Source organism: Schistocerca piceifrons, chromosome 6 (genome assembly GCF_021461385.2).
Source record: "Schistocerca piceifrons isolate TAMUIC-IGC-003096 chromosome 6, iqSchPice1.1, whole genome shotgun sequence".
NCBI classification, from domain to species: Eukaryota; Metazoa; Arthropoda; class Insecta; order Orthoptera; family Acrididae; genus Schistocerca; species Schistocerca piceifrons.
Window position 1 is genome coordinate 512442415 of NC_060143.1, and position 288358 is coordinate 512730772.

The 288358-nt window shown below is 42.0% G+C and overlaps 3 protein-coding genes across 3 annotated transcripts; 1 reads left to right on the forward strand and 2 right to left on the reverse strand.

Moving 5' to 3' along the window:
- Positions 1-51664: 51664 nt before the first annotated feature.
- LOC124802409 (WW domain-binding protein 4) lies at positions 51665-162872 on the reverse strand. Its single transcript, XM_047263168.1, has 6 exons — positions 162758-162872; positions 79562-79634; positions 71539-71673; positions 68747-68999; positions 65768-66062; positions 51665-51995 (listed from the first exon to the last, which is right to left on the reverse strand). Coding segments are annotated over exons 1-6 (981 nt in total). The 5' UTR covers positions 162760-162872; the 3' UTR covers positions 51665-51772.
- Positions 158971-160124, reverse strand: LOC124802410 (calmodulin-lysine N-methyltransferase). The gene has a single exon (XM_047263169.1). It carries the CDS (start codon positions 160013-160015, stop codon positions 159059-159061), a length of 957 nt encoding a protein of 318 aa, XP_047119125.1. The 5' UTR covers positions 160016-160124; the 3' UTR covers positions 158971-159058.
- Positions 162873-162913: 41 nt separating the features above from the next.
- Positions 162914-228161, forward strand: LOC124802411 (post-GPI attachment to proteins factor 2-like). Its single transcript, XM_047263170.1, has 4 exons — positions 162914-163428; positions 191256-191502; positions 205313-205528; positions 225918-228161. The coding sequence occupies exons 1-4, from the start codon at positions 163240-163242 to the stop codon at positions 226043-226045; spliced, it is 780 nt and encodes a 259-aa protein (XP_047119126.1). The 5' UTR covers positions 162914-163239; the 3' UTR covers positions 226046-228161.
- The last annotated feature ends 60197 nt before the right edge of the window (positions 228162-288358 follow it).

A 288358-nucleotide genomic window follows, 5' to 3' on the forward strand; every position in this document is an offset into this window, starting at 1 on the left:
AAAGGCAAAAAGCTGGATCTACTAGAACAGCTGGAAATTACGACACATAGCGTGGATAATCTGAACACACTGAATGAACAGCTAACTGGTGATACAAATAACTTTTTCAAACATTTCACTAGTTTCTTTTAGTAACTACATTTTTAGCAATTCGTAGGATACCATCATTTCATGAGGTCCTTGGAACATGTATACGTTATCTGTTTGTATAGACAGCTCTGTGACTTCCTTGTTTACTTGCGCGTTGGCTCATTCGCGTCTCAGTGTCGTGTTTGGCTACGTGGTGTGTGGTATCAACGAAGACGCACGGTGCGGTTTACAACGATAGAGGAGAAAGCCATGTGGTTAGATGTTGAACACCATAGGCGACACCATTTTAGAGTTTTTTATATTTTGACGACTATGTGGAGATGCACCTTGGAAGACACGGCTGCAACAAGGGAAGTAGCCACGATGTTTTAATTTTATTGTGCCTGGTGCATGTTCCATTTTAGCGAGTTTTAACAGGTTCTTTTACTTTTTATTATTCTGCTGATGGAAGCTTGACTTCCGAAACTCGTAAATCTTAGTGATTTACACTATAAAAAAGTAGTTGAGCCGATATATTTTTTAACATTAATATTCTCCTCCAAATTGTGTGCACTAGTGTATCCTCTCGGACAGCTAGCCAAAAGCGGTAAATGTAGCGAAAAGTTAAAAATGATTCACACTGTAGAGTATCGATCGCATTCGGTCAAAAAAAGCGGAAGTGAGTTGCAATAGAGTAAGCAGCAGGTGGGCGAGAGCGTTACATGTTGCAAAGCAAAACATGGCTGACGCATTGCGAAGCAGAGCCAGTTGGGCGCAGCATAGCAACAGCCGGCACTGCAGTACGCTAGTGGAAGGGCGGAAGCCTTTCCTCACTTGCCACCACGGAAATGTTTAGAGTACGTGCCTCAAACCCTAAACGAACACAGTACGGAGCGTTTAAGTATTCAGCCATTCGTGTATTAAATGATTCTCGTGCCACTGTAACAGTCTACAGCAGGGGTCTCCAAACTTTTTAGTCCGCGGGCCACATTGACTCCTCCACGAAGTCATAAGGGCCAAGATCTACCCAGTGGGATTAAAGCACCCTAGCACTCCATGATCACCGTAATGTAAGGCTAAAGGAAAGAAGAAATCGCAAAAAATCTAAGGTTGTGAGAATAGCTAGGACTGAAACGAATTACGATTTTTATTTAATTGCATAATTTTTATTGGTGGACGTACCTGACCGAAATTCTGGCGTATTTTAGTCTGGCGAATTTCACCGACAAAAAAAGTACGTCACTGCACATTCTTCACGAAAGCGTCCTGCGAAGTTAACGAAATCTCAAAATCACTGTTAGCAACACTATTACTGCAAGACGTGCCGGCTGCTGGTGGCCGAGCGGTTCTAGGCGCTTCAGTCCGGAACCGCGCTGCCGCTGCGGTCGCAGGTTCGAATCCTGCCTCGGGTATGGATGTGTGTGATGTCCTTAGGTTAGTTAGGTTTAAGTAGTTCTAAGTTCTAGGGGACTGATGACCGGAGATGTTAAGTCCCATAGTGCTCAGAGCCATTTGAACTGCAAGACGTAACAGAGGTAGAGTATGTCAACGCATTGTTATTTCAAGCGGCGCAACAATAAGTTTAGTTATGTAGACTTGTAGCGAGTAGCAAAGCCAATGTCGCGGTGTATTGGTCGCGATAGGCCTCGAAACTCAGTTGTTGGCAGTATAGGTACCACCTCAAATATTTGGCGGGCCGGATACCGGGGATGTCCGGCCAGCTAACGCGGGCCGGTTCGCGGGCCGTCGCGGGCCGGTTTCAGCCCGCGGGCCGTAGTTTGGAGACCCCTGGTCTACACCATGAGCCTGTAACACCCGAAGCACATTCCCACTCCAGTGTTCGACCACGAGATGGGGCAGTCTGCCCTGAGCCACGAGGGAGCCGCCCTCTCGCTGCAGGAAGTTCACGGTTATCGTCATCCGCACCTCCGAGCTGTCATCACGATCGCGACTGGAGACATTTGAGAGACACCACGCTCAGCCCCACCCTTTGCGCTGCCGGCAGTGCCAGACATCTTTTATTTCACATGAAAGGCAACTCAGCGGCTCCACTAAGCTGTTGCTGATGTACTATGGCAGAGGGCCAGAATAAAGAAATGAAATGAACAAAACTACTCTCTTCCTGGCGCCTCTTTCACTCCCCAAAGCTGACAGTCCAAGGGTCATTCAACAGCACAGGCTTTGGGCTGGCAGCCAGACGTCGTTCAATACATCCCGCGATATTTCAACTGGGCACCTGCCAGTCATCCTCAAGTGAGCCATCCAAGAGTGACGAACACGTCCTCCATTCTACAGTACATAGCACGCTGTGAGTATTCAGTGCATGCCTCAAAATCAGATTGACAGACGATACCACACCACCCTGCGGCAGCACCCTCTCTGGCGGGACCATGGAACTCGGCTGTCCTCTAGGATGCTGCTCAACATGCACTCTGTTGTCTTTGATTAGAGCAAATCATGGATACCGATGGAGTGAGGTTAGGTTAGGACACTGTCCAACTGGTAGCCACTATCATGGTTCATCAGATTTTCCGCCAGGCGTATTTCCACGGATTCTTCAATAATTCAGTCCCAAAAAGATGTTGTTTTGGTCAGAATCATTGTTTTACCACACTCCATTGAATGTCCAGTGGAAATACAGCGTTCGGCAATAGCAGACTTGCTTGGTTACAAAAGGTGAATGTTCAGTGCAGCATTCTTTTACAATGCGTGTGGTCTACATCTACATACATACTCCGCAATCCACCATACGGTGCGTGGCGGAGGGTACCTAGTACCACAACTAGCATCTTCTCTCCCTGTTCCACTCCCAAACAGAACGAGGGAAAAATGACTGCCTATATGCCTCTGTGCGAGCCCTAATCTCTCTTATCTTATCTTTGTGCTCTTTCCGCGAAATATAAGTTGGCGGCAGTAAAATTGTACTGTAGTCAGCCTCGAATGCTGGTTCTCTAAATTTCCTCAGTAGCGATTCACGAAAAGAACGCCTCCTTTCCTCCAGAGACGTTCCTGAAGCATTTCCGAAAGACTCGCGTGATGATCAAACCTACCAGGTAACAAATCTAGCAGCCCGCCTCTGAATTGCTTCTATGTCCTCCCTCAATCCGACCTGATAGTGATCCCAAACGCTCGAGCAGTACTCAAGAATAGGTCGTGTTAGTGTTTTATAAGCGGTCTCCTTTACAGATGAACCACATCTTCCCAAAATTCTACCAATGAACCGAAGACGACTATCCGCCTTCCCCACAACTGCCATTACATGCTTGTCCCACTTCATATCGCTCTGCAATATGCCATACCACAATGGCAAACTCTCCTCCCGAGGAGGCCGTGAAGGGCCAAGGGTACCGACCAGGCGCCGTGTCATCCTCAGACCATAGGCGTTACTGGATGCGGATATGGAGGGGCATTTGGTCAGCACACCGCTCTCCCGGCCTATGTCAGTTTCCGAGACCGACCACAATGACAAAGTGTTCTGTAAATTCCGGCCTTCTGCAACAACAAATTTATCTCAAAAGGTCTGCCATCTTTAGACAGTGTGCGGAAAAACACTTTCATCTGAAATTTATAGAGTATTCTTGCTGTCTTAAACGAAATGTTGCGAACAAAAGGAATGAAATCTAAAGATTCTGGCAGCGTGCTCTCCTCTCTATCCACTTCCCGGTTCTTGGTTTTAACTGACAGCGCACTGTTAATCTGCCGGGTAGAATATCATTTTTTCCTGAAGCTGTCTTTAGGTAGGAGAGCTCTTTAGGCAAACTACCTAGATCTGAAACTGAGCGAGCTCTATGTGCAAGTTTTTTTTCAAGCACGCTCATAGTTTGCAATGGGTGATGACAGCTGGAAGCTTGTAAATGCAAATCAGTATGAGTGGCCTTCCAATAAACTGAATGTCTCAGACAGTCATCATTCTTCAGTCTAATCCATTACGTCTTCCGCTGCACGCTGTGTTGTTCTTTAGTGGATACAGGAGCGAGGAACAGATGTTCAAGAAGAGCAGAGAATTTAGATATTAATTTATTCTACATCTAATATCAGACAGTAAAAATAATAGGTAACTTTGCTGCGGTTGTTACAGCGTCAGTTTGCTAATAGTAGCTTTGAATGTTGAATGATATACAGATACAAAAGATTTATAAATCTCTCACTCTTCAATACAACGTGTATTCAGATGTTCAGCCCTGGTCACTACAAAAGTCTGTAAATTATATTCGACTGGCAAACACACAAAAAAGTGCTCATTACATGAATGTTCGAACTTAAATACTTCCAATAACGACGGAAGCTGAAGAAATGAAGTAAAATTTGTGCCATGGCAGACACTTTTTTTTGGTTGATCTCATTTTCTTCGTATTTGATCGTTGTATTTGTTCGGGGTGGACGTCCTATGACACTTGTTCAAGTTCAGCGTAGATCCATTAACTCACCTTTTTTTCTTTCAGAGGGCAGCTAACCCTCTGACCGAACACGCTGAGCTAGCGTACCGGCTGTGGGTCTCGAACCCGGGTTTTCTCGCTAGACAGAAATGCTGACCATTATACCACTAGTAAGCAAGAAGACCCGGGTTCGAGTCCTGGCCGTAGCACAAATTTTAATTCATTTCTTCAGTTTCCATCATCATCGTACTTAAAGGTGAGACTTAAATGTCTCGGGGAAAATTTAATTATAAGATATTTAAATATACACGACGCTGGAGCTCCGGAGAGGGTATGCATGCACGTCGTTGGAAGCGGCGTAATAGTTCGTGCCAGCGTCCCCGCTCCGCGCTGGCAGCTGTAGGAACCGCGATGGTGTTAATTGACGGCTCGTGTATTTGAAAGTGCGACCGAGCGGATGGCGTCCGATACTGCATAACCAAGACATCCAATAAAGGCAGATAATCATTGTTCTCTATTTCCATACTGAACCGAGTGTTGTTATGAATGGAGCTAAGATGATGTAATTTATCTTTGATAATGATTAATTTATCTTCGGCTGGCCGCTATGACCAAGTGGTTCTAGCCGCTTCGGTCAGGAACCGCATTGCTTCAACGGTCGCAGGTTCGAATCCTGCCCCAGGCATGGATGTGTATGATGTCCTTAGGTTAGTTAGGTTTAAGAAGTTCTAAGTCTAGGAGACTGATGAGCTCAGGTGTTAAGTCCCATAGTGCTTAGAGCCATTTGAACCAATTTATCTTCTTCATGAAGCAACATTGCGAAGATATCGTCCACCTACCTCGAAAATACAGTTGGGTTAGGGGCAGCTCATTCAAGCATTATCTCGTCGAAATCGTTAGTACAATGATTGGCCACCACGGGGCACGGGGGGCTGCCCATGTCCACGTTGTCAGTCTGCTCAAAATATTCTTCGTTTGAACGTTGAGTAAACAGCGTGCCGAAACAAAGCACTTCCACCTGAAACCTATTCCCAACTGCTGCCAAAGAATCTGCGAGAGGGACCTATGTAAGAAGGTACGCCTATGGCCGCGCCGATCGGCAACCCAGAGGACAGCTGAGTTCCGCAGCTCCACCAGCGAGGTCGCTGCCGCCGGATAGTGCGGGCCATCTGTCAACTTGATTTTGACATGCCTGGAACGCACACAGCGTGATATGTATTACGGAACGGAGGAAGTCTTCGACAGTCTTCGATGGCTCACCTGAGGAAGACTGGCAGGTGTCCAGTCTAAACACTGTCGTGTGTAATGAACGACGAGCGGCTACAAACCTGAAATTTGTCTGAACATTCAGTTCACCCAGTAAATTTTAAAATTCACTATGAAAAATGGTCCCGCTTCAGTGGATCCGCAAATTATTCAAGGAGTTCCATTATGAGATGCTAAGCCAACATGAGTACGATCGTTGAAAAAAATAATTAGATAACCGTACACTGATGGGCGGAACCATTATGACCACCTGTTTTGCAGCGTGTTTCTTCACCTTTTGAACCCAGTACAGTAGCGATACTATGTGATCTAGATTCGACAAGTGCTTCCAGTGAATTACGGGTCGGCTGTTTTTGGATGCGCAGCTGACATCCGTAGCATCCCTGATATGTTCCATTGGGTTCAGGTTACACTTATTTGTTGGCCAAAGCATCAACTTGACTTCACTGCCACCCTCCTCAAACCATTCTAGCAAGGTTCTGATTTTGTGACATGAACAGTTTTCCAGCTGGAAAAAACCCTCACAGGAACGACATCAAGCATGAAGGGATGCAGATGGTTCACAATAATTTTCACATAGTCTACAGCTGTCATGATGTCTTCGACCACTATCACACTTCCCATGGACATCCAAGTTCCCCAAAGCATAAACCTACCCCACTGACCTACGTGGGAAGGTTACCTGTTTCGAGCAGCCATTCGCCTAGATGACGGCATTTCCGGAAATGACCATCAACCTGGTGTAACAAGAAAGGTCATGGACCCTACCAGGCGTTTTCACTGATCCACTGCCTAATCCCGTGCCCATTGCTATCGTACTTCACGATTTCATTAGGTCAACATGGGAATTTGTAGGGATCGTCTGCTACGGGCACCACGTTCAACACTGTGCCCTGAATGGTGTGCTCCAAAACGCTTGTGTCTGCATCAGCACTGTACTCTGTCAACAAATCTGCAATAGATCGCTGGCTACTCTAGTTAACATAGTAGGCAAACCTTCGACCTCCATGTACTGTGATGAAATGCGGACGTCCAACAGAATCTGTGGAAAATGGTTCAAGAACGGTGAAGCCGTTAGTCACCTACTAGCGGCTTCACCGTTCTTGAACCATTTTTCACAGATTCTCACGAAAGTAGGACGCGAAGCTTCGCCGTTTCCCAGATGCCCGTTCTCAGGCGCTGGACCATAACAATCTGCCCTTGGTAAAAGACGCTTATGTCAGTGGATTTCCCAATTTGCGGATCGTACAGTCGTTGCAATGATTCCTCATACGTCTCTGCTGTGCTTACACACTGTCCTTACTGAGTCACATGTCCGCAACGTTACCAGGTTGATCATAATGGAACCAGTTGACTTGTGATAAATTTGTGAATTTCTTTTACTTTGTAGTTTTATCTTTGCACTTGCCAGTATAATGGAAGTCTACTATTCTGCACTGGAAATGACAGACATGATTTTCTGTTATGATCTGAAAAATGAAAGCAACCACGCCCCTTGTCCTGTACACCGTCTGTCCAAAATGTTCCGGGACTAATTTTATTCTTGGCAGTTGCTATAGTGGCAGATTGAACTAACAACTGGGAACAATAGATGTGAGAAGTTTCTAACAATTCCTATAGATGGTAGAGCCATAATGAAGCGTCACAACTGCGTGTACTGAAATCACTCGTTACGGCAACATGCTGTAACTGAACTGATGATCGATGAGTCATGGTGTTATCAAACGACGAAATTCAGAATGGATATCGGATGATTTGCCAAGAAGAAGGTGTGAATGACAAATGAATTCTAAGGACAATGTTTTTTCTATCCACTCTGCGTAAGTAGAACGCAGCTTATGATAATGGTAAATTAGGCACTGGCGGGACGAGACAGCCGGTTCCGGAGATAAATGACAGTGGAGTTTATGAAGTGAATGGATAACCAAAACGAGTTCAGAGTGTAGTAAAGTCCTCTTGAGCATATACAGGGTGTCCCACTTGACAGAGGGCCCACAAACAAACATTTGCTTAAATTGCGCTTAAAGGCTTTGCACAAAAATCAGGAAATGAAATTAAATGAGCGTATCATATTTTGTTCATGGGGAAATAAAGGTGAATCACGAAAGGTGCTGAAAGAGACAACCCTCGACTTCTAAACACACTTGAACACGATGCTGTAAATTCTCGAATGTTGCTGCCAGAACCTCTGGTGTCATTGCCTGAGTTTCACGGATGATGTTCTCTCGTAACTCTTCCAATTTGTGTGTTTTGATCCTTAGACGTTGCCCCTTAGGCCACCCGAGAGGAAAACGCCAGGTTATGTTAAATCAGGTGACGTTGGGGACCACAGTCGTTTCGAAAGCACTCTGCTGGGTAAAAATGATTCGACCTCAGCCGTGGCCACTTGAGACATGCAGCATGTGGCGTCATCCTGTTGGTACCAGCCGAGGATAAGTTCTTCATTGTCCAACTAGTTCACAAATTCCCATAGCATTTCGATGTAAACTGCACTTGTCACAGCAGAATCGAAAAAAATTGGTCCGATGATGCGACGCTATGATATTGCACAGAACGCGCCAATCTTTTGTAAATGCAGGTGTTGTCGACCATGCATGTGGATTTTCATTACACCACAAATATGTTCTGAGACTTTACTTAGCCAGAGAGGTGCAACGACGCATGATCACTGAACCATGTGTACTGCAATATTCCTGCCCTCTGAGCAATAAATCGCTGAAACCAACGGCAAAATGTAATGCGTTTGTCTTTTTCATTGACTTTCAGTTACTGAACAACTAAAACCTGTATGGATACATGCCGGCTCTTTTCGGAGCTCTGAGACATGTGCTCCATGTCATTCCACATTCCTGAGACAAAAGAGGAACAGACTTAGCAGGAGAGGCCAACAATCATTGTTTCACGTCAGTCACTTCTTCTTCCGATAATGGCGGCCATCTCCTGCATGAAGATCCAATACCGTTCCACTGTTCTCCATCTTGTTCACTAACTTTTGTATGCAACATTTAGACGTACATGCTGGTCACCAAACACTCGCTGACATGTCTTAATGGAACCATAATCCAATATGTTGTTGTTGTTGTGGTCTTCAGTCCTGAGACTGGTTTGATGCAGCTCTCCATGCTACTCTATCCTGTGCAAGCTTCTTCATCTCCCAGTACCTACTGCAACCTACATCCTTCTGAATCTGCTTAGTGTATTCATCTCTTGGTCTCCCCCTACGATTTTTACCCTCCACGCTGCTCTCCAATACTAAATTGGTGATCCCTTGATGCATCAGAACATGTCCTACCAACCGATCCCTTCTTCTGGTCAAGTTTTTCCACAAACTCCTCTTCTCCCCAATCCTACTCAGTACCTCCTCATTAGTTATGTGATCTACCCATCTAATCTTCAGCATTCTTCTGTAGCACCACATTTCGAAAGCTTCTATTCTCTTCTTGTCCAAACTATTTACCGTCCATGTTTCACTTCCATACATACTTTCACTCCATACAAATACTTTCAGAAATGACTTCCTGACGCTTAAATCTATACTCGATGTTAACAAATTTCTCTTCTTCAGAAACGCTTTCCTTGCCATTGCCAGTCTACATTTTATATCCTCTCTACTTCGACCATCATCAGTTATTTTGCTCCCCAAATAGCAAAACTCCTTTACTACTTTAAGTGTCTCATTTCCTAATCTAATACCCTCAACATCACCCGACTTAATTCGACTACATTCCATGATCCTCGTTTCGCTTTTGTTGATGTTCATCTTATATTCTCCCTTCAAGACACCATCCATTCCGTTTAACTGCTCTTCCAAGTCCTTTGCTGTCTCTGACAGAATTACAATGTCATCGGCGAACCTCAAAGTTTTTATTTCTTCTCCATGGATTTTAATACCTACTCCGAATTTTTCTTTTGTTTCCTTTACTGCTTGCTCAATATACAGATTGAATAACATCGGGGAGAGGCTACAACCCTGTCTTACTCCCTTCCCAACCACTGCTTCCCTTTCATGTCCCTCGACTCTTACAACTGCCATCTGGTTTCAGTTTCACAAAAAACACGCGCTCTTCGACAGAGTAGCGATACTTTATCATTAAACACTGAACACCGAGCTCCAGCTACAGCGAAGGCCAGAAACATACTGTTGCGTCAAACAACGTTCCAGAGTGCTGTGCTGCCTTGTCAAACGTCACAGATTACACGGTACAATTTCAGCAGAATTCCTACATATGTTTATGGGGCCTGTTCCTAGTGGAACATCCTGTACAACAATCCAGCAATCGATCCAAATTGCAAACGTAAATCACGCAAGGTCAAGATGGTGGGTAACTAATGGTTTCTGGAACGCAGGTTACTATACGCACAATTATGCAGCCGTCTTTTCCAGTGACCAACAGTCTACTTTCCACAACGAAGACACTGCTCACAGACGAGGCTGGTTTCACATGAGGCGGTATTGTCAATTTTCATAACCAACATTTGTGAACCGATGAAAATCCATGCACAGCTGAAGAAGCAAGGCATCAGTGCCAATTTTCAATTAATATATGGACAGGAATTGTTGGCGACAGACTAATGGGACCTTACATATTATCGAACAGGTTGATTGGTGCAAGGTATCTTCAGTTCGAATCAAATTACTTGCCTTTCTGGTAAAGAAGGTACCGTTCCAGCAACGGGTGGAGATGTGGTTCATACATTTCCTCCGTGATGTCCGTGAACACTTCACACAGACAGTTGATGAGCAATGGAGCGTTCGGAGAGGTCAATTACGCTGGCCAGCTCGTTCCCCCGATCTTAATACCCTGGACTCTTGGTTGTGGGAACACTTGAAATCTTTGGTGTATGTAAGCCTCATTAATGACATACCAGCACTAGAAGAACGCTTCATCGATGTCTTCCAGCGCGTCCATTACCAACTTAGAGTTTTCAGAGGGTGTGTGATTTCCTATAACGCGTAACAGAACCTCGTCTTACTACGAATGAACATTACACTGAGAACCATCCTTAGTGATGACTCTCAACTGCAGGTCGTGCGTAATAGCAAGCAGATTATACAAGAAGCTTTGAAGCTTCACAGTAACAGAAAATATTTGCTCATTTTTTAACTGCATTCGGTACGTCATTCGTAATAGCTAGAAGCTTGCAGTAGAGGATATTTGTTTCACAATAGCGAAGACGAAGAAGTGCTCATAGCTCTTAAGGTATACATTTGAGAGCCCATGTTTACGGGACATTTCTTTCTTGGTTTGGTCCATACTACGAGTGGCGAACAATAAGCAATGCAACACATTTTTTTCGAAAGCAGGTTGGTTTTATTCAGCATTCCAATGCAGCGTATTATTCCTCACTCTTTCGGCTACAAAACCCTATTTTTCAACATATATCTGTTCAGTGCAACAGCCTTAAGCCACCTTACTGGCAGGGCCTGTATGCCCGCGAGGTGCTGTTCTGCTGGTGGGCGTCAGAGCCAACGCCTTGTTGCATCAATAAACTCCCAGTTATCTACACCACTCGCCATTAAAATTGGTACACCACGAAGGTGAAGTGCTACAGACGCGAAATTTAGCCGACAGGAAGAAGATGCTGTGATATGAAAACGATTAGCTTTTCAGAGCATTCTCACAAGGTTGGCGCCGGTGGCGACACCTACAACGTGCTCACATGAGGAAAGTATCCAACCGATTTCTCATACGCAAACAGCAGTTGTCCGGCGTTGCCTGGTGAAACGTTGTTGTGACGCCTCATGTAAGGAGGAGAAATGCGCACCATCACGTCTCCGACTTTGATGAAGGTAGGATTGTAGCCTATCGCGATTGCGGTTTATCGTATCGCGACATTGCTGCTCGCGTTGGTCGAGATCCAATGACTGTTAGCAAAATATGGAATCTGTGGGTTCAGGAGGGTAATAAGGAACGCCGAACTGGATCCCAACGGCCTCGTATCACTAGCAGTCGAGATGACAGGCATCTTATCCGCATGGTTGTAACGGATCGTGCAGCCACGTCTCGATCCATGAGTCAACAGTTGGGGACGTTTGCAAGACAACAACCATCTGCACGAACAGTTCGACGATGTTTGCAGCAGCATGGACTATCTGCTCGATGACCATGGCTGCGGTTACCCTTAACGCTGCATCACAGACAGGAGCGCCTGCGATGGTGTACTCAACGACGAACCTGGGTGCACGAATGGCAAAACGTCATTTTTTCGGTTGAATCCAGGTTCTGTTTACAGCATCATGATGGTCGTCCCGTGTTTGGCGACATCGCGGTGAACGCACATTGGAAGCGTATCACCCGGCGTGATGGTATGGGGTGCCATTGGTTACACGTCTCGGTCACCTCTTGTTCGTATTGACGGCAATTTGAACAGTGGACGTTACATTTCAGACGTGTTACGACCCGTAGCTCTACCCTTCATTCGATCCCTGCGAAACCCTACATTTCAGCAGGATAATGCAAGACCGCATGTTGCAGGTCCTGTACGGGTCTTTCTGGATACAGAAAATGTTCGACTGCTGCCTTGGCCAGCACATTCTCCAGATCTCTCGCTAACTGAAAACGTCTGGTCAATGGTGGCCGAGCAACTGGCTCTTCACAATACGCCAGTCCCTACTCTTGATGAACTGTGGTATCGTGTTGAAGCTGCATGGGGAGCTGTACCTGTACACGCCATCCAAGCTCTGTTTGACTCAATGCCCAGGCGTATCAAGGCCGTTATTACGGCCAGAGGTGGTTGTTCTGGGTACTGATTTCTCAGGATCTATGCACCCAAATTGCGCGAAAATGTAGTCACATGTCAGTTCTAGTATAATATATTTGTACAATGAATACCCGTTTATCATCTGCAGTTCTTCTAGGTGTAGCAGTTTTAATGGCCAGTAGCGTATGTACCGCTTCCCGCGGAGCGCTCCTTCAGTGGTTTAAACGGATGGAAGTCGGAATGTGTGAGATCCGGGCTGTTGGGTGGATGAGGAAGAACGGTCTAATGTAGTTTCGGGAAGCCTTCTCGGATAGTTAGACTTGTGTGAGGCCTTGCGTTGCCATGGAGAAAGAGAAGTATGTTTGCATTCATTTTTGTGGCGACGAACACATTAAAGTCGTTTCTTCAATTTCCTGAGGATAGCACAACACAGTTTAGTGTTGATCATTGCACCATGAGGGATGATATCAAACAGAATAACCTGTTCAGAGTCCCAGAAGACCGTTGCCACGACTTTACCGATTGAAGGTACGTCTATGAAATTTCTCTATGGAGAAGAGTTGGTGTGGCGCCACTCCATGGATTGCTCTTTTGCTTTTGGTTCCAAGCGATGAACCTGTGTTTTATCGCCTGTGATGACGTTCGACAAAAAATTGTCACAATCAGCCTCGTAATATGGATGCAATTCCGCACAGACGGTCTTTCGTTGCTGTTTATAGTCTTCTGTTAAGCAGAGAGGAACCAATTGAGCACGCACCTTCGAGTAACAACCATGTCGTGGACGAGTGTGTTCGCACTACCGACAGAAACGTCCAGTTGTGCCGCGACGTGTTTGATCGTGATCCGTCGATCACCTCGAATAAGAGTGTCTGCACGTTCCAACACTGCAGGAGTCTCAGCCGTGTGCGCAGGAAATCGGAGAAGTTTGTGCGACCTCGCGATGACGAGGGATGCATCGCCCACCGACTCACTGTGCTTTTGCTCACTGCCTGCTCTCCATAGACATTCTGAAACTCAACGCGTTACGGACGGCATTTTGAAAGCGATGGTTAGCGCTGCAACCTGTCATAACTTCATGAAACTGTTGAGGCTGAAGTAGGAGTATTCCACGAAGTCCCACAACAAATACCTCATTTTTACAACCGAAAATGGCCGAGAAAAAAAAGTCTTGCTTTACTTTTTTAACGCCACTCGTACCACCTCTCAAAATGTGGAATAGTTTTTTTTCAGTACCCTGTATATCTCTCAACAAATTAATGATATTACAGTACTTGAACAGCCAAACCATCCCCAGTAAACATCACAGAAAATTCACATCTAACGCAACCAAGTAAGCTTAGGAATTTGAAGTTTTCCTAGCACAGAAACTTGCCTAGGTCTGCCTGTTCAGCTGAAACCATTAGCTTCAGTTAATTTAATTGGTAACTGAGCTCTTAAGCATAACAGGCATTAACCGTTGAAAGTTTATTTCGATGCAAACTCGTCTCTGAATGGGTGTTGGTCTATCGCTGTAGCTGCACAACTGTGCGATTCCTGGATACGGTTTTTTGGAAAAATTTGCCCCATTCCATGTCCTCTACTTGCTCTGAGCTTGTTATCAGGATTTTTTTCTCCTCGTTGTATACCATGTGCGCCTATATCGACATCTATACTACGTAAACCACTGTAAACTGCATGGCATTGGGTACTTCCCATTGCACTATACAGTGTGTCCCATTTATCTTGACCATCCTAAATAACTCTTTGTCCAGATGCAAATTACAAAATGTTTCAAGCAAATGTTCTTTACCGTCAGGGGGACATCAATCAGCTGGATTATCTTCATTGTAGCTTTGTGTTTTTGTTTTTTTTCAAAGATACGAAAAACGGTATGACTTTTTTAAATGGCACTCTGTATTTTTTATTCGATAATTCATTTCCTCTCCTAAAGACCTATTCAAAAATGTATCACTGTGTACCATTCACTGAAACAGAACGTTATTAATTACATAACGTAACATTGACTTTGAGCCCGGGATCACAAACTCGTCCACTTGCTGGAGTTGTCAGAAAACAAATGAAAACCAAGTAAAAATATAACACAAAATTGACTTTGACTCTCCTGTACCATTGCCCAGGATTAGATCATTCGAAGGTGCTCAAAGTGGTGACCCTGGACACCAATACACTGATGCAGTCGTTGAATGAAAGAATTATTTACTGCTTCCAGTGTTGCCTGCTGAGAGAATTTCAAGCAAGCACGATACGCTCCCGCATGTCCTCTAGAGTTGTTGGAATATCGCGATAGACAACATCTTTAATGAATCCCCAAAGAAAATAGTCCAGAGGATTTAAATCAGGAGATCTAGCAAGCTATTAACTGTTCCTCCTCGATCAACACATCTGGCAGGATACCTACGGTTCAGAAGACGACGTGCACGCAAGACATTATGTGCTGGACATCCATCGTCTTGATACCACATAAGCATTCTGGTTCTTAGCGGCACTTCATCCATAAGAGGAGGAAGAATTCGTCTGAGGAAGTTGGCATACGCTGTGCCGTTTAGACTACCATTGATGAAATTAGGGCCAATAATTGTAGTACCAAGCATTCCACACCAGACGTGAACTCTCCACTGACGCTGATGTTCCATATGTCTAATCATCGTGGGTTGTCGCTGGACCAATAATGAATATTCGTTGTATTTACCTGTCTTTTGTTTGAGAAGAAACATTCATCGGTAAATAGAACATTGGAGAGAAGTTCGGGTTGGCGAGGGTTTGCTGCTGGACCCACTGACAGTACTGTACACGATTGTGAAAATTATTCCCATGCAATTCTTGATGTTGGTGTAAATGGTAAGTGTGGTGTCACCGCCAGACACCACACTTGCTAGGTGGTAGCCATTAAATCGGCCGCAGTCCGCTAGTATACGTCGGACCCGCGTGTCGCCACTATCAGTGATTGCAGACCGAGCGCCGCCACACGGCAGGCCTAGAGAGATTTCCTAGCACTCACCCCAGTTGTACAGCCGACTTTGCTAGCGATGGTTCACTGACAAATTAAGCTCTCATTTGCCGAGACGATAGTTAGCATAGCCTTCAGCTACGTCATTTGCTACGACCTAGCAAGGCGCCATTATCAATTGCTATTAATCTTGTGATGCATGTATCGTCAGACCGATGTTCACCAATTATGGATTAAAGTTAAGTATTCCAACAGCTACGTACTTTATTTGCTAGACTCAAATCCTTTAACTGTTCCAGACCTCACGCCAGCCTGCGTGAGCTTAAACGCGTGCCTTTCGGCTTCACCTCCTAGTGGCTTGGCTGTCTTGCCAAGTCACAGCAGTAAAAATGGAACCGGCGACGTGTAAGAATACGATGTACACTAGTTTTAGGAATGCCAATCTCGTGTTCAAGTTGTCGTGTGCTCACATGTGGATTCATAGCAACGGAAGCGAGAAGAGTAACTTCGGCACCTTCGTGTGTGCGAGTACTACGACGATTGCGTTGTCGTGGGTTGAAACTTCCAGTTTCCTGAAGCGTCGCAACAAGACGAGAAAACATCCGTCGGGAAGGTGGGTTCATGTCGGGATATCGCTCTCTGTACAGTTCCGCTGCCTGCGTAGCATCTCGCCTACCTTCAACAACAACAATAAAATAAACATTATGTCGATGCAGTTTGTAGGAAGGACAGTCTTTACTGTATGCCTGCTCTACACAACAGTAAGGACTAAACTACTGTACTAAATGTACCCGTACATAAGGAAACAGTATTGCTGATACTGTTCTGCTAACTTACATTCCCCATAGATGAGTAGCATTTCTACCTTCTCTTCGCTGGTGTACATTCTACTCACACAACTCTTCAACTGACGATTCTTGACGTAATGACGGGTGTGCATTCTACTTATGTTTACATACGTCCTCTGTCACCATCAGCATGTGGATGTGTTCCATTACCCCGAGTTCCTGCACTAAGCGCTGGGAGCGTCAACGTCGATGTTGTGTTATGTAATTAATAACGTTGTGTTTCAGTGAATGGTACACTGTGATACATTTTTGAATAGGTCTTTAGGAGAGGAAACGAATTATCGAATAAAAAATACAGGGTGCCATTTAAAAAAAGTCATACCGCTGTTCATATCATTGTAAAACACAAAGCTACAACAAAGGCAATCATGCTGGTTGATGTCCCCTTGACGGCTAAAGAACATTTGCTTGAAACATTTTGTAATTTGCATCTGAACAAATAGTTATTTAGGGTGGTCAAGATAAACGGAACACCCTGTATATTAGCGTCTCTTCTTGCTCCATTCGCGTATGGAGTGCGCGAAGAACGACTGCTTAAATACCTTTTCACTCGCTGAAATTACTCTAACTTGCCCTCGCGACCCCTAGGGGCTATACTGAATTCCTAGATTACTCACAACATTGATAACTGAAATTCTAGAAGAAGGTTTTTTGCGGAATAGTTGACGTTCATCTTTGAGCGTCTGTCAAGTTCCCGTTTTTCAGCATTTCCAAGATTCTCTCCCGTGAGCCAGTCGAGCCTTGAAGCTGTTCGCTTTGCCTGTTTTCGTATAAACTTACTGTTCACTGATAAGCAATGCAATGAGAAGGTAGTCCGCAGAATCATCGAGGAAATAAACTTGGAAAGAAAATGGTTCAAATGGCTCTGAGCGCTACGGGACTTAACATCTGAGGTCATCAGTCCCCTAGAACTTAGGACAACTTAAACCTAACTAACCTAAGGACATCACACACATCCATGACCGAGGCAGGATTCGAACCTGCGACCGTAGCAGTCGCGCGATTCCGCACTGAAGCGCCTAGAACCGCTCGAACACCGCGGCCGGCAAAATTTGCAAGGACACTGACAAACACAGAAGGAAAAGGATGATCAGACCTGATTTGAGACTTACTTCCACGGTACTAGAGGCATCTGTAGAGGGTATAAACTGCAGCGGAAGACAACGACTGAAATACACTCCTGGAAATTGAAATAAGAACACCGTGAATTCATTGTCCCAGGAAGGGGAAACTTTATTGACACATTCCTGGGGTCAGATACATCACATGATCACACTGACAGAACCACAGGCACATAGACACAGGCAACAGAGCATGCACAATGTCGGCACTAGTACAGTGTATATCCACCTTTCGCAGCAATGCAGGCTGCTATTCTCCCATGGAGACGATCGTAGAGATGCTGGATGTAGTCCTGTGGAACGGCTTGCCATGCCATTTCCACCTGGCGCCTCAGTTGGACCAGCGTTCGTGCTGGACGTGCAGACCGCGTGAGACGACGCTTCATCCAGTCCCAAACATGCTCAATGGGGGACAGATCCGGAGATCTTGCTGGCCAGGGTAGTTGACTTACACCTTCTAGAGCACGTTGGGTGGCACGGGATACATGCGGACGTGCATTGTCCTGTTGGAACAGCAAGTTCCCTTGCCGGTCTAGGAATGGTAGAACGATGGGTTCGATGACGGTTTGGATGTACCGTGCACTATTCAGTGTCCCCTCGACGATCACCAGTGGTGTACGGCCAGTGTAGGAGATCGCTCCCCACACCATGATGCCGGGTGTTGGCCCTGTGTGCCTCGGTCGTATGCAGTCCTGACTGTGGTGCTCACCTGCACGGCGCCAAACACGCATACGACCATCATTGGCACCAAGGCAGAACCGACTCTCATCGCTGAAGACGACACGTCTCCATTCGTCCCTCCATTCACGCCTGTCGCGACACCACTGGAGGCGGGCTGCACGATGTTGGGGCGTGAGCGGAAGACGGCCTAACGGTGTGCGGGACCGTAGCCCAGCTTCATGGAGACGGTTGCGAATGGTCCTCGCCGATACCCCAGGAGCAACAGTGTCCCTAATTTGCTGGGAAGTGGCGGTGCGGTCCCCTACGGCACTGCATAGGATCCTACGGTCTTGGCGTGCATCCGTGCGTCGCTGCGGTCCGGTCCCAGGTCGAAGGGCACATGCACCTTCCGCCGACCACTGGCGACAACATCGATGTACTGTGGAGACCTCACGCCCCACATGTTGAGCAATTCGGCGGTACGTCCACCCGGCCTCCCGCATGCCCACTATACGCCCTCGCTCAAAGTCCGTCAACTGCACATACGGTTCACGTCCACGCTGTCGCGGCATGCTACCAGTGTTAAAGACTGCGATGGAGCTCCGTATGCCACGGCAAACTGGCTGACACTGACGGCGGCGGTGCACAAATGCTGCGCAGCTAGCGCCATTCGACGACCAACACCGCGATTCCTGGTGTGTCCGCTGTGCCGTGCGTGTGATCATTGCTTGTACAGCCTTCTCGCAGTGTCCGGAGCAAGTATGGTGAGTCTGACACACCGGTGTCAATGTGTTCTTTTTTCCATTTCCAGGAGTGTACATCCAACAAACATAGGAGGATGACGGGTATAAGTTTGGATTTGAATGGATCTCACACACTTGAACAGTATTCCAGGGATGGGTCACATGAGTATTTTGCAACTTGTCGTCCACTACTTTTAATAGTGTACGTTGCTTATCTTTATCACGCTATATTAGACTGGATTTAACAAAAAATAAAAATAAATGAATGTCTCAAATCCGCAGAGCATTATTTAAACGTTTTCCTGCATAGTAAACGTACAAGTAACTTGTCCGTGTTTTAGTAATGTGTGACTTAATAGTGTGTTGTAAAAACAATAGTGTTATCTGTACGCGCTCAAAATGTATGACCACATCCCACGGTAGTTTACAATTCATTACGTTTTTCACCGATTTCTGTGACTTTTCAAGACGGTGCACATTTCAAACAAAAAAAGAAGGAAAACGAGGCTGAAAAATGACCACACTGCATTATTACAACTATTGCTTTGTACCAAGTCTACAAATACTTGTCCTTCCACTATTAACGAGGCCCACGAGAAAAACGTGACACTGCAGGTCTTACGAGTGCCAGCAGCCGTCTCCAGCGGTGACCAAGTAACTAATTCAGACGAGTTTAATAATTCTTAACTGCATATTTAAATACAAGCAAGTCTTCGATAACACACGACAAAATGAAGACCTTTAGTGACTAACTCCTCCCGAACAGGGCATGAAGGCCCAACGGCACCGTCCGGCCGCCGTGTCATCCTCCGCCCATAGGCGTCACTGGATGCGGATATGGAGGGGCAAGTGGTCAGCACACCGCTCTCCCGGTCGTATGTCAGTCTCCGAGACCGGAGCCGCTACTTCTCAATCAAGTAGCTCCTCAGTTTGCCTCACAAGGGCCGAGTGCACCTCGCTTGCCAACAGCGCTCGGCAAACCGGATGGGCACCCATCCAAGTGCTATCCCAGCCCGACAGCGCTACTTCGGTGATCTGGCGGGAACCGGTGTTACCACTGCGGCAAGGCCGTTGGCCTTTATTGAGTACCTTTCCAATTAAATATTGATTTCCAGTGGGCCCTGCACGGAGCTGAGCGATCGTGAAGTGTGGCGGACAAGCCGACTAGTGTGACGTCACAAGTTCGTTGCAGGGCCCGTATATCTCGTTGGCCCCGCTATTAATCAATGACGTCATAATGTCTTACACAAAATTGCATTTTCTGTAAGTACTCACAACATATGGTCGTCTCCGATTGCAGTCTATAATTTGTTACATTTTTTGACTAATTTTCTCCCACTTTTCGAAAATGTTAACCAAAGACGCACATAAAAATGGGATTGAAAAATTAGCACTGACCTGTTTGGTATGTAGGTTGATTACTTGGTTGTAAAGTTTATTGACGTTGATGCGTTTGAAAGTGTGTATTTTTCTACTCAGCCAATAATAGCAATAATAATAGTAATAATAATAACATTCATTTAGTAATATTCATTTATACTTGCAATTTTTACAACAGTGTAATAGACCCCTGATGCAGCACTAGCTGAAATGTTGGGACGGGAGATGCAGGTGTTCGAGCTTCTGGCGACTGCACCACCACAGCAGCAGCCCACAGTCGATCTGCCAGATTTATCAGATCTGCCATTTGAGTATCATGCGCCAACACAGCTGCAGCAGACAGCTGCAGCAGACACCTGAATTATGTGATCTGGAAATGCAGTCAGCGTATGTATCCCAGGAGCAGAAACATGGTGATGGGTTATCTGATGTACAGATTCATCTCAGCATCCTACAGTTCTAATATTTAACAATTAGCACAATGCATCAAATTCGATCTTTCTAAATAGTGGCACTGTTGAAGGATTAGCTCCTTTCAAGTATATAAACACTATGTACTGCTACTGTAGTTCTGCAGTAATAAGGGAACACACAAGTTACCTTTATCACGATCATCACCACCACTCATCAGATCGCTGTTAAGAGAATAATCTGTATAACGTATAATCTAACCATGTGATGATAAACGTCTGGTTGTAGCTTTGTCCTCAGGTCGTGAGTTCAACATAATTGTAATGATCGGAAATCCTCAATGTGATGTAATGCTTTCAGACTACAAGTGGCATGTATTATGACAGAATTTTTCAGATATATCTGTGATGTTCAACAGTCAAACGCCACTAGATTGTCACACAATAAGTGCTAGGAATTTATAAGAATGGGAATTCCAAGAAGTGCACTCGCTTTCAGAAATCATCATTCAGAGACATGATGTGCTCTATCTTGACCATTCAGTGGACTGTGAATGAATGTCTTCAGTGGCGCGAGTATGTATATGAGTATTTAGGAAATGTGTGGTATGTGCTTATGGAGCCTACCCATCAAAACACTTCAGAGGACGTTTTTACAAAGAATTTCGATAGGTGTTGTGCATATTTAACTGATATGTATGGTGCATCGTCACTACCTGACGTTGTTAAGAAATTCCATATTTCCTCAAATTTTTTGATTGATTGAAAAATTGGTACACTGTAACAAATACATACCAAGTCTATGAGGAACTTGTCTTGCATTACTAATCACTAACGTCGTAGTGCATGTTAAAAAACAAAGGTATTTTCTGTAAGCACCCGAAGCTATGAACACCTCCCATCGCTCTTTACATTATTGCGACCTATGTTTTCCCCACTGCACTCCAAAGACGCATGTGAAAGCGAGACTAAACAATTAGTACACTACAACAAATATGTTTTAAGTCGGGTGCACAGCTCTGTAGATCAGTAACACAGTGCCTAATGTCAACATGCCACTGCCAATGTTGCCACTGCTCCATCAAAATACTAGTGTGCAGTGTTCGCCGGCCGAAGTGGCCGTGCGGTTAAAGGCGCTGCAGTCTGGAACCGCAAGACCGCTACGGCCGCAGGTTCGAATCCTGCCTCGGGCATGGATGTTTGTGATGTCCTTAGGTTAGTTAGGTTTAACTGGTTCTAAGTTCTAGGGGACTAATGACCTCAGCAGTTGAGTCCCATAGTGCTCAGAGCCATTTTTTTTGTGCAGTGTTCACATCTGCCGAACACCTCTGTTCTTTTCATATAGAGTCATAGCTGGTGTCCAGTAAGTCATCACAGCATCCTATGGTTCTAATATTTAACAATTAGCACAGTGCAACAAATCCGATCTTTCTACATAGTGGCACAGTTGGAGAATTAGCTCCTTTCCAGTACCTATATAAATATATATGTAGTGCTACTGTAGTTCTGCTGTAATAAGGGCACACAGAAGTTGATTGGTGTAGATGCACACTTTCCAGACAGTCATAACTGAGTATAATGGTTGTAAATGATGCTCTGTTGGCCTATAGATTTAATTACCGGTATACATGCTAATAATTTAGGATGAGATAGTTAACACACATAAGATGATATGTATTATACATAAATATTGTAATGCTAGACACAACCAATAGTGCAACCACTAAGGACAGAATTTATTTATCCACATTTAAGTAACCAACAAACAGCAGAATAAGCAGTAGAATACATTCTGAGAGGGAGTGCCAGCTGCACCAGACGTCTTCACATAGAGACGGGTTCTGGTAGATGGTGCAGCAGATGTCATGCCATGGACACTAGTCTTGTGACCCACTGCAGGTGGCCTCTGGTGGCCAGTCCACACAGTTGCCATTGGCAAACTATATGAGCGTAGCTTGCTTGTGGCCTGTTACCATAGCATGTATCCGTGTATGATGTAGAGTGTTATTGCACCCCTTCCCCTTGAGGAGATGCAGGCACTGAGGTGACTGAGGACACATCCACGGCCTCTGTACTAGGCACTGCAGTTGATGATGATGGCACAGGAAGGAGATTGGCATCTGGAACTGATGAGTAGCAGTGGAAGTGGCACAACCACAGACATACATGGTAGCCACGCCCCTTGAAGCATCATATGTGAGGACTGGTAATAAGAACACTGGTAACATCTTTACATCTGGATCCTAGAAGTGGTGGAATTTTGCTGATGGTGAAAGCGCTGGTCATTTGAGTGGAGGTGTCAGGGACACGGGTGGTGATGGGCCCTACAGTGCAAGACTGGGGGAGGTGCTGAGGGAGGAGGTGAAGTTGGCAGCAGCGGACCCTTGGCCCTCACAGTGGTGCAAGGACACAGCTGTTCATGATGGCGCACCATGAGATGCTCATTCGTGTGCACCATACAGAGGCAGTGGCTGCAGCAGCTGTGGACCATGGCCAGAACCCCTTTCAGTTCACAGCCAAACACTCGAGCCTAGAACACTGAGACAGAAATGAACCATGATGAGAAAAGTGCCAATGGATGTTGGTGCAGGAGGATATGTGGCTGGTGACCATGGCGTGTCTCAGCTGGACGCCAATCCCCCATCAATGTAAACCTGTAGGAACCCAGGAAGTGTGTCATCCATGAAAGAGTTTGTAAAGTACTTCTTCATCTGAGACTCGAACATGCAAACAAACCGTTACATCTCACTGTTACACTGGGTGCGAAAGTGAAGGAGCAGTTACTTCGTGAATGCCTTGATAGGTGTAAAAATCATGAAAGATCTGAGACACCATCTGTGGACCATTATTGGTCACACATGTATAAGGCAATCCTTCAACAGAAAAAAATTTTGAGACGACCTGAACTGCAGCTGTGGCTGACATGGAAAGACAGAAGATAATGTACAGGGAATTTCAACACAGCATCAATACCCAATAACTAGTAATAATTTGGGAAGGGTCCCACTAAATCAGCATGGATGCATTCCCATGGATGCTGTGTTTTGAGCCATGGAGAGAGAGAACAACACCATTAAACACTGCATATGCCATGTCAGCACGCTGGACACCTTATAGCATGTATAGTCAACCACTACTATTACTACTATGTTGGTGACAAACACACATAAGTGTCAGCTGCAGGACCCAATATCTTACCAGATAACGTTTATGATGGGTATTGTCCATTGCTTGACGTATGCCCACAGGAATATGTTTTAATTGGTCAAGTGAGGACAGTTCATCATGATTTTAACACAGACTGGTCCTTCATTAGTGTAATAGTTTTACCAATAGAAGGAGGCTGAGAGCTTTGCCTAAGCATGCCAACTGTTACTCTGCAGCATTCTGTAATAGCTGCCTATACCTCAATGCATAGTATTACGTACACCAGAAGATGTAACTTAGAAGCTGTGAAACTAATCATGTAAATTTCTAGTTGATTTCAATAAATACAGCTGTTGCAGATTATTATACTTTTCATTCAGTTTTATATTTTAAAATTTTTAACAGCTGTATGTAAACACCTGCATCATACTTTATGAATGGACAATCAATTATGCTGGTAAGGGACCTGATCAGAAATGAGATGCTCCTCATCCACAATGGATAAACCAAAAGCACTGAAAGCACCAGACCAAACAAATTGTCAGCACCAGCATCATCCACTACCATAAAAAACAAGGAATGAACCACAGATGTACACACAGTGGGAGCCATAAATTGTCACAATATTGGGATATACTGCTTACTGTAGCTCACCAAACATCAAGTGATGGAGACAATACCAGAGATCACACTTCCACATACGTTTGTGAGTTGAGCAATGTCGCAGCTGTACCCCTGTCCATTTGTAGTGCTCTGAACACTTTGTCCATCAGTAACACTTAATAAACAGTTTGTTCATATGCCAACAATTAACATCCATGTCCTGGCAAAAGCACACACACACACACACACACACACACACACACACACACACACACACACACAAATATGCACATAATTCCTAAACAACGTCAGATAGTGACATTGATGTACTGTACAATTTGCTTAAAAAAGCACAACACTCATCGAAATTCTTTGTAAAATTGTGTTCTTGTGGGTAAGCTCTGTAAGTGCACACCACACATTTCATAAATATCTATATAAAGACTTGAACCACTCACAATGTTCAATCACAGCACACTGGATGGCTGAGTTAGTGCACTCATATCTCTGAATTTTGGTTCCTGAAAGTGAGTGCACTCCTCGGCATTCCCATTGTTATATATTTCAACTGTTCTTGGGTGCCTCCCAGCAGATACTGTGTCATAATCTTGTAACACATGTGACTTATGACTATTGAACATCGTAGATTACCTGCAAAATTCTGACATAATACATGTCATTTGCAGTGCAAAAGTGTTACATCATACCACTACACTGAGGATCTTCAGGCATTACCATAATGTTGAACTCATGGTCTGAGGACAAACCTACAGCAAAACATTTACTATTATTCACACATAGATTTTGCATTATAGATAATAAGATCACTTTGATAATGGTCTGATACATGGTGCTGATGATTGTGATTATGGGAATTCAAAATCTGTGAACAGTAGCTGTCTATCAGAGAACCTGTCATTATGTTGTTGCTCATGGGGCGCAACTGCTGATTGCATTTCCTGATCGCATAATTCAAGTATCTGCTGCTGTTGTGGTGACGCATAATACTCAAACAGTAGACTTAATAAAGCTGGTAGATCCACTGTCGGCTGCTGCTGATGTGTCATAGACAACAGAAACTCGAACACTACATGTCCTGGTCCAACATTTCAACTTGTGCTGCATTAGGGGTCTGTTGGACTGTTGGAAAAATTATAAGTATAAATGAATATATTAATAAATTATTATTATTCTTGTTGTTGTTAATGAATGATGGACAAATACTTACCCATATGCAGCAACAAAAATAAACAAAATAATCAAATAATCAGCCAACATATAAACAGATCAAGGGCACGGCCATGGGTACCAGGATGGTTCCAACCTATGGCCATCTTTTTATGAGTCACTTGGAAGGGGCTTTCCTGGGATCCACAAGCCTTCAGCGCCTGGTCTGGTATAGATACACTGATAACATCTTTGCTATATGGACTCATGGTGAGGTTGACCTGCTAAAATTTTTGGAATCTCTAAATACATTTTCCCAGTCTCATTGTCCTATTCTGAATCCCATAGGGGGGCGGGAAGGGGGGGGGGGGGGAAGAGGTGGTTTTTCCATGGCCTTGAGGATGACAAACCCAATCACTTCAGGAAATGACCTTGATATAAGATTGTTATCTGGGTGAGCAGTGGTATGATACCCTACTAACAGGACTGCTTACTGGAAGTGTGACAGTGAAATAGTGCTCAGTAATTTTACTATTTTTCATATCGATGCTCATACATGAAGCTGTTACTATGCACCTATGGTTGTATCAATATGTAAAGTAGCTTCTGCAAATTTTCCTTGCTGAAAACGTGAAGAACCCTCTTTGTGACTGTCTGTTAGCTGGAGAAAGCGTAAGTATGGAAATAAACCATATAGTAATAGTGTAAAAGTGAGTATTACAATAAGAACAATTAACACACTTTTGAACAAAATAATTGGTGTAACATTATAAATGTATAAACAGCAGACAAATGAAATTGGTGACTGCTAATGTTTAAAGATTCAGGTCACTACAGATAAATCACAGTGTGAACTTAAGTTTTTTCAAGCTACAATGTGGCCAATGAGAGCATAGAAGAATAGAGCCAGTTGATGTGCTTTCACGATATAGCTTAGTAGGCTGCTTTGATACAAATCAACATTTGATTGGTACGCATCAACAAGAGACACTGACTGGCAAGTTACCATACAAACATAACCCTATTTATGTCAGTCACAGCAAATTGTGCAAAATGGTAGCTCAAATTGTTTTCCAGTTAACATTCGAATTATGAAGATGACATGGATATTGTCAGTATTGTCACTGTCTTACTGAAATATAGTTCCAGGAAAACACTAAAGTATGAGTAAAATACTAATGCAAATTATAATGCAACAGAATGCTTATAAACCTTTCTATTGACATCTTGAGCAACTGTGGATTCTGAAGACAAGCAGCAGTATTTACATTCTTCACCCTTTAATCCGAGTTTCAGGAAAGGATATTGACCTGCTTTAGGAGGGAAATGGGAAGTCATAGTGTTGACAAAAGCAGTCTTGTTCTACATTTAGAGCATCTACATCCATTGCTGTGCAGTGTTTTTGGCAAAAGGTAGGCTCTAAACAGCATGGTGTGAAGATCATCAGAAAGCATCTGTGGTGGCCAAAATACCATCTCACTGTTTAATGTTATATGAATACAAAACTTGTATTTCCATTGTGTGTTTGAATTTTTATGATTTTTGTCATCACACAGTTATCCGGGCCTTTTGAAGGCGGGAAGGGGGGAGGGGGTTGGAGGGTCACAGTTTGCTACTCTCTCTCTCTCTCTCTCTCTCTCTCTCTCTCTCTCTCTCTCTCTCTCATCTCTTACCAGACACAGCCAGGGGAATGATGGAACAGGCTTAAGACTAGTTCACAGTCAACAGCTTAACACATATTCCTACAGAACCTCATATTATGCAACTCTGAACCAACCAAAGTGACATTCAGCTACCAGAAGAAGAGATCAAGGTACATACATTGAATGAGGCTCCATGTGTGAAGTTCCTGGGCATCCAGAAGAATAAACAACTGAGTTAGCAGTAGTATGTGAATAAGCAATCACTTCAATTCCACCTGCATCACACTTAGAATCTTTCTCATTGTGTTGACTCACAGGCAAGATTTCCATCACACTTTGCATACTTTCACCCAATATGGACCTATGGCATAATCTACTGGGCCAATAAGAAAATAATGGATTTATTCTACAGAAGCATGCATTAGGGATATTATGTGAAGTTGTTAGCCATGCATCTTGCAGAAGCCTCTTCAGGAAACCAGGGATTCTTATGCTTAGCTGCCAAACATTTCAAACATTTCCTCCCTGATGATATTTGTGACTAATAACAAGACTGAATTTAAGGTGAACTCTGCAAATCAAAATAACAATTTCCATACAGACTATTAATCCCTTTCTACGGTTGAGGATGGAGTTTTATACTCTGGTGAAAAGATTATAACATGTTGCCATTGACCTCAGGCAATAAATTGAAAATCTCCAAACATTAAAAAAAATGGTAAAGGAATATTTCACTACCCACTCCTCCTACAATTTATAAGAATATTTGGACTCGCAAATCTGAATTCCATGTAACTCTAATATTTATGTTTGATAGATGTTGACTTCTTTATAATACATAAAACTGATAGTGGTCTGTATAAATTTATATAAATGATTGTTTGAAAAACTAGATAAAAATAGTAGATGCATAGCATAGAGGACAGAGCACTGTTTTTTTACTGATATACATACAGAAATTTCTGGTCCTGGAAACTGCCATACAGCTGGGAGAGCAGTGTGCTGACCACACGCCCTTCCGTATCTGTATCCAGTGACGCCTATGAGCTGAGTATGACACAGTGGTTGGTCAGTATCATTGGGCCTTCATTGCCTGTTTCGGAGGAGTTTTTTTATACACACAGAAATTAATGTAGAGGTAATTGCCATACTTATCAATGTGAGTAGGTCACTTCTCATAATTTCTTGTTAAATCTACCCCTTTAGTCCAAAAAGTTTTGAGATTGGATTAATAAAAAAATAGAGAAACATTAGGATGGTGCTTTAAAGCTTCAGCTGTCCTCCATAGTCTCCCTCCACTTGAGTACTACACACAGAAAGTTCAGATAACCATGTGAAAGAGTCAGAGACTCCTTCTTTGGGGTGCTGTGAATGGCACTGGCTTGAATGTCAATTACATTGTAAGAGTGTTGACCCTTCATGTGAATTTCAGCACTTTGTCATTTGAGGTAGGTTCTTACTGATAATACCAAGTCTTGTCACTTGTAATGATTTATTCAAGAAAAGAACTTTGGTATTTTGCATTTTGGTTAAGTCATGGCAGGTGTCCACATGTCCATGATTTGTAATAAATGGTGTTCCAGTAGTATGACCTCCCAGGGGGTGTTTTTGAAATTTAGACTTCTTAATAATTTATTTTAATGCGTTTCTGAGCATTTTAAATGCATGACTACAACATATGTTTTACACCACTTCAACCACAGCATAAGTTCTATCGTACTACATCTGAAAATCTGTGGTTCAGATTTTTTTTTCATCAGAGGTACTGGTACAGCATACCAGTGTGTACTGTCACAAAACAAGCATTGGTTATTTGTTTGTGTATGCAAGTATGACTTCACGAGATTCCTTTAATTCACTTGTCTTTTTTGTTACATTTGTGATTGTTTCATAATCAAGAAATATTACTGACATTGCTGAAGATTATGCTAGTTGTAACCATTACAATGAGTCAGAGCATGAGGAACATGAGTACTTAAAAGTTTGTTGACAAAAATCTTTGCAAGACACCAAAAAGTTCCATTTCAGTGCATGAGTTCTGACAGTGATATTGTTATAAGAGCATCATTCTGCTTTGGGAAATCAGTGGTTAAGAGAGAAGCTCATAACCACAATTTACTTTTACTTTATATAAGGTGTGTGGTTTCAACCTCAAAAAGAAGCATTGAAAAGAAGGAGGCAATTTTTTATTCAAATTTGCCATCAGCCGTTCTCCTTGTATCTCTTCAACCTTTTACACATATACCTTCACCCTTGGAGACACTAGATTCTCTTGGAATTTCTGAGAACAATGGCTCAGAGCCTGATGAAGTCTTTTACACCGTCTGAATCAACTCCTGTAGTGAGAGATTTTGTCCTTCATACAGATTCATCAGAACTGTTTGCCCCAGATTACAAAAAAAAAATGAAGTATTGGCCCCCCGGAACATCTTTTCCATGCTGCAGAAGGGGGAAAAAAAAAAGAGTTCATCCTATATATTTCCACAGAATCTCTTCCAGTGTACTGTAACAACAATTCGGAATTGTCAGAGGTATTTAACATACATCATAACATGTTGTTGCTGTTGTCTTCAGTCCAAAAACTGATTTGACAAAACTCTCCAGACTAACCTACCTTGTGCAAGCCTATTAATCTCTGCATAACTACTGCAACATACATTCATTTGAATCTGTATACTATGGTCAAGTGCTGGCCTTGCTCTACTACTTTAACCCTCTCCCCCCACCCCTCTCTGTCTCTCTCCAGTACCAAACTGAGGACTCCTTGATGTCTCAGTTTGTGTCCCAGAAATTAACCCTTTCTTTTAGTCAACCTGCACCATAATGTTCTTTTTCTCCAATTTGATTCAGTACCTCTTCATTAGCTCATCTACCAATCTAATGTTCATCATTCTTTAATAGCACTGTATTTCAAAGTCATTTATTCCCTTTTATCTGGACTGCTTACTGTACATGTTTTACTTTGGAAAAAAGCAGCACTCCATCAAACACATTCAAACACATTCACAAAACAGTTTCTATCACTTAAATTTATATTCAGTCTTAAGAAATTTACCTTTTTTGGAATAAGTTTTCTTGCTTTTCCTACTTTGCATTTTATATTCCCTCTACATCAGCCTTCATTAGTTATTATGCTGCCCAAATGTCAACACTTGTAGTAAATCATATCCTAATCTAATTCCCTAAGTCTTTGATGATTTAATTCAACTTCATTCAATTATCTTTGTTTTATATTCGTTAATATTCATCTCATAACTTCTTTCAAGTCAATATCCATTCCATTCAACTGCTCTTCTGAGTCCTTTACCATTTCTGAGAGAATTACAGTGCATCAGTAAGCCTCAAAGTTCTTACTTTTTCTCCCTAAACTTTAATTCCCTTTCCAAATTTCTCTTTGGTTTTCTTTTGTGGCTTACTCAATGTACAGGCTGAATAAAATGGGGGATAGGCAGCAATTCTATCTCACTTCCTTCTCAACTACAGCTTCCCTTTCATGTCCTTCAAGTCCTGTAACTACCATTTGACTTCTGTACAATTTGTAAACACCTTTCCGTCCTTTCATCCCCGCTGCCTAAAGAATTTCATAAAGTATATTCCATAAAAAGTTGTCAAAAGCTGTCTCTAAATCTACAATTGCTATAAATGTAGCTTTACCTTTCTTCAGTCAAACTTCTAAGACAAGACATAAGGTCAGTATTGCTTTGCAAATTCCTACATTTATCCAGAACCTGAATGGCTTCTAGCAGTGCTTCCATACTTACGTAAATAATTTGTATTAGTATTTAGCAGACATCGCTTATCAAACTGATGGTTATGTAATATTCACAGACATTAGAACCTGCCTTCTTTGGAATTGTAAATATTGTTTTCTTTTGAGGGTATTTCACCTGACACATATGTATTTCGCAACTAGTCTTGTCTCAGTGTTTTCCTAATGATCTTAGTAATTCCACTCCAGCTACATTGTTTTGCGTTAGGTTTTACAATGGGCTGTCAAATTCTTCTTGCTGCACCAGATCTCCCATCTCATCTTCATCTACTTCCTATGCCCATTCGATAATATTCTCAAATTTGTTTCCTTTGCACAGGCCTTCTACACATTCCTTCCACTTTTCAGCCTTCCCTTCTTTCCTTAGCACTAGCTTGTCACCAGAGGTCTTGGAATTCATTTGTCTGTTTCTCTTTTCTCCAGAAGTTTCTGGGAGTATCCTATTGGCAGCATCTGTATTTCTACTAGCTGTGCATAGTTCTATTGCTTTGCATTTCTCCTTCAGCCAATTCTGCTTTGACATTTTTCACTACCTGCCATTAAACTTTTTTGGAGTCTGTATTTCCTTTCATTTGTTTCACCTGTTGTGCATTTTATTGTCTCTTTTTGCCAATTGAATTCAATATCACTAGTGTTAACCAAGGGTTTCTATGAGGTTTTGTCTTTCTGGCTGATTTACTGTACCATCTACCCATTCACCTTCTGGCATATTCCTTTCTCCTGTTTCAGTCAGACTGAAACTCTCAACAGTCTTTATTTCTTTCTCCTTAACCAGGTCTCATCCCCTTAATTTCTTACATTTCTACAAATTCTTGCATTTTAATCTGTAGTTAGTAACCAATGAATTGTGGTTAGAGTCAACATCTGCTCATGGAAATTTTTGACGTTTAAAATGTGGTTTATAAGTCTCCATTTCACCATAATGTAATACATCTCAAACCTTCCAATGTCTCCAGGTCTCTTTCAGGCATACAGCATTCCCTCATAGTTATGAAACAAAGTAACAAGCAATGATTGAATTGTGCTCTCTCTAAAATTCTACTAAGTGACTTACTTTTCATTCCTGTTCTCCAGTCCATTTTCTCTCACCAGTTTTCCTTCTCTTCCTTTTCCCACTATTTATTTCAAGTCTCCCATCACAACTGTTTGCATTCCTTAACAATCTAAATAATTTCTTTTATCTCATCAGGTATTTCTTCAGTGTCTTTGTTGTCCACACTGACAGTAGGCATATGTAGATGTACTTCTGTGGTGGGAGTTGGCTTTGTATCTACATGTATACCATTTCAAACTACTGTGAAATGCATGGCAGAGGGTACTTGCCATTATATAGGTTTTTAGGGCTATTTCCTGCTCTATTCATGTATGGAGTACAGGAAAAATTATTGGGAAACATCTCTGTGGAAGCTGTAATATGTTTAGTATTGTCTTCAAAATTCCTATGGAAGCAATATATAAGGGGTTGTAGTGTGTATTTCCTAGATTCATCACTTAAAGCCAGTTCTAAACACTTTCTAAGGGGGTTTCCAATGGATAGTTTGTGTCTATGTTCAAGCATCTGACAGTTCAGTTCTTTCAGCACCTCCATGCCACTCTTCTATGGGTCAGACCAACCTGTGATAATTCATGCTGCCCTCCTTTGTATACATTCAATATCCCGTATTGGTCCTATCTGATATCGGTCCCACACACTTCAGCAATATTCTAGGATGAATCACACAAGTCTTTTGTATGCAATGTCCTTTGTAGACTGATTGCCCTTCCTAGTATTCAACCAGTGAACTACAGTCTGTCACATGATTTACCTACGGCATGATAATCTTGGCTATGACAATTTGCTTATTATGCTGTTCACTGCTGCTCACTGCATTTCTGTTTTCATACTCATTGGCCACAGCTCTGCTGCAACCATTGCACAGCTTTTTGTATTTGTATGACTACCAGTGAGCTGTCCAAACTGTGCCAAACTGTGGCCAAGAGTAAAGTAGACCACTCTTTGGCACAACATGCAGTTGAACATTACATTCTGGATTTCGATGGCTGCTTCACATTCTGGGCCATCTGGATCCTCCTCTCCGTTACCAGCTTTTCGAAACTGCACAGATGGAAGTTATCCTTGCAACACATTTTCAGCTCCCACAATCATCCTTGCCTCAACCTATAGTAACCTATTGTCCCCACACCTCCCACCCAACAGTTTCCAACTCCTCATCTTATCACCACCTCCCTTTTCACATTCCCTCTTTTTGTGCTGCCCTCTGCCATTGTACCCGACTGTCCTTCCCCTTCCCTGCACCTCTCCTTTTCTGCTCCTCTCCTTTCCACTCCCTATTTTTACCCCCATGCCCCACCTACTGATGCTGCATGTGGAAGTCTCTAGACCCTGCACACTCCTCCAGACAGCACTCTTCCCTTCTCCCACCCATACCCTGCTATCTCTCCAATTTCCCCACCCCACTCCAGAGTGCCATTCATGAGTGCATGAGGTGTATGTGCTTGTGTGAATGTGTTTGTGTTTTCAAACAATGGAAACTATAAGGTCAAATATCATCAACGTAGGAAAAGATAGGTCACTAGTTACAATAAAGATGACACATTAAGTTGCAGACAGGCACAATTAAAGGACACTTATACATAAGATTTTGGCCACAGCCTTGGTCAGAAAAAGAAAGAAAAATATATACCATTCATTCACACAAGCAAGCACACCTCATACACACATAACTACCAACTCTGGCAGCTCGGCTCAGTATGCACGCTAGTTCAAGTTGCTGAAGATTACTGTACATATTTTGGCATTGTTTGGGATTTGATTAAAAGTGATATATTGAGATCCTCAAAATCTGGAGCCCCCTTCCCCCCCCCCCCCCCCCCTCTCTCTCTCACTCTCTCTCCGCCAGGACTAGAGACCCAAGGGGGCTACTCCCCTCCCTTTTGTCTATCACTGACTTACTTGTACCGCCTGCCATTACTGCCATGTTTCTGACTCGACATCTGAAGGGGGGCTATTCTATGTCTGAAATATTTACCCAATAGCCTACCAGGATATCATCGTTGTTGACCATTGAGAAGATCTGTATGTCATCTGAAAATATAACAGCTGTAGTGACCCCTTATTTTCAGCCATTCACATTTGCAGCACAGCGAGGCCATGTTGCCTAATGTTATAATATGAAATCAGTCATCAAGACTGCTGCCTCTGCTACTATTGAAAAGACTGCTGCCTTCTTCAGGAACCATAAGTTAGTCTGGTCTCTCTGCAGATACCCCTCTGATACAGTTTGACTTACAACGTAGCTATCTGTACTGTTGAGACATACAAGCCACCCTACTATGGTAAGTTCCATGGTTTGTAGGAACCATGGACCTTGCCGTTGGTGGGGAGGCTTGTGTGCCTCAGCGATACAGATGGCCGTACCGTAGGTGCAACCACAACGGAGGGGTATCTGTTGAGAGGCCAGACAAACATGTGGTTCCTGAAGAGGGGCAGCAGCCTTTTCAGTAGTTGCAGGGGCAAGAGTCTCGATGATTGGCTGATCTGGCCTTGTAACATTAACCAAAACGGCCTTGCTGTGCTGCTACTGCGAACAACTGAAAGCAAGGGGAAACTACAGCCGTAATTTTTCCCGAGGACATGCAGCTTTACTGTATTATTAAATGATGATGGCGTCCTCTTGGGTAAAATATTCCGGAGGTAAAATAGTCCCCCATTCGGATCTCCGGGCGGGGACTACTCAAGAGGACGTCGTTATCAGGAGAAAGAAAACTGGCGTTCTACGGATCGGAGCGTGGAATGTCAGATCCCTTAATCGGGCAGGTAGGTTAGAAAATTTAAAAAGGGAAATGGATAGGTTAAAGTTAGATATAGTGGGAATTAGTGAAGTTCGGTGGCAGGAGGAACAAGACTTTTGGTCAGGTGATTACAGGGTTATAAATACAAAATCAAATAGGGGTAATGCAGGAGTAGGTTTAATAATGAATAAAAAAATAGGAGTGCGGATTAGCTACTACAAACAGCATAGTGAACACATTATTGTGGCCAAGATAGACACAAAGCCCATGCCTACTACAGTAGTACAAGTTTATATGCCAACTAGCTCTGCAGATGATGAAGAAATAGATTAAATGTATGACGAGATAAAAGAAATTATTCAGGTAGTGAAGGGAGACGAAAATTTAATAGTCATGGATGACTGGAATTCGTCAGTAGGAAAAGGGAGAGAAGGAAACATAGTAGGTGAATATGGATTGGGGGGAAGAAATGAAAGAGGAAGCCGCCTTGTAGAATTTTGCACAGAGCATAACTTAATCATAGCTAACACTTGGTTCAAGAATCATAAAAGAAGGTTGTATACCTGGAAGAATCCTGGAGATACTAAAAGGTATCAGATAGATTATATAATGGTAAGACAGAGATTTAGGAACCAGGTTTTAAATTGTAAGACATTTCCAGGGGCAGGTGTGGACTCTGACCACAATCTATTGGTTATGAACTGTAGATTAAAACTGAAGAAACTGCAAAAAGGTGGGAATCTAAGGAGATGGGACCTGGATAAACTGAAAGAACCAGAGGTTGTAGAGGGTTTCAGGGAGAGCATAAGGGAACAATTGACAGGAATGGGGGAAAGAAATACAGTAGAAGAAGAATGGGTAGCTCTGAGAGATGAAGTAGTGAAGGCAGCAGACGATCAAGTAGGTAAAAAGGCGAGGGCTAATAGAAATCCTTGGGTAACAGAAGAAATATTGAATTTAATTGATGAAAGGAGAAAATATAAAAATGTAGTAAACGAAGCAGGCAAAAAGGAATACAAACGCCTCAAAAATGAGATCGACAGGAAGTGCAAAATGGCTAAGCAGGGATGGCTAGAGGACAAATGTAAGGATGTAGAGGCTTGTCTCACTAGGGGTAAGATAGATACTGCCTACAGGAAAATTAAAGAGACCTTTGGAGAGAAGAGAACCACTTGTATGAATATCAAGAGCTCAGATGGCAACCCAGTTCTAAGCAAAGAAGGGAAGGCAGAAAGGTGGAAGGAGTATACAAGGTTTATACAAGGTTTATACAAGGGCGATGTACTTGAGGACAATATTATGGAAATGGAAGAGGATGTAGATGAAGACGAAATGGGAGATAAGATACTGCGTGAAGAGTTTGACAGAGCACTGAAAGACCTGAGTCGAAACAAGGCCCCGGGAGTAGACAACATTCCATTAGAACTACTGATGGCCTTGGGAGAGCCAGTCATGACAAAACTCTACCATCTGGTGAGCAAGATGTATAAGACAGGCAAAATACCCTCAGACTTCAAGAAGAATATAATAATTCCAATCCCAAAGAAAGCAGGTGTTGACAGATGTGAAAATTACCGAACTCTCAGTTTAATAAGTCACAGCTGCAAAATACTAACGCGAATTCTTTACAGATGAATGGAAAAACTGGTAGAAGCGGACCTCGGGGAAGATCAGTTTGGATTCCGTAGAAATGTTGGAACACGTGAGGCAATACTAACCTTACGACTTATCTTAGACGAAAGATTAAGAAAAGGCAAACCTACGTTTCTAGCATTTGTAGACTTAGAGAAAGCTTTTGACAATGTTAACTGCAATACTCTCTTTCAAATTCTGAAGGTGGCAGGTATAAAATACAGGGAGCGAAAGGCTATTTACAATTTGTACAGAAATCAGATGGCAGTTATAAGAGTCGAGGGGCATGAAAGGGAAGCAGTGGTTGGGAAAGGAGTGAGACAGGGTTGTAGCCTCTCCCCGATGTTATTCAATCTGTATATTGAGCAAGCAGTAAAGGAAACAAAAGAAAAATTCGGAGTAGGTATTAAAATTCATGGAGAAGAAGTAAAAACTTTGAGGTTCGCCGATGACATTGTAATTCTGTCAGAGACAGCAAAGGACTTGGAAGAGCAGTTGAACGGAATGGACAGTGTCTTGAAAGGAGGATATAAGATGAACATCAACAAAACAAAACGAGGATAATGGAATGTAGTCAAATTAAATCGGGTGATGCTGAGGGAATTAGATTAGGAAATGAGACACTTAAAGTAGTAAAGGAGTTTTGCTATTTAGGGAGTAAAATAACTGATGATGGTCGAAGTAGAGAGGATATAAAATGTAGACTGGCAATGGCAAGGAAATCGTTTCTGAAGAAGAGAAATTTGTTAACATCGAGTATAGATTTAAGTGCCAGGAAGTTGTTTCTGAAAGTATTTGTATGGAGTGTAGCCATGTATGGAAGTGAAACATGGACGATAACTAGTTTGGACAAGAAGAGAATAGAAGCTTTTGAAATGTGGTGCTACAGAAGAATGCTGAAGATAAGTTGGGTAGATCATGTAACTAATGAGGAGGTATTGAATAAGATTGGGGAGAAGAGAAGTTTGTGGGACAACTTGACTAGAAGAAGGGATCGGTTGGTAGGACATGTTTTGAGGCATCAAGGGATCACAAATTTAGCATTGGAGGGCAGCATGGAGGGTAAAAATCGTAGAGGGAGACCAAGAGATGAATACACTAAGCAGATTCAGAAGGATGTAGGTTGCAGTAGGTACTGGGAGATGAAGAAGCTTGCACAGGATAGAGTAGCATGGAGAGCTGCATCAAACCAGTCTCAGGACTGAAGACCACAACAACAACAACAACAATGTGAGTTACATGGAAACTGAGAACAGTGCTTCTCCATAATAGCAACAGGTATGCATCAGTACCTGTAGGGTAATCAATAAAGCTGAAGGAATACTATGAAAACCCAATTTTTGTTCTAACAATAATAAAATATAGTGTTCATAGACAGGTCATATGACATGATTTTAAAGTTATTACCATGCTTCTTGGGTAACAGTGAGGTTACATAAAATATTTCTACTTTTTATTTCAACATGTCAGCCATGACTGAGGCAGACAATGGGTTGAAAATGAATGTCTTCCAGATAGATCTCTGAACCTCAAAGTAAAAATACACTTCACTATAATTTGGTTGGCCGACTGAGGCAGACAATAGGTTGAAAATGAAGGTCTTCCAGACTGATCTCTGAACCTCAAAGTAAAAATACACTTCACTATAGTTTGGTTGGCCCAAAGTAAGCACTAGTGCATCCATTTTACACCAAGCTGAGATTAATGAAACAATTTGTACAGACTGTGTCAAAATATATTAATTTTATTATATATGTTTGCATAAAATTTTCAGCATTACTAGAAGCAAAACTTGTTTACCCTGAGTTTTGCAAATGTTTTTCTTATTGTTACTAGATGTTACACAGAGATCAGCTGTACTCATTCACAGGAGAGCATTATCACAATAAACTTTGAGGAGATGTACCAAAGGAAATACAAGGACCTGTGAAGACAGGGAAAATTTTGAGACTTACTTTTCCTTTTTAGGTACAGTAATTAAAAGTCAGTCAGCACAATATAGACAGAGGTATTTTCTGAATGTCATCAATAACTGTACATTAAACATGAGAAAGCATTAGAATCAGCTGCAATTTAAAATAAATCAATTACCCAAATTTTGGTGGCCAGTGTAATTAGTAGAGGAAATAGATAAAATCTAAAGAAGAGCAGTGTATTTAACCTTGAGTCTATTAACTAACTTCAACACATCATGGAGATACAAAAGAGGTATTGTACATCACAGTGTGGTCTGCTGCTAGAATTATGTGTACATACCAAGAGGAGTTGAAGTTGTATGTTCTATCCTACATATATCTCACAGCAGTGAAATTATAGGAGTTGAAGTTCATGCGGAAGTGTGCCAACAGTTGTCCCCCCTGTGCATCAGTTCTGGTTGGAAGAGAAAGGGAATACTCAAAAGTATTACACAAAGCCTGTTCACTATGCACTGTAAGATAGCTTGCAGATTACAGATACAAAACAATGGAAATTCCAGGTTGGAATATCAACAATATTAGGAAAAGGATAGATTGCTAATAACTGTGAAGATGACATGTTGAGTTGCATGCAGGTACAATGAAAAGACTGTTACCCATCATAGCTTTTGGCCAAAGCCTTCCTCAGAAAAGAAAACACACACACAAAAGCACAAAAAGCACACCTCATGCACTCACGACCACTACCGTCAGCAGCTCTGACAGGAATGCATCTGTCACATGGACTAGGGTGTTGTGGAGGTTGGGTGGATGGCAGAGTACCACTTTAGGAGGGATAGGAATGATCTTGGGGATGTCCCTTATTTCAGAGTGTGATGATAGATAATCAAAGCCGTGATGAAGGATATGATTCAGTTGTTCCAATACAGGGAAGCATTGGTGACAAATTGGCACTCTAGTAGCCAAGAGAAAGATAGATCACTGTGGCACAACATGGAGCTGAGCATAACATGTTTGACTTCAATGACTGCTTCACAACTTGGGCCATCTGGATCCTCCCTTCCATCACCAGCCTTCCCAAACTGCACAGATGGGAGTTACCCTTATAAGACATTCTCCACTCCTGCAATCATCCAGGCCTCAACCTAAGGCAACCTACTAGCCCCACACCCTCCACCTAGCAGTTTCTGCCCCCTCATTCTATCATCTTTTCCCTTTGTGTGCTGCCCTCAACTAATGTACTCACTCGCTCACTTGTCATTTCCCCTTCCCTGCTCGACTTCATTTTCACACCTCTTCTTTACCACTCCTTTTTTCCTCACACCGCACCTTCCGACACTGCAATTGGCAGTCTCTAGCTCCTTCACGCCACACCAGACAGTGCTCTTCTCTACCCCCATCTGAACCCTGCTATCCCTCCCCCTTCCCCACCCCATTCCAGATTGCTATTCACTGACAGTTGCTTTCTGGTTGGATCTGCCGCTGGTAACAGTCATGTGTACATGAGGTGTGCTTGCTTGTGTGAATGTGTGTATGTGTGTGTGTGTGTGTGGGGGGGGGGGGGGGGGCTTTGGCTGAAAGCCATAATGTGTAATGGTTTCTTCATTGTGCCTGTCTGCAACACAACATGTCATCTTTATAGTGAGTACCAGTCTATCCTTTTCCTGATATTGTAGACTATAGCTCTAGATATAGAAATTGTGCATGAAAAACAACTATCAGTATACTTTCTGGCAAGCTTCAGATAGTCTTATTGTGCTGTATGGACTTTACATAAGATGTGTATCAGAGGAAGCAATGGGTTTCTTGACCAGTTGTGGAATGCTCTCAGAATAAGGAGTAAAACTGTATTTGATGTTCAACAACTTTCCTGTAGCAGCCTCCAGTGCAAATTGTTGAACCTTTCTGTGATTTCTGAATAAATCTGTGATGAATCATGCAGCTCTTCCCTGAATCTTTTTTTCTCTCTTCTGTTAATCCACATTGGTCTGTAGGTATTCTGTGCAGTAAGTGTACTGAATGAAACTCTAACAACACAGGATGCATTCATACATGGTTTATTAATATTACTAATGCAATGGCAACACATTTGCATAAAATGGAAGTCAGTAACAGACTAACTCCAGAGAGAGTACATCTGCCCTCCCACCTTGCAGAAGGACAAAGATTTTATTAGTGTCAAAGATAGTATTTTATGACATGTTCCACATCTCCATTGGCGAAGTCACCTCAGGTATTTACACTAGAGAAATGCATCTCTGCCTTACTTCTTAGCATAAGTGTCATAGTAACTGAGTTACTTGTCACTGCATTAAGTGAATTTTGGATATCTTGAGCAAAAAGGTTCCTGCCTTTGTGTTAAGCCATTCTGTAGTGGTCAGTGAAAATTGAACTTCTCTCAATCCTCCAGAATCAGAAACCAGTCAAGATTGTGGATTAATACACATCCAATAACAAAAACAATAATAATAATTATAATAATAATAATAATAATAATAATAATGATAACAATAATAATAGTAATTATTATTATTATAGCAATAGTAAAAAACTTTAAGTAGTTATTCAGTACCAAAGAGAGCTAAAATATTATGGAATATAAGGGGTACTGTGTTTTTAATTATTTTTTCCATTTTGAGTGTCATTTTATACAACTTGTAAGTACATGGTGTTCATAAATTAATTATACAAAAGTAATCTGTAATTGTGAAAAGGGTAGATAACTTACCGAAATGTTTGATACAGCCCTGAATGCATATATCTTCAAGTTTTATTCCAAATTAACACTGTTGGTTCTTGACATTTCCCACTGTGTGGCAAGCGTGAATGAGTTATTCCAGCAGTCATCATGGAGTCATATAATGGTGTAGAGTGCCTGCATATGTTGTTTATGGTTTCATATATCCAAATCTGCCACTACTCTTCAGAAATAACTCAGGACTAAATATTGCAAACCAGCATCTGAGACAAACTGTTATTAATTGATACAATCATTTCACCAAAACTGGCTGTGTATCACATAGGACACAGGGTCAGTGTTGGCCAGCAGTCTCTGATCCAGCAATTGATCAAGTCTGGCAGTCTTACATTCGTAGTGCGAGTAAATCAGTGAGATGCACCAGCTTAGAATTGAATATGCCTAGTGTCACAGTGTGAAAGATATTATGGAAACGTTTGTCATTCATACTCTATAAACTGGAATTGTTGCAAGCTTTAAGAGAAAGTGACAAAGGAAAACAAGCTGAGTTTTGTGCAGAAACGTTTAACAAAATGGAGACTGAAGATGATTTCCTTAATAAAATTGTGTTCAGTGGTGAAGACACCTTCCACAACTGTGGTAAAGTGAATTGGCATAATGTTCGGATTGGAGTTAGCAGGAACCAAGTCATGTAACTGAACATGTACGGAACTCACCTAAGGTAATTAATGTTTCTTGTCCTGTTAGTTGTAACAAGATTTATGGGCCTTTCTTTTTTGCTGAGTCAACTGTATCTGGAACATCGTACCTGCTCATGTTTGAACATTATCTAATGCCTCAGTTACAATAGGATCTGGGCCCAGAAATGATTTTCCAGCAAGATGGTGTACCACTGCATTACCATCATGAAGTTGCTGTGCATCTCCAAAGGAATGTGCAAAGTTGGAATGGACATGGTAGAACAATATCTTGGCCACCATGATCACCTGATTTAACCCCAGCTGACTTTTGTGTATGAGGTTACATTAAACACAGAGTGTTTGTCCCTTCACTTCTGGGAAACATTAAATGAGCTGCGACAATGGATAATACAAGCAGTTACCACCATATATCTGTAGGATTTGGTAGGAAATCAATTACAGATGAGACATTTGTCATGTTACAAAAGGTAGCCACATTGGACATTTGTAAATAGATGTTGAAGATATACTGCATTCAGCACTATATCAAACATTTCTGTAAGCTATTTACCTTCCTCACAATTAAAGGTATTTTTGTATAACTAATTATAAACACCCTGTAACACCAGTATGAGGTAGAAAGTTGCTACTCACCATATAGTGGAGATGCTGAGTCGCAAATAGGCACAACAAAAAGATTGTCTCACACAAACACACACACACACACACACACACACACACACACACACACACACACACACACACGTGTGTGTGTGTGTTGTGTGTGTGTGTGTGTGTTGTTGCCAAAGGCCATTGGCCAGAAGCTTTATGTGTGACAATCGTTTTGTTGTGCCTATCTGTGACTCAGCATCTCCACTATATGGTGAGTGGCAACTTTCCTTCTCATAATATTGTTACATACCATACTGGATTTTCCATTGTTTGATTATAAACACCCTGTACATCACTTGGATGTAGAATGAGTCACATGCAAACACAAAGAATCATATAATTCATATGTCCTTAATTTTTTTCAGTACTCATGCCTTCAAAACACATGAAATACTATACAGTGTCAAATATTCCTATAAGTAGCAGAGAGATTTTCACAAAAGATACGTTCTTTTGTTATTTTTTTAGCCTGGTCACCAGTAACACATTGAACATAAAGAGGCAATGCATTACATACACTGATCAGTCAAAACATCATGACCACTGACCTAATATCAATACAAACCTGTCCAGGCTATAGCAGTGTAACCAGCGAGGAATGACTGCTAGTCAGACGCTTGCATGATGCATGTAATATCAGTGGAATGTGATGTCTGTGCATAGAACAGGGGAAGGTTGTGATCTATCTGAGTTTGAATGAGGGCAGATTGCGAAGGCTCAGAGGTTCAGCATGAGCATTTCGGAAACTAAATGACTATTCGAGTGTTTGAGGAGTGCTGTGGTGAGGGTCTTCAACACCTGCCAAGGTGAAACCATATCCAGACATCATGGGATTGGGTGGTCACCCCTCATTACAGATGTAAAACATTGTAGGCTGGGCAGACTGGTAAAACAGCACAGAGGGCAAGCTGTGGCAGAAATAACATCAGACTTTAATGCTGGGCAGAGTACGAGTGTGTCTGAACACACAGTGCACCAAACACTCCTAACGATGGGCCTCTGCAGCCAATGACCCAAGCCTGTGCCACTGTTAACACCATGACATTGGCAATGACTGAAATGGGTATGTGACCATTGGCACTGGATGTTGGCACAGTGGCAGAGTGTTGCACAGTCTGAAGAATCGCAATATCTTCTTCATCATGTTGACGGAAGGACGCAAATCTGTCGTCTTCCAGTGGAACAGCACCTTGACACCTGTACTGTGGGACAGAGTCGAGCTAGTGCTGGCTCCATTATGCTCTGGGGAACATTCACGTTGGCATTCCTGAGTCCAGTAGAGCTCATGCAAGGCACCATGATGGCCAAGGAGTATCGTACACTGGTTGCAGACCACATACATCTCTTCCCAACAGCAGTGGCATTTTTTAACAAGATAATTCACCATGTCACAAGGCCAGGAATGTGATGGTGTTGTTCAAGGAACACAATGGTGAGTTACAATTGATGTGCTGGCCCCCCAACTCACCAGGTCTGAACCCAATTGAACACATCTGGGATGTGATTGAACATGGCATCAGAGCTCATCGCACCCTCCCTGGAATTTACAGGAATTAGGTGACTTGTGTGTGCAGATGTACTGCCAAATACCTCCAGTGACCTGCCAAGGCCACATTGCTTCCATGCCATGATGCGTCGCTGCTGTTATCTGTGCGAAGGTGGATGTGTCAGCTATTAGGTAGATGATCATAATATTCTGGCTAATCAGTGTATATTTATTTCACTTTAAAGTGCAGTCATTTCTGTTCCTTTGAAAATGTTTTACTTCCCTCTGTAAAACAGAATGAATTCATATATCATGATGCCACATATTTTCATTTATGTAAAAACAAGTGCCTTACCTCAAAAGGTGACCTGCATTCAATTGTAAATTAATATAATAGGCAGTTTGCTCTGATATGCCTTAGGCATCATAACAGCATAGCAAAGGACAACCAATGAAGACCAGATGATTTTTTATTTGATTTGTAATACTGTCGCAGAAAAAGCCGAATAGCACAGCCACTGTAGTGTAGTGGTTATGATACTAGACTGTTGCATAGAGGGTTGTGAGTTCAAGACTCACCTGAGCTGTGAAATTTTAATTTCCGTATTTGGTTCGAGAACATTCTAGAAGTATCCACAAATGTCAAGAATCATTGGACTGGAATGTTCTGTAGCTGTATGTATACGGTATTTGCTATGGCCAGAGGCAGTTCACTCCACGCTCTTGTATGTGCAAGTGCTGAATAAACCTTTGTTAAGTGAAGTTAGAGTTTGTCATTCATCTAATTACACCTTCTTCTATGTGAAACTGTTCTGGTGGAGACGCTGGGTATTGGAACTTGTGATAGCGCGCATTATCGACGACACAGTGGCTCCCATCAGGCCACGACGGAGCCACCGTTTACATGGCGAGAAACACAGATCGCAATCTATCAGAGACAGAAGAAGAAGAGGATGGTACAATGACAGCAACTGTGTGCTACCGTGAGACATACTTCTGGGTTCTCTGGTGACGATGGCCAAGATCCAAACAAGTGGCTTAAGGTATATGAGCGTATAGCCAAATTTAACAAATGGGTGGACACTGTGTGTTTGGCTAATGTATATTTTTCTACTTGGAGGGCACTGTCAAGCAATGGTATGAGAACAATGAGGAGAAGTTCACAAGCTGGGAAGTATTCCAGGTGGAACTGTGCAAGTATTTCGGTGACGCACAAAGACAGAAGTGCAAGGCTGAAGTAAAAATAAAGAGTAGGGCACAGCGTCCAGGAGAAATGACAGCATCCTGCAATCAAGATGTCTTGGAGCTGTGTAAAATAGTGGATCCTAGAATGAAGGAAGACGATAAGATTGCACATCTCATGAAGGGTGTTGCTGAGGACGTGTATCAAGCCCTATTCCTGAAGGAGGTTTCGACAGCAGGCGACTTCACAAAATGGTGCCAGTATATCGAGAAAATGCATCAAAAAAGAATTACATACAAGAAGTTTGAATGGCTTCCAAACGTTGTATCAATGTCTGTGATGGAGGAAGAAACTGATTTCACAAGTTTTCTTCGTCAGATAGTAAGAGAAGACGTTCAGAAGGCACTTGGATTGCACGGCGAACAGAAAACCAAGATGCTTCGAGAGGTCATAAGGGAGGAAGCGGAACAGACATTGAACCCAATCTCTCGTCCTTCATTTCCCTTTAAAACGGTAAAAAGATCCAGGCAAAGTTACATTCCTACAAAGCCGCATGAGGAACCTGTTTGGGCAGCAAGGAAGACTGACATCTGGAGGACCCAGGATAACCAACCAGTATGTTTCCACTGAGGATGACCAGGACATGTGGTGTGCTATTGTCAAGAAAGGCGGCAGATATTTGATGACATCCATGCCAGAAGACAGCAGACTGATCTTAGCCGATGCCAACTCTAGGACGACAAAGATGAAGAAGAAGATGTGGGTGCAGGACGATGTAGGTCACCACTGCCACAAGCTAGCTGCTGGAGGGGACGCTCCCCAACATGCCGATCAAGGTCTCCATCACCATTTAGAAGCTCCAGCCAATCACCTAGCTGCCACAGCTTGGAAAACTAAAGGGTGCGATCTTCCTTGAAGGTGAGGCCGCCGAAGAGAAAAATCCTCCATCATCGATCACTACAAAAAGATAGGAAACTACGTTGATGTCCTCATGGATGGCCGACCAGCCTCAGCTCTTTTGGACTCTGGAGCATCATATTCAGTCGTTTCAGAGAAGTACCATAGCCAGTTGCAGAAAGCCTTATTTGTCGACAACAAAACATCTCTGTTGAAGGTGACTAATGGGAAATATGTAAAACCTACAGGAAGATGTACCATTTGTGTGGGTATAAGTGGCCATACACAGCCCTTAGAATTTGTCGTCTTACAAGAGTGTAGTCATGACGTCATTCTCAGATGGGACTTTTTGAAAGCTTCTCAGGCAATTATAGATTGTGGTCACTCGAAGATTATGCTAGATGAGATGAGATATTATGGACAGGAAGATGTGCATCCGAGTGTGTGAAGATTATGTGTGCTGGATGAAGTGATCATTCCTGCAGTCAGCGCTAGAAAGGTGGCATGCATCACTCTATGGATCTTATAGTGGAATGTAAAAGAAGCTTACCACTAAAGAATAACTTGGTAATTCCAGCCTCTGTTGTCTCATTGAAGAATGGATTCGGTGAATTGTGGATAGTTAACTGTTGCTGAGAACCACAGATCCTGCCAAGATGCATGTGTGTAGCAAATGCTGAGCCGTTAATTGCAGAACAGCAGAGCATCATAGAAACCTCCTATGCTGAATCTGTGGGCGAAATTAGCGCTACCACTACAAGACAAGATCTTCTAGCTCAACTATCACCAGATCTCCCTAAGGAACAACAGAAGAAGATTTCTCTGAATGCTTCAATCCACAACTGAAGAGCAAGTTCGACAAATCGATGGTGTAGTGCCGGATTAGCACTGGAGACCATCAACCAATAAGCCAGAGAGCATATGATGTGTCAGCAATGGAACGTCGTATTATTTGCGATGAGGTAGAGAAAATGATGAACAATGACATCATTCAGCCTTCGCAGAGCCCATGGTCATCACTCATCAGGAACAAGGATGGCAGTTGGTGCTTTTGTGTTGATTACAGGAAGCTTAATAAGGTAACTAAAAAGGACATTTACCATATTCTATGAATTTACGATACACTAGGTTGTCTGAAGGGGGCTAAGTTTTTCTCAATCATGGACATGTACTTGGTATACTGGCAAATCGAAGTAGATGAGGCTCATCATGAGAAAACTGCATTCAGGGCTTGTATGAATTTAAGGTAATGCCGTTTGGTTTGTGTAATGCACCAGCAACTTTTGAATGGATGATGGATAATCTTCTAAGTCACCTGAAGTGGACGATGTGTCTTTGTTATTTAGATGACATTATAGTGTTCTCAAAGACATTTGATGAACACACAAAAAGACTGAGGGCCGTTCTTAAGTGTCTCCAACAAGCCGGACTGAAACTTAATCCCAGAAAGTGACTCTTTTGAGCAAAAGAAATCAAAATACTTGGACACCTTCTGTCAAATGAAGGTGTGCAGCCAGACCTAGAAAAGGTGAGATCTATAACAGAATTTCCTATTCCTAAAAGTATTAGAGATGTGAGTAGCTTCCTGGGATTATGTTCTTATTACTGTCGTTTTATCAAAGACTTTTGTATCAAAGCCAGGCCACTCCAAGAGTTGTTAAAAGCCATTGCTAAATTTATCTGGGGTGGTGTTCAACAAGATTCTTTCGATATGCTGTGAAAAGCTCTGATGACTGACCCTGTACTTGGTCTGTATGATGAGAGAGCACCTACAGAAATACACACAGATGCCAGTAGATATGGGATCAGTGCTGTTCTGGTGCAGATTTTGGATGGAAAAGAGAAGGTTATAGCCTAAGCTTCTAGGACACTTACAAAAGCTGAGAGAAACTACTCAACTACAGAAAGAGAATGTCTTGCTGTGATCTGGGCCATGTACAAATTTCGACAGTATCTCTATGGAAGGCCATTCACAGTTGTTACATACCATCATTCATTTTGTTGGTTGACAGGTCTTAAGGATCCAACAGGATGACTCACCAGATGGGCACTATGTCTTGAAGAGTGTGATATTACCATAGTGTACAAAAGTGGAAGAAAACACCAAGATGCCAACTGTCTCTCAAGAAACCCTGTGCAAGAACATCAAGACTTTGATGAAGATAGGGACTGTCTCACTGCACTCCATGATTTCTCTGCTGAGCAGAAGAAGGACGCCAAGATATTTCAAATTGTGCTTGACTTAAATCAGTCAGAGGATGTGAAAGGACAATTTAAGGTAGTTAATGGATTACTTTGCAAGAAAAACTTTGATCCATTTGGAAAGAGGTGGCTACCAGTGATTCCTAAACACATGCACTTAGATGTTCTACAGAAATTCCATGACACACCTGAGGCCGGACATTTAGGATTTATTAAGACATATGATAGTATCTGCAATAGATTTTTCTGGCCAGGTTTATTTAGGAGTGTCCGTCATTGTGTGTCGCACAGCTGAGGGTGCCAGAGGAGAAAGGCATTTCCCCAGAAACCACCTGGCCAACTCATACCAATTCCAACAGCCGAAACGCATTTACAGTATCTTGGGATTGACCTCCTCGGTCCAGTGTCTGCTAGTGGCAATAGATGGATTATTGTTCGCACTGATTATCCATCACAAAAGCAGTGAAAACAGCTGAAGCATTCAAGGTGGCCAAATTCATCGTAGAAGACATTGTATTAAAGCACAGTGCCCCAAGGTCATTAAATACAGATCGAGAAAAAGTTTTTCAATCCCCTATAAGGATCCTGCAACCCAGGGTAAGTTCAAAGCTCCAGTGACAGGCAACAAGCGGAAAGGTGATGAAGAACGTAGCAGCAAGGAAAGTTCTAAGAAGATCACCGTCAGGGCGAACATCAGTCATCAGGAATCGGAGTATGCAGAACCGATGACTCATTTCCGGGCTAGTAGGGCATAACACCGAGGCGCTGTTCTCTTAAAGAGGCCGCAATGTTGCAGGAGAAGCTGAATAGCACAGTTGTCATAGTGTAGTGGTTCTGATACTAGACTGTTGCATGGTGGGTCATGAGTTCAAAACTCACCTGAACCGTAAAATTTTAATTTCTATATTCGGTTTGAGTACATTCTAGAAGTATCCACAAATGGCAAGAATCATTGTACTGGAATGTTCTGTAGCTGTATATATACCATGTGTGTTGTGGCCGGAGGCAGTTCGCCCCACGCTCTTGTATATGCAAGTGCTGAATAAACATTCATTATGTGAAGTTAGTGTTTGTCATTCATCTAATTACACCTTCTTCTACGTGACAATATCACATCAATTTGGACAGCTGAAGAAAATGTTTTTGGCATCTTCTGTTTTACCGTAATTGGGATACCATCAAGCCAATGCAATGTATGTCTTTCCTGTAGTAGCTGCGGTTGAATGTGAAACCTATAATAGTATATCTGAATATTCAGGAACAGTGATGTTTCTTGTGCTACAAGTTAGTCATCAGTATTGAGTTAATTTTGGCATAGTCTCTAAATTTGCCTCTCTACATTTCAGTTCTCATGATTATTAGTTTGAGGACATTAAAAAATCTGCAGCAGTTACACCTCTATGTTGCCTCTCTCCATTGTTAAGTGGTTGCTTTGACTAACTTGTCTATCATTTCATTCTTCAGAATACTAAAGAGCTTTTATCTAGTACATGGTGACACCCTGATTCCTAGTTTTCAGCTTTATAATCAGAATCATAATTTTATCTGCTATTAGATTACGGTTTTGTCAATCTCAGTAATCAGTGCTCTTCTGGTATCAGAGAAGATAACAATCTGGTAATGCAGATGCTTCTCCCTGTCTAGAAGTGCTCACTGTATAGAAATTTGTGCAGCTGTCATAATAAATATTTCTTTAGGCGGCATGAATTTCTTACCCCTGTGACATCTGCTATACCAGTAAGCACAACTATATCCATCTTTGTCATTCAAAGCCTCCATGTAGATGGCCTTGCATTTCTATAATCTGAACCACAGTAAAATAGTCCTTGTGAAAATAAACTTCTTTTGATCAGTGGATAGTTGCTATATACTCTACAACAAGAGGAGGAAGATTCTTGTTGACAAGTCTCTCAACATAGAACACAAGCCTATTAAGATATGAATGTCTAACAGTATCTGATCTTGTTCAGACTAAAGCACTTTAGTAAAAAATTCACACTTAAGTATTCCCAGCATAAGTCTAGGGGTGTTTCATTTATCTTGATTAAGAGAGCATTAGTCAGAATAAATGTCACTGTCCCCCCCCCCCCCTCCCCTCCCAGATGTGCTTTAAGTACTTCGTACTGACTTTTATATAGTTGTTTAAGACTTGCACCTAGAACTGACCCAAATTAACAATATTCATGACTGATAGTCTTATAAAGGTACAGCATAATCTTAGGCCAATGTCTGTATTCACAACTCACTTGGCTTACACCTATGACTGCACACAATATATTGATGTACTTTATGCAGTTTTGGCAGCTTTTGAGATATTTGCATGTTATCAAATTTCATGCTGAATGTGGAGTCCAATGTATTTCACTATTATCTCCTCTGACAGTTTGTATAGTTCAAGCTTCAATGTCTGCTCAAGGGGGACTCTGAGTCTCAAATGCAGCAAAACTGAGGACTTTCTACATGAAATATCAAAACAGTTCTGCTCCATAGATGTGTGCGGTCTTGGAACAGCTTGGCCTATCCATTCCAAGTCATCATGTAGAGTTTACCCAATGAACAAATACATAAGTCATCAGTGTACTGTAAGTCTGTTACACTTGATGATGACAACATGGCACGTAAATCTAGTTTCAATATGTTGAGTAGCAGGTTAAATAGGACTGATCCCTGAGATAGTCTTTTGTTGTCCGGAGTCTCCCCACAAAGATTTCTTTCTTGATTGCCACTGACCCTGTGAAAATAAATGAATAAGTCTGCTCACAAAAATGTCAGAAATATTTTGTTTCAGCATTTTGGCAGCCAGTAGATCAGCAACTGACACGTTATTTTGGCTGAAATGTTTATGACAACTTTTCTTATGCATTTTATTTGTAACAATATTATGAGAAGGAAGTTGCCACTCACCATACAGCAGAGATGCTGAGCCATGCGAATGTAACTCACACACATGACTGCAGCCTCAGGCAACTGAAACCACACTGCCAGTGTAGTTTCAGTTGCCTGGGAGAGAGAGAGAGAGAGAGAGAGAGAGAGAGAGAGAGAGAGAGAGAGAGAGAGAGAGAGAGTCTATTGCTGATGAAGGCCTTAATGGACAATAGCTATAATTGTGAGAGTCATTTTGTTGTACCTATCTGTGTACCTATTTGCGACTCAGCATCTCTGCTATATGGTGAGTGGCAACTTTCCTTCTAATAATATTGTTACATTCCATCCTGGATTTTCCATTGTTGCATTATGTGTTTGTTGCACAGTGCCTTGAGCCATGATCTATGCTATTTGTGGGCTTCACTTTGAGAATATTCTATGAAATGACACAATAATTCAATGTGCTACAAAGCTATCTGTCTCCCTAATGTACCAATCTACACAGATGTTCCTCTTCTGTAAATTCTAGTATCCATGGAAGACAGAAGATTCCAGAAATAAGTAGTCACGATATATACCCATAACTTTTCTTCCGGCACTAGTACCAGTTTAAATCATGGATTTGAAATATAACCACAATGATTAAAAAAAGCATCAAAGTTGTGACTATATTGCAAAATACATATTCTTTATAATACCTGTGTGTCCTATATAAATTTATTTTCTTTGCAATACTTCAGGGAACCATTTTTAATGAAGTATTTGATGACAAAATACATATGTAACACAATTATTTTTACCAACATCTTTATTCTCTTTATTTATTAAGTGTATAAAACTGTAATAAGATTTTGTACACAAGTCACAATCACAGTACGAGCAAACATAACTGCTTAATTTAGTCCTCATCCAATCTTTGCCTCATATTTCTTTTAACACCAGGAGCAGCTTTTCTCTTTTTAAAACCTGATACACTGACTTCATCATCATCATCTGTCACTATTGTTCCTGTTGCAACAGTTTTTTCTTTGAACTTTACTTTTGGTTCTTCAGTTAGAGTTGGGACTTTGATTGGTATAAACTCTTGTTCAGGTAGCTGAAGATCCACTGGTTTGAATTCCCTGGAAATAAGATTGCCGTTTTCAGTAATTGAATAAATCTAAAAATCCATTGGAATATACAGGACTTCATATCAGGCTAATACATATGATTCCTGTAAAGAGAAATTATATATTAACCTCAAATGAAGAGTACAAAAGGTACAGCTATAGCAGTTTCAGACAAATTCTTCTCAAAGCCACACAACATGGTGCTAGAGTTGCATCATGGTAAGTGGTACTGTTGAAAACTGAGATCATTTTCTAGCTCAGAGATTACAGAGAAATTTTTGGTTAACCATTATCTGCCACTTTTACAAATTCAAGGAAAGTAGAGAAAAGCCATGGTGTAAGCTATATTTAAAACTATTTCAACTTTCAGTCACTGTTGTGTCTTGAGCACCCAAAAGGTTAGTTCATGCAAACAGGAAAATATGTTCCATAAGTACTGGAAATGAAGAAACACAATAGCTGAGAACACCAATAAAGGTCAGACACAACTGTGCGTTATCAATAACATTCTGATTGGATTTTCCATTGCTCATTTAAAGTATCAGCATTACACAGAACTCACCTTCAAATGCTTAGTGGGACACCCTACTGCCGCTGTTGGATAAGCAGCTGCAGCAGCAAGTCGTATACTCCTAGCTCACTCATTTGTTACATAGTTTAATTCTTAATTTCTTTGCGTGTTTTTGGTACTTGCATTGTTTAATTTATAAATTTCGGGCGTATTATAGTATTTGAGAGTTGTAGCATCGCATTTTAGTACCTGAATAGTGTAAAATCACGTAGTCTCCTTCCGCCGCCGAGCAGTGTGTCAGCAGTGCGCAAGTAGCAGACTTACTGCATTTACTAGGCAATCTTGTATTTTAATAACTGTTTAAATTTTGTGTCGATTTGTTTGCGCTCTCTGTACATTAGTTCAGACGTTCTTTGCACAACAGTTTTTAGCATGGATAGGGACTGCAACTGCTGCATTCGTATGCAGGCTGAGTTGGCATCCCTTTGCTCCCAGCTTCAGGCAGTGTTGGCTTCGGTCAGACAGCTTGAGGCTGTTGCCAATGGGCATCACTGTGGGGGTCCGGATGGGGGTTTGTCGGGGACGGCCAGCTCGTCCCACACATCCCCCGATCGGACTATGACTGTGGCTGCCCGGGATACTGCCCGCATTGAGGCTGATCCCTCACCTGTGGTAGAGTGGGAGGTCGTCTCAAGGTGTGGCAGGGGGCGAAAGACATTCCGGAGGGCTGAACGGAAGGCCTCTCCAGTTTGTCTGACGAACCGGTTTGAGGCTCTGTCTCAGGCTGATACTGATCTTCGGCCTGACATGGCTGCTTGTCCTGTTCCAGAGGTTGCCCCTTAGTCTGCAAGATCCAGGCGGTCACAGAGGGTGGGCTTACTGGTAGTTGAGAGCGCCAACGTCAGGCGCATAATGGGGCCCCTTAGGGATATGGCAGCAAGAGAGGGGAAGAAAACCAATGTGCACTCCGTGTGCATACTGGGGGGGAGTCATTCCAGATGTGGAAAGGGTCCTTCCAGATGCCATGGAGGGTACAGGGTGCACCCATCTGCAGGTGGTCGCTCATGTCGGCACCAACGATGTGTGTCACTATGGATCGGAGGAAATCCTCTCTGGCTTCCAGCGGCTATCTGATTTGGTGAAGACTGCCAGTCTCGCTAGCGGGATGAAAGCAGAGCTCACCATCTGCAGCATTGTCGACAGGACTGACTGCGGACCTTTGGTACAGAGCCGAGTGGAGGGTCTGAATCAGAGGCTGAGACAGTGCTGCGACCGTGTGGGCTGCAGATTCCTAGACTTGCGCCATAGGGAGGTGGGGTTTCAGGTTCCGCTGGATAGGTCAGGAGTCCACTACACGCAACAAGTGGCTACATGGGTAGCAGGGGTTGTGTGGCGTGGGCTGGGTGGTTTATTAGGTTAGATGGCCTCGGGCAAGTACAGAACGGGCAACAGCCTCAACGGGTGCGGGGCAAAGTCAGGACATGCGGGGACCAAGCAGCAATCGGTATTGTAATTGTAAACTGTCGAAGCTGCGTTGGTAAAGTACCGGAACTTCAAGAGCTGATAGAAAGCACCGAAGCTGAAATCGTTATAGGTACAGAAAGCTGGCTGAAGCCAGAGATAAATTCTGCCGAAATTTTTACAAAGATACAGACGGTGTTTAGAAAGGATAGATTGCATGCAACCGGTGGTGGAGTGTTCGTCGCTGTTAGTAGTAGTTTATCCTGTAGTGAAGTAGAAGTGGATAGTTCCTGTGAATTATTATGGGTGGAGGTTACACTCAACAACCAAGCTAGGTTAATAATTGGCTCCTTTTACCGACCTTCCGACTCAGCAGCATTAGTGGCAGAACAACTGAGAGAAAATTTGGAATACATTTCACATAAATTTTCTCAGCATGTTATAGTCTTAGGTGGAGATTTCAATTTACCAGATATAGACTGGGACACTCAGATGTTTAGGACGGGTGGTAGGGACAGAGTGCACTATCCGAAAATTACCTCGAGCAATTAAACAGAGAACCGGCTCGTGGAGATAACATCTTGGACCTACTGATAACAAACAGACCCAAACTTTTTGACTCTGTATGTGCAGAACAGGGAATCAGTGATCATAAGGCCATTGCAGCATCCCTGAATATGAAAGTTAACAGGAATATAAAAAAAGGGAGGAAGGTTTATCTGTTTAGCAAGAGTAATAGAAGGCAGATTTCAGACTACCTAACAGATCAAAACGAAAATCTCTGTTCCGACACTGACAATGTTGAGTGTTTATGGAAAAAGTTCAAGGCAATCGTAAAATGCGTTTTAGACAGGTACGTGCTGAGTAAAACTGTGAGGGACGGGAAAAACCCACCGCGGTACAACAACAAAGTTAGGAAACTATTGCGAAAGCAAAGAGAGATTCACTCCTAGTTTAAACGCAGCCAAAACCTCTCAGACAAACAAAAGCTAAACGATGTCAAAATTAGCGTAAGGAGGGCTATGCGTGAAGAGTTCAGTGAATTCGAAAGTAAAATTCTATGTACCGACTTGACAGAAAATCCTAGGAAGTTCTGGTCTTACGTTAAATCAGTAAGTGGCTCGAAACAGCATATCCAGACACCCCGGGATGGTGATGGCATTGAAACAGATGATGACACGCGTAAAGCTGAAATACTAAACACCTTTTTCCAAAGCTGTTTCATAGAGGAAGACCGCACTGCAGTTCCTTCTCTAAATCCTCGCACAAACGAAAAAATGGCTGACATCGAAATAAGTGTCCAAGGAATAGAAAAGCAACTGGAATCACTCAACAGAGGAAAGTCCACTGGACCTGATGGGATACCAATTCGATTCTACACAGAGTATGCGAAAGAACTTGCCCCCCTTCTAACAGCCGTGTACCGCAAGTTTCTAGAGGAACGGAAGGTTCCAAATGATTGGAAAAGAGCACAGGTAGTCCCAGTCTTCAAGAAGGGTCGTCGAGCAGATGCGCAAAACTATAGACCTATATCTCTGACGTCGATCTGTTGTAGAATTTTAGAACATGTTTTTTGCTCGAGTATCATGTCGTTTTTGGAAACCCAGAATCTACTATGTAGGAATCAACATGGATTCCAGAAACAGCGATCGTGTGAGACCCAACTCGCTTTATTTGTTCATGAGACCCAGAAAATATTAGATACAGGCTCCCAGGTAGATGCTATTTTTCTTGACTTCCAGAAGGCATTCGATACAGTTCCGCACTGTCGCCTGATAAACAAAGTAAGAGCCTACGGAATATCAGACCAGCTGTGTGGCTGGATTGAAGAGTTTTTAGCAAACAGAACACAGCATGTTGTTATCAATGGAGAGACGTTTACAGACGTTAAAGTGGCCTCTGGCGTGCCACAGGGGAGTGTTATGGGACCATTGCTTTTCACAATATATATAAATGACCTAGTAGATAGTGTCGGAAGTTCCATGCGGCTTTTCGCGGATGATGCTGTAGTATACAGAGAAGTTGCAGCATTAGAAAATTGTAGTGAAATGCAGGAAGATCTGCAGCGGATAGGCACTTGGTGCAGGGAGTGGCAACTGACCCTTAACATAGACAAATGTAATGTATTGCGAATACATAGAAAGAAGGATCCTTTATTGTATGATTATATGATAGCGGAACAAACACTGATAGCAGTTACTTCTGTAAAATATCTGCGAGTATGCGTGCAGAATGATTTGAAGTGGAATGATCATATAAAATTAATTGTTGGTAAGGCGGGTACCAGGTTGAGATTCATTGGAAGAGTCCTTAGAAAATGTAGTCCATCAACAAAGGAGGTGGCTTACAAAACACTCGTTCGACCTATACTTGAGTATTGCTCATCAGTGTGGGATCCGTACCAGATCGGGTTGACGGAGGAGATAGAGAAGATCCAAAGAAGAGCGGCGCGTTTCGTCACAGGGTTATTTGGTAACCGTGATAGCGTTACGGAGATGTTTAACAAACTCAAGTGGCAGACTCTGCAAGAGAGGCGCTCTGCATCGCAGTGTAGCTTGCTCGCCAGGTTTCAAGAGGGTGCGTTTCTGGATGAGGTATCAAATATATTGCTTCCCCCTACTTATACCTCCCAAGGAGATCACGAATGTAAAATTAGAGAGATTAGAGTGCGCATGGAGGCTTTCAGACAGTCATTCTTCCTGCAAAATCATACGCGACTGGAACAGGAAAGGGAGGTAATGGCAGTGGGTCGTAAAGTGCCCTCCGCCACACACCGTTGGGTGGCTTGCAGAGTATAAATGTAGAATGTAGAACACAATTTATCAACAGTCAACACCCTACTACCAAAATCCATATGCTTTTCCTATTCTTGATACCTTTTTGATTTGGATTTTCTCATTTTATGCTCTTCTTTTCACTTGCTTTTAGATCCTAATTGTAATACTCCACTACTCTAGCAATATAGACACAGATTCAGAAAGTGATAAATGATATTAGCTGTGTGGCAGTAAGTTCATGTTTTGGCTGGTGTGATTCCAGGGGTCACAGCAAACATGTCACATGGCAATGGCTACTGGCTAGCTACAACAAATAGATACCGATTACCAAGGCTGTATTAGCATGCACGGACATAGCGGGCAGAGGTCAGGACTGTTCATTGCAGCAGCCCCCCCCCCCCCCTCGGGACAAGTTTTCTGATGCTGTATCTACCAGACCTGGCCTGTTCCCACCATTCCCCCACACCCTCTCACAGACAACACTAGCATCTTCTTCCATCCCTCTTCCTGCTATCCCTCCGCCTCCCCACCATATGCCTCCTCTTTACCCTCACCACCCACCCAAGTAGACTGCTGTCCACATCAGGTGCATTTGCAATCTGGCCTTCATGCTTGAGGACAGTAGCCATGTGGAGTGTGAGTTGTTGTTATGTGAATGTGTGACAGATCAGTTTTTGAGAAAGGACTTTGTCCAAAAGCTTACATATTACTTGTACTCTTTTTTGTTGTGCCTGTCTGTGACTCATCACCTCCTCCATGTGGCAAATGCCAATCTGTCCTTTCGTATTTAGACGGCATAAGATAGACGGTCCTGCAGAGGAGTAGACAATGCATCCATAATCCAACTCGGAGCGGACAAGAGATCGATAGAGGTGGAGGAGGACAGTCTGGTCAGCTCCCCAAGAGGTACCACTCAATACACGAAGGACACTGAGGGACCGGGTGCAGCATGCAGCCAGGTAGAAAACTTGGGGAGACCAACTGAGATTCCTATCAAATGTAAGCCCTAATAACTTTGTTGCATCCATGAACGGGAGAGCATTTTGGCCCAGTCACAAGGAAAGTGGAAGAAACACCTTGTACCGCCAGAAGTTGATGCAAACGGTTTTGGTAACAGAAAAGCGGAAACCATTAGTGACACTCCATGATTAGAGATGGTCCAGACAACACTGAAGACAGCATTGCAAGAGACATGTCCGCTGGAAGCTGCAATAAATAGCAAAGTTGTCAATGAAAAGAGAGCCCGAAATGCCAGCTGGAAGGCAGTCCATAATTGGGTTGATGGCTATGGCGAAGAGGATGACACTCAGTACGGAGCCCTGAGGCACCCCATTCTGCGAAAAGGTGTGGGATAAGGGGGAACCCACACATACCAGCAAAACTCAGTCTGTTAAAAATTCCTGGATGAAAGTGGGAAGACGACTGCGAAGGCCCCATGTGTGCATTGTACATAGAATGCCTGTCTGCTGACAGGTATCATAGGCTTTCTCCAAATCAAAGAATACGGCTACTGTTTGTCACTTCTGCAGAAAATTGTTCATGACGAACATCAACAGGGTGACAAGACGATCAACTGCTGAGTGGAGCATTCGGAACCCACACTGAGCATTAGTGAGAAGATGGTGTGACTCCAGCCACCACACTAATCGACCATTGATCATGCGTTCCATCATCTTACAAATGCTGCTGGTAATGGAAATTGGACGATAGCTGGAAGGAAGAGATTTATCTTTACCAGGCTTAGGTAGGGGAACAATAATAGCTTCACACCAAAGCATTGGAAATACACTGTCAGTCCAAATACGGTTGTAGGTATCGAGGAGAAAGTGTTTTCCCACAGGAGGAAGATTCTGCAGCATGAGGACACAGATTGTATCAAGCCCAGGAGCAGAAGACCTGCATGAGGAGACACTCGCTCGAGCTCCCTCATAGTAAAAGGAGTATAGTAGCATTCTCGAGTCAAAGAGACAAAAGAGATTGCATGAGCCTCATCTGCCTGTTTCCAAGGAAGGAAAGCAGGATGGTAGTGGGTGGAGCTTGAAACCTCCGCAAAGTTGGAAATATTGATAGGGTCGACTATGACGTTTCCCGCCACAGTCAGACCAGGGATCAGGGAGTGGGTGGTAGTCCCGGAAAGCCAGTGCACGCCACCCCTTATGAGAGAGGATGGAGTAAAACTGTTGAATGAGCTGGTGAAGGAAACCCTGCATGCTTTCCTCCTTTCCTTAATAGTGTGACGGCACAGCGCATGTAGTTGCTTGGAGCGGAAGTAGTTCATTAACGTAGGATGATGGTGAAAGACATGAAGCGCACATCTTCAGGCACAAATTGCATTACCACACTCCACAGTTCACCAAGGGCCGGGACCCGATGGGGAGAAGTAGTAGTATGAGGGATAGATGATTCGGCAGCTGAGAGATAACGTCCACGAGGTGCTCAACCTGATTGTCACAGCTGGGAAATGGCCATTCATCAAAGACTGCCAAGGAGGAATATAGACTCCAGTCCACACGAGACAATTTCCAATGAGCAGGCTGCTGTGGCGGGGTATGATTGTACAGATGAGTCACACAAGAGAAGTGGTCACTCAAGTAAGTATCAGAAACAGCATACCATTCGAGACATCGAGCGAGCTGGGCAGAGCAGATCGAGAGGTCTAACTGGGAATAAGTGTGTGTGGGATGAGAGAGAAACGTGGCTTCACCGGTGTTAAGACACACAAGATTAAGATGATTAAGAAGATCCGCCAAAAGATAACCTATCGGGCAGGCGACAGGTGAGCACCAAAGAGGATGATGGGCATTGGCGTCACCGAGGAGCAGAAAGGGTAGAGGAAGCTGAGCAACAAACTGCATCAGGTCCGCCATAGTGGCAGCAGAAGATGAAGGGATATAAATGGTGCACAGGGAAAAGGTAAATTCGGGAAGGAAAACACGGGCAGCAACTGCTTGCAGGTGGGTGTGCAAGGGGATAGGACAATGACAAACATCATCTCGCAGAAGCAGCATGACCCCTCCATGAGCAGGAATCCCTGCCGTAAGGGGAAGGTCCATCCGTAGCGAAGTAAAATGGGAAAAGAGCAAAATAGTCTTGAGGACATAGCTTGGTTTCTTGGAGACAGACTACAAGAGGACATTGTGATCACAGGAGCAGCTGGAGGTCCACCCTGTTAGACCAAAGGCCATGGATATTCCATTGCAAAAGGGCCAAAAAATTTAGGAGCATCAGAGAATGAAGAAGAAACACTCACCTCAATGGCCACTTAGGGCGAGCCGTTGAGGGAGGGTGGCCATTGGAATCCACAGGTTGAGGATCTTTGTCCGTCAACTCATCGGGATGAACACAGCTTCCCCGGTGTCAGTCAATTGAAAAGGACTGATAAGTCGAAGAGGGCCAATGAGATGGAGAGGGGGAAGACTGTTTGCCTTTCGATGATTGTTTTGACTTTTGGCGATTGGCAGAAGAGCCAGATGTCTGTGAACTCAAGGTACACAAGAAATCTTCCCAGGAATAACCCTTTTTGAATTGATGGTTTGCTGGATGCGTTGCAACTGTCTTCGCCAGTGCAGGCGAAGAACGGGTAGCAGAATCTACAGCCCGGGAAGTAGGAGACGGAGTGTCAGCTTGAGGGCAAGGCGACTTTGCCACCATCGAACTGAACTGTAAGTCACAAGTTTGCTTAGCCATGTTTTTTGTGAGATGGGGAGAGGCTAACATGGTGCTGTAGATTCCAGACGAAGGGACATTCAGTTTCCGGGCAACAGGAAAAGGTACCTTCTCCTTCACCCTTATCTCCTGAACAGCCCACTCGTCTTGATAGACAGGACAAGAACGAGAAGAAGCAGCATGTTCTCCATGACAATTAATGCAGCGGGGGGAAGGAGGTTGACAGGCACCCTTGTGTGCAGCCCTGCTACAAGTGACACATTTGGCTGCAATTTTACGTGATGTGCTGGTATGATTGAACTGGTGGCATTTATAACACCTCAATGAATTGGGAATGTAAGGGCATACAGAGATGACTTCATGGCCTGCCTTTATCTTGGTAGGAAGCGTTAACTGATCGAAAGTCAGGAACAATGTGTGAGTGGGCACCAAATTGGCAGCTTCCTTCTTCATAACTCGATGAACAGCAGTAATGCTCTGATCCAATAGATAATTAGTTGTTTCGTACTCTGTCAAACCATCCAACAGCCGGATGTAGATAACACCGCGGGATGAGTTAAGTGTCCTGTGAGCCTCCACTTTTATAGGGTATTCATGGAGGAGTTGGGCCTTGAGTAGTTTCTAGGCCTGGAGAGCACTATCAATTTCCAAAAGCAGAGTTCCATTGAGGAGATGGGAGCATGACTTCACAGGGCCGGTGATGCCATCCATGCCTTTCTGTATAACAAAGGGGTTTACAGTAGCAAAAGTCTGGTTTTCGTCTAAACATGAGAATACCGTAGTAGATATCGAGGCACAACAGGAAGAGACACTGAAGCAGGAGCCTCATTCCACTTTCTTTTATGTGAAACACTTGGAGAAAGAGAAGAAAAATCAGTCATTGGGAAGAAGTCCCCCATGATTGTCAGTGTCTCTGATGGCATGCTCCTTCCACCAGGAGCCCTCCAAAGGGGATCCTCCCCCCCCCCCCCCCCTCCTCCCACCTTAGGTGATTGTCCTCACCTTAGGTCACATCTCCCAAACGACAGATGGAGGGACCAATTAGCAGAGGAGGAAGGTAATAGCTCAGGTAATCACCCCTCCTTGGGCGTGGACTGTACCAGGGGGTATGTACGGGCCCTACATGCCCACCTGCGGCTGGGAATTACCTGTTACCCAGTCTCCTGCTACACATCAAACGCATGGGTGGCCATCAGGCACACATAGGGAGGAGAAGAAAAAATAAGAAGGAAAGGAAGAAAGAAAGGATTGCCTCAAATGCCACAGCGGAGGAACAAGAGAGCAGAACAAGTAAAGAGAGGGACAAGGAAAAAACTGAAAAGGGAAAGGGCTAAACAAAGGAAAGAGCAAAACGAGGAAAGAGCAGTACAGGGAAAGGGCAGTACAGGAAAAGGGCAGTACAGGGAAAGGGCAGTACAGGGAAAGGGCAGTACAGGGAAAGGGCAGTACAGGGAAAGGGCAGTGCAGGGAAAGAGCAGTACTGGAAAAGAGCAGTGCAAGGAAAGAGCGGTACTGGAAAAGAGCAGTACAGGAAAAGAGCGGTACTGGAAAAGAGCAGTACAGGAAAAGAGCAGTACAAGAGAGAATATTCCTACAAGCAACCCAATGCAAATGAGCTTCAGGAGCCCATGAAGGCACAAGACGTCTCCCAAAGAGAGGGGAAAAGGACAGGAGAAGAGGAGGCAAGCAGCACAGAAAGAGAAGCAGTGCTGCGAGGGTTGGGGCTCCGTTGTTGCCAAGCACGTACTCACCAAAGAGCGGTGAGCCCCCTCGGGGGTGGCTCAGTGGAACACTCTCAGATTCTGCAAGGAGTCTGCAGATGAATTAGCCCCTCTCTTAATCATAACATGTCGTAGATCATTTGAACAAAAAACTGCACAAAAAATTCCTGCACATGTATTTAGTTCAATCTTCATAATATATGAAGATTGACAACTTCCTTTAAACATCCATAAATTTAGAACTGTGTGCTTCTGAAAGTGCTATAATGTTGTATTCTGTGACTGCAACCAGTTAGTTACAATCAGAATCAGCAAACTTGTACAAATACCTGATTGCAACAATTTGTTGGGATTGAAATGGGACAGTGACATAGGCTTAAAAATAGATACAGAAGGTGAGGTGGTAGACTTTATTTCATTGATAGAATACAGGGAAAATGGTCAATCTACAAAGGAGATTGAAACTTCCTGGCAGATTAAAACTATGTGCCAGACCGAAACTCAAACTCGGGACCTTTGCCTTTCACGGGCAAGTGCTCTACCGCTGAGCTATCCAAGCACAATTCACGCCTCGGCCTCACAGTCTTACTTCTGCCACTACCTCGTCTCCTACCTTCCAAACTTTACAGAAGCTCTCCTGCGAACCTTGCAGAACTAGCACTCCTGAAAGAAAGGATATTGCGGAGACATGGCTTAGCCACAGCCTAAGGGATGTTTCCAGAGTGAAAATCTCATTCTGGAAACATCCCTTAGGCTGTCAGTGGTAGAGCACTTGCCCGCGAAAGACAAAGGTCCTGAGTTCGAGTTTCAGTCCAGCAAACAGTTTTAATCTGCCAGGAAGTTTCATATCAGCACACACTCCACTGCAGGGTGAAAATCCCATTCTGGCTACAAAGGAGATTGCTTACAAAATGCTATTGGAATATCCCTCAGGTATGTGGGAACCAAACAAAATATAACAAGGGATACTGAACATGTACACAGAAGGGCAGCACAAATGGTTACAGTTTTTACTCATGGGAGAGCTTCACAGGAATCCGAAAAATCTGAACTGCTGGATGTTTGAAGAACAATGTCAACTAATCCTCTGAGGTGCCATTCCCATAGAATTTGCACACAGAAGATGAGACCAATTACAGCACACACACAGGCATTTAAGCAGTCATTTTTCCTGCACTCCACATGTGAATGGAATGGAAAGGGACCATAATGTGTAGTACAGCAAAAAGTATACTCTGCCAGGCACTTTTCAAAGCGGTTTGCACAGTATGGATGTAGACCATAGACCATACCAACATTCCTTTGGATGTCTTGGCATTTATGCACAAACATTGGGAGAGTGCCATAATACAAAGGCATGCTGAAAAGTAATGCCTCCAAATTCGTTTTTTTTTTCTCGATATCATTTGAGGTATTATGTGTCATGCATATTACTCAGTTGACTTTCCCACTTCACTGATTCAAGTTGCAACCCTCTGCCACTAGCGGGCTCCAAACTGCAGTGTGTAACGTGGTGGTGCATAACATAACTACATCGGTGTGTGAGAAAAAGCATGCTGTAATCAAGATTCTGAAAGCGCAGATTTGAAGAATTTAACCACACATGGGGCACTCTCTCCTTCAGCATGACAGTGCCAGATCAGACATGAGCACTGCAACAACTCCCAACAGTCCATCACCTTGGGTTCACTGTTATTGATCATCCTCCATACAGTCCCGACATGGCTCCATCTGATTTTCATCTGTCTACAAAACTTAAAGAACACCTTTGAGGGCTTCACTTTGATAGTGATGAAGCAGTGCAAGCAGAGAGGTTGTGACTCTGTCAACAAAGTCAAACATTCTGTAGTGACAGTATCAACAAACTAACCTCTAGTTAGGATAAATGTCTTTGTCACCAAACAGGGCAGCTGAGTTGAGGAATAAATATTTAGCCATGAAGAATAAGGATGCAGAATGTTAATACAGTTTGTTTTCTTTAAAAATCTTTAAGAGTTCTCTTATAAAAAAAATTGGAGGCATTACTTCTCAACATGCTTTCGTAGCTAACGAATAACACAGATCTGTTCCCTCTAAATACACTGCCTGACAAAAAAGAAAAAAAAAGTTAAGCACCCAGAAGGGAAGGAGGATACGAAATGGAAGTTCAGAAGTTGATAGGGTATGCAATGTTGTCTCAGTAATTACAAAACTAAGTGGAATTTGTAAAGAATTTGGCACTATGAACACACTTATCCACAAGATACTGCACTTCCTCTGGACCGAACCCAGGCACTGATTTGGTTAGGAAGATTCACACAACCATTGCATTCTCTCCTGATGCTTACTAGTCAATACCTGTTATAACTATTTCTCAGAATCTTGGGTACTGGCATTGGGATGGGTATGTCAGGGACAGACCTGGGGATCTTGATGGTGATGAGAGTATCTCAACATCACATGGACAGTTCGTAGAGCTACATGCTGCATGTGGATCAGCATTATCCTGTCGAAAAATAGCACCATGGTACTGTCGCATGAGAGACAACACATGAGGACACAGTGGAATAATGGTACTTCCCCCTTCCCCCCTGCCCCCCACCCCCCGCCCCCACCCCCCGCCCCCACCCCCCACGTTGCCACCACACTCCCTAACAACAGTTATTCGGGGTAATGCACAACCATGATTCATCACTGAACATAATGCAATACCAGTTGTCAGTAACACATGCTTCCTGATCACAGTAACACACCAAACAGAGCCATTTGTGTTAGTGGTGTTGATGGCAGCCTATGCAAAGGGCAGTAATTTCATAGTCTGGCAGCTGCTAGTCTCCAACCAATGGTGTGAGATGACACAGAATGTTGCAGGAAGTCCCTTACTCAATCTCATATGGTAAGCACAGAAGTGCAGTGGATGATGAACCTCCCTTGTGGTGGTCGGATTCAGCCAGCTGGAACCTTGATGACAAGTATGCCTGCCCTCATTTTCCCATACCATCTAATATCAGGCCGTTGTCACACTGACATGCCCCACAAATCTGAATATTGCAAGATTCAATCACTTGGCTAAATGCAGACCCATAATGAGAACCCTTTGAAACTCTGTCTTGTGCTGATAACACTGTCTCTTCATACAGATCACACAACATTTGATTTTGTTCATGCTCCTTAAATACCTTAGCAGGCCAGACAACAATACTAAATATGAACAACATTAATCCATCCAGGTCACCATTCTACATGCCACACAGAACTGTCTAATCATATACATACATGCCAATGGTGTGTACATATACAAAGTTATACTGACATTCTACCATCTCTCCTGGGTGCTTCCCTTTACTGTCAGGCAGTGTAGTTACATACTCACATGCTCAGTATCATCGAAGTTATCGCAGCTTATCTATAAACATTTGCTTGATACATACAAAGGTTGAAACTTTCATTGCAACTAGGAAATTTAATTAATTTGTACACAGAGCGTTAGTGTTACGAAAATTCAAACTTTGGTGATAGTGTAAGGACCTGTGAATTGGCATTTGGAATGTCCACTATTCCTTCAATCTTTTTACTTTTGACGTATTTTTATGAACAGGTTTCAAGCTTTGTTTGCAGTACACATCATTGGTATCCACAAGCGTAATCATAGATCTTTAGCAAACTTACTTTTTCTCTATAACTTTCCATGAGCCATAAGGATCAACCCTTGGAGCAGGACCTATAGGAGCAGACATCTTGGGTTTCTCCTTGACCTCTTCTTTTTCTTTCCTCCCATAAATTTCCTTCATTTTCTCACGCTGTATGTGTGCTCGTTTTTCTTCACTTATTTGTTTTTCTTCTTCTTTCTTCTTCATTTCATCTGTTGCTTTCTTTCTCTTTGCTGCCTTTTCAGCTCTCTTGGCCTCCTCTTTTTGCTCTGCTAATGAAACATAGCCATCTTCTGGTGGTTCCCACACTGATTCTAAATAAAGAGAACACTATATTAGCACATAAACTTATACTTAGTGGAAGATAACACTGTAAGGAAAATAACACTGTAAGAATTGCAACAAAGTTGAACAACTGTGAGACACTCTGAACAGATCATGTAGAGATTTAATTGTGAAGACTTGTCTGTCACTTGAGTAAATCCATAGCTGACAACAGAGACAGTGGAAGATAATATTAGCTAGCTCAGTTTACTGTCTGTGGGTTTTTGCTTTCTATTATGTTTTACATGAATTTCAGAGTTGCTACTCCATCACTTTTGTCTCACTGATTTTGTTCTAGGAACTCCTTTTTGTAATTGTCAAGCAGTTATATATGTGTGACTTTAATTTAGATTGAGCTCAGGCCCAGTCATCGAGTGGTAAAGCATGAGCCTGGAAACAAAGATACCGCGGGATTAAATCCTGATCAACAGGAAATTTTCAATCTGCCTTTAATCTAGCAATCACCACTCAGTGATGTGAAGGCTTTTCAGGAATGAAATGTGGTTAAAGTTCCAAGTTAAACTGTAGATCCCCTTTCTCCAGGTGGACAGGCAAGTTGCCAAAGTGGTGTCCAACTGGAAGACTTGCACTTACCCACTGATCCACACACCATTATCAGTTAAGCAGAACAGATAAGAACAAATGCATCATCAAAAAACAAGAAGCTCATAACGTAAAGCTTGTAAAATTATAAAAATTGAAATACAAATAGGTTACAACAAATCAATATATACAACAATTCACTGATTATTACTTACAATAGATGGACTGCAAAGAAAGTTGTTTAGTAACTGATGAAATATACAGAAATACGAAATTAGTAAAAATATTTTATTTTTTGACACACCCACAATTTTTTTTTTTAGATAACTTATTCCCACCATCTCAAATGGTCTTCACGAGATCACAAAAACCATTTTAACAGTTATAGCAGTCATGATCCCATTGTACCAACAAACACTGTCTGCCTGTGTCCATTCATGAGAATGGACAGTTTGTTGCTGGTCATTCCCACATAGAATGCGTCACAGTGTAGGCAGGTCAGTTGGTAAATCACGTGGGTGCTTTCACAAGTGGCTCTGCCTTTGATCGTGTACACCTTCCGGGTTACAGGACTGGAGTAGGTGGTGGTGGGAGGGCACATGGGACAAGTTTTACACCGGGGGCAGTTACAAGGCTAGGAGCCAGAGGGTAGGGAAGGCGGTTTGGGGATTTCATAGGGATGAACTAAGAGGTTACGAAGGTTAGGTGGACAGCGGAAAGACACTCTTGGTGGAGTGGGGAGGATTTCATGAAGGATGGATCTCATTTCAGGGCAGGATTTGAGGAAGTCGTATCCCTGCTGGAGAGCCACATTCAGAGTCTGATCCAGTCCCGGAAAGTATCCTGTCACAAGTGGGGCACTTTTGTGGTTCTTCTGTGGGAGGTTCTGGGTTTGAGGGGATGAGGAAGTGGCTCTGGTTATTTGCTTCTGTACCAGGTCGGGAGGGTAGTTGCGGGATGCGAAAGCTGTTGTCAGGTTGTTGGTGTAATGATTCAGGGATTCCGGACTGGAGCAGATTCATTTGCCACAAATACCTAGGCTGTAGGGAAGGGACCGTTTGATGTGGAATGGGTGGCAGCTGTCGTAATGGAGGTACTGCTGCTTGTTGGTGGGTTTTATGTGGACGGACGTGTGAAGCTGGTCACTGGACAGATGGAGGTCAACGTCAAGGAAAGTGGCATGGGATTTGGAGTAGGACCAGATGAATCTCATGGAACCAAAGGAGTTGAGGTTGGAGAGGAAATTCTGGAGTTCTTCTTCACTGTGGGTCCAGATCATGAAGATGTCATCAATAAATCTGTACCAAACTTTGGGTTGGCAGGCCTGGGTAACCAAGAAGGCTTCCTCTAAGCGACCCATGGCTGTTCCCTTTAATTGTTGGTATGTCTGGCTTTCAAAAGTGAAGAAGTTGTGGGTCAGAATGAAGCTGGCTAAGGTAATGAGGAAAGAGGTTTTAGGTAGGGTGGCATATCACTAATTCATGACATCAAAGAGTGAGAAAGAGAAACACTAAGGAAAAGTTTGAGTCCAATTTGCTTAAGCACAATTTTAATCAAAAAGAAGTCTCGCGCATTATATGAGCATAGTGGGAAAAACCTTTGACACTTTCAGGAATGAATGATAGAAATTTTACAATGAAATATGATAGGATGAATGAAAGATTTCTTTATCTAGTCTTTTCAGTTAAGGTTAATAACAACTGACTGCTTGAAACTGAACGATATCTTCAGGAAATTGGTATCACAAATGATACAGTACAGGATAGAGATGCAATGAGAACACTTATGGGAATCATCGACTTGAAAAGCAAGAACTGGAAGCAACAGAATCTGGGCAAAAGAATGGAAGAGAAACTTCATTGAGAAGACGAATAGCTCTTAGGAGTAAAAAAAAAAGAAAGCAAATTCATCAGCTAAATAAGTTCAGTTGGGCCCTTCAGTTAGGTATAATGATGGGAAAAAAAGAGCTCCTAAATTACATTTAATTTGCAAATTAGAGCAACACTTATTCATTTGTTTAACTTATCTAATATGAACAATAAATGTATATTATAAAATAGTAATTGAAATGTTGTTAACCATGTCTTTAAATTGGAATGAAAACCTCTTCACACATATGAAGTGATCATACCTCCACTTTCTGTATTCCAGTAGTATGTATGGCCTTCATCTGATTTGGCTTCCCACCACACTTTTTTCTCCTCCTTTTTTTCTGGTTCAGCGGTTTCTGCAGATTCTTTCACCCTAAAGGCAATATCCACCAATTCTTTTTCTTCCGAGGTGCCACCTTCCTCTAGATTTTTCTGCATTGCTTTCTCTTTGATAATTTTTGATGTGTAATCTGCTTCAGCTTCCACATCCTTCAGATACGCTTTCATGGCAGCCTGTTGCAAAATTTTACCAATGCATTTGTTACAACTCTGAGTGATTTTCAGTTTAGATATACTATCAACTTAAGGAGAGAAATAAAAGTCACTGATATTTTGCTGGAAGAGAAAGGTCTTAATTTGTGATTTCCCCACACATATTAACAGAACAGCATTATGCAAGAAATCTAGAAACCTTTTAAACAAAATAAAAAAAAATAAAAAAAATTCATAGACCACACAGCTCTGATCACAAAAGTCAATCTTTTTTTCTGGTGCTTTTGTTCCTCATTGGTGCCCAGTCAGCATGCTTATTAATGGATTTAGCAACGTTAATCTAAGGGGTGACCAGATGCCCTTCCTGTCACCATTCCATTAGCCCCAAGAACGGAATACGTGTACCCCAATTGGGTGCATACTGCTATTCATGTGAAAGTGAGAGAAGGTTTCTAAATGTTTATGAACCATGTAACTGATGTGGAACTTGGGTACCAGTCCAGTATTTACCTAGTGAGATGTGGGAAACTGCCTAAAAACCACATTCAGGCTGGCTATCACACTGGGTCCAATCAGGTGCACCTCCCGCACCTGAAAGTAGCACTTTAACATGCACATCTGTCTGGGTAGGTAATAGCAAAAGTCAACACTATTCCAATTTAAATTCAATTCTCTCTCTATTGGCTGATGTACTGTGGGTCTGAGACACATCTGGAAACACACACACACACACACACACACACACACACACACACACACACACTTGCTTGCAGAAGAAGTATGTAGTTTTATTTAACCTTTCATTTGCTTTCAGTATCACCATTCAGTTACATAACAATAACAATGCAATACTTTTTTGAGATTCTCTAATGCAAATCAGATAAACTGTACATTTACCTTCCTCACCACTGGACTGAGGATGAAAGGGAGGGGCCATAATGTGGCAGATGCCACTCTTTGTACAAAAATCTTCAAAATCTTGAAACACAAACTGTGGGCCATTGTCAGTCACTAGCATATATGACAGTTCTTCTAGGAACAAAAAAACATTGAGAGGGTTGTGGCTGTAGCTGCTGTGGATATGGACAAGTAGAAAACAACATAAGTGAATTTTGAGAAAGGATCAACTACTACAAGCCAAAAGGTTTTAAGGAATGGACCTATAAAATCAGCATTAATATGCTCCCAAGGGGTGCTGGGGGCCGACACATGGGGAAAGAGAGGACCGTGGTGTCGCCTGATGGGTGGCGCACTGTGAGCAGGCTGACACAATACATGTGATGTTACTGTAAACACCCAACCAAAACACATTGCGGTGAGCCAAAAATTTTGTACAAGAAACACCCCAATTGTCCAGGTGGACAAAGCGCATGACAATGTGGACAGGATCACAACCGTGTGCACTGACTCTTCAGTAGCCAACAGTAACACACTATCAAAAATGAGGCAGTGGTGGTAAGCACAATAATTACACAAGGGATCCAATGCTTGGCTTGATGGTTTATCTGTTCAGCCATGATGGACATTTGTAAAACAACCAGACACAGGACAGGATCGGCCACGACAGCCACCATCCATGGGGTTTCAGGTCCAATGTCTAAATGGAGAACCTACAATTTATCCTGATCAAATGCTGGATCAGGGCCAACTGGCAACTGAGAAAGAGCATTTGGATTAGCATGTTGGCAGTGGGTTGGAAATGAATCTCATAGTTATAGCATGACAAAAACGGAGCCCAGCATTGCAGGCAATGGACTGCTTTGTCCAATAAAGATGCCAAAGGGTGGAAAAGAGAAACAACAGCGACAAAACGAAATTTAGAACTATATATGAAAACATGAATTTTTTTTGAATGTGGCTTCTTTACGTATCTGTGAGTGGCACTGTTGCTCCTGAATGAGAGTTTTGGATGTTTATACAATAGGGTGTTTGGAAGAGTCCACATATTCGTGCATAACAATGGCCCCAAGGCCATACTGGGAGGTGTTGGTGAATGAGCTAAGATCTTGGCCTGCTTGGAAGGTAACTAAGCACAGTGCAAAGTGTAATTTTGACTTCAGTAGGGTAAAAGCACACTCACAGGTGGGCAACAAGTGAAAAGGAACACCTTTCCATAAGAGAGCACGAAGTGGCTGAACCACTGTGGCTGCAAAAGGAAGAAATTTATGGTAGTAAGAAATCCTTCCAAAAGAAAGGCCGGCAATTCTTTGGCAGTGGTAGAACACAGCAAAGCTGCAATGCTTCAACTTTGAATTTCACCTTCCTCTACCTAGCACAAATATTTCTCTCATTTCTTGATTAAGAAAGCAGTTTATATCTGGCACAGCATGAAATTCATTAGCAGCTGCTGAATTTCTGCTGTTGTCTTTATATGTTATGCTAGTACACCAGAATGTACCATTAAGTTATAATTTAAATTTATTACTCTCACAATATCTGTGTGACATGGTGTATGGCAGAAAATGAACACATTTCACTTTGAATGACCTTTTAAAATAAATGGTGGCTGCTTATATATTATGACACTGATGAGTAAGTGTAACAAATAATTTTACTATACCTCTTCCATCTTTTTCATCTCATTGTCAATGTTTTTATTACTCTCATATTCCTCTCGGCTCTTCTTACTAATTTCTGAGATGCGTTTGGCAACATTCTCCTTGTGTCTGGAACCACCCTCATGGAATTCAATGCTCTAGAAATAAACAGTTACAAGTTACAGGGTTCCAAACAAATATTAAAAAGTTGGTAGGAACTGGCATATTTCTAAAAGTTTTAGTCTCTGAACTGTTCAGTTTAGCATAATACAGATGAATATTAAAATGAAATACAGAAGGACTATTTATTTGGAATACACAAGAAATTGCTAATGGAATAGGGAATACTGTAGGAAAAGATTTCAATTAATTGTGCACAAATTAGTTCAATGCAACTTCAATTTATTCTATTAGTTAGCAAGAATCAACAACACACTTTACTCTTTCTCGTGCTAAGTCTGGTACTTTTAGCAAAGATTAACGCTGTGGAGGATTTGTGCCATTCCAATGTAAAATTAGACTTCTGTTGTGATGATTTGCTACACATTTCAACTCATGTAGACATATGGATAGCTTATAGGCAGGAGAAAATACATTGCAGAACTATATAATAATTGAGTAATGCAAACATAGAACCACTCAGGCCACTTAAAATCAAAGACATTATAAGCATCCATATACAACAATGTGTTGGTTAATATGTTGCATCTGTCAGTTTCTGGTAATTTGATATTCAAAGGTATGGTGTGTATAAATAGAAGACACATTTCTATGGCAAAAAGTTACTTTCAAATTTTTGTGAACCAAAAATCCAGAATTGTCCTCCATTTCCCTCACTACTTTGTGTGAGAGTCAAATGGCTAAGTTATGAGTGATTTGGCATGTGTGTAGGTACGTAAATAACAATTTTCTCCTTACCAGTTGCTGCACACCATGACACCAATGGCTTAGTAACTACTTCAATGCCCATGCTATTTGGGTTATCCAGTTCCAGCACCTGCTCAACTAAATTGAGCATCTCTCTCTCTCTCTCTCTCTCTATCTATCTATCTATCTATCTATCTACACCTCCTTCTTCCCCAACATTCCCTTCCTTGCCACTTACATCCCATATTGCCAGCATTGCCACCAGCTTTAATGTGTGTGGCATCCACATTCCCAAGCTACAAAAAAACTTTTCGCATTCTATATTGTTTTTCCTTCCATATAGCCTCAGATTATTCAGACAGGTTCATTAACACAGACAGCACACTACCACCATTTTTAAAAGAAAAGAGTGCAGAAAAAAGAATGGCTTTCTTGAAGGAGTGCTTCTAGAGTTTACCTAGGATGGTTTAAGGAGGCCACAGAAATAGCACATCTGAATGCATATGCACCCAGATCTGAATTTTTAATTAAAAATAAGTATATTGCATCTTGAACAACTGATTATTTGTCAGGTAGAATGAACAGCATCCTTAAGAAACCCTCAGTCACGTTGAACAAGTCATGTAATAAATTGGCCAAAATAAGTGTATGTGCGCATGTATGTTAACCCCCCAAACCTCCCTTCCCTCCCCAAGCCCCCTTCTCAATACCCTGCAGACCACTGGAAATCACTACATACAGCAAACAGCTACCTATGTAACAGACAGTGTGAATTAAGGCCCAAACACCACAAGCTGCTTCTTGGAGCACTACACTGAGAAGGGTGCCAGAGGCGTCACAGATGTATGATTTCTATACAGGGTGTGTCACAATTAATAACGACTGCCTGGGGTGCCAGACTGTAGTGGGCACTAGGGGAGCCCATATGCAGTATTTGAATTCAGTGCACATCACGACTAGTAGCGAATACTTCATAGGTGAAAGAGTATAAGGGAAACAGGGGGGAGGGGGACACCAAATAAAAGTTGATTATGTAGAAAAATGCTCTCAAACCAGTCCCGGTAATGGAGGGAAAAGTAAACCTGCATTCTCAGTGCAATTTAGTGGAGCATGCCACATCTTTAGTTACGAACCAGACAGTGCAACTCATACATACTGTTCAGCCAATCAGTGTGCCTGAAAGAATCATTTCAAGCTTAGACCATGTGGGCATTGTCACTTTAATACAAAAAGGGTGTGTCACTACATGAAGTTGTCCACTGAATTGGTGTACACCACATCAACATAATTTGGACGTTCTGCCAGTATCATGAGAAACAGAACATTGAAGATTCACTTCACACTGATCACCCAGATGATGACTGAAACCTACAAATTATGGCTTGTAAGCCCCACAAGGAACATGAAATCTAATGGGTTCACCAGGGAGGTGTGTCCATCATATTTTGGATGGGTATCATGCACAAATGTTGGACACATGTCTTCGCTTTCAAGCACAATTTTGAAGACTGTGCAACATTGTGAAGGGATCCTGGAACACATTCTGTTGCCCTAGAGTAAACATTTTGGTGACAGATTCATCTTTCACGATGATAATGGCTGAGCACACTGGGCCCTTCTCATGGAAACCTCCCTCCCTTCGAGTTATCAGTCTTCTGACTGGTCTAATGTGGTCCACCAAGAATTCCTCTCCTGTGCCAACCTCTTCATCTTAGAGTAGCACTTAGAACTACTTGCTAGCTACATTCCAATCTCTGTCTTCCACTACAGTTTTTATCCTCACAGCTCCCTCTAGTACCATGGAAGTCATTCCTTGATGTTGTAACAGATGTCCTATTATCCTGTCCCTTCTTCATGTCAGTGTTTACCATATATTCCTTTCCTCTCCAATTCTGCACAAAACCTCCTCATTCCTTACCTTATTAGTCCACCTAATTTTCAAGATTTGTCTGTTGCACCATATCTGAAATGCTTCAAACTTCTTCTATTCTGGTTTCCCCACAGTCCATGTTTCACTACCATACAATGTTGTGCTCCAAACATACATTCTCAGAAATTTCTTCCTCAAATTATGGCCTATGTTTGATACTAGTAGACTTCTCTTGTCCAGGAATGCCATTTTCTCCTATGCTGGTCTGCTTTTGGTGTCTTCCTTGCTCTGTCCGTCATTGGTTATTTTGCTGCGTAGGTAATAGAATTCCTTAACTTCATCTACTTCATGACCACCAATCCTGATATTAAGTTTTCTTTCTTCGACTTACTCTCAACCCACATTCTGTACTCATGAGACTGTCCATTCCTTTCAGCAGATCATGAAATTGTAATTCTTCTCCACTTCTGCTTAGTACTGCAATGTCATCAGCGAATTGTATCATTGACATCCTCTCACCTTTAATTTTAATTCCACTCCTGAATCTTTCTTTTATTTCCCTCATTGACTCTTCAGTGTACAGACTGAACAGTACGGGCGAAAGAGTACAACCCTGTCTTACATTCTTTTTAACCTGAGTACTTCATTCTTGGTCTTCCACTATCATAATTCCCTCTTGGCTCTTGTACATTTTGTGTATTACCCATCTCTCCCTCGAGTTTACCCCTAATTTCCTTGCACCATTTGACATTGTCGAATGTGACGAACACTTTTTCAACATCAGCAAATCCTATGAACACATACTGATTTCTTTTTAGTCTTCCTTACATTGTCAATCACAATGTCAGAACTGTCTCCCTGGTGCCTTTACCTTTCCTAAGCCAAACTGACCATCATCTAACACATCCTCAATTTTCTTTTCCATTCTTCTGTATATTATTCTTCCCAGCAACTTGGATGCACGAGCTGTTAAGCTGATTGAACAATAACTCTCAGACTTGCAGGCTGTCAGCTCTTGCTGTCTTCGGAATTGTGTGGATGACATTTTTCTGAAATTCAGATTGTAGATCACCAGACTCATACATTCTACATGCCAACGTGAATAGTCATTTTGCTGCCTCTTCTCCCAATGATTTTAGAAATTCTGGTGGAATGTTATCTATCACTTATGCCTTATTTCATCTTATGTCTTTCAAATCCCTTTTAAATTCTGATTCTAATACCGGATCCCCTATCTCTTCTCAATCAACTCCTACTTCTTCTTCTTCTATCCCATCAGACAAATCTTCCCCCTCACAGAGGCCTTCAATATACTTTTTCCACCTATCCATTCTCTCCTCTGCATTTAACAGTGGAAATCCATTGCACTCTTAAAGTTACACCCTCGCTTTTAATTTCACCGAAGGTTGTTTTGACTTTCCTAAATGTTGATCAGTCCTTCCGACATTCATTTCTTTTTCGATTTCTTCACATTTTTCATGCTTCCCTGCACTTCAGTAACTTGTGTTTCTATATTCCTGAATTGCTGTGACCATTTTTGTTCATCCTTCTTTCATCAACCAAGTGAAGTAGTTCTTCTGTTACCCATGGAACATTCACAGTTAATTTATTTGTATCTATGTTTTTCTTTTTTCAACTTCTGTCATTGTCCATTTTAGAGATGTCCATTCCTCTTCAATTGTACTTCCTACTGAGCTGTTACTTACTGGAGTATCTATAGCCTTAGAGAACTTCAAGCATATCTTTTCATTTCATAGTATTTTTGTATCCCACTTCTTTGCATATTGATTCTTCCTGAGTTATCCTTACACTTCAGCCTACTCTTCATCACTACTACATTGTGATCTGAGTCTATATCTGCTCCTGGGCGTGCCTCACAATCCAACGTATGATTTCAAAATCTCTGCCTGATCATGATGTAATCTAACTGAAATCTTCCCTTATCTCCCGAATTTTCCAAGTATACCACCTCCTCTTGTGATTCTTGAATAGAGTATTCACAATTACTATCCGAAACGTATTGCAGAACCCAATTAGTCTTTCTCTTCTCTCATTCTTAGTTCCTAGCCCATACTCTCCTGTAATCCTTTTTTCTATTCCTTCCCCTACAACTGCATTCCAGTCCCCTAAGACTATTAGATTTTCATCTCCCTTTACTACTGCTACTCGTTCAGTATCCTGCTATCTCTTTACCTTTAGCTTGCAATGGCAGCAAGTGCACCTGAACTATTGTTGTCGGTGACAGTTTGCTGTTGATTCCAACAAGAACAACTGTACCATTGAACTGTTCACAGCAACACTCTCTCTGCCATACCTTCACATTCACTACATCTGTTACACAGTTTTCTGCTGCCATTGATATTACTCTATACTCATCTGACCAGAAATCCTTGTTTTCTGTCCATTTCACTTCACTGATCTCAACTACATCTAGATTGAGCCTTTGCATTTCCCTTCTCCAATTTTCTAGCTTACCTATCATGTTCAAGCTTCTGACATTCCATGCCCCAACTCATAGAATGTTATCCTTTCATTGGTTATTCAACCTTTTTCTCACAGTCACCCTCCCCTTGGCAGCCCCTCCTGGAGATCCAAATGGGAAACTATACTGGAATCTTTTTGGTTGGGCTTGGGTTGTTTAGGGGAAGAGACCAAACTGTAAGGTCATCGGTCTTATCGGATTAGGGTAGGATGGGAAAGGAAGTCAATCGTTCCCTTTCAAAGGAATCATCCCGGCATTCACCTGGAGTTATTTAGGAAAATAATGGAAAACCTAAATCAGAATGGCTGGATGCGGGATTGAACCGCCGTCCTCCCAAATGCGAGTCCAGTGTGCTAACCACGGCACCACCTCGCTTGGTCCGGAATCTTTTGCCAATGGAGAGATCATCATGACATTTTTTTGAATTACAGACCACATGTCCTGTGGACACACATTATGTGTCTTTGATGCAGTGGTTTCCATTGCCTTCTGCATCCTCATGCCATTGATCATTGCTGGTTCTTCTGCCTTTAGGGGTAGTTTCAAACCCCAAAAGCAAGAGAGTGCCCTGAATCTCTGTCTGCGCCTCCACTCTCTTTGACATGTGACTCCTTATGTTGGAAGTCTTTGGCTGCCAATGCTGATTATCATTCAAAATTTAAGCAGAGGTGGAATTTGAACCCAGGACCTAGTGACGTTTTGATTACTAACTAAAGACGCTACCCCTACATGGGGACAAGGATAAGATACTTGGAATGTCCTCCAGTATTTGCTGATCTGCTTGGGACCAGTCTAAGCTTGTAATGTGTATTGTAAGACACCTCTACATGCTAGATGAAGAAGCTATTCATAAGATAGTGGGACATATGTGGGCAGCAATATATTGATCAACTTATGGACTGAATACCAAGAAGGATTTAAGCATGTTACAATGGATTGGTTGGAACAACATGGTATTGAATGTTAATCAATAGCAGATTCTGATTTCATGGTACGCAAAAAATGTGTACTTCCAAATAGATGGCCTTGATTTTGGTTATTGTTTTGTTTTTATTTGTCAGTAATTTTTTATATTTATTTTTATTTTCATAACAATTATTCTCTCATTCTTCACTCCCCTTGACTCTAAGACTTCACATGTTTGCAGATATGCATTAAGGGACTGTGCCCGATGCGGAGGCGAGTGAGGAGAACCTCATCCCGCCTGCACGACTGGTAGGACGTATGCCATGGCCGCGTGGTGGCCTTGACCAAACGCAAGCTTATTTTCACTGACTGCCAACTGCTCCTCTTCCCATTGACGCATAAAACGAAAACGCAAAAGGGAGGTAACAGCATGGAGGGGGACGGCACATTCAACAACTTGAGGGAGGGAACATGCATCTTTGGCAGCCACATCCGCCAGTTCGTTTCCCCTAATACCCACGTGCCCCGGCACCCAGCAGAAAGAAACCTCCTTCCCCTGCCGTTACAGGTGGAGTAGGGCATCATGGATGTTCTGGATGACCGTATCCGCTGGGTACAAGTGTTGTATGGTCGGAAGGGCACTCAGGGAGTCAGAACAGATAAGAAACTTAAGACTGGGAATACATCTCATCTGCTCCAATGCCCACAAGATCGCAAACAATTCGGCATCAATGATGGTAAACGCCACAGGAAGCTGTAACTTGACGACTCGATCAGGGAAAACAACAGCACAACCAACAGAGTCCCCCTGTTTAGAGCCATCCGTAAATACTGGTACATGGTCCGGATGCCGGTTTAAAATATCATAAAATAAGGACGTAAAAACAAACGCAAGAGTGCAGCTCCTCCGGTACTCTGACAAGTCTAAAAGGATGCTGGGCCTCTGGAGCAACCAGGGAGGCAGGCAGGTAAAACCCTGGAGTTGGGGTGCCACACACTCCAAACCAAGGGGCTCAAGCAAATGCTTGGCATGAATCCCAAATGGCCTCGTTGCCCTGGGACGACTGGAAAAAGAGATGTTCCATAGGCGGTCAGACAATGGTAGGGTACGTAGGGGAGGTAGGACAGGCAAGGAATTGACACACTCGTCACACCATGAGGAGTTTCCGCCAGATGGCGAGCGGCGGTTCCCCTGCCTCAGCACACAGGAGTCTGTTTGTGTTGATACCATATTGGCTTATTAACACATTGTTTCCTTGTTTAGTTGTTTAAATGCAGAAAATAAATACTGAAGTCTCCCCAAAAACCATTCAACTTAGTAGCCACTAACCTGTACTCCATGTGACTGGCATTTTTTTTTTTTTTTTTTATACAGAAACCATCCCTCCCTTTTCCTTTATATCTACAATAGCATGATATTAGCTTATGCCCCTCAACATGTAAATATTCAATATCAGTGATTCCAAAATACTTGCCTAATAAGCATAACACCAACACTGGTATTCCACTTCTCTTTCATTTTCCTCTATTGGTACTACAAGTTTAACACATTAGTTTATGAAGCTTCATACTAAGTACACAAAAGGTGACAAATACCTGATAGGCAACAATAACTCAGACAGTACAATGGTAAATTAAGGCAACTACATGTATTAAAATTGCCTGATACTGACAACCACACCACTTATTTACTTATTTTTCTCTCTCTTTTCTCCAGCTTGCAACTGAAAAATTCACTTGGTAAATTGTGGTTTTTATTGATGAACTCTGTGTCAAGAAAATGACATTATTTGCTAATGTGAAAAATTTAATGGAGTTGTTACAGGAAACAATATTTTTAAATAATTACAAAATTTGATCTTTGCTTTCAGACAAAGGAAAAAATATATTTCCCAAAATAGTATGACAATTCCATACTTACAGGTTTGTTATCTGCAATCCAGCATTTACAAAATTTACAGAATTTCTTTGCTTGTGATTTCCAGTAATCAGCCCTAAAATAAAGAAGAAATGACATACAGAAAATGAAGATGCAAAAAATAATGTAGCACATAAGCAAAAGAATTAAATTTTATAAGAAGTGAAAAATACAGCAATTCATACGAGTACTTATATCCCATAAAAAAAAAAGTTACACCTTTCCTCTCTGAACTCAAACTTGGTTCTCTGCATTGAACATCATTTCAAATGAGTGCTTACACTCAGACAACTATCCTTTCCGCCCTTATAGTGATTACATTATTTTAAAATGTCCTTATTATTACCATCCCTTCCATTTCATCTGCTTCCCTTTCTCTCTGTCTTTACAACCCATCACATAGTATATTACTATCCAAACAGTGTGTGTGGCCCATGTACATTTTTATTCCTCCCTAAGATTTTTCATTTCCATACACCAACAGAATAGTTGATCGAACACTGATCATACATGCTCCTAGTGGAGCAATGCATAATGGAAGGATCCTCCACGGTATTCCATTTTCAAATGTTCCTTCACTTATGAAGAAGCAGATGCACAGGCCCAATTCATTTTCTCTCACCACTGCAAAGATGAGTGACATATATGCTGCTGTCAGTGGTATTGAGAAACAGCTAAAATCACTAAAACAGGCCTCCAGGACTTTATGGGATACCTGTCATGTTCTATACAGAATCTGCAGCTGAGTTAGCTTCCACTTAAACCATAATACACCACAGAACCCTGGAACAAAAAGCTGTGCCCAACGACTGGACAAACGGACTGGGCACACCTGTCTAAAAGAATGACAGCAGACGTGATCAACAAAACTAGTACCCAGTCCCTTTTATGTCCGTTTGTTATAATATCTTAAAACATGTGCTGTACTCAAATAAATTATATGTTTTGAAGAGATATACCAAACAGCACAGATCCTAAAAACACTGATTATGTGAATCTCAGCTTGCTCTTTTCCCATGTGACATTCTGAAAGCCATGAGTCAAGGCAGTCAAGTAGAAGCTGTATTTCTTGACTGCCAAAAAGCATTGGACTCAGTATGACACCACACATGTTGTTGAAGGTATGTAGGGGGTAACAAATGAAATTTGAGACTGGATTGAGGATTTCTTATAGGGAGGATGCAACAGGTTACCTTGGAGGGAGAGTCATTGACAGATGTAGAGGTGCTCCCTACAGTAATGTGTTGGGACCCTTGTTGTTGATGCTGTATGTGAATCACCTTGCAGACAATACTAATAGTAACGTCAGACTTTTCACAGCCGAAGCAGTTATTAATAGTGAAGTACTCGACTTGATTTGATTTGATTTATTATTGGTCCTGTAGATTATACAATTTGTACAGCAAAGCACATCATGATATAGGACAAGTCAATTTGAAAAATTATGTTAAAATGGTATTTGACGAGAGATGACAGTAGTGGTACATAACTCACATAGCAGAATATACATAGGATATATAGACAAAACATAAAGAAGGTGGTGTGTGATGACAGATGACGGTGGTGCATACTGCACATAGCAGAATACATATAAGAGATACAGACAGAATATGAGTAGCAAACAATAATTAAATTATCTTACTAAGTAGAAATATGTACAAGTGAATATACAGCTTATTTCAAGTAATTAAAATATTGTGGTACATAGTTCACACAGCAGAATACATATATGAGATACAGACAGAATACAGATAAGATACAATAATTAAATTATCTTACTAAGTAGAAACATCTACAACTGAATAAACAGCTTATTGTAAGTAATTAAAATTTTGTTTCAAGAACTTCATGTACAGAATATAAACAGTGATTAGTAGCAATTCCTTTAATTTAGTTCTCATTATGTTTGGGTTTTTGCTTGTTTTTATGTCTGTTGGGAGGTGCTTCTATATTTTAACGCCCATACATTTAACCCCATTTGCATATAATTTTGTGTTGTGGGTTATAATTTGTAACTGTGTTTTGTTTCTGGTGTCACGTGTGTGGCGGTCTGCATTTCTGTTGAGGGCGTCCAAGTGCTGTACTGTTAAACAAGCTAGTTCCAATATTTAGAGGCATGGCAGTGGCAGGATTTTTAGCTGTTGAAATAGTGGTTTACAGTGTTCAGTTCTTTTTTTACATTTCATTATTCTTACTACTTGTTTTTGTAACTTGAAAACTGTGAGAGAATCAGAGCTCTTTCCCCAGAAGATTTGGTCATAGCTCAAGACAGACTCAAACAGGGCATGGTAGACCAGCTTCAAGGTATCTACACTGGCTGTGTCTTTTAATGATTGTAATAGATAGCAGGTTTTACTAAGCTTTTGTGACAATGCCTGAATATGTGGTTTCCAATTTAGTGTGTTACTGATGGTAAGTCCAAGAAATTTGGTGTCCTGCCTGTACGTAATGTCATCTTTGCCAATAACTATAACTGCTTTGAAGGGTGTTAGATTTTGTCTAGTATGGAAGTTCATACTTACAGTTTTTTGAATACTTATGAGTAGTCTATTTGCTTCAAACCATGATTGTAAATGACAAGTAGTTTCATTAATCGCATCTTGCAATGTGTCACCTCTACTGGTTATCAGGATATTTGTATCTTCCGCATACAGAAAGGAGCTGGCATTTGGTATGTGTTCTGGGAGATCATTTATGAACAATATGAAAAGAACAGGGCCAAGGACAGATCCCTGAGGGATGCCATTTGTTGTATGTAGTATATCTGTCTGATAAAAGCTGCACCAATATTCAGTTAGATCTTTATAAGGTTTCAGAGTGGTGCAAATATTGGCAATTTGCTTTAAATAATCAGAAAAATAAAGGTACAACATCAATGACTCAGAATTAGAATTCAGTAATTCATACAAATATTTAGATCAAACAATTTGTAGAGATACAAAGAGGTATGATCTTATAGGCTCAGTCGTGGGAAAGAAAGGTGACATACTTCAGTTCACTGGCAGGATACTAGGAAAATGCTGTCAGTCTTCACAGGAGACTGCTTACACAACACTCGTGCATCCCACCTTGGAACATTGCTAAAATATGTGGGACCCATACGTAATAGGACTAACTGGGGATATTGAATATATGCAAAGAAGGGTAGCACAAATGGTCACATGTTTGTCTGATTATATATATATATGGCAGACTAGTTACAAAAATTCAAGAACCAATACTAAGAGAAGGATCTAGAGATATTATTCGTTCCCTGATATACTGCTTCTGTAAGGGCCATGAAGACAAAATATAGACTAATTACAGCACACAGAGAGGCTTTCAAAAAGTCATGTTTTGCACACTTTACACATGACTGGAATAGGTAGAAATCCTGAGATGTGGTATCATGCTAAGTAATCTGTGCCATAAACTTCACAGTAGTTGGCAGAGTAGCATGTAGATAGATCCTGCTAATGGCAAAAGTGTTAGTTACATCAGATATCCCAAAAGTCAACTGAACGTTTTATTTAATTTCTGTGCTTTCTAACTGATGTAAAGTATAAAATCAGCACTTCCAAATCTGATCAAATATTTCCAGCCTACTTTGAGTCATAAGAATGACTTAAACAGTGTTGAACAATCAGTGGCATTACACTGATGTAATGTCAACAGCCATCTCCAGTGCTTAATTATTAAGAGAATGTTGGATGCTCAGATCTGAGTGCTTTTTATAAGCATTTTACCTTAAATGGTATGTTGCGAAAAGGGCATGGAAAGACATGATAGTGTGTCCAAAACTATGCATTATATTTTTATTTGTATACACCACCTCACAGGAAAACATTACTGCAACAGGTCAAAAAAGTATCACCTTTTTTTCTTTACAGAAACAAACACGGTCAGAAAAATAAATGAAACATTTGAGATAGGTAATCGATATGGTACATCTGTTGATATGTAACTGAGCTTGTTAGCACTAAACTGGAAAGAGGAGATGGATAGAGAAGATCCTGCCCCCATAAAAAGCCTAGGAGATTGGTTGGTGCCTAGGTGACTTATCACTCAAATTAAGGTCTCATCATATCATTTTTGTTCATCTCTGCAGATTCCACAGAATAATCTATTAGCGTTTTCTGCGAGAAATTGCTGGCAATTTTTAATGCAGTTAGTTGGAGAGCCTTGTAATAAGTGCAAGAATAGTAATAGTGTAAGGAAAAGTCGTGGAATTTGATACAGATTGAGAAAGTTATATACAACAGGATTATAAACTTTCTTAACAAACACAACCTGATGTTCAAAAATCAAAATGGATTCCTAAAAGGTAAATCAACTAGCACTGCAGCTGCTCAACTAATTGAAGAGGTGTTAGGGGGTATCGAAAGCAAGGAACATGTGGCAGGTGTATACCTAGACCTGGAAAAAGCCTTTGATTGTGTGAACGTTGACATCCTATTAGACAAGCTATGGAACATGGACATTAGAGGCGCTACTTATGACCTAATAAAGTGTTATATGAGCAATAGAAAACAGTTTGTTCTACTTAAAATGGAAAGTGGTGTCTACAAATCAGAGATCACGTACATAAAATATGGCGTGCCCCAGGGCTCGGTGTTGGGCCCCCTTCTGTTCTTGATCTATATAAATGATATTAAATACTGTACTATAAATTCCAAAATTGTTCTGTATGCCGATGACACGTCCATTGTATGTAAAAAGGAATCATGTAATGAACTAGATGCCGAGTGTAATAATGTGACAGAAGAAATAGTTCAGTTTTTTAATGAAAGCCGCTTAAATGTAAGCACCAGTAAAACATGTTTGATGGAGTTTCACAGAAGTAGTTTGAATAATGAAATTAAATTATACATGGGCAACGAATTGGTAAAGAAAGAGTCTAGTGTAAAATTCTTTGGCTTAACAATCCAAAGCAACCTGAAATGGGACACACATATTGACTTCCTAGTAACTAAGTTGTCAAAAAATATATTTTCAATCAGTACCATGAGCAAGTTCTGTAGAGACACCGTAGTCCTAAAGACTGCATACCACGCTCTTTTCTCCTCTTACTTGAACTATGGTATTGAAATTTGGGGGGCACCAACCAAAGATAATCTAGATATGCTACTCATTCTTCAAAAAAGGGGTGTGAGAATAATCTGTGGAGCAAAAATAGGGAATCTTGTCGCAACTTGTTTCCAAAAACAGAGGTGTTAACTGTTATAAACACATACATTCTAAAAGCCATATTGCTTGTGAAAAGACTGCACCCAAACACCTATTCAGATTTCCACCAGTACAATACTAGAAATAAAGGAAGATTTTACATTGGCAGCCACAGAACAGCACTTTACGAAAAGGGGCCTCAGTACGCAAGTATAAAATTAGCTAATGCACTGCCTAGTGCAGTCATGGCTCTTCCTACAATTAAACTGAAACATCAGCTTAAGAAATTTTTTGTAAAACACCCTTTCTACACATTAGAAGAGTACCATACTTATATGAAGAACGACAAATGCTTTGTGAAATTATGTGAATAGAAATCAGTTAACATCTTATTGCAATTTTGCTGTAAATTAATGACGTATTCAGAACAATGTGTCTTGTGTATTGTACAAATAACTTTAATCATTACTGTTTCTTTGTACATGTGCAGTGTACCATTCGATGTTGAATAAAGTTATTATTATTATTATTATTATTATTAACATGAACTATCTCATCTCTTTTCTGAGGTTATTCCTCTGTTCCTCAGGTCGGAAGGGAAATGGGTTGATACTTGCGCTGGTGCAAATGATTAGACTGCAACATACACACAAAGATCTCAAGCTCCAGGCGGACGAAGGATACACAGCAAAAGCCCACATTTGCTCAAACGTTCAAAAAGTTGTGTACGAAACATAACTGCTCAGGGCCACTACAGTGTTGCTGAAAGGCATCACGTAACTTTAAAACATGAGTACCACCTCATAATAGGCTTCAACAATGAGAATTAGGGGAAGGTAATCACGTAATGAAGGGGCGAAAATACTCCGCCAGTTCTTGGCGGACGTAACGTTAAGAAGTGGAGAAGCACTACAATGTTGCGCAACCAAACGGAACGCGAGGCCAAGTCGATCGTCAAACAAAACAGCGGGCCCAATATCAGCGCTCTGTGGTAGCGGGGCTTTGCTCGCGCTTCTTCTGCAAAAATAGAAGCTAAAACGGTGCCTGAAACTCTGAACAATGGGTAGTTGAGATTGATTTTTGTCGCGAGACTGTTAAAAATAAAGCAGCCCGGGAGAGGGGCAATGTAACTGCCCGCCGCTTCAACCTATGGCCCGAGGGTCCACACAACTCTTCTCTCTGTTGCTGCAACGTCTTGCCTCCTTTCTAATATCTCTCGCAGTCTTGAGAACGGGTGGTATATTTGTTTCTGATACAGATACTTTAAAATCGGACTCGATTTCTAAGGCGTTGTTAATAATCACTTAAAAATGCGGTGTTTATAGACCGTAATGGCAAAGGAAAATATCTACGGTATGGCATACCAAAAATAATTGCAACCCCGTTAAAATACGAAAATCAGATCTAACCTGATTAATATACAGATGAATGGAAATGAAAAGCGAAACTCTTGTTACGAGACGATTAGTTTGGCTTTGGGAAAGGAAAAGGTACCGAAGAGCCATTTCTAATAACGGAAGCAAGATTTAAGAAGCAGAAGTAAAGTTGCGAGGACGGGGCGTGAGTCGTGCTTGGGTAGCTCAGGCGGTAGAGCACTTGCCCGCGAAAGGCAAAGGTCCCGAGTTCGAGTCTCGGTCAGGCACACAGTTTTAATCTGGCAGGAAGTTTCATATCAGCGCACACTCCGCTGCAGAGTGCAAATCTCATTCAAGATTTAAGGAAAACCGAGACACTTTCGTAGCATTTGTCGACAAAGAAAAACCGCTAGACAATATAAAAGGTGTTAGAAATTCTGAAGAAGACAGGACGAAGCTAAGGGGAAGCACGGGTGAAAACCAGGAGGGCAAATTAGGAATGAAAAACCAAGAGCGAAATGTTCGGATTAGAAAGGGTGTAAGACAGGAATCTTCCAACACCCATTGTCACTCTGTAGATCGAAGAAGCAACAGCAGGTATGAAAGAAAGGGTCAGGAGTGGGATTAAAATTCAGGATGAAAAGATATCAATGATAAGGTTTTCTAATGATACTGACATCCTCGAAAAAATGTGAGGTACAATTGCATGCGCTGTTGAACGGAATGAACGGTCTAATGAGCACCCAAGAAAGATGGAAGTAGCGAGGAGTAGCAGAAACAAAATTAGACAATATACCATCAAAAAGGGGACAACGAAGTGTAGGAATTTCGTTACTTCGGAAGCCAAACAACACATGACGGACGAAGCAACGAAGACATAAAATGCGATCTAGCACACGCAGAGAGGACATTCCTCGCCAAAAGAAATCGACTGCCTCTCAGTATATTTACTCCTTAATGAAATTTGTCCCAAATAATATATCTCTTTTTCCAACAAACAGCTCAGTTCATACGTACAATACCAGGAACAAAAGTGATCTGCACAAGGACTTAAAAGCACTTACTTTAGTTCAAAAAGGGGTCCACTACTCAGGAACACTCATCTTCAATAATTTGACAGCAAACATAAAAAATTTAGTTACAAATAAAGATCAGTTTAAAAGGAGCCTGAAAGACTTACTAGTGGCCAACTCCTTCTACTCAATTGACGATTTTTTAATAGAAACAAATGATTATTGTATATACTCATACTATTAGTATTGTTATTTCAGCTTAAAAAAAATTGACATGTTCCACATCCACGAGGATCTCCTCAGCACGGATCTATGGAACGAAAAACTAATCTAATCTAATGTAACTACAGTCCGATTAAAATTACTTGATAGTTCACAATCCACGCCTTAGAGCTGATTTCCTCCAAATAGAGCGCTCAACGTCACGCTTGAACCGTTCGCCGTTGCCAAACTGCCACAAACCCCCCCCCCCCCCCCCCCCCCGAAACACACACACACAAACGACGCCTGTGAAACACATACGCTTCATACAGAGCACTAGCCGAACACTACGGATCATTCGGCACAAGACGTGATTTAGCGTTACATATAAGTTATTATATTCTTATATTCACAGAGATCGGAAGGCCGCACTTCATGGTTGCGACCGGGCCACAGAGTCATATGCAGCTATCTACCGATGTGAATTAGCGTAACGCAGTGGTTAGCGGATACACCTGATGTGTAAAAAGTCGTACGATTGAATCTCGTCAAATGCAGCGATTTTTTATTTCTAAATCTAATAAAAAATAGCTTTGATAATTAAAAGTTAAGCAATAACAGCCTCCGGTCGCAAAAATGAGGTCAGTTTGACCTAGGTTTCGGCCACTTGTAAGAGTGCCTTCATCAGAAATAAAACATTTAAAGAGGCCTATAACATAAGTACAAAGTTTTAGGGAACATTTTTTATAAGTGTAAGTATTGACTAGCAGTATAAAAAGAAAAGATATAGTACTTACATGTCACGTATAAAACAAACATCAAGCGATAAAGCTTAGTCACAATTTTTTTTTAAAACAGAAAACATAGAATGGAGGACACTATGGGCTGCTCACATGTCTAGCAGCGGTAGCATCAGACTTCTATGTTTTCTATTTTAAAAATTTTGTGATGGCGAGGTACTCCCCGACCAGCAAGATCCCCACATCTGTCCCCGATAGATCATGTTTGGGAATAGCTCGGACGTCAACTGTGTCCCTGTACCAGTATCCAGGTCTAGTTACAATAGCTGTGTGCCATTTCGCCCGAGAGAGGGTACAACAGCGCTATGAACCCCTTCCCAACCATATCAGCTCAGGTATACAGGCCAGAAGGTGTTACAACTTCATAGTGGTAAGTTCTTTGTAAATTTGACTCGATATTGTTAGCAATTAAATAGCATCATATAGCCTCTTAACCTGTGAAGTTTCATTTCGTTTCATCTTCCCATTCTCGGTGCGGTTTTTTTTTTTTTTTTTTTTTTTTTTTTTTTTTTTTTTTACAAGCAGTGTAGTAATACTGGTTGGAATTGGGTGTAGGTTACATGATTGTGCAGCGCTGGAAAAAATACACTACTGGCCATTAAAATTGCTACACCAAGAAGAAATGCAGATGATAAACGGGTATTCATTGGACAAATACATTATACTAGAACTGACATGCGATTACATTTTCACGCAATTTGGGTGCATAGATCCTGAGAAATCAGTACCCAGAACAACCACCTCTGGCCGTAATAACGGCCTCGACACGCCTGGGCATTGAGTCAAACAAAGCTCGGATGTCGTGTACAGGTAAAGCTGCCCATGAAGCTTCAACACGATACCACAGTTCATCAAGAGTAGTGGCTGGCGTATTGTGACGAGCCAGTTGCTCGGTCACCATTGACCAGACGTCTTCAATTGGTGAGAGATCTGGAGAATGTGCTGGCCAGGGCAGCAGTCGCACACATTCTGTATCCAGAAAGGCTCGTACAGGACCTGCAACATGCGGTCGTGCATTATCCTGCTGAAATGTAGGGTTTCGGAGGGATCGAATGAAGGGTAGAACCACGGGTCGTAACATATCTGAAATGTAACGTCCACTTTTCAAAGTGCCGTCAATGCGAACAAGGGGTGACCGAGACGTGTAACCAACGGCACCCCATACCATCACGCCGGGTGATACGTTAGTATGGCCATGACGAATACACGCTTCCAATGTGCGTCCACCGCGACGTCGCCAAACACGGATGCGACCATTATTATGCTGTAAACAGAACCTGGATCCATCCGAAAAAATGACTTTTTGCCATTCGTGCACCCAGGTTCGTCGTTGAGTACACCATCGCAGGAGCTCCTGTCTGTGATGCAGCGTCAAGGGTAACTGCAGCCACGGTCTCCGAGCTGATAGTCCATGCTGCTGTAAACGTCGTCGAACTGCTCCTGCAGATGGTTGCTCTCTCGCAAACGTCTCCATCTGTTGACTCAGGGATCGAGACGTGGCTGCACGATCCGTTACAGCCACGCGGATAAGATGCCTGTCATCTCGACTGCTAGTGATACGAGGCCGTTGGAATCCAGCACGGCGTTCCGTATTACCCTCGTGAACCCACCGATTCCATGTTCTGCTAACAGTCATTGGATCTCGACCAACGCGAGCAGCAATGTCGCGATACGATAAACCGCAATCGCAATAGGCTACAATCCAACCTTTATCAAAGTCGGAAACGTGATGGTACGCATTTCTTCTCCTTACACGAGGCATCACAACAACGTTTCACCAGGCAACGCCGGTCAACTGCTGTTTGTGTATGAGAAGTCGGTTGGAAACTTTCCTCATGTCAGTACGTTGTAGGTGTCGTCACCGGCGCCAACCTTGTGTGAATGCTCTGAAAATCTAATCATTTGCATATCACAGCATCTTCTTCCTGTCGGTTAAATTTCGCGACTGTAGCAAGCCATCTTCGTGGTGTAGCAATTTTAATGGCCAGTAGTGTACATTTAATGAGGAAGAATAACGAAGACTACGTTCTTCGAACATTCGACAGTGCGTACCGTTTTACGTCAATAAATCTACACTGCGAAACAAAATTAAAGGGGCGCTTTTTCGGAACCCCGCAACTGTCTACCACTGCGGCGTATAAGTTTGAAATTTGGCTAACACGCGCCTACAGCCTTCCTCTGTAATGCTGCAAAAGCGAGCGCCCTGCAACGTCATCTTAGGGCTCGACGGAGCTTCAAACTACAAGGTACTGACACACGCGAAAAAAGGCCAGGGGTCAGATTACCACACATTTAGAAGCCCAAAATGACAAAAAAAGGTTCAAATAGCTCTGAGCACTATGGGACTTAACTTCTGAGGTCATCAGTCCCCTAGAACGTAGAACTACTTAAACCTAACTAACCCAAGGACAACACACACACCCATGCCCGAGGCAGGATTCGAACCTGCGACCGTAGCGGTCGGGCGGTTCCAGACCGTAGCGCCTAGAACCGCTCGGCCACCCCGGCCGGCCCCAAAATGACTGTTCACAGTCCGATGAGCAACAGGGAGACGGTCTTCACAGCCTTTGACGCTGCAAACACCCGTCGGACGATTCAACCCTTCTCTAAAGGCATCGTCGGCCTGCAATTCCACTGAACGAGATCGCATCCCGTTGTCGTGTAGCGCGACCGCAATTTTTGCTCTAAAGGGTGTTTATGGTTTTTCAGCCCCCCAGTTTCGCGACCTCCTGTGGCTCGTGACACTGACACGTGTGTGAATAAACGGCGAAGACCTCCCCAGTTTGGCATCACCCTCGGTGCCATCTGCACGGTCTTGTTGAGTACTTAAAATGTCTACCTGTACAGAGAGAGCCCGTCCTTTACTACTAGACACCGGTGTGACAGGTAAGCCTTTAGACACCTCTCAGAGGGGCGCTACGTCGCTGTACTAGTGCCTGCTGGCCCATGCAAAAAGGGTGTCGAAAGCGAAAGGGCTGCCCATCACGTCGCCGCTAGAGATCAATGACTCGCTCTCTCTGTATAGGAATGTGTTTAGGCAGTAATTCCCCTGGGGATAATTACCCCCTGAGGGGTAAAATGAAATTTTCTGAGGGGTAAAAACTAAACGATTCCATTCTGTTTCAGTAACGAAATAAATTATTTTCAGAAGACTCCAGATACACACTGTAAAAATGGAATCGTAAATGTCGGACGAAACATCAGAGAAATTACGTCTGGTGACTCTTGGGAGGCACACCCAGTATAATACATATTCCAACACAAGAATCCGGTCCTGCACCTACGCAGATGATACTGCTGTCGCTGCTCAAGGAGCGACGTTTGAAGAATGAGAATCCAAGCTAACATCTGCTCTCGAAGAACTTGCTGTCTGCTATGACAACTACCTGAAACCACATCCGCATGAAGGAGGCAAAAGAAAGCTGAACATCACCTGGAAAGGAAGCAATTTAAATCACTGCGTTCATTCCAAATACCTAGGATTGCAACTGGATTGTCCCTTTACTTGCAAACAGCACTGTACAGACACCAGACAGAAGGTATGCACCAGGATCAATCACGCCCGCAAACCGACAAACTCCACACGGGGAGCACAGTCCAGCATCCTCTGCGCATCCGCTCTTGCTCTATGTTCCTCTGCTGCCGCTCCAATCTGGAGGAACTCCACATACTAATCAACCTGATGTGGCTCTTCACGAGACACGCCGCAAAAGGTGCCTACGATCAACGCCAAATACAAGAAGACGGATAACAACAGATATTGAAAAAAGCAGTAAGAAACATATCAGGCATTCATTATATGTAACACACGCTTCTCCACCACGATCGAAATCCAGAAAAAGCTTCCTTCTTACAACAGCAGCACCAATCCAAACTTCAGCAAAAGCCCGCCCAACTGAGCTGTGGAGAACAAAGTCCCCGGGAGGATTGTGGATGCAAAAGATAAGCTAGTATCAGCCTGCCATCTCCAATATGGGACTTGGATGACCGTCTACAGACTAAGAACAGCAGTGAAAGGATGTGAAATTAATTTGAAGACGTGAGGTACGAATGACGGATTTCGTGAATGTGGGACAAGGCTGGGTTCGGAGCGAACCTTGTGACGTGTTTGCAGCTAATGACAGCGCCGTTCTAACTGCTGAACACTGATCTCACAAAGCCTGAAATTCTCTCAAGCGTTAATATTGGGTTTTACTCTTAGGATTATACAAGTAAACCCACGATTCTTTAAAGAATCGAACCCCCATGTATAAAAGAGCTTCAAACGTCTGATTGCTTTACAAATGCATGTAAGCGAAAGTTTGGAAAAAGGCATGAAATTATACTTTAAGTTTGTTGGTAGTCATAAATCATTCTGATTACGAAACACTGGATGAATATAGTGTGGGTAATTTATGCAACAGCTTAAGCAAAAACTAGTTTTTCACTATTCTCAATGTATATGACGTCTATGTGTCGTACAGTGGTATAGTTTTGCATGTACATTCAGTGCTGTATGTGGATACTGTCCGCAAAGTGTTTTGCGTATATAGTTAGTTGTAAAGACGTAATAATTAAAAAGCTATGCCTGATTTTGAAGATTTACTGCGCGCCATTTTATGCAGAAGCTTGTATTTCATCCAGCTAATTGTATTTGAAGTCATATGTCCTGAACTATGTGTCGTACAATGATATAATTTTGCAGATACATTCAGTGGTACAAGTGAAGACTGTCTGCAAAACGTATTGCGAATACAGTTAGTAGTAAAGAAGTTATAAATTAAATCGTCGTGTATGATGCTGAAGTTTGACTGCATGAGCGGCGAAAATGTAGTAAGAGAGGATTTTTTTTCCCTTCTATCGTTTTGTTGTGGGTGTCATCGCCAAGGTTTGGATTTATATGTAAAATTTATTGGAAGTCGGTGCTCTCATTCTCAGCTGCTAAAAGAATAAACTCAGGATATCTGCCCACCGCCAGTTACGCTCTCTCAAGCCAAACACACTATCTCCAACTGTAATTCTGTCTTATTTTGTTAAACTTTTAACATAAGAGTTTACATCTTAGTGAGTAGATTATGACAGCATTTTAAATTTTTATATTCGGTCAATAATCAAGCGAAATATTGAAAATCAATTTTTGTTGCCCCTGGAAGTCGTTAGATAAGTAACCTACAACCATTTCCAGGCTAGTCGCTTGCTGTATTATGTTTTGGTGTTTTTGGACTCAGATAAATAAATAAATACGTAAGTAAATGAATAAAGCTTTGTAACGTGAACTGTATGTTTGTAGGGATCTAGCACTAGCAGTATATACGACTGCTTATTGCTGGGTAAGCGACTTTAAACAAGCACTTGCGAGCGCCCCAGACGCGCCTCTGAAGTCTATTCTGAAAGTTTTCGTGGTATCGTTAAAGTAGATCGTCAAATCACGATTCAGCTGATGTTTTGAAACGGTAGTCTTCTGATAGTGTACCTCGGTGGCTGAGTGGGTAAGTAGGAAGCCAGACCCCGAAATGAGAAGTTTCAATATTCAACGCTCATTAGCTCCTAAGGTGTTTTCCCTTCATTTATTTCTCTTTTCCCCTCTTGCAGTGATTCGTACACGTGAAAAATCAACCGTGACCAGCCGTGCTTGTTAAAGTGTAGCGCCCGCTGTAACTGGCCCTGTAAAAACTGTTTACACTGGACACAACGTGACTTCATGTCAAAACTTTCCACAATGCTTTTCACACAGTGGTATTCACACCAAGCGCCAACGGAACAGAGCGACGTCAGAGATTATCTGAAGGAAAGTTCTGACGTTGACGGGATGGTGGTATCACCTGCTAGCATTGCAGTTAACCTATTCTCTTTGCGCTTGCGCATGTTAAAATGGTGGATCTTGTATCCTATTGGTATTCACATTATTGCTTGCTCGTTTCCTTGACAAACTGAGAAGTTTGCATGAGGAAATTATATTTTTTCTACCAGTATTATCTCTTGAAAGAGCCTAAATTCATTCATATTTTAGAAGAGACATGCAAAGGAAGGTCTACACCACGTATTAATATGAGAAAAAAAAATAAAGCGTCTTTTAATGAATATTTTTCAACAGTACATTATTTGGCATTTAGGAAAAGAAAAGACGCAAAAAATGTGTACAACATTCGAAATATTATTGCTCTGTTTGCATATTTTCTAGAGCGAAGTTTCAAGTTGTATAATGTTTGCAGGACGCGCTTCCTGTCATTTCAGTTCACAGCAGCGTGTACAATATGATGTTTGTCAAGAACATCAATAATTAATTTTGCTTTTGCCAATGATTAACGCAACTACTACCAGCGCTAGTTCGATAATGCTGATACAACATTCCGACGTTTTGTAAGACGGAAACTCCCTCACAACCTCACTTTTAACGTCCGCTACTGAGCAGTGCAACATTACATCATAATGGTGTTTCGTCCGGCTCGTACTTAAGTCAATTGAAAAGTTAGAGGAAGGAAAGGCTACCATCTCCAATAAGATCATACCTATTTTAAGTGAAAACATACACGTTTTTAAATGAACAATATCTATCGATATTAACAGACTAAAAGTAGGGTAAATTAGAAAGTCAGTGATGTTTGTTGCAAGATTCTGGAGAGAATTGTTTACGACATACCGTTTATTGAAAAATTTCCACACCCACACCTGTTTATGACATTCAACTTGCGCAATTTCTAGGTACGATGCTGTTAAGTTTTCTCACATCCTTGAATGCATTGCGACTTGCTAGTCAGCGTGTGACAGTCCAAGCAGCAGAAATGGCATGTTTTACGCACGTGACCCATGCATTCTCCATTGACATAGGTTCCATCCCTATCACATCTCTCTCTCTCTCTCTCTCTCTCTCTCTCTCTCTCTCTCTCTCCACCAAGAGCAGCATGGCAACGATTCTGAGAATCATGTTAACTTCTGCACATGTGCAATAAGACAGGATACTCCAGATGTATCATGTATCTTGTTTTGTGATGAACTCACATTTACGAATCATGGTCTGGTAAACCGTCGATTCAAAAATGGTTCAAATGGTTCTGAGCACTATGGGACTTAAAATCTGTGGTCATCAGTCCCCTAGAACTTAGAACTACTTAAACCTAACTAACCTAAGGACATCACACACATCCATGCCCGAGGCAAAAAATGGTTCAAATGGCTCTGAGCACTATGGGACTCAACTGCTGAGGTCATTAGTCCCCTAGAACTTAGAACTAGTTAAACCTAACTAACCTAAGAACATCACAAACATCCATGCCCGAGGCAGGATTCGAACCTGCGACCGTAGCGGCCACGCGGCTCCAGACTGAAGCGGCTAGAACCGCACGGCCACACCGGCCGGCTAAACCGTCGAAACATGCACTATTGGCCTGTTGCCATTTCCCGTTGGCTTCACTAGGTGGAACGTCATCGCCCATGGAGTGTAAATGTGTGGCGTGGGATAGTGAATCATTAGATCACAGGCCCGTTTTTTATAGACGGAACACTGAAAGCGCACAAGTATCACAGCCTCCCAACAGACCATTTTCCACGGATGCTACATGACGTTCCACTGCACACTGGGAGCAACCTTTGGTACCAGCATGATGGCTGTCCAGCCCACTCTGCACGAAGTACTACATCATGTCTTCACAAATTGTTTCCAAATCGTTGGGTTGGATGCTGAGGACCTATACCCTGGCCAGCCCCTTCCCCAGATTTGACATCTGCAGATTTTTTTTTCTGTGGGAAAGGCTGAAAGACACTGTCTACAAGGACATACCAACTATATCCAGTGATATGTAACGACATATTACCTGCAACCTGCTAGGGCATCTTTGCTGAAATGCTAGCATATGTGCAGCAGTCGTTCCATACCTGACTGGAAGCCTGTATTGCTGCTGCCGATGGTAATTTTAAACACAACATTTAATGGTCAATTGTCTCGTTACCGGTCAGAATCTATGTAACTAGTGTATGCAATTGTATTGTTCTTTCGTGTGTGCTACCGCGGGTACTGTACAAGTATTGATGAGTGAAATTTTCAAAATACAGTATCTAGTAAACGACTCGCAATAGAATCCTGCAACAAACACCTATGACATTCCAATTTACACTATGTTTAGTATGTTAGTGTCAATAGGCATTCTTACACAAAAAATACAGTTTCTAAGTATTATTACAAACTGTTGATTGGGGAACAATACGATCCCCTGACTACCAATCCATTCTGTCAACCCTGCACATCAATAGCACTTTCCATTTCTGCAATATTTGCGGTGCAAATTTTAGGTGATTCACCCTACACAAAAAAATTACAAAAATCCGAATGCCATGTGCTCCCCTGGTAAGACCAACACAAATTGTGCATTTCAGAAGAGAGTGCAGCACATTCACGTAATGGGTGAGGAAAAGTGACTGTCTATTTACATGCACCAATACGCGATTGACCTCGCTAATCTTATTCTCACGATCCTTACGCTGGATATACTATGGTGCCAGCATAACTACGGCACTGGCTTCGTCGAATGTATATTCTCCGAAATTTCCCGACAGAGTGTCGCGAGATTGGGCCCCAAGTGGTATTTTTTTCCAGTTTATAGGGTCAAGCAAGCTTTAGAGAAAAAAAATCTTCAGATAAAGGGGTTATCTGTACTGTTAACGAGTACTATACAGTGCTAGAAACAAATTTGACGGGGAGGAACGGAATATCGCTGGCTCGAGCTCGACAAATATTATGTTAGGTATCAGCTTTTCTTTTCCTTTTTTAGCAATTCAGTGTCTTTTGCTACAATTTTTACCTATTTTATTTATCCGTTCTTGTATAAGACCGTGTCCCTTCGTGGGAAACTGTTACATAGCTTGTCGATGATCGATTTTAAACAATTCAAAAAGATTTTCCCCTTTTCAGGTCGCCAACTGAAAAGTATTCCATCACCAATAGGCCCGCTGTAAACTACGAGATGGCGCATGGTAAGAAGTACATTTTCATTTGGTTATTATGAGGGTTAGCGTACATTTACACCAATATATCCCATATGCAACTGTACTACACACATTGCCGTTACTTAAAAGTCAAACATGAATATATTTGTTAAAAAGAACATCACACAAATGGCTTCCATCATGGCAATGCATTGCTGAAGCCGTTCGCGTTAGTTACTCATTACGTTTACAATCGTTATTGAGGTATGACCTCAATCTCCTCCAGGATTACGGCTTCCAACTCATCAGTATTGTGGAGTCGCCGTGAAAAAACTTTGTTCTTCAGATGAACCCAGAGAAAAAGATCAAGCGCTGAAAGATCGAGATCACGCCGGTAATACATGTGGAAAGCGGCGCCTCAGTATAGTCGTTGAATTACGGGACGTATGAGTTGTAGCCCCAACTTGCTGAAACCTTATGTCTTTTAGACCTTATCTCTTCAGACGGCAACGTCCTTGCAGCTGTGGAGTGAAGAAATTGTTAATCATGGTCGCATACTGCTCGTAACTGACATTCACTGTTGTCCTTTAAGATATAGGGCCCAGTGGTTCCAATGGACTGGACTGTCCAACAGCACAACAGACACGGACGACCTTCGGGCTACACTGGGCATTTTCATGAATGAACTTCAGGTTTGTTGTCCTCGTAATATCAGAAGTTTTGTTTATTGTGAAACCCATTCATTACAAGATTTGTTAGACATGCGCCAGCCTTGTCACTTCTGTCCAGCAATGTTGTGCAGAAATTACGCCTACTCACTTCGTCCCCAGACCATAACTGTTTGAGCCAGTTGCAGCTTAAAATGATTAAATGTTAAATCCAGTTTCACGATCTTCTGCAGAGACGCCCAAGGGACGGACAGATCGCTGTGGGCTTCGATTCAGAGCTGCGCAAATTCATCGGATAATTTCCGGCGTTCGAACTGTTATTTCAAGTCCGTCGTGGTTCAGTTTTGTTATAGAACTCGTCTCACCTATTGTTTTATCCCCCTGGATATTGTCCTTCGGTCTGGAACACGGCAATCGCAGTCTCTTACAAGGTGCACTGCGCGCTGGACAGCCGCAACGCCCTATGCACACAATTGACCTCATCCACTGCCTCAATACGCCCATGTAATGGCCAAATTTCCATGCTGAGCTGAATGGCAAACTAGTGGGTCCGATTAAATGAGGCAGACGGTGCGTGCACATCTACATCTACATCTACATCTACATCTTCATCTTAGAAACTGAAATGTGCTACTTCCCGTGGGTCACTGTGCACAACTGCTGCATTCCAGACGAAGAAAAGAAACGAGAGTGTGGAACTGCGAAAACATATTCGCAATTTAATAAAAGGCGGTAAACTTTCTGGACACACAATCAGTTTATAAACGGATGGAAAAGTTCACGAGAACAGCATACGCAAAGGTAAGAACGGCGGAAAGAGTGCAAGTGGAGAGTGAGGAGAACACTTGATTCCGCAGAGAAACATAATTTAATACAAGATAATACATTTCCCACAAACAATTTTAGCGAATGAGAACGTCACGATCACAACGTGTGACGGGGAAATGGGAATCGTTGTCGCTACGAATAATTCAGCTGTGGCTGATTCTAGCAGAATTTGTCCTCAATACGATGGAAAGATTGTACAGTTCTCTTTATCGCAAAACTTCCGATAACTGAAACTTCTTATTTACACTTTTATGTTTAGTATATTCCTCCGATGCAGCAAAAAAATTGATATTTTAGTAGTACTTTATCAGCGTCACAGTGTGCATTTGTACTTGGACAAACAGTTCCGACCATGAAGGACATGATACATAGCAAGTGACGGGCGAAAACTTCCGCAGTGATTGGCGATTTGTGATGGGCGGAAATTTATGCAGTGATTTCTTTTTATGACGATTTGTGATGGCCACAGTGTACCGCTCTTGCAAGGGACTGGCGTACCTACACTGAAGGTCTGAAGTGTTACAGTTTCAATAAACACAAGGCACATGTTGGAATTAGTGAGAGTCGACATGAAGAATTAACTAGAGGGTTCGACTTGTAATTTGCGATACTTGAATGCAGTACATCTAAAAGTGCTTGAAACAAAGCATTTCCTACTACGCATAATATACGAGGTCTGTTCAAAAAATTCCGGAACTCCGTCCACAAAATTTTTCTACTCTTACCTTTTGCTTACTGTGCTTGGTCTCCTTCGAAATACTCCCCTCCCATACACCGCTCCCAACGCCCTGTTTCAGTTCTGGAAGCAGTCTTGGTAAGCCTCTTGCTGGATAGCGGGAGCGCCGTGTGCGTATTTTCTTTTAACTCGTCTATCGTTGCAAATCTTCGTTCTTTCCACGTCGTTTTCGACTTTGGAAACAAAAAAAGTTCGCACGGGCCAGACCTGGAGAATATGGAGAGTGAGGCAGCACGGTGATTTCGTTTTTTGTGAAGTACTCGCGCACCAACAGGGATGAATGTGCAGGTGCGTTATCGCGATGAAAGAGCCATGAATTGTCTCGCCACATTTCAGGCCGTTTCCATCTCACATTTTCTAGCAGGCGTCGCAGCAGTACCGATAGTACCATTGATTAACAGTTTGTCCCTGTGGCACGAATTCATGATGAACTAATACTTCAAAGTCAAAGAAAACTTTCTGCATGACTTTGATATTTGACCTGACCTGACATGACGAGCTTTTTTTGGTCTTGGCAAACCTTTTCCGGGCCATTGTGAAGACTGAACCTTGGTCTCAAAATAATAACCGTAGATCAATATCAGCAGTTATGATTCTCTTAAGGAACATCTCGTTCTCATTTGCGCGATCCAAAAGCTCTTCACTGATTGCGGGACGATGGTCTTTCTGGTCTTGACTCATAGCCGTGGGACGAACTTGGCGGCAACACGATGCATTCCAAGATGCCGTGTCAGGATTTTATGACATGATCCAACTGAAATGCTACATTCTTCTGCAATCTCTCGGACAGTCAGTCTCCGGTTGGCACGCACAGTTTCGCTGGCGTTAGACGACGAAGGGTGTCCTGAACGAGGGTCATCTTTAACTTCCGTCCGGTCATTTTTACACCATATGAACCATTCGCCGGCTGCGGTGGCCGAGCGGTTCTAGGCGCTACAGTCTGGAACCGCGCGACCGCTACGGTAGCAGGTTCGAATCCTGCCTCGGGCATGGATGTGTGTGATGTCCTTAGGTTAGTTAGGTTTAAGTAGTTCTAAGTTATAGGGGACTGATGACCTCAGATGTTAAGTCCCATAGTGCTCAGAGCCATTTGAACCATTTTGAACCACTCGTAACACCGAGTACGGCTTAAGCACTTATCACCGTAGGCTTTCTGCATCATTTGGTGTCTCTCTGTAAACGTTTTCTTGAGTTTCACGCAAAATTCAATGCACACGCGTTGCTCCTCTAACTCTGCCATCTCGAATTTCGCAAAACTGTGCGACAAGATGTTCTGCTCGATACAGCACTGAACAATAACCAACCGACATATAACAATGAAACTTCCCTCAGTTATACATGAAACACAGGCATGAGCAGGGATGCTACCCGTATTTCGCTCCAACACACCAATGGCGCCAAATTACGAATGTTCTGGAATTTTTGGAACAGACCTCGTATCTCGTACAGTAGAGGAACCGCATGAAAATGCACCCTGTCATGAAACAACATCTGTGAGGCAATTGCTTGTAGGCAGTAACATTCCTGAAAAGCACTGGGCTGCCCAGAGTCCCGATCTGTACCCAATGGAACACTTTTGGTATGAGTCTGAACGCTGACTTCGTTCCAGACCCCAGCACCATACATCACTACATTTTCCGATTTCGGCTCTTAAGGAAGACTGGGCTGCCTTTCCTCCAGACATTCAAGCATCTCATTGAAAGTGTACCCAACAAATTTCAAGCCACCGTAAAGGCGAGCGCTGGACACACCTCTTATTAGTGTCTACTGATAGGTGTCCAGATGCTTGTGATTGGATAGCGTAAATCTGGATGGCGTGAATGGGATTTGAACTACCGTCCTCCAAAAAACGAAGCGATTTTGTTAACCACCTCGTTCGGTTAAAAATGTTCGAGAACATCGGAAATACGTGATCTGGTAAAGTATTGAGACGAAAACTTCACCGCTGCAACACAGAAACTTATTCCATAATTAACAAAATTACACATTGTAGGCTTTCACGGCCGGTATTGTCTTCCCTTAAAGCTTCCGGGCTGATAGGCCGTAGTCGATGTATAAAACTGTCCCCTGATGTTTCGTCTCCGACTGCGGGAGACATCCTCTGAGGTAAAGCGGCGAAGATAAGTCCGGATATTCATTTTGTACTGTCACTGGTAAAGGCTATGGGTGTACCCACACGTCCACGCTGTTCAAGGTTTGGAATGTTACCAGTGTCGGTACAGAATGAAGATGCGGACTTAACACTCGTTCGACCTATACTTGAGTATTGCTCATCAGTGTGGGATCCGCACCAGGTCGGGTTGACAGAGGAGATAGAGAAGATTCAAAGAAGAGCGTCGCGTTTCGTCACAGGGTTATTTGGTAAGCGTGATAGCGTTACGGAGATGTTTAGCAAACTCAAGTGGCAGACTCTGCAAGAGAGGCGCTCTGCATCGCGGTGTAGTTTGCTGTCCAGGTTTCGAGAGGGTGAGTTTCTGGATGAGGTATCGAATATATTGCTTCGCCCTACTTATACCTCCCGAGGAGATCACGAATGTAAAATTAGAGAGATTCGAGCGCGCACGGAGGCTTTACGGCAGTCGTTCTCCCCGCGAACCATACGCGACTGGAACAGGAAAGGGAGGCAATGACAGTGGTACGTAAAGTGCCCTCCGCCACGCACCGTTGGGTGGCTTGCGGAGTATAAATGTAGATGTAGAACTTCGCCGCTTTACCTCGGAGGATGTCTCCCGCAGTCGGAGACGAAACGTCTGGAGAGAGTTTTATACATAGCCTATCAGCCCGGAAGTTTTACGTGAAGATAACAAATTACAATTTCGTTTTCCGATCGTCAACCCTAAGGGGCACACAGTTTTAGTTTGGGAGGAAGATTCAGACCAGCGTGAACTCAGCTGCAGAATGAAAAATTCATTCTGTACATCATTCTTTCATTTGGGCACTACCAAGAGGAAACATAGACGCATGACTTTGAGGCGAATATAAAATAAATTTCTTTGTTGCAAAAAACATGGAGAATGTTATCAGAATGGTAACGAATTATTGGCTATAGATTTAAGTATGGCAGTCAACAAATAGTCTAATTCCAAGAAAGTTTTCCCGAATTTTGTAGCTTTTGCAACCTTCAACAACATATGAAAACCAATTTTTCACAAAGGCTCAGAATTGATGAACGATTCAATTTCTCGAATGGGGTGAGAAAAACATCGCCATCATATCTAAGGGCGGATGGAGAGTAGTCGGGTAACTTTCTCCTCTTGTGTTAGCAAGATATGAAAATCCCTCTAAGATATTTACCAAGAAGAGAAAACAAAAAAAAAAAACTCAAGGCAGTTTTTTTCTAACAGGGAACAAAACGGTAAAAGAAATTGCCCAAGGAAATGAAAAAGGTTACTAAAATACATTTGTTTAAAAAGGCAGCTTCATCATCCTTCATGAGAAATGTATACTACACAGTTAACGGTTATTTACAGTACTCAGACTAGTGGTTCGTAATTAAAGGGTATAGCTACAACACTCTGCGTATTACAATACATGATCACAATGTAAAGCATTTACAAGAAAATCATGCGACAAGATCTATAGCGCATGATAGGAATGCCCTGCCATTCTTCTGAGTTCAGAATGTCAGTCAACATGGGGAGATGCTGACTCAATTTTTCAGGTGACGCAGAGACGTGCATAGAGCATAGCTGCATGTTTACGGGCCTGAAGTAAGTTTTCCTACCAGACTGGAGTTAGTGGAATGGGCACAACACCACGTTCAAAAAAATGGCTCTAAGCACTATGGGACTCAACAGCTGAGGTCATCAGTCCCCTAGAACTTAGAACTACTGAAACCTAACTAACCTAAGGACATCACACACATCCATGCCCGAGGCAGGATTCGAACCTGCGACCGTAGCGGTCGCGCGGTTCCAGACTGAAGCGCCTAGAACCGCTCGGCCACTCCGGCCGGCACACCACGTTCATGTTACAGGAGTCACCAGCGGGTGAGCTTAGTGTGTGTGCTGCAACAGAGAGCAAATCTATGTTTCACGTTATGAGTTATCTGGAGCAAACTATGTGGAAATGAAAGAACATTTTACAATAGGGACCAACCGAATGAGCACCACAGTTGTGAAGACACTGCCCTCATATTCGGGAGATGGAGTCTGCAATATCCGGTCATCCTGATATACGTTTTCCCAAATCATTTCAGGCAAATGCTGGGTTGGTTCCTTCATTAAGGTCACAGCTGACCACCTTTCCTATCCTCATAAAAGCATACTTATATGTTCTGTGTGTATGCATGTTTCTGAGATATTAATTTTCATTGTTTTACAAAGACAAATATCACATCATTGTAAGACGATCCTTGGATGAATAAATAAATATTCTGCATTAATTATCCGAAGCTTCAACTTTTATAAAAATTCGTTTGAATCATCAGGTGTGGAACAGTCACAACAAAGCTTAACATTATGTAATTCCCGTAAAGGAATGGACATTTTAATTGAAAGTCACCGACTGAGAAAGGCGGATAAATATGATATTATGTATGTAACGTACACAGGAATGACATTTTAATTGAAAATCCTGCCTGGTATCGGCGGAGAAATACATTGTACTGCCTGCTTGCATTTATCCGCGGATACCAAGCAGCGCCTTTAAATTAAAATGTCCTCCCGTGTACTGGAATTACACAATGTGTATACGAGTACAGACTGTGACGCAGGAACGACGATACATGGAAATCTGGGCCTGGCTGTGAGTCGCGCACAGGTAGCCAAAGCAGTCAAAGCGACCGTTCGCGGGTTCGAGTCCCGGGCCGGCACAAATTTTCACTGTCGTCATTCACTTATACAGCTGATGGTTGTTCGTATTCGTATTCGCTGCAGCGTCACACATTTATCCGTCGGGCTGCAAAGTTTACGGCTTTGCATTTTCCGTCGATACCTGTATGAATATAAATTTGTGACCAATTTGCATAACTCCTTCGTCTTGTAACGTTTTCTTTCTGTGTTAGAGTGCAGTTACAGTGTTCATCTTCCTGCCGTTACAATTTCACTAATATAAAACAAATCAATACAGTTCGTGTCTTGTCTCTGTAATAGGCAATCTCAGAATTCCAACTCGTAACCTATTACTCCCAAATAGTTCCGTGCAGCCAGGATGTTAACCGCGGAAAGTACACGTTCTTTGAACGGTAGCTGGCTGTTACATCGTAGCCGTGCTGCAATACTGGCTCTGCACGACCAAGCTGTTACTCGCAGCTGGAACGTATTCGTTCTTTCGTTAACAGTGCCAAGTGTCGTTTTGTTCAGCTGCACAAGCAACACCACCGATTCCTCGCAGAAGCCGTGACACGTTTAAGTCTCCGAGTGTGCTGTTCGCTTCGAGCACTCCTGTATCCGCGCACTACGGAAATACATGTACACTATGAGATTAAAAGTATCCGGACACCTGACTGAAGGTGACTTACAAGTTCGTGGCGCCTCCTATCGGTAATCTGAATGTATTTCATAACGGCTTTGGTAATGCATGCATGTCCGAAGAAAAACTGCGTCGTTCTTCTTAACAACACGGGCACTGCAATGTCGTATGTACCTTTAGTACGGTGTACACTAATGATCAACAGCATGCAGGGGGCAGACACAACAGAGCTGCTGGCTTGACAATGTGCACCGAAACTGCACGAGAAAAGCGATAAGCCAATGATGCACACGGCTGGGCGCAAGCGGCCCATTGTGGAACGTTTAGCCTGACACGCCACACGACAGCTATAGTGATCCGAAGACGCCTCTCGTGTGGACGACGCGTAAAGATCAACGTAAAACGAAGCGCTTCACCTCATCGCATCCGAATGCACGGTCTCCCGCGTAAAAAGGCCTTTACAGGTGGTGTAGTCAGGGCATACGGCAATCTCTACCACACTATCATAAACTTGGCGGTATTAGGCTAGGCGCTGGCAACCGCTATTAGACATGCGACCGATGTGTCGTAACACCCTGCTGACCTGGTCTGCGCTAAGGATAGGCTTAACTATTAATTACGAGCAACAAGTCACAACGTTGTAGTTCCACCAACGTGACTGGTACCAGAAACATATTATTTAACAGATTCCACGTAGGACATGAAGTACGCCAACACCAGCGGAACTCTTCGTATTATTATAGCAGCGCTTACTAACATTAACTGTTCTATCCGGTAGCAGTATCTGGCTGAGGAAACCATTATAAATTTTGATGTACTTAATATCCATAACAATGCAGCCACGCTTCCTTCAACAAATACGAATTCACATTTAATAACAGAATATTTTCTACTCCCAAAATTGAATTTAAAATTACTACTCTTAACTTTGCTTTAGTACACTATGCGATCAAAAGTATCCGGACACCCCCAAAAACATACTTTTTCATATTAGGTGCATGGTGCTGCCACCTACTGACAGGTACTCCGTATCAGCGACCTCAGTGGTCATTAGACATCGTGAAAGAGCAGAATGCGGCGCTCTGCGGAACTCACGGACTTCGAATGTAGTCGGGTGATTGGGCGCCACGTGTGTCACACATCTGTACGGGAGACTTCCACACTCCTAAACAACCCTAGATTCACTGTTTCCGATGTGATAGTGAAGTGGAAACGTGAAGGGACACGTACAGCACAAAAGCGTACAGGCCGACCTCGTCTGTTGACTGAAGGAGACCGCCGACAGTTGAAGAGGGTCGTAATGTGTAATAGGCAGACATCTATCCAGACCATCACACAGGAATTCCAAAACGCATCAGGATCCTCTGCAAGTACTATGGCAGTTAGGCGGGAGGTGAGCAAACTTGGATTTCATGGTCGAGCGGCTGCTCGTAAGCGACAAATCACGCCGGTAAACGCCAAACGACGCCTCGCTTGGTGTAACTAGCGTAAGCATTGGACAATTGAACACCGGAAAAACGTTGTGTGGAGTGATGAATCACGGTACACAATGTGCCGATCCGATGTTAGGGTGTGGGTATGGCGAGTTACCGGTGAACGTCATCTGTCAGCATGTGCAGTGCCAATAGTAAAATTCGGAGGCGGTGGTGTTATGATGTGGTCGTGTTTTCCATGGAGGGGGCTTGCACCCCTTGTTGTTTTGCGTGGCACTATCACAGCACAGGCCCACATTGATGTTTTAAGCACCTTCTTGCTTCCCACTGTCGAAGAGCAATTCGGGAATGGCGATTGCATTATTCAATACGATCGAGCACCTGCTCATAAAGCACGGCCTGTGGCGGAGTGGTTACACGACAATGACGTCCCTGTAAAGGACTGGTGTGCACTGAGTCCTGCCCTTTAGAAAACCTTTGGGATGTTTTGGAAAGCCGAGTTCGTGCCAGGTCTCACCGACCGACATCGATACCTCTCCTCAGTGGAGCACTCCGTGAAGAATGGGCTGCCATTCCCCAAGAAACCTTCCAGCACGTGATTGAACGTATGCCTGCGAGAATGGAAGTTGTCGTCAAGGATAAGGGTGGGCCAACACCATACTGAATTCCAGCATTACCGATGGGAGGCGCCACGAACTTGTAAGTCACTTTCAGCCAGATGTCCGGATACTTTTAATCACATAGTGCACATCTATTTGCGTAGTACGCGGATACAGGAGTGCTCGAAGCGAACTGCACACTCGGAGACTTAAACGTGTCACGGCTTCTGCGAGGAATCGGTGGTGTTGCTTATGCACCTGAACAAAACGACACTTGGCACTGTTAACGAAAGAACGAATACGTTCCAGCTGCGAGTAACAGCTTGGTCGTGCAGAGCCAGTATTGCAGCACGGCTACGATGTAACAGCCAGCTACCGTTCAAAGAACGAGTACTTTCCGCGGTTAACATCCTGGCTGCACGGAACTATCTGGGAGTAATAGGCTACGAGATGGAATTCTGAGGTTGCTTATTACAGAGACAAGACAAGAACTATATTGATTTGTTTTATATTAGTGAAACTGTAACAGCAGGAAGAAGAGCACTGTAACTGCACTATACCACAGAAAGAAAACGACACAAGACGAAGGAGTTTTGCAAATTGGTCACAATTTTATATTCATACAGGTATCGACGGAAAATGCAAAACCGTAAACTTTGCCGCCCCATGGATGAATGTGTGACGCTGCAGCGACATTTCCTGCGTAGTTGACAAGGATAGTGAAACACCGGACATGTCAATACCAAGGCATAAAGTCGTTGCGAATTTCATTCCGCATACTCAGCTGGACGGTAACTATACCTCGCTGACAGAGGCGTGAACAATACACGCAGATGTAAGCATTTGAGAGAGGACGTGTTGATGGGCTGAAATCAGCCTGTAGGAGTAATCAGCGAATCGCTCGACATTTCAGTAGAAGATGCCCGTCCGACGATGGTGGCAGTAATGGATGAATTAGGCCCAACACAACGCCAAGAAGTAAGCGTCGATCTAGAGAGACGATAGAACGTTAAGACCGAGCAATCGTCTGAGAGGCACCCAGAGATTACAGATCCGGCGTGCAACTGGTGCTTAAGTGACCACAAGGACCATTAATGGGCTGCTCACAGATACGGGTCTGTGCTTTGGGCGCCCCTTACGGTGACTATCATTGACCTCTGTACGCCAACAAGCCCGTTTCCAGTGTTGTCGGGAACATTCGGCCTGGTATCTCCTTGACTGGAGTAGAGCTGTCCTCATTGATTAGTTTCGCTTCAAACCAAGCTCCAAAGACCTGTCTGGAAACGCCACGGTCGGTAGTGGGGACCAGCCTCACTGTCTTCCGCATACGGCCCACAACCAGGGCCACTGGGGAGCCACTGCATTTCGTAGCAGTGCCTCTTTGGTTGTCAACCTGGGTACGATTACAGCACAGCACAATGATCACATACAACTGGCCATTAAAATTGCTACACCAAGAAGAAATGCAGATGATACACGGGTATTCATTGAACAAATATATTATACTAGAACTGACATGTGATTACATTTTCACGCAATTTGGGTGCACAGATCCTGAGAAATCAGTACCCAGAACAACGACCTCTGGCCGTAATAACGGTCTTGATATGCCCGGGCATTGAGTCAAACAGAGCTTGGATGGCGTGTACGGGTACAGCTGCCTATGAAGCTTCAACACGATACCACAGTTCATCAACAGTAGTGACTGGCGTATTGTGACGAGCCAGTTGCTCCGCCACCATTGACCAGACGTTTTCAACTGGTGAGAGATCTGGAGAATGTGCTGGCCAGAGCAGCAGTCGAACATTTTCTGTATCCAGAAAGTCCCCGTACAGGACTTGTGACATGCGGTCGTGCATTATCATTATCCTGATGAAATGTAACGTCCACTGTTCAAAGTGCAGTCAATGCGAACAAGAGGTGACGGAGACGAGTAACCAATGGCACCCCATACCATCACGCCGGGTGATACGCCAGTATGTCGATGACGAATACACGCTTCCAATGTGCGTTCACCGCGACGTCACCAAACACGGATGCGACCATCATGATGCTGTAAACACAACCTGGATTCATCCGAAAAAATGACGTTTTGCCATTCGTGCACCCAGGTTCGTCGTCGAGTACACCGTCGCAGGCGCTCATGTCTGTGATGCAGCGTCAAGGGTAACCGCAGCCATGGTCTCCGAGCTGATAGTCCATGCTGCTGAGCCGGCCGCGGTGGTCTAGCGGTTCAGGCGCTCAGTCCGGAACCGCGCGACTGCTACGGTCGCAGGTTCGAATCCTGCCTCGGGCATGGATGTGTGTGATGTTCTTAGGTTAGTTAGGTTTAAGTAGTTCTAAGTTCTAGGGGACTGATGACTACAGATGTTAAGTCCCATAGTGCTCAGAACCATTTGAACCATTTCCATGCTGCTGCAAACGTCGTCGAACTGTTCGTGCAGATGGCTGTTGTCTTGCAAACGTCCCCATCGTTAACTCAGGGATCTAGACGTGGCTGCACGATCCGTTACAGCCACGCGGATAAGATGCCTGTCATCTCACTGCTAGCGATACGAGGCCGTTGGGATCCAGCACGGCGTTCCGTATTACCCTCCTGAACCTACCGATTCCATATTCTGCTAACAATCATTGGATCTCGACCAACGCAAGCAGCAATGTCGCGATACGATAAACCGCAATCGTGATAGGCTACAGTCCGACCTTTATCAAAGTCGGAAACGTGATGGTACGCATTTCTTCTCCTTACACGAGGCATCACAACAACGTTTCACCAGGCAACGCCGGTCAACTGCTGTTTGTGTATGAGAAATCGGTTGGAAACTTTTCTCATGTTAGCACGTTGTAGGTGCCGCCACCGGCGCCAACATTGTGTGAATGCTCTGAAAAGCTAATCATTTGCATATCACAGCATCTTCCTCCTGTCGGTTAAATTTCGCGTCTGTAGAACGTCATCTTCGTGGTGTAGCAATTTTAATGGCCAGTAGTGTATTCTAGGCTCCGTTTTGTTGCCGTTCATGGCGAGTCATCCTGGGTACACATTTCAGCAAGATAATGCCCGTCCGCACACTGCGAAAGTTTCTACTGCTTGTCCTCGTGCTTTCCAAACCGTACCTTCGTCAGCGAGGTCACAGGATCTCTCGTCAATTGAGAACGATTGGAGCGTTATGGGGTGGACTCTCCTTCCCGCTCATAATTTTGACGATTTAACGCATTAGTTTGGCACGATACCCCTCTCGAGGACATCCAACAATTCTATCAATCATTTCAATGTCGAATAATTGCTTGCTTAAGGGCCAGTGGTAGACCAACGTGTAACTGACTTGCTCAATTTGTGAAGCTCTTTCTACTGAATAAATCGTCCAGTTTTTCTGAAACTGTAGTCATTGGTTTGTCTGCACACAACCTTTACATCTACCGGTTGTCATCCCATTCGTGGCTTGTCTTGCTTTGTCTGCAAGTGTATTAGTCAATAGTTGTCGCGTGACTATTCAACTGTCGAATCCTACCCTATTAAAAAATTCAGTGGGGTCTAGCACGAACGTATTATTTACTTAGCAGACACGGCAAAGTAACATCATTATATTAACAGTTACGTTAAGTATCGACTATCTCTAGTCCATACCACGCTACGTAGCACTAGCTGAGAGACAGGAAGTGAGTGGGGTATGACTGCTACAGCAATATAAAATCCTAGGCCACCATGAAACTGGCCAGACAGAAAATGCAGTCTCAGCAGCGTTGTATGTGCTATAAACTGTCAATTTTTGGGCATGGATGCGACTCCGAGACACTACATACATTTTTCGCAGACCCATTATATGAGCGCACTTTACCTTGGCTGAAATTAGAGAGGTGTAAGCAGGGGTGAGATAGCAAGTCCGGTTTCACACAGAGAAGAAAGGAAGATTAGGGTTTAACGTCCAGTCAAGGACGGCGTCATTAGAGACGTTGCACAAGCTCGGATTGGTGAAACGAGTGATCGGTGCAGTGGTTAACACGATGAGCTCGAATTTGGGAGGATCACAGTTCAAATACCCATCCGGCCATCCAGATTTGGCATTACTGATTTTCCAAAATCGCTTAAGGCAAATGCCAGGGCGATCCCTTGGAAAAGCGCGCGGCCGACCCTTCTCAATCCCTCTGTAATCCGAGCTTGTGCTCTGTCGTTAATGACCTCATTGTCAATGGGACGTTAAACTCTAATCTTCCTTCCTTCCTTTTACGATTAGGGAAGCATATGGAAGTACTAAAAAATGGGCCTATAACTCGAAACTAGGTCGTACAGTAATAAGAACGTTTGTGAAACAAGGTAGAAAATAGTGTATCGTTTGGTTATTACAACACAGAATTATATTGGCTGTGCCCTTTCAAAGGAACCATCCCATCATTTGCCTTAAACAGTCACAAATAACCTAAATCTGGGTGGATGGACAGAGGTTTGAACTTCTGTCCTTCCAAATGCAAGTCTAGTGTCTTTTAACAATGCGCTACCTCGCTGGGTAAGTAGACGCGAAGACGGCCCGCAACTGAACCCCGTCACAAAAAAATTAGATCACGTCGTTCTTACGTGATCAATACCTAGCATCACCTTCCATATGGATTTATATTCTCTGTACCTTGAGAATGCATAATGAACTTTATTTTCTGAGGAGTCATAGGTAAATAGACAATGCTTGCAGCATTCCAGAATCTGCTGTGTCATTCATTCTAGCACCAATTCTAACACAGTAGATGGAACGGAACAAGTAGGGCGGGTTCGAGAACATTTTTTCCCACCGGAGCGACTTATAACGACAAAGCCCCCTCGCCCACCCACTCCTACACGTCTACACGTCCTAACTTCCTTTACCATCCTACACTTTCACCCGTGTCAGTTTTTGCACTAACGGTGACACACAATGTTGACAAATCTTGCACTTGGGAGCCCCTCTCAGCTGATGCCCCAAGCGACGGCTTGTTACGCTTGATCCTTAAGGGTCCGTTCCCCTCAGTCAGACTAAAAAATAAATGATTTTTACAACTCTTTTTTGAGAAACTTATGAAAATCTTTTTGTACATTATTTATTGGTCCTTGGAGAACATTTTCTGATTTTTTTAAAAAATGCAGTCATTACTAAGCCGCCCCCCCCCCCCCTCAATCGAGAAGAGTTAAAGTTGTTCTGTCCAAAATGAGCTGTGTCTATGACAGAAGTCCTGCAGCAAAATTAGCCTATTACTCCTTGCGGGCCTGCCCAAGAAGTTATGCGGCCAAATTTCAGAAATATGTCTTTATTAGTGTGCCTACAATCCATTCATTCTATCGGCTTGAGCTTATGGATTGCAGACTCACTAATAAGGATATCTTTTTGAAATTTGGCTGAACTCTCGAACATGTCCATGACGAATAATAGGCTAATGTTTTTATTTTAATTTATTTATTAGTAATTGCAAAAAACGTGATCGAAAACACATGCCAAAAAAACATCTGTGTTTCAAATGTCCACAGTTTTATTACTTCTTAAAATTTCAAAAAACTGTGCTATTACTCTGCGCACAATATCCCATAATTTCATTTTTGTTTTGTTTATTTTATTTCAGGTGAGATGAGAGAAATACCTTGGACATTGGCACACCAGGGAATAATAATCTGTGGGCGTGAGCTCAACTCCAGTCCACCGCCAGCAATGGAGCATGAAGCTTTGACAATGCCAGGCATTCGTACTTGCAAAATGCCAGAAAAATCATCAAACAAACATCGGCTGAAGAACCCTATACAGAAGCCAACAGGAAATTTGCCAACTAGTGGCCATGAAAGCCTCAACAATGAACTCTGTGTCAGCATACAGCCAATGTTCTCGAATAGTCCAAGGGGACCAACGTTGCCATACGCCTACACTCTGTGAGACTGCATAGATGTTTATGATCTTACTCAGGACACTAATAACCTAACTATATAGGTGTGTGTTTCAGTCAAATGGATGCCCTAGAATACCATGATTCCAAAAATCTCTCTCTCTTTTGTTGCCAACAAAAATTCATCCAAAATTGGTGATCATTTATAATGAGTCTGGTCCCCTACTTACTTTAGTTTAAACTGGGAGGCTGAATTGAATAATGGCCGTGTTTATCTCGAAGACAATCTGCATAAAGGGCATCCTGAAATTGCAATCACAGACAAACCACTCAAAAAGTGTAAAATATGGATTTAGATGACAGATGGTTAAAGTCTGTGAAAAAGCTGATACTACAGATGTGCCTCAAGAGAAGTACTACACTTTACATGAAAAATGGTTCAAATGGCTCTGAGCACTATGGGACTCAACTGCTGCGGTCATTAGTCCCCTAGAACTTAGAACTAGTTAAACCTAACTAACCTAAGGACATCACAAACATCCATGCCCGAGGCAGGATTCGAACCTGCGACCGTAGCGGTCTTGCGGTTCCAGACTGCAGCGCCTTTAACCGCACGGCCACTTCGGCCGGCGAAAAATGAACTACGAGAAAATTAATGCAAGATATGTGTCACTTTTGTTGAACATTGATCAAAAACAAAAGTTGAAACATATATCTCAGCAATGTTTTCACCATCTTAAAATGAATGTTTCTAATTTTATATGTCAGTGTTACAAGGGTTGAATGAAAAGTAATGCCTCCACCTTCGTTAATTGGGTTTGGATGGGAACATTTTAATAAATCAAACGCAGAAATAATCCTTAGAATGTGATCTGCAATTACCAATATTCACTTTTCCACATAACCACCAGCCAATTGGATACATTTCTGCCAACTATGAACAAGTTTTCTGAAGCCCACACGGGAGTCGACACACTGTTTCCACAACCACAGTCTCACAGTTCTCTCGTAATGGTGTACCCACGTTTCGTCTCCTGTCACAATTGAATGGAGAAAGGTGTCACCTTCATTCTCATAACGCAAGAGGGGTTCCTGGCAAATTTCAAGTCTCTGCGCTTTCATTTCAGGAATCAGCATCCGGGATACCCATTGTGCACATAAGCAATAATATGGCCCACACGTGAAATGCCGATTGTGCTTGCAGCTTCTATCTGAGTGATACGACGATCGTCCTGAATCAATCTGTCAACATTTTGCTTGTGAAACTCGGTGGTTGCTGTCACAGGACATCCAACTCTTTGTTTCTCACGCAGGTCAGATGTTCCCACCTTAACATCTTTAAACTTGGAAAGAAATTTTCACTCTGCAGCGGAGTGTGCGCTCATCTTTAAACTTACTCGCCCAACGACGCACAATACTAACATCAACACAATCACCATAACCTGTTTTCATTCTCTGATGAATCTCCAGGGTGACACGTTCTGCTTACAAGAATTCAATGGCTGCACATTGCTTAAATCGCATTGACTGACCGTCTGCGCAGGGTTCCACACTTTACACTGTAACAACACAACTGTTCAGTGCTACGGCTTCCCTCTAACTGGTGCTGTAGAGAAGAGCCTACGGAACAAGCCAGTACCTGCTGCATACCAATGCTGCCAACTGTTGAAGAATTACGAAGGTGGAGGCACTACTTTTCAGTCAACCCTCGTACTATGGAAGAGATGTGAGTCCACCACTTTCATATCAGATATGAAAACAGCACTCATAACAATGAGAGGAAGTCGGTGGCCGTTCGCTAAAATGGATATTAGTTTTGTCTGCCATAAAAATTGTTACTTTTTTTTCGATTTTAGAAGAGATTTTTCTTGTTGACTGCCCCACATCCAGTTGTACAATAACCATCAAATCTTACCCAAGTCTTCATTCTTGACAAGGTAAACCCCTGCGCACAAAGGTGCTTTGGAAATGAAAATTAAAGTACAAACTACATTATACTATTTAGATGATCTGGTATCCTCCTCCTTCCATCGATTTCCACACAGAGAAAAACTGCAATCGGCAAACAATTTGAGTTCCCTGAATAGATTATGGCAGCCTTAGATGGATAATTTGCGGACTTTAAAAAATAAAACTTTAGGGACTGAATCTACTTACTGGAAATACACTGGATCAAGTCCATCAGAACTTATTATTCTGTCTGCATGTACAAATAGTCGCTGTCAGACTTTGGATAAGTGCAAATGCAAAGACCTGATGGCTGGATGTGATGAACAGAACGCCACCAGTGACTTACGCAGCTGCTGGTTCGATATCTGTTCCATTTGTATCTTCCCCTCTCACAATATCGGGTTCTCTGAATCACATAGGTGGGAACTGCCCCTTCTACATTTCCAACATTACTATGATTCCTCATGCTTATATCTCCATTAATCTGCATGTAGATGTAGATATTTCCCCACCTTCATCCCATTCCCTTCCATCTTGCCATTTTCCATCCCACTCCTTAATTGTGCAGAGATTCCAATTTATTACTCACTTTTTTAGTGTTAATTAACAAAATAAATAGGCCATTTCTGCTCAGCTGATGAAAGCCTTTGGTCAACCTAAATCCTTCTTCATCTCCCAGGGTAACAGTGTATGTTAGTCACATTAGAGAAAAAAAGAGATTAAAAGAGAGATGATCGTTTCAATTAATTTCAAAGTTGACCGTGCACTTCCTGCCCAAAATTATCACTATATGTGAACAATTTCATAATTAAATAGATGTTTCCTTATAAATAATAAATAAGTTATTAATGTTTTCCTCCTTATATTACCACCTGGAAAATGATGCTGATTACTACATTTCGCTATAAAAGGGATTGTGGGGAAACAGACGTAAAAATTAAGTCCAATGCTGGCATCCATAGAAAGCACTCTGTCTGAATATTAGAATGATTTGTGCATGTAAAGTCATAAAATTGTATTTACATATGAGGATACAACCATATCAGACTTACATTCCGGCATGAGATGCTAGAGCTGGCGGTCGTGTGTGTGTGTGTGTGTGTGTGTGTGTGTGTGTGTGTGTGTGTGTGTGTGTGTGTGTGTTTTACTGACAAAGGCTGTAGCCGGAAGCTATATGTGAAAGTGTGTTAATTGTGCATGTCTGCAACTTGACATGTCTTCTTTACGGTAAACAGCAATCTGTCTTTTCCTACACTGTTGATATTCCTACCTGGAGCTTCCATCGTTTGATTTTCACTGTGAGACATACTGATAGAAGCCCTACGTATTAAGGACAATTACACTTACCCAAGGCCTTGGCACAATTCCATTTATATTTTACATTGAGAATACCCCAAAATCAGTCCCTTCCACTAAAATAACTTTGTGATTAATTTCACTTTCTACTCGTGTTCACTGTATTGCTTGCTTTGAATGTACCTGCAGAGCAGTGCCACATGAAGCAGCTTATGTGATGTGCAGGGGAGAAAGCAATTGGTAGTCTTGCCTCCTGCCGCCCCCCCCCCCCCCCCCGCCCCGCCGCCTCGCATTCGCCAATCACAAAGTTATTTTATTTAAACTGTAGTTCGTTCTTACTGAATAACTATTTCCAACCATTTGTTGCAGGATCCCACAGCATTTTCTATGCTCGAACATGATGTTCCTGGAGGAAAGAAGCTAATCCCAAACAATCAATATGGATTCCAGAAAACAGCTTGCTACTATTATATGAGGGTGGTTTGGAAAGTTCTCGGAATCACCACGAGAGGTCAGCGCTAGTGCAACGAGTTGTTCATGTGATATTCACTGGACTATTTCCTGTAAACACTTGCCACATCAGTGCTCTTGGAAGAAAAAAATGGTTCAAATGGCTCTGAGCACTATGGGACTTAACATCTATGGTCATCAGTCCCCTAGAACTTAGAACTACTTAAACCTAACTAACCTAAGGACATCACACAACACCCAGCCATCACGAGGCAGAGAAAATCCCTGACCCCGCCGGGAATCGAAGCTCTTGGAAGACAGCTGTACATGTGACGTGGCTCTGTTGTTGTTCCCGCGTAGTGATTTGCGAAGATGGAAAAAAATCGAGAGTCAAGCAGTGATTAAGTACTTCGTAAAGAAAGGTATGAAAGCAAAGAACATTCAAGCCAATTTCCAGAATGCCCTGGGGGACTCTGCTCCTTCATATTCAACTGTTGCCAAGTGGACAAATGAATTTGACTTTGGTCGGGAGAGCTTAGATGATGATCTGCGCAGTAGTAGGCCAAGATCTGACACTACTCCAGAAATCATTCCAAAAGTGCAGCACAAAATTCTCATGGAGGATCGCCGATTGAAAGTGAATTAAATTACTCGTGCTTTCCAGATGTCATCTGAAAGGGTATATCTCATTTTATCAGAAGAATTAGAAATGAAAAAATTATCTGCAGGATGGGTGCCGTGACTCTTGATGAGCACCCGCACACATATGCCGTCGCCATGGGAAAATCACACGAACTAAGGTATGGATTGTTGTCACATCCACCTTCTTCACCTGACTTCCGTCAGACTTCCATTTCTTCCGAAAACAGAAAATTTTTCTTTGTGGATGAAGATTCACTACAAACAAAGATTAGATAGCCGGAGTTGACAACTGTTTTGCAGGCCTGGAGGAAACTCATTTTCGAGATGAGATCAAGGCACTGGAACATCGTTGGATCAAGTGCATTAATCTACAAGGAGACTACACTGAAAAATAAAAATAAAAAATTCAGTGATGTACGTACTTTTTTCTATTCTGTTCCGAAAACATTTCAAACCACCCTCATATCTTGTACCCAGTAGATGCAACTGAGCATGTGAACTCAACCTCCCTACATTTCCACAAGGCCTTTGACACTGCACCACACTGTCAGCTACTAAGCAAGGTATAATCATACAGAGCATCATCATAGATATGCAGTTGGCTTGATGAATATTTGACTACTAGAAACCAGTAGATTATTCATTTACACTGGTTGATGGATCTTCTATAGAAATGAAAGAAACATCAGTTGTAGCACAGACACTTTGATGGTGTTAACACACAATTTATTAGATACATTCGGAAGCCTTTAAGATTGTTTGCCAACAATGCTGTTGTCTGCTGGAAAGTATCAATATCAGATGGTTAAGTGCACAGAAAGGTTTGCACAAAATTTCCACTTGGGGTAATGAACAGCAGCTCTCTTTAACGTGGATAAAGGTGGAACATTGCCTACAACAAAGAGAAAGAACTCAACAGTGTTGCTTATAAGATGAATGGTAAACATCTCGAACTTATCTTAGGGGTAATCCTAAGAAGTTATGACATTGTGTGATCTAATATGATTAGTATTAGGGAAGATGAAGGGAACACTTAGATTTGTTGGAAGGACGATAATAAAGGGCAGCACATGTTTAATGTAAAATACATACAAAATGTTAGTGCAACCAACTGTTTCAGCGTTTGGCGTCCTTATCTAGCAGACATGCCAATAGGTATCAAACAGATTGAAAGATACACTGCTAGGACTGTAAATGGTGATACAGTCTATATGAAAGTGTAGCAGAACTGCTTGGGGAACTTAAATGGGAATCTATCCGAGAGAGGCAACGGGTTCTCAGCAATCCCAAACTGGTGCATTTCAATAACAAGTATTTGGGGGAGACTATGCACCCATTCAGCTACCAGTAACATACATTTTGCATAGAGATCATGAAAATAATATAAGAGAGATTAGGGGGTGATAAAAGCATACAAAGTCACTTTCTCTCATTCAGTATGCAACACGAATATGGTAAAAAACTGATATTATTGGTATGAAATACCCTCAGTCACACATCGTACAGTGGCTTTCAGAGCATACAGCATGGTCAGAAATAGTCTGAAAAGCTTGTAAGGGTGTTGGAGGGTACGTTGTGCTTAGAAATAATTGTTAAAAAAAATCGATATTCTGCGCATTTCTGAGATAATTAGCATTTAAGTTGTGCATGTAGTTTCAAGCAGCTTACCAGATACAATTGGTCTCAGTTGTCACAGTGTAGATGATAGCACATGAGACTGCTCAACCTTTGGCTCAGGTTCAGTCCTTACTATCATCCCATGACCAATTTTGTATTGCTCTCTCGTTTGGTTTTAGGAGACCAAATGAAGAACATGTTTGGTGACACCGTCGCTTAGGAGTCGCTAGAATTTGCATGCGCAACAGTCTGACTTGCTAACTTCAATGCTAATTAACTTGGAAATTGTGCAACGTGTATAACTGTTTTCTTAATAATGATTTCTAAGTATGATCTGCCCCAAAACACCCTTACAAGCTGTTCAGACTGTTTCTGAACGCCCTGCATAAACAGATATAGATTACAAAATTTATCAGACATGGAGTAAAATGCCACTTATTTATTCAACTGCAGCTTGCTGAAGCTGCATCCCAACTTTTGAACAATTGAGTAGGAGAAGTTACAGAAAATTTCAGTGTCAAAATTATAATTTTGGTAAACCTGCTGTTTTGTTGATATGTAACACTGATGAACTTCTACAAACTGATAGTGATAGAATGATTTTCTGGCATGAGTGGGCTTGCAAACTAAAGAGATTATGTATAATGATCCATGACTGTATAAGGTTAAATTTCTCTTGTTTTATAACATTACCAATAGTCATCCTTTTGACAGATACGGAGGACTGAAACGGGCTGGGGGTGGGGCGATACTGACATACTACAACCCATCTGATACAAACTGCACTCTCGCTCATAAAGTACAAAATATGAATATGTAGATTTAGACCTTTCGTCAACTTTCTGCATGAATGAACATTATGAAATAGAAGAAAGGTAATAAATATGTAAATTAAGGGAAAGGTAACTATTTACTTATGGAGAACTGGTGTGTGGCACACAGGAACATGCTATAGAAAACAGTTAATATTAGCTTTAAGCTCTTGCTCTTTTTTTTAGTAAGAGTACACACATTCACACACACACACAACCACACAGACACTCTAACATAAATGTTCATGATAGTCACGAGACTGATTATTGAATATTGGTCAATAGACAAGGTATCAGGTTAATATTGTTTGTTTGTTTCGTTTTAGGGCACAAAAATGACTAAGGTCATATGTGCCCATATCAGAGCCATAGATAGAACCAAGATAAAAAAAGGAGTTAAAAGTGACTACACGTTAATCCCAGTCAATGGATGGAAAGACAGCTAAAAACAGGGACTTCTTCTTGGAGAAAGGTCTGTAAAATACGCCATAGAGACAACAGAAGTCTTGAAATAAAGATTAAATGTTCTTCACCATATTGCTAGGATGCATAAAATGTAAAACGCGACCAACATCCAACGCGTTGTTCACTAAAACGGCCGATAACTCAGACAGCAAACATAAATTAGAACGTAAGCGGCATTCGGTCATGACATGGTGAACTGTCAAAGGGCGATGACAATGAGCACAAATTGGTGGGGGATCAGCACTTAACAAATTGCGATGCCTCATACAACAGTGCCCAATCCGCAACCTTGCTAAAATGATCTCCTTAAGGCGAGATGGCCGAGAGGAGCTTGGCCAAGCCAGTGGGAGGTTTAATTCCCCGGAGCTTGTTCCCATGAGGGGAAGACTAGCAGTGATGCTAAAGGGGCACCACCTGCTGACAAACAGCAACACAGAGAACACTGGAGGGTTCAAAATGGTTCAAATGGCTCTGAGCACTATGCGACTTAACTTCTGAGGTCATCAGTCGCCTCGAACTTAGAACTAATTAAACCTAACTAACCTAAGGACGTCACACACATCCATGCCCAAGGCAGGATTCGAACCTGCGACCCTAGCGGTCACTCGGCTCCAGACTGTAGCGCCTAGAACCGCACGGCCACTCCGGCCGGCATCACTGGAGGGAATGGAAAAACTAGCAGGGTGAGGTAGGAGGACTGCGGCCTTGGCAGCAGTATTGGCAGCCTCGTATCCCATCAGACTGACATGACCAGGGACCAACATAAACATTACATTGGCTCCATCAAGAGTCTGCAACTGCAAGCTTTCCTGACCTGTTGCATGAAGGGATGGACCGCGCACAGCACACAGAGCCCCTGAAGGGCACTGAGAGAGTCAGAGCAAATGACACAATTGAAAAGCCTGAGTCGACAGATGTACTGCTTGGCCTGATAGAGGGTGAAGAGCTCTGCTGTAAATACTGAGCAGTGTTCCACGAGCTGATACCGAAAAATGTCCATGCACACCCTACACCATAGTCAAACTGACAGCCATCAGTTTATAGAAAGGTACTACCGCGAGGTTCTGTGCGAAGGTCGAGAAACTTATGGCAATAGAGCAAGTCTGGAGTAGTGTCTTGAGAATTTCAAGTAAGTACAAGGTGAACATTGGCCGCCACACAAAGCCAAGGTGGTGAAGGGTTCACATCCATCAGGAAACTGGCACCCAATGCGAAGTTAAACTGCTAAAACAATAGCAACAGCAATAGAAAGTGAACTCATGAGGTAACAGAGGAGGGGGATGCGCCCCATACTGGCATGCAAGTGAGGCATCGGAGAAGGGGGCATAGGATGGGTGGCTATGCATGGCAGACAAACAGCATCCGTATCAGCTGAGGAGAACACCAGTTTGACAGCTTCTGCATTCAGACTCTCAGCCAGGCTAGCGTAAAAAATGCCAGTGGCCAAACAAATGCTACAATGGGGATTGTATTGAGATGGCGTAAGATGGATGGATGTGCAGATGCATAAACAAAACACCAATAGTCTAGTTGGTACAAACAGAGGAGAGTGTTCCCATCTGCTCCCCAGGAAGTACCACTGAGGATGTGTAGGACACTAAGGGACTAGGTACAGTGGGCGACCAGTTAGACACATGGAAGGACCAAGAAAGTTTTCCATTGAGCATGACCCCCAGGAATCTCATGGTTTCAGCAAACCGAAGATCAACAGGCCCAAGATATAAAACCAGTAGAAGAAACAAATTGCACTGCCAGAAATTCATACCAACAGTTTTGTCAGTGGAAAACCAAAACCATTGTTGATACTCCATCTGTACACGACCAAGACTTTGCCGAAGATGCTGCTCAAGGAGACCAGTCTACGGAGAACTGCAATAGGTCGCAAAATTGTTAAGGAAAAGGGAGCCAGAGATACCTTGCGGGAGACGGGCCATAAGAGGGTTAACAGCAATAGCAAATAAGACAAGGCCCACGAAGGAATCCTGAGGCACACCGTTTTCCTGGATAAAGGCGCCCGAAAAGGCAGAAACTGCACACACCTAGAAAATCCGGTCTTTTAAAAATTCCTGAAGCAAATGGGGCATACGGCCTTGGAAGCCCCGTATGTAGAGAGTATGGAGGATACTAGTCCTCTAGCAGGTGTCGTAGGCTTTCTCCAAATCAAAGACACAATCACAGACTGTTATTTCCGCACAAAACCATTCATGACATGGGTTGACAGTGATGAGATGGTCAACTGCAGAACGGTGCACTCGAAATCCATATTGTGCAGTGGTTAATAAAGGTATAGGTATGACAGTGGTTTCATGCCAGTGACTGGGAAGTGTACCCTTTGCCCAGCAGCGATTGTATGTATGAAGGAGAAAGTGCTTGCCTGCAAGAGGAAGGTGCTGTAACATCTGAATGTGAACATTGTCCGGCCCTAGGGCGGAGGACTGGGATGAAGTGAGAGCATTATCTAGCTCCCTCATAGTAAAGGCAGCATTTTAAGACTCACAATTCTGAGAAGAGATGGGTATTGCCCAAGCCTCCTCCACTAGTTTCTGATGAGGAAGGCAGAGTAATAGTGGGTGGAGCTCGAAATCTCTGCAAAACAGCGGTCCAAGGTGTTGGAGATAGCAGTAGGGTCCAGTATGACATTATCTGCTACCGTCAGGGCGAAAATTGGGGAATGGACTGTGGTCCCAGAGAGTCATTCGAGGTCAGCGCACACAACGGAAGAGGCAGTAGAACTGTTAAAAAAAGTAGTAAAGGAAATCCAGCTACCTTTTTGCTATTCCAAAGAACACAACGACACTGTGCACACAACTGTTTATAATGAATGCACTTAGCCATCGCAGGATGACATTTAAAATGTGGAGAACTTGTCTCCACATGCAAAATGCATTATGGCACGCCTTGCTCCACCAAAGGACCGGGACACAGCATGGTAAAGATGAAGTGTGAGGAATGGAACGTTCTGTGGTGACAAGGATAACGCTGGTAAAGTATTTTACCTGGTCATTACAACTGGGGAAAACTTGTTCATCGAAAGTCACCAGGGAGGAGTAAAGCCTCCAGCTGGCCTTAGGAAGCTGCCATTTGGGTTTGCTGTAGTTGGGGTGGAAGTCAGCAAACGGACAGCACAAGGGAAATGGTTGCTCGAGTGCGTGTCAGAGAGAACGTATCACGCAAGGTGACAGGCTAGCTGGGCAGTGCAGAATGAGAGGTCCAAATGGAAACAGGTGTGTGCGGAGTCTCAAAGGGCTTCACCAAGTTCGCCAAGTACTACAGAAGCTTAAAGACCAGCGACCTGGATAGAAACATCAACTGTCTTACTTCACTTGTATTAGGAATTGTATATACTGCAAGTTGGCCTTTGCTTGTGACCCAACTGTATAAATACAAAGTTAAGTATTACCATTTATTTTCTGTAATAAAATTCATTAATACAATTTGCTTGAATTGTTGTTTAGCAATCCGAGAAGCAGGTTTCCTACGCACACCACATTTGATGAGTAGGCAGGATACAACAGTTAAGGCAGATGAGATTGAGTTGATTGAAGTCAGTCAAGAGGGCACATCTCTGACAGGTTCTGGGAGAGCCCCATAGGGAATGGTGCACATTTAAGTCACTGAGCAGCAAAAAGGGGTGAGGGAATTCCCCAACAATCTGGAGGAAGTCTGGCTTGGTGACACTGTATGAGGGAGGGATGTAAACGGCACAAAGGGAAAAGGTGAAGTGAGGAAGAAAAATGTCGAATGCAACAGCTTGCAGCTGGGTGTTCAGGGTGACGATTTGACTAGAAATGTCATCCTGGATGAGCAGCACGGCTCCTCCATGAGATGGAATGCCATCCTGTGGGTAAGGTCAAAACGGACCAGAAAGAAATGCGAGATGTCAAGGCAGTTGTGTGGACACAATTTTGTTTCCTGGAGGCAGAGAACAAGTGGACGCTGCTGTTCCATGAGCAGCCATAATTTCTCCTTGTTGGATCTACGGCCGCGAACGTTCCACTGGAGGAGAGTCATGACACGGAAAGGGGAGGTGGGAAGAAATGAAGGGGTGTCACCATTGTGGCTGCTGAGTGCCAGACTTTGAGGAGTCTCTGCTACAGGGCACAGAGGCTGGAAGATCCTTCACCATGAGATCTGCAGAGGCGTGGGCATTCTCCCTCGGTTGGTCTGCCGATTGCAGTGATAAAAATGGTTGGCAGTGTGCACTGGTGACACAGAGGTCGGCCAGATGAGGGTATCACGTGGCGACACCATTGAAGAGGATCTCCGAGTTGGTAAAAGAGAAGACCGTTTGCCTTTGTTTGATTTCTTGTAGCCTTTCCAGTTGGCAGATGGAGATTTAGATGTTTGTTGGCTAGAAGGATGTCAAAGGTTTTTCATGGGAGTATTCTTTCCATCCAGTCTGATCTGCTGGTTGTGTAGCAGTTGATTCTGCTCGTGTGAGGTGAAAATTTGATGGCCTGTTGCACAGCTGGAGGATAAGGAGATAAGGATGCTTCCGTGACACTGGGTCATTTACAACCACGGTGCTCAATTTGAGGTTGCAAGTCTGCATGGCCGTGTCCTTCATGGAGTGAGATGCAGCAAGAACAATACTGTAAGTGCCAGATGGTAAAACACAGGGCTTTTGAACAGCCAACAACTTGCATGCAACAGGGTATGGCACTTTTTCCTTCATGTGGATCTCCTGGATGGCCCCCTCATCGAGATACATGGGTCATTCTCAGGAGGAGGCGGCATTGAGCATCCCTACTACAGGTGGGTGTCAACAGGACATTTGAGTGTGGTTGTAATGATGACACTGGTTGTAGTGCATCGGGTTCAGAATGTACAGATTGTGATGACTTCATATTGTGCTTTGATCTTTGATGGAAGCACTGCTCTATCAAATGTGAGAAGAAGAGTGTGTGTGTGGGCACTCAGGATGCACTTATCTTTTTCATCACCTGATGGACTACAGTGACACCCTGATCAGAGAGGTATGTTTGTATTTCTGCCTCAGTCAGACCATCAAGCAGCCTAGTTTGAATTAAATGTTTGATGGGCCTCAACATGAGCAGGTTACCCATGGAGGAGTAAAGCTGCATGCAGTTGTTGTGCTTGAGAATCATGTCTTCAAAAGCAAAGTGCCATTGCACAACGAGAGCATGATTTTAAAGGGCCAGCAATTGCATCAACACCTTTCTGAGTAATAAATGGTTTAATCATAGCAGAGGCCTTGCCGTCTTCTTTATGTGAAACCATGAGGAACTGAGGTGCAGCTGGGAGGGTCTTTGAATAGTTAGCCTCATGCCATTTATGTTTAGTAGACGTAGACTGAGAAGGTGATGTTTGGCTTATTGCAAGAAAATCCCTCATGATTGCCAACATCTCTGATGGTGTACTCCTCCCAACTGCCCCCCACCCCCTCAACCCCCTCACATGGGAACTCACCCACCTTAGGTGATTGTTCACATCTCAGGTCACACCTCCCAAACATGTGACAGAGGGACCAATTGGCGATTTGGGAAGGTAACAATTCAGGCAATCACTCTTCCCTGGGCATGGCCTCTAACAGAGGGTACATGTGAACCTTGTCTGTTGACACAGGGCTGTGAATTGTGTGTTACCCAGTCACCTGTTAACACATCAGATGTGTTGGCCAAACTTCAGGAGCGCACAGGGAGGAAAAAGAAAACGAGGAATCTCAAACCCCAAAGTGGAGGACGGATAGGAGAAGGGAAACAAAGAAAGAATAAAAAATGGAAAAACAGTGGAGGGACTGTTCTGATGTCAGACTACTGAGAATTCAGGATGTATTCCCAAAAATATCGCAGACATGTTTCCAAAGGGAGGGGAAACAGAATAGGAGGAGGACAGACAAGCAGCACGGAAGGGAAAAGTGCTGCAAAGGCTGAGGCGCTGTGGTAGCCAAGCACGAACCCACCAAAGAGTGGTGAGCCCCTGGGGAGAGCAGGGTAATGTGAGGCAGGTCTTTTGCCAAATTAGTCAGTGGTTGCACAACAAGATGAAAGGTGATCAGAGGGTACAGCATATCAAGGATAGAGACAGGGAGAATGGAAGGGGGGAAGGAAAGGGGAGGAAGGTGGTGATGAAGAGGTAGTCAGGAATGAAGGAGAGTAAGGGAGAGGAGTGGAAGAAAGTGGGAAGAGTGGTGAAAGGAAGTGGGAGGAGGGGTGGAAAAAGGGGGAGAGTGGTTGAGGGGAAAATGGGGAAGGGGATGGGAGTGGGAGTGGTAGAAGGAGAGGAAATAAGAAGGGGAATGGGAAAGGGGAGGGGAAAGGGGAGGAGAGGGGAGGAGAGGGGAAGGGGAGGGGAAGCGAAAGGGGAGTCAGAGTGTCGGATGGGGAGACATGGGAGATAGAGAGAAGAGTGCCACACTGGAAGGGAGGGGAAGGAGAGCAAGATTGGTTCATGAAGTCAGTACTCAATGTAGATGGGGAAGGAGCTATGCGAACACAGGAGAGAAGGGAACAGATAAGGTGAGGCAGTGGGAAACATGTTAGCAGCTGGTTTCAAATGATTGAAAAAAGAGCAGAGATAGTTCCAGTTTTCAAGGAGGGTTGTCGAGCAGATGTGCAAAACTATAGGCCTATATCTCTGACATCGATCTGTTGTAGAATTTTAGAACATGTTTTTTTGCTCGCATTTCATGTCATTTCTGGAAACCCAGAATCTACTCTGTAGGAATCAACATGGATTCCGGAAACAGCGATCGTGTGAGACCCAACTCGCTTTATTTGTTCATGAGACCCAGAAAATATTAGATACAGACTCCCAGGTACATGCCATTTTCCTTTACTTCTGGAAGGCGTTAGATACAGTCCCGCACTGTCGCCTGATAAACAAAGTAAGAGCCTATGGAACTTCAGACCAGCTGTGTGGCTGGATTGAAGAGTTTTTAGCAAACAGAACACACCATGTTGTTCCCAATGGAGAGACGTCTACAGACGTTAAAGTAACCTCTGGCGTGCCACAGGGGAGTGTTATGGTACCATTGCTTTTCACAATATATATAAATGACCTAGTAGATAGTGTCGGCTTTTCGCAGATGATGCTGTAGTATACAGAGAAGTTGCAGCGAAATGCAGGAAGATGTGCAGTGGATAGGCACTTGGTGCAGGGAGTGGCAACTGACCCTTAACATAGACGAATGTAATGTATTGCGAATTCATAGAAAAAAGAATCCTTTATTGTATGATCATATGATAGCGGAACAAACACTGGTATCAGTTACTTCTGTAAAATATCTGGGAGTATGCGTACGGTACGATTTGAAGTAGAATGATCATATAAAATTAATTGTTGGTAAGGCGAGTGCCAGATTGAGATTCATTGAGAGAGTCCTTAGAAAATGTAGTCCATCAACAAAGGAGGTAGCCTACAAAACACTCGTTCGACCTATACTTGAGTATTGTTCATCAGTGTGGGATCCGTACCAGATCGGATTGACAGAGGAGATAGAGAAGATCCAAAGAAGAGCGGCGCGTTTCGTCACAAGGTTATTTGGTAAGCGTGATAGCGTTACGGAGATGTTTAGCAAACTCAGGAGGCACTCTCTGCAAGAGAGGCGCTCTGCAATACGGTGTAGCTTGCTCTCCAAGTTTCGAGAGGGTGCGTTTCTGGATGAGGTATCGAATATATTGCTTCCCCCTACTTATACCTCCCGAGGAGATCACGAATGTAAAATTAGAGAGATTCGAGCGCGCACGGAGGCTTTCCGGCAGTCGTTCTTCCCGCAAACCATATGCGACTGGAACAGGAAAGGAGGTACTGACAGTGGCACGTAAAATGCCCTCCGCCACACACCGTTGGGTGGCTTGCGGAGTGTAGATGTAGATGTAGATATGCGAGACTGCAGAATATGCTAGTGAGACAATTGCCACCTGTATAGTTCAGAGAACATTGTTCTAGGAGGGAGTATCCAAACGGCCCATGTAGTGAAACCACTGTTGAAGTCATTGTTGTTGTGATGCACATCTTGTTTGGCTACTAAATGGTCAATTTTGCGGTTTGTCATAGTTTGGCAGTGGCTATTCATGTGAGTGGACAGTATCCCAACGGCCCATGTAGTGAAACCACTGTTCAAGTCATTATTGTTGTGACGCACATATTGTTTGGCTACTAAATGGTGAATTTTGCAGTTTGTCATAGTTTGGCAGTGGCTATTCATGTGAGTGGACAGTTGGCTACTTGCCATATCCACATAGAATGTTGTAGAGTAGTTGCAGCATAGCTGATATACAACACATCTGCTTTCACACATGACTCTGCCTTTTATAGGGTGGGAGATGCCTGTGACTGGACAGGAATGAACATTGTGGGTGACTGCATAGGACAGGCCTTGCACCTGCCACAAGGGAATGACCCATGAGGTGCAGAGAAGGGAGCAGATTGGAGTAGGGATGAACTAGGATATTCTGTAGGTTGGGTAGCTGCCAGTACACTACTTTGAGTGATGTAGTTAGGATTTTGGGTAGGCTATTCCTCAACGAAGGGCATGACATGAGGTACTCAAAGCCCTGGCGAAGTATGTGGTTGAGATTTTCAAGGTCAGAGTGTTACTGATTGATTAGAGGAGTGCTGGTTGGTGGTTGGTTAACAGGGTTATTGGTGTCAAGGAGATGGCACGAGACATCTGTTTATGAATGAGTTGGATAGGATTTGCCTGTCCATAAAGGTTCTGGTAAGGTTTGAGGTGTAACGAGCCATTCAGAGAACATGATACGTTACACACTCTGTCCTTCCAACTAATGATGGGTGGTTCGTTGGTTTAATGATTAAAGAGACCGACTATGAGGTCATCAATCTCTCTTACCTGGAGCAAGCAAGTCAACAAAACTACACACCAAAGAAGAGCCCAGTGAGTGAAACTCAAGGAAAGAAAACCCAAAGGTCTACTGAAGGTCAACAAAGCCTAGAGAAAGGAACAAAGAAGAAGAAGAAGAGGGGGAAAGAGGGGAAAGGAGGAAAGGAGGAAAGGCAGGGGAGCCGCCAGAGCGCCTCAAAAGCAGAAAGTGCGAGAAGAGACATACCAACCGCCACTTATCAGAGTCATCCCGCCCAACAATACACAGAAAAGACTAACGGCATGGTCAGGGCGAGAGAATCACAGGAAAACAGAGAAAGAACACCAGGTCAAACAGAACACACAAGGAGGAGGAAGAGAAGCAAAAGAATGGGTAGGGCGAGGGCTGGGGCACAAACAGCCACTAACGTCGGGGCAAAGGAGGCGAAAGGGCATCCTGCCAACCCCTCAATGGGCCGACACGGTTGAGGAGCCCTTCACAAATAAACGATAAAACCAAATCAGCCACGGAGGCATCATCTGCCTCCACCAGGGGTAGCGAGTCAAGAAGAGTCCATCACAGAGTGAATACATTGAATTAATACTTGTTACATAGATCATGAATATGACATTTCGTAATTATGTGGAAGGTGTCAGTTTAAGAGACGTTTTCTTTACACGATATAAGTTGGTTTTTTTACAACTTCATATCTGAAAGTTCATCTATTGACTAGAAGGCGTTGTGTTTCAGAAATTCTTTTAATTTTGTTTTTAAATGCTGGTTAGCTGTCTGTCAGACTTTTAACGCTATCTGGTAAAATACCAAAGACTTCCATGGCATCATAATTCCCTCCTTTCTGTGCCAAAGTCAGATTAGCTCAGGATAGTGAAGATCATCATTTAACCTACACTTTGCTATTATTTTTTTTAATTGGCATGGTTTATTAATATCAGATAAACAGTGCAACGTTAGCTTCAACAGGCGGACGACACGCTTTGTTGGTGCTGCATTTTAGCGATTTTGACCGGGATACACTCAGGCTGCAATGTACTACTTCGGCACGCCTAAGTAGATGTGTGCACAGAATCACCTAAGTGAAAAATCGGTGCAGTACGCACGTTTATTTATATATAGAAGTCGACTTTGGAATTTTCCTTTGCGTGAGATCATGTGTACAAGAACCGTGTGCCGATCTGAAGTTGTAGATACGCTTATTTTATTTACTGTTTATGTCCCTTCTGCTTTATCTTTCAACGACTATATCAATACCCGTTTGTATTGTGATATCTGTGAAATTTAGAACATTTGCGAATGCCGCGATAAACGCTTATTGTTATCGTCAATTGCAGGCTTAAACTTAATTGTGCTCTTTTAAAATTGTTTGAGCACAGTAGGCCTATCCTTGTTCAAAACAAAAACAATCGTTCTCTAATTTCACTGTACAATTACGTGAGAAGTAGGTTATTTTTGAGACCTCGGAGCCTTACAAACCTATATTTTCGACGTTACCACCACGAGTGTTTTTATACGAAATTTATTTCATAGCTTTTGCATAATCTACGAGCAATTTGTAGTCCATAGGAGTTTATGATTTAGTTACTGGAGCAAGTGTTCTAACATACTGTGTCATATCTAGTTTTCCCTTGAAGACCAGTAGACATATACAGGGTGGTCCATTGATCGTGACCGGGCCAAATATCTCAAAATAAGCGTCAAACGAAAAAACTACAAAGAACGAAACTTGTCTAGCTTGAAGGGGGAAACCAGATGGCGCTATGATTGGCCCGCTAGATGGCGCTGCCATAGCTCAAACGGATATCAACTGCTTTTTTTATTTATTTTTTTATTTTTTTAAATAGGAACCCCCAAACGTAGGTACGTTTGAACACTTTATTTCGGTTGTTCCAATGTGATACATGCACCTTTGTGAACTTATTTCTGAGAACGCATGCTGTTACAGCGTGATTACCTGTAAATACCACATTAAATGCAATAAATGCTCAAAATGATGTCCGTCAACCTCAATGCATTTGGCAATACGTGTAACGACATTCCTCTCAAAAGCGAGTAGTTCGCCTTCCGTAATGTTCGCACATGCATTCACAATGCGCTGACGCATGTTGTCAGGCGTTGTCGGTGGATCACGATAGCAAATATCCTTCAACTTTCCCCACAGAAAGAAATCCGGGGACGTCAGATCCGCTGAACGTGCGGGCCCTGTTATGGTGCTTCAACGACCAATCCACCTGTCATGAAATATGCTATTCAATACCGTTTCACCCGCACGCGACCTATGTGCCGGACATATGCTGGAAGCACATCGCCATTCTGTCATGCCGTGAAACATCTTGTAGTAACATCGGTAGAACATTACGTAGGAAATCAGCATACATTCCACCATTTAGATTGCCATCGATAAAATGGGGGCCAATTATCCTTCCTCCCATAATGCCGCACCATACATTAACCTGCCAAGGTCGTTGATGTTCCACTTGTCGCAGCCATCGTGGATTTTCCGTTGCCCAATAGTGTATGTTATGCCAGTTTACGTTACCGCTGCTGGTGAATGACGCTTCGTCGGTAAATAGAACGCGTGCAAAAAATCTGTCATCGTTCCGTAATTTCTCTTGTGCCCAGTGGCAGACCTGTACACGACGTTCAAAGTCGTCGCCATGCAATTCGTGGTGCATAGAAATATGGTACGGGTGCAATCGATGTTGATGTACCATTCTCAACACGACGTTTTTGAGATTCCCGATTCTCGGGCATTTTGTCTGCTACTGATAAGCGGATTAGCCGCGACAGCAGCTAAATCACCTACTTGGACATCATCACTTGTCGCAGGTCGTAGTTCACGTTTCACATGTGGCTGAGCACTTTCTGTTTTCTTAAATAACGTAACTATCCGGCGAACGGTCCGGACACTTGGATGATGTCGTCCAGGATACCGAGCAGCATACATAGCACAAGCCCGTTGGGCATTTTGATCACAAGAGCCATACATCAACACGATATCGACCTTTTCCGCAATTGGTAAACGGTCCATTTTAACACGGGTAATGTATCACGAAGCAAATACCGTCCGCATTGGCGGAATGTTACGTGATACCACGTACTTATACGTTTGTGACTATTACAGCGCCATCTATCACAAAGCGAAAAAAGTGGTCCAACTAAAACATTCATATTTCTTTACGTACTACACGAATATGTAATAAAAAATGGGGGTTCCTATTAAAAAAAAAACGCAGTTGGTATCCGTTTGACCTATGGCAGCGCCATCTAGCGGGCCAACCATAGCGCCATCTGGTTTCCCCCTTCAAGCTAGACGAGTTTCCGTCTTTGTAGTTTTTTCGTTTGACGCTTATTTCGTGAGATATTTGGCCCGGTCACTCTCAATGGACCACCCTGTATATTATCTGCATTTATCGTAAATTAATTGTGTTTCTTAATAGAAATCTCATTTCGTGCATTAACTTCAGTTCTTATAGGGAATTAGCAACTTTTATCTCAACTGATTAAAAGATAATCATTGGCGTAATTTAAAGTTATTTTTCCGCTGCCTTGTAATGCATTGCACCAGCCAAAATGCAGCCCCACTGTGAATGCTGTTCTCAAACACGGGATGAATTGCTTGAAATTCGTAAGCAGCTGAAAATCGCCCTGACTACTGTCAAATGATTGGCAGCTGCTGTGAATCGGTGTGTCAGAAGAGTTACCAAGAGTGGTTTACCCGTGATACTGCTACCAGAGGTACCTCAGTATTATCTTCTACCGTGGATCCTGTCTCCTCTGCTGAAAGTACAGGATCTGCATTACTCGTCCACCTGACTTCGAGTGGCTTGTGAATGGTAGATCTAGGCATCTCTTACAGTGCGGACAGGGACCAGGGAGGGCTCGAGTATTCTACTGATCCCCCTCACCAACAAGATTGAGGTGCTCCCTTTCACTGAAACTGAGCCAGTGGGACTCTCTTCACCTGCTTGGAGGAAACCTGTTTTGTCTGGTATCAACAGGAGGTAAACGCAAAAGGGTAGGGGCTGTTAATCATCGGCAGTTCAAACATCCGGCGAATGGTGATACTCCTTAGGGAAATGGCAGCAAGGGACGGGGAAGGCCGCCAGGTAAACTTAGCGTGCATGCCGGGAGGCCTCATTCAACATATTTAAGAGGCTATTCTGGCAGACATTGAGGGAACAGGGTACAATCAACTGCAGATTGTGGCACGTAAAGTGCCCTCGCCACACACCGTTGGGTGGCTTGCGGAGTATAAATGTAGATATGTTGGAATAAACGATGACTGTCATCTGGGCTCTGAGGTCATTCTTGGATCATTCCAATGACTGGCAGAAAAGGTGGAGAAGACCAGCCTTGCACACAGAGTTTCAACAAAGCTCACAATCTGCAGCATTGTCTCCAGAACTGACTGTGGCCCTTCGGTCCCGACTTCAGTGGAAGGACTGAACCAGAGACTTCAAAGGTTCTGTGACAAGCTAGACTGCAGCTTCGTAGACTTGCGCCATAGAGCTGAGAACTGCAGGGTCCCCTTAAACGGATCGGTTGTGCACTATACGCCACACGCTGCCAATCAAGTAGCTGACTGAGTGTGGGGTGCACACAAAGATTTTTGGATTAGGCGACTCTCCATCCAGTCCAGATAACGATACCTATAGGAAACCCAGAAGTATCAGTGTACCATCAAAAGAAATGGCTCCCACATGTGAGAGTATTAAAATCCTAATGGTTAACTGCTGAAGCATTCACAACAAAGTCACAAGTTTGAAGCACTCATGAAAAGCAGTGGAGCTCACATAATACTAGGTGCAAAAAGTTGTTTGAAACCTAAAATTGATAGCACTGAGATTTTTGCTGAAAATTTAAGTATATATCAAAAGGATAGGGAAATTTGCAATGGAGATGGTGTATTTGTCACAGTAGACAAGACTCAGTATCAGGGGTGGGCATAAAATGATAACTGGATCCCTCTGTCCCCTCAAAAAATCTCATCTCCTGATGTAACCGAAACTTTAGAGAAAAACTCAGTTCACTTGTACGCAAGTTCCCCAATCATATTGTAATCATTGGCGGAGATTTTAATCATCCAACAATTAATTTAGAAAATTATTGTTTTGTTAATGGTAAGGCACTCTGTGAAACATTACTAAATGCCTTGTCTGGGAACTACCTAGAACAGATAGTTAGCAACCCCACTCATTATGGAAATACAGGGTGGTCGGAAATTCCCATTACAAACTTCTAGTACTTGTAGTAGCGAGTGAGTACATAATATTTTGAATAGGAACCCATGTTCAGAAACGTACCATTTCTGTGCTACAACCATTTGAAAATGTGTTGCTAATGCAACAATTTTTACAAGTAGTTGACTGGGCGTGATCCAGTAAATCACTTGTTTTACAGCTCCGCTCATTAATAGACAATGAGACTGCTCATGTACTTGTTGACGGGTTCTCATCAACGTGATACACTAACGCCTCTTCCAGTTTGGGCGTGTGGGTGCCTCCCTGGAGTGCCACAGTCACGCCTGCTGCTGGTGCAGATACCCTTTCTCGAAACCGCTGCGTGATTGTGGTGAAAAGGGTACGCGTTGTAGTCTGAAGTTGTGGAGAACTATCTTGATAGACGCAACGAGCAGCTCTTCCATTGCTGTGAGCTTCCCCATTCAGGAAGATCACGTAGGTGTGTCCTGCAAACTTGTACTCAACCATGTTACTCTAACACTGACAGATGCGTGAAGAGGCTCAACCAGGTCACTGAGGTTGGATAGGATGTCAAAGGACATCAGCCGATTTGACGTAAGCACCCATCACTATGACTATCCTGTTGCAAACATACGTAGCAAACATGTTTTCAAACGGCTGCAGCACAAAAACGGTACGTTTCCGGACGTGTTCCCATTCAAAATATTACGTACTCACTCCACTCTACAGGTCCTAGAAGTTTGTAATGGGAATTTGCAACCACCCTGTATATTGGATCTAGTGGTAACAAACAGACCTGACCTCTTTAAGGATGTCCACATCGAAACTGGTATCAGTGACCATGATGCGGTTGTGGCAACAATGATTACAAAAGTACAAAGGACAACTAAAACAAGCAGAAAGATATATATGTTCAGTAAACTAGCTAAAAATCAATAGTGTCATATCTCAGTGAGGCACTTGAAAGTTTCAGCATAGGGCAGGAGCATGTAGAGGAAATCTGGCTCAAGTTTAAAAGAATAATTGACCATGCACTGGATAGATATGTACCCAGTAGAACAGCTCGTAATGGGAGAGAACCTACAGTCACTGTAAAGAAACTTTTAAAGAGAAAGAGATTATTGCATAATACACGTAAAACAAAGTGTAGGGCTATAGACAGAGAGATGCTGAATGAAATGCATTTGGCTGTCAAGAGAGCAATGCATGATGCTTTCAATGACTACTGTAGCAGAATGTTGTCAACTGACCTCTCGCAGAACCCAAGGAAATTCCAGTCATATGTAAAGGCTGTTAGTGCACCAATAAAGGTCAGTCCCTAGCGAATGAGACAGGGTAGCAAGGCAAAACCTGAAATGCTTAACTCTGTTTTCAAAGAAAACCCAGGAGAAATGCCCCAACGTAATACTTGTGCCACTGTAAAGATGACTGAAATAAGTATTAGTCTCAGTGGTGTTGTGAAACAGCTTAATCAAATTGAACAAAGCTCTAGGGCCTGATACTGAATTTGCAGCTGAGTGAGCCCGGCTTCTAACTATAATGTATCGTAGATCCCTCAAAACTGTGCCCAGTTCTTGAAAAAAGAAAAGGTCACACACATCTTCAAGAAGGGTAGTAGAAATGATCCACAAAATTACCATCCGATATCTTTGACATTGATTTGTTGTAGACTCTTAGAACATATTCTGATCTCCTCGATGTCAACCAGCATGGATTCCAAAAACATCAATCATGTGAAACACAACTTGCACTTGTCTCACATGATATACTGAAAGCTTGAGGTCAAGGCAAGCAGGTACAGGTACTATTTCTTGACTTCCAAAAAGCATTTGGCTCAGTACCGCACCCACTCTTATTGTCAAAGTTATGATCATACGCAGTGTCAAGTGAAATTTGTGATTGGATTCAGGTCTTTTTCATAGGGAGGATGTGACATGTTATCTTGGATGGAGAGTCATCATCAAATGTAGAAGTAACTTTTGGTGTATCCCATGAATCTGTGTTGGGTCTCTTGATGTTCATGTTGTTTACTTGCAGACAATATTAACTTAGTAACATCAGGCTTTTTGCAGATGATGATGATGATGAAATGGGATGATCACATATGCTCAGTCATGGGTAAAGCAGGTTGGATTTATTGGTAATACTGGGGGAAGTCCAATCAGGCTACAAAGGAGCCTGCTTCCAAATCACTTGTGTGACCGATTCTAGAATATTCTTCAAGTGTGTGGGACCCATATCAAATATGACTAACAGGGGATGTTGAATGTATACAGAGAATGACAGCACGAATGGTGACAGGTCTGTTTGATCCATGGGAGAATGTCACAGAGATGCTGAACGAACTGAACTGGAAGACTCTTGAAGTTAGATGTAAACTAACCCGAGAAGTCTGATAGCAAAGTTTCAAGAAACAGCTTTAAATGGTGACTGTAGGAATATACTTCAGTCCCCTACTCACACAGGGGTCATGAAGATAAGATAAGAATAATTACTGCATGTACAGAGGCTCCATACACGAATGGAATGGGCAGAAATCCTAATGACTGGTACAATGGCACATACCCTCTGCCATGCACCTCACAGTGGTTTGCAGAGTATATGATGTAGATGTCAATCCAGATTTCATGAGTGAATATATGTAATGCGAAGGTAGTGTAAATATACCTAGTTCCTTAAATATATGGCTGCAAGGTGATCCTGAGTGGGTTCCAACTATTGTTTTGGTTACACGCATTTGTTAAATGAATACTTTTTCTCTTAATGATGAATTACCCCAAAATAAGAGGCCATATGAAAGCAGTGAATGAACATAGGCACAGCGGGTTAATTTACTGATACGTTTTTTACGAAAATTTGCAATAACCCTAGCAGCATAAGTAGCTGAACTCAAATGTTTCAGCAGATCATCAGTGCATTTCTTCCAGTTCAATCTCTCATCAATGCACCCACCTGCAAAATTTCAATATTCAGTATTAAATGTGATTTGAACTCTGAACTGTCCCACTAGTACCACAATACTTATGGTAATGTAGAAGAATTTCATGATTCACACAGTCACACTTCTGTTCTAAGTCTGTATTTATCAATGGTGATGTGCCATTTACTGTACAGAACTGTATGAAAGTGTACAGTGTTTTCTCAATATTTAGTGAGAATCCATGTGCAGAGAACCACTTAATAATTTTCTGAGACATTATTTACAATTTCCTCAGTTAATTATTGTTTGTTGGGTGTGATAACTATGCTTGAACTGTCAGCGAAAAGAAATCTTTGCATATTCATGAATATACTTTGGCAAGTCACTAATATATATTGAGAACAATAAGGGACCCAAGATTGAAACCTGTAGGACACCATTCTTGATACCTCCCCAGTTTGAGGACTCTGCCGATATTTGCAGATCATCTGTACTATTAATTTCAACCTTCTGCATTCTTCCGGTTAAATGTGATTTAAACTCCCACTCGTACCACAATACTTATGCTAATGTAGAAGAATTTCATGATTCACACATTCAAAAATCTCTGAGAGGTCACAAAAAATGACAATTGGTGATTATTAGTTACTCAGAGAACTTAATATTTATCAGTCAAAGCGTATACAGCATTTTCTGCTGAAAAGCCTTTCTCCAAACCAAACTGACATTTCACAAATATGTGAAGCCACTCTTGAATACATTACTTTTTCAAGAATTTTGTATAAATCTGTCATAAGTGAGATTGGATGGTAGTTATTAGCATCGGACACATCTCCCTTTTTAAGCAATGGTTTAACAATAGCATGTCAGTCTACGCAGAAAAATGCCATTTCAGTGAGCTACCTACGTATGTGGCTGAGAATCCTACTTATCTGTTAGGAATAAGCTTTTAGTACTCTGTTCAAAATGTCATCAGTTTCATGTGAGCTTTTATTTTTGAGTGACTTTATTATTTTCCTAATTTCAGTAGGAGAGGTGAGTTTAATTTCAGTTTTATCAAATTCCATAGGCATTGCCTCTTCCATATACAGCCTTACATTTTCTAATGAACATGCTGGATTCTATTTTTCTCTGCAGCTCTTAAAAAATCTACTCCAGACTTTTCATTGAGTGTGATAGAAGTACAGTCTTCATGTGCTCTTGGTTAACCTGTTTCCCTTTTAACAATATTCCAAACTGTTTTAATTTTATTATCAGAGGTGCCAATCTCAGACATAATGCATACACTTCTCAATTTTTTAATACTTTTTCTGAATACAGTGTATTAGTTTTTATAATGTTTCACTAGATGGTTTCTTACAACTATGTTTCACTGTTTTCTTAGGGAAACTACTTTCAAATATACTCGCAAATGTATCATGAAAGAGCTTAAATTTTAAATTAGCATCAGGTTTTCTGTACACCTTATCCCAGTCTCACTGTTGCAAGTTTTCCCTAAAAACCACAATTGTTAAATTGTTAATTGATTGCACTATTTTGGAGGGCTGTTTTGCATTACTTATGGAGCTATGACATACACTGTAACTAGCTGTGCATCATGATCAGAAAGACCATTCTTAACAGGAAAAGTTTTTTTTTTTTATTAAATTTAACTTGCTCTATAGAAATATTATCTATCAGTGTACTGCTTTCCTGTACTACCTGAGTAGGAAAATCAGTAACTGATGTCAAATTGAACGAACCAAGTAATACTTCAGGGTCATTCTTTCTATCAGATTCTTTCAGAAAATCTACATTGTAATCCCCACACACAATAACTTGCTTCCCTCCATCTGACATATAGCACAACAAAGAACCCAACTTTTTAATAGCTGAAAATTTCTCAATGGGAAGCTATACACAGCTACAATTAAAAAAGTATCATTATTCAGTTTAAGCTCACAGGCATACGCTGCCCATTAAAATTGCTACACCAAGAAGAAATACAGATGATAAACAGGTATTCATTGGACAAATATATTATACTAGAACTGACATGTGATTACATTTTCATGCAATTTGGGTGCACAGATCCTGAGAAATCAGTACCCAGAGCAACACCCTCTGGCCGTAATAACGGCCTTGATACGCCTGAGCATCGAGTCAAACAGAGCTTGGATGGCATGTACAGGTACAACTGCCCATGCAGCTTTAACACAATACCCCAGTTCATCAAGAGTAGTGACTGGCGTATCGTAACGAGCCAGTTGCTGGGCCACCACTGACCAGACGTTTGCAATTGGTGAGAGATCTGGAGAATGTGCTGGCCAGGGCAGCAGTCGCACATTTTCTGTATCCAGAAAGGCCCGTACAGGACCTGCAACATGCGGTCGTGCATTATCCTGCTGAAATGTAGGGTTCCGCAAGGATCGAATGAAGGGTAGAGCCATGGGTCGTAACACATCTGAAATGTAACTTCCACTGTTCAAAGTGCCATCGATGTGAACAAGAGGTGACCGAGACGTGTAACCAATGGCACCCCATACCATCACGCTGGCTGATACGCCAGTATGGCAATGACGAATACACGCTTCCAATGTGCGTTCACTGTGATATCGCCAAACACCGATGCGACCATCATGATGCTGTAAACAGAACCTGGATTCATCCAAAAAAATGACGTTTTGCCATTTGTGCACCCAGGTTCATCGTTGAGTACACCATCGCAGGCACTCTTGTCTGTGATGCAGCATCAAGGGTAACTGCAGCCATGGTCTCCGAGCTGATAGTCTATGCTGCTGCAAACATTGTCGAACTGCTCGTGCAGATGGTTGTTGTCTTGCTAACATCCCCATCTGTTGACTCAGGGAGAGATCTGTTACAGCCATGTGGATAAGATGCCTGTCATCTCGACTGCTAGCGATACGAGGCTGTTGGGATCCAGCACGGCATTCCGTATTACCCTCCTGAACCTACTGATTCTATATTCTGCTAACAGTCATTGGATCTCGAACAACGCGAGCAGCAATGTCGCGATACGATAAACCGCAATCGCAATAGGCTACAATCCAACCTTTATCAAAGTCGGAAATGTGATTGTACACATTTCTCCTCCTTACACGAGGCAACATAGCAACATTTCACCAGGCAATGCTGGTCAACTGCTGATGGTGTATGAGAAATCAGCTGGAAACTTTCTCATGTCAGCACGTTGTAGGTGTCGCCACTGGTGGCAACCTTGTGTGAATGCTCTGAAAAACTAATCATTTTCATATCACAGCATCTTCTTCCTGTCGGTTAAATTTTGCGTCTGTAGCACATCATCTTCGTGGTGTAGCAATTTTAATGGCCAGTAGTGTACATGTGCTGAAAGCTTACATCCTTCTACCTGTACCTTTCCCATATCTGTGACTATTTGATGTTCAGAAGGGCATAGTACACCTATTCCACCCTCAGTTTCTAAATCTCGTAAGAAGCTAAACTACTTTGTTGTTTAATCCCCTGATGTTCTGATGCAGTATATTAACACTATATTTCACTGCACTTTTATGAGAATTTTGTGATATTTTAACATCTCTAGTACCTGCTGCCTGAGCTTCTCATTAAGCATAATTTCACTCAGTGGTTAATTATTGGACATTGATCTTAGCCTAAAAAAAAAGAGAGAGAGAGAGAGAGATATCCCCTTGAGTTTTAGTGCCCTCCCTTTAAAGATTTTGCTATCATCCCAGCCAATTTGCCCTTTCCTTTCCTACTGAGAGTCAGGCCATGCCACCTACCTAGGCTAGGACAATCCAGCAGAATGTAGACCCCCGTCAAGTGGGCACCACAACAACAGTGGGATGGATCTTCGCTATGGAGGAGATTGTCATGCGTTAGCCAAGTATGGCCAATGAATGCGGAGGTGGAGTTCTTGTGAGAGACTCACATGGAAGACATCCACAAATTCTTGGTCTCCTGTATCACCTGTAGTTTGTTTGGTGAAGTCAGTCTATGCCATTCCATATTCCAAATCCTTAGAACTTCATAGCAGAATACTGGCCAGAAGTCTGGTTTCTGATTCTAGAATACCAAGCTCAAGAGTCAGCTTGCCAGCAGCCAATGTCACCAACCTGTCTGGAAGTTCATTCCCCGGGATCCAGACAAAGACCACAGAGTGTCCACATGATGGCAAAAAGAGAACCCTGGATTGTCAGGACCATTGGATGGCAAGAGTAACACTGGTCACGAGGTTGTCAACTGCTCACAGATTTGCAATAGATGAGGAAGGACTCATGGTGCAGGACCAGATATGCTCAAGAACAATGAGAGACGTCTACCTATTCCACAGTGAAAACACTGAACTACCAACAAGGAGCAGAGTTCATTACAACATGCATGAACATAAGCAAAGCCAGTGTGACCGGCAACCACTGCGCCATCAGTATATACTTCTGAAACCTAAAACATGTGAGAATGAAGAAGAAACAGTGATGGAAAGCCCCAGGCACAACCGAATCTGTCCGACCTTGTGAAAGGTCAAGAGAGAGCTGTGGATGGGGAATACACCATGGAGGTGTATGTGAGTGGGCTCAGAGGAGAAGTGGTGGAGGAAAATGATGGAGTCCTAAAAATGGGTCCAGGTGCAGATGGCAATCATAACCCTATACCTGGGGCGCCGTTGTGGGAGTTGGATCTCCATATCTGGAAAAAGGATATGATAATTCAGTTGCTCCAGGGAGCAGCAGATGTATAACACTAAGCATCAACTGTTGTTGACAGAGAACCTGCAACAGTGGAACTCCAGCCTCCTCTAGGAGGCTGATTATAGGGTTAGTCCAAAAAGCATCAGTTGCCAGTCATACCTCACAGAGGTGTATCAGATCCAGCGTCTGCAATGTTGAATGTGATGGTGAGTTGTATGCGAGACTCTTGTAATCGGGATGGGACTGGACCAATGGTTTGTAGAGCCATAACAGAGTAGAGAGTTCTATGCCACAACTGGTATTGCTGAGGCACTAAAGACCATTAAGGTATGATCAATACGTCTGCTTTAGCTGACGAAGATGGGGAAGCCATGTCAACCGGGCATCAAAGACCAGTTCCACAAAATGATGAGAGCCCACCATATTGAGAGACTGGCCATCAAGGTACAGATCCAAATGGGCACTGATTTTAGGTGGCAACAGAAACAGCAGCTGAAAATTGGAACCCATAAGAGAGCCCATGACTATGCTTGGTGTACAGCTCCCTGCAGTCTGCATTCAGCAGCACCCAGTGCAGACAAACAAAAATAAATGCAAAAGTAATCAGTGTACAAAGAGGGGAATGCCTTAGGTTCCACAGTCAACACCAGACCACTGACAGCCACTAAAAAGAGAGGGACACTCAAAACAGAACCCAGAAGAACCCCATTTTCCTGCAGATAGGAGGTTCTACGGGAGGCATCACCTTGCACCTGGAAAGTGTGACTTGAAAGTAAGCTTCGGATAAAAACTGGGTGTGGGCCATGGAGGCTCCACTCATGTAAGATGTGGTGGTGCCATGTGGTGTCATAAGCTTTACACATACTGAAGAAGACTGCAACAAGGTGTTGACACCACGAAAAAGCCACATAGACTAAATTCTCTGCAAAAGAGGGGTCTCAATGAAAACCATCCTGGGCCGAAGACAAAAGATCCCAGGATTCAAGGATCCAGTACAGCCTTCAACTCATCATACATTCAAGTAACTTGCAGTGGACACTGGTTAAACTGACATGAAAATAGCTGTCCCTCTGAAGAGGTGCTTTACCAGGTTTCAAAACTCATATAATGACACTTTCTCGTGACTGGGAAGAGAATTTCTCCCCACTCTAGAGACAGTTAAATAGGGCAAGTATATGACATTGGCTACCTACTAATAAGTGTTGCAGCATTTTGTTGCACATCCGGTTGTTCCAGGAGCTGTGTCGGGGCACAGAGCAAGGACACCGTTTTGCACTCACTAAATGGAGTGTTATATGGCTCCAGGTGGGGGGAACAAAGGTAAAGGGGATTGTTCCAGAGGGTGTTAGAAAGGGCAGAACACAGGCAGACAGAGGACCAACACTGAGGCACGTGTGAAATGCTGAGCAAAATTCTCAGTGATAGAGTCAGGGCTGGTGAAGATAAACACCATTCAAGGAAATCCCCAGGACACCTGCAGGTGGACGGCAGCCAAAAATGCACCTGATGCTCATATCTGCGAAGAGTAAGTGAGCGGCCCTATGGTTGCTGCATATCATTCCCAACAAATCTGTTTCTGGTGCTTAAGAAGATAACGGGCCCTGACATGAAGCTGTTTGAAAGACCAGGAGGTGGTTGAGAGATGGGTGCCATTTGTAGCATTGGCAGTCTTTAACAGCTTCAGCAATTTAGGGGATCACCAAAGGGAAAAATCTTCTATCGGGGAGAACATGACGAAGAGGGAATCTCTGAAGCAGCTACCTAAAGGAAGCATTGGTCAAATTATGCAGTCTCATTAATGCCGTCATGTGGTGGAGCAGTTGGGATGGCATGAGGAAAAAGCATCGTAATCCACATTAGTAAAGGCACACATGGGAAGGCGTTCAGGTGGGTGATGCTGAAGATAAGACAGTTGGAAAATGATTGCTGTTACACAAATCATCATGAACTCCCCACTGATGGAGGGGAGATATCCAGAGCTGCAAGATTTATGGCTGAGAAAGTGCCATGTGCCACACTAGGGCATGCGGGAACTTCAGTGTTAAGAGGTGGCAGAGTTCAAGCACTGCCAACAGGTCTTCAACAATCCTGCCCCTGGACAGTGATTGCAGTTCCACCACACAGAGAGTTATGGGCATTAAAATTTCCAAAAAGAAGGAAGGGAGGAAGCAGCTGGTGAAGGAGGGCAAGAGGAGAACAACCATTGTGTCACGTCAGTGTCCATCACTGGCAAGGCTGGAGTGACATCAGACCCTTATTGAGATGGAGGAATCGACATCCCTTGGGATGTCACTGGGGCCTTGCCCGAGACTTACGCATCTTATCCATCAGAGCATGGGACAAGGTGTGGTTGGGAAGACAACAAGTTGCAGCAATATCGGGATCCAAAATAAAACGAGCAACATCGAGGCCCGCAGGGAATGGGTCCTGTGTCCAATTCTAATAGGCTTCTCGTCCTGGAGACGCCGCGGAGGGGGGCTCCTACAGGAAGCCCCATCCTTGGTGGGTGGCAGTTTCTTTTCTGGCTGAGGAGAAAGAGTGGTTCCATGAGGGAAGGGAATGGGAACCTCCATGAAGAAGGAAAGGGAAGGGAAGGGAAAGGGGACAGGATGGAGGTAAGGAGGAAGGAGGAGGAGGAGGAGGAGGAGGAGGAGGAAGAAAGGACACAACAGAAGCAAAGGTATACATTAAAAGATACCGGGTGGAAATGGATGAATTTCTGTTGGGCCTCAGAGTAGAATAGATGGTCAAGAGTTTTGAATTCCTGAATCTTCCTTTCCTTTTTATAGGCTGGGCAACCGGGTGAGTGAGGAGAATGTGGGCTGGAACACTTCACATACCTGGACCATGGGGTGCAAGGACTCGACATGGAGAGGTTGACTGCAGTTGCCACAAATAGGAGTCAACTCACATCACAAAGACAGGTGAACAAAATGGAGACATAGAAAGCAGTGCATGGGAAGTGGAATATTGGGCTTCAGATCACAACAGTAAACCTACATCTGTCTTCTTCCAGAAAGGTATCCCTGCTGAAATCCAGGATGAAAGCACTGGTAGCAACACGATTTTCTTTAGAACCTTTCTAACTCACTGGACAAAATGAATGCCATGCCGTGAAAGATTATTCCTAAAATCCTCATCAAATTGAAGGATGATGTCCCAAAAATAAAGCACTGGGGTGTTTTTAAGGACTGCTGAGGACTAAAGCTCACTATGATGTCTCGTAAGTGCTCACAAGCACAAAGGGAAGACGGTTGACTGTCAGAAGAGGTTTGAATCAGCAAGAACGAAATGCAACTTACTACGGGAGTCAACTTCAAACTTATTCTCAAAGTGTTCTGCAAAAAAGAGCTGTTTGGTAGAGCAAAAGTCTCCCTGTCTGTCCTGGAACAAACCAAGTAATGGGGAAAGGGTTTCACTCCAAGCCAGCACACCTGACCCTCCTCCCAGGGGGTGGACAGGGAGGTGAAGGCCAAGGAAGTAAAAGTAAGGGCAGAGAGAGAACTGTTCCTGTCTGAAGAAACAACTATGGAGCAGTGAACAGAAGTATGGAGCATAGTATGCTTCAGGTGCAGACTGTCAGCTCTGGTACCACCCACTCTGATAAGGGACTCATCTCACCGTCACCACCCAACTGCTGCAAGAATCACCTGGCACAGTGGTTATTATCAGGAGTTCCAGTGCCCCAAAGGATGAACAACCACTCCAAGGTATACACAAGGTAGTGACAGCTCAGGTACTAGAAATGTGGACCCTGTGTTGTCATGGTACTCAGCTAGCTGGGTACGTAACAGCCCCACTGTAAGGACTGGCTACTGTACTGTTGACCTAATGGGAAAAGGGGGCACACTATGGCAGGGAAGGAAGGAGTGAGTGGGGGGAAAGAAGAACCCATGCCAGAGATGCTAAAGAGGAAGTACTTCCCCAAATGGCTCACACTAAAGAAACATTTAGAAAAGGAGGTCAAACCCCAAGGGGGACCAGAAAAAATAAAGAGAAGGGAAACACTAGACAAGACCATAACGGAACAGCAGAACCAAGGGAATATCTGGGTCATCATAAAAGGGAAACACATAGAAAGAGAAAGGGGAGCAGGGGGAGGAGCAGCTAGGATGGGGAGTGGATATGGTCAAGGGAATGCAGTTTGGGAGATAAGAAAAGCTGCAATAACTTGGGGACCCATGCGCACCACACATACGCCGACAGAACAGGTGTGGATCGTTAGAGATGGGCAGGATGAACAATGGTCATAACTTCTAGAAAGTGTTTGCTTAATAGTAGTTGGTATCAAGCCACATGTTGTGCAGGATATTTTCTGTTTTCTTGTGCATGTGATACGAGTGGAGCTGAACACGGCATATCTGCAAGACAGGACAACAGGCAGCCAGTCTACTTCCTGTTGCAACACTTGCTGTTTAGGCAATTATTCCATGCCAGCAGCATTCCAGCTACAAGATTTGCTGTGGGCCCCAGAACTTAGTACCTTGAGACAATCCTGCCAATGTCACAGGAGAAAACAAAGTTCAGTTTAGTTAATATACATCTAGCAGAAGAGACAGATGAAACGAATATAATTGTAATATCAGATTCCGTGTTGTATGTACATTGAATGAACAATTGTTCAAGAAGAAGGTGCTCTGAGAAGCAACTGGAATTCTTAGACTATTTTTCAGCTGGTACAAGCAGAGCAGCTTCAAGGATGGTGTCTGAAGCCTGATGATATTGTTTATGGTCATCCGAATGCTTGTTACGAAGCAAGCAGTCTACATTTACCACAAGTGGTGACTGCAAGAGAATTCTTAATAGCAAAGCTCCTTATAATGCTGTACAATAACATTGCCCACAAACATTCCATTCAATTCCCTCCTGGTGCCCCATGACTAGGACATCTGTACACACTTGTACTAGCCCAACGAGAACATTGGTTTGAGAGGCAGAAAATAATACTGAATTAATAAGAAATAACATACTGAAGGGATGGTTAGAGGACAAATGTAAGGATGTAGAAGCACATATCACTAATGGTAAGACAGATACTGCCTACAGGAAAGTTAGAGAGACCTTTGGAGAAAGAGAACCACCTTTATGATTATCGAGCTCAGACAGAAAACCTATCCTAAGCAAAGAAGGGAAAATAGAGCATCTATACAATGGTGATGTACACGAGGACATTATTGTGGAAATGGAAGAGGACGTAGGTGAAGATGAAATGGGAGATACAATACTGCATGAAGAATTTGACAGAGCACTGAAAGACCTAAGTTGAAATAAGGCCCTGGGAATAGACGACATTCCATTAGAACTATTGACGGCCTTGGGAGAGCCAGCCATGACAAAACTCTTCCATCTGGTGAGGCGAAATACTCTCTGACTTCAAGAAGAATATCATAATTCCAATCCCAAAGAAAGCAGGTGTTAACAGGTGTGAAAATTACCAAACTATTAGTTTAATAAATCATGGTTGCAAAATACTAACTCAAATTCTTTACACACGAATGGAAAAACTAGTAGAAGCCAACCTCAGGGTAGATCAGTTTGGATTCCATATAAATGCTGGAACACGCAAGGCAATACTGACCCTACGACTTTTCTTAGAAGATAGGTTAAGGAAAGGCAAACTGACATTTCTAGCTTCATAGACTTAGAGAAAGCTTTCGACAATATTGACTGAAATACTCCATTTCAAATTCTAAAGGTAGCAGGCATAAAATACAGGGAGCAAAAGGCTATTTACAATTTTTACAGAAACCAGATGGCAGTCATAAGAGTCGAGGGGGACGAAGGGGAAGCAGTGGTTGAGAAGGAAGTGAGACAGGGTTGTAGCCTATCCCTGATGTTATTCAATCTGTATACTGAGCAAGCAGTAAAGGAAACAAAAGAAAAATTTAGAGTAGGAATTAAAATCCATGGAGAAGAAATAAAAACTTTGAGGTTTGCTGACGACATTGTAATTCTGAGAGAGAGAGAGAGAGAGAGAGAGAGAGAGAGAGAGAGAGAGAGAGAGAGAGAGAGCAAAAGACCTGGAAAAGCAGCTGAACGGAATGGGCAGTGTCTTGAAAGGAGGGTATAAGATGGACATCAACAAAAACAAAATGAGAATAATGGAATGTAGTCAAATTAAATCAGGTGATGCTGAGGATATTAGATTAGGAAATGACACACTTGAAGTAGTAAATGAGTTCTGCTATTTGGGGAGCAAAATAACTGATGATGGTCGGAGTAGAGAGGATATAAAATGTTTCTGGCAATGGCAAGAAAGGCATTTCTGAAGAAGAGAAATTTTTTAACATTGAGTATAGATTTAAGTGTCAGGAAGTTTTTTTCTGAAAATATTAGTACGGAGTGAAGGCATGTATGGAAGTGAAACGTGAACGATGAACAGTTTAGACATGAAAAGAATAGAAGATTTTGAAATGTGGTGCTACAGAAGAATGCTGAAGATTAGACGGTTAGATCACGTAACTAATGAGGAGGTACTGAACACAATTGGGGAGAAGAGGAATTTGTGGCACAGCTTGACTAAAAGAAGGGATTGGTTGCTAGGACACATTCTGAAGCATCAAGGGCTCACCAATTTAGTGCTTGAGGGAAGCGTAGAGGGTAAAAATTGTAGAGGGAGACTAAGAGATGAATACTCTAAGCAGATTCAGAAGGATGTAAGTTGCAGTAGTTATTTGATGATGAAGAAGCTTGCAAAGGATGAAGTAGCAACAACACCACGATCATATTGAAGTACCAATATTTTCACCAAGATATGACATGGTTTTTGACAGCAGCCATATCAACAGACCAGTTCACACCAGTGCAACCACTATAAATCACATTGCTATTTTGAAAAAGTCTATGAGGTAATAAATAATTGAGGAATAATAACAAACTCTTAACTTAAAAGTTCATTCAAGAAGACAATATTAAATCTACAAAATGGAAGATAGACGTATGTGGCCACAAGACGTAACCACAGCATTACTGAAGACAAGCCACTGCTACAGCAGCTGACTGCAGCACCTTAATGCAGGCATCAGCTACCTCAGTTGAACATCCAACCATGCACCGAAATGAACTGAACGGAGCCTAAGCCAATAAATACTAAGACAGATGCTACGAATAACAGAATAAATCATTCCAATGCTGACTAAAAAAAAAAAAAAAAGTTAACTTCTTGTGTGAAGTTGATGAGCTTTGTCCTAACTTAAGAAATAAGATACAAACTAGTAATTGTAATCTAAGAGACAAGTTGTCTGCCGGGCTAGGTACAACAAAGGCAAGCCTGAAGATTAATGTCAAGGGGACCAAGGAAAAGAAAGAGATCAGTAATAAGATTTCATAATTGCTAACAGCTGTATGTATGTTCACTGGCAAGTTACATGCAGAGCTAAACAAGCAATGTGATGTAGTATGAAATGAAGCATAATGACATAATGCAAATGAAAAAAAGATATAGAACTAGAATTTCACAATGTTCATGAGCAAATCTCAGATACACAGGAACAGTTGAACATATCAGAGCAGACTAATGATTCAAGTGTATTGATTAGTCCCCATTGTACTCCTACAAGTTTGGAGGAACAAATAAATGACCTAGTTGAGAAGAAGGTGCAAAAGAGAATTGACTCAATTTTAACTATGCCTAATTCTGCAGTTGATTTTGTTAAAAATGACCGAGAATTGCAGGGACTATGGGAGGAACTCACAAACAAGCAGAGTTAAAGAAAAAGCAATTTAGGGGAAGCACTAGATTGTCCTAAGAGTTAATCATGGAGCTGCAAATAGGACAAATTTGTCTAAATAATTTCCAAAATTTAAACCAGATGGAGAGGTAAACCTGACACATTTTTTGAGAATATTTTATAGATAATTTAATTTCTAAATGATGAGAGAATTGAAAGAAAACTGATTTTGCACTCACTCACTTGGAAGGGGATGTGACAGTGGGGAATGACACATTATGAAGAGTTTAAATCCTGGGATTATTATTAGCCTCTCAATTTAAAAGTGAGAGAGATGATATGACACTACTGCGGCATCAATGGATGAGCATCTTCTCTGTTGCAAGGATAGTACATGTAGAAATATGATAGTGTCTAGCAGTTCTGTAGATAAAGCATAATATGTGAAGTCTTGAGACTAAGCCAGCTTGTATAAGTATTTTTCCTGTTGGAGGTTGAGTCACACATACATGACATTCTCATTCTCAATAAGCAATAGAGAAATACCAAAACTGCTATTAATACAACTGACTGATGAGAAACAGTGATAGAGATTATAAACTTCCCGTAGTATCCAGTACATATAGTAAAGATGAGATATACATGGAGCACAAAAAGCTGAAAACCATATAGCACATTTGAGAGTGGGTTATTGCAGATGGATGTGTGCCAGATGTCAGCACCATCACATTTAACAAGGGGAAGAGAAGGTTTAGTACCCACCAGGTGAGTTATGTGATGTGCTAATGTTCACACAAGAATAATTCATAGATATAAGACTTCTAGTGCAGAGGAGGAAAAAAAAAAAAAGGTTCAAATGGCTCTAAGCACTATGGGACTTAACTTCTGAGGTCATCAGTCCCCTAGAACTTAGAACTACTTAAACCTAACTAACCCAAGGACATCACACACATCCATGCCCTAGGCAGGATTCGAACCTGCAATCGTAGCAGTCACGCGGTTCCAGACTGTAGCGTCTAGAACCGCTCGGCCACTCTGGCCAGCGCAGAGGAGCACATTAGCTGTTGCCAATGGTAGGTTCTGTCTAAGGAGAAATTACCTCAACAAAGTAAACAGGAAATTAGGACGATTTTGGACAGTGTATTGTACATCTCATAAATTAAAGTGTGTGGAAAAAGATTTAGGTGGACCCAATAAAGGGATAACAGGCTAGGAGTAAAAAAAATTATGGGAGGGATGCTATCATCATAACAATTTATAACTGATTAGGTGCTAACTCTTCACAGAAGAATGTATTCAGACAGTTCTAACAATGGTAAGACACTGTTGAATTTTTTTTTTTTTTTAGTCGTTCTCCAAACTAGTAATGTAAACAAACTTGCAGGATTTGTGCAGGTCATTGGAAGTACGACTTTAAATGCACACATGACCAATGAGACCAGTGTCTGTGTTTTACTATTGTGATAGGGATGTAAGTATTTTTGTTTTGTTTTTGTGTATGTGTGTCTCCTCCAACACGACAGAAGCTTTATGAAAGAAAGTATTAAGGGCCTATGTATAACCTGAGGTAATCCCAACAATAGTTTGGTGAACACCTCGTTGAACAATAGTCACTATACAATTTTAAATGTAGCGTGGAAACATAAAACAAGGAGCATCTCACGTACTCTACGGCATTAAGGAGCAGAAGAGTTTATCTTAACTGTTTGAATTTTCTTTCAAGGTTTTCAGAACAAATGTGGCATATGTGAAAGTAACTTGAGGAGGATGATGATGATGATACATTTGTTACTGAAAGCCCAGTGCTTACTGAATTACTGAGTAAATAAACTTACAGGACTAGGTTGGTCACAGCACAGCCGCGTGCCTCATGCCATGTGGCTAGTGGCGACCCCAGCCGAACATCTAGCTTAACACTAGCCACGTGCCTGGCCTGATGGCAAGACATCCAACCCTAAGTGGGCGGCACTCAACATCCTAACTACATAGGTGTTTAGTGTGAGCATACTTAGTTACTGATAAGCAACATGGTATTTTAATTTTTGCCTTTTCCATTTCAAGGCAAGTGGTATCAGCGGTGACATTCATGATCCCTCCTCAACTATGTAGACTGTACATTTATTCCCACAGGAAAGAAACTCTCATGGGATTACAAAAAATATCTGTCAAAAAGAGTGTCATCACATAAAGCAAAACCACTGATTTTGCATTAAGACGATAACATGTCAGAGGGAACATTAGTTGGTGTGGCCTCATAAAGCAAAATGAAGTAATCACTCTTTTTTCTGTAATTTTAATACAGTCGTTCCTGCTGCACATAAGCAACCAGGCTAATTTAATTTGTGTAAAAACCAATGAATTGTCTTTACTGTCTGAACTTCAGCTTTGTAGAAATTTTTCAATAAAACACCAAAACTGTCTCATTTAGCACGTCCAGGGATGAAAAAGTGACATGTCTACCAAGTTGATAAGCTATTGCTCCTATTGACAAGTTCTGGGAACTCTAAGATAGCAGGAATTATTAATGAAACTTCAGAGCACTTTGATCAGCTAGTGTATGACTTCCAGTTGTCTGCTGTAATTATCACACGATAGTATTCCAAAATTTCAGAGGTACTGTAAATGATAGTGAACCCTGGCATTACCCACTGGACTCACATCATCACTGCAAACCTCCCTTACCATGAAAAATCGTGCAACAAACAGTACGTAATACACTATGTCCTCTTGACACATAATGTAATGATTTTGGTCAGCTGCTGCAACATAACTAGAGCATTAGAAGCATGTGCGTACGTGTTCCTCTCTGTGCTCATTCTAGCTGTTCCTGTTATTACAGCTGCTATATAAATATCCCTTCTGCACAAATATTTTTGTTTAACTAGTGAAAATTTGATTTTGACAACTATTTCTTTTCATATAACTATCTTAAAATCAATTGTACTCACTACCTTATTCGTTTTTCAAATTTATACACAAGCTGATAGCAATATTCATTAAAATAATTTCCCATTTTAAGTGACAAATATTTTATCTAAAGCTCAATACATTATTCATGCGTTTGGCTAGTAACGAAATTACTGTGTTACAGACATCACAATTGTTAGTCAGATATGGTCTTAGAGGCAGTACACCATTGCCTTCCTCCAAGTTACGTAGGATCTCTGGGAGGCAGATCACAATCTGCATTCTCATATTTTTTTTTTTTTTTTTGTGGTTTGAGGTTTTCGGGCGCTAAACAGCGTGGTCATCATTTTTCCATTTGCAAATATTATATTTCAGTAAGCCTTCAAACTTGACATCACCACCTTTTCCCTTTTAAAGTTTGATCATCCATATGTTCGTTCTAAAGTTACATGTTTTTGATACATTTTTTACTTCCTCAGCTTAATCTTTCCTAGTTAGGCATGAATCTGTTTCCTTGTTGAAAACAAAATATATACAACTATTGTACGGCACCTACTATACGATAAGTCACTGCTTTGTGTGCATCCTTTATGTTCTAACACAACGGAACACTTTCAGCATCTATATTATTAACACAAATAGTAAGCAGAGGGCTTCTATCAAGGACTGATTATTGGAAGGGTTTCTAAATAAAATACAACAGAATGTTGTGTACTAAACATTCAATCCAATAAATATATGTGTACATTTCACAATAGCTATGTAAATATAGGCTCAGCTGCAACATTCTTTAACATTTATTATCATGTAAATATATGATTTATAGTTATATTTGGTTCTAGGAAAGGAAAAAAATACTGGATATTTCAACTATTCAACAGAATAACTCTCATAAGACAAGGAATGGAAATGAAAGAACAGGAAATGTGTGTCACCTCATTACACATATCACAAACTACAGAAAAATGTGCATATCACACAATTTTAGGGAAATTAAACAGTATATTAATTACATAGTGCTGCAATATGCATCATTCTAAGAAATTACAGAAGAATAGGTAGGAACCAATAAATACACTATTTCAAGTGCCTGTAATATTTCAGTTTTTGTCTGCATGTCTATAGTTCATACTTTGTTATCGTAATGTTCCATGCAACAGTCCCATAATGTACTACATGTACAAGCTGTGCATTCATTCAGTACAGTGTTCTGCGGACACTATAAAAAACAGTATAGTCCTGCTAGTTGTATTTAGGCCCAATGTAAAATATGAGAATATTACAGCTCACTGAGGTCACACAGTTATTGGTTCCTAACTTTCCCTTACAACAAAAGTAAGAATTTACCAATTCCAAGGAAAAATAGGGAAAACCAACAAAAGTTTACAGATTAGTGTAAATATCATAACCATGATAAACATTTTGTTTTAGCAGATTTGCTCAACTTCCAGTATATCACATAATACATGGGCATCAACAATGTACAAGTTCTCAATTTCTGACTCGCAAACTAAATTTACAATTTAAAGATGGGCTATCACTGAACTATCAAAAGATAGTTATCTGATCTTTTTCCCAACATTCAATGACTTACAAGCATCCATGCAACTGATCTAACCACATTTCAATCATGTATGACCAACAAAGCATACACGAACAAAATAAATATACACCATAGTACATTTACTAATGTGATACACATTTGACATTAGTTCTGCTACCTTTGAAAACAAACATTAGTGTTTCGTCAGTTAAATGTTGGTTGTATGTTGATTTTTTTAAATTCCTAAATCAATCACAACTTCAAGGTGGCAAATAACTACAATGTTGAGAAAAATTCAACAAGCAGATTACACTTGCTGGAAGAAAGAATCACAGGTTGGTAATCTATTACAGATAAGTCAGGTGTTAAATTTGAGCCTTTGACACTATAATTTGTCCTGACCATGTAGAAGGAAGTTTGTGGAGTTGGGAGCTGTACAATGAAGTGCCCCAGACTAAAATAAGTGCTATCAAGCTTCAAGAAGAAAACCATTGTTGATGAATGTTGTAGGATAAGAAGGCTATACTTCAGTTTATAATTATGCTGTATTTTGTAGAACAGAACATTGCAATTTTAATAAGTAAGGAACATAATCATCCAACATATCAGATCTTAGATCAAGAAACTTCTTTACCAAAGGAACTACTACTTCTTAAATGACTATTAACCACAAAAAAATTAATCTCATCAAATTGTGCACGTCATTTGTTATGGGTTTTGTGGTACAATACATATTACAAGTAGTTATGCACACAGAAAGCAGAAACTGTGTATAAAATAGATTTCTTCATAACAGTTCAATAATTGTGTGTGCTTCTGCACCCACACACATATCAGAAATTTGTTCATTTTAGGTTGTTTGCCAATGATCGTATGAGGTGAGATTTAATCTTCTCCTATCTGAAAACTTGAAACATATGATCATAAGGCCAGTTTCTAGACAGCAAGGAGATAAATGGAAAGCTAGAACTTTTTACCTACAACTAAAAACGTGGAGAGGGGAGTAAATGACTACGTAACAAGATATCCAGCTGACTGGCAAGATATCTAATAATGAACACCAACCACCTATTTGAACCATGCATGTGCTAATGAGAAATAAAGTACTAATGTTTGTAAAACATGCCACAAAAGGGGAAAAGAAGGTTTCCTGGTGTGTGTGTGTGTGTGTGTGTGTGTGTGTGTGTGTGTGTGTGTGTGTGTGTGAGACAGAGAGAGAGAGAGAGAGAGAGAGAGAGAGAGAGAGAGAGAGAGAGAGAGAGAGAGAGAGAGAGAGGGGGGGGGGGGGGGGGGTTGGCGACACTTTGATAGTCATCAAAGGAATAATCTTATGGCCAAGTTGATTAACTAAGTATTGGCTGCTTCTGCCTAGTTTGCACCAATTACTACAAGGAAAAAAATCTAGCCACTCTAAGTTCCAATAGATATGCCACACTCATCTAAATATGAAATAACAATCAAGTAAAAAAATAGCTAAATGGAAATATTAAGGCTTGCACAGCACATATTCAATTCCTTAGATAATGTAAAAAAAAAATCAAAACTTGTGAAGTGTGTAATTTCATGCAACATATTTCAGTGATTTAATGTAATGGAATGTATGAATAGTAATTAGTTGTGTAATTTAGAAACACGGGAACTGAGCAACTATAAATACCCAGTGAAAATTTAAGTTTTTGTGTGTGTTTTGGGCTGAAGGAAGATCACTGTTCTGCAAAATCACAGACTTCCTAGCACTATTTATTGCATTTCGGAATGAATGTTCTCTCAACTTCAGCAAAGACAGTTTACTGAAAATTACGATGAGTAATACTATTATTTGAATCCTCACATTATGAATATGCAGATACATGGTGACTAGTGTGGATATATAATTTTGCAGTATGTATATCAATAAAGAGAACTTAAAAATGGAAATTCCAGGATTGTCAAGAAAAATTAATAAGAACATTATACAATTGTTTTAGAACAATGTATGTGGAGTACTTGATTTGTGCACACAAAAGACAACTTTTCTACAATTTATAGAGCATGAAATTTGTAAAGAATACTGTAAATGTCTTTTATTGTCTGAAAGATGGCTGTTGTGTGCTTGAATAGCAGTACTGACAATGTTTTTGTATAGAGTATTCAGACTCTTTTTGAGAGTGAGCAATGCTGCTTTTGTTGGAAAGAACAACTAAGCTGTATATCCCAAAAAGATACGTCATTACCTTTTCTCTTAAAACAGAACAAGACTTGGGCCTGTGTGACAAGCAATTTTCATTAAAGATAAACATGAGAGTAGCAACACCAGTGCACATGGCATCTTTCAAGAAACTGTAATAATTTGTAATCATTCAACACAGGGATCATTCCTTCACTGCAACTGAGATTTTTATTGGATGCCTTCTCTGGAGGGCACAGGCCCCTCAGAGTCAACAGAAGGATATTCCTAATTCCTGTTATGAAAGTTTAATAATCTCTTAATGTCAGTTTATTTTGGATTTCAATATGACAGACAATGGCGAAAGTATGAGGTCATCCAAAGAGCACTACACTAATTTAAGGTATTAAGAATTTTTATCACAGGCACGTTAAGTTGAGAAAGGACTATACTACATATTTTAGCTTAAATCAGTATGGCACTGTACCAAAAGTTCAATCCCAAAGAAACACTATCAAATGGAAAATTCTGAAGTTAATTTTCTAGGTAAGAACTAAATCAAATACTCCCCTTTCCAGCGGAAGAACATTCACAAAGAACATTAAATATTACATGACAGGTATAAAGGGAAAGGTATCACTAATACTGACTTGTTACTTTAACACACATCACTTATGATGTGTTTAGGAACACAAAGACTTCGAACATTTTCTCAAGCACTGTACAAACAAAACAAAATAAAAATGTAGTTACATACATTAAAAAATTATTTGTAAGTATCTTAGTTGGCAAGAAACAAAATAAATAATAACCAGAAGGCAATGTGGTCACATCTCTAGTGTAGATAATATATACCTTTAACACAGATTTCTTTACTGTGCAAGAAAAAATGTATGTACCAAAGATGATTAACAGCGAATGACACACTGCTGGCACAAGGTTATACACAATATTCCATACTTCAGTCACCTTACGGCAGTAAAGCATTCTGCTCAATACGTTAAAGTTAACACCAAAGCCATATGTAGGAGTAATATGATAAAACAACATACAACAAGGAAGCAAGTGAGAGTCTTATGGCACCAATTATAAAAAGAAACCTAGTTACATACAAGTATTTTAAAATAATATTGTGCACATTATCTCCAAAAGCCAAAATCGCTTTGGCTTCTAAAGCACCCTGCTACGCTAATGTATATAGTTTCTCACAACTGTTAAACTGTACTGAACAATGAGAAACATGAACTACATGTTACTATCACTATTTTCTTCAAAATAGTGTTGTTTAAAAATAGCTTCCTTTTTATTCACAAAGATGTAAATCTTATTAGTTTTACTGACTAGGAGGAGAGTATTAACTACCATAGTACTCCATAATCACTCAAAATAGCCACATTACTTGCCAATAAAGTGCAACATGGCTCAGTTTATATAAAACATCAAGTGTGTGTACCACAATGGTCAGAGTTTAAAATACACTGTGTCTCTCTCAAATAGCTGTCAAAGATATAAAATATTTTTGCACCGAGAAAGCATTATTCTGAGATTCATAACTTCAGTCAATCCTCATGAACAGCCACTAATTCTTGTTATGCACATAATGGCTATTTCATACCAATAGAAAAACTCTTCCAATTTTCTACATTTATCTGTCTATAACATTCTAAAATGGCATCCCTGAGAATTACAAACTATTCACAGAGTGCGGTGATATAAGTATCAATCTGTAAAAACAGATAAGAATGCCTTATGAAATGTATTAATTGCATATCACCACCATCAAATAGCTTAGGCTAATTTTCTGTTACAAAATGAAATCAATTCCTTTTAAGAATTGTTAATGATAAACTTCAATTTTTGTTTGTACATTGCTTAAAGCACACACAAACTACTACATATAATGACTAGTCAATATATTTTAACAATTTTTTATGCAATACACAGAAATGTTTACCACTGTAACATCCACAATGCTGTACTAATACCTCTGACATTTCTCAAGGAGAATGAAAGGAAATCACTGAACAAACATAATTTTCAAGTAAAAGATATTTTGTGATTTCTGGAAGGAAGTAAATGAAAACTAACTGGATGGGATACAGAAAAAACCTGATGGTCCAGAACAATGAAGAGTGCATTAATACCATACAGAAATCAAAATACATGTGTGTATATATGTGTGTGTGTGTGTGTGTGTGTGTGTGTGTGTGTGTGTGTGTGTGTGTAAAGACTGGTACCAACAATATTCCGACCAATCCTATCAGTCAGTACAGTACTCGTGCTTCAAAATGCCTGTGTTTAACCTGTTTCATTAGAGAGACTGTCCTTGTGAACATCTATGAGTAAGTTTCCTAATGCCATGCACTCTCCATTTTCTAGCCTCCAGGTTAACAACATTTTCAAATATTTTTATGAACAAGAATTTTGAAATTGCATCCAGGTGTAAACTTCCAACACTACATTAAATTTTCTTCATTACATTAAAACAATAAAAAATAGATATGTAGAAAAGGTAAAAAGAGGAATGTTAGGAAATAACTGAAACATAAAAGAAAGATGCATCTAGCAACTGCAGTGACATAGGTACTGAATGGTTTCTCACTGATACAGTTTAAAACACACACTATTTCATATATTCATCTTAAAATAGAGTTACAACATAAAATACGGTGTGCACTGGCAGGTAAGAACAAGGAAATAATGAAAAAAATCACTGCAGTTGCAAGACACCATCTGTCTATTACATCTAGGCTACAGAAGTACAGATACTTAAAGCTTTTTCAAAATAGTTAAGTATGTACTGGATGTGACCGTCAAGCAATATCTTTCACAACTTGACACAGAATCTATAATTTACGGCAAGTATTCATACAATCATTCGAGCCCATCCCGCACAATGGAAAGAATAGGAATGAAAGAGCGGTAAGTGTTATTACATATGTCAAAAAGACAGGCAATTTGCTCACTGGATAGGAATGACACACTCAATACAATCATCAGAATCAAACATTCCACCTGTTACATAAAAAAGTATACGTACACAACAGGAACACAAAGATATACAGTACTCAAAAGTCCTCTTTTGTACGCTTTAAGTTACTGAAAATTTGTGAATCATCATACCAGTTGATTTGCAAATATTATAAAGTGCTCTGTTTCAAATAAATAATCCTCAATAAAATAATAAAACTAAGTTCACAAATTTTTTCAGTCTTTTACACAATGGCACAAACGTTTCTGATCCTTGGATATAAAATTCCAAACACTCCAATAAATTTACAACAGTATACTTGACATCAATTCTACTCAATTGTAGTATGACTAGATTAACTTTCATCATTTACAAAACAACAATGTGAAAATACTGATATCTCTTTCAAAGTTTCATTATGGCACCATAGTTCAGTAAAATGATCAAATATAATTACTTCTGAAATTTTGTAACTTTTTAATACATTTCATTAATTTCTGTAAAGGCAAGATATAATCCCTAGAGGTTGAATTGGTCTCCAATTTCTGCTGGCATAGACTTTTTCAAAATAAGTAGCAGTGGATAATGGATATTTTCATCATAATCACAGTTTTGTTTGACCTGTAAGTGTCTGTTCCAAACATGATCACTGTAATGCTTTTTGCTTGAACATATAAACCCCCTTGCCTTTGCCTCTTGTCTAAACTTGTCAAATGTATCACCCCTCTGCGGTGCCATTACAAAAGCTGTCCCATTTTCACTCAAGACTGTCCATATAGTCTCTACTAAATCATTTCTTGCTTCATCAAAGAACAAACAATCAGCAGACAGTATTATGTCATAAGGCTTAATATGCTGATTAACAGCTAGCCTCCAAAAGCTTCCCCATTCTAATACAGAACATACAAGTCTGTCATTTCCCTGTGGAAAGTTACGATCAACAATATACTGAACATTTTTCATGGCAGATTCATTTCCATCAGTAAGATGTATCTTGAAAGCTGATGAATATTTAGCAAGGAAAAGACCAGCAAGACAAGTGCTGCCACCCCCTAGTTCAAGAATTGTTTTCCCAGCAAACTGTTGTAAGTTACACAGTGCGTAGAATGCTAGTACTTCTTCTGAAGGCCAAATACAAATATTTCCTGTATTATTGAATCCCATCAGTTCTGTGGCTGTGAAATTTGGAAAGGGGTGGCGAATAAATATGGAATATTTTTCACGTGCAACAACTACAGAGTACTCTGACCATGATGCCACAGAGCTAGTGGAATTATTATAAGATGGTAACAATTTCATTGTGAAAAGATGAAATGAGGTGAAGCGTCGAACAGATACATCTTCATCTTCATTTGTCTCGCCCTCGCTACTTCTTTGAAGGGCACGTGCAAGTATCTTCCATCGTCGACGTGCAATTTCATTTCTTTTTGAACTTTCTTTTGTTTGCTGGCATGTGTTGCTGAGCACTGCAGACATGGTTCTGTAAGATAGTAGTTGCACTCGAGCCTATTCTGTTTCTCTCCAAACCATGTCTCTCAATGAAGCACACTAAGATAATGTATCAATAACTTGTAGAATATTTAGCGAGAGCCTGAAAGGAAGGAGAAAAATCTAATATTACTCCCTCATTTAAAACAGTACTTATCTGTAATAAATGCCACAAAGCAAGTTAATTATTGAGAACAACAGTGAATAGAAGGGAAACATTTAACTAATAACAAAAATCAAATTTCTGTGGTAGTGTACATATTTTGTCTTCTTTTCTTCAAATCTTTATAATGTATTAACATCTAAAAATATACCATGTAGAAATGCAACAGTATAATGAGGTGACAACAAAAACATTTTAAAAATTATTAGTGTGCTCTGTTTATGCGACACACCAGTAGAATGGGCTTCGATATTTACAACTTTAACTGTAGATGAGTTATTTAATCATCACTATATGCAATCTGTCTTGCAGCATGCAAAGCTATTCTTTTTGGGAAGCAATTGGATGCTTATAGAATTTCATCACTATGCAAGTGAAGCAATGTTCTGTGTACTTAATAAATGAGAGTCTTTTTATGGTCTTGTGTATATGGTTCACTAAACATAACTTACCACAAAAGAAAAAAATCCACAATTACAAAATAAGTGACTGGTTTGGATAAATAAATCACACCATGCAAACTGCTGTCATAGGTAATATTCTTTTTTTCATATCACAAACTGGAGAGTTCAACTAAATCTACTGCGATTCCCACTTTTGACGGCGTAATTCATCTGGTACAGGAATTAAAATATTCCCCAAATAATTCAAAAAGGGGGAACGTCTCGCTGCAAGTTGCCAAAATAGGAACAACAAAAGCATGGCTGTCAAAATCGAAATGAAACACACAAAATTATATTTACAGAACTAACAGTTAATTTCCTTTGGGAACAAGCAGGGAAATAAACAGAAAAAAATAAAACTCAACTGGGTGAAAGTACTCTTAATTGGATCTGGGCTTCTAAGTATTTCACCGCATTTCACTTTCCACACATATTTCTACTTCTGAGATTTCTTATGTAGATTTTTACCAGTAAGAAGTAACTGACAGATTTAGCCATTTGGTCTCTGTCAGTCCTGATATATATGATCCCTTTCTACCTCATATCCTATGTCTCAATTTGTTTTACACACAGAGTTTATGATTTTATACACTATTATTTATCAAGATTAGCTTCTTTCAGATTTAAATCTGTGTTCCAGACTGAATGTGACTGCCAGCTCATTTTTTTGATGACAGACTATTCTGATAACATTTCCTGAATCCTTATATCTGCTTTATGAAATAAATTTTATAAAAATCTTAAACAGTTGGTAAAGTACAAAACTTTCATCATCCTACAATGAGAAACTCTGTAAAGAAGCAGTAAAAATTATTTAAATGATTTATTGCAGGTGTGATGGACACAAAGTAACTAACCTACTGTAGTTGGACTGATAATGCAACTAAAAATTTGCATTATTACCATTCATAAAATATCTATAATTTCAACTTTGATCATCTGATGAACATTCACCTTCCAATTTCAGCATGAATGGATGCAACTGTGTTAGAAACAATTTACAACAGCAGTTCCAACTCAATAATAATTGCATAGATAAAACTTTTGAAATTTGTAAGTTAAAAATATAGTGTCCAAGACAAAAAGGGTAAAAATCAATTGCTTTAACATCTCAGACATGGAATCTTTGATGACCGATATGACAATATCTACTATGTAGTCAGGCATTTATTCGATATTAATATAATGATGGTAATGTCAACTTTTTTTCCATTGGCGATGTCGCTTAAAAATGTTTCTCATTTACAGTACTTCTCTCTGTAAATTTCCTCTTCGTCTTTATGTTTCAAACTGGGAAATGTAGGCACTTCGCTTTCACAACTAGGCTAATTCAGAGAATTTATTTACAGCTAAAGATGATCAATTATTAACCAGCTACTTATTCCATCTAACGCACAATTGTGCTACATGTCAGAAGAGTGCTTAATCTGAATATTGAAAAAAATCATTTTTGAAAATCTTATCTTGCAGAGAAATTCCAAAAGGATATGGGTACGGATGATATTTATTTTTCTTTCTTGCCAGAATTTGATGAAGGCTGATATCAAAATGTTGAAAACAACAACATTGCAACATTTAAAACCTTTCAGGGAAAATACTGAAAACAGCTGCGATATACTAAAATAAAAAAAAGAAATTAGATGAAAGGAACAGGAGGAAATTACCGACACGTTCATTAACAATGCATCTCGCCAATTAAGAAAGGATACTATGGCATTATTCCACGCGTTAAAAAATTACGCCCTGTTACAGTATTAACAGCCAACACACTAATAAGTATGATCAGAGGAATCTTCACTCTTCCCGCAATCCTCACGATGCCGCGACAGACTGACAGAACACCTACAGCGTTCCTACGTCGCTAGCAACAAAGTCAATTAACATGTTTTTCGACTTCAGTTTGAGAAACCAAATCTAATTATACGGACCTGTCCATACAATGATTGCCTACTCTAATTTTCGTTTGAAATGGAGTGCGAACGTATTTGTTTACCGTGGCACTATTCTTAGTCCATTCAGCGCTTGGTTCAGATGATATGCTCTGCTTCACGATTCATTCCTTAGTATAATGAAACAAAAACATTAACAAGTGATCAGTATTTCGATCAGCTTTAAGTTACTTACATTTTGTTTGTTTCTATGGCACAGCAACTAGCATTCTACGCAAACTGCACTACCTAACTGCAAGCTTACAGGCACAGCGACATTGTTTATACCCAAAGATTACATAATAGTTAACGCGCCACAGTAGCGCAGTGCCGGGATATATGATAAACAACCAAGATTGGGGAACAGTAGCATGTCGCAATGCGTGCGTGTTTTGTAGGTACGTCAAGTGGTTGTGAGAATAGGCGACAGCTGTTTAGTAGTTGGTGCTCTGCAGGTCACAGAGATTGACATATAATTCCAAGTCAGCAGCAGAATATTCCACCAAAATGTGACATTCAGTGATGGTCTAATGGTTTGCATATTTCAGTACAAAGGCAGGCAGAGCGCTATACAGTTCACGCCTCACTATGTATTTCACGACCACATAATTCTGCAACATGAACTAACTCCTAGAAAAGGGCGTCCTGTTCACAGTGACGAAATAAAAAACCGTAGATATGTCTACGACGATAACGCTTGGTCAAGACTATTTACCTTTGCATCATAAGAAAAAAGGATATACACTATCAATACCATTCGGTAAAGTGGCTTGGGTTACTGTTTCCTTGCCGTTGACAAGTTTTATCTTCTGTGTAATATGGTCAATATTGTTTAACTTTGAAAGATCAACCTATACGCACTGTCAGGTAAGATTTTTACTATAGATAGCTTGTTTTATTTGAGATTAACAATATATTCCAGCTGAGCTACCCTTCCGTCCTCCCCGCTCCCGACTACCCCCCCCCCCCCCCCCCACTCAACCCACATTTAGCTACAAAAATATTTTGTATTTTGCCTTTCAACACTATTTCCAATTTTTGGCAGATGCAAAAATAGGCTATATCTCTGCTGATTGAATTACAAGCAGTCTTTGTTTCGGAATGAGTGTGTGCCATAATCATAAGGTAGACTTGTACACATTTGTTCACATTATTCCATATGATTGGCCTATAAGGAGAGAATAATGGAAAATTTACGTATTGTATTAATGCCTCTATACGGTATCCATACACTGTGTTGTAGCTCCTAAATGAGTGTTCTTGGCTAGAAGATGGTGTGGTTCACAGATGTCTTCAGATATTACTTGAAAAAGGGGATTTTTTCTCACAGGCCAGCTGCTGTATTGGTTTTTGAATTTCATCTATGTTTTCTAGATTGTTAGGATTCAACCACCTGTGCTCTACGGAAAAAAAAATTGTTGATTGTCAGTTTTCCTCATACAACAACTTTTAATCCACAAAAATTGTAAGTCTGATTTGTGCAATGCCCCAGCTGCTGCAACTTGCTAAATAGGCTAATCACATACAGATTAAGATTATTCATAACAGATATGTTTTAGACAGTTTATTAACTGTAAATATAAAAAACTACAAGCAGTCACTTTTTTGAAATAGTTATTTATTTTTCCATGAACCAGTTTTGGAACCTTTTCAGGCCCATCTTCAGACAGTTTTCCAGAAGTCCCATAGCTATTTCAAGCAGATTCTGAATGATGGCTCATTGACAAGAGGATGGAACATGTTTTATTGCATCACCAGGAGTACTGTTTGTGAATTTGTATTCAAAATTTAGTTGTGTACTTACTGTGACATTATGGACGGCTTTTGTTGTTAGTGAGTATTGTTTATCTGACTACTTGGATCTAACAGAAAAGATGCCCATAATATCACAGTAAGTGCAAAACTAAATTTTGGATCCAAACCAACAGATGAACAGTACTCATGGCAATGCAACAAAGCATGTTCTGTCTTCTTGTCTCTGAGCCAGCACACAGCACTATGCTTGAAACAGCTATGTAACTTCTGGAAAACCATCTGAAGATGAGCCTGAAAAGGTTTGAAAATTGGTTCATGTAATGAACAAATAACCATTTCAAAAAAGTGACTGGTTGCAGTTTTGGGTGTTTACATTTAACTGCTTAGAGCTTCAACATTGTAGGAACCTATTGTGTGACCTTAGTTTTGCTATTATGATCTGTACACATTCTTGTAGGGAGATTACTTCATGAAGTAGGAACTATTCATTTAGTGCACCAACAAATCAGTTTGCCCAGTGAATGGATACCATACATGAAATGTGAATCTGGAAGATTCGGGAAATAACCATCTGTGGTTGCCACCACCTCCCTACAGTACTCGAATCTGTGGAAGTGGAAGGGGATACTGGTGCTGCTGAAAGACTTCATGTTGCAACAGTCTGTAGCCTACTCTAAATCCTTGACTTTTTCCCCCATTTTGCAATCCAAACCTCACATTCTCTCCTCTCTTCCATTCCCAAAAAATTCAATTAGTCCAGAAGAATAGCATAATATTTTCCATTTATAGTTTTACTTGTTGCAGGCTAACCCATTAGATTTATAACTTTTGGATCCCAGGAGATAGTGGCTTTAACCCTTCTGGCAAACAAGATCCTCTTTGGTTCCATCACAACCTGTACTGCATTCACTGCTTTTTAATTTATACTCCCTGTCTAATTCACTATAAGAAATTTGTGTAAAATCATTTGGATTCTTGTTAAAATGATCCAGACATTGCGCACCCTGAATTTGTGTATACCTGTGTTTGTGGTTTTTGGACGTCCGTTATGTGATGTCCTCCTTGTGGATCATCTTCAAGAGAAGGATGACCATGTTGAATGAAAATTCCCATTAGTGAACTACTGAAAATGAAGCAGCAGAATTCTTATAAATCTTTCTGAGCTGTTGGTAATAAATCATCCACACAGCCCAATTTGTTTAAAAAGGTATATAAAAAATCTATTCCAGGTATATAGTTTAAATTTGACTTACATATAGCATGTACACTATATGTGACAATATTAAGAAGAATCATTGCTTCTGTCTGCTTTTTGCCAGGGTGATAATTTTTCACGTTTGCTGTCGAAACGTTGTTATGCTGTGGAAGAGAGAAAAAAAAAAAAACTCCAACCAAACCTATCACTAAGTTACATCCATCAAAAATTACAATGCTTGTCACATGAATTTTTATTTTCTTCCTGCCCCTTAATTTTCTGTGCCATTTTGTACATCGTCATTCCCTTACCATATCCTGAGAGAGATTCAACCATATAACTAATTCCTTCATTTAGTCAAGTTGTGCAGTAAATTTCTTTAGCCTCATTAGGTACTGATACCTGATGTACTTATTTAATCTTCAACATTATTATATTGAAGCCCATTTCAAAAGCTCCTATTCTCTTCGTGTCTGAACTTTTTATCATCCAAATTTCACTTCCATTCAAAGCTACACAGCAGTCAGATACATCCAGAAAATACTTTCTAACACACATATGTATATGCTTGATGTGAAGATATTTCTCATTTTGAGAAATCCTTTTCTTGCCGTTGCCGGTCTGTATTTGATATCCTCTCTACTGGGTCATTACATATCAAATCACCCAATAAAAAATAAATTTTACACCCACCTCCTTAGATTTTCATGAAAGTTGGCTCAAATGGTTCTAATACCATCCTGACAACACCTGAAATTTTTGTTGCTGGATCTCTTATAGTTTTTTTTTTTTTATAAATTTTTAAAGTTTTTATGTTTTGCATTTTCCGAACCTTCGGAAATGGTAAATTTAATTTGTATTCAAAACTTTAAAATTGCTTATCTTAAAAACTCTTTTAGATAACATCATGAATTTTTGCAGCAAGTTTATTTATTATACATATTTGAAGATAAAAATGATACTATTAAAATATATATATATATATATATATATATATATATATATATATAATTTTTCCCACGTGGAATGTTTCCTTCCAAAATATATATATATATATATATATATATATATATATATATATATATATATATATATATATATAATAGAAAATATTAATATATTTCTTTTTTTTAACGGATGTTTTGTTTTATAAGAATTGCAATATCTAGAGTCTCAGACCTGATAGAATGCTCAATTACTCTTAAACATATAGGCTACTTGATAAAACAAAAATAATGATGGCTTTTTAACATGTTTATTAATTATTATTAATTATAGTAGATTACATTAGAATTATGTACAAAGATAGTGTTCTTACAACACTTATGTATAACCCAACTGATTGCTTGAAACATTGAATTTTTTGAGTAATTTTGTCTTTTTAATGAACATTAATGCTGATTCAAACTGTTTTTCCACTTCATCCAAGAGCTTTCAGTTCTTTTGATACAGTCTTTTTTGAAGTAATACATTCTTCCAGTGCCGCTTGATTGAGGTGCGTCTACTACAGAGACTATGTGCTCCAAAGGCACTATGCAAGAATCTTCTCTTTCACGCCAATAAAATGATGCAGCTGGTCCTGAAGGATGTAGAAATAGAATTTCTGCATCTTCTTCATCATTGAATATTGTTTTTACCTGTCCAAAGTACCAGTTACCATCATGATTTGCATGGTTCAACACGAACCCAATCAGAAGAATGGAAAGAAAAGACTAAGGAGGGTTTTACACTATCTGTAGTCCTTCTAATTTCAAGGTTGTTTGTTGGAAGTGGTTTGAAGTTATGAAGACTTCTTGTTCCAGGAATGGTTCGGGTTGCTGAAAAAACGTTTTTCTAGTTTTAACCGTAGCAAATCAGCTTCTTTTTTGTCAATAAAGTGAAAATGAATGTTTTCAATATTTTTTTCACAAAACTTGAACACATCGATTGCTGTCATTATTTGTTCTTCATCCGAAAGCTGTAGACTGGCTTTCCTTAAAATTCTTTTAATAGTTCATCCTAGGCCATCACAAATTGACTTCCAATGACTTGTTGCAAAAAAAGAGTGTTGGGCCTTCAAATTAAAGTCTCCCAAGTGTTCAGTCAAATTTTTAAAACTGTTTCTATTTTTGTACTGCCCAGCACAACCATCTGTAAAGTAGTGAACTGAGTCAATGTCAGTATGATGTAATGACAGCCACTTTGTAATTTCTTTTTGTACAAAGTTAACAAAACCAGTGTCATGTTCTTGGTCATCACTAATAAAACAGTGGTTGGAACCAAAAACATTGTTTTCCTCATATCCTAGGAAAATTCCAACTGGGTGTAGAGTACAACCACCTCTATTCCAGTGGTAACTTTGGATCTCATTTTGTATAACAAAGGAATAATTTTCACTGAAATCCATCACAATAATTGCTGTTTTGGGTGGTGGGTCTTCTTTGAATCTTTTAAAGGCTGCTGATTGGGATTTTGCTATAAACGAGTGCGGGGTGACCTTTTCCAATGACCTAACCAATAAAGAAATGTAGTCTTCAACACTGATAGACTGTTTGATCATTTCTGCCCTGTCTGTGTTAACCCACTGACTGATTACAATTTCTTCTTCTAAATCATAATCTTCACTTAGTTTTTCAGTTAAGTACTCAGTTAGTGCATCATTTGCAGGACAGCTGTCGCAATGATGCATGCAGTTTTGGTTTTCCGTGTTGCACACAAGCATCTTAATTAGGTCTTTATAAGATTCTTCAATTTTCACAGCATCCAATAATAGTTTAACATTCTGGTGGATACTGCATGCACATACAGGTGTGTGCCTGCAGCACCAGCAAGGATACACCATTTAGGTCTCAAGAAACAAAATTTTTAAAATCCTACTTCTACCTCGGGATTATCCCATTTGAAAGAATAATAGAGTTCTCTCAAGTTACACAAAATGAGTCTTTTTTGCATGTACACATTTTTTTTGAACACTTACTTTGTCTTTTGTTCCAGGTAGCACTCTGGAACTTTCATCCTTTTCATAAAAATCTGTTACAAGTCTTACTGTATTTTCAGAAAGAGTTTTACCTTTTTTTGGACCAGGAGTTTCCAGAATACCCTTTTCAGATTTTAGCTTTCTAGGTTGTCGCACCATGTACTCACTTACATTAAATTCTTTCATCACTTTATTTCGACTCCAAGAATCTGGAGCCAAGGTCAGAATCTGGATTTTTCTAGACCTCCAACAGATGACATCTTCTCTTTCATAAGAGAAATCATTACATCAAAATCCTTTGCTTTCTCAACCACACTTGTATCTTCTTCGTCATCATCAGAACTTGGTGCATCATATTTTAATGCTTTTGAAACCGCCTTTTTTGCAGTCTTTTCAATACTACTAACCTTCCTTTTAAAATAAGACCCTTTACTTTGTTCTGACAAGCCATGAAGCTTTATTGGTGTTAAACCTAAATTATCAAGAGCAATGTTTGTTTGTACGAGGGATTCATTTCTGGATTCCAATGATTCTAATTCAACCATGACTTCATCATCTGTTTCACTTTCATTGACTTCAACTCTTAATTTTTCCTCACAAAAGTTACGGCATGTTGAGCAAAGCTTTTTTCTAGGTTTTATGCTACTATTTTTTGTCAGTAATTGTTTAGAAAGATCCAAGCCTACACTTCTCAACGACTTTTGATGGGCTTTTTGTGTTTTTTTTTTTTTTTTTTTTTTTTTTTTTTTTTTTTTTTTTTTTTTTTTTTTTTTAGTGGGTCTACACATGTTGTTTGATACTTTTCAAAAACATTTAAATAGTAGTAGCTGTGGTGTGAACATATATTCTTAAATTCACACAGATTAATTCCAGATCGTAAGTGGATCAAATTTTTTTCTTCCTCACTCAATTCAGGTACCGGTTGTAACTTTTTTGAAGGTGTGTAGGTTGTTTGGAAACAGATTTTTTAAATAACCCTACGCTACAGGTTTGAATATCTGACATACTGATTTCACTTTTGGTCTGATTACTGTTCTGTTCTGTTGGTTATTGGAAAAGAATCTCTGTAACTAAGTAACAGTACTTACTGAAAGTTCGAATAAATTTAATAAAATACTATCCAAGCACTATTTAACACTGTAATAATTTTTTACTTCAAAACACAGGAATAACAAAACAAAATCCAAGCATACATTGTTACTCCAAGAAGACAAAAACTTATTTTTGGTGTCTAAGTCACTTGGTACTTTTTATTTTTAAAATATCATCATCATCATCATCATCTTGGACAGTTTCCAGCCACTGGCTGGGTCTGTCGGGAACACAAGCCTCTCCATCGTGTTCTGTCTTTCCACCATTCCCCCCTTCCACCTTCGTCCAGTTCTCTCCTCTCCTCTTCTCGTCACACATTCCTTCACTCCCTTCACCCATATATCTCTTGGTCTTCCTCTGGGCCTCTTCCCCTCCAGTTGCAGATCATACATCCTCTTTGGAATTCTATCCTCATATATTCTCTTCATGTGTCCATACCACTGCTGTCTCGATTTTTCTATCCTGTCCTTTACTGGTTCCTCCTTTAGTCTTTCCTTCACATACACATTTCGCAATCTGTCTCGTCTTGTTACACTCAACCTGCTCCTCTGGAACTTCATTTCACTAGCCTGTATTCTACTTTTGTCACTTTTGTGCTTTACCCATGTCTCACTTCCGTATGCCAATATGGGGACAAAGTAGCTTCGGTATATAATTCCCTTGGATTTCTGTGGCACCTCCTTGCTCCAAATAAGCCCCCTAATGCATTTATAGAACTGCCCTGCTTTTCTGCACCTTTCATTTATTTCCATTGCATTTCCCCCCTTACTTTCAATCATGCTTCCCAGGTACTTGAAGTTCTCTACCACTTGTAGTTTTTCCCCTCCACAAGTTATATCCACATTTGGCCTATTCTTCTTCCTTGTTGTGACAATTATTTCACTTTTCTTTGCAGAGAAATGCATTCCATATTGTGCTGCCGTTGCCTCCCATACATCTAACTGCTCTTTTAAATTTTTTAAATAATATTAATTATATTTTTAAAATATAATTAATATTATTTAAAAAATTAGATAACTATTGAACAGGTTAAAAAGCCAACATAATTTTTCTTTTCTCTAATAGCCTATACAATTAAGAGTATTTTAAAACAAATTTGAGCTTTCTATCAGGTCTGAGACTCTAGATATTGCAGTTTTTGTAAAACTAAACAAAAAAAAAACCAACAACTAATTGTAATTTTTTTCATTTGGAAGATTTTAATATATCATTATGGTAATTTTTTTAACATTTAGATATAATACACAAACTTATTCCAAAATTTCATACTGGCATCTTGAGTATTCTTCAACATACAAATTTTTTTAGTTGTGAGGACACGTTTAAGTTACGATTTCAGACTGCTGAAACAACGCCAAATCTAAAAACTTTAAAAATTTATTAAAAAAAACTATAAGAGATAGAGCAAAAAAATTTTACAAGTGCTTTCAGGATGATAAAAGAAGTAATTGTACCAAGTTTCATCAAAATCTGACATGGTTGGTGTCAAGGCCTGGGTGACTTGACATGGAATGACCCTATTTCTACCTTCATCAGCTATATTTTCTGCCCAAATAGCAAAATTCTGTAAAATTCACATAGTGACTCACCATTGGTTTTTTTGTAATTTGTCTACGATATATAAGATGTACATAAGGTGCCTCAAAGTATTTGTTGCAGACTTGTTCATCAACTAATGTAAGTTTTCTGAGTGTTTCAAAAAACTCGTGGCACTGAACTGCATTTACTGGATTTTATTAGTAGTGTTAATGAAATCCAGTTAATGCAGTTCAGTGTCACAAGCTTTCTGAAACATTTATCAACTGCTGAAAATTGCCTGCAAGCAACCTATTTTCCGAATCGGGTCGACAGAAGCGTCCAATCCAACGCGTCGGCTTTGACCCATTACGTAAGGGTGTTGTCGTGTGTGACGTCATGACGACGCGGAGTTTGGTTTGAGTGTGGCTGTCTCCAGTTCCATTTTATCTTATTTTATTTACTTTTCTGATCTGTTCGTTCTATCTCGTGATATTTTTTTAAAAAAAAAAGACAGAAAACACTAATCAGCTACTGAAGCATCTTTATCTTCTATGGGTTGCAGGGGTTACGATCCCTGGGGAGGTGGGTGCGTATTCATACATGGCTGTCTTCACTTACACGTTGTAGCTACGCAAGGCATCTAAATTTGTTTGTATTTAGTTTGCCCCCCACCCAAAACACCCCATTTCCCGCGCTTGTCCCGTTAGTGTCATTAGGCTTCTTGTGGAAAGTGTGTGTGTTTGTTTTTGTTTCCGCCATATTTGTGACGTCATGGGTCAAAGCAGACGGGTGGGATCGGACGCTTTCGTATTTCCTCCGAATGTACCTTGCAGTTATAACAATAATGGAATTTCATGGATTTCCGTCTGTAGGATATTTAAAAGATGTTGTGTACCACCAAGTGTCAACAGGCCATGAAGATGTGGTTGACCGCATCATAAACGCCTGTGCTTCTGTCCCATGTATGGTCATTTGAAAAGCGTATCACTAAGTATATTGAACTTGGCAGTACAACATTTGCGCTCTTACTCTAATTAGAAAAGTAGAGGAGCACGTGCAGCCACAGCCTACGGCATGGCTGGTGCAGAGACCTCTAGTCGTCATTGAGTTCCAAGCTGTCTGGCACGGATTCAAAACCTGTGGTGCTTGGTGCCAGATCCCTCCCCCCTGAAACTTGCGCACAGGGGCAAAAACGCCCCGGATGGTGCCGCGGTGGTCGGCAGATTGGAGAAGACCTGGACTCGTCAACTGCCATTGTCAGGGAGGAAGGGACAGCTGACCCAGGGGCCAGGCCGTCGGAGGGAGCCTCCACTCCACCTGGAGGCAGGAAGGGCAGGCAGCAGGCTCGTGGGGAGGCAGCAACCTGGGGCAGTGGCGGCAACTCAAGGACTACATCTGTAGCAGAAGGAGGTAGTGTAGGCGGTGGCGGGAGTCCCGCAGGGGTACGTGGGGTGAGCTGGTTATGATGGCAGTGCCCCAACCCTTTTGATGTCTGCACTGACATCACACACTGCCCATGGGCCGCGATTACCATGGTGGGCGTCCAACCCGCCTTGCTCCCGTGTGTGCCGGCCCACACGGCAGTGCTGGGTCCGTAACGCTGAGAGGGCCAGGAGCGGGGATGGGAGGGTGATGGCATCAGCAAATGAAGCAGGGTCTGTGGCTGTCACCCAAGGAGGAGCTCCACCGGACTATGTCTGTCAATTGGCATGGTGCGATATGTGCTCAAGAACAGGGTTAGGGCTGATGTGTTCTGACCACCTTTGTCAACTGTTGTTTAAATGTGTGGACAAGCCTCTCCGCTGCATCATTGGAGGAAGGGTGGAAAGGTGGGCTACGGATATGTTTGATACCATTGGTCTGACAGAAGTTGTGGAAGGAGGATGCCGTAAATTGGGGGCCATTATCGGAGACCAATGTGCAAGGCAGGCCCTCAGTGGCGAGGACCTGCCAGGGCCATGAGTGTGGCCTCTGCGGTGGTGTATGCCATTCGGACGACATATGGATATTTGGTGTAGGCATCAACGAGAAGTAACCAAATGGACCCCAAAAATGGGCCCGCAAAATCGAGATGGATGCCCCCCCCCCCTGCGGGTCCGTGGGTTAGAATAGGTCCTAGGTATTCCTGCCTGTCGTACGAGGCAACTAAAAGGAGTTTCATACATTTCAGCCTTTATGTGATGGTCCCCTGTAGGGTTTGACCTCCATCCTTCAAAATGTTCGTGAAGAGCAAGCCAATTGGGGAAGGGCGCCTTACAAAGTGCATCGTGTCCATCGTGCATTGAGATCTTTAGCCCACTTTCTCATCGTCACATTGCAGTCCTGCCCATTCTTCATCTCTTGGGTGAGGACACCTTCCTAGGTGCGTTTTCCACCATGCACTATGCAGTGTCGGTTTCTGCATCGACGATGACCATGGACTTCTTTGCATCTGATATCCAGCACGGTAGCCAGTCCGTTGTGGTGGGGCCGCCATGTACCCTGTTCATTGTAGCCCCCTGACCACACAGGGATTACTCTGCTGGTGCCTACACCGTTAACTCCCCACGTATGCCAAGGGGTAGGTGCCCATCCCCCTGGGGCATCGGGACTCCCGACACTAGCCATCGTGCCAGGTGGCCTTTGCTGCGGCTGGGTGGCACCCATGGGGAGGGCCCCTGGTTGGAGTGGGTGGCATCAGGACAGATGACACGCGATAAAGCATAGTGCATCATCTCTTGCTGGTGGGGAAACACCAGCAGTCTCTAAGTGATCACGAGTTCAATTCAACGCACAGAAGTACGACTCCAAATCATTCCCCTCCCTGGCACACCATGGGAGGAACGTCAGGCTAAGGATGGCAGCAAATCTTATTTGCCCCGGTACCTTGTATGTTCGAGAGCTGATGGGGAATCTTTCATGACGATGAAGCCTCAGTTTTTTGTTGAGCATTTAGAGGACAAGTTCGGGGAGGTGGAGCGCTTGTCCAAAGTGAGATCTGGGTCAGTCTTGATCGAAACAGCATCCTCTGCCCAGTCACTGGAGTTACTCCCTTGTAACAAGCTGGGGGATGTTTCTGTAACCATCACACCCCATAAGAGCTTAAATATGGTCCAGGATATCACATTTCACAGACACCTTCTTTTGCAGTCTGACGATGATCTGTGTGCCAATTGAGAGCGGCGAGGTGTACATTTCGTCCGGCGTGTCCACCGGGGTCTGAAGGATAATCAGGTTGCCACTGGTGCCTTCATCTTGGCCTTTGAGGGTGATACATTGCCCGAGAAGGTCAAGGTGATGGTCTACTGGTGTGATGTAAAGCCCTATATCCCTCCCCCGATGCGGTGCTTTCTGTGCTGGAAGTTCGGCCATATGTCTTCCCGCTGTACTTCCAGTGTCACAGGCCGAGATTGTGGATGCCCATCACATCCCAGTACTCCATGTGCCCCGCCTCCCATCTGTGTCAATTGCGGAGAGCACCATTCGCCTTGCTAGCCTGACTGCAGGATTCTCCAGAAACAAAGGAAAATCATTAAGTACAAGACCCTGGACAGACTGACCTTCACTGAGGCTAAGAGAAAATTTGAACGCCTGCATTCTGTGCGTATGACATCGTCTTAAGCTGCCGCTACAACAGTTCTGGCGAGTCATTTCTCCTGTGTACTGACTCATTGATCAGCCTACAAGCTATCAACCAGTGGTACCCTCGCCACCCTGTGGTAGCGTCCATTCAGGGGTCCATCTATGCCCTGGAACAGTCCTGCAGTTCCGTGGTGTTTGTGTGAACCCCAGGACACGCCGGAATCCCCGGCAACAAACTTGCCGACAGGCTGGCCAAACAAGCGACGCAGAAACCGCTTCTGGAGAGAGGCATCTCTGAAGCTGACGTGTTCTGTCTTACACCACAGGGTTTTACGACTTTGGGAGACGGACAACAAACTGCATGTCATTAAGGAGACTATGAATGTGTGGAAGTCTTCAATGCAGGCCTCTTGCAGGGAATCAGTTGTCCTCTGCCAGCTCCGCATTGGCCATACGTGGCTAATGCATGGTTAACTATTCAGTCACAAGGACCCACCTCAGTGTCGCTGTGGCTCCCAAATGACAGTCGTCCACCTCTTGCTGGACTGCCCACTTTCACCTGCTCTGCGGCAGACTTTTAACTTCCCCTGCACCCTGCCTTCGGTGTTGGGTGACAGTGCCTCCACAGCAGCATTAGTTTTACATTTTATCCATGAGAGTGGGTTTTATAATTCTATGTGGGTTTTAGTGCATGTCCTTTGCCCCTCTGTGTCCTCCACCCTAGTGCTTTTAGGGTGTTTCAGAGTGGCTGGCTTTCCCTTTTTATTCTCGTGGTTGGCCAGCCACTGTAATCTACTCCTGCCACTGTAATCTCCTCTCATGTTTTACTCTCTTCTGTTTCTAGAATCTCTCTGTTTTCTTGTCTTCATTTGTTCCTTTTAGTGTTCATTGCCTTCTCTTCGTTCTTGTGGCTTTTCCTTTCTTTCCGTTTTGTGTTCTATATTTCGTCTGTTTTATTCTCACAATTGTGGCATTGTTTTATTAAGAACAAGACCGATGACCTCATAGTTTGGGTCCCTTCGCCCACCCCTAAACCAACCAACCAACCAACCAATCAAGATGGATGCGATCCCAGGACCAGTGAGGCACAGACCAGGGTGCGAATGACTGAGGGGCAGGGGGGGGGGGGGGGCCTTGCCTGGTGACGCACACACACAGTGCACCCATGGACCAGGCAGTCAATATCACCATCAATGCCGGGCCAATACACATGCTGGCAAGCCAAAACTTTCATGCGGGACATACCCCAGTGCCCGCGGTGTAACCAACTGAGCACGTGATGTCGAAAAGCCGGAGGGATGACCACCTGATGGGCATCCAACTCCGTGGCCAACAGAAGATCATCATCAACCACAGAGAGCCTGTGGGACAGGTGGTGGCAGAGGTTGAAGTCAGTCCGCATCCGACGAGTAATATAGGAGGGCCAACTGTGGACCACATAGCGGAGAACCTGCCTGAAGATAGGGTCGCGGTGTTTAGCCATGGCAATGTGAGCAGCCATAAGAGGCAGACTGTACATTGAATCCCAGCGGGTGGAATAAATGTGAAAGCAGAGGACCTCCAGTTGGTCAAACACAGGAACAGGGCCTGCTGGGAGACGTGACGAAGCGTCCACGTTAGCATGGTGGGCGGTGGGCTTATACCTGATCGTGTAAGTGTAATTCCATAAAAATAATGCCCAGTGCTGGAGACGTTGAGCCGTCCTCTCTGGAAGGTGAGAGTGGGGTCCAAAAAGTGTAACTAAGTGTTTATGGTTCGTCAGGAGGGTGAAATTTGCCCCAAAGAGATAGATGTGAAATTTTTGGATGGCGAACACTATCGCCAGGGCCTCCTTTTCAATCTGGGAGTAGTTCCATTGTGCTGGGGTTAACGGCTTAGATGCATAAGCGATGGGATATTCTGAGCCATCAGTGTTCCTATGTGCGAGGACTGCCCCAATGCCGTATGCTGATGCATCAGCTGCCACAACCAAGGGGCGATCCAGAGAGAAAGGAGTAAGGCAAGGGGCAGACTTCAGCATTGTCTTTAAACAGAGAAAAGCCTGGTCACAGGCAGGAGTCCAGTCAAAAGTCATCCCTTTGTGATTCAAGTGATTGAGGGGATGAGCAATGGAGGCAGCTTGGGGTAAGAACTTAGTGATAAGTAATCTTGCCCAAAAACACCTAGAGTTCAGATAAGTCCTTGGGACGAGGAAGGGCCTCAATGGCCGCAACTTTGTGATCCAAAGGATGAATGCCATCTTTGCTAAGCCAGTGGCCTAAGTATTCCACTTCCAGGTGAAGAAAACAATACTTGTCCCACCAATAGTGTAAACCTGCAGATTGCAGAGCATGAAATAAGCTGCTGAGGTTGTGTGAATGTTCCTATCAGAAACACCCGGTGACCAAGATGGCATCCAGATAATTCATGCTGGCAGGGATAGGCTGCGTAAGCTGCTCCAGGACTGCTGGAAAATCGCCGGCACCGAAGAGACACCAAATGGAAGGTGCTTGTACTTGTATAATCCGAAAGGTGTGTTGATAAACATGATGTTCTGGGAATTGGCATCCAAGGGTAACTGGTGGTATGCCTGAGCCAGGTCGATCTTAGAAAAGTACTTTCCCCCTGCAAGCTTGGCGAGGTCTTCCTGTCGGGGAATGGGGTAAGTGTCTACTAAGGACTGAGCATTGACAGTAGCACCGAAGTCCCCAGACAGCCGAAGGGACCCATTGGGTTCCCGTACAACCTCGAATGGTGTCGCCCAAGCACTATATGTCACAGGCTCTAGGACGCCAGCAGCTTGGAGTCGATCAAGTTCCTGCTTCACTGCTGGCCGTAAGGCCACTGGAATGGGTCTGGCCCAGAAAAAGCAAGGCTGCGCATCCAGCTGAAGTCTGATGTGTGCCTAAAAACGTGAAGCACACCCTAGATCCAGTGCAAACAATGATGCAAAAGCCAAGCACAGATCGTCCAAGTCCTGAAAAGGATCAGCCATGGGAATGACCCTTAACTTCATCGGAAATTGAAAAGCCAAACAGTTGAAATGCATCCAGGCCAAAAATATTCGAAGCCAACAGATGTCGACAACAAATAGAGTAAGGAGCTGGGAAACTTGTTTGTATGTTGCCTGGATGACGAACTGTCCACGAAGGGGAATGAAACTGTCGTTGTAGGCAACCAAATGCCGAGAGGGAGGTGACAACGCAGGGGAGCCCAGGCGGGCTTATGTTGCAATATTAATCAGGGAGACGGTGGTCCCAGTGTCGACCTGAAAACTGACATCCCCAGTAAAAAGGCAGAGCATGAGGAATAGCTACCGTGCTGATGGGTCCTCCAGGAGGATGACCGATTGCAGAGCATGTGCTGTATCCTGAGGTCCAGTAGGGGCAGGACAGGAGAAAGTCAAGCAACTACAACAAACAGATCGGATGTGGCCCTCCTTCCCACACCGCGTGCATGTTTTCCAGCAGTGGGGGCAATCAGCTCGAGAGTGTGCGATAAAGCACTGTGGGCGGGATGGAAGTGGGCCGTGCGACTGGCGACGAGGAGCGACTGGAGGCTCTGATGCTACAGAGGCGTCAGACAAGGAGGAATCCCGTTGGCGATGGCATCTGTTGGCCAGGCCACACCTACATTGCAAGGGCAGAACCCACAGAGACGCATCGATTGCCGCCACTTGCAGCCGCGCCGTGAGACGCTCGTTAGTTGCCTGAGCAATTTCAAATGAGTGGGCAATGCAGAGAATCTCTTCCAGTGAGGGATTATTGAGTTTCAATGCTTCAGGATTGGGAGCCGGCTGAACCACCACATCCCAAGATCTGGGAGTCCACATATGAAGCCTTGCACTGCTGATTGGTGCATGTAAAATCGCATCGACAGCTGAGACCCTGCAAGTCCATGACCCAGGATGATATGATTGACCAGGCTGTTTATGGCACTGGTGGAACTCCAGCCGAGAGGTGACCACATGGTGGTTGTTGTTGTTGTTGTTGTTTTCAGTCCTGAGACTGGTTTGATGCAGCTCTCCATGCTACCCTATCCTGAGCAAGTTTCTTCATCTCCCAGTACCTACTGCAACCTACATCCTTCTGAATCTGCTTAGTGTATTCATCTTGGTCTCCCTCTACGATTTTTTCCCTCCACGCTGCCCTCCAATGCTAAATTTGTGATCCCTTGATGCCTCAGGATATGTCCTACCAACCGATCCCTTCTTCTAGTCAAGTTGTGCCACAAACTTCTCTTCTCCCCAACAAATTTTACATATTCACAAGTACCTTTACCTTTAATCCAAATAAATACAGTTTCATTAACAGATATCTTACGTCTATTACGTGTATACAAGGAGAAGGGTGAGGGTGAGATATATGATGATTTGCCAAAGTCTTTATTTGCATTTTCAACAACATGATATGTGCGGTAAGCTATAATGTCTCTGTCTACAAAACTTTCCAATCCTGATACATTGGGTACACCTGTACCACCTCGTACAACAGCGATGGTTAACCAGCCATTACCATGGGAAAATGTATCATTCAGATCAATACTAAAATTCATACCTCCTCATTTGTTACGTGATCTACCCACCTAATCTTCAACATTCTTCTGTAGCACCACATCTCGAAAGCTTCTATTCTCTTCTTGTCCAATCTTTTTATTGTCCATGTTTCATTTCCATACATGGCTACACTCCATACAAATACTTTCAGAAACGACTTCCTGACACTTAAATCTATACTCGATGTTAACAAATTTCTCTTCTTCAGAAACGCTTTCCTTGGCATTGCCAGTCTACATTTTATATCCTCCCTACTTCGACCATCATCAGTTATTTTGCTCCCCAAATAGCAAAACTCCTTTACTACTTTAAGTGTCTCATTTCCTAATCTAATTCCCTCAGCATCACCCGACTTAATTTGACTACATTCCATTATCCTCGTTTTCCTTTTGTTGGTGTTCATCTTATATCCTCCTTTCAAGACACTGTCCATTCCGTTCAACTGCTCTTCCAAGTCCTTTGCTGTCTCTGACAGAATTACAATGTCATCGGCGAACCTCGAAGTTTTTATTTCTTCTCCATGAATTTTAATACCTACACCGAATTTTTCTTTTGTTTCCTTTACCGCTTGCTCATTATACAGATTGAATAACATTGGGGAGATGCTACAACCCTGTCTTACTCCCTTCCCAACCACTGCTTCCCTTTCATGCCCATCGACTCTTTATAACTGCCATCTGGTTTCTGTACAAATTGTAAATAGCCTTTCGCTCCCTGTATTTTACCCCTGCCACCTTTAGAATTTGAAAGAGAGTATTCCAGTCAACATTGTCAAAAGCTTTCTCTAAGTCTACAAATGCTAGAAACGTAGGTTTGCCTTTCCTTAATCTTTCTTCTAAGATAAGTCGTAAGGTCAGTATTGCCTCACGTGTTCCAATATTTCTACGGAATCCAAACTGATCTTCCCCGAGGTCGGCTTCTACCAGTTTTTCCATTCGTCTGTAAAGGATTCTCGTTAGTATTTTGTAGCTGTGACTTATTTAACTGATAGTTCGGTAATTTTCACATCTGTCAACACCTGCTTTCTTTGAGATTGGAATTATCATATTCTTCTTGAAGTCTGAGGGTACTTCGCCTGTCTCATACATCTTGCTCACCAGATGGTAGAGTTTTGTCAGGACTGGCTCTCCCAAGGCTGTCATTAGTTCTAATGGAATGTTGTCTACTCCCGGGGCCTTGTTTCGACTCAGGTCTTTCAGTGCTCTGTCAAACTCTTCACGCAGTATCGTATCTCCCATTTCATCTTCATCTACATCCTCTTCCATTTCCATAATATTGTCCTCAAGTACATCGCCCTTGTATAGACCCTCTATATACTCCTTCCACCTTTCTGCTTTCCCTTCTTTGTTTAGGACTGGGTTTCCATCTGAGCTCTTGATATTCATAAAAGTGGTTCTCTTTTCTCCAATTTCTCTTTAATTTTCCTGTAGGCAGTATCTATCTTACCCCTAGTGATATGTGCCTCTACATCCATACATTTGTCCTCTAGCCATCCCTGCTTAGCCATTTTGCACTTCCTGTTGATCTCATTTTTGAGATGTTTGTATTCCTTTTTGCATGCTTCATTTACTGCATTTTTATGTTTCCTCCTTCCATCAATTAAATTCAATATTTCTTCTGTTACCCAAGGATTTCTACTAGCCCTCCTTCTGTTACCCAAGGATTTCTACTAGCCCTCGTCTTTTTACCTTCTTGATCCTCTGCTGCCTTCACTACTTCATCCCTCAGAGCTACCCATTCTTCTTCTACTGTGCTTCTTTCCCCCACTGCTGTCAATTGTTCCCTTATGCTCTCCCTGAAACTTTGCACAACCTCTGGTTTAGTCAGTTTATCCAGGTCCCATCTCCTTAAATTGCCACCTTTTTGCAGTTTCTTCAATTTTAATCTGCAGTTCATAACCAATAGATTGTGGTCAGAGTCCACATCTGCCCCTGGAAATGTCTTACAATTTAAAACCTGGTTCCTAAATCTCTGTCTTACCATTATATAATCTATCTGATACCTCCTTCTTTTATGATTCTTGAACCAAGTGTTAGCTATGATTAAGTTATGCTCTGTGCAAAATTCTAACAGCCGGCTTCCTCTTTCATTTCTTAGCCCCAATCCATATTCACCTACTATGTTTCCTTCTCTCCCTTTTCCTACACTCCAATTCCCGTCACCCATGATTATTAAATTTTCGTCTCCCTTCACTATCTGAATAATTTCTTTCATCTCATCATACATTTCATCAATTTCTTCATCTGCAGAGCTAGTTGGTATATAAACTTGTACTACTGTAGTAGGCTTGGGCTTCGTGTCTATCTTGGCCACAATAATGCGTTCGCTATGCTTTTTGTAGTAGCTTACCCGTACTCCTATTTTTTTATTCATTATTAAACGTACTCCTGCATTACCCCTATTTGATTTTGTATTTATAACCCTGTATTCACCTGCCACCGAACTTCACTAATTCCCACTATATCTAACTTTAACCTATCCATTTCCCTTTTCAAATTTTCTAACCTACCTGCTCGATTAAGGGATCTGACATTCCATACTCCGATCCGTAGAATGCCAGTTTTCTTTCTCCTGATAACAATGTCCTCTTGTGTAGTCCCCGCCCGGACCACATGGTAGCACTATTAATAATAGTTTGTCAGCAAAAGGCGTACCTCCTGGAAAGAGAGCCACAGGATCAGACAAGGGTGCCAACTTGTGGAGAAGAAAGAATGTGTCTGGGGAGGCCCAAGACAAAAACGACGACCGCTGCAAGGGGGCATCTGTGACTTGAAAAGCGGTGAAATGTTGTTTCATCCGATGTAAGTATGTTTGCCAGTCTTCTTTAGCATCATTTAATGGTGGGAACGACTGCGGACATGGGAAAGCATCGGACACCCGAGGACTTGGAAGCTTTTGTGGTAATGTGTCCCTGGCATCGACTGTGTCCATTAGCAACTGCATCGACTGTTGTAAGATGTCTAACTGGAGCTGCTGCTGCTGCTGCTGCTGCTGGTGTTCCAGAAGGCAGACCATGCTAACAACTACTACCATTTACCTCATCGCCAAAATGTTGTAATGGCGACAGGAATGGTCGCAGGGTTGCCGCTAACGAAAATGCAGCGGGACTGAATGGGAGTGGCCCTCGAACAAACAAGATGGATGAACGTGAATGGAACGACAAGCACGATGACAGACAACCGAGCAAGACACCAAGATCAACAAAAATTATTAAGCAATGGTACCACAAGAGATAACCTGAAGAAATCAAAACAACGTCCATTCGTAAATGGGAAGTAAGCACACGCAATGTAAACACAATGTCTGTAAGCGAGATATCAACTGACTCAACGTGAATACCAGACTGCCTCGCTGAGTGAAAGGCAGCCACCTAATTACACGACAGGGTATGTTGCTATTGGCCACTGGGACCACATGCTCCATAGTGGCGCCTTCACGTTAGACGGCCAGGAGCACGTGCAGCCACGGCCTAAGGCGCGACTGCTGCCGAGACCTCTAGTGGTCATTGAGTTACTTGCCGTCTGGTGCAGATTCGAAACCCGCGGCACTCGGTACCAGACTGTGTTACTCTTATCCGTGGTGTAGTACTCTTAGATGCACAGAACTGAATATGTTGTGTCTTTTTAAAACTGAGGGTGAGACCATTCACAGAAAACCAGGTTGTGATACTATTGGAAATGAAGTCCCATACTTCCTGACAGAGCATAGGGGAACGATGCCGCAAGACCACAAGCTGCAGACATTGATACTATTAAGAACATTATATACCATTTCTTCTTACATTGATTACAATAGTAGTTTCATCTGCAAAAACAACTAATTCTTCTTCAGGTGTATTAGATGGAAGATCATGTACATGTATAAGGAACAAGCGTGGACCTAAGATTGAGTCTTGGGGAACTTCATATGTGATTTCTCTCCAATAAGAATTACTTTCCTGGATGGTTTTGGTTAAATCACTAAGTATAGCTTTCTGTATTTTTTGGTTAGATATGACTAGAGACCAGATTATATGCATTTGCATATTTGACCTCTTTTTCACTGGTTATTGCGTATTTTAACTAAAAACTAGTGACAATGCATATTTTCGCTCTATGTTTACAGTATTTTAAAATTTTAGATGGGCAGTCTCTAGCTCGATCTAATTTTGATGTCTCACAGATTGACTGCGACCTAGAGCTGTGTGCAATCACTAACCAAGCGGCGGCTGCCTAGCGAAATCATTACAGAAGAGAAACAAGAAGAGCCAGACAGAGTTAATGCTCCTGTGCCCGCGCCCCCGGTTAATTCCCTCCACTGTCATACCATACGCGTCGGCAACAATTAAATTAAACTATGCAAGCTTTTAGTCGCACATCCATCGTTTCAGTTTAGCTTTCTATTTACTTGCACACAGTTGAACATGTTTATGACGTGTAGTGTGTAATGTGTTGTGCGCCATGATGCCCAAAAAATGAAACGTTGTTTTGTGGATAGCTGACCATTCTGGAACTTTTACATATGACAGAATTGTTTTATATTGTCGAGTTTGCAAGAAAAACATTTCGTGCAAGAAAATAAGTTTCAAATAGACCAGCATGTCAATACAAGTCTTCATATCACAGGAATGCAGAAGAAAGGACCACGACAACAACTTCTGATAGCAACAAGTTGCAGTAGCAGGGATTTGTCCAAAGGTAACCATTAAAGTCAGTTTAACATGGATCTATGTGACGCATTCATTGCAAGCAATGTTCCTCCTCACAAACTTACAAACCCTATCCTCAAAGGCTCTCTGCACAAATATTGCTTAAATCAAAATATACCAGATGAATCAACATTGCATAAAAATTAAATATCGACAATTTACGTAAACGTTCTGTAAGAAATACCCAATGAACTCGAGGACAGCATTATCTGGATTTCAGCTGACAAAACTACAGACATTTCTGGGCATTACATTGCAAATGTAATTGTTGTTGCTTGAAAAGAAGAGCCTACTTCTTCTTCTTTAGTGGCCTACAAAGAACTACGACCGCCAGATTTGCGAATGAGTGTATTAGAAAAATATTTCCAGAATCTTCTGCAGATGAAAGGGTGTTTGTGCTTATTTCAGATGCTGCTCCCTATATGATCAAAGCAGGAAAAGCCCTCTCGAGTATTTTATCCCAATTTTATTCGTGTGACGTGCTTCGCTCACGGAGTGCATCGCCTTGCTGAAGAAGTTTGTTCGACATTTGTGAATGTAAATAAACTGATTTCATCCACAAAGAAAGTGTTTCTAAAGGCTCCTGCTCACACCTGGACCTACAAAGAAAAATGACCAAATGTGCCTTTACCTCCTGAACCAGTGGTGACTCATTGGGGTATGTAGGTCGAAGCTGTGTTGTTTTACAGTGAACATTTCGAGGCGATTAGAGGGGTAGTAAACGACTTCGATAGTGCAGAGACTTTGGCAGTTTGCCTGTGCAAGGAAGCTTTTAATGATTCCGGTATTAAAAAAGGCTTTGCTGTAATTAACATTCCTTTTCCCCATATACCTGTAAGTATTAAAAAGCTTGAAAATCAAGGTTAGGCATTTAATGAATCTATTCAGTTAATGAATAAAATTATTCTAGTAAACTCCTCATTGCTGGAGGTATTCCCAAGAAAACTTATAGAAAAAATTTGAAAACATTTTAAACTACAAGCCAGACTTTGAACCCTTGTGCCAAATTGATAGTTTTACCAGAAACAATAAGTGCCAACATAGCACCCAAATTCAAATACTGCCCAGTTACCTCAGTTGATGTAGAATGGTCCTTTTCTGCTTACAAAAATGTTTTGAGTGATCGAAGACACAATCTTACTACCGAACATTTGGAACAGTACTTGGTCGTTTATGTTTACAATAGTAGAAAAATGTAAAAGAAATTGTAAATGATGCTTTGGTCGAATAGTATTAATTAAAAGTTAATGCTGTTCAAAAAAATTCATTATTGTGCAACAAGTCATCAGATTCTCACCTCAAGGAGCGAAGCCACCAGCTACACAAGAAGTAGGCTGGAAAGGACAGGAGGAGTACTCCCCTGAAGACTTCTTATGTCTCTCCAGCCAGCAATACCTGAATCTTCCTATGCTAACCAGAAAGGCTTGAAGAAGTCCACCAAAGGCAAACGGTCTTCTCCTTCACCGACTCAAAGATCCTCTTCGATGATGTTGCCATGTAATACTTTAGCCCAGCTGGCCTCCATGTCGCCGGTGTGCACCACCAACCATTTTTATGCATTGGACTCCACAGACCGACAGCACAAGCAAGCCGATGCTTCTGTACACCTCATGGACCAGGATCCTCCGCAGGCTCTCTCTCGGCTGCCACTTAGGTGACACTCCTTCATTTCTTCATCATCATGACTCTCATCCAATGGAACATTCATGGCCTTTGGTCCCACAGAGAGGATTTATGGCTGCTTTTAGCATCACAGCATCCCCTTGTACTCTGCCTTCAGGAAACAAAATTGCGTCCTCATGACTGCTTTGAGCTTCCACATTTATTCCCAGTTCATTTTGACCTTCCAACTGAGGTCGGCGTTCCATCTCACGGGGGCGTCATGCTGCTCATATGGGATGATGTTCATAGTCAACCCATCTCCCTGATTACCCATCTTCAAGCTGTTGCAGTTCATCTTTTCCTTCCTCACCTGACATTTTCGCTCTGTACTATTTATGTCCCTCCATCATTAGATGTCACCAGAGCAGACTTCCTTCAGCTTTTTGGGCAGTTACCTCCCCCATTTCTGCTACTCAGTGACTTTAATGCATATCATCCCCTTTTGGGGTCTCCAAGAACCTGTCACATGGTGCCCTCTTGGCTAATGTTCTTAATCGACTCAACCTCTTCTGCTTTAACGATGGAGCACCCACATTCCTCTCAGACTCCTTGCACACCTGTTCCCATTTGGACCTATCCTTCTGTACTGCCCAGCTTGCCCATTGTCTTGAGTGGTCCATTCTTTCTGACACCTACTCGAGCGACCATTTTCCAAGTGCCATTCTTTTGTTGACTCCTACCCCACTTGCATGCATGCCCAAATGGCAGCTTACTAAGGCTGACTGGTGGCTTTACTCCTCCCTAGCAGCCTTCGAAGAACAATATTTCCCAAGTTGTGATGACCAGGTGGAATATCTCACAAACATTATCCTTATTGCTACAGAACATTCCATTTGTCACACTTCCTGTTTAACATGCCGTGTCCCAGTCTGTTGGTGGACTGGGGCATGCCACAAGGCATTTCACACACGGAGATGTGCTCTCAGAGTTTTTAACCATCATCCTACAATGGCAAATTGTATTCATTGTAAATAGATACATGCACAGTGTCGCTGTGTTCTTCGGGATAGCAGAAAAGCTGGCTGGATTTCATTCACTAGTTCCTTTAACAGTTCCACCCCTTCCTCTGTCACCGAGCGAGGTGGCGCAGTGGTTAGCACACTGGACTCGCATTCGGGAGGACGACGGTTCAATCCCGTCTCCGGCCATCCTGATTTAGGTTTTCCGTGATTTCCCTAAATCGTTTCAGGCAAATGCCGGGATGGTTCCTTTGAAAGGGCACGGCCGATTTCCTTCCCAATCCTTCCCTAACCCGAGCTTGCGCTCCGTCTCTAATGACCTCGTTGTCGACGGGACGTTAAACACTGACCACCACCACCACCACCACCACCACCACCACCACCACCACCACCTTCCTCTGTCATGTGGGCCAACCTCTGGCAGCTCTCTGGGACTAAGATTCATTTACCAGTTTCCGGCCTGGCAGTAGCAGACGATGTCATCGCATACCTAAGCCTGATACGGACAAAAACCTTCCTTCTAGCTACCGCCCCATCTCTCTCACCAGCTCTGTTCACTAGGTGATGGAACGTATCATTCATGCCCTGCTGTTATGGTGGCTCGAGTCTCGCAATTTACTAACGACTGTGCAGTGTGGACTTCGAGTGCGCCATTGCAGTTGACCTTCTTGTTACTTTGTCCACCTGTGTCATGAATGGTTTTCTGCAGAAATACTGGACTGTGGCCGTGTTTTTGGATTTGAAGAAGGCCTACAACGCCTGCTGGAGAACAGGTATCCTCCATACTCTACACGTGGGGCTTATGGAGTTTTCAAGATGCATGTGGATTATACCTTGTTGGACACCTTTATCCAGGAAAACGATGTGCCTCAGGGTTTGTTCCTGTGCGTCATCCTCTTTGCTATAGTCATTAACCCTTTTCCCTTTTTGTTGATGATTTTGCCATATGTTGTATTTCTCCATGGACCTGTCTCATTGAGTGGCTTCTTCAGTGATGTCTTGATCATCTTTATTCCTGGAGCATTCACAATAGCTTTCATTTTTCCACTGACAAAAACATCTGTATGAATTTCTGGTGGTGCAATTGATTTCTCCCACCATCTTTACATCTTGGGCCTTTGCTTTTCCATTTGTTGAAACTACGAAATTCCTGCGGCTCATGCTCAATAGGAAACTTTCTTGGTCCACCCATGTGTCTTACCTGGCATCTCACTGTACGCGGTCCCTGAATGTCCTGTGTGCCCTCAGTGGTACTTCCTAGGGTGCAGATCGAACCACCCTCCTCCATTTGTGCCAGTCCCCTGTCCATTGCTTATGCATCTGCACGTCCATCCCTCCTATGCCATCTCAAAACTATCCACCATCGTGGCATCCGTTTGGCCACAGGTGCCTTTTACACGAGCCCGATTGAGAGTCTGTATGCAGAAGCTGCTGAACTACCACTGTCCTACCGCCGTGACTTTCTCCTCAGCAGGTATGCATGCCTTTTGTCTGCCATGCATGGCCACCCATCCTACGCCTCCTCCTTTGATGATTTCTTTGATCGCAGGTATGGGGCACGTCCCTCTTCTCTGCTACCTCCTGGAGTCCACTTTCGGCACTTGCTCTGGCGGCCTAACTTCATTCTACCTCCAACTTTCCCAGTGGGTGTGAACTCTTCACCACCTTGGCTTCGTGAAATGGCCCGGTTAACCTTGGCCTCCATTTGTTTCCTAAGGACACTACTCAAGCCTTGCTCTATCACCTTCAGTTTCACGACCTTCGCATGGAATTTCGCGATAGTACCTTTGTGTACACTGATAGCTCTCGGGCTGATTGTAGTGTTGGGTGTGCCTTCATCATGGGCATCCATGTCTTTAGATATCAGCTTCCAGCACACTGCTCAGTGCTTGCAGCCGAGCTCTGTCCTCTGCTCAGACTCTCTCAGTGCCCTTCAAAGTTTATGTGCGCTGTACACCACCAATCCCTTAGTGAAATGGCTCCAGGAAAACTGTCATGTGCTCACTCTTGGTCGAGCCACTGTGCAGTTTATGTGCGTTCCTGGTACTGTCGATCTGCCAGGAAACAAAGCTACTAACGCTGCTGCCAAGGCTGCAGTCCTCGTACCCCAGCCTACTAGTTCCTATATTCCCCCCAATGATCACTGTGTTGCTGCCTGTCAGGTGGTGGTGTCCCTTTGACATCGCCATTGGCCCTCCCTTCAAGGTAATAAGCTCAGGATTATTAATTGTCTGCCAGCGGCTTGGATGATCTCCTCTCAGCCCTCGCACTGGGAGGAGGTCATTTTAACTATGATGCATATTGGGCACTGCCTGTTTAGCCATCGTCATTTGATAAGTGGCGCTCCTCCACCAATTTGTACACATTGCACCCGAGTTTTAACTGTCCGCCACTTCCTGACAGGATACCCATTTTTTTAACCATTTGCATTCCCGCTTGCGTTTGCCACCTGAGTTCTTGGCAGTTTTAGTGAATGACATGCGGGCCGTTGCCTGTGTTTTACATTTTATCCGTCAAAGCAATATGGCGGAGGCCATTTAATTTTTAGTTTTGGACCTCCGTTTCCATGTGGTGTTTGTAGTAGCCCTTTCTCCACACCCCTGTTTTTAGCTGTCTTCTCTTACATCGATTGGTATTGGATGTATAGTTGTTTATTAACTCCCCTCTGTCTTTGTGTTCTGTAGTTTTGACTTTGGCGCCTATGCCTGCAGTTGTTTTTGCCCCTCAAAAGAAAAGAAAACTAAACAAAACAATGATTGTTTTTCAAATAAAATATTATGGAGTTTTTGAGCATGCCACAGCACGTGCAAACATCTCGAAGTCGATATTGTACATATTGATTGTTTTGCTGCAGCTCACTCGCATCACATCCACCTGTTACTGACAACAATAGCAAAGAAGGAACAATTCCTGAAACATGGTATGCGTCCCCATTTTGCAAATTTTTAGAAAATAATCCCAGAAAGGCCCCCTTCCTAACCTCTACCAGCAAGTATTCAGAAAATGATATCAGCATTCTAACTGTACAGATTTTCGCGTGGCCGGCACTCTTCCTCATAATTGATATGCACAGGTTCGACATTGAGATATAATGCATGCAGTGACTACCATGTCTTTTTACTATCTGATCTTGCACATTTCTACACTTTTCATGCATTTTTAAGCTTTTTTCTGCATATTTTAAGGTTTTCATCATTCATATAATCTGGTCTCTAGATATGGCATTATCCATTGGTTGGCTTTGCCATCAGTCCCATAAAACTTCAATTTATGAGTGAGAATACTGTGATTAACACAGTCAAATCCCTTAGATAGATCCCAGAAAATACCAGCAAGTGTTGTTTTATTATTTAATATTTGTAAAATTTGCTGAGTGAACATTAAATTTCATTCTCTATAGAGCAAATCTTCTGAAACCCAATCTGTGATTTGCTGAGAGTATTATTGTTGCTGAGGTGAGGTACTACTCCAGACTACATCACCTTCACAGAAAGTTCGGAACATGATTTTAGATGAAAATTCCTTTCAACATTAGGATTCAAACCAGTTACCTCTGAATTTGTCACAGCACTGTCCAGTGTTAGTGTCCATAACTTTGGATAAAGATTAATATTTATTTTTAATTTCATTTTCAAGGCAAAATTTCCAGTAATCATCTGCATGAAACTTGTCATTACGTTGAATGTTTCCCCTGCCACACGACTCTAACGAATTCGTGCCATATGTTTCTATGCTTATGCCATGCCCATCATTTGTGGCAGTATCTTAATGGATAGTTGCACCAATGGTCCATATTACTTACTCAAAAGATCATTTTTGGAATGAAACAGTTTGTTTTTTAACTTAAGTCGTTTAAGAGGATGTCAAGAGATTTTTTTGTCTGTGAATGTTTATGTTAGACTATTAATTAGCAAACAGAGGGGTCACTTTCCTCCTAGTTATTCATTTGTGAATAACCTTGTGTTCAAATTGTGTCTGATTGTTAAAGTTTTTATAAGGGAGTAAACATAAGAGTGTAGTGTTCAGTAGTTAGAGCCTGTTTTGGAAAAATTATTTTGAGTCATGTCAGGATGTAAATAAAGCTGTCATTGTCTTTTATTTTACAGGTAGCCTTCTTCTATTATCTTATGAAGGCTGCCTGTGACACTAGGCAAAAAACTGGATGTTTTATTTACATGACGACAAGGTAATTTTACTGAAGCAACGTAAATATAGTTTGCAGCTGTTTTTGGTACACTCAGTGTTTTAAAAGTTGTTTTCAGTAGGTGAAGACTCCAAAGAGTGTATTTTACCCCTGTAACAAATTCATTACACTGTCTCAGGTACTATTTTAATGGACATCCCTGAATAATGTGGAATTTCACTATGTTTTATCAAATGGTTTATACAGATGGACTTAGTCTTGAATCCTCTTGTCAGTTTTAATTGAAACACTTTGTACTCAAAGCTCTGTACAAAGTAAATGTGTTTGAAATTGAATAGTTCTCACACCTCATAATCAAGGTGATAAGCAAAAGTTGTATGTAACTGGCTTAGTGATATATGTCTGACTGGAATACCTTATTTTTTTTATTTTTATTTATTTTTTTATTTATTGGTAAACTTAATGCATTTTAGTAAGTCCTCACTTGGTATAGCAAACCAGAATATACAAAAAGCTTTGCAATTACTTTTTCACACATTTCCCACTTCATATATTCAATAATGTCTCGTTGTTGTAATTACTGAAAAATTAAGATGTGTCTTAATGACAGTATTCATTTGTCTACTTACAGGTAAAAAATTACCTGCCTTCCATCTCAGCTGCCATTGGTGTATTTACCCCACAGCGATATGTATGGAGGACAGCAATAGCTGTACATGCACTACCTAGACTGCTTGTTGCAAAGATGTACCACCGATATTATCAGAGTGTTCTATATCCAGGGATACATTTTCTTGCTGCCATTGCTTGTTGGCTCAATGTGATGGAGAATTTAGCTCTAATAGGTTTAACTTTTATATCATCAGCAGAAAATTATGGTGAGTTCTGTAATTTCAATAATAAGTGTTCAATTATTTATTATGTGTCATTGTTGAATAACATTGTGTGTAAAGATAGCACACCTTCTTTCATTCACCATGTTCCATAGATCCCATCAAGATAGAGACTGTTAAGGGTCTTGGAATGAATCAGGATATACATTAACAAAAGAGAAGCAAATCAGGGACACTTAATCTTTATGCTGTGAAGCAGTAAAGTATCACTTCTTCTTCTTCTTCTTCTTCTTCTTCTTCTTCTTCTTCATATTCATCATCATCTCATGAAATGGTTTTGCATATGCAAGTCATTCATAGAACCTCTCCCAATCTTCTCATTTCTCACACAGTGTATTGTTCAGCATTTCCTGCCATTGTATTCCTCTTTGATTCACATCAGCCTTCATTTCCTCTCTCCATTTTTTCATGGTGTTCCAATTGGTCTTCTGCTGGATTCTGTCCATTCTAGAGATTTTGTTGGTAGTCTTTTTTTCCATTATTTTGATGTGGTCAAACCATTTTGCCATATTTCTTTCCATAATTTCTTTTACTGGATTAATCTAAAGCATGTTTTATATTGTTTCATTTCTGATCCTATCAAGTAATGCATTACCCAGGATTCCTCATAAGAAATGCATTTCTGTTGTTTGTATATTTGATTTCTGGCCAGGTCGGAGATTTTCTCTATGTTGTGACGGGATTTTATGTTGTCCTCATGATCATTTCCTCATCATCGACAAGCAAGTCACCCAGTATGGCATCAACTGAAAATAATTGCAACTTCGCAGCTGAACTTCCCCAGGTAGGGAACCCCTGGCTGTCAGTGCCCATACACTCATTTCATTTTCGTTCTTGCACTGATCTTTCTTTGTTCAGGTCCAAAATCCTAACAAATAGGTCAGAATTGCTGAATAATATGACTTGCTTATCATGATCTTTGCTTTGGCAGCTGTTTTCCATTGTTCCTGATTATGTCTGATACAAAGTAAAAAAAATCAAACAATGGAAAATCCAGGATGAAATGTAACAATACCAGAGAAGGAAAGTTGCTACTCACCGTATAGCAGAGATGCTGAGTAGTGATAGGCACAATAAAAAGATTCACACACTCATAGCTTTCGGCCATTAAACCTTTGTCAGCAGTAGACACACATACAAACCTTGGCGTCTTCAGAGGCCCAACGTGATTTTAAGCTTGACACAGTACAAGAAAACTGGTACTCCAGGTTTTGTTTTGACAACTTTGTTTTCGTCTATTTTAAGTACGTACTGTAGTTTTATCATTTTTTATACAGATGGATCCCAGCAGGACAATGCTCTCGGTTGCTCTACTGTTTTCTCTGATAGGGCTTTTAAAGTGGGTCTTCCAGAACAATTTACAAATTATGATGCGGAGTTGTATGGCATTCCTTGGCACTGGAGAGGGTTCACAGACATCACCGTATGAGTTTTCTTGTCTGTTCCGACTCTCTTAGTGCACTGCAAGCACTTCACCAAATTTGAAGACCCACTGGTTCAGCTCATCCATGACTCCTTACAGCGGCTCCAATATCGTGGCAAGGAAGTGATCTTTCACTGGGTACCTGGCCACGTAGGGATACAGGGTAACGACATGGCCAACAAAGCTGCCAAGGAAGCATGTTGGGATATTGCTGTCCATGAATGTCCCATCCTGTTGCACACCATTATCTCATTTTCTGACAGATCCATCATATGTCAGTGGGAGACTAAGTGGTTGCAGGTGACAAACAACAAACTGCGGTCACTCAAATCAACCACAAAGTCTTGGTAGACTTCATGTCAGTGTCGCCACTGGAAGGAGGTTTTGCTTACCAGACTGCACATTGTGCACAGCCCTTTCATACATGACTTCCTCCTCCGGCAGGAGGATCCACCACTCTGTGAAGTTTGTGGCATGCTGCTTTCAGTTCAGCATATTGTGGCTATGTGTGTCCTGTAATCTGATATTAGGGCAGCGCTCAGTCTCACTGGAAATCAGCCCACCATCCTCGCAGATACTGATAAGTGTTACAAGAGTGGTGAAATTTTGTGAACTGTCAGGACTTATCCCTAAATTGGTGGTGAAGGGCGGCAGACTTTAATAAGTTATAAACTGCTCCGCATGTGGGGACAACCTTTGTCCCTAACCATGAGATTTACATGCTGAATTTTCGTCAGGGTGCTGATGACCATGATGTCAACACACACACACACACACACACACACACACACACACACACACACACACACACACACAATGACACACTGGCTGCTGAGGCCAGACTGCGAGCAACAGCACATGAGGGGACAGGCAACTGGGTTTTGGGGGTAAGGAGAAAGTTAGGACAGGGAGGGGGAGGGATAGCATGGTAGGGGTAGGGGTACGGGATTGTAAAGTGCAGTTTGTGGGAGTCTACAGGTATGAGGTGGAGAGAGTGTAGGGCAGCTAGGGGCAGGCAGGAGGTTAGATGGATGGCCGGGGGAGGGGGGTTAGTGGAAAAAGTATAGAAGTAAAGCAGTGGGTGCGTTGGTGGTATAGAGGGCTGTGTAGTGCTGGAATGGAAACAGGGAAGGAAGCTAGATAGGTAAGGACAATGACTAATGAAGGTTGAGGCCAGGTGGTTTACAATAACATAGGGTATATTACATGGAGAATTCCCACCTGTGCAATTCAGAAAAGCTGGTTTTGGTGGGAAGGATCCAGATGGCACAGGCTATGAAGAAGTCATTGAAATGAAATGAAGGACGTCGTATTGGGCAACGTGCTCAGCAATGTTGTGGCCCAGCTGTTTCGTGGCCACAGTTTGTCAGTGGCCTTTGATGCAGACAGACAGCTTGTTGGTTGTCATGCCCACGTAGAATGCAGTGTGTCACATGACTGATTTTACAATTTTATGCCTTTGATAGGATAGGTGATGCTTGTGAGTGGACTGCAGTAGATGGTGGTGGGAGGATGTTTGCGATAGGTCATCCATCTAGGTCTATTACAGGGAGATGAGCCATGAAGTACGGGGTCGTGAGCGAGGGTTGTGTTGGGATGGACAAGGAGATTGTGAAGGTTCGGTGGGTGACAGAATACCACTGTGGGAGGGGCAGGAAGGATAGTGGATGGACATTCATCATTTCAGGGCACAACAAGAAGTAGTCAAAACCCTGTCACAGAATGTGATTCAGTTGCTCCAGTCCTAGGTGATACTGAGTCACGAGGGAAATGATCCTCTGTGGCAGGATGGTGGGACTTTGGGAGGTGGTAGGTGACTGGAGAGATAAGGCATTGGATATCCGTTTTTGTACAAGGTTGGGAGGGTAATTACAGTCTGTGAAGGGCTCCACGAGACCCTTGGTATATTTCGAGAGGGACCACTCTTCACGCAGATGGGACAGTCATGAATGGCTAGGCTGTATGTAAGGGACTTCTTGGTGTAGAATGGGTGGCAGCTGTCAAAGTGGAGTTATTGCTGATGGTTGGAAGGTTTGATATGGATGGAGGTCTGATGTATCCATCTTTGAGGTGGAGGTCAACATCAAGAGAGGTGGCTTGTTGGGTTGAATAGGAAGAGGGTGAAGGTGTTGAGGCTCTGGAGAAATGTGCTTAGTGTGTCTTCACCCTTGATCCTGATCACGAAGATGTCACCACTGAATCTGAACCAGGTGAGGGTTTTGGGATTGTGGTTGTTTGGGAAGGATTTCTCTAGATGCCCCATGGATACATTGGCATAGGATGGTGCCATGCAGGTGTCCATAGCCATACCTCAATTTGTTTGTGGGTAATACCTTGAAAGGACAAGTAATTGTGGGTGAGGATATAGTTGGTTATGGCAACTAGGAAGGAGGTTATATGTTTGGAACTAGTTGGGTGAAGGGAAAGGTAGCATTCAGTAGTGATAAGGCCATGGGCATTAGGGATGTTAGTCTAAAGGAAGGTGGCATCATTAGTGACAAGCAGGGCACCATGTGGTAAAGGAACAGGAACTGTGGAGGAAATGGTTGCTATCTTTTATATAGGAGGGTAGGCTGCAGATAATAGGCTGAAGTTGTTGGTCTACGAGAACAGTGATTCTTTCGGTAGGAGCGTGGTAAAGTCACAATGAGCATTCTGGATGGTTGGGTTCATGGATTTTAGGAAGCATGTAGAAGGTAGGAGTGCGGGGAGTGGTAGGGGTGAGGAGAAAGATGGACTCTGGGGAGAGGTAATGGGATGGGCTGAAGGATTTGAGGAAAGACTGGAGATAATGCTGGATTTCTGGAATGGGGTCACTGTGGCAGCATTTGTGGGTGGCTGAATATGACTGCTGGCAGAGTCCTTCTCCCAGGTAATCCTTGTGATTCAGAATGAGAGTGGTGGAGCCTTTTTCGGAAGGTAGGATTATAAGGTCAATATTAGTTTTTACGTGGTGGTTTGCTGCTCTTTCTGCAGTTGTAAGGTTAGTTTGTATGTTGAGGGATTTGGGGAATGGTGGTGAGGCAAGGTTTGAGGTTAATAAATTCTGGGAAGTTAACAGGAGGTGATTTGGGGGCAGGGGTGTGGATCATAGTTGGATGGAAGAGTGAACTTAGTCAGGCAGGGTTCAATATTGGTCTTTGATTGAGTCTGTTTGGTAGGATTGGTGATGAAAAAATGTTTCCACTGTAGGGACCAGGAGAAGGAGAGAAGGTCCTTAACAAGTCCTACATGACTGAATTTGAGACTGGGGCAAAAGGTGAGGCCTTTGGAAAGGACTGATACATCTGCAAGGCTAAGGATTTTGTAGGAAAGGTTCATGATTGTGTTTCAGGTTTTGACTACCTCTCGTCGTACTCTGAAATGAGGAACATCCTACTCACTATCCTCCCCAACCCTCCCACAGTGGTATTCTGCCACCCACCGAACCTGCATAATACCCTTCTCCATCCCTACACAACCCCTGCTCCCGACCCCATGCCTCATGGCTCATACCACTGCAAAAGACCTAGATGCAAGACCATCATCTAACCCATCAAAGGTAGGACTACCTGTGAAACAAGTCGTGTGATCTGCAAGCCAAGCTGCAATCACTGTCCTGCATTCTACATGGGCATGACAACCAAAAGCAGTCTATCTGAATGAATGACCACTGACAAACTGTGACCAAGAAACAGCTGGACCACCATGCTGTTGAGCATGCTGCCCAACATGACATCCTTCATTTCAGTGACTGCTTCACAGCCTGTGCCATCTGAATCCTTCCCACCAATACCAGCTTTTCTGAACTGTGCAGGTTGGAACTCTCCCTGCAATGTATCCTATGTTTGCATTACTTTTCTGGCCTCAAACCCTGTTAGTCATTGTCCTTATCCATCTAGCTCCTTCCTTGTTCCCATTCCAGCACTACACAGCACTGTATTTCACCATTGTACCCACAGTTGTTTTACTTCTCCTTTTCCACTCCCCCCCCAACCCCCTGCATTGTTCTCCGTCTAACCTCTGACGGCCCCTAGCTGCCCTACTCTCTCTCCACCTCATCCGTGTGTGCCCCCACAAGCAGTGCTTTCCCCCTGCGGGTTCGGGGGTAAGAATAGGCCCGCGGTATTCCTGCCTGTCGTAAGAGGCGACTAAAAGGAGTCTCAAATGTTTTGGCCTTAATGTGATGGTCCCCCTTGGAGTTTGACCTCCATTTTTCAAAATTCTACAGAAGTACGAGCCTTTTGGGGAAGGACACCTTACATGGTGTACCACTGGTCCTAAGTGCACTAAGACCTTGGCACTCAGCATTGCACCGGCGTTGTCACCATACCCATTATTCCTCAAATTGGGCCTAAACGCCTGATGGGTTGTCCAAGTTACGCCCATAGTGCATCTCCATCTGCACCAGCGATTATGATGGACTTTCCATGGCACCAGAAATCCAGCACGGTAGCCAGCCCGTTGTGGTGGGGTCGTCATGTACCCTCTAGGTTGTAGCCCCCTGACAACACAGGGATCGTACTGCCGATACCTGAGCTGCACCCTCCCCACGTTGGCCAAGGAGTAGATGCCCGTCTCCTTGGGGCATCAGGACTCCCGGCAATGGTCATCCTGCCAGGTGGCCCTTGCTGCGGCTGGGTGGCGCCCGTGGGGAGAGCCCCTGGTCGGAGTGGGTGGTATCGGGGCGGACGTTTCGCACATGAAACGTCAACACGTATCAGGTCGCTCTGCGGCCGAGTCTTCCAAAAGAAAAGGTACCGTTTCTAGTTCTGGTTCTCCTGCCCTTTCCCCCTTGGCCACTCCATGGGAGGAGGGACAGGCCCGCCGGCTTGGGGCGAAGTACTTCCCCCGCTATTTGGTCTGTTCTCGAACAGATGGGGGGACGTTCACCACCTCCAAGCCCATGTTCTTTGTTCAGCACATTGAGGACGTCTTCGGGGAAATCGAGGCTCTCAGCAAGATGCGATCAGGGTCCGTTCTTATCAAGACCACCTCTGCCACACAATCGGCGGCACTCCAGGCGTGCGACCGCCTAGGGGACATCCCAGTCTCCATTGTCCCACATCTGGCACTAAATAGGACGCAGGGGGTTATTTTTCATCGTGACCTCCTGCTACAATCTGATGAGGAGCTCAGGGCCAACCTGGAGCGCCGCGGCGTGCATTTCGTCCGGCGAGTCCAGCGCGGCCCCAAAGACCGTCGCATCGACACCGGGGCCTTTATCCTCGCCTTCGAGGGGGACGTTCTCCCGGAGAAGGTAAAGGTGATGTGCTACCGGTGCGACGTGCGACCTTACGTCCCGCCTCCTATGCGCTGTTTTAGGTGTTTGCGCTTTGGGCACATGTCGTCCCGGTGTGAGGCTGAGCCCCTTTGTGGCGACTGTGGACGTCCTCTTCGTGAGGAACATACTTGCACCCCACCACCTCGGTGCCCTAATTGTCCTGGCGTCCACTCGCCTAGGTCCCCAGACTGCCCCGCCTATCAGAAGGAGAAAAAGATACAAGAAATCAAAACTTTGGATCGGCTCTCTTATTCTGAGGCCAGGAAGAAGTATGACCGCCTTCATCCCGTGTCACTGGCCACTTCGTTTGCCTCAGTTGTGTCCACTCCTTCTGCTGTATCCTCACCTCTATCCTGTCCCCCCTCCGCCTCCTCTGCCCATCAGGGGGCTCTGCCTCCGCCTCCCAAATCCCTCCCTTCCAACTCCTCCTCCCCCGCGGCCCCCACCCCCCCTGCCCCAGGGGCCACCCTTCCTCCTCCTCCTCCCCCCACGCCACCTGAGAAGCGATCCTCTTCTCAGGCGTCCATCGGGGAAACGTTCCGGACCCCAGCTTCCGAGGTCCGGCGTTCCAAAACGGACCCCGCGCGTGAGGACCTTCTTCGGGTCCCGCCCACCATCCCTGTGCCTCCTCGGCCTTCCAAGAAGGCCTCCAAGAAGAAGTCTCTATCCCCCTCTCCACCCTGGCACGTTTCATCTGACGCTTCATCCGTGAGTCGCTGCTCCCGGCCGTCCTCAGTTTCGCCGGGACGCTCTGCTGCCAGGCGTTCCGCCGGGCTTTTGTCGGCAAATGATGCGGCCCCTCCTACACAATCAGGGACAGCGGCCGCAGCTGGCGACGAGTCGATGGAACCGGATCTGCCTGCCGTCAGTTGTAGCGTTGTTGCCTCGCAACCTGGCCCTCCGCGGCCATCGAGGTGACCAGCTCTTCCCCGTCTCGTTCCCCCAACTTTTTGACTAGCAATGGCGTTGTTTCATTGGAACATAAGAGGTATTCGATCTAATCGGGAGGAATTACAACTGCTCCTCCGCCTGCACTGTCCGCTCGTCCTTGGTCTCCAGGAAACCAAGTTGCGCCCGACTGATCGTATTGCCTTTTTCCACTATACCTCGGAGCGGTACGACCTCGCCCCTGTGGACGGTATCCCAGCTCATGGTGGGGTCATGTTGCTCGTTCGGGACGATGTCTATTACCATCCCATCCCATTGACCACCCCACTCCAAGCAATAGCTATCCGCATTACTCTTTCTGCTTTTACTTTTTCAGTTTGTACCGTCTACACTCCACCGTCATCTGCTGTTAGTCGGGCTGACATGATGCACCTGATCGATCAGCTTCCCCCGCCGTTCTTATTGTTTGGCGACTTCAATGCCCATCATCCCCTTTGGGGCTCTCCTGCATCCTGTCAAAGAGGCTCACTCTTGGCGGATGTCTTCAACCATCTCAATCTTGTCTGCCTCAATACCGGCGCCCCGACTTTCCTCTCGGACTCTACTCATACCTACTCCCACTTGGACCTCTCAATCTGTTCTACCACTCTTGCCCGTCGGTTCGAGTGGTATGTCCTTTCTGACACCTATTCGAGCGACCACTTCCCCTGTGTCGTTCGTCTCCTGCACCACACCCCATCCCCACGTCCTTCGCGCTGGAACATACTGAAAGCTGACTGGGGACTTTACTCCTCCCTGGCGACCTTTCCGGACCACGATTTTTCCAGTTGTGACAGTCAGGTCGAATACCTCACGGCTGTTATTATCCATGCTGCCGAAAGTTCCATACCTCGTACTACTTCTTCTTCACGTCGCGTTTCCGTCCCCTGGTGGAACGAGGCTTGTAGGGACGCTATCCGTGCTCGACGACGTGCTTTACGCACCTTTCGCCGCCATCCTACGTTGGCGAATTGTATTGAATACAAACGACTCCGAGCGCAATGCCGTAGAGTCATCAAAGACAGCAAAAAAGCTTGCTGGGCCTCTTTCACGAGCTCCTTTACCAGTTTTACTCCCTCTTCCGTTGTTTGGGGTAGCCTGCGCCGGCTGTCGGGCATTAAGGCCCACTCCTCAGTACCTGGCCTGACCTCAGGTAATGAGGTCCTTGTTGATCCTGTGGCTGTCTCCAACGCCTTTGGCCGCTTTTTCGCGGAGGTTTCAAGCTCCGCCCATTACCATCCTGCCTTCCTTCCCATGAAAGAGGCAGACGAGGCTCGGCGACCTTCCTTCCACTCGCTGAATCTGGAAACTTACAATGCCCCCTTTACTATGCGGGAACTCGAACGTGCGCTTGCACTGTCCCGGTCCTCTGCTCCGGGGCCAGATGCCATTCACGTTCAGATGCTGGCACACCTTTCTCCGGCGGGCAAAAGCTTCCTTCTTCGTACCTACAATCGCGTCTGGACCGAAGGTCAGGTCCCCATGCGTTGGCGTGACGCCGTTGTTGTTCCTATACCCAAACCCGGGAAGGATAGACACCTTCCTTCTAGTTACCGCCCCATTTCTCTTACAAGCTGTGTCTGTAAGGTGATGGAGCGCATGGTTAATGCTCGGTTAGTTTGGATTCTTGAATCTCGACGACTACTTACTAATGTCCAATGCGGCTTTCGTCGCCGCCGCTCCGCTGTTGACCACCTTGTGACCTTGTCGACATTCATCATGAACAGCTTTTTGCGAAGGCGCCAAACGGTAGCCGTGTTCTTCGACTTGGAGAAGGCTTATGATACCTGTTGGAGAGGAGGTATCCTCCGCACTATGCACAAGTGGGGCCTACGCGGTCGTCTGCCCCTTTTTATTGATTCCTTTTTAACGGATCGAAAGTTTAGGGTACGTGTGGGTTCCGTATTGTCCGACGTCTTCCTCCAGGAGAACGGAGTGCCTCAGGGCTCCGTCTTGAGCGTAGCCCTTTTTGCCATCGCGATCAATCCAATTATGGATTGCATTCCACCTAATGTCTCAGGCTCTCTCTTTGTCGATGACTTCGCGATCTACTGCAGTGCCCAGAGAACATGCCTCCTGGAGCGCTGCCTCCAGCGTTGTCTAGACAGCCTCTACTCGTGGAGCGTGGCAAATGGCTTCCGGTTCTCTGAAGAGAAGACGGTTTGTATCAACTTTTGGCGATATAAAGCGTTCCTTCCGCCATCCTTACATCTCGGTCCCGTTGTTCTCCCATTCGTGGACACAACTAAGTTTCTAGGGCTCACGTTGGACCGGAAACTGTGTTGGTCTCCACATGTCTCTTATTTGGCGGCCCGTTGTACACGTTCCCTTAATGTCCTCAGAGTTCTTAGCGGTTCATCTTGGGGAGCGGATCGCACTGTCCTGCTTCGCTTGTATCGGTTCATAGTCCGATCGAAGCTGGATTATGGGAGCTTCGTCTACTCGTCCGCTCGGCCATCCCTCTTACGCCGGCTCAACTCCATCCACCATCGGGGGATACGTCTTGCGACTGGAGCCTTCTACACTAGTCCTGTCGAGAGTCTTTACGCTGAAGCTGCCGAGTTACCATTGACCTACCGGCACGACATACTGCTGTGTCGGTATGCCTGCCGGCTGTTGTCTATGCCCGAACATCCCTCTTACAAGTCCTTCTTCGCCGATTCTCTCGACCGTCAGTACGGGTTGTATGTGTCTGCCCTGCTGCCCCCCGGAGTCCGCTTCCGTCGCCTGCTTCGACAATTGGATTTTGCCCTCCCTACCACCTTCAGAGAGGGTGAGAGCCCGACACCACCTTGGCTCCAGGCTCCGGTTCGTATTTATCGCGACCTCAGCTCACTCCCGAAGGAGGGTACTCCGGCTGCAGTGTATTGCTCACGGTTTGTTGAACTTCGTGCTCGACTTGCTGGTCACACCTTTATTTACACCGATGGCTCCAAAACTGACGATGGTGTCGGCTGTGCCTTTGTCGTCGGGACCGCCACCTTTAAATACCGGCTCCTTGACCAATGTTCCAGCTTTACGGCCGAGCTTTTTGCTCTCCATCAGGCCATTCAGTATGCCCGCCGCCACCGCCATTCATCGTATGTACTCTGCACCGACTCACTCAGTGCTCTTCAGAGCCTTGGGGCTCCCTATCCGGTCCATCCCTTGATTCAATGAATACAGCAGTCCCTCCATTCTTTCGCTGATAATGGCGGTTCTGTCAGCTTTCTGTGGGTCCCCGGACATGTGGGAGTGCCTGGGAATGAGGCTGCGGATGCTGCAGCCAAGGCTGCAGTCCTCCAGCCTCGGCCAGCCTCCCATTGTGTCCCGTCATCTGACGTTTGTGGGGATGTATGTAAGAGGCTTGTGTCCTTGTGGTGGGATGCTTGGTCATCCCTCCAAGGAAACAAGCTCCAGGCAGTAAAATCGCTCCCAACTGCTTGGACAACTTCCTCCCGACCATCTCGGCGCGAGGAGGTGCTTCTGACCAGTTTGCGGATTGGGCATTGCCGGTTTAGCCACCGCTACCTGCTCTCTGGTGACCCAGCCCCGCAGTGCCCTTGTGGTCAGGCATTAACGGTGCGCCATGTTTTATTGTCGTGTCCCCGTTTTAGTCAATTTCGTGTTGTCCTGTCCCTGCCATCTACCTTACCGGATGTTTTAGCTGATGACGCTCGAGCAGCTGCTCGTCTTCTGCGTTTTATAACTTTAACTGGCTTGACCAAAGACATTTAACCTTTTTACTTATTTCATCTGCATCTTTGTCAGGTCCTTTTGATGTCCCCCCATCCCCTTGAGTTTTAGCAGGTTCCTTGTGCTCTAACACCAGTGACTGGGCGCTAATGACCTCGGCAGTTGAGCGCCCTTAAACCCTACCAAAAAAAAAAAAAAACAAAAAAAAAAAAAAAAAAAAAAAAAAAGAGGCAGTGCTTTCTGTACCCCTACCCTGCTATCCCTCCCCCTCCCTGTCCCAACCTCCTCCTTAGCCCCACCATGCGATTGCCTCTCCATCATGCACTGCTGCTCCCAGGCTGCCCTCAGCAGTCTGTGTGTGTGTGTGTGTGTGTGCGCGTGTGTTTGTTTCCGACGAAGGCCTTGCTGGCCAAAAGCTAACTTTCTGACAGTCTTTCTGTTGCACCAATCTGCAACTCATCTCCTCTATATGGTGCGTAGCAACTATCCTTTTCACAATATTGTTATTTCAAATATATATAGTTAACGTCACCCTCAATATTCTCCCTACCTCTGTCCTTACAATTCTCCGTGCAAATTTTGCATTGAGGAACATAGTGCTGGAAGTATTCCTCTGTGTGCTCCTTGATGTACATGCCACTTTTTCTTTCACTGCTTCAGCAGACTAATACCTTGTTCCTTTTAATGCAAACTTGACCTTGGGGAATAGATAAAGGTCACATGGTGCTATGCCAGGTGAATAGGGTGGGTGACCTAACACTGGAATGCTGTACTTTACTAGAAACCTCTTAACAGACAATGTGGCATGAGTAGAGCATATGAGCAGTTGTTCCACAATTCAGGTTGTTTTTTTCTTATCTTCTCACAGAGTTTAGCAAGAATCTCAAGGTAGTAATGTTGATTAATAGTTTGACCAATATTGAAAACAACAATCATCACCACTTTGAATGTAGTTTTTCTCATTCACGCTTTTTTTTGCTCTCAGTGATGGGCACTTCGTTTGCTTGGATTTGTCCTTAATTTGTGGATCGTAAGTGAAAAAAGAATATTCCTCACAAGGTATCACTCTTTCCAAGTAATTAGAATCATTTTCAATAGTACTCAAAGTCTCAGTACAAACATTTTCACAGGCTCTTTTTTTGATTGTGAGGATTTTCATCACCAGTTTTACACAAACTTTTCTCATATTAAATTGGTTATGTAAAATTTGCCTCGTGCATTCTTTGCCAATTCCTACAGTTTGTCAATCAGTTGAATACTCAACTGACACACACATTGAATCAGATTTACTACTTTTTTGATATTTTCATCCGTTTTTGGCATTTAATGGGATCTCGGGTGTGTGTCATCTTCAGTGTCTTCTTGACTATCTTGGAATTCCTGAAACTGCTCAGAAATGTGCGTACATAATGAACAGTCTTCGCTGTAAAGTTCTTGTAGTAAAAGGTAGGTTTCAATGGCAGTTTTTCCTAGTTTTGTGTGATACTTCACAACAATTCATTGTTCCGTAATTACAATTATCATTTTTCTGGCAAAGCAAAATAACTGCTTTTACACAAATGAAGGCCAGGACCGCAATGATTTGTCTACAGACACAAGGGATACCGCATTCGACTGAGAAAGCTTCACTCCTCAGAACTGTTGGTCATTATCTTTGATACATGTAGGCTTACTGTGTGACAGCATCAGTCCAATTATTTTATAGCCACACCTCGTATTCATTTTCTACCATTGGTTCCTATCTTATACTCAGCGCAGGGTCCTCTACTAAGTGTATAATTTTGACTCTAAAGATCTGAGACACCCTGTACATCCTGTCCGTTTGTTACTGCAACAGGTGAGGATTTTGTTCTACAGACTCACAATGCTTGAAGACATAGAGCTTACTTGGTATTTGGATATCTTGAACAGCAGACACTTCATTGCCTGAAATGGTCAGCTTGATGTGAAATTCTTATAGCTCACTTATGATCGTCTAAATAATCACGCAGCTCACGGGGCTCCTCCTCCAGCTTATGGTGGAATTGAGCAGCTGTGCAAGAATAATGACATTCATTTTCCATAGAGCTGCAGATACCACATCTTGTGGCACTACTTTTTATTGTAAATGCTATGTTGCTGTTTGTATTAATCAACTTTGTATTGATGTTACTTGTGCCCAGCCATGTATTCCTCTTTATGGACAAATTTCATTACATTCATCTCGAAAAATTGTAGGATATTACATTTTATATTTTGCTTTTGTTGTTTTATGGATTCCAGTATAATGAAAAACTCTAGTTTTTTTGTTATTAGCATGAACTTGTTCACAAATGCTAATTTTACACATATTTTGTATGAATTCTACTTCCATGATGACACTAAGGGAGGGGGTATAGAATTTATCGCCATTTTGGACTTTTTTTAAGTGCATATACACATGGTAGATGTCATCACAAGATATGCAGTGCTTTTGTATATCTGTTGCTTTCTGTTATTCCTAACCATGTTTTCATTTTTCTTTTCAGCTATACATGAGAAGTGCTTTATCACATTTATGATAACATCAGAGCTTTACATGTTGCTGACATGCTACTTGCTCAGAAAATTCCGCAGATTTCCTCCTGATAATGTTGAATCAAGGTCATTGAAGATTAAACATCAACTCTTAGTGATAAACTTAACATCATTTGCCATGGCAGGGTATTTCTTTAAGAGACACAATTGGTACTGTGAACCTGGAGGTAATACTTTCACTTCCAATTTTGCATTTTTTTTAAAAAAGATGCAGTAGAAAGGTTGTATGCATGCAAGAGATTCCATTTATTTTATTAATCATAGTTCAAATGTGTAACAAACTATGACCATTAACAAATATTTTGAAATTTTGTGGCATATTGAAACTGTGAGCTGGACCGAGAGCTGTCCACAAAAGGCAAAGGTCCCAAGTTCGAGTCTTTGTCTGGAACACAGTTTTAATATGCCAGGAAGTTTCATATCAGAGTGCACTGTGCTGTAGAGTGAAAAATTCGTTTTGGAAACACATATTTTATTTGGCTCTGAAAATATTAAATGGTTTCACACTCTCAGACAATTAAGATGAAATGAGTTTAGCTTATTTAATAGCCTTTACATGTATTAAGTTCATATATGCTGCATTGTTACATATGGACATTGCAATTGTAAAGTTTATATACTTATGGTGCTTTACACCTTATTAGTGTGTATACACTGATACCTGTCTGTAACATATGGTTTTGTCTTTTGGAGTACAGTGCCTTTCACCATGAACAGTTTTAGCTTTTGCGCAACTGTGTCGTGATCTCCTAAGTCAAAAGCTTTTGACAAGTCACACAGTAGTCCCTGTTTCGTACTTTCGGTAAAGGGTCAATGAGTTTTTATACTACTTTTTATATCCTTGTTGACTTGTGGATAGCATGTTGTATGCTGTAAACAAAACTTGATCCTTTATAAAAACACGTATTCAGAGGCTTAATAAAATAATTGTTGGTCTTTAGCTTTGAGGGTCCCTGGAATTGTCGCTTTTGAACAGTGGCAATACCCTTGTAATTTTTAAGCTCTCAGGAAACAAGCCTTCTCCCATGGATTTTTTAATTTCATTGGTCAGCAACTTAGCAACTGAGTCTGAAACAATTTAGTTATTTTGTTTGAGATGGCAAATGTATTGGGATTTTTAGTGCTTTTCAACGTATTTATGACACTTTTTACTACTTCCTCATTTGTGAAAAGGGAGAAATGGAATCACTTAGTCGGCATCTTTTCACTTTTAAAACATTTATATCTGTGGTATAGAAAGTTCTGATTGGATGTAAATCATTGACTAGTAGAGAAACTGGGTCAGTGACAGCCACATTAACAAGACTAACTACTTTGCTAGTTTTTGAACAAATCCTTTCCGGAGCTTGAGTGGACATTCCACGCGTGCGCGCGCGCGTTCCCACACACACACACACACACACACACACACACACACACACACACACACACACTCACACTCACACACTCTTGTTTGACTACATTGTGCATTGTGTTGGCTGAAAGCAGTTCAGCAGGTAGAATTGGGTGGAGAATCATTTGAGTGGAGTGGTTGAGGGAAGAAAAGAGGTGGGGGTGGCTGATGGCTCAGGAGGACACAGCAGGCATACAGGATAGGAATGCCAGTGGGAGAGGCAGCAGGCGCATGGGACAGAAATGCGACTCATGGGCTCTGGAATTGTTGAGTTTATGCAGCACACGATGACGATGATGTGGAGGAGTGAATTGATAGAAAATGACAGAATGAAGGAAGGGGAGACTGGGGAAGAGAGTGTGGGTGCATGATGTTAGCAGAGACTGAGATCAGAAGGATTATGGGAACAAAGGATAACTCTCATCTTAGTAATTCAGAAAAGCTGGTGCCGATGGGAAGGATCCAGATTGCCCTGGTTGTGAAGCAGCCATTGAAATGATGTGCTCTGTAACATGTTCCGCCACTGGGTGGTCAACTTTGCTCTTGGTCATAGTTTGGCAATGACTGTGCATTTGGCTGCTGGACAGTTGGTTGGTCTTCAGGCCCCACAAAAAAGCTGTGCAGAAATTGTAGCAGAGCTTGAATATGGCATAGCTGCTTTCACAGTAGGCCCAGCATCTGATGGGATATGATAAGCCTGTGTTGGGACTGGAGTAGGCTGTGTTGGGTGGCTGAATCAAAGAAGTCATGCAACAGGGTTTCAAGGGGTCAGGAGCTGGTGTGGCATATGGGTGGGCCAGGATATTGTACAGACTGGGTGGGCAGTGGTATACTATTTTAGGAGGTATGAGAAGTCTTGTGAGTAGGATGCCCCTCATTTCCAGGCATGATGATATGTAGTCAAAGCTGTAATGAAGGACCTGCTTCAGCTGTTCCAGTCTGGGATGATCCTGAGTGATGTGCCTGGTGCTCCTTTGCAGCTGGTTCTTGAGGCAGGAGGGAGGTATGTGATGGTATGGCATGTAAAATGTGTTTGCAAACTAGGTTTGAAGGGTAGTGTCTGTCGGAGAAGCTCCAAGGCAGAACTTAACAACTCGCTGATTTTGAGTGTGAGCACTTGTGTCTGCTCCGACTCTTACTCATGAGCAGAGCAGTTGGAGCGTGGAGGGGAATGAGGGAAATGTGTTCGCACTATGTGATTGCAACAACACGGGGGAAAGTTGAACTTTGAAGTAGGGGAGGGTAAGTTTTGAAACCAGAGCCATGCAATGGTGAACTGACAGTGACTATGCCAACAGTGACTTCACACTTTTCACGCTTCAATCTGTAGTGCAAGGAATCTTATCATTTTACACAAAGTTGGGTTTAAAAAATGTTTATCATATTGTAAAGTATGGAAACTTTCAGAGTATTCTGTTTACAAAAGCACTAAATGTCTTAAGAGGTCAGGTAATACAGAAACGGAAAATATGATGGATCTGAGTGAGTATGAGAGGTTTTAAAACTTAAAAGTAAACACTCTGAAGAAGGAGAAAAAGAGGAAGAAAAGCACTACTTTTACTGAAGTCCTTGTACCCTCACAGATGAAGGTTTACTAAAAGAGCACTTGGATGTGGCAGCTGAAAATGTATGTCCATGTCAGGTAGAACATCTTTGTGTTGCCACAGATGCCAATCATGCGTCTCACACAGGTTATGACAGACAACATTCAGAAACAGCTTGCAAAATATTTGTAAAGATTTTTGCATATTCTTCAGTGCTCTACAGAAGTATGGATATTGCAGACATGCAGCTGGATGTGCCATTCTCAACACCATTAAAGAAAGTGTAGAAAATAAAAGTTTGTCATGGAATTAATTAGTTTGTATCTACAGACAGAGCACAAGTCATATTGGGGGGGGAGGGGGTGAATAAGGACCCAAAGCACAACTGAATGGGAAAATGAAAAAGCTTAGAGTGCCCAATTTGTGAGCTTATCTTTAGCTTGAAGTAATTGATCTGTAGTGCAATGGGGCATGTAGAGTGAGTCTAGATTCCTACAAGCATTTCCTTCAGGATCAGTTTCTTCATTTACACAAATTTGCACATGGTTCTCCACCCTGTTCTCTGTGGCAGTGGAGGGGATACATACTCACTGCTTGCAGGCCTTTGCTCATCCTCTGGCCATGGGGCACATTTGCTGTGAATCCTTGCCTTAGTGAAACCTTCAGCATACTTAACAGGGAATTCTCGTCAGTGCAGTTGCATGCATCCATGGGTGGTCAGGCTATATAGAAGTAAATTTTGTTGTGGAAGGAGGTGACATCTATCAAAATGCATGTACTGTGGGTGGTTAGTGCACTTGATATTGTCACACTGAAACAACAATCAGCGCCAAACCTGAAGGGAGGTTTATTAGTGACACCAATGTACAGCCAGAACAAAGCTGAATTCTTGGATGGAGAATGCTGCTATTTATACGAACATTCGTCCTGGTCATCAGGTGTTTTACATAGTCATCCTGAATGTCATCTGGTTGAAATAGGAACAGTGTACCCAGTGAATCAAAAAGAATGATGTGGAGCCTGTATTGTCCGATTTCTCTGTATTGTACATGAATGTCACGCTGGGCAGTATTGCATCCCAATCTCTCTGTTAGATATCATCATCCATTGAGAGCATATCTGCCAATGTCTTATTAAAGTGTCTGTGAGACCATTTGTCTGTGATGTCGCAGTGTGAAGTTACCTTTGATAATAATCTCAACTGGAAAACTTTTCTATGATCAGAGATCATCACACAGGGTGCTGCATGCTTCGAGGAGCTTTGCAATTTTTGAGGCTTTTGCAGTCAGCACAGCTCTGTTGACAGGATAGCGGATGAAATACTCAGTGCAGACTATTATCCATGGATTCCCATTTGTTGACTTCAGAAACCTCCCCAAGGGCCAATTTCAATTTGTTGGAATGCCACAACTGCAGGCAAGATTGGTTCTAGATCCCTTGAGGTGATTCCAGCACATACTTCCATCATTGGCATTACTTACAGTGGCTCACATCTTGTCTAATGAATTGGTAGAGACCTTGTCAGTGAAAACTGTGTCGGATTCTATCTAGAGTTTTCATGAATCAAAGGTAATGAGATGTTAGAGCTTCATGCAAATGCTTAATGATAGCTGGCTGTAGATGAGTTGGGATCACAATTGACCGATCATAGTCAACCATTTCCACCGCACTGGTTCTCTTATACAGTGTTCCATTTATTAACTGGAATTTACCTTTGGTCTGCTCTACCTCCTTCAAAGCTTCTGCAATTTTTCCCCTGTCAGAATCAATGTCATTTAAAGCAGCAACAACTGAGATTTCATCCATGGTGCTGTGTCCCACCAAAGGATTGCCTGGAAGGCAGTTCGTATCCTCATATTTGCATCCACTTTTGTATAACATTGTGAGATCATATCAGAAGCTGCCCCCCCCCCCCCCCCCCCCCCCCCCCGCCCAGTTCAGGTTTTCCAGCATTTGCATGACACTTTTCCATAGTTTTTGCTGATAATTATTGTATGGGCCATAAGGCTGTGGTCCAGTGCATAATTCTCAGCCTAATATTTCATCTACTAATGTTGGAGACATCATCAGAGGCCGTAATGCCTCAGAAAACAGTCAGTCATGAAAAAGCTCAGCAAGCCACACTTTTTATATGTATCCACACAGCAGCAGATGAATCATGTCTTGGATCATGGCATCATCCCCCTAAAGCAAATACTAGCCATGAAAGCCTGAATTCTATGACTCTTCCGTAGGTCTGACAAACTTGTCACCCTTATTTCTGCCCTTCTATGTTTGCATTCAGTAGCCCGTGTTAAGATTTGATACAGGTCCCACACATTTGATCAATATTTTAGGATAGGTTGCGCAAAAGTTTTGCAAGTTATCTCCTTTGTAGACTAACTGCATTTTTTCAGTATCCTAGCAATGACCCAAAATCTGCTTTGCCTATGTGAGCATTCCATTACATATTTACACAAATTAAAACTCTCAGACTTTTTTATGAAGTGATTGTTTCGAATCATCATTCATCAACGTTTTTGCATTTTGTGAGATGCACAGTTGTACATTTCTAAACATTCAAAGCAAGTTGTCAGTCTTTGTCCCAATTAGAAGTCTCACTGGATACTTGTGTGGCTTTCTTAAGACAGTAGTTATTTATAGATAGCTGCATCATTACTAATAATCTTTTATGCAAGGTCATAAATATACAACATGAACAGAAATGGTCTAGAAATATTTCCCAGGAACATGCCTGAAATTACGTCTATGACTGTCGGTGACTCTTCATCCAAAAAATTTTCAGTCTAATCACATTTTTTCTTGTGTTCCATCACTGACAGTCTTGACCTATGACCAGAATTTCTTTATGTTCTTAAGTGGTCATTCGGCAAGGTATTGCTACTGTAATCATTGAAAGTTTCACACAATACCCTTTTGGCTGCCAGATGTGTTTCATGTTGCATTTCTCTATCCATAGCCCCATGCTTTTTTTATTGCTAATTCTATAGTAATAGCTGTTTATGTAGAAATTACTATACAGTATCCCCCCCGGAAATGAACCATTCTTCTAACTACATAACTATCCTTTGCTTGATTAAACATTTTTCTTAACTCGATTCACAGCCCCTCTACATGATTATGCCTGGAGCTAAATGTTATTAGTTTTTCCTTGAGAATATGACACTACTTTCTCTTTATCCACTTTATTGATTATGTAAGTCTTACTATTTGTTTTAACTGCCCTTTATATAGTGGTGATCATTGTTGCTGCTATTACCTCTTGATCACTGATACTGGTTTCACTGTGGACATTCTCAGAGGGCTTAGGTCCATTTATTGCCTTTATATTTCATGAGTGGACTTCCAAACTACCTACTCCAAGCTGTCTTCAGTGAAGGCATTTAATGATGTTTAACAGGTCGCCTTGTCACATCAACTCCTTAAAAACTGTAACCTGCTGGTCAATTGTTGGGTGGCCAGCCTCTTCAGCATGGTGATTGAAATCCTCAGGAATACACAGTGAGTGCTCAAAGTGATCCCTCTATCCCCTTGCTGCCATTTCCACAGGTCGTACAGATATTCTCAATATGTATGAACTAGCAATGTTTTATGATGGAATTTCGGGATGGCTTGGAGTGGGCGAGTGATTCTCTACCAGAGATGGGTGCAGTAGAGGAGGGCAGCCCATTGATATAAATACCCTTATTACCTACAGTCATTCAGTTCTCGTGGCCATGGGTGTTGCTCTCTAAATCCTTGATGAGTGTGGCAAATACACTGTCACAGCATCTCCTGGCACATCGTCCTTGCAGTCTCATCCTTGACAGTATCAGCACTTACTGAGTGGCCACTGATTCTGTGCAGCCCCCCTTGGACATCTCATGTAACCGAACCCATAGTGGGCCTGGCCATGGTGTCTGCTGTTGTCCTCCCCAGGGGGCACACGGTTCTTTCATGAGTACGCATGTGGCGAGCACGGGGCCCCGAGCTATTGCAGCCTTCCTTCTTTCCCGGGCTGCATTTCCTTTCCCTTCCCCTCCTTTCCTGTCCTTGCTCCTTCCCCTCTGCGCTCTCCTCTCCCTCTGTCCTCTCCTCTCCCTCTCTTGGTGTCCTGGTTTATGTTGGCCCGCTATCCTTCTGGTTATGTTGGCTTTGCACTTTGGTTTTGTTGAGTAATTACCTCATCCTTTTGGCGTTCTCTGGTCCCCCTCTGGGGTTTGACCTCCAGTACTAAATTTCTATTCCGTAGTGTGAGCCATCTGGGGAAGAGCACCTTACCTAGTGTCTACTGTTCATGTCATAGTCTGATGCTAGGTAGCCAGCATGGTAGCCAGCCTATGTGGTGGGGTCACTGTGAACCCTTTTGGTTGAGCCCCCTGAAACCCCAGGGATCACTCTTCTGATACCTGAACTGTGACCTCCTCATGTAAGCCTAGGAGTGGTTGCTTGTCATCCTAGTGCATCGGAACTCCAGGCAATGGCCGCCGTGCCAGACGGCCCTTTCTGTGGCTGGGTGGTGCCCAAGGGGAGAGCCCCTGATTGGAGTGGGTGGTATCAGGGCAGACGCTACGCAAATGAAACGCATATGGGTCCAGAACTCTGGCCGTTCTTCTACAGCCGTCTCTTTGCATGGAAATGATACTTTTAATGCTGCTTCTTCTGCCCCTTCAGCCTTCCCTTCCATGGCTACCGCTTGGGAGGAGGGTCAGGCTCATCGGCTAGGGGCGAAACCTTTGCCCCACTATCTGGTTTGCACCAGGACTGATGGGGATACTTTCACCAATACTAAACCTTTATTTTTTGTGGAACACATTGAAGACAAGTTTGGCGAAGTGGACTCTCTGAACAAGATGCGGTCGGGTTTGTTGTTGATCAAAACTGCTTCAGCTGCCCAGTCTGCAGCCCTTTGTGACTGTGACCATCTTGGCACAATTCCTTTTTCCATTACCCCCCACCAGTCTTTGAATATAGTTCAAGGTGTAATTTTTCACAGGGACCTCATCCTTTATACTGATGAGGAACTTAGGGACAATCTAGGATGGCGGGGTGTTCACCTTGTTCGGCATGTTCAGAAGGGCCCGAAGGACAATTGCATTGATACTGGTGCCTTTATCCTGGCCTTTGAAGTGGGTACCCTCCCTGAGAAGGTCGAGATTATGGTTTATTGATGTGATGTGAAGCCATACATCCCACCACCTATGAGATGTTTTAAGTGCTTGCGTTTTGGCCACGTCTTCCCGCTGTTTGCATACCCCTCTCTGTGGTGACTGTGGACGTCCACTCCATGAGGGGAGTTCCTGTGTTCCCCCTCCTGTGTGTGTTAATTGTCATGGCAATGATTCTCCATGTGCACCGGATTGCCCAGCTTGCAAGAAGGAAAAGAAAATACAGGAGTATAAGTCCCTTGATCGTCTAATCTACACTGAGGCTCGTAAGAAGTATGAAGTCATCATCCTGTGTCAATGATGTCCAGCTATGCTTTAGTTACATCTTCACCCCTTCCTCCCCATTCCTTAACCCAGTCCCAAACTCTTCCCCTCCTCCCCTCCCCTGCAGTTCCCACACCCTCCCATCCGGGAGCTGCTCCCCTCCCCAGCCAGAGAAGTGTCCCACTTCTTCGGTGTTTGCCATTCAAGGGTGCCCCTCCAGGGACTCCCCTTCCTGGCACCTTCCAGGCCAAAGGCCTGCTGCCACACGACGACTGTGAGAACCATGGTTTGTGGGCTCCCAGGTCCGCTCTCTTTCTGTTCCAGATCTTGCTGCAGCTGCCTCCTTTTTGCAGCATAGCCCTCCTTGATCTCAAACAGAAAAGAAGAAGAAACGTAAGTCCCGGGACAAGGAGCCTCTGGTGTTGCCAGAGGTCCCGTCCCCACCTTCGCAACCTGCCTCTGACCTGCTGTTCATGGATGTCGCCCTTTCCTTGTCGGTGATGGATGGTGACCTGGCAGCATGACTGGCTTTAGCCTGTTCACCCCCCCATTTGAATCATCATTCTGTGGTTATTCGGTGGAATTGTAATGGATATTACAGTCACCTTCCGGAGTTGAAATCCCTTATTTTGTTTTACTCTGCAGCTTGTGTGGTTCTACAGGAATCTCATTTTACTGATGGTCACTCACCGACCCTCCGTGGGTTCTGTGCTTTCTGTATAAATCGGGTCTGCCTCCTACGGGTCTCTGGTGGCGTTTGTATGTTGGTCCATACGGACGTTGCTAGCATGTGGATTCCTCTTCAAACTACATTGGAAGCGGTTGCTGTTAGGGTTCACCTGGACTCTGGGGTCACAGTTTGCAATCTTTATCTCCCTCCTGACAGGACTCTTACACGTGCTGCCTTAACTGCCCTTCTTCAGCAACTTCCTCCTCCCATCCTCCTTCTCAGTGATTTTAATCCTCATCATCCCTTGTGGGGCAGTGCATTTCCATCTAGTCTGGGTCTTCTCATAGGCCAGTTTCTTCCTCCTCCCTTCTCCCTCCACTGGTCGCCACATGACGACTTTTGCGATAGTGACCACTTCCCATTGATTCTCTGACTCCCTTCCTGCTCCCTGATGGACAGGTTACCTCGTTGGTCTTTCCAACATGCTGATTGGCCTCTATATACTGCATAGGTCGCTTTTTTCTCCCTCTTTGTCAGGTTGTATTGAGGACGTCCTACATGACATGTCTGATGCGATTGTTCATGCTGCTAGCCTTGCTATCCCACACTCATCTGGACCATTTCATCACCGGCAAGTCCTGTGGTGGAGTACGGCCATTGCCATTGCCGTTCGTGATTGCCGTCGAGCTTTGCAACACCTTAAGAGGCACCCAGCCACTGCCATTCCTATTACCTTTAAACACTTTCACACCAAAGCCCATTACTTAATCAAACAGAGCAAACAGGTGTGTTGGGAACGCTTTGTTTATTCCCTCGGTTCTACTGTCCCTATGTCACGGGTATGGGCTACATTTCGGTCTCTCCAAGGTTGCCATCAGCAGTCTACCCTCCCGGCCCTTGCCCTCCCGGATGGCCTTTGCACAGACCTATTGATTCTCGCAGAACGTCTTGCGGCGCATTTTACAACAGCATCAGCATCAACCTCCTATCCAGCTGCTTTCCTTCACCAGAAACAGTGGGCCAAAGCTTCCACCTTATGTTTTACCCCCTGTCAGACAGAGTCTTACAATGAACCTTTTACTGAATGGGAACTTCTTTCTGCCCTTTCTTCTTCCCCTCATAATACGGCCCCTGGCCCAGACTCCATTCATAACCATTTGCTTCAACATCTCGGTGCTCCACAATGACAACATCTTCTCTGGGTGCTTAACTGTATTTGGCTCCAGGGTGACTTCCATTCTCAATGGAGGGATAGCCTCGGAAAGCCTGGTAAGAACCCCCTGTTTGTCGAAAGCTATTGGCCAATTAGTCTGACAAAGGTTGTTTGCTAGTTACTTGAATGGATGGTAGCCCGTTGGCTCAATTGGGTCCTCGAATCTCAGGATCTATTGACCCCTTACCTGTGTGGCTTGCAAGAGAGACGGTCTCAGATCGATCATTTACTTCGCTTGGAATCCAAAGTTCGGCCAGCATTTTCCCAGTGCCGCCATTTGGTTGCAGTATTTTTCGACCTTTGCAAGTTCTATGACATGGTTTGGCGCCATCCTATGTTACTTACACTTCATGAGTGGGGTCTTCGGGGGCCCGCTCCTGATTTTCATCCGCCAATTCCTGTTCCATCGGTCATTCAGGGTTCGGATTGGTACTGTTTTTAGTTCTCCATGGATCCAGGAGAATGGCATCCCACAGGGTTTCGTATTGAATGTACTTCTTTTCTTCATTGCTATAGATGGACTTGTGGGCTCCGTCGGTCATTTGGTCACCCCCTGCTCTGTATGTGGATGGTTTCTGCATTTGGGTTAGTTCCTCTTTGATGGCCTCTGCAGAGCGGCAGCTCCAGGGTGCTATATGGCATGCCTCTGCATGGACCCTCTCACATGGGTTTCAATTCTCTCGTTTAAAATCGCGGGTGGTCCACTTCTGTCACTGTACTATGGTCCACCCCAATCCGGTGCTCTACCTCGATTCACAACGATTACCTGTGGTCCCACAGTTTCATTTCCTGGGTCTTCTTTTTGACAAAAAGATCACTTGGCTGCCTCATATCAGACTTCTGAGGATAGGGTGTTTCCGTAAACTCAGTGTCCTTCGCTTTCTTGCCCACATCTCTTTGGGTGTGGATCGTTCCACTCTTCTCCACCTTTATCAGGCTTTAGTGCTGTCTTGATTGGACTATGATTGTCAAGTTTATGGTTCGATTGCTCCTTCCACACTGCTCCTCCTGGATTCGGTCCACCATCGTGGTATGCGTTTGGTCATCGGTGCCTTCCCTACTAGCCCTGTTGATATTCTCCTGGTTGAAGCTGGTATCCCCCCCCCCCCCCTCTTTTCTGTCCAGCGGTCCCAGCATCTGGTTTCTTATGCAGTAGCTGTTCATTCCTCTCCCACTCATCCTTCCTATTCTCTCCTGTTTCCAGACCAAAGACACCCACCTGATTCCCACCAACGGGCATGTTTACTGGTTGGGCTCTGCCATGCATCTCTTTGGCGTGTTTTTCAGCTTCCTTCTTTGTCCTGTCTCCCACATTCCCTCCCCAATACCCCCCACCCCCCCACCCCACCCCTTGACCCTTGGTTAGTTCCTCGGCCCTGGATTTGGATGGATCTCTGTTGAGGTCTGAAAGATTCTGTTCCCCCGATGGTGTTCTGTTATTTTTTCTGCCGAATTTTATGGGAGTTTTGGGATGCTGTTGTTTTTTACACCAATGGCTCTAAATCTGCTGACCAAGTGGGATATGCCTTCACGTGCTCTGTTGTCATGGAAAATCATCTCCTGCCAACTGCATTTGGGGTGTTTACTGCGGAGTTGATGGCAATTTCCCGGGCCCTTACCTTTATTAAACAGTCCCAACTCAACCGTGTTTTGTTATGTCTTGACTCAGTGAGTGACCTTCAGGCTATTTACCAATGTTTTTCCTGCCATCCCTTGGTCTCGGCCATCCGTGACTGCCTCACTGATCTTCACCATGCTGCTTGTTCCCTTGACTTCCTGGCCTTGTGGGTATCCCAGGTAATGAGCTTGCTGATTGTTTGGCTGGGGGAGCAGTCACTTAACCCCCCTTCTCTGTAACCCCTCATGTGGTGGATTTACGGCTTCATATCAAATCCCACTTAGCACAATCGTGGGCCATCTCTTGGGAGGCTACCTCCCTGTCTAATAAACTTTGTGCGATTAAAGTGACACCTGTCCCGGTGTTCTTCCTTCCGCCTCTTCTGGAAGACTCAGCCATCCTGTGTTGTCTCCGCATCGGCCATACCAGGCTGACCCATGATTTTCTTTTGGTAATGAGCCACCCCTACTTTGTGGTTGTAGAGCCTTCCAGTCAGTAGCCCACATTTTGGTGGAATGCCCCCTTCTTTTGGCCCTGCGTACTAAGTACAGACTTCCCCGTACTTTACCTTTAATATTGGCAGACAATTACCAGATGGTTGACCTGGTTCTCACTGTCCTCCGTGAAAGTGGTTTTTATTTTCAGTTCTAAGGTTTTTAATCTCCCTCTGGAGTAGGGGCAGGGCGGTGAGGGTTGAGGTGTCTCGCACTGTACTCTATGTTTGGAGATTCCTGCTCACATCCCTGGCCAAGATCCTCTTTTCTCTCCCTTTTACTCTGTTTTTATCACTTTTTAGATTTGGTTAGTCTCCTTTTACACTATGCACTTTTCAATTCTAGTGGTTGAACACTTTTGAATAGCATGTGGTCTTGCCTGTACTGCATCAGAGGTGGGATATTTCCTGCCTCTAGCATAGCCTTGGGCTTGCCCACTTGCTGACTTCTCTCCTTTTGTTTTCACCATTTTTAGTTTTTTACCTTTTATCGTTATGACTCTTCTGAGATGTAAATCTGTCTGAATGGACCACCTTTGAAATAAGGGACTGATGACCTTGCTGTTTGGTCCCTTAAACCCCAATCAACCAACCATCTGCTGTTGTCTTGGAGAAGGCAGCTTAGTGATGGCAGGGCGACCCAATACCTCAAACTCCACACCAAAGGATGAACGATTGTGTGAGGCACCAGTGGCACCAGGCTGAGGAGACCCCATTTTAAGCAGTGGAACATGTGAAGACAGCTGAATCACTGCAGGTAGGCCCATGATGGTGGCAGAGAGGAAGGCTGGCAAGAGCCTGAGCAGTTGGGCAGCAGTCGAGGTTTCCAGGCATAGTGACTGTGGTAGTAGCTGCGTCATAGGTACATCGTTGTCTTCATGGCAGCTTATGACACAAGGTGGGGATCATAACATAGCCCAGCAGTCTGAAAATGACTGTCAGGCCTCAAGAGGTGGGGGGAGGGTGGTCAGGTAGGGGGGTGGTAAAAATACCGCTGTCTATAAGCTGATCACACACAAGAAGTACCACTGCTGCATTCTTCCATCATGTGGAAGCTTCTCAAAGGATGGTCAGTGTTCAAGAACTCGGTCACAGCCTCATGGATCAGGCTGAAGTGTGGAAATGGTTTGCTGCTCCTGGGGGTGCCGTGTCAACATGGATTGTTGACTGTGGCAGATAATGTCCAGAACAAGGTGCTGTGGCAACAGCACCATTTGGTTCATTACAATTTGACACTTCTCTACAAGTGTAGAGTACCGCACTGGCTCACCTTTATTTTCAGTTGAAGGTGGCACCTCAGACCTGCTAGTAAGGGGGACGAGTGTATTTGCTTGAGTTTTTCTGGGCATCTGCCTCCCTTGTTCAGCACCTCTAGACCTACTTCTGACACCCTCATTACAGACTAGCTGTAAAATAAGTATAGACTGAGCAGTAGAATTTTATAGAGATACTGTTGAACAGCCTTCCAGCCACTCAGCAATACTTTAACAATAAAACAGCAGCCTACGTCAGAAGGCAATGCTTTGCTGCACAATCAAATCTGAAGAATTGCATTATCACCACCCACAATCTGGAGGGTGTGGAGACAGCATGTTACTGCAGGTGGAGGCCAGGATAATTGCAGTTCAGAAAAGCTGATGGTGGAGGGGATGATCCAGATGGCATGGGAAATACCCATTGAAAGCAAGCACATTATGTTCAGCTGCATGTTGTGCCACAGGGTGATCTACTTTGCTCTTGGCCACAGTTTGGCAGTGGCTGTTCTTGCTGAAAATGAACAGTTGCTTACTAGCAATCACTATGTGCATTGAACATGATGATACACTGTACATTTAATACCTCTGTCTTTTATGTAGCCATAGCATTCTTGCCAACAGCTGTGATTACTAACTGATCGTTACAAAGCAGTGTAAAATTAACCAGTTTTTACAAGCAAGCCACAGACCAGAAAAGTCATTCATTTTAATAAAATAGTAAAAAAACTTATCCAAGGACAAGGCCCAGTTAGTAGCGAATTTTTAACCTCAAGAAGAATAAAGAAATACCAAAACTGTGTGTACTGCATCTGGCACAGTGAAACTGAAGACTAGTACTGAACAGATGTATTATTGTATCTCCAGGTTGACTCATAGTTACTGTTTAATTCAACAATGCAGGAAAAGATGGGATTACACATTAAATTGTACACAGGCACGATTAAAAGGCACTTACACATAAGCTTTCGGTCACAGCCTTCATCAGAAAAATAAAGATAAACACACGCCATTATTCACTTGTAGTAAACACACCTCACAAATACATGACCGCCAGCACCGGCAGTGGGACCAGAGTGCAACTATCACATAGAAAGGGAAGTGGCAATCTGGAGGGGGCAGAGAAGGGAAAGGGATAGGAGTGTATGGGTGGGGGAGAGAGAGTGGAGTGCTGTCTAGCAGGTTCTGCAGGGATTAGAATGCCAACAGGCACAGCGTCAAGAGGTTGTGGGTCAGGGAGGTAGGGAAAACAGAAAGAAAAAAGGAGAGGACTGGTGAAAGATGGGCAGGTGTGTTGGCAGGGGCGACAGACACAGGATGTGAAACGAGAATGGGAAGGAGGTGATAGGACAGAGAGGGTGGAAACTATTGGGTGGAGGGTGTGGGGACAGCATGTTACCGTAGGTTGAGGCTGGGACAATTACAGGAGGAAAGAATGTGTTGTAAGGATAACTCCCATCTTCACAGTTCAGAAAAACTGGTGGTGGAGGGGATATTCCAGATGGCTTGGGAAGCATCCATTGAAATCAAGCATGTTACGTTCAGTTGCTTGTTGTACCACAGGGTGGTCTACTTTTTTTTCTTGTCTACAGTTTGGCAGTGGCTGTTCATGCTAGTGGACAAGTGACCGGTAGTCATACCACAGGAATAGAATCCTTGTGGCAAGGGGTTCAAATAGGGTATGGCATGGGGATGGACTAGAATTTGTGGAGATTGGGTGGGTGTAAGAACACCGCTTTAGGAGGGGTGGGAAGGATCTGAGGCAGGATGTCCCCCATTTTGGGGCACGATGGTAGATGGTTCCATCTGCACCTCTGTCCACATTAAACTCACCAGCCTCCAACAGTACCTGCATTTTGACAGTTGTCAACGCCTTCACATCAAAAAATCCATCCCACACAGCCTGGACAGCAGGAGATGGCATATATGCAGTAATGAGTCCCCATGTTCAGTATGCTAAGGGTCTCACCAAGGCCTTCACAGACAGGCAATATCCCCTGGACCTATTCAGCAGACAAATCTCCCCCATTCTTCCAACCAGCCCAGGAACCAGCAGCAAAGGAGTTGAATTCCACCTCATACTGGGACAACTGAACCACATCCTTCACCAGGGATTTGATACATATCATCATGCCATGAAATGAGGGATATCCTACCTGAGATCCTTTCCACCCCTCCTAAAGTGGTGCTCTGCCACCTACCCAGCCTCCACAACATCTTAGTCCACCCCTATACCACTCCCACTCCCAATCCGAATCCCTTGCCACAAGGATCCTATCCCTATGGGAGACTCAGGCTAATGACCTGCCCAATCCTCACACCCAACACTTCCTACTCCAGTCTTGTCATGGGTTTATCCCACACCATCGGAGGTCGAACCACCTGTGAAAGCAGCCACATCATTTACTAGCTCTGCTGCAATCATTACACAGCTTACTATATTGGTATGACTACCAACCAGTTGCTCACTAGGATGAATGGCCACTCTTCAATTGTAGCCAAGAGCAAAGTAGACCATCTTGTGGCACACCAAGCAGCTGAACATAATATGCTTGATATAAATTGCTGCTTCACTATCCAACCCATCTGGATCCTCTACTACACCACCGGCTTTTATTAAATGTGCAGATTGGGGTTATCCTTACAACACATTCTCTACTCCCATAATTATCCTGGCCTCAACCTACGGTAATTTACTGTCCCCACACCCTCCACCCAACAGTTTCTACCCCGTCTGCCCTATCATCTCCTCGTTCTGTTCCCCCACCTCACTGCCCCATAACCTCCAGACGCTGTCCTGCTTGTTTTTCTGCTGAAGGCTGTGGCCAAAAGCATATGTGTGTCTACGTCTACATCGATCAAAGAAAGCAGGTGTTGACAGATGTGAAAATTACCGAACTATCAGCTTAATAAGTCACAGCTGCAAAATACTAACAGGAATTCTTTACAGACGAATGGAAAAACTAGTAGAAGCCAACCTCGGGGAAGATCAGTTTGGATTCCGTAGAAACACTGGAACACGTGAGGCAATACTGACCTTACGACTTATCTTAGAAGAAAGATTAAGGAAAGGCAAACCTACGTTTCTAGCATTTGTAGACTTAGAGAAAGCTTTTGACAATGTTGACTGGAATACTCTCTTTCAAATTCTAAAGGTGGCAGGGGTTAAATACAGGGGGCGAAAGGCTATTTACAATTTGTACAGAAACCAGATGGCAGTTATAAGAGTCGAGGGACATGAAAGGGAAGCAGTGGTTGGGAAGGGAGTAAGACAGGGTTGTAGCCTCTCCCCGATGTTGTTCAATCTGTATATTGAGCAAGCAGTAAAGGAAACAAAAGAAAAATTCGGAGTAGGTATTAAAATTCATCGAGAAGAAATAAAAACTTTGAGGTTCGCCGATGACATTGTAATTCTGTCAGAGACAGCAAAGGACTTGCAAGAGCAGTTGAATGGAATGGACAGTGTCTTGAAAGGAGGATATAAGATGAACGTCAACAAAAGCAAAACAAGGATAATGGAATGTAGTCTAATTAAGTCGGGTGATGCTGAGGGAATTAGATTAGGAAATGAGGCACTTAAAGTAGTAAAGGAGTTTTGCTATTTGGGGAGCAAAATAACTGATGATGGTCGAAGTAGAGAGGATATAAAATGTAGGCTGGCAATGGCAAGGAAAGCGTTTCTGAAGAAGAGAAATTTGTTAACATCCAGTAGTGATTTAAGTGTCAGGAAGTCATTTCTGAAAGTATTCGTATGGAGGGTAGCCATGTATGGAAGTGAAACATGGACGATAAATAGTTTGGACAAGAAGAGAATAGAAGCTTTCGAAATGTGGTGCTACAAAAGAATGCTGAAGATTAGATGGGTAGATCACATAACTAATGAGGAAGTATTGAATAGGATTGGGGAGAAGAGAAGTTTGTGGCACAACTTGACCAGAAGAAGGGATCGGTTGGTAGGACATGTTCTGAGGCATCAAGGGATCACCAATTTAGTATTGGAGGGCAGCGTGGAGGGTAAAAATCGTAGAGGGAGACCAAGAGATGAATACACTAAGCAGATTCAGAAGGATGTAGGTTGCAGTAGGTACTGGGAGATGAAAAAGCTTGCACAGGATAGAGTAGCATGGAGAGCTGCATCAAACCAGTCTCAGGACTGAAGACCACAACAACAACAAGGTTAATGTCAGCAAAATATTCTTGCATTTGGAGGGGAAAGTTGGTGATTGACATTTTGTGAGAATATTCTGCCGCAACGAAAAACACCTTTGTTTTAATTATGTTCACCCCAAATTCCATATTATGTCAGTGACACTCTCTCACCTGTTGTGCGATAATACAAAATTTGCTGCTCTTCTGTGAACTTTCTCCATGTTCTCTGTTAATCCTATCTGGTATGGATCCCACACTGTGCAGCAGTACTCCAAAAGAGAACAGAAAAGTGTAGTGTACACAGTCTCTTTAGTAGATCTGTTACATTTTCTAAGTTCTCTACCATTTAAATGAGTCTGAGGTTTGTCTACCACACAACATTTTCTGTGTGTTCTTTCCAATTTAATTTGTTTGTAATTGTAATTCCTAGGTATTTAGTTGAATTTACGGTCTTTACATTTGACTGATTTATCATGTAACCACAATTTAATGGATTCCTTTTAGCACTCAATTGCCAATTTTTGCACCATGCAGATATCTTTTCTCAATTGTTTTGCAGTTTTTTTGATCATATGATGACTTTACTACATGTTAAATGACAGCATCATCTGCAAACAACCTAAGGTAGTGGCTCAGATTGTCTCCTAAAAAATGACAGCATCATCTGCAAACAACCTAAGGTAGTGGCTCAGATTGTCTCCTAAATTAGTTATATAGATAAGGAACAGCAGAGGGTCTATAACACTACCTTGGGGAATGCCAGAAATCACTTCTGTTTTACTCGATGACTTTCTGTCAGTTACTAGAAACTGTGATGTTTCTGACAGGAAATAATGAATCCAGCCACATAACTGAGACCATGTTCGATTAGCACGAAATTTCACTACAAACTGTTTGTGTGGTACTGTGTCAAAAGCATTCTGGAAATTTAGAAATACGGAATCAATTTGAAATCCTTTGTCAGTAGCACTCAACACTTCGTGTGGGTAAATAGCTAGTTGTGTTTCATAAGAACAATGTTTCCTAATCCATATTGACTGTGTGTCAATAGACCGTTCTCATCGAGGTGATTCATAATGTTTGAACACAATATATGTTCCAATATTCTGCTGCATATCGACATTAATGATATGGGCCTATAATTTAGCGGGTTACTGCTACTACCTTCCTTGAATATTGTTGTGACCTGTGCAACTTTCCAGTCTTTTGGAAGACTTCGATCTTTCGTCGAGTGATTGTTAAAGATGGAGCTGTTGCATTAGCATACTCTGAAATGAACATAATTGGTATAAAGTCTGGGCCAGAAGATTTGCTTTTAGTAAATCATTTAAGTTGCTGAGAATATCTACTTCAAAGTTACTCATGTTGGCAGCAGTTCTTGATTTGAATTCTGGAATATTTATCTTGTCTTCTTTGGTGAAGGAATTTTGGAAGGATTTGTTTTTTAACTCTGCTTTGGCGGAACTGTCATTGATAGTATTTCCATTGCTATCGTGCAGAGAAGGCATTGATTGTGTCTTGCCCCTGGTATACTTTACATACAACCAGAATCGCTTTGGATTTTGTGCCAGGTTTCAAGACAAAGTTTCATTGTGGAAACTGTTGTAATCACCTCACATTGAACTCCAAGCTACATTTTGAGCATCTGGTAAAAGATCGCCAATCTTGGAGACATTGTGTTCATTTAAATTTGACATGCCTTTTTTCATTGTTTCTGCAACAGTGTTCTGACCCCTTTTTGTGTGCCAAGGGGGATCAGGTCCATCATTTAATTCATTTGGTATAAGTCTCTCAACTGCTGTCAAAACTATTTCTTTGAATTCAAGCCACATCTGGTTTTACATATATTATTAATTTATTAATTTGAAAGTAGTGGAGATTGTCTCTCAGGAAGGCATCAAGTGAATTTTTATCTGCTTTTTTGAATAGATGTATTTTTTGTCTATCTTTGGAGGATTTGGGGGTTACAATATTCAGCCTCTGCTTGTTATTAGCTCAGAATTATTTATTGCTAAGAGGTCAAATGAGTTTTCACAACCATTTACTATCAGCTCAAAATAATTTTCAGAATGCATTTAGCATAGTTTCGGATGATGTTTTATGCGTACCTCCAAATCTGAACATGTACTTTCGCCAAAATATCGAGGGTAAATTAAAGTCACCACCAACTATAATTGTATGAGTTTGGTACATGTTTGAAATTAGACTCAAGTTTTCTTTGAACATTGCAGCTGTTGTATTATCTGAGATCAAAGCTCGGTAAAAGGATCCAATTATTATTTTATTCTGGTTGCCAAGAATGACCTCTACCCATACGAACTCTCAGGAACTATCTACTTCAATTTCGCTACAAGATAAACTACTTCTAAAAGCAAAAAACACACCAGCATCAACTGTGTTAGTCTATACTTTTGAAACACTTAGGTTCCTTGCAAAAATTTCATCGGAACTTATCTTGGGCTTTAGCCAGCTGTCAGTGGCTATAACGATTTGAACATCAGTACTTTCTGTTAGCACTTGGAGCTCTGGTATTTTCCCAACACAGCTACAATGTGTCATATAAGCTTGCCTGTCTCCAACTTAACATATCATCTTTATGGTAAATAGAAATCTGTCTTTTCCTACATTGTTAATATTCCAATTTGGAGTTTCTATTGTCTGATTTTACTGTTTAGTTCTCTATTTAGCGTTTTAGAATTCGTCATCTCTTCCTGATAGATTTAACTTTTGAGTGTCATATTATATGATCAATAAAAAGTAAGTGAAACCATTTTATATGGTGACAACACTAATGATGTATTTTTGATTGCAGTGTACTCCATCTTTGCTTTCTTTGAGTACATAGTTGTACTCACCAACATGGCATTTCACATGACTGCATTTTGGGACTTCCATGACCGCTCACTGGAAGTGGGACCACTTGGCTTCGGTCACAGCTGACAGTATGAGATGCCAGCCGAGCACACACAATAACAAGTAGAGCAGTCCACCCCGGCAACTGGCAACTTGGTAGATACCACAAGTGTTCCCTGTTCAATAGCCTTCCCACATGAATTGTCACATCAAGCTCCACTCTATATTGATGATGAACTGGGCAGCATACAGTTATCTGTTGATTTGCCATTAGAACAGATTCCAGTACCAGCAAGCCCTGCAACATTTCCTCCAGTCAGTATGATGAGGGATGCTTTGCCAAATGACCAGTGTTGCCATTTTTCATCTGAGAGAGGCATCCATTCAAGAGATTATCTTCCTGCATATCAACAGTATGTTTACATGATAGTTGACCACACTGTATTGGGAACTAGAGTGTAACCTCCCGTATATGAAAGAAAGTATTTATCACTACAACAATACAATTCTGAATGAAATTTGTACCTAAAGAGCATGTGCTCATAAAGCCAAAGCCGAGGTGTGACTGCTGACTATTACGTGTCTGCTTTTGACAAATGTGACTGAATACTTATTGATCTCAAATGTGATGGTGATATTTTTAAAGTGTGGAAGATTCCATTGTGTATGGTTGTGGTAATTGAATGTATACACTAATATTTTTATATTTTTAATTAATAACTTTTGTAACTCTTGCAGTGGTACTTAAAGATAAATGTTCATATTGAAGGATACCTTTTGGTACTGTGAAAAATATTTGCCACTAGCAAAAGTAGCTGACACCCCAGTCTATCCTGTAGAAGCTAGTCTCACCTTCAACTCAGAACTGTAAATTATTGTCAAATCTTCTAGTACATCCATAATAGCTGAGCAAGAATTACACATATGTTTTGGGTTAGTACATTTTGAAGTTTACTGTCTGCTACAAATTTTGATACTATAATTTATTTATAAAAGCCTTCTGGTGTCATATTGCCTTATAGGTCAAGAGTACTAGGTGTGTGTTTAAGAGTTTATCTCATGTTCTGATCACGTTTTCACCATTGTCTCTTAGGCTTTGATGTTTCAACTGCATCACATAACAACAAAAAATTTTGATGTCAACACATATTTTTAAATTTTACTTGAACTAAGATGTAGATTATCTCACAATGTATAAATGTGAACAAAGAGTCTTTATTTCTGTCAAATTATTGTTGATATCACAATGTGCAATTGTGAATAAAGAAAATCTTTATTTCTGTTAATCTTTTATCACTATAATAATCTATCAAAACAAAACAAAAAGCTTTATTAGGTAATACAGTACAAATACTGTTGTGGTATGAGTCATTATATGTAAGGCCAAGGTGGTTTGCTAAAAAAGTAAAATCTGTTGTGTACGCTACATACTGTTGCATAGCTAACATGACAGTGGCAAAAAATCATCAGGTTATCAAAAAGTGTTACATGCTCTGGCTAGTATGATGTTTCTGGTAGAATATTAAGATGATGTGCTGAATTGATAGGATTACCCTTAGGCTATCTTTGCAATCAGTCAATGACTTGGAGCATATTTCTTGAATGACTTAAATATGTTGTAGTAAGACCTATCTATAAAACTGGAGAGGAAGAAACTAGCCCTATTTACACAGCTATTTTGCTTCTTATGATCTTTTCAAAAAATATTCAAGATTTTTTAATGACAGAATACTGACTCATCTAACTGAGCAAAACTTGCTGACCGCTTCTCAGTTTGGTTTTAGTATAGGGTTGACACAACATACAGGACTTCACAAGTGAAATGCTAGCATAACTAAAAAGAGAAGTTTTCCTGTTGGTATTCTGCGACATTATCAAAGCCTTTGAATGGATCATACAACACTACTTCCCAGTAGACCAAATGGCAATTTAATTTTTTTTTATACAGAGTGTATCATTATAGTTAATGGTGTAAGCACACACAGTTGAAATCATCTTCACTACTGTGAAACACATCTCTTCTGCTGAAAAAGTGCTCTTAGCTCTTAAGGGATGCATTTTAGAGCCCGAGGCCATGTTGACTGACTTTGTTTTTCTAGTATCATGTACTTTCAACTGTATGTATTTTTGCCATTAATTATTATACACGCTGTGTTTAGGGTACGTGAAGTTCAAAGCTCAGATATCATTCATGTATAGGTGTTCAATAGAACTCTCAATTTTTTTTTTATTTTTTTTTTTTTTTTTTGAGAAAATTGACTGAAGTTTTCTGATCATGTTTAATATGTTAAAGTAAGGTCAACTTTTTACCAAGCAGCTTGGCTCTGTAGTAGAGTGCTTGCCTGCCCTATTGGGAGCCAGGGATCAATTCTCAGTGGATTCAAATTTTTAAACGAAGGTGGAAGTTCTATGAGTAGTTCCATGAAGTGTAAAATACATAAAAGTGGAAAAAATGGTATCACTCGAGACTGGCAATCGCTGGATCGAGTCCTTTTTTATATTACCTTTTTTGTTTTTTCTGTTTCTCATTCAGTTTGAATACGTACATCATTTAAATATAAAATTCATCAAATACATGGTAATTGGCACATATTTAACTGTCATTTTATGAAAAATGCAAATCATCTTTTATCTAATTATGTATCGCACAAAAAAATTGTGAATTAAAATTGTTTAAATTTTAAAAAAATCTACAAATTAATTTTTTTCCATCTTATTTTTTGCTTCACAGAAATGCTCATGGAACATGCACCCTCATTTGAAAGTCTGAATGCACCAGGGCCTCCACATGACAGGAAGTATGAATTTTATTGCAGTGTATTAAACATGGCCGGAAAACTTAGAAGTCCATTTTTTTGAGAAAATTTAAGAGTCGCATGGGTCTGCTCTGGATGATTAATATTTGAGTTCTTAAGTTCACATACCATAAATGTAAAGAAATACAAAAATCCAATTGCTGTGTGCTCTCCTTGTTAGCACACTAAAGTCTTATGGTATTAATGGTATCCCTCTTACTCCATAACAGAAAGCAGAAGGGTCTCAGCATCAGACCTTATCTCATGCATGGGGAAACCTCATAATGTGGAATCATTACATGGCATTCCGTAAGGATCAGAACTGGACCCTGTCTTGTTTCTAACTTAAATAAATTAACAATGTAGGAAAAGACAGATTACTACTTACATAAAGAAGACACATCAAGTTGAAGACAAGCACAATTAAAAGACACTCGCATAAAGATTTTGGTCACAGCCTTCATCAGTGAAGAGAGATACAAGCACGAGTACAACCCCCCCACCCTCCCCCCCCCCCCCGCCCACACACACACACACACACACACACACACACACACACACACACACACACAAGAAAGTACTCATCACACGATCCTATTTTCTCATTCATTATTAAACATAATCCAGCATTACCCCTATTACAATCTGTCTTTCCCTGCATTATTGAGGTTCTTGAGTAACATACCTAAATGATCTCCCAATGACTTTAAAGGGTATTTAAAAAAACTGTTAAGTTTTCCAATGACACGAGCATGCTAATTGAGAGTCCAACTTCAGCTCTGGCAAACACAGCTCAAATGATAGCAGAAAAGGCCTAAAAAGAGCTTCACAGCTAACAGTTTCAATCTTAAAATCTCACAAAGACTAATATTATACAGTTTCAAATAAGCAAACAATAACAACCTTGTAGCACCAGAAGTAAAGATTAATGATCACACAATGAAGCACAGGTCCAGCTTGGAGTCCAGCTCGATAACATGTGAGAATGATGTTAATGCATAGGTAAGCTATTCAAGAAGCTCATTTCAGCTTGTAATGCCCTTAGAAGTCTCTCCAATTATGCTGATGTAAAGACAAGAATTTTGGCTTACTTTGCATATTTTCACTCCCTGTTGTCTTGTGGAAGTATCTTCTGGGGCAGTGCACCTAAAGTAAATGAAATTTTAAAAGGAAAAAATGGACAGGTTGAAGTTAGATATAGTGGGAATTGGTGAAGATCGGTGGCAAGAGGAACAGGACTTATATTCAGGTGAATACGGGGTTATAAATACAAAACAAAATAGAGATAATGCAGGAATAGATTTAATAATAAGAAAGAAATGGGTCTGTTGTATTAAGCTACTATGAACAGCATAGTGAATGCATTATTGTAGCCAAGTTAGACACTAAGCCCATACCCACCACAGTAGTAAATGTTTATATCCCAACTAGCTCCACAGATGATGAAGAGGTTGAAGAAATGTATGATGAGATAAAATAAATTATTCGAATAGTTAAGGGAGATAAAAATTTCATTGTGATGACAGACTGGGCTGTGATTGTAGGAAAATGAAGAAAAGGAAACGTAATAGGTGCATATGGCTGGGTGGAAAGGAATGACAGTTGAAGCTGCCTGGTAGAATTTTGCCCAGAGCATCACTTAATCATAACTAACACTTGGTTTAAGAATTGTGAACGAAGGTAGTGTACTTAAAAGACCTGGAGACGCAGGAAGGTTTCAGATTGATTATGTGATGGTAAGACAGAGATTGCAGGTTTTAAATTGTAAGACATCTGCAGGGGTAAATAAGGACTCTGACCACAATTTATTGATTATGAATAGTAGATTAAAACTGGATAAATTGCAAAGAAGTTGTAAATTAAGGAGGAGGGGGCTGAGTAAGTTAAATAACAAGAGATTGTTGAGAGTTTCAGAGGGAGCATTAGGCAACGATTGACAGGAGAAGGGAAAGCAATATAGTGGAAGGCAAACAGGTAGCTCTGAGAAACAAAATAGTGAAGGCAACAGCAGAGGATCAACTTAATTGATGAAAGGAGAAAATATTAAAAGCAGCAAATAAAGCAGGCAAAAGGTAGTACAAACGTATAAAAAAATGTGAATGATAGGAGGTGCAAAATGGCTAACTAGGAAGGCTGGAGAACAAATGTAAAGATTTAGAAGCATAGTTCATGAAGGGAAAGACAGATACTGCCTACAGGAAAATTAGAGGGGCCTTTTGAGAAAAGAGTAGCAGCTGTGTGAATATCGAGAGCTCAGATGGAAGGAAGTACTATGCAAAGGATAGAAACTTGAAGATAATATTATAGAAAGGGAAGAGGATGTAGGTGAAGATGAGAGGGGAGACACGATAGTGCGAGAACAGTTTGAGAGAGCAGTGAAAGATCTAAGTTGAGACAAGGCCCCTCGAGTAGACAACATTCAGTTGGAACTTATGATAGCTGTGGGAGAGCCAGCCATGACAAAACGATTCCATCTGGCCTGCAAGATGTTGCGGACAGGTGAAATACCCTCAGTCTTCAAGAATAATGTAATAATTCCAATTCCAAAGAAAGCAAGTACCAACAGGTGTGAATGTTACTGAGCTATCAATTTAATAAGTAATGGTTGCAAACTACTAATGTGAATTCTTTACAGAAGAATGGAAAAATTGGTGGAAGCTAACCTCAGGGAAGATCAGTTTGGATTCCTGAGAAATGTAGGAGCACATGAGGCAGTACTGACTCTACAACTTCTCTAAGAAGATAGGTCAAGGAAAAGCAAATGTGTTTATAGCATTTCTAGACTTACAGAAATCTTTTGACATTGTGTCTGGAATACTGTCTTTGAAGTTCTGAAGGCAGCAGGCGGTAAAATACAGGGTGTGAAAGGCTATTTACAAATTGTACAGAAACCAGATGGCAGTTATAATAGTCAAGGGGAATGAAAGGAAAGCAGTGGTTGAAAAGAGAGTGAGACAGGATTGTAGCCTAACCCTGATGTTATTTAACCTGTAGATTGAGCAAGCAGTAAAGGAAACCAAAGAAAATTTGGAATGGTAATTAAAGTTCAGGGAGAAGAAGTAAAAACTTTTGAGGTTTGCCGATGATGTAATTCTGTCAGAGACAGCAAAGGACTTGGAAGACAGTTGAACAGACTGCACAGCATCTAGAATGGAGGCTGTAACAACACCACCAACAAAAGCAAAACAAGGATAATGGATTGTAGTCAAATTAAATCAGGTGATTCTGAGGGAACTAGATTAGGAAATGAGACACTAAAAGTAGTAGACGAGTTTTGCTGTTTGGGCAGCAAACTAACTGATGACGTGTGAAACAAAGAGGATATAAGATGCAGACTGGCAATGGCAAGAAAATCATTGCTGAAAAAGGAGAAATTTGTTAACATTGAATACTGATTTAAGTGTTAGGAAGTCTTTTCTGAATGTGTTTGTCTGAAGTGTAACCATTTATGGAAGTGAAATTTGAATGATGAGTAGTTTAGACCACGGTGACCAGACATCCCCTCTTTTATGGGATCATGCCTTATTTAGCTTGAGTTGTCCGTAGCCCAACAAAATGTGTACAGGATGTATATTGTCCCATTTTTCATTAACTGTCCCATGTATTTTGAAACAGCATGTTTTAAAGTAATGTGTAGCATAACCAAATGAAGGACAAATGAGATCATACCCAAAGAATCAAGACAATATCCTCTTTGATTAAACCAAACTGAACATGGCATGGTTTTTTAAGTTCTTTGGATAGTACTACTTAATGCTTCCACATGGTGAGCAGTTTATCGCTTTTTAGTCCGTTGCCTATTGTATATGTCGCTGCATTTAGAAGTATGGTTATCACTTTGTAGTCCATTGCCTATTGAGGTCGCTGCATTTAGAAGTATGGTTTCAGTCAGTTGAGAGTCACAGATTATGGCACTTGCTGTGATGTATTGCAAACTTTTCAGAGAAATGTCAAAAAGAAAGTGTGCTTTTACTGCAGAAATTAAAACCTGAATTTCCATTTCTGAAATTATAGCAGCAAAGTGAGAAATTATTTTGTCTGTTGTGTAAAAGTAACTTTTTAATTGAGCGTGCAGATCAATCTGACATTGCACAACACATTAAAGTGAAGAAACACAACCCGGCTGTTTCAAGCAAAACTTTATTGGAAAATTTTTGTGCAATAAGTGAGAATTGTGCCATTGTAAATGATGAATCTGCAACTGAGGAAGGTTTACTAGCTGTCCATGCAATGAAACATTGGCATTCCTTCAGATAAATGGACTGTACTGGTGCAATCAACAGGAAGCTTTTTGAGAAGAAATTTATTTGCTTCAGAACAAAGTGAGAATTTATAATTGTAAATATGTTGACAGCGTATGCATTGCATCAAATTTGTGAGGACCAGAAAGATGCCAAATATCCATACATTTCAGTTATGGTAGGCACTTCTAATCACAAAAGTGTAAAATTGGTACCAGTGCATTGTGCCAGGTAGGGGTATCAAGTAAAGGTGACAGACTTCCACAATATGACATGTGAAATGGCTGATGATATAAAAAAAATTAATCATGAAAGTTTTTAATAAATTCCATCTGAGGTTTAAAATTGTTGCATTCTGTGGTGACAACTGCAACACAAACTTTGGGGGTGCAGGAGGAAACTACAAAATGTAGACTCATTTCAGTTTCTAACTTCTGTCCCGTATTTTGATTTTGGGAATCTGGTCACCCTAGTTCAGACAAGAAGAGAATAGACGCTTTCGAAATGCAGTGTTACAGAAGAATGCTGGAGATTTGATAGGTAGATCATGTAGTTAATGAGGAAGTAGTGAATGGGATTCGGAAGGCAAAAAGTTTGTGACACAACTTGAGTAGAAGAAGGGATCTGTTGATAGGACATTTCTATCATCAAGTGTGTGTGTGTGTGTGTGTGTGTGTGTGTGTGTGTGTGTGTTTTGCATTGTTATTTAGTTATGGAGCTACATTTGACTATTGAATGTAGTTGTTGTTCTGCCTGTGCTACTTTCGTGTAAAATTCTTCAATCTAGTATTCGCCATTGACTAACTCCCTGTGCAACTGAATGAAGTGTTCACTGATTCTAATGAGAAGAGTTTATTTCACACCATCGGTCGCTAATAGTATACACATTGCAATTTGTTCAGACAGCTGCAGCCACAAGTCCACTCTGACACTGGTGACCCTGACATAATACAATTAGCTGCATTATATCACAGGAAGGACCTGCATTCAACATGACATGTGCACCAACGGAGGCCGTGCCTTTTGTCTGATGACTCAAAGTGTGTTTGCCACACATTTGGCTGCACACCCCAGCATTATGGTTTGTACAGGGGGAAGCAAGCTTTGCCTATACCAGAATTACAGTAGACACAACCAAATTTGCAATCATAGCAAGCCAGCTAGATCAGAAATACACAGTGCAGATCAAAGATGATCACCACCCTGCCTACAATGGATGCCTATCTGAAGTTAAAATAGGAACTTATGTGACGAGGTACCACTTCACAGGAAGAATGCATCAGACAAATCTTAACCCAAAAAGACATGCTGACAGAAAGCCCTCACAATATTTGTGACACCTGGAGAAAAAGGTGGATATGGGAACTATCCCTGATAGTTTTCTGCACACACTGTGGAGTAATCACCTGAATCCTAGGTGAAAGCCATTATTGCATCACAAACTGGCATTGCTTATCGCTAATAGTGGAGTTAGCTGACAAAATATTTGATGCTATAATACCTGTGCCAGTGGGTTCAGTGATGGTGGTGTGCAACAGCTTGTTGTCGCACAATGTAACATGGACCGATTATGACATGCAGTCTGCCAAACTGGATTTACTGACCAAGAATGGGGAAGAATTATTGTCTCAGCATAACTGCAGCAGAAATAGGAGTCATTATTGCAAGCAATTGAGGAGCCATTCGTCTCACTTCCTTGACATCAGATACTATCAATCCCACAATTTTCTTGTATCACAGGAGATCTGGAGACCAGCAAGAAAGTGTACGATGCCCTGCTCACATCCAAATGCCAGTGGCAATCAGATGTAGGTGCATCGAGCAACTGCCGGGCATCATCTCAGTGCTTATTCACCAGTGGTTGTAAGTCCGGGCAGAAATGTCTCACAGGTACCAGATCTGACTTATATGCATTCCCACACACAAGGTTGACCAGAAAGTGGCTGGTCACTCCCTTCTGTTTGACTGCCACCAACAATTCTATATGTCAATGTATGGAATTCTGTGAATGAGCCTGAACCTCGGACTGAGATGTGGCGTTATGTGGGATTTCATGGTTGCAGATGTGTCATAACCTTTAATAGGTGCGGATTTTTTGGCATATTATCAACTGCTTCCTGACATGGCAGATATATGGCTTGTCAATGGCTTCACTGGGCTAACAGCTCCAGGTTTTCGTTGAGGTGTGACAGTGCACACAGCCAAGCTCATGCAAGACACCAGCAACAAGTATGCTGACTTATTGAAGAGATTCCAGCAAACACCAAAAGAGATACCCCACAACATGGTGCACCACATACAGACGGCTGAAGGTCTACAAGTGTCCTGTCAACATTGGCACTTGCCATAGTGAAAGTGGAGTTATGAAGGCATGATGTGACCATCAAGTAGCTCTGGTTATCTTCACTACACATGGTACCAAAGAAGGCAGAGGGTACCCTTGTTTTGATTATCAGGCCATAAATGCTACAAGTGACCCCAATTCTACCCCACACCATTACTTTGGGACTATAATTATGCCTTATGTGGTGCGACTGTATTCAGTGTTTTAAGCTGTACAAAGGCATACACAGAGATTCCAGTGGCAAGAGCAAATATATAAAAGACAGTCATTGTCATTCCTTTTGGCCTTTTTGAGATTCAGTTCATGATATTTGGCCTATGAAATACAGTGCAAACATGGCAAATGTTCATTGACTCTGCACTACAAGAGCCAACCTTATGCTTTGCTTATCTTGATCATATTCTGATTTTCTCTTCCTCTTTGGAGCAACATCAGCAGCATATTACTGAAATGTTCAGAAGACTGTAATGGTATGGAATCATTGTGAACACCACCACGCAAGTCTTCAGACAGGCACAAGTTGATTTTTTGGGCCACAGGGTCATGTTGTTGGGTCTGCTACCCTTGTCAGAGAAAGTTGAAGCAATACTGCAGATGACCTGGCCAAAGAAATTTACGGAACTACGTCATTTCTTTGTGTCCTCAGTTTCTGTCACTGACATCTACCTCACACAGCTAAGTTACAAATGCTGTTAACAGTGCCACTCACTGGGCTGAAGAACAAGGGAAACTCACCAGTTTCATGGATGGACGAAATGATCTTGGCTTTTGAAGCAGCCAAGCAGAGTATAATGGAAGCGGCATCACTCACTCACCCAGAACTGAGTGTGCTATTAGTACTGGTAGTTGACATGAGGCAGATGGTAATTGGTAGAGCATTACAACACCTAGGGGAAGAATCATGGCAGCCACTAACATTCTTCTTCTGTCTCAACAGAAATTGAGTGCCTGTGAAAGAGAGCATTTAGCAATCTACGAAGCTTTTAAAGATTTCCAGTCTCACCTTGGAGGCCAGAGAATTTACCTTCTTTACCAACCATAAGCCATTTGCATGTACCTTCCAACAAAACAGCATGAACTTTTCACCCTGGCAGCACAACCAGTTGGTCTATATTTCTCAGTTCAGCACAGACTCAAAGCACGTTTCTGGGATCGACAGTGTAGCGGCCAACTGCCTCTCCCACACTGACAGCATCACTCATTCAATGGATTTCATAGAACTTTCAGTGGGCCAACAGTCAGACTAGGAGTTCATGGCCTGCTTGCAGACTCTGACTATCACCCAAACTTAGATAGTAAGGATTCCTGGCTCTGACGCCAAGTTGTACTGTGATGTGTCAGTGGCATACCTAGTCCTTTCCCATCCATGGCCATCCAGGAGCCCGTGCAACAACATTATTCTCCAATTGCTTTGTTTGGCCAGGAGTCAAAAAAGACTGCCAAGTCTGGACACAGATGTGTGTTAAATGCCAGTGCATCAAAGTCAACAGTTACGTGCATGGACCAGTGGGCAACTTTCGGGATATAACTGCTTGATTTGCACATATTCATATTGATGTGGTCGGCCCCTTACTTCCAGCGAATGGCCAGTGTTATTTATTAACAGTGATAGATTGTTTCACTCACTGGCCAGAAGCTGCACCAGTAGACAACACCTTCGAAGAGACCTTATCTTCTGCATTTTTTTTTTTGCTTGGGTGTCACATTTTGGCTGGATTTCACATGTCGCGATGCATCATGGATGCCAATTTGAGTCTGACCTGTGCACACAGCTGACTGAATTCTGTGGTATTGTGCATCACAGAATGACAAGCTACCATGTTGCCAGCAATTGGGTGATAGAACACAGGCCCCAATCACTGAAAGCAGCCTGATGTACCATGAAGCAAGTTGGACCACAACTCTACCAATGGTTTTGCTCGATCCGAGAAACACTTGATTTGGATGCTTCAACTGCCGAACTTGTGTATGGTGAAATGTTGTGCATGCCATGGGAGTATGTGAATTCACAGTTGTTACAGTACCAAACTTGACAGATGGTGATTTTATTTGTCAGTTGAGGGAACACATTCCCCGCACCTGGCCCCGGCAAGCATTTATACATGGCATTAGTCCCATGTGTATACACTAAGTGCACACACATAATGCTACACTCCAACAGTGACAAACACCCATCACAACCACCTTACGCAGGACTGCATAAAGCGGTACAACAAGGAGACCGCACACTTGGCGTATCATTAATGGCAAAACCACTACTCTTTCACTGGACTGTGTAAAACCTAGATACCTTGTTCAAGAAGAAATTCCAAGGAGGACAACACAGTGCGATCGTGACCTAGTTCCAATTGCTTTGTCATCACTGGCTCTGCCAACTGTCGGTGCAAAGAAGCCCTTAGGATGAGCAATATGATCAGATCAATGAGTCCATTTCCCTACAAGGTTTTTGGTCATCTCTTCAATTTCCCTGAAGGGGTTGATGTAGCAGGCAGATCGGATACTAAAGTGCAATGGAAGCTGCGTGCTTTTTGCACAATATTTTGTAACATTGTCAAAGTGCTTCAGCACTGATCGCCAGAGGCACTGCACTCTATGATGCTTGTATGCTGACTCTTAGGATAGTTTTTCTTTCCATTATTAATTAGTTATGGAGTTACATCCAACTGTTGAATGTTCTAGTTGTCAGTCTGTTTTACTTTCATGTAAAATGTCTTTACCTAGTATTCATTGTTAACCAAATCCCTGTGCAACTGAATAAAGTGTTTACTGATTCTGATGTGAAGAGTCTCTTTTGCTGAATCAGCAGCTACTAGAATGCACACAGTAGTTTGTTCAGACAGCCACAAACACAAGGCCACCCCAACAAGCTCACATTCAAAAGAGACCTTGTCACTCAAATACAAGGTTTGCAAGTAACCAGACAATAGATTTTTCCCAAAGTAACATGTTGTGGTTTAATTTTGGCATTTTTAAGTACCGGGTGATCAAAAAGTCAGTATAAATTTGAAAACCTAATAAATCACGGAATAATGTAGATAGAGAGGTACAAATTGACGCACATGCTTGGAATGACATGGGGTTTTATTATAACCAAAAACATACAAAAGTTCAAAAAATGTCCAACAGATGGCGCTTCATCTGATCAGAATAGCAATAATTAGCATAATAAAGTAAGACAAAGCAAAGATGATGCTCTTTACAGGAAATGCTCAATATGTTCACCATCATTCCTCAACAATAGCTGTAGTCGAGGAATAATGTTGTGAACAGCACTGTAAAGCATGTCCGGAGTTATGGTGAGGCATTGGCATCGGATGTTGTCTTTCAACATCCCTAGAGATATCGGTCAATCATGATACACTTGCGACTTCAGGTAACCCCAAAGCCAGTAGTCGCACGGACTGAGGTCTGGGGACCTGGGAGGCCAAGCATGACGAAAGTGGCAGCTGAGCGCACAATCCTCACCAAATGATGATGCGCAAGAGATCTTTCACGCGTGTAGCAATATGGGGTGGAGTGCCATCCTGCATAAACATCGTACGTTCCAGGAGGTGTTTATCAGCCAGGTTGGGGATGATGCGATCCCGTAACATATCGACGTACCTCTCACCCATCATGGTAGCAGTTACAAAACCAGAATCATGCATTTCCTCGAAGAAAAAAGACCCGATAACGGTAGGTGTGGTAAATCAAACCCATACCGTGACTTTCTCATCGTACAGTGGGGTTTCCACAACAGTTCTAGGATTTTCAGTAGCCCAAATTCTGCAATTGTGAGCATTGACAGACCCTCGGAGCATGAAATGAGCTTTGTCGGTCCACAACACGTTACTCAACCAATCTTCATCTTCCGCCATCTTTTGAAACACCCAAACTGCAAAAGTCCTCCGCTTCACTAAATCGCCAGGTAACAGTTCATGATGCTGATGGATTTTGTATGGATAGCGAGGGCACACCTCAGTGCCAACAAAACAGTAGTGTATGGAATGCCAGTGCGATGTGCGACTGCACGAGCGCTGACTTCCCCACGCATAGATGAACCCGCTACAGTCTCCATTTCTTCCTGAACTGTCTCAGCAGCATTACGCCTTGTGCTTGGTCGGCCACTACGGGGTCTATCGTCTAAACAACCCATGGCTTCAAACTTTGAAATCATTCTCGCCACAGCTGCATTTGTCAACGGACCTTTACCCATTCGAATCCCCTTCCTATGGTGATAGGATTGTAACGCTGAACTAGCACATTCCCCATTCTGATAATACAGCTTCACTAAAAGCGCCTTTTCAGGTAAAGTTAACATGCTGCGACTGCTGGCGCATCTGATTCTCTCTCTCATTACAGCTCTTTATACACGATTGTCATGCACAGTCACTGACATTTTGCTGTCCAGCGCCATCTGTTGGACATTTTGTGAACTTTTTTGTTCTAATAAAACCCCATGTCATTCCAAGCATGCGTGTCAATTTTTACCTCTCTGTCTACATTATTCCGTGGTTTATTAAGTTTTCAAATTTATACTGACTTTTTGATCACCCGGTACATACATATATATTACAAGAATGCAATAAGGCACACTAACAAATAAATGTACAGTAACAAATCATTAAACAATTCTGGACATAGCTGTTTTTGATTGAACTAAAAGATCATAATACATGTGTTTGCATGAAAATAGAACGTAGATGTCTTTGACTGTACAGTATTTTAATAAAGTTTGAAAAATTATTTTAAAGAGTTCAGTTAGTGTAATAAGGAGAGCATGTCAATGTGCTTTGTGTATGTAAACATACCTTGCTGTTTTAAGAAAATAAAGATAAATCTTAAACATGGAACTGCTGTGGTCTTCAGTCCTGAGATTGGTTTGATGCAGCTCTCCATGCTACTCTATCCTGTGCAAGCTTCTTCATCTCCCAGTACCTACTGCAACCTACATCCTTCTGAATCTGCTTAGGGTATTCATCTCTTGGTCTCCCTCTACGATTTTTACCCTCCACGCTGCCTTCCAATGCTAAATTTGTGATCCCTTGATGCCTCAAAACATGTCCTACCAACCGATCCCTTCTTCTAGTCAAGTTGTGCCACAAACTTCTCTTCTCCCCAATCCTATTCAACACCTCCTCATTAGTTATGTGATCTACCCATCTAATCTTCAGCATTCTTCTGTAGCACCACATTTCGAAAGCTTCTATTCTCTTCTTGTCCAAACTAGTTATCGTCCATGTTTCACTTCCATACATGGCTACACTCCATACAAATACTTTCAGAAACGACTTCCTGACACTTAAGTCTATACTCGACGTTAACAAATTTCTCTTCTTCAGAAACGATTTCCTTGCCATTGCCAGTCTACATTTTATATCCTATCTGCTTCGACCATCATCAGTTATTTTACTCCCTAAATAGCAAAACTCCTTTACTACTTTAAGTGTCTCATTTCCTAATCTAATTCCCTCAGCATCGCCCGATTTAATTTGACTACATTCCATTATCCTCGTTTTGCTTTTGTTGATGTTCATCTTATATCTTCCAAGTCCTTTGCTGTCTCTGACAGAATTACAATGTCATCGCCGAACCTCAAAGTTTTTACTGCTTCTCCATGAATTTTAATACCTACTCCGAATTTTCCTTTTGCTTCCTTTACTGCTTGCTCAATATACAGATTGAATAACATCGGGGAGAGGCTACAACCCTGTCTCACTCCTTTCCCAACCACTGCTTCCCTTTCATGCCCCTCGACTCTTATACACTCCTGGAAATGGAAAAAAGAACACATTGACACCGGTGTGTCAGTCCCACCATACTTGCTGCGGACACTGCGAGAGGGCTGTACAAGCAATGATCACACGCACGGCACAGCGGACACACCAGGAACCGAGGTGTTGGCCGTCGAATGGCGCTAGCTGCGCAGCATTTGTGCACCGCCGCCGTCAGTGTCAGCCAGTTTGCCGTGGCATACGGAGCTCCATCGCAGTCTTTAACACTGGTAGCATGCCGCGACAGCGTGGACGTGAACCGTATGTGCAGTTGACGGACTTTGAGCGAGGGCGTATAGTGGGCATGCGGGAGGCCGGGTGGACGTACCGCCGAATTGCTCAACACGTGGGGCGTGAGGTCTCCACAGTACATCGATGTTGTCGCCAGTGGTCGGCGGAAGGTGCACGTGCCCGTCGACCTGGGACCGGACCGCAGCGACGCACGGATGCACGCCAAGACCGTAGGATCCTACGCAGTGCCGTAGGGGACCGCACCGCCACTTCCCAGCAAATTAGGGACACTGTTGCTCCTGGGGTATCGGCGAGGACCATTCGCAACCGTCTCCATGAAGCTGGGCTACGGTCCCGCACACCGTTAGGCCGTCTTCCGCTCACGCCCCAACATCGTGCAGCCCGCCTCCAGTGGTGTCGCGACAGGCGTGAATGGAGGGACGAATGGAGACGTGTCGTCTTCAGCGATGAGAGTCGCTTCTGCCTTGGTGCCAATGATGGTCGTATGCGTGTTTGGCGCCGTGCAGGTGAGCGCCACAATCAGGACTGCATACGACTGAGGCACACAGGGCTAACACCCGGCATCATGGTGTGGGGAGCGATCTCCTACACTGGCCGTACACCACTGGTGATCGTCGAGGGGACACTGAATAGTGCACGGTACATCCAAACCGTCATCGAACCCATCGTTCTACCATTCCTAGACCGGCAAGGGAACTTGCTGTTCCAACAGGACAATGCACGTCCGCATGTATCCCGTGCCACCCAACGTGCTCTAGAAGGTGTAAGTCAACTACCCTGGCCAGCAAGATCTCCGGATCTGTCCCCCATTGAGCATGTTTGGGACTGGATGAAGCGTCGTCTCACGCGGTCTGCACGTCCAGCACGAACGCTGGACCAACTGAGGCGTCAGGTGGAAATGGCATGGCAAGCCGTTCCACAGGACTACATCCAGCATCTCTACGATCGTCTCCATGGGAGAATAGCAGCCTGCATTGCTGCGAAAGTTTGATATACACTGTACTGGTGCCGACATTGTGCATGCTCTGTTGCCTGTGTCTATGTGCCTGTGGTTCTGTCAGTGTGATCATGTGATGTATCTGACCCCAGGAATGTGTCAATAAAGTTTCCACTTCCTGGGACAATGAATTCACCGTGTTCTTATTTCAATTTCCAGGAGTGTAACTGCCATCTGGTTTCTGTACAAATTGTAAATAGCCTTTCGCTCCCTGTATTTTACCCCTACTACCTTCAGAATTTGAAAGAGAGTATTCCAGTTAACATTGTCAAAAGCTTTCTCTAAGTCTACAAATGCTAGAAACGTAGGTTTGCCTTTCCTTAACCTTTCTTCTAAGATAAGTCGTAAGGTTAGTATTGCCTCACATGTTCCAACATTTCTGCGGAATCCAAACTGATCTTCCCCGAGGTCCGCTTCTACCAGTTTTTCCATTCGTCTGTAAAGAATTCGCGTTAGTATTTTGCAGCTGTGGCTTATTAAACTGATTGTTCTGTAATTTTCACATCTGTCAACACCTGCTTTCTTTGGGATTGGAATTATTATATTCTTCTTGAAGTCTGAGGGTATTTCGCCTGTCTCATACATCTTGCTCACCAGATGGTAGAGTTTTGTCATGACTGGCTCTCCCAAGGCCATCAGTAGTTCTAATGGAATGTTGTCTACTCCCGGGGCCTTGTTTCGACTCAGGTCTTTCAGTGCTCTGTCAAACTCTTCACGCAGTATCTTATCTCCCATTTTGTCTTCATCTACATCTTCTTCCATTTCCATAATATTGTCCTCAAGCACATTGCCCTTGTATAAACCCTCTATATACTCCTTCCACCTTTCTGCCTTCCTTTCTTTGCTTAGAACTGGGTTTCCATCTGAGTTCTTGATATTCATACAAGTGGTTCTCTTCTCTCCAAAAGTCTCTTTAATTTTCCTGTAGGCAGTATCTATCTTACCCCTAGTGAGACAAGCCTCTACATCCTTACATTTGTCCTCTAGCCATCCCCGCTTAGCCATTTTGCACTTCCTGTTGATCTCATTTTTGAGACGTTTGTATTCCTTTTTGCCTGCTTCATTTACTGCATTTTGATATTTTCTCCTTTCATCAATTAAATTCAATATTTCTTCTGTTACCCAAGGATTTCTATTAGCCCTCGTCTTTTTACCTACTTGATCGTCTGCTGCCTTCACTACTTCATCCCTCAGAGCTACCCATTCTTCTTCTACTGTATTTCTTTCCCCCATTCCTGTCAATTGTTCCCTTATGCTCTCCCTGCAACTCTCTGCAACCTCTGGTTCTTTCAGTTTATCCACTTCCCAACTCCTTAAATTCCCACCTTTTTGCAGTTTCTTCAGTTTCAATCTGCAGCTCATAACCAATAGATTGTGGTCAGAATCCACATCTGCCTTTGGAAATGTCTTACAATTTAAAACCTGGTTCCTAAATCTCTGTCTTACCATTATATAATCTATCTGATACCTTTTAGTATCTCCAGGATTCTTCCAGGTATACAACCTTCTTAAACATGGAAGCCCTCATCATATTCTGAACAGTCGCACAACACTTCCTCAGGAGGAGCACCTGCTGTAGATGTATCCACCAATAATCTCTTATACCACTTCAAATTGTTCTTTTCATACTAGTTATCACCAAACAGTTTACCAAGAAGTTTCCCCACATCTTCAATTTTCTCAGTTGCCAATGGATGAGATGTCTGGATTTCCTGTAGGTTGAAATCATTGTTTCCTTGAGCTCCAACATCTGTTCTGTGCCGATTGAAACATGTTTATCTCACTTTCAGATCTGTAATATTCAGAGGCCTTCATTTGAACATGATGTTCTGTACATTTAATATGTATTTGTTTCATTTCACTGATTTTCTGTAACTTCTTGAAACACTTTTCAAGCTGTTTGACGTCATACACTTTCCAGTCAGTGCCTAATAACGCACTGTTACCCACTTCTCTAAACACATTAGCTTAATCCTCTTTCACAGGAAACATTCATAATTACAACCTCTTCAGTGCCTGTTGTTCTCAGCAGAAAATGAATAAGAGTATGCAGTATATGTTATTTTTGTTCTGAGCAGCACACCCACCACAAAATAATCTCATTTTCTTCTTATTCTCCATGCACAAGATACTGGTAGTATTTCCTTTGGTTAAAAATGCAGAAATTATACAGATTTATTTGTCTCCTATAGTATGTCTCATGAATAGGAGTCTTGAGAAGAAGCTGTACTTGCTGTAGATCAAAACATAAAGTGACTGTATCTGGTGCTTGATTTTATCAAAGATCTTCATAAAATGCATTAACATGCAATTTGTACTCTTTCTTTTTTTCATCATGTAATTTGATTTTTCTGTATTTTCATTTGGTTTGATAAGAAACGATAATTTTGCACAGTAGGTATAAATGAGATGCTAGTGTTTTAAAACCAAGGTTGAATTCTGATATAAAAATTTGACAAAACATTGCGAAGCTGACTTTGAGTACAACTGCATCTCCGTTATACATTCTATAGAGTTTAGTTGTATTAAGTGAACAATATAAGTATATCTTCTCTGACTTTTGCATATTGTAATGACTTTCAGCCTTTAACATTCTTCAAAAAGTGATGCACACTTTCTTTCTTCTCTATAGACTTGCTAGACCTTCTGTCACCAACTCATTTCGCCGTTACATATTCACCACATTTAACTTTATGTACCATATTTCTTGGTCTTGTTTGTTTTTACCTAAAGCACAGACATAAAAAATTTCTTGCAGACATTCACTGGCTTTCCGAGTTTTGTTGATAAGATAAATTTCAGACTGCATGCATGTGATTGTTTATTTAGTGTGTGTCGAGGTTGTCTTCTGTTAATTGATCCAATGATAAGTTTGGAATCAATACAATTATCTTGAGAAACTTTATCAGAGATTGACACTAACTTATACCTTACAAAGGAACAAACAATCTGAACGTCTGAACTGTTTACACCGAAAACAAACGAACAAGTTCTGTCCAAACCTTCCTTTCCTGTATCTCTCTCGTTTTCCTGGTCCTCTTGCTGTTAAACCTGAGACACTCTTTGTAGTAGCTCTGCTGCATTCTCCAACTAATTGATTTTCACAAAAAACATATTAATAATGTTCATATGAATAATAACCATGTACTTCCTGCATCTACTTGCTTCTTACTACAGCTGGTATTATGGTAATATTTCTGACTGGCTGAACATGACAGTGTCTCGTTTGAATGAATGCAGCTGCGGACAAAGTTGCTTTCTTGATGAACAGTCTACTTGGATATATCAATATCACTGTGACAATTTTTTTATAGTAAACAAAGTACTGAGACCACAGAATGAAAGTCATATGGTGAAAACTGTACGTAACTCTCTTTTTTTTATTTTATGGACAAAGTCTATTTTAAATGGGAGCTTCTCAATTATACACCTCGCCAAAGCCTTTTTAAGGATCTTGGAATTCTCACACTCACTTCCCAATATATTTACTCCTCAATGCTTTTGTTGCTGATCATAAAAATCAGTTTCAACTGAACTGTGACACAAGCAATCACAATACAACAGACAAAAATAATTTTCATGCAGATTTTATCTCCTTGTCCAAGGCTCAGAATTGAGTTGTGTACTCGCTGGTAAGGTAGTCAGAAAGTTCCTGTCTAACATAAAGTAAGAAATTGAGAATCCCTACCAACTCAAAAAAAAAAAAAAAATTAAAAACATACCTCCGTTTCCAATCTTTCTACAAATTGTCTGAATTCAGAGTTCAAAAGTTCTATTAGCTAGATATCAAATGGCAAACTATGTGACAGGTAGCAACGTACTGTAAATAGGTTTCAGTATTTACAGACTTAAGAAAATATTTTCATTGAAAGATACTATTGTAAAATACTAAATATAATGCTACTCTTAGCAGATGAACAGCAGAAACATGGAAAAAATGTGAAGTCAGCAGCATCGTTTAAAGTATTAGCTTTCTTTATAATTTACTTGATTAAGCTTAGGGGCAAAATGTGAATAGTATTAAGCAGTACAGTGTTAATATAAGGTGTGCTTATAAAATAACAGAACTATTGTTGTAAAACGTTTTATTCGAAAAACATATGTATTAGTTATTTTCACCCTCAATATATTCCCCTCCCTTATTCCATTGATGGAAACAGGACTGGAAGTCTTCCTCTGTAAACTTCTTGATGACATGTGCCACTTCTTCTTTCAATGCTTCAACAAACGGAATTTTAATCCTTTTAATGCAGAAACACATGTTAAGCTGGTCATACGTAAATGGTACAAAGGTAGTACATTGACAGTTAGTCAGAAAAAGGACCACATGTGCTGTTACAGGCTAAAGACATAATGTCATGACAGCTACAGTGTTCTTTTTTTGTAATCAGTCTTCTGACTGGTTTGATGCGGCCCACCACGAATTCCTTTCCTGTGCTAACCTCTTCATCTCAGAGTAGCACTTGCAACCTACGTCCTCAATTATTTGCTGGATATATTCCAGTCTCTGTCTTCCTCTACAGTTTTTGCTCACTACTACCATGGAAGTCATTTCCTGATGTCTTAACAGATGTCCTATCATCTTGTCCCTTCTCCTTGTCTGTGTTTTCCACATATTCCTTTCTTCTTCGATTCTGTGCAGAACCTCCTCATTCCTTACCTTATCAGCCCATCTAATTTTCAACATTAGCTTGTAGCATCACATCTCAAATGTTCCGATTCTCTTCCATTATGGTTCTCCCAAAGTTTCACAACCGTACAAGAGTAATGACCCAGAAACAGCCAAATATTATAAAAACTACTGTTCTACATTAAGAAAGGTTATTAAAAAGTCCAGAAGCATGTGCATCATGTCTGAGATTAATACCTCTGATAACAAAATCAAAACAATTTGGAATATTATTACAAGGGAGACAGGACAACCAAGAGTACAGGATGACAGCATCATCATCAAAGCAAATGGAAACTTGATAAACAACAAGCCGGAAGTCGAAAACATTTTGAATAATCATTTTTTAAATGTTGTAGAGAAAATAGGATCTAAATGTTCATTAGAAGAAGCAAGGCAGTTAATGGAAGAGGCCTTACCCACACCATTTGATACAATTGAAATTCCACCCACCTCTCCTTCTGAAATTAGGAAGATAATACTCTCTCAAGAATAAAAGCTCACATGGAATTGATGGCAGTTCCAGCAGGATAATAAAAGCTTGTTCCCAAGAAATAAGTGGGATTCTTAGCCACATATGTAATAGCTCTCTGAAGCAGGGTATTTTCCCAGATAGACTGAAGTATGCCATTGTTAAACCACTGCATAAAAAAAGGGGGATACATCTGATATCAACAACTACCACCCAATCTCTCTTCTGACTGCCATATCCAAAATTCTTGAAAAAGTAATGTATTGTAGAGTACCTTCACGCCTTTGTAAAAATAAAGTTTTAACAAAATGTCAGTTTGGTTTCCAGAAGGGTTTTTCAACGGAAAATGCTATATATACTTTCACTAACGAAATATTAAATGCTGTGAGTAACTGGAAGTCACCCGTTGGGATTTTTTGTGATCTATCTAAGGCTTTTGATTGTGTAAATCATGGAATACTTCTAGACAAGCTCAAGTACTGTGGTATGAACGGGACAGTGCTCAAATGGTTTAAATCATACCTAACTGGAAGAGTGCAGAAAGTTGAAATAAACAGTTCACATAATATGCAAAAAACTGGTGATTTCTCAAACTGGGGAACAATCAAGTATGGGGTGCCACAAGGTTTGGTCTTGGGTCCTCTGCTGTTCTTAAGATATATTAATGACTTGCCATTCTATATTCACGAAAATGCAAAGCTGGTAATTTTTGCCGATGATACAAGTATAGCTATTACACCCGACAGACAAGAATTAACTGGTGAAATTGTAAATGATGTTTTTCAGAAAATCATTAAGTGGTTCTCTGCAAATGGGCTCTCATTAAACTTTGACAAAACACAGTATATACAGTTCCACACAGTAAATGGAATGACCCCATTAATAAATATAGATCAGAAATCGGTAGCTAAGGTAGAATATTCAAAATTTCTAGGTGTATGCATTGATGAGGGGTTGAACTGGAAAAAACACACTGAGGATCTGCTGAAACGTTTGAGTTCATCCACTTATGCTATTAGGGTCATTACAAATTTTGGCGATATACATCTGAGTAATTTAGCTTACCACGCCTATTTTCATTCTCTGCTTTCGTATGGCATCATATTCTGGGGTAACTCATCATTGAATAAAAATGTTCATTGCACAAAAGTGTGTAATCAGAATAATTGCTGGAGCTCATCCAAGATCATCCTGCAGACACTTATTTAAAGAGCTAGAAATCTTCACTGTAGCCTCACAATATATATATGTTCACTTATGAAATTTGTTATTAGCAATCCGAACGAATTCAAAAGTAATAGCGGTGTACATGGCTACAACACTAGGAGAAAGGGTGATCTTCACTACTCAAGGTTAAATCTAACTTTGGCTCAGAAGGGGGTAAATCATGCTGCCACAAAATTCTTTGGTCACTTACCTAATAGCATCAAAAGTCTGACAGATAGCCATATAGCATTTAAAAGGAAATTAAAAGAATTTCTTAATGGCAATTCCTTCTACTCATTAGATAAATTTTTGGATATAGTAAGTGGTTAATTTCCCAACCCCCACAAAAAAAAATTAAAAATATTGAGTGTCTTGTAATATTTTGTCTAATGTAATATCTTGTATAGACACCTTTTATTAACCTGACATGTTCCACATCATTACGAAGTGTCGTATTCATGATCTATGGAACAAGTACTAATCTAATCTAATTTGTTCTCCAGACATACATTCTCATAAATGTCTTCCTCAAATTAAGGCCTATGTTTGATACTAGTAGATTTCTCTTGGCCAGGAATGCCCTTTTTGCCAGAGCTAGTCTGCTTTTGATGTCCTCCTCATTCTGTCTCTCATTAGTTATTTTCTGCCTAGGTAGCAGAATTCCTTAACCTCATCTACATCGTGACCATCAGTCCTGGTGTTAAGTTTCTCAATGTTCTCATATCCACTACATCTCATTACTTTCATCTTTCTTCAGTTTACTCTCATTCCATATTCTGTACTCATTAGAGTGTTCATTCTATTCTGCATATAGGGTAATTCTTCTTCGCTTTCCCTCAGGATAGCAGTGTCGTGAGCGAATTGTATCATTGATATCCTTTCACTTTGAATTTTAATTCCGCTCCTGAACCTTTCTTTTATTTCCATCATTGCTTCTTTGACGTATGGATTGACAGTAGGGGGAAAGACTACATCACTGTCTTACAACCTTTTTAATCTGAGCGCTTCATTCTTGGTTGTCCACTCTTACTATTCCCTCTTGGCTCTTGTACATATTGTATATTACCCATTACTCCCTATAGCTTACTCCTATTTTTTCTCAGAATTATGAATGTGTCTTGATTTTTCTTTAATCTTGTTTCCATTATCAACCACACCATCAGAATTGCCTCTCTGGTGCCTTTACCTTTTTTAGGTCAAATTGATCGTCATCTGGCACATCCACAATTTTCTTTTCCATTCTTTTGTATATTATTCTTGTCGGCAGCTTGGAGGCATGAGTTGTTATGCTGATAGTGCGTTAATTCTCACACTTGTCAGATCTTGCAGTCTCTGGAATTGTGTGGATGATAATTTTCCTAAAGTCAAATGGTATGTCGCCAGATTCATACATTGTACAACCAACATGAATAGTCATTTTGTTGCCACATCTCCCAATGATTTTAGAAATTCTGATAGAATGTTATCTGTCTCTTCTGCCTTATTTGATCATAAGTCCTCCACAGCTGATTCCAATGCTGGATCCCCTCTCTCTTCTAAATCATCTCCTGTTTCTTATTATATCACATCAGACAAATCTTCCCCCTCATAGAGGCCGTCAGTGTAGTCTTTCCACCTATCAGCTCTTTTCTCTGCATTTAACAGTGGAATTCCTGTTGCACTCATAATCTTACCACCCTTGCTTTTAATGTCATTGAAGGTTGCTTTGACTTTGCTATATGATGAGTCAGTGCTTCTTGTCAGCGACTTGTATTTCTGAATTCCTAAACTTTCCTGAACGTTTTTGTACTGCCTTCTTTCATCCACCAGTTGGAGTATTCCTTCTGTGACCCATTGTTTCTTTCCAGTTACCTTCTTTGTTCCTTTGTTTTTCTTTCCAGCTTCTGTGATTATCCTCTTTAGAGATGTCCATTCCTCTTCAACTCTACTGCCTGAGCTATTCATTATTGCTGTATCTATAGCCTTTGAGAACTTCAAGCATGTCTTCCCTTAGGTCCCACTTCTTCTTGATTTATCTGTTGAATTTCAGCCTACTCTTCATCACTACTATAATGTGATCTGGGTCTATATCTGCTTCTGGGTACACCTTCTCTGTCTGACCATTATGTAATCTAACTGAAATCTTCCTGTATCACACACACACACACACACACACACACACAGAGAGAGAGAAATATTTTTCAAAATAAAAAGAAAAGGAAAAGAGCAGACATGCATTACAACAATTAACCAAAAAGATCGAAGAAATGTTCCTCCCTAAAATCGAGTTGCTCATTTAATAGGTAAAATGGCTGTTTTGTGTAATTCCCTTTGCAGATGTTGTGGAGAATTTTTAGATGCTCTTGAAAAAGACCTGAATGTTTGTTGTGTATTAGGTGCTGACCAAACAATGATTTAGTACAGACTACATATTTTGTGTGCTCTTTGAAGCAAATAAGAAAATTACAACTTGTTTGTCCTAGATACTGACTATGGCCAATGTTACAAAAAATTTTGTAAGCTACTGAGTTTAAATATTTATTATCTCGACTACCAACTATATGTTTTAGCTCTTTAGCTCATACTTCTGTATGACAGATACCAGCCTGTAAAGGTGGTAATAATATCACTGTACCTGTCATAACCTTGAGTCATTAGCCAATTCGCACTGGCCATCGTGGCACCATCACATTACAGCACTATCACATTGAGGTGTATTCACACTGAATGCCTCATTACAGCACATCAAGCCAATTCATGTCGCTAGATCTCAACTCAAATGACTGTCTTCAGTTGTTTGTAGGTACTGCAATCTTTGCAAGATGATTTTCAATTGTTTTATGCACAAAGTGCACATATACAATGCGGTAACTTATACACATGGATGCTGGAGTCCACATTTGTATGAAAATTACATTTATTGGACTCAAATGGTTTACAGCTGGCAGGGATAGCTTGTACGTTAGAGAAGGATGACAGAAATGCAAAACAACAACAACAAAACGAGTGCGGATCCAGAAAATACCATTATGTGGTACACAACGGGAGTTTCACAGACTATACCAGGAGCTCAAGGAAGAGGGATCTGCATTTTATAAGTATTTTAAGAAGTGGAAGCACTAGTTTTTTTTCATTGGTTACATAAATTGAACCCAGAATTACTAAAAGGAACACAGCATTATGAGCTGCCATCACATACTATGAAACATTGGTTTGTTGAAGGTTAAGTTTAGTTGCCAGTCCGTGCAAATTTTTGTCCAATAACCATGTCCTCCACAATACCTATCCCTTCAAGATTTATACATTTTATTTACACGTTGTATTTGGCTTTTAGTAGTTTGAGTACTCTATCTGTACTGGGGTTAGGTACTGAAACAAAATAAATATTGACAATTGATGCTTGCAAAACTATTTTGCACATTTCAGAGAGCCTGCCACAAACAACTCTCATACATTAATTGATGTATACTTCACAAAAAATACGTTTTTCCACTGCTGCAATGTCAAAGGGTTTTAGTCCATTTCCTTATGAAACATTACAAAAGCCTGACAACATACAAATAAATTGTGCTTACTAATCAGAGTCTACCCACAGTACATTTTTCTATTCAAGTTGCAGCCATATTGCAATCCATTTAATTGTAAAATATTAAATACAGTACCAGTATGTATAAAAATCCACTTTATAAATGTAGTAAAATGCAGTAATTTACAAATACACGTAGAAAGGTTTTATTCCACTGTTGAGCATATTTACATGCGATTGGTGTCATCAGTGTTAACATAACAATAATAATAATATAAAGTTTGACATGACAAATGTTATTAACTACAGTATAATAATCCAAGATGGATGCAATTCATATTTGTGCAAATTTCAATAACAACAAGAAGTTTCCCAATTGATCAATTACAAGATAAATGAACTACATAGTTCAGTCAATGACAAATAAATAATCAAACAGATGATTAACAATAAGTACATGAAACAGTAATAAAATAGTTGCTCAGTATGGCATATGTTTAGTTTGCAGTTGATTTATAGCTCATTCTCATAAGGAAAATTTAGTACATTGATATCATACATTTCAGATTACTGCCTCACTGCTTCAATTAATCTTTTGTCCTTTATTATAAAATTATAAATTATAACAAAATAAATAACAAAATGAAATAATTTATAACAAATAAAAGAAATAACAAACAACTGATTCCAACCACAAAAACCATAATGAAAAAAGTATGGAGATGTGAGCAAGGCTGCATATCGGGAGGAAATGAGCTTGGGGGGACCATTTGATCAACAATGGTAAAACGACATCAGCTATCAAAACTTTCTTCCCGACAGATCTTGACTGTGCCCTGATGTAACACAATGTCATGGGATGGCCGGTGTGGATGCTGCCATTTGAAATGTGTTGCAGAATGTTTTGACATGACATGATATGACAGCCAGTGTGAATTGACCTTAACAGTACACATGGTTCTTTTTCCAACTGTCAGTATACTACTGTTGTGCCATTTTAAGTGTGATCAATTTAACATGTGTTCAGACATTTTGTCACCACTTATACAATTTTACCATTGGGTTTTAGGTTTTATACTTCCAAAACTATGATACTGATCATCATTCACCAATCCCTGTCTGCTAGGTGACTGATGGTGTCCTTCTGCCATTTCATCTCTGGTGTACCATCTCTCTTGCCACTGACAGTACTAATCAAGAGGTCCCATGCTACCATCTACAAGACAATAGCTGGTGCCTCTGTGTTTATCTTTGCTTTTGCACCTCAGTTTGGAATTGCACTAGAAATTACTATCATGGTCAACTTAGATTTACGTAATCTTTCATATTGTATTCTATTTGTCTCTAGATTGCTATTTCAAGTTCATACATGCATTACCATTATACACACATCAAAAAAAGTTTTGCATCACCTCGGTTCCGTGAGTTCTGGAACCTGTACAGAAAATTGGAATAGAGATCAACATAAACATCATCTCCCCCCTTTTTATTGCTCATGAAAACCACACATTGCATGTTGTACCACCATACAGTGAGACCTTCAGAGGTAGTGGTCCAGATTGCTGCACACACCAGTATCTCTAATACGCAGTAACACATCCTCTTGCATTGGTGCATGCCTTTATTCATTGTGGCATACTACCCATGAGTTCATCAATGTACTGTTGGTCCAAATCATCCCGCTCCTCAATGGCAATTCAGCGTAGATTCTTCAGAGTGGTTGGTGGGTCACGTCATCCATAAACAGCCCTTTTCAATCTGTCCCAGGCATGTTTGATAGCGTTCTTGTCTGGAGAACATGCTGGACACTCTAGCCAAGCGATGTTGTCAGTATCAGTCGGAGGTTAGCTTTCACGTATCGTACAGCCATTATGGTGCCTTCCATGACTACCAGCAGCGTACGTTGGCCCCACATAATGCCACCCCAAAACAGCACGGAACCTCCACCTTGTACTTGCTATGGTACACAATGAATTAATAAATGATTGAATGAATGGTAAGTGTTAGTGGAATATATACTTTTGAAAGATATTACTTCTCAGTAAGGTAGTGGCGTTAAGTTCAAATGGCCTGTAATTTCCATTCTAAATGAGTTGATTTATTCTTGGAAGCAAAACAACACAGTTCCTACTTTGTTTGCGCTCATGGTCTTTCTATTACACTATCAAGCTACATGTTGTGATAAGCCAATGACTAACTGAAATGTAAATACTTATTCTCCCTGTTCTTAAACCAATGACTAACTGAAATGTAAATACTTATTCTCCCAGTTCTTAAGTATCAGTTTACAAGAAAGTACAGTAATGCACAAAAAAACTGAGAACACTATCTTTACTAATGTCCCATAGATTACAAACCTACTGGCTCACTTGGTGACCATATGGCAGCTCCTATGCCAACATATTCATGGCCTATCTAGAGGAATCCTCCCTAACAAACCAGAATCCCAAACCCCTCAGATTCATTGATGACTTCTTTGTGGTCTGTACTGAGGTTGAAGGCACCTTAACCACATTCCTCCAGAATCTCAGCAACCTTTCCCCCATTATTTTCACCTAGTCCTTCTCAACCCAATAATCTAGTTTCCTTGATGTTGACATCCTTCTCATGGGTGACTGCATCAGTACTTCCATCCACATCAGACCTACCAACGACCAACAATACCTGCACTTCGACAACTGTCTCCCATTCCATAGCAAGAAGTCTCTCGCGTCCGTCGGCCGTCGTAATTTAATGTATATATTATTATTGTTATTATTATTTTTTGATTGTTGCCGACTTACGTGGTGGGCCTTAATAAAAATGATATTTAAGTTGAACAATGTAATAAACTTTTCATATAAATTTCCTCGGCTAGTCAGTTGACGTTAAAGCAAAAGATCTTTAGTTATTAATTACAATTGCGGCCCACACACGCGCGAGAGTATTTTTCTTACCTCCGTTGACCATTGTATTGTAGTCGGAGTCCTGGCTCTGGCTCTCAGCTATGGTACTGAAAATAAGAATCTTAAAGCTAAGTATTTCTGCAACTTCGTGCGGCTGTGGAGAAAAATTAATATTATGCTAATAGCGGGCGAGTTTTCCGCTTCCGCTAATTTTTCATAAGTTAATATCGCCACGTAATGGCGTCGTTGGCGGCATCGGCCGCTGCGATTGTTGAGCTGTAAATTACTTGAATGCAGGTTAATTCAAGGAAGGCGGACATGAAATCGGGATCACCTCTTACAAATTAAAAGTGCACAATAATATTAAATAGTTATATTATATGTTTAACTCATACAAATATGCTTACATTTGTCAGCACACGCAAGATGTCCCTCTAGACACATTCAAGACAAGCGAAGAAGTAAGTCCGACTAAAAAATTAACAAAAAAGCGTATCTTGTCGTCTCTTTAGGTCATTCTGTCATAAATTATTTCTTTGCAATCTAAACCTACACAGAGAAATTATTATTTTACGGCTACATGATAAAAAATTTGGCACTGGGGACGCTATATTGCCCCCCGAAATGTTTGTGTCATAAAAAATGTTCGTGTTTTTTGACACAAATATTTCCACTTTCATGTCCACAGTGTCCACACGCAGATTTTTCTTTCACAGTTTACATATGTCACATCGTATGTTGTAATTACTGAGGTGCGTTGCACACAAAGTGTAATAGATGAAGTTCAATGTATACAACCACGAGTTAGTCCGGAATATTTGAAGTCCCAGGGGTGTCAACTGTTCGCTCCCCATTTGGCGCGGCCGTAGGGAAACCTGGGGAAAACCTCGGCGGAGCGACAGACTAACTGCTTTGGTCACTTTCACTTAATTGTTTCTGGAATGTCATTGGAGTACAGGATGTGCATACAAATATTTTTGTTGCACTATGCAAAAAATGAGGTCATTAAAACAATTGATTGCGGTGTCGTTGATGATCTACGCCGCGACGTTTGGCTCGCGACGGCGTCGGTTGGTGTGTTCGGTGCTCGGCGTTCGCGGCGGCTGCGGAGAGGTCAACGCCCGCTCGACGCCAGCTTGTCTCTCGCCGTCGCGGAACGTCAGAATCAGCTGATCGGCTGCACCGTTGGCGATGCGCTTCTGTCTCGGCCGGGCGTGGCGGAGTGGGATGATATCCGCCTCCCGCGCTTGTTGGCAGGAGTTAGTTCTGCTACGCATCTCCGACGTAGTACATGAAACACACACACAACCAACGTAATATTTGTTTCCCGCTGCAGATGGTTACGCTAGTGGGAAAGGAGCATTTATTAGTGCGGCAGTTGTTGTTAAGTTTTCGCCAGTTTCCGAGTGTCAAGCTAGCACTGTCTTGCAGAAAACATGACATGGACCTTCTCCCGTGAATGCAGTTTTGATGCAATACTGTTTCCATTACACGTCAGTTTTTGTCTTGATAAAATTATTTATGTTTTCGCCGCACTCGCAGGCACTGGTGAGTGTCCCAATACGAGCTTAGCACAAACATTCGCCGTTTCTGCGGTCGCTGTTTTGCAACAGTCCACGCATCGCATTCCAATCTCGCATTATTGTGCTCACTGAAACTACAGTCTGTCCCAAAAATATTGACTGTGGGTTCACTTCACGTTAACAGTTCACATTTATAGGCAAATTCACAGTTTTTCGTGCGTAATATTGGCGTTTGGCGTCCTCACCGCTGTTGAACGTTCAATACTAGCACCTCACTGTCCATATCACAGTTTCACCTTCACAGTTTTTCACACTGCTTAAAGTAACTGTTTCGATTAGTTCACAAACACTAATGTATTTCATTCAGTCTGAACTGGATTTTGGCTAGTGCTGGATTTTACCAGTCTCTCGCACTAATTATCTCTTTTTATTTTCCACTTAGAGTCGTACTTGCCTTCAGATTTTTTGACTATACAATTGTATTTCCGTCTCATCTGAGGTAAGTCCCCATGTCATGTCTGCCCATTCATTGCGTACTTGCTCTCCAGAGCCAGGCTCGACTTTACAAAACTTTGCCTCTCGCATTATTGTAGACATTTTATAATCTAGGCCTAGCGTGCAAGGTCCTAGATTAATGTTAGATTTGTGACTTTTGTTTGCACTACAAATTCGTGCAAATCTCTGCCTTAGCAGATGGCAATATATTTTAACACTGCTAAGCGGTAGTCGCGTTTACTGATTTGCTTTGTACCTTGTCCACAACACATGAGGTACCTTGGGTGATGTACACCCTGCACTCACGTTGTTTAGTAAATTATGATTGGGCATATTTCAAGATCGGTATAGACATAAATACATGAAACGACTTATACACTATAATATTGAATTTCATAAGTTGCATTACTACTACAGTTAAAAAATATTCATGACACACTAATGAAAAATTCTTTCATCATTACATGTTATTGATTTTTTTTAAAAATATTTTTAAAGCATTTTTCAAAATGAAATTTTTAACATATTCTTAAACCTACGTTCATTTTTTTCTTCAAAATGCAATTGCTTAAAAATACTATTATTCCTTAACATCTACAAAATTGAATCGCACTAATCTTGTGTGCCTCATTGTCTTTAAATATTACACTAAAATCAGAACATTTACACACAGAAAAAATACACTATAAACTTAACCTACTACACACAAATGTAAACGTTGCTCTACTGAGCGAACTTCTTTAAGTCTTTGTAAGTATTTTTTCTTATTTCCTTGGTAACTGCCTCCTTATTTGACCACGAAATGGTGTAGTTTGCGTGACAGAAAGTATCGTGAGATACCACTTCGATGTTATAGGTGTAGCCCTCGATAACACCGGGTTTTTCCGAAAACACATTCTCATAATCTGTAAGTAGCTGAGTCAATTCGTTTTGTTGTGCTTCAGTCAAATGTTCTGACTCCCTAACTTTCATGGCTATCAGTTTCCTTTTTTCCTCTCTGTCTTCAGTAATAAACTCCTTATAACATGCTTGTCTTGTACTTAAGTCAGAATATAAATTCATTACCTGTATTCCTTCGAATCTCGTTTGAAAGCTCCGGCAATATTTACCGTGCACTTCCCGTGTCCTCAACAACGGCAAAATTACACGTCTATCCTCATTCATAAGGCTTATTTCCCCGCACAAGAGGTCGATTTTTGCGTCCCTCTGGCGTAAAAATTCCATGCCCAGGATGCAAGCAACACCTAATCCCTTAACTACTAGGAACGAGCTTTTCATTGCTTCATTTCCTACCGTAAACTCGACTTGCACCTGGTGCTTTATGATATGAGATTGTGCACCTATTGCACCTGTAACACGACAATTCTTCACTGGCAATACTGGTATTCTATTATTTTGACTCAAGTACTTGTAAAAATTTGCGCTCATGACACTGGTTGACGCACCGGTATCGACTATTATGTGTATTGGTGCTCCATACATATCTGCTTGCAATACTGTATAGCCTGCACAACACTTTTGTCGGTTCGGTTACATGTCTGCGGTATGTCTACAAGTTCCTTTTCTATTTTTGTTCCTTCATTGTATCTCAGCATACAAAGTTTATGGCTGTCATCCGTGAATGTGCCCTCACTACACCATCCTGCAGCCAACAACGGAGAGCGTATTGTGGCTGTCTTTAGTTTAACGGATGAGCATTAGTGGGTTGACAGTTGTCTGTCACTTCCACTAACCTCACATTGTGGTTCTGGTTGTTGTTGTTGCTACTGTTGGGTTGGCCGCCCTGCCTCCCCGATGGTGTATTTTGATATTGTGTATGGCTCTGTTTTTGTGGTGGTCGGTTGTAACTCCCTGACATGTTCTGTGACGGACCTGGGTTGGCGTTCCATTGTGGCGCTGTGTTTTGTTGCCACTGTGGTGTCGGTTCGTTACGACCACGCCACTGGTTTCGGTTGTTCCGCCATTGCGGATTGCCGTTACCATTATATCCATTACTCATGCGTCCATCATGATGTCTCTTTCGATTTTGACGATTATAACCGTTGCCGTTATAACCATTGCCATTGTTTGTGCCTTGATTCTGTTGCCGGTGCTCTTGCCTATTCCCGTTACCATTTGGTACTAAGTTACTACCGTTACTGTGGCTGCTATTGTACTCGGCTTTGTGTTGATTATAGCCTGCATGGTTCCACTTGTTTTCGGTTTTCATATCTTCGATCAATAGGTCAACAGAATCCACTATTTCCATGAATTGTTCTATATCGTATTCCGGCACATTGATGAAATATCTTTTAATTTCACTGGGCAACTTCATTTTTATTAATCTGATTATGTCACGATCGGACATTGGCTCGTCCCAGTACCTGGTTTTGTTTATATACTTTTCGAAATATTTGCGTAACGTTCCCATCTTAGGATTGTACATTTCTGGACTGTACAACTCCTTTCGTAGTCTTTCTTGGACGCTATCGGACCAGAATTTTTGCAAGAATGCACCTTCAAACTGTTGCATCATTAGACATTTTTCGGACACGTCGGTGGCCCACAGTGCCGCGTCACCTTGAATAAAGGAGACCACGAACTGTATTCTTTGTCTTTCCGTCCATGTCCTGGGAAACACATTCCTGAAGCTCTTAATAAACAACAGGGTGGACATTTCGTTTTTCGCTATTGAAGGGTTGGAATGTCCTGTGTTTTATTACATTGTCCTCTTTTTTGCACATCTGATTGCTACATTCTGGGACATTCATCACTTCGTGATGTGCGCTGCACGGTATCGCGTGTTGCTCGTGCTCATAATTCGCATTAGGTTGCGGTTGCGCACTCGCACCCTGCCTACCGTCAGCGTTATTACAGTAATCAGTACGCGGAGTCGGATTCATGATCTGTCCGCCACTGTTTACATTGCTTTCCAACGCAGTCAGTCTCCGCGCGACCTCCTGTTGCCAATTTGGCAACTCCGCAGTCACACGGGACTTAATCTGTGTTAATTCGGCATGTAGTGCGGCAGCGCTGGCGTCAATATTTACACTCGCGGCCGCAGTCGCTTGTTCTACAGCTGTTTTTACGTCGCTTTCAATCTTTGCAGATATCTCGCGATCCTTTACTTCTAGCCATTCATTTAATTCTTTTTCTACTTTTTGAGCTTGCACTTCCAAATATGCGTCAATACTTTTCCGTGCATCTATCTCCACATTATCCACGCGGTTGGTTAAAGTCTGGACATTGTCTTCAAGCCTAGCCTGCGATATCTGTAATTTTTGCATTTCGCCGGCTAAGCTTTGCACAAGATCGGGTATTTCTTTGTATGCATCCCGCATCTCGGCTAGTTCGCTTTGGATACTGTCGAGTTTTGCTCCACTGCGCTGTTCTTGCTCAATGAGCTTTTGCGTTAATTTTTTCTCCTGCTCATGCAGCATCTGAGCCAGTTTTTCGTCTCTTTCCCTATCTCTTTCTTCTAACCTGCGCAGAAATTCAGCAAAAGGGTCTGCAATCGGTGAGCATACTGGTGCCCCGCTTAATCTAGCACTCGATTGGCCCCCCTGCCCAGGCAGTGGAGTTGTTACTCTATTCCCATTCTGCTGTGGAGCGTCATTCACCGACCACAGATCCTCGCCCCCCACTCCGGAAATTATGTTATCCGAGGCGGTGGCTTGGGATTCGTTTACGTATTGCAAATGATCCTCACTTTCCATATTAACAGAATTTTGTTCTTCTGGTACGGATGCTTTAGGTTGTCCTATCTTACCCATACTAAATTCACTTTAAGCCACTGACAAATCTTTAACGCTGATACACACACGATTAATTATCCCCTCCAAAAATAAACACATAAATACACAAAACGAATAATTATCCCCTCCAAAAATAAACACATAATAATACACAAAACACCGAAGGTATCTCATGTGCACATGGGTTCGATATTCCGCACAGAGCTACACAGGATGCTTGCACAATAGGCCTTACCTTACTTATTTTTCTTTCTCGCAATCCTTTTTCTTTTCTACACTTTTTCCTCTCCAGATCTCCTCAGGGTGTGGTTTTGTTGTTGTACATGTAAAAGAATTCATACAAGCATTAATATTTCACAACAATTAGACATATACATAATTACATTCATTACAATAGAATCATATTAATCGAGCCCCAAAGTTGCGGCGCCAATCTCGCGTCCGTCGGCCGTCGTAATTTAATGTATATATTATTATTGTTATTATTATTTTTTGATTGTTGCCGACTTACGTGGTGGGCCTTAATAAAAATGATATTTAAGTTGAACAATGTAATAAACTTTTCATATAAATTTCCTCGGCTAGTCAGTTGACGTTAAAGCAAAAGATCTTTAGTTATTAATTACAATTGCGGCCCACACACGCGCGAGAGTATTTTTCTTACCTCCGTTGACCATTGTATTGTAGTCGGAGTCCTGGCTCTGGCTCTCAGCTATGGTACTGAAAATAAGAATCTTAAAGCTAAGTATTTCTGCAACTTCGTGCGGCTGTGGAGAAAAATTAATATTATGCTAATAGCGGGCGAGTTTTCCGCTTCCGCTAATTTTTCATAAGTTAATATCGCCACGTAATGGCGTCGTTGGCTGCATCGGCCGCTGCGATTGTTGAGCTGTAAATTACTTGAATGCAGGTTAATTCAAGGAAGGCGGACATGAAATCGGGATCACCTCTTACAAATTAAAAGTGCACAATAATATTAAATAGTTATATGTTTAACTCATACAAATATGCTTACATTTGTCAGCACACGCAAGATGTCCCTCTAGACACATTCAAGACAAGCGAAGAAGTAAGTCCGACTAAAAAATTAACAAAAAAGCGTATCTTGTCGTCTCTTTAGGTCATTCTGTCATAAATTATTTCTTTGCAATCTAAACCTACACAGAGAAATTATTATTTTACGGCTACATGATAAAAAATTTGGCACTGGGGACGCTATAAGTCCCTTCCGCACAGCCTAGCTGTCCATGGTCAAGATGGATGTTCTCTCTCTGAATATGCCAAGGGTCTCATGCATGCCTTCACAGACCAAAATTATCCTCCCAACCTCTTCCCGAAAGAGAGGAACATCCTCCCTACTATCCTCCCCACCTCTCTTGCAGTAGTATTCCACCACCCACTGAACTTAAGCAATATCCTTGTCCATCCCTAATACATCCCTGCTCCCAACCGTCTGCCTCATGGCTCATATCCCTGGAATAGACCTAGGTGCAAGATCTCACCCTGACATCTTCCCACCACCACATACTCTAGTCCCGTCACAGGTATCTCCTACCCCATCAGAGATAGCCACCTGTGAAAACAGCCATATGCTCCAGCTATCAAGTTGCAACCAGTGTGCCGCTTTGTACATGGATATGAAAACCAAAAAGCTGTGTGCATCTTCACGTTTTTGCGGCAAAAAGACAGTTCCATAAAATTTTGGGCATGCACCCACATAAATTCAGCTTCTTCTTATAATATTTTGGCTGAATACTGTCCAGCCATCTTCAGGGTGAGCCGAGGTAACTAATGCTCCAGCAATTGCTCCGTCATTTTACACCAGAGGACTGAGCCATTGCGTATGCAGCCAAAGATACACAAGGTACCAGAGATGTTGATAGGCAGCAAAGAAATGTAACATATGCATGGAAATTAAATCTATGGCTGCACAGCCATTCCACACCATGATATCGATGTGTCACGGAGAGCTGCACCATTGTGATGTCTTTCTGATTTAACTGCAGAAATTGCCAGATTCCATGATTTGTCCAATCTGAAGCCACTATCTCTATTAATTAAATTCATCACCAACCAAATTTCAATCGCTTCTTTCACTACTGAGTCCCAGAAAGATGAAGTTGAGGCTAAAATTTCAACATTATCGTACACCATGGAGTGGCCAGTGTCAATACAGTGCTCCGCCACTGTGAGTGCGACCATTCATGCATCGGACAGACGAAAAATACAGTCCAGGAGGGATGCACAGAGCACTGCAGGTACACCTGCCTCTTACAACTTAATAAATCTGTTGTGGCAGAGCACTTCATTGACACTGGGCACTCTATGGTGTACAATAATGTCGAAATTTTAGCCTTGACTTCATCTTTCTAGGACTCAGTAGTGAAAGATGCAATTGAAATTCAGCTGGTGATGAATTTAATTAATAGAGGTAACAGCTTCAGCTTGTGAAAATCATGGAATCTGGCAATTTCTGTAATTAAATCACAAAAACGTCACGACAGTGCAGCTCTCCGTGACACATCGATGTCACTGTGTAGAATGACTGTGCAGCCATAGATTTAATTTCCATGCAAATGTTACACCTCTTTGCTGCCTGTCAATGTCTCTGGCACCTTGTGTATCTTTGGCCACATACACAGCGGTTCGGTCCTCGGTGTAAAAGGACAGAGCAAGTGCTGGAGCGTTAGTCACCTTGGCTCACTCTGAAGATGGCTGGACAGTATTCAGCTGAAATATTAGAAGAAGAAGCTGAATTTATGCAGCTGCACACCCGAAATTTTATGGAACAAAAAGCTGTCTGTTTGCTTGAATGGCCACTGTCAAACTGTGGCAAAGAGAAGGCTGGTCCACCCAGTTGCTGAACATGCTGTACAATATGATGTGCTTCAATTTAATGAGTGCTTCACAGCCTGTGCATCTGCATTCTCCTTACTGAGATCAACTTTTCTGAACTGCACAGGTGAGAACTCTCCCTACAATATATTCTTCATTCCTGTAACTCCCCTGGTCTAAATCTTCGCTAGAACCTGTCTCCCATGTACCTATCCCCTTCCCTGCTCCGATTACAGTATTACACAGCTACACACATCTCCTATCCTGCCCAATGCGCACCTACAAGTTCTACCCCCTCCTCTTCTCTACTTCTCTTCTCTCCCCCCCTCCCCCCTCCCCCTCCTCCAACCTAATCCTGTCCTTAGAAAGCCCCTGCAAACTCTGGCAGTCTGCACTAGCATCTTCCCCCACCTCTATCCTGCCATCCCTTCCCATCCCCACCTCATGTCTTCTCCTTACCCCCATCACCCATCCCACCAGACTGCTGCTCCATCAGATGCAGTCACAGTCCAGCTCCACTGAGAGACAGTGGCCATGTGTGAATGAGACTTTGGTCGTCATGTATGTGTAAGTTTTGTTTGCATGAGAGGGAGAGAAGGGGGGGGGAGTGTGTGTGTGTGTGTGTGTGTGTGTGTGTGTGTGTGTGTGTGTGTGTGTGTGTGTGTGCGTGTGTGTGTTTGTGTTGTCTGTTTTCGACAAAGGCCTTGTTGGCTGAAAGCTCACTTTCCAACAGTCTTTTTGTTGTCCCTATCTGTGACTCAGCAAATCCTTTTCACAATATTATTACATTCTGTCCTGGATTTTCCATTGTTTTACTATGTGGTGATAACAATCTATCCTTTTTATATTGCTCTTAAAGACTGAGAGTGCTTTGAATTAGGTGTAGCACAGGAGTTACACTTTTTTCATGCTCTGAATGAAGAATGTATCATCTGAAAATGTACAGCACTTGCTCTCTCTCTGACTCTTACAGTTTCAATTAGGAAAAGGTTACTGATGTGGTGAAATTGATTGAAGTTGGAACAGTGGTGAAAACAAGCATTTTGTGGCTGACAGGGGAAAATATTTTTATTTTAGTGGCTTTGCCAATAGATTGCAACTTAGCTCCACTATGGCAGTGTTTGTTATGGATCTCACATTAGATGTTTTCTTTCTTGTCATGTGGTCAATTTATTTCATCGATTGAAACATGAGATCAACAGAACAAGTAGGTTACAATTCCTATGAAAATATTTTGAGCATTCTTCTACAGTGACCATTTTGCTTCCTGTGAGGAAAAAAGCCAGCAGCATTGCCTGTAAAGTCATTTGTTTTCTGCTACCTGTTCATGAATGGTCGGAATGTCATTCTGAAGGTCATCTCAGATTCTTACATCTACATCTAAATCTACATCTATACTCTCCAAACCACTGTGAAGTGGATGGCAGAAGGTACATCCCATTGTACAGTTATTAGGGTTTCTTCCTTTTCCATAGCCATTTGAAGCACAGAAAGAAAGATTGTTTGAATGCCTCTGTGCATGTTGTAATTATTCTAATCTTATTCTCATGATCCTTATGTGAGTGATACATATGGGGTTGCAGTATATTACCAAAGCCATTATTTAAAGCCAGTTCTTTGAACTTTTTAAGTAGAATTTCTTGGGATAGTTTACATATATCTCCAAGAGTCTGCCAGCGCAGCTTCTTCAGTATCTCTGTGACACTTTCCTGTGGATCAAACAAACCAGTGACAATTTGTGCTATGCTTCCCTAGATATGTTCAGTATCTCCCGTTAATCATATTTGGTACAGATCCCACACACTTGAGCAATGTTCTACAATTGGTCACATGAGTGATTTGTAAGAAACCTCCTCTGTAGCCTGATTGCACTTCCCCAATATTCTACCAACCAATCAAAGTCTACTACCTGCTTTACCCATGACTGAGCCTATGTGATCATTCCATTTCATTTCCCTACAGATGGGTACTCCCTGGTATTTGTGTAAGTTGGCCAATTCCACCAGTGACTAATTGATATTATAGTCATAGGATACTACAATTTTTCATTTTGTGAAGTGCATAATTTTACATTTCTGAACATTTAAAGCAAGTTGCCAACCTTTGCACCACCTTGAAATCTTAACAATATCTGACTGAATATCTAAGCAGCTTCTTTCAGGCAGTACTACGGTACAGGTAACTGCATCATCTGCAAAATGTCTCAGGTTAGTATTTAATATTGTCTGGAAGGTCATTAATGTACCACATGAACAGCAAGGATTCAGCACACTTTCCTGGGACCCAAAGTTACTGCTACTTCTGATGATAACGCTCCATCCAAGATAACATGCTGTGTCCTCACTATCAAAAGGTCCACTGACAAATTTCATTTGATACCCTTATGAACATACTTTTGACAATAAGCGTAGGTGTGGCACTGAGTCAAATGCTTTTTAGAACTCAAGAAATACCGTATTTACTCGAATCTAAGCCGCACTTTTTTTCCGGTTTTTGTAATTAAAAAAACTGCCTGCGGCTTAGAATCGAGTGCAAAGCAAGCGGAAGTTCTGAAAAATGTTGGTAGATGCCGCCACAACTAACTTCTGCCGTCGAATATATGTAGCACTACACAGGCATGCTTTGTATGCACAAAGATAAATGCTGGCACCAAAACCTCTGCGTCAGTAAATAAATGAAAAAAAAAGGGTGGAAGACGAGCTTTTTTTTCTCCGCCCCGAGTTTCGACCACTGCATTTTCATACATTATCCAACAAAGTAAATACAAATTCCGTATTGTTCATCTTCGAATGTAGCAGAATTTCAATGTACTACGAAAATCCGACTGGCAAGACTGTTTGGGATGTTTGTCAATATGGCCAACTCTACGTTCTGAATTTTTTCCTACCTGTGAGAAGAGATGGTTGCTAATAGGAACCTGATTAAATGTGAATCACATGCAGTATTCTCTTCACCATAAGAATAATAGGAATGTAAACATTTTGTCATGTATTCTTTCGTGTTTGCTGCTATCTCATTTAAATCCTGTCTGCCTAATAAACTACGAAACTAGATTGAGACAATGGCAAATGAATATATATACGAGGGGCGTTCAGAAAGTAAGCTCCGATCGGTCGCGAAATGGAAACGACTATGAAAATCCGATAAAGCTTTGCACAGATGTGTTGGGTAGTGTCTCTAGTATAACCCCAGTTAGCATCACGTCGCTCTTCTCATTTCTGAGCTAGCAGTGAGTGCGTAAAGATGTCTAGAAAATAGTGTCTGCCGCCAAGTACGAGGGCCTGGTGAGAAATTTCGCCTGAAGCTATGCAGCTAACATTACATAACTGTCGTGCTGTTTCGTCTTCACGACAATTCTCAGCCGCATTCTGCAGGGGCAATGAAGATGCTCCTGCATCGTTTTCAAATGGAAATGTTAGATTACCCACAATACAGTCCGCAATTGTCTCCCCCTGAGTTTCATCTCTGGTCACATGAACCGCTGTCTTTGAAGACAACATTTTGACACAGACAACGAGGTGTAGGCCAGCGTGGAGAATTGGCGGAAAGCACTGGCGGCTGCCTTCTATGATGAGGCTATTGAAAAGTTGGTACAACGTCTGGTATGATTTTTTAGTAATTTAATTGAAAGCTTTGTTGCTTTGGTAAAAATAAAATTGGTTCTTTTTGTCGTGACAGAATAAATTACTATTAATCACACCAGATTTGTCGGAGAACAGCAGCAACATGTGTAATTGATCCAGCTTTAAGAAATTCTATTACCTTTTAGCTGAAAATTCGTGCGGTACTCTCCGACGTTAGAAAAATCGTGGTGTTCCGTTCGGAGCAGGAGCGGCTGTCTTTTCTCATTCGCGATATCGAAAATTACTAAAAAATGAACAGAAATTTTTTTTCGGAGGAAGATCGCGCGGAGGAAACAGACAGAAGTTACATGAAAGAAACCTAAGGGACCAACTAATTGGATTTGTACGAACATATAAACGGAACTGAAAGAACTTTGAATAAATACTATAACGATGTCGTCACGAAAGCCTCCTGTTCGGACAGAACACACGCTGGATCATAAGCTGCATAAATCTTTCAAACAGAAAAGATTATCACAAGTATAATTAATGAAAATAAGGTTGAGAGATTTTCTTTGAAATTAAATAAACTTCAAGGCTTCAAGTATTCTATTATGAAACGGAAACTTACATTAACATGGCCACCCATTGTGGCGGTGGAGCGAATTTTCATGATACACATTCTCGCTTGTTTGTGGCTACATATATTTTTCAATTACTTAAACTCTTAAATTTACAATAAAATGATTATATCAGTATGGAGCACAATACTTTTGCATCCGACTCGCAACACATTCACAGAAGAACAGCTAGAGAGCGGCGCGGCTCCCTGAAGAAGTAAAAATTGGCAATTGTTATTTAGAAACATAGGTGCATCGTTTTTTTTTTTTTCACTGATCGATAGCAGCATATAACAGTTTATAGCTATCGTGATATTCTGCGCTTTTCAGGAGCGCGGCAAAGATATCTGGTTACAACATTCATTGGTATATGTTAAAAGTTCGCACATACTGACGCGAATACAGAAAAAAACTTTTACATGTTAAAAATCGCAGTGATAAAGGCTGTAATGTCACAAACGCTATGACAAAAGTCTAAGTCAGAACGGCGACTACGTAGAGAAGTAGCTGAAAGGTGTAGCTAATTGTTACAAGTAAAACATTTCTGATGTTCACTGTGGTTTCAATTTGGCAATCAATCGGAGCTTACTTTCTGAACAGGCCTCGTAATATACGTATCGTGTCATGTTTATATTCATATTATTCTTATGCCTAATAGTGATACAGTCAGAAACGAAGCACGGCAACTGACTAGATTTTTAAATCTAAGATGACTCTAATTTCTGTGCAGAATTTGATGTACTAAAGAAGCGGCCGCAAAGATTTTCAAATGGAGAAAAATTTTCGCCTAACTCTCGTTCAGAACGTGTTATATCATACGCAGTTTATTATTTGGTTCTTGATCATTATCAAAGAAAGCAGCAGTGTAAGTAACAGCAAATAGCAGTCTCTTGTCATTGTTTCGCTAATGAGACAATTCCTCTCCCCTCTCTCTCTCTCTCTCTCTCTCTCTCTCTCTCTCTCTATTTTTTTTTTATTTATGTTTTTTTTTTAAATTGTAAGCGGCGGTAGCGCACACAAAAGCAAGCCATGCTGCAAGCGGTGACAGGCTGTAAACACGCACTATCAGAATGCGACAAACAATGCATGACACAGTACAGTAATGCATTTTCAGCTTTGAGTGATGTAAACACCTATAACAAAAAGAAAGGCACTTATCAGATAAAAGCAAAAGAAGCAATCAATTCAAACCAGACGAAGCACGTGAAAAAGGAAGGGTACCCGTATAAATACAGACGGAGCGCCTGACGCATAGCAATGGCTACCTGATAAAGCTTAACTGCTAAGCTTACGACTCAAACCAAACTACTGTAACTGTATCGTCATTCATTTGACGTAAATTGTGTGTCATATTACAATGGACCAACTTTGTTTCGATTTGGAGGTGCGGCCTAAAACTTTTCTCTCCACTTGAATTTCGAGTCTCACATTTCAGGTGCGGCTTAGATTCGAGTAAATACGGTAGTGCATCTATTTGACTGCCTTGATCCAAAGCTTCCAGTATGTCATGTGAGAAAAGTGGGAGTTTGGTTTTACATGATAGGTGTTTTCAGAATCCATGCTGGTTGTACTGAGGAGGCCATTCTGTTCAAGATATCTCATTATGTTTGAGTCCAGAACACATTCTAAGATTCTACAACAAATTGATGTCAAGGATACTGGATGGTAGTTTTGTGGATCACTTCTACTACCATTCTTGTAGACAGATGTGACCTGCACATTTTTTCAAGAACTGAGCTTGGTATTTTTGTCTGAATGATCTATGATAGATTATAGTTAAAATAGTGGCTAAATCAGATGAAAAATCAGTACCGAATCTGACAAGGATTCCATCAGGTCCTTGTTTAGTTTTAATGATTTCAACTGGTTCTCAACACCATTGACACCAACACTTATTTCATTCATCTTTTCAGTGCTATGAAGATTTAATTAGGATGAGTCTCATAGGTTTTCCTTTGTAAAGGAACAGTTGAAAATGGAGTTGAACATTTCAGCTTTTGCTTTGTTATCCTCAATTTCAGTTCCTGCCCCATTCGCTAGGGACTGGATGCTAACTTTGATGCCACTAACAGCCCTTACATATGACAAGAATTTCTTTAGGTTTTGTGAAATATCATTTAATGATATTCTGCTATGGTATTCGTTGAAGGTGTCATGCATTGCTCTCTTGACACCTAAGTGCATTTCATTGGGCACCTCTTCATCTCTCCAGCATGTCATTCTCAATGGAGAGAAGTCTTCCGAAGTAAGAGTGATTTCAAGTGTGCCACAGGGGAGTGTCATAGGACCGTTGCTATTCATAGTATACATAAATGACCTTGTGGATGACATCGGAAGTTCACTGAGGCTTTTTGCAGATGATGCTGTGGTGTATCGAGAGGTTGTAACAATGGAAAATTGTACTGAAATGCAGGAGGATCTGCAGCGAATTGACACATGGTGCAGGGAATGGCAATTGAATCTCAATGTAGACAAGTGTAATGTGCTGCGAATACATAGAAAGATAGATCCCTTATCATTTAGCTACAAAATAGCAGGTCAGCAACTGGAAGCAGTTAATTCCACAAATTATCTGGGAGTACGCATTAGGAGTGATTTAAAATGGAATGATCATATAAAGTTGATCGTCGGTAAAGCAGATGCCAGACTGAGATTCATTGGAAGAATCCTAAGGAAATGCAATCCAAAAAGAAAGGAAGTAGGTTACAGTACGCTTGTTTGCCCACTGCTTGAATACTGCTCAGGAGTGTGGGATCCGTACCAGATAGAGTTGATAGAAGAGATAGAGAAGATCCAATGGAGAGCAGCGCGCTTTGTTACAGGATCATTTAGTAATCACGAAAGCATTACGGAGATGATAGGTAAACTCCAGTGGAAGACTCTGCAGGAGAGACGCTCAGTACGGGCTTTTGTTAAAGTTTCGAGAACATACCTTTACCGAAGAGTCAAGCAGTACATTGCTCCCTCCTTTGTATATCTCGCAAAGAGACCATGAGGATAAAATCAGAGAGATTAGAGCCCACACAGAAGCATACCAACAATCCTTCTTTCCACAAACAATACGATACTGGAATAAAAGGGAGAACTGATAGAGGTACTCAAGGTACCCTCTGCCACACACTGTTGGGTGGCTTGCGGAGTATGGATGTAGATGTAGATAGTCCTAGATAGTCCTATGCTTTGTTTTGCACCTATTATGCAGTAATCTCTGCTTCTTCAGAAGTTCTCTTACAGTGACTGTATACCATAGAGGGGACCTCCCACTATGAACTGTTCTGCTGGATATGTATCTACCCAGTGCATGGTCAATTATTCTTTTAAACTTGAGCCACAGTTCCTCTACATTCTCCTGCCCTGTGCTGGAAGTTTCAAGTTCTTCATTGAGATATGATGCTTCTGATTTTTTATCTAGTTTACTGACCATAAATCTCTTCGTGCTTGTTTTAGTTGTCCTTGGTACTTCGGTAATCATTGTTGCCACAACCACATCATGGACACTGATACCACTTTTGATGTGGACATCCTCAAAGAGATCAGGTCTATTTGTTGCCATTAGAACCAACGTGTTTTCGTCCTGAGTGGCGTTCCTAACTACCTGTTCTAGGTAGTTTCCAGACAAAGCATTGAGTAATGTTTCACAGGACGTTTTATCACACCCACCACTAACAAAAGTGTGGGTTTCCCAATTAATTGTTGGATGATTAAAGTCTCCACCAATGATTACAGTATGATTGGGTAACTTATGTTCAAGTGAAGTAAGTTTTTCTCTGAAGTTTTTCGTTACAACATTAGATGAGTCTGTTGGGTGATAGAAGGCTACAATTATCGTTTTATGCGGTTTTCTTGGTTAAAATTCAAGGTTCCAGTTTTTGTTTCATTCCCACCTATGCTATTCAATATTACCTATGCTCATCACAGAGCTTGCCCTAAGTGATCAAATGTGTAATTTGCAGCTAATTCTTCCAAATCTGTTGCTGACACTTATCTATAACAATAATGAAAATTACTGGAGCGATAATGGAAATTGCTGGATGGAGAAATATGTATCCTACCCCAACTTCCAGTGCCATATGACTCTTTCCTCTACAAGACCAATGATGTTGTCATGGATAGCCTTTTGGCTATGAGAAGTGTCTTGAATTTTAAGTAAAGTGGTGCAAGTGTTAGATTCTGTTCGATATTATCATTGAGTTCTATAGAATGAATTATGGATTCACAGTAAGAACTCACTAACAGGGGCTGTCACTTGATTTAGAATCAATTTATAGAATACTTTCCATATTTTCATTCAGTATTGTCCCGTGGAATTATTTTCTGGAGCAATATGGCTAACAAGGGGACCATCAGACCTGTTAATGAGTCTTAAGTATGCTGTAAAGGGACCTATCCCGAATGCCTGGCTAGTGGCTTTTCATGTGAGGGCCCCTAGTTTCTGATAAAATTGATTTTCAAGTCTTATGCAAACCTCCTATATCTGTAAATGTTAAACATCTTCCAACCAAGTGAGCGAAGCACTGGGGCTATGGTTCATGGCCATCACACTGGCTGTACAGCTTCAAACCCTGCCTGCGTACAGTACAGGGTATCATTAAATAGTATGTTATCAAAAATCATTCAAAAATAGTCATTTTAGCAATAGTAATTTAATTACTAAATCAATCATTACAACACACTTTCTTCAAATATATATTCTATTTGTTGTTCACAGTGAGAATTCCATATATTTGGACAGCTCCAAGGAGATTGCAATGATGGACAAAATATTCGCAACTGCAGGAGGTTTCCAGACATGGACAAAAGTACTCACCCCTTATTTTTATTTTATTCACATAATTAATACCAGTCAAATCAGCTGCCAGGTCCAATCAGTGTAAGAAAAGGAGCAAAAACCAATTTCGGCAAGATTAGTTGTTCCTTCACAGCACCGTATACTATAACTGCATCAGGAAAGGTATTCCATTATGTTTTCTTGTGTATGCAAGAACCATGTGGATAATTTGGCCTGACTGTTCAAAAAACAGTTGAGAAACTGACTCATAAATTAAAAAATGTAATTGCAAGCTAATAAAATTAGGGAACTGCTGGACAAAAGAGTTTTTAAAATCTGTTCTTCTTCCAGACATTGGACAAGAAACATTTCTTTATGTTATTGATCTGTGGGGATGGCAAATTGATCAGATGCTTTATGAGCAAAACTTTGTAGATGAAACAAAAACGTGCACTTGCACCACAAAAATTATCCCAGACAATGTACTCCACTAAGGCAATCCTTTGACATGAATTTCTTACAGGCAGCTTAAAATTTTCATGAAAAAATTTCAATATGTTCACAATTTGCTAAAGACTAATAACGAAACTGCTTCAATGGAAGATTCCATGAAAAGTAATTCTTTAATTCTGCATCAATTTAATGCAACTGCTTTCACAGGATTGATCAAATATGCATGGTTTGCATCAAAGTTGATCAAAGAAATAACAATATTTTTGAATTTAAACAAATTGTGTTTTCTAGTGTTACTTCTAAACAAATCTGCAGCCTGAAACTCAGTAGCTTTCATTAAATGTGAATGGTGCTATACAATTTGTGCTTCATTTGCTTCCATGACAAATACATCCAGATTCTGTTCTACCACAGCAAGTGATAGCTAGTAAGACAATTCTGTTATCTATTCTGTAACAAAAGGAATACGCATTTGGAGAAAGTTTTGTAGCAATGATTGATTTATTAATGAAATTTCTATGACAAAAATGACTATTTTTGAATAATATTTTATGATGTATACTATCTAATGATATTCTATACAATAAATTTGCAAAAGAAAAAGGGTCAGTACATGGGAAATACTTGGAACTATACTGCCAGCTTGGTGGACATGAACTTTAGCCACTGCACTATGCTCACTTAGTCAGAACATGACTAAAGTTACAGGTATAGGAGGTATAGGTAAAACCACAACATTGATGTTCTCATAAACTAGTAGCTGTCACATGAAAAGCCACTAGCCAGGTACTCAGGACAGATCTTTCTACAATGTACCTAAGGCTCATCAAAATCTGTGATTAATAGGTCTGATGGTCCCTTTGTAAGTGCAGAAATATGTTTATTGTACAGATATGTACAGTAAAATATTATTATTAAAAATTAAACCAGTGTGCAAATATTTTTAGTCCCTAACAGTATTTGTGGTTAATAATAATTGTAAATTTAGGATTAAGTGTGAAATTTATCACCACAATACTAGAAGTAAAAATAATTTCTATACAGACAATGCATCCCTGTCTGTTGGTATCATTGATTTTCTCGTACAGGCACCACTAGGCTTTTGCCTAACTGACCTCTAGCATGGCTGAATGATGACTGCGAATGGCAGTTCTTGTTTATCTCTACATTTGTATGTATGACTGTTTGTCTGTAATCTGTAAATTGCCTGGTTAGTGTCAGTCTGCAACAACTCAGAATATTCTCACTTATCTACTACTTTTGCTGAACACAGTTCATTTGGAAATGTGAATACCAGATGTTTAGTATGCACTAACTTCCAGACAGCCCAGATAGGGCTCACATGTATAAGAAGACTTACACACTGTGCTTTTGGATGGTGACAGCCAATCTAGCTTCATCGGCAGATAATTGATTGTGAATTTAAATGGGAAGCTGTTGTGAATCACACACTGGCAGTTGATGCCTTAAGTCTTCATTCACTACATCACACTCACATCAGCTGTTATACTTGATGTTGAGAAGCATGTGGAACAATTCTAATATTACAGACACCACATTTGAGAGTTAATATTCTTTTGTGAGACATCCATCATTACCTCATAATTTGCAACTGGCCAATCCCACAGAAGGATATGATGAGCTTCTCACTGAGCTACTAACTGGAGCATCACTACTGGATTCTGTTAAGGACACTGTGAGGATGCTCCTATCCCCATCACTGGCTACTTTCAAAATTCATCTGGACACTGAAGAGAAGCTGCCCAAGGAATACCATAAATTAGACTATTATTAACCTTGTCAGTCTCTCATTCAATAAAGCATTTGACAATGCAGTTTGAAACTTCTGGGATTTGGAGGTGATAGGAATATGTGGTAATCAGGACTGATCAATGAGTGCAAAGCAGCACATCTTGAACAATTTCATGCCTGGTTTTCCATCAAGGATTAGTCATGGTCAGTCCATCTCCCATGAAAATCATCTGCTGCTCTTCCAGACAACATATGTGTTGCTGAAAAATGCGTCTTCATTTCATAGAAGCATTTGTAGGAGAATTATGTCTTCAATGCCACCTATGAGACATAGATGTCAAATTACATCTGAAATGGACATGTCAAACTGGCTGCCACCCCCCCCCCCCCCCCCCCTCCGCCCCAACAAATTCAGCCGACACCATTCATTTTCCTCATACAATAGTGGCAAGGAAGAGACACAGAAATGCCAAGCAGCTAATCATATTTAATGCATCTTTGTATGAAAATAGCTCTCTCTTACTTAACATCTTGGAAACAAGGTCTTTTTCAGTTAGTTCTCCGACCAGATGACAGAGACCTGATGAGGTTTTTCTGATGCAGAGAATGTAATCATGGGGCAAATGAAGCAATCACCACGTGAAGAAGAACTACTTACTGATTCAAATGACTTTGCTTTGGATTTAAATGTAGTTGTTCTCACTTGCAGCAGCACTGAGGGAATTGGCAGGTGTTGCTACAGTGTATAGTGTGCCATGACCAAAAAAATGGTTGAGAACCATTGATATAGGCACTGACATCTGAATGAGTTTTCTAGTGATTACTTTATGTTGTTGTTGTTGTGGTCTTCAGTCCTGAGACTGGTTTGATGCAGCTCTCGATCATACAATAAAGCTGCATATCCTCGGGAAAAATTACGACAGTAGTTTCCCCTTGCTTTCAGCCGTTCGCAGTACCAGCACAGCAAGGCCGTTTTGGTTAATGTTACAAGGCCAGATCAGTCAATCATCCAGACTGTTGCCCCTGCAACTACTGAAAAGGCTGCTGCCCCTCTTCAGGAACCACATGTTTGTCTGGCCTCTCAACAGATACCCCTCCGTTGTGGTTGCACCATCTGTATCACTGAGGCACGCAAGCCTCCCCACCAACGGCAAGGTCCATGGTTCATGGTTTATAGTCTGTGATTATTTAGAACTTTACTTGGTAAATATTTTGTCTATTTTGTGGAGTATTAATGATGGATTACGGGCAGTTAATTTTTCACGTTACTTACAGTTTATGCTGATTGTACGATTTTTACTAAAGAATGGCTTTTACTAAGAATATTTAATGCTTTAATAAATTTTCATGTTGTGTGGCAGATAATGAAGACTCAAGAATTTATCTTGACTGTTCTGCTTACTATTAGATGATGTGATGACTTTCATAGAGAACTGTAATACATTATGATCATGTGAAGATGACTTGTGCTAGGTAGTAGTTAATTTTAGGCTTCAGACCTTGGAGAAGCTGTGCAGAACAGATCATCACTTTAAAATTAGCCATAGAATATTACAAGAAATGAGATAAACCTCTAGTAATAACCTTCGTGGACTTTAAAATAGCATATGACTGTATCCATAGACCTTCAATGTTAAAAGTCTTAAGAAATTTTGGGCTCCATACAAAATTAATCAAATTGGTAGTGTGGTGTCAATAGGTCATATTGACCATAGATAACATTAATCACTCATCCATCCGCCGTGTTAATCCAGTCTGTTCTTATACCCTGTACTGTATGCACAGGTATGAAAATTGTCAAAATATATGTATGTGCAGATATTAGTGGGGACAGTTTATTCTATATACCGCTATTCATATCCTGTTCCAATACTGGTGACCCCATAGTTTCTACGTCTTCTGCAACTTCCATGCCGGGTGTTGTAAATCAACAGGTTATGCGCATGCCACCACGGCCACATCACCCAACGCTTTATTCAAAGATTTAGAAGTCCAACTACGACCGCCGGGCCCCTTCAATCCTTCGCCAACGGGCGGCTCTCCATTACTCCATAGTGATTTGCAATCTCCAACCATGTTAACCAACTTTGTTGTTCTACAACGGTCGAGTGCTACACTGTTAACTCAAACAGTGGATTCGGGTTTCATGTCGTCGGACTGTGTTCGCCAACATGTGAAGTGTGAAGTGGATAATATTTAGAACTGTGTACCTACCAATCAATCATATAATGTTCAAAGTGATCTACATTCACACACGTACTTTGACTCTCAACGGGGTGCAAAGCAGTTCCTGTTGTGCTGTGTGCAACGCCGCCGTTTGTGCAAAACACACCCGGTCACTATCAATCATGACCTGTTCTGGTTTTGCCTCATTTTCAGACTAACAATGGACATTTTTGTGCGCAAAATTCTCCTTGCCCTCCCCCCAGACCAGTTGCTCAACTTTTTGACCATGTGGGTTCGGGTACATCTTTCACCGTTTCGCCTTCCAGGAGTGTCTTACCACACCACAGTGATATTCCGCAAGTTCCACCAGTAATTTATAGTCGACCCCACGGGGCATGTTTTCAATGTGCGCGGAGAACTCACATTTAATTTGTGATCTACTCCTCTCACCACCGCCTTCACCGAAGTACGAGTTCATGAAGGAAATGATCATAGAACGACTTGCCTGCTTACCACAAGAATTAATCATCAAGATCTTGTACGAGGAACAGCTGGGGGACTGAGCTCCATCACAACTTTGGCACTGCCTTCGGTTACTCGTGAGTGAGCCATCCATGCCGGACGTCACTCTGTGGGCAGTGTGGTCTGCCAAATTGCCTACCGACCTACAGATCCATCTGCTACCACATTTCTTTGAGTCACTCACCTCTCATCTCCGCATTGCAGACCAACTGTATTCACTGCTATGACAACACCAACCAGCTCACCACTCACCGCTAGTTGGCACAACTGCTCCTGCTTACCAGCTTGTCTGCTGGCAGAGGCAGGGCTCGCTCCACCTCTGCACCTTCTACATTGCCTGGCAGTATCCACTCGCTCTTTCCACCATCTGAGCACTCCAGGATCGCCCATGCACCATATGTGCCAGTATACATGCTGGATCAAATCAATGAGGACAAGACTCCTCCACTGCCACAAACACCACCACCACTGGATCCGGCTCATCCATATTGCTGATCCCACAAGATTTTTGGTGATAATGCCAAGAAGTGCCAATTACCTTACCAGCACCAAAACGCCAACCACAGGACCTAAAATAGGCCGAGTCCTGTGGGGAACCTCATAGGCGTCCTCATACATTGCACTCTGTCCACTCGTCCGCCTGGCTGAGTGGTCATTTGTACATGACTGACATTCTGTCATGGCTCATTTTCCTAGTCGACATTGGTGCTGACGTGTCTATCATACCTACATCGATGGCACCCCCACCTTTTCACTGACAAAGTCACTTCTACGAGCTATCAATGTTACAAACCTCAGGCTCTGTCAAAGTTAGGTGCACCTATTTCCTTCTCTATGTTTTCTGTGGACTTTCTACATTGCTGACATCAATGAATGAATTCTCGGTATGGATTTTTTGTCCCATTACAAACTCTCTCTGAACATAGTTCAGGGCTCAGTGCCACACCATCCCACTAACACAGATACTGTGTTCTTGCACTTATGTTCCACATTCTGTTTCTCTCGCGACATGTGAGTTGGTATGCAAGTGCTCTGCCCTCGTGGGTGACATTGTGTGTGCATCACTAACCTACTGTAAGAATACGACTTGGCGGCACAACTCCACCAGGAAAACAATGAGCTGAAACAATGAATAGCACACACTTACAATGAGCTCATCACAGCTCGTACCTTGTAGATGTTTTCTGCAACCCCACCGAGGACCCTTCCCTCGGTGTTTCCGTCAGTTTGATCTAGTCTCCCAATTCACAACCGACATTCGCTACATCAAGGGCATGGACAACATTGCCACAAATTTTTTTTTCGCATACCAATACTATTTCACGCATCATTGACTTATCCAACCTGGCCACCCTACAAGCCTCAGACGAGGAATCTCAAGTTCTCCTCACGGACCCTCAAACATCCCTTGTGTTTACTAAAGCTAAATTCCCCGGCATTGTGGATGAGGTGTGGTGCGACTCTTCTACTGGTACCTTACGCCTGTTACTCTCCACCCCACCCCCCCTCCCCTTCTGCCGGTAGGCCTTCGACACTCTGCATAACCTCGCTCACCCTGGCGTCTGTGCCACTACATGGCTCGTCTCTGAGCATTTCATTGGAAAAACATAAAATGGGACTGACAGACCTGGGCACGCAGCTATGTCCCCTCCCAACGCAACAAAATCGGCTGCCACACCACCCTACCACTGGGCAAGTTCGACATTCCTCCAGGACGATTTCGTCATGTACATCTCAATCTTATCGGTCCTCTTTCACCCTCAGAGGGCCACAGATACATTCTGTCCACAATTGACCACACGTCCCACTGGGTACAGGCAGTCCCCTTTCACTGCTGAGACCGTGGCCAAGGGTTTTTTCTCCTAATGGATTGCTTGGTTCAGTTGTCCAACCACCATCACCACTGACCAGGGTCATCAGTTTGAGTCTTCCCTGTTCACCATTTTAGGTAATGTCTGCGGCATAAAGAAAATTCACACTACAGGATACCACCCACAAAGCAACGGGTTAGTGGAATGGAGGCACCGCACTCTAAAAACAGTGCTCAGGTGCCACGACTGCCTCTGGTCCAAAGCACTTCCGTGGGTACTGCTCGGTCTCCGTTCAACTTTCAAGCCCGACTTACAGGGCACTATCTCAGAATTCGTTTTTGGGGAGAACCCTGTCCTACCAGGGGAACTCATTCAGCCTCCTGAAGACTCCACTCCCACTTCAAACATGCACACCTGCACCCACCTATCAGCCACTCCCTGCCGGACACTTACGTGCCAACCGCTCTCAGCACTTGCTCCCATGTAATGCTGAGAGATGATTCAGTCTGACAACCTCTGCAATGACCTTATCTTGGCCCATTTAATGTCCTCTGTTGGGGCGATACAACTTTTGACATCATCGTCAAAGACAGCCCACAAACTGTTTCATTACACTGACTCAAACCAGCATTCGTGGACCCCGACGTCCCTCTGCTGGCTCAGTCTGATTTTCCTAATGACTCTCCCGCCAGTCTCCCTCCCACTGTGGTGTACGACAATGTTTCTCCTCAGACCACCATGCCATTTTGTTCACCTGGCGCCTCCCTGTCGCCTTTTGCAGGGTTCTCAGACATGTCACCCTCCACCCTGTGTGCGGGTTTCACTGCTACGTCATTGACTATGGAGACACCCTGCAATGCACACCGACACTGTGTAGATGGCATTTCAATCGTCACTCTCGATGACCGAGTTCTCATTCTACTCACAGACACCGCGGCCCCACCACCCAACAACCAGTTAAACATCAGTGTTGTGCATAGCCTTACCCTCCCTCATGATTACGACCTGATGGCAATCCATGCCTTCATCTCACACGACGGCTCGATTAGCATCCAGGCTTGTCACACCTACACCCCACCATCTACCGTTCAACCTGGCTGCTCTCAGGCTGGTTGCCGCATCGTCCATCCTCGCTGGCTCAATGACTTCGAGGTGGACCTGCCTCCCATCGCTCCGCCTCCGCACCCCGCCCCGGTTGGGGTGGATGTCCCGGTTGTGCATCTACCAGCTTGTATGACCACCAACAGCGTCGATGCCCCCATGGTCTTATGGTCTTCCCTCAAGACTCACATGTGGTACTCCGTACTCTATGGGGGGAGGGGGGGGGGGCTGTGTGGCATCGATAGGACATATTGACCATAAACAACATTAATCTTTGGGTCTCAGGTCGCTCATCCGAGCCGCCATGTTAATTCAGTCTGTTCTTATACCTTGTACTGTGTGCACGTGTATGATAATTGTCAAAATATATGTATGTGCAGATATTAGTGGGGACAGTTTATTCTGTATACCGCTATTCATATCCTGTTCCCATAATAGAACTCATATTAACCAACACTGTATCAAAAGTCAAGTTCAGGGGGGAACTATCTAACCATTCATCATAAAAACAGGTTTAAGACAAGGAGATTGCTTGGCTGTTCAACTGTGTTTTAGAATACATAATGAGGGAATGGTACAAGATTAACACAATGAACATCAAAATTAGAAGAGCCAAAGACAAAATAAGTTTAAATTGTCTAGGATTTGCTGATGACCTTGCTCTCTTGTCTAACAGTATACAGGAAACCAAACAACAAGTTATCTCACTGCAGGAAATTGCACAGAAAATTGGTCTTGGAATATCCTTTGAATAAACAGTCATCATGTTAACTGACCCATCACTCATAAACAAAATTGCCATAGGAAACCAAGAAATCAAAACTGTAGACAAAATTTAAATATCTGGGAGAAATCATAACATATAACCTCAATGAAAAGCCAACATGGCATAACAGAATAAAAAAATTGACTAGAGCACAATATATCACCAAGAACAACTACAACAAAAAGAGCCTGTCAATAGCAACAAAATTAAAACACTACAAAACAGTGACTCAACCAGAAATAACATATGCAAGTAAAACCATCTTCAAAACAACTAGCACTGCACAAATAGACATCATACTCAAAACAGAGAGAAGAATCATCAGAACGTGCATCAACAAATCGTACCAGGAAGATGGACACTGGAGAGTAGCTGCAAATGAAACAGTCTACAAGCAAATAGAACCAGTAATGAGTACAATCAGGAATAACACATTTCATTTTTTGGACATCTAATCAGAACACCAGAGAACAGGATCATCAGGAGAATAATAGAAAAATTGTGGAATAATAAGTACAACATTAAGTGGATTACAGAAATCAAGGAAGATATGGATGAGCTTCAGATTACATTGGAAGACCTAAGAAACAAAACTGACAAAACCAGGAAACTCACAGACAAACAAACCAGACCACAAACATGAATCAACAAATACACAATAGGGAGGGTGATTTCAGATGAAGAAAGAAGGATAAGATCCGAGAGAATGAAGAAGTACTGGGCTGACAGAAAACTGGAAAATTATTTGTATAAGGTTGGCTAGAGTGGTCCAATGAAGGCCATAAAATTTAATAATAATAATACTAATAATAATAATAATAATATACTATCAACTACAGGAGTCATACCACACAATATCCACCAGTACATCAACGCAATACAGCTACATCCAAATGTATATATACAACTACAGAAATCTGTCTCCAGAATGAGATTTTCACTCTGCAGCGGAATGTGCGCTGATATGAAACTTCCTGGCAGATTAAAACTGTGTGCCCGACCTAGACTCGAACTCGGGACCTTTGCCTTTCGCGGGCAAGTGCTCTACCATCTGAGCTACCGAAGCACGACTCACGGCCTGTCATTACAGCTTTACTTCTGCCAGTATCTTGTCTCCTAACTTCCAAACTTTACAGAAAGGCAAAGGTCCCAAGTTCGAGTCTAGGTCGGGCACACAGTTTTAATCTGCCAGGAAGTTTCATATCAGCGCACACTCCACTGCAGAGTGAAAATCTCATTCTGGAAACATCCCCCAGGCTGTGGCTAAGCCATGTCTCCGCAATATCCTTTCTTTCAGGAGTGCTAGTTCTGCAAGGTTCGCAGGAGAGCTTCTGTAAAGTTTGGAAGGTAGGAGACGAGATACTGGCAGAAGTAAAGCTGTGATGACTGGGCGTGAATCGTGCTTCAGTAGCTCAGATGGTAGAGCGCTTGCCCGCAAAAGGCAAAGGTCCCGAGTTCGAGACTCGGTCCGGCCCACAGTTTTAATCTGCCAGGAAGTTTCATACAGAAATCTGTAATTATTGATACATGTTCAATTACCCGAAAGTTCCTAAATGCAATGTAACAAATACCGTACAGTTAAAAGGAAGTCACGCTTGATCAAGGTCCACGTCACTTTCCATTTTTAACCAGACATAATGTGTGAGACAGGAAATAATAATAATAATAATTAGAGAACTATGGCTTGTCCATATTGAGCAGTGCATAGAGAAAATATGTTGAAGTATGCAGCATGACTTACTGATTTGCAGTGTATTGGTTAGAGCTTAGGAATGTCTTAGATTATATTGAATTGTGGATCAGTCTGATAATTGATTTAAGAAACATGCTGTGCTAATGATTGATGGTAGCGAGTCTAATATGTTGAGATGATTTTATGAGAAACTGAGACTCTCAGTGTGTGAATGACATATTTAATTATTGCTTTACCAAGAGCTGAAATTTTTCTGGAAGCCAATTTCTGATCTGAAATTTTCATATTAGCATGTTTTTAAAGAACAGTTTTGAAAGTATGTAAAATATTAAGTAATTTTTGCTTCTGTGATAAAAAAGGCCTACTTTTATTTATGCTTGGATAACAAAAAAAATCTCGCTTTGAAAGAGGAATATATATTTTACTGTTTCCAAGGAAAAATGTTTTTGGATGTAATGGCAATGAGTATCCTTTAAATTTTGTCCTGATTAGCTAAGAGTAATTTATGAAGGTAAACTTCTGTCTGTTTTTTGGCTTAGAATACTGATTGTTTCTGGGAAATTATTATATTTTTATAATATTTTTTTCTTAATACTTTTGTTGAAATGACCTGTGGTCTAGGTGCAGCATCTTTGACTAGTAATCACAACATCCTTGGTCCGAGTGTCAAACCGCACCATCGCTCCAATTTTGAATAAAAATCATCAGCAATGGCAGCCAAAGACTTCTGACACATGAAGTCACCCTCATTCTGCTAACAGCCTTGTCAAAGAGGGCAGAGGGACAGAGAGAAGTTCAAGGCACTCTCTTATCCATGCGGTGGGAAACTGTCCCTAAAATGAGGAATAATAAGCAGTGATCAATGGCATGAGAATGCAGAAGGCAATGGAAACCACTAAATTACAGACAAATGATGTGTATTCACAGAACATGTGGCCTGTAATTGAAAAATGTGTTATTATGATCTCTCCATTGGCAAATAATTCTGGATTTATCCCCCATTTGGATTTCTAGGAGGGGACTGGCAATGGGGAGGTGACCATAAGAAAAAATTGAATAACTGATGCGAGGATAACATTCTATGAGTCAATGTGTGGAATGTCAGAATTCTGAATGCGGTAAGGAAGCTAGAAAATCCGAAAACGGAAATGCTAAGGCTAAGGCTAAGGCCCACTATGGATATAGTGGGTGTCAGTAAAGTGAATGGGAAGAAAAGAAGGATTTCTAGTCAGATGAGTAAATAGTAATATCAACAGCAAAAGAAAATCGTATATCAAGAGTAGGATTCATTATGAATATGAAGGTAGGGCAGGGAGTGAATTTCCGTGAACAGTTCAATAATAGGGGTGTTATCATCAGAACAGACAGCAAACCACCCCCAACTACAATAGTTAAGATATACACGCTGATGTTGCAAGCAGAAAAAAGAGATAGAGAAAGCATATGAGGATATTCAATGAGTAATTCAGTATGTAAAGGAGCTGAAATTCTTACAGTCATGTAGGAGTGGAATGTGGTTGTAAGGGAAAGAGTAGAAGCCATGCTTATGGGAGAATGTAGGCTTTGTGGTAGGGATGAGAGAGGAGATGGCTCTAAGCACTATGGGACTTAACATCTGAGATCATCAGTCCCCTAGACTTACAACTACTTAAACCTAATTAAGGACATCACACACATCCTTGTCCGAGGCAGGATTTGAACCTGTGACTGTAGCAGCAGCGCGGTTCCAGACTGAAGCGCCTAGAACTGCTCAGCCCAGTGGCCGGTGATGAGAGGAGAGAAAGTCTAGTTGATTTCTGCAATAAAGTTCAGCTAGTAATGGCAAACATTCTGTTCAAGAATCACAAGAGGAGGAGGTATACCTGGAAAAGGCCAGGAGATATGGAGAAATTTCTCTTAGATTATATTATGGTCAGGCAGAGATTCCACAGTAAGACACTGGGCTGTAAGGCATACCCAGGAGCAGTTATAGACTCAGATAAAAATTTAATAGTGAGTGGGCTGAAGATTAAGAGAATAGTCAGGAAAAATTAAGGCACAAGAAAGTGGAATAAGTAAGTACTAAGGAATCAAACAATGGAAAACCCAGGATGGAATGTTACAATATCAGAGCTACTCACCCTATTGTGGAGATGGCTCATACCCCTGTAATAGACCTAGATGCAAGACCTGTCCCATACATCATCCTACCACCACCTACTCCAGTCCAGTCACTAACATCACCTATCCCATCAAAGGCAGGGCTACCTGTGAAGCCAGTCATGTGATTTACAAGCTGCAACCACTGTGCTGCATTCTATGTAGGCATGACAACCAACAAGCTATCTGTCCACATGAACGGCCACCGACAAACTGTGGCCAAAACACAAGTAGACCACCCTGTTGCTGAACATGCTGCCAAACATGATATCCCTCATCTCAGTGACTGCTTCACAGCCTGTGCCATAAGGATCCCTCCCACCAACACCAGCTTTTCTGAATTGCGCAGGTGGGAATTTTCCCTGCAATACATCCTACGTTCCCATAACCCTCCTGGCCTCAACCTTCGTTAGTCACTGTCCTCACCCATCCAGCCCACTCCCTGTTCCCATTCCAGCACTACACAGCTGTCATTTCACCGCCACACCCAGTCTTTTAATTTCTTTTTATTTCTCTTCTTTCTGCTACTTACCCCCTTCCCCCTCCGCACCTTCTCTCCTGCCCTCCGTCTAAACTGCAACACTTCACTGTCTGCCACTCCCACCATACTATCCCTCCCCCTCCCCACCCCAGCCTCCTCCTTACCCAGTCACCACTCCCATCATGCATTGGTGCTGCTGCTCGCAGTGTAGTTTCAGCTCTCTGAGACTGCAGACGTGTGTGCAAGTTGTATTTGCGTGCGCACGCGCATGTGTGTGTGTGTGTGTGTGTGTGTGTGTGTGTGTGTGTGTGTGTGTGTAGCAAAAAGGGCAATCCCAAAGTTGAGAAGGCGAACACACATACGAGGAAGGTTACTGTGAAGGAACCATGGGTAACAGAAGAAATACTTCAGTTGACTGATGAAAGAGGGAAGTAAAAAAAATGTTCAGGAAAATTCTGGACTACAGAAATACAAGTCACTTAGGAAATAAATAAATAGGAAGTGCAAGGAAGCTAAGGTAAAATGGCTACATGAAAAACGTGAAAAAATTGAAAAGGCAATAATTGTCAGATGGGTTGACTTAGCACATAGAAAAGTCAAAACAATCTTTGGTGAAATTAAAAGCAAAGGCGGTAACATTAAGAGTGCAATGTGAATTCCACTGTTAAACACACAAAAGAGAGCAGATAGGTGGAAAGCATACAATGAAGACCTGTATGAGGGGAAGGACTTGTCTGATGAGGTAATAGAAGAAGATACAGGAGTTGATAGGGAAGAGATAGGGAATCCAGTATTAGAATCAGAACTTAGAAGAGCTTTGAAAGATTTAAGATCAAATGAGGCAGAATGGATAGATAACATTCCAACAGAATTTCTAAAATCATTGGGGGGAAATGGCAACAAAACAATATTTATTTTAGTGCGTAGAATGTATTTTACTGATAATACACCACCGCACTTTTGGAAAATCATCATCCACACACATTTCCAAATACTGCAAGAGTTGACAGGTCTGAGAATTATTGCACCATCAGTATAACAATTCACACATCCAAGTTGCCAACAAGAATGATATACAGATGAATGGAAAAGAAAATTAAGGATTTGTTACATGATAATCAGTTTGGCTTTACAAAAGGTAAAGGCACCAGGGGTGTCAGTTCTTACATTGTGGTTGACAATGGAAGCAAGACTGAAGAGCAAACGAGACACGGTTATAGCATTTGTTGAGCTGGTAAAAGCATTCAGCAATTGAAATTGAACAAGGTGTTCAAAATTCTGAGGAAAATAGGGGAAAGCTATAGGGAAAGATGGATAATATACAATCTGTACAAGAAGCATGGAGGAACAACAAAAGTGGGAGTCCAAGAATGAAATGCCTGGATTAAAAAGGGTGTAAGACAGTGGGATAGTCTTTCACTCCTCCTGTTCAGCCTATACATCAAAAAAGCAATAACAGCAATAAAAGAAAGGTTCAAGAGTGGGATTAAAATTCAAGATGAAAGGATATCAGTGATAACATTCAACAATGACATTGCTATCCTCAGTGAAAGTGAAGAAGAATTACTGGAACTGCTGAATGGAATGAACTACGTAATGAATACAGAATATGGATTGAGAATAAATGGAAGAAAGATGAAAGTAATGAGAAGTAGCAAAAATGAGCATAGTGAGAAACTTAACATCAGAATTGCTGAGCATGCAATAGGTGAAGTTAAGAAATCCTGTTACCTAGGCAACAAAATAACCTATGACAGATGGAGCAAGGAGGACACAAGAAGGAGACTAGAACTAGTAAAAAGTGCATTTCTGGCCAAGAGAAGTTTGCCAAACATAGACCTTAATAGAGCAAGAAATTTCTGAGAATGTACATTTGGAGCACAGCATTGTATGGCTGTGAGACATGGACTGTTGGAAAACCAAAACAGAAGAAAACAGAAGCATCTGATAAGTGGTGCTACAGAAGAATGTTGAAAATTAGATGGAATAAGGTAAGCAATGAGGAAGTTCTCTGGAGAATAAGAAGAAGGGACAGGATGATAGGACATCTGTTAAGACATCAGGGAATAACTTCCATGATACTACAGGGAGCTGTATAGGGGAAAAGCTGTAGAGGAAGACAGAGATTGGAATACATCCAGCAAGATGTAGGTTGGAAATGCTACTCTGAAATGAAAAGCTTTGCACAGGAGAGGAATTCATGGTGGAACACCTCAAATCAATCAGAATACAGATGAAAAAGAAAACCTGTACCAGACTGATTTAGAAAAAGTAATGACATGAGATGTATTTTGGGTTTTTAATCTGTCTGGTTTAGTGGTAGTGCATGTATAAGTTCTGATTGCATTTGGGTCTTGATGTTTCTATGAGAATTTGTGTCTATTTGAAAAAAAATAATGGATGATAGTCAGACTTAGTAGCCACTCACATTGTAAATTTACAGTCAGCATTTGAATGTAATTATCATGGAAGAGTTGAAACTTTTTGACAGTCTTATTAGGAGTAAATGCTTTTAAGATGAAATTTGTTGTATATTAACAACTTTCATGTATTGTCCCGAGTACATTCTGTGATACATATTATTTAAGAAAGGAGATCACATAGAAAAGGGAAGTTTTGAACATTGTCATAAGGAAGAGGCAAGAGTAACTTTGTGAACAAACTTTATTAGTGATGATAATATTTTGGAAAAGAAGTCAAGTGTACTAGGTGATTATAGACTGAATGTTGATGCATGATGGTGAGAATATTTTTGCAATATGAAGCTGTTAAGATGAGTTGAAGTAGGGTCTATGTGTGATGTTGAGAAAGTGTTGACATGAGAGATAATATAATGATGATAGTGTTTTTGATGTTGTT

Coding starts and splice junctions, on each gene's coding strand:
- LOC124802411 (XM_047263170.1), top strand. CDS start 163,240: ATGTCTACGACGATAACGCTTGGTCAAGACTATTTACCTTTGCATCAT. Junction 163,429..191,255: donor CAACCTATACGCACTGTCAG/GTAAGATTTTTA, acceptor GTCTACTTACAG/GTAAAAAATTACCTGCCTTC. Junction 205,529..225,917: donor TTGGTACTGTGAACCTGGAG/GTAATACTTTCA, acceptor TTTTGATTGCAG/TGTACTCCATCTTTGCTTTC.
- LOC124802410 (XM_047263169.1), bottom strand. CDS start 160,015: ATGTCTGCAGTGCTCAGCAACACATGCCAGCAAACAAAAGAAAGTTCA.
- LOC124802409 (XM_047263168.1), bottom strand. Junction 71,674..79,561: donor GGATTGCAGATAACAAACCT/GTAAGTATGGAA, acceptor GTTTATTTCTAG/AGCATTGAATTCCATGAGGG. Junction 69,000..71,538: donor AGATGAAAAAGATGGAAGAG/GTATAGTAAAAT, acceptor ATTTTGCAACAG/GCTGCCATGAAAGCGTATCT.